We start from the raw sequence: 256,741 nt of genomic DNA on the forward strand, positions 1-256,741 counted from the left end.
TTTTTCTAAGAGCCATTTAAAAGTTTTTATTAAAACATATGAATTAACAGCAAATTGAAAAACTAAGAAACTTTAAACACCAGTTTTAACAAACAACTTCACTTGACAATGGCAAGATCACTACTGAACAGGGAAGAATGAAATGGAACGCAAAAATGTTGCAGGGTGCAACATCCTCCTATCTATTGCAGTACGAGGACATACTTCCTTTGCTACTGAGAGTCTTTCTAATAATATGATGGTAATAAATAGTAAACTGTATTGCATTCATGGTGACTATGAATTTTGGGACTGCATTTTGATCCGAAGCAGTTCTGAACATGATCGCTAACAAAGGTGATGCACTTGCTCTGTCATTGGTTAGTGTGTTAAACCAATCAGAGAGCAGATATACCTGCTTTGTTATTGGTTGATGCATTAATTGAATAAGGTAAATGTGAGTTTGAGGAAAAATTTAGGGGTGCTGTCAGAAGCTCATTTAATTTTATGTAATTTTCTCAGCGTTTTTAAGAGGTGAAGTCTGTATATTAATTTGTTGCTGAGATATCGCGGTTTGAGTGTATATTAGAGTATGAGAAAAGAGCTGTGTTACCTCAAAACCTTTACAGAAATTGAGTGAGTGAAGTCTGTGTGGGCTCATTTGATTCGGCTTGATGTGGTGAGTGTTTTAAGACTTTAACGAAACCTCTATCTGAATAAGTTAGTGAGATATCTTGTTTTAAATGACATTGAAGTAAGGATATGAGTATAAGAAACACTATGTTCCCTCAAAACTCATCTCAGTATTGTGTGACTGAAGTCAGTGCATGCATGTTAGGTGTGGCCTGACATAAAGAGTGTTTTAAGACCCCCAATGAAGTTAGTAACTTAATTAGTTTCAGAGAAATTGTAGAAAAATTATTTTTACCAATTTTCTTTTTTAATATGTACGATTGGGAAAAAAAAATTATAAAAAATGTTCTTTATTATTTATTTAACAATAACATTTCTTTTACTTTTACTATAATATCTGGATGACAAAAAGCATTAATATAATCATCTATTATGTTATCAGAAGGTATTTTTAATTTGTTAATATTTTCCCTGTTCACATTACACTTACATTTCTTGCACAAAAATTGTTTTACATCATTCATTTGTAATTTATTAACTATTTCAATACTTTTATAATCCTTTAAATCTGTTATATAGTCTTTTGTATAGGAGTTTTTCTTTGTTGAAAGTGATTTTTCTTTACATCTTGATATGCATAAATTTAATTGAGTAGTACCATCAGCACCTGAATTATCCATTAACAATTCCTCCTTCAACAGAAATATAATGTTAATAATTAAAAATCTCTAAAAAAAATTTATACTAAAACTTTTTAAACACACAAGATTACTTTTATTTATAATTCATCTATAACATTTAAGAAAATATACTTTATTTATAATTGCTAGTTTTAAAAAAAATCTTTTACTGCAATAAATTTATAAATCCTTTATGCAAGATTAAAAACTAATTATTTAATTGAATCTTACTACATTAATATTCAAAGTAAATTATCAAATTTTTAAGTTAATTATAATATGTATTAAATAAATACATTACCCTTAAATGAAGTTGTTACTTGTACTTTCTTTCTGTAAGGGTATATCCATTTGAAAAAAAATTTACATTAAAATATTGGAATAACAATCTCTTGTCAAATTTTCTAACTATACATTTACAGAAATTGACAAGGCAACATACAGAAGTGTTAAATTATTTTTTGTAGATCACATGCTTATCCATGTACAAGAAACAAACAAATTTAATGCCAATTAAGTTTGCTAAGATTCAAATCCAAACAGTAATGGCTTTTTAGCATAACAGTAATCAGGTTTAGCATTTTCAGGTTTTAGCTGAATTTTGAATTTCCATGGAAAAGCATTCAGGCTAAGTGTGAAAGAATATTATTTTATTAAGATTTAAGATATATAATATATCAAATTTCTACATAAGATTCATTGGAGTGTTATTTTCTGACCTTCCTAGCACTGTCTCTAACATTTATAATTAAATGATTTGAGTACCTCCATTCTCACAACTACTTTTAACACACTCTGACTGTGCGAAAATTAGTTTTAAGAATGGAGGTACTCTGAAACACATCAACTACAAATGTTAAGAGTGACAATGCTAAAAAGGGCTGAAAATAGCACTCAAATAATTATGATAATACTAGCAGAAATATAAAATATCGCAAACATTTTATTCTAAATAAGATGCATATAAAAGTAAAACAGATTATTTGGACATTAGAGAGATATGGAGAAAATAGTTATTAAAGGAAAAATAATTTTGTAGAGAGGTAGAGAAAGGAAAAGACTTAGCATGCTTGCAACTACAATAGAACCAAAACTTCTTAAGATACAAAGGAAATGGCTTAAAACTAAAATAATTAGACAGCATTTTATTGTAATGCCTGTCCTAGAACTGGCGTAATTTGATGATGCATAAAAGTGAGAGAAAAAGAGTATTTTGTGCAATAGCCATTAAGTTTTTACCTCATTTGGATTAAGAATACGTTCCTGTTCTGTGATGGACAAGTTATTTATTGATGATAGTATAAAATTTCTGACTAAACATTCCTCTAGTCTCTTTTCGTCATCAGATTCCTAAAAATAAAAAAAGTAGTGTTAAATGTTAAAAAATGTATAATGTATTATATTACAGTAATGGATATGCATAGCTTTATATAATAAATGTCTACTGGGAATTAATATCTTGTTTCTGAACTGAAGTGTACATTGGTGATCTCCACTGCAGTGGTAGTAGCATCTTAATATTTCATTCAAAAGGTTCCTAGTTTGTATCAGAGTCAGACTTAGCATTTTTCATGTTACAAAATTTCCATCCTGTATTCACTAGCAGGGACTTCAAACTTAATGTGATAATTATGATGTGATTGTTTTATATTGTCCCATAAATATCTGACAATATTTAAAATAAATATTGTGATAAACATCTGCAAGTTGATATGCAACCAATTTTAGCTCATTGAAGAAGCTAATAGGAAACCACTTCATTCTTCACTTTCTTTAATAAGTTTGGCATGGGATGTGTGTTATCTTTGACTGAGCTAGTTTGTTTTAAGACTGACTTGGATCTCATGTCAGGTCATTTTAGTTGTGGTGTCTGACATACATGTAAATATTATTAAAAGGAAGAGTATATGCTTAAAATGTAAATTTTTGGGGTAATATCTGCAACTCTACTGCATCCTAGTCTGAAATTCTTTATGACTTGCTATAAGATATGTAGTCTATTTATAAATTAACCTTTGATTGGGCATTACCAGTTTCCACAGCATCACAGTATATGTGTAATAATCATCAGATAAGCTTAAATATTGTCACACATACAGTCTGTTGCCACTTTATTCTGTACTACTTAAGTAGCACATGGCAAAATATGGAGGTGATTGTTACAGCTCCCTCCATTAGCGATAAACATTGTTTTTTTTATAAACAGAAGGAACATCTGCATCTGAGATTCACCACGGGCTGTGTATTTAAGAGTAATGAGTGATGGTTCTATGAGAGAATGGTAGAGGAAATTCAGAGAAGAGCAAATTAATGTGCATGACAATTCAAGAAGAGGGCATTGTGTGTGATGAACTTGTTGAAAAAACTGAATATGCTGTTTCACAGTTACTGAACTCAGTGTAAATTTTTCTCAAAACTTTAAGGTCTACTCATTTCAGAATTGTACAGAGAGATTGGGTTATAAGTACTGTGCATGATGTACCAAAACGACTTGCAGATGCCCACTAACGAAAAGAATGGGAGGAGCAAAGACTTGTTTTCAGTAATATGAAAATAAAGGATGGTGAATTTCCTGACAGTATTGTTACTGGGCAAGAGGCATGGATTTGGTTCATCAATATTTGAGACAAAGGAACATTCAAAATAGTGAATGCACACACACTCACTGAACAAGTTCAAAAAATTCAAACAAACAAAAAATGATGGTTACTATAATTTGGGACTGTAAAGGAATTTACTGGTAGAATTTATCAGGCCGGCTGTGGAAATTACTGTCGTGTAGCTTAGGAGAGTGAGTGATGCAGAATAAACAATGAGGGATGACTAAGGAGATAATTTTTTGGATAACAATATATGGTATCATACAATTGTTAGCACTAAGAGCGCATTTAACAAGTTTAAGTAACAAAATTTTCACCACCCTCTTACTGCCCTAATTTGGCACCATCTGATTTTCATCATCTGTTTACAAAATTAAAGAATTGGTTGGCTCATCAACATTGACATAAATTCATGGGTGAAATTGATGAATGGATGGATACCACTCTTTAAAAAGCAAACAGACAAGCTGGTGTCAATACAACAAATGCTTGAATCTGAGAGAGGTCTATGTCAAGAAGAAATATAAATATGCATGTAACTTTTATATACTGTAATTTTTTTCAGCTTATTTTGTTTATATTTATTATTTGACACGAGGTTAATTTATAAATTTATCTTGTATATTAAGGGGTAACTGGTGTCTCATAATTTATCTTCTGATTCAGCTTATTGGTGTTTCAAGGCTTTATGATAAAAACTTTACATAAACATAGAGAAAGCATTTATATACAATTAAGTCTGGCTTAGGAACATTACACAGTCATATTTTCCACCAGTACAAGCATCGGCTTCTTCTTGCTGAAGCCACAGTATAGTGCAATAAACTTTATAACAATAGAGCTTTGGTTTTAGAAAAGCATACAGAATTTATTTTTAATGCACTCTTGCAATTTACTCAACTGTAACACTATCTTCAGTTTTTAAGGTATGATTAAACTTATGATTCTTTCTATAAAATGAAATACCATAAAAAGCTGTATCACTTGTGTCATAATCTTTTATGAATCAGTCTAGGATTCTCATACATCACTGTGAAAATTTAGTTTGTTTACAGTAGCTGACAATTCAAAATGCACTTCATTTCCATGAATCCAATTTCCCTGGATGATCATCAAAATAAATCATACACAATTTCTTCAAACAATATGGTCCTAAGCACTTGAATGTTACATTTACTTATTTAATATACATGTGTTAAAAACATTTATCTCTCTGCCAGTAATGTACCACAGTTTTACTTTGACTGCTAGATACTTGCTTGTTCAATTGTATCATGCTTGCATGTTACACCTTTGGCTAATCTGTGGCCCAAGGCGTAGCATGGTTGCATTAGATTGGTTGCCCTGTGGGTTTATTGGGCATTGCTCAGTAATAAACCAAGATATCAATAGTTAAGTTGTGAATGAATGTGCTTTGTTTCGAGTTGTTTCATTTATTGAAGTCAATAGTTGCAAGAAATGCAATGGTTCTTTTGGTAGAGGCATGCATTTTTCTCATTGAACACATCTTTCGTGAAGGTGATAAGTGTATTGATTTAATGAAGCACAAATTTTCTGAAAAGTTTTCAAATACTCCCGTTCTTCACCACCGTGCAGTTTGAACTCTTACTGAAAAATCTTGGGCAACAGGTTCTGTTGAAGGCACTGATTAAAGTGAAAGACCACTTAAACTAAATGAACAGAAGCTGCTTGATATTTAGATGCTATGACCGAAAGTCCATCAAAGTCAATGCATAAGTAAGCACAGCAGAAAGATAAAGACTACCACACATAAAGCTGTAAGAAAAGAACTGAAACTTTCCTTCTACAAAGTAATGTGTGTTCAAGAACTGAAACCAACAGATCATGCCAAAAGACTAAATTATTGTCAATGGTTTAAATGTTTTATTGCCTAAAATTCTGTAGGTATCCTTGACATTACATTTTTTTTTTTTACATATGAAGCTTGGTTTCATCTGGGAGGGTATATAATTCACAAAATATGACTGAAGTCGACAACTAATCCCCATGAATTAAAAAAAACAATCTTTACACGAAGCAAAAATTGAAGTCTGGATCAGTGAGAGTAGAATGCACATTGACGTCCACTCTTTTTTGAAAATACAGTTAACAGTGATAATTATTGTGCTGTTTTAACAAACTTCATTAGTCAGTTAACAGAAGTGGAAATCAATAACAGTTGGTTCCAACAAGATGGCGCTGGAGCACAGACAAGATTACAGATAAATGATTTTTTTACGAATATAAGTGTATCACCACAGACCATACAAGATTGATGAACTATAAACCTCAATAACGGCACATTTATACTAGACATTTCAGTATCAGTTGATTTAAGTGTTTGAAAATAAATTGAAATCTGTGCAGTATTGATTTGATGTCAAAGGAGGTCTTTTCAACACCTTTTATAAACTATTCCAGTTATTGTAATATCCCTTTCTGTAAAATAAATAATAAAAATACAAAGTAATAATTACAAAAGTTTTATAATTACACTTCCACAATTCCAGTACAGAGCAACTTTCTGAATACTCTGTATAATTAAAAAAAAAAAATTATTATTTATTTTATAATATTTGTAACAAATATTAATTATCATTAAAAAATCAGTGTCATTTTTTTCACCTTAGCACAAAAAACTAAGATAAAAGTTCAGTTACAGCATTTGTCACTTACTAATGGAATCCATGTATTTATTGAAATAGCAGTTGAAAGGTTTTCAACATAATGCCACCACTGATTTGGAACTATAAGAACATCTCCTGGATTAAGTACAACAAAATAAGCTTCATTTAATCCTACAACAAAAGAAAATAAGTAACTTAGTATAAAAAGATTAAAGTGTAGTTATTTTGTTTCATACATGGAACATATGGAATTACCGGAAGTGTAATTCAATCATTTAGAATATGAAATAAAGATCTTAAATTAGATTGGAAGAACGAATCGCGACCAAAACATTAAAACCTAAAAGACTTAACTGTAACTTTTACTTACTTTAAACCTATAAACTTAGTTCTACATTTATAAAATGATGTAAAGTCCTAATACAAGTTCAAATTATACATCCAAAAGAAAGAAAATTCCAAAATCAAATTTCTTATGCATTGAAGCTCCTCATATTGTACAAAAAAATTAAAGTCTTAGTGTCTAATGATTATAGCATCATCTTTTCAGTGAAATAGATACAAAACCAAATTACTCAGTTTAGATTCATATGAAGATACAATTATTTTATCTGATTTAACTCTCATTTTGCTAATATGCACTGGTTATAGCATTTCATTAACAGGGCTGATCAACTATCACTTGGATAACTAAAATAGTGGGAAGGAAAGCAAATATACACATAATAATGAAAAAAAGTAGTGTAAAAGCTCAAATGGAGTCATACTCATATTTGTATGTTTTTTTTTATGATCACAAACATTAAGTACTTAAAAAAAAATCAGACCATATGTTAAAGTGACCATTTACATATCGCATGTATATAACACATGTTTTCCTAGGATACATTTTTCCTTTTTCTTGGAGAAGTCACTTTTCCAATAAAGGGACTTGGAGAATCCCTTTGATACTGAGAACTATGGAATGAACTTATCACACAGAAACCAATTATGTATTCTTTTGGTGTAGTTTATATAATTTGTAAAATTAAGATAATAATAGCAATGTAACTAACCCAAAATTACAAAATGCAAGCATCTAGTACAGCCATCAACTCAAGTGTGACTTAAATATATATTCAAATTAAAAGATAAATTATCACTTAATAAATCCATTATTTTTTAAGTACTGTCTTGAAAATAAACATAAAACATAAAATAAACATTTCTTACTAATTATCTTAAATTAATTAAAAACTTCTGTTTTAGCCAGGGTTAGGTTATGGCATACTTTGATATTGTACAAAACCTTTCCTTCCAGTTTGATAGTATGAGTTCAATAACATTAATATTATTCTAAAATTTCAAATCATTTCACTGATGAAAGGATTCCAATGCAGTCACATCACACTTCTTACATTAATGATTAATGTAGAAATGTTAAACTATCTCATTAAAATAAACACGTTTAAATAATTAAAAAAATAAAAATAATTTCTATTTTATAAAAGTAATTAAAATGAAAATAATGATAAAGAAATAAATTTACGCCAAATACCTGTGAAATCAGAATTTCCACAACAGAAATTAATTTTGCTATAAACACTAGATTCTTCATAAGGAACTCGAGTTGGCTTCATTTTATCAGTGCTGTCAGGAGGGAACATAATCCACATTTTTCTAAAAATGTTATTGAAATTCAAAACAGGGTAAGATTATTCATCGTACCAAAATAAATATTATTCAAATTCATAATACATAATATTTTACAAAACAAGTTTTCTGTTGAAAAGTAGAAGATTAATAAAGGAAGAAATTATACTTGGAAAATTCATAAAAATCAAAATGCTATTAGTAGTTTTTACATACTTTGTCCAATTCATTTTTTGTTTATCATTGATTCTAACTACAGGACAATCTGAGCTGGTAAGAATGCAGCTTCGCCTAGTATACTAGATGATAATTTTCAGAAATTTTGGATACCGATTGATAAGTGTCACTGTATCACTATCTTTCTTATGGCTGGAACACTGGTTTATATATCTTCACTGGTTTATTTAGTTTATATAGCTCATCATATTTTATATATATATATATATATATATATATGAGAGAAGGCTAAGAAAAACCACTTCAAACTTTACTTTCTCTAATGTGGCATGAAATGTTGGTTTAATTCTTGGGAAGAGATGTCCTGTTTTCAGAAGTGAGTTGTAATATTGGGTTACCCACACCATTACAACAATGGTACCTAACAAACAAACAAATTTGATACTGACTAAATGCAAATTAGATATTTCAAAATTCATGATCTCACTTCAGGGGAAACAAGACTTTTTTTTGTTTATTATTTTGCAAACATACATTTATTTATAAAATTGTGGAATCTGACTGAAAGCAGTACAGGTGAAGCATGCAGTAGCTACCCTCCATAGCTAGGCCTTCTGATGAATGATTAACAAACCAATTTTTCAGGGAAATAATTTTTGGGGGCTTAGGTTTTAGCCATACCTACATCTATCACCGACATACATGAACTAACATCAAGAGGAAAAACATTAAGAATAATAACTTATATTTTTCTTCTTGATGTTAGTTCAAAATTATTCATCTAAATAAATACTTTATTCAAATCAATATGTAATAATATCTTATGTCAGTATGTTAGGAATAGATAGGAATTATAAGCTACACCATAGATAAAAAAGGAACTGCCCCAGAGTTTGCCTGATTGGAGCATGACCAGAACAGTATCAAAAGGATTAATTGTAAAAAAAAAATAAAAGGAATGAAAGTCATTTTAATTTTTTAAATGAATAAATACATAAAATAACGTAATTATTATATTTGAAAATTATAAATAAATAAAAAAACAATATTTTAGAATAAGTTAATGAAAGTTACTTTCATATTATTGTATATATTAAACTTAAATAGCAAAAATTCAAGTTTTTTTTTTAATTGGTTATTTAAAAATTCATTGCCAGTGTAAAACTAAAAATTTTAGATTTATTATAAATAAATTTGTGAAAAATCTATTAAGTTGGTTGATAATAAATTAAAAATTGTTAACTTAAAGGTAATAAGGCCTTACCTCTAACGCTAATCAATTGGGGTCTTATACTAAAACAGTTATATCGTTTAGTTTGACATGGGGTACACCAGTGATTCCCAAACTGTGCGCTGCGGCACCCTAGGGAGCCACAACCTCTTCACATGAGCGCCGTGAAATATTGTAAAAACTTCATAATTAATTGAACCAAGATATTTATAATTATTAATTTAATGTAAATAAAGTAAAAAAATAATGAAGGTGCACGAGTTTCATTTTTTTTTATCTTATTTACGAGTAGCCATATATTTACTTAGGGTAGGGCGCCATGGAAAGATTTTAATTGAAAAAGGGTGTTGTGACTTGGAAAAGTTTGGGAACCACTGGGGTACACCATTATTATTTTGGAATATAAGATTATTTTTCTTAGCAAAAGTACTGTTCTCATGAACATAACAGCACATTTCATAACTGTAGGTGCCATGTGTGTGGCACCTGTAATTATGTATGTGTTTTTTGCGCTTATTTTTATATTTTGAAAACTTGACTTCTGACTTCTTTAAAAAGCCCAAAAAACAGTACAATATCTGAGACAAAAATTAATAAAATTACACAAGTTTTAAAGCAAGAGTATAAAGATACAGAAAGTAGATTATTTTAAATTATTCATTAAATACTAAAACCGAGAAATTATTTTTGTTATGATAACTTACTTCCCATAAATTTGAATAACAATATTTAAACTATATGAATCAAAATGACAAGGTGTATGTGCACCTTCACTTCCAAACCACATAGTAGAATCTTCTCCATTTATTTCTGGAAAACCAAAAGGTTTCCAAGAAACAGACTGCAAGTAATAAATAAATGATTAATACAAGTACATGATTATTTACAACTACAGATAATTTAATATATAAGGGGATAAAGTTTTAATTATTACTAAGAAATAACAGAGATAATAAATTTTATCTAGATAAAATTTATTCTGCATATTAACTGATCCTTATACATAATGTTGTAAATTACAGCTATTAATGTTGATTTGTTTGGTTGACACAAAGATGTCAGCATGCTGTGATCCATGATTACTGACTTCTTTTCAAAAGCAGACAAGCAGACCTGTCAAGGGAAAAGTTGAATCTTTTGGAGTAAGACAAAGAGAATTTTTTTGGTCGCCTAGTAACTATAGATGAATCTTGGATCTATCAATGTAATCCAGAGACCAAAAAGATGAGCAAGGGGTGGAAGCACAACAGCTTGAGCCTTCTTGGGGCGAGGCTCCAAGAAGGCTGGAGGGAAGGTCAGTTCTGTTTTTTTTTTTTTTTTGGAACTGTCATAGAGTCATCTTAACAGACTACCTGGAGAAGGGTCAGACCATCACTGGTGCCTATTACTCGTGGCGTTCATGCTTCCATGAACTCCGTTAACTAGTTCAGAGGGAAATGATGTAGGACATTCAAGATGTCCGGACGGGGCCAACAGCAAAGGCAAAAGCTGAGTTAATAAATCATCGATGTAAATGTCTACCAAGGCATTTACATTGGTGGCATCCCAATGAGGCCATCTATTTATCATACTAAGGAACCAGAAATTGTATCCCTTCACGTCATATATTACATGCTGCCTGCTACGCACGCCATATATTAACGATTTATTTAACATTATAGCCATCATAGAACTGTCGGGTGTCTAAGAAGATTTTAAGACACAGGAACCACGATGGTCGTTTGGTGCAAGGTCCAGGCTGCAGGTGGATGAGTAAATGGTACGTTCCCAGCTGTACATCATGTCGAGATGTTGCATTGTGGCAACAGTGTATCTTAGACACCCGATATGAACACGATTTCCGATAATTCAGTTTCTTGTAGTAGAAAAGAATGTAATTTTTATAGACAATTACGTGTAGAAATGAACATGAAATTTCTGGAAAATGTATGAAAATAGATATGATGGTGAATCATCTGTCTTCTTTAATCTTGTCATCAAATGCAAGCATTATAAAAATCATCAGTAATCAAAAATAATTATCACTGTGTCCTTGATATTACAACTGCACCCATTTCTGTACAATAGAATCACTAATTAATTTCTCCATAAATGTCACATATCTGATGTGAATTTCAATTAATTTAAAGCACACTGCATTCAAAAAGTGGTTACAGACCAAATTTGACATGCAACAGGTGTTTCAATTTTCTTAAACATTATAAGTGCTCACCAAGAGGTATACAGATCAAACAACTGAATAAGAATGCCACAAATCCCTTCCTAATATATCACACAACTTAGCATGCTTGCATAGAATCGAAAAGTATGGCATGGGCAATATTTAGAAACCGAACTTAAATTTTCTAAATATACCTTACATATATGTTTGTTAACATTACACTATATTTTTTAAATATGCAGTATAGTATTTTAAATTCTCTGAAGTTTCCATTTCAACTTTATAATTGTTATTTACATTTAATAATAACTATAAACACGTAACAAGTTATCCATTAAAAAAATGATTCCATTCTATCCTAAACTATGATGAAACCAATTTAATAAAATTATTTACTTTTCATTTCAAAACTGGATCATTTTATAAATTTGTTTTTTTATGTTTTATAATTGGTAAAGATAAAACAAGAATAAGATGAACAAATATTTGTAAAACCTTTAATATCTAAAATATTATTACATTTTATTTAAGTTTTATAATTTATTTTTTTCATTTTAACATATCCTGATGTTAAAATCATGCAGTAATGTTGTAAAATTAAAAAACCTATATCAATGCATAAATCATCAACAGTAAAACATAAACATAACATCGTTCCTCTGTTGAGTTAAATCAGTGTATATAACATGATTAATAACAGAAAGGAATTAATTTATCTATTGCTTTAGACTTTCTATCGCATTATTTCTCATAGCTGTGATGTGTAAAGAAACCTAGATACAACAGGCACAGGCAACAGGCCAGTCCCTTTAATAATCAGAGGTTAATTAAGTCTGAATATTATCTACATTGTTGCAGCTAGGCATATTAATATGCAGCTGTATATTTGGCTCAAAAAAGATAATGAAGAACCGCTTCACTACTCAAGACAAATTAAAAGACCATCCATACCTGACCAACTATTGGTTTTTTAAAATTTTATTTTTAATTTATTTAGGTTCTTGCAGTGTTTGTTACTGCTTTACTAATCACTTTTCTTAGGATGCTTGCTACCTTTCAGAAGAGCTACTACAGGAGTTATTTGCAACTTATGTCACGTCACCTGCAACTATATGGTTGAGGCACTTAATATGCAGTACATAAAATGTTTAAAGTATTTTAAAATGGCAAACACTACCATCAATAAAACTTACTCAATCCTATATCCTTGTTATAAGTAGAGTACTTTTTCTTATAAAATCCATTAAGTTAACATACTGAAGACTGAATGTGGTAAATTGTAGATACTTTAGCTCGACAAATAGGTATACAAGAACAAATATTCTACTCCTCTTTGTAGCACACTGGCAGGTCACAATCACATGAAAAATTACTTTTTAATAAATATATTTTTTTAATTGTTCAATTTTATTATAAATAGTCAGAATTATGTTCAATCACAACTTTTGTAATTTCTGACAATAGCATAAAGTGTCTATTTCTGTAGCTTATTTGTAGAACTACTGGCAGGTGTACAGCAAGTTTAAAGTTAATACTTGAACCCTTGCTCATGATTTTTAAAATAACAAAAACAAAAATTATAACCATCAGTTTTACATTATATTATCCTAGTCTTGAAAGATCTTGCAAATCCATGATCTGTAACAAAAGTCTCCTCTGCCTCACCATATTCTTTGCCACCTCCACCCAGTCCTCATCAAAATCCTTCCTGATACCATAACACCATCTTTGTGTAGGTCTTCCTCTTTTCTATGCCTCATCATCTCCAAATTTATCCTGTCCTCTTCCACTCTGACCACATATCCTGCCCATCTTGCCTTATTCATCTACACTACCCTCACAATTCCATTATAATTGTACATTTCATCCAACTCCCTGATCTTCAACACCCCCCATTCCATTGTTGTTTGATCCATCACAAGTCCAAACATTCTTCTTCCTCTATTCTTCAATAGTATTAGTTTATTATTAGTCCTGTCTTAGTAAGTGCCTATGATCCATATCTGTAAGTCACAATCAGATGTAACACCGTTCTGAATATTCTCAGTTTAGAAGCTCCAGAAATTACCTTTGATTTGAACACTACCTTTAGCACATACATAGATCTATTCTCCTTACTAAATCATTTCCTTATTTCTTGCTCACTCTCTGATAATTAACTTCAATTACTCTGATCAAACGCAACCATCCCCTCTCCAACTCCTCCATTGTTCATAACCACCATGTACACCTTCTTGTCCTCATCTATCTCCCGACTCATTGCTTTTGCATTTCCTTTTGGAGAAGTATCAACATCTCCAACTCAGATTATGTTTTCACCAATCCATCACACATCATCAGCATACGCCAGCAAATGCAGTTTCCTTTCAAACAATTTTGTTTCTCTCCAACACACCTTCCTGTAAACCTAATCCAATATCAAATTAAAAATCAGGGGTGACACAGTATCTCCCTGTCTCACATCTGTAAAAGTCAGTTTTGGAACTCCAATTTGTTTGGAGCTCAGAATGCACACTCTCCTAAATAAATATACAATTACTTTTCAAACAAATATTTTGAGTAAATATTTATATGGAAGTATAAACCACCAAAGCATAGTAATTAAATAAGTTAAACTTACCATATTAATTTCCAATTATCGATTTTCATGGTATCCTGCATCTTCAGTTGGTATTGTTTTCTGTTATGAATTGCATTATGAACATAAATGTAAATTTTTCTGTCCAGTATTGGAATGATTTAATTACACACACACATACACACAAAGAATAAATTCTAATGCAGTTGCAGAATTCAATACAAACTAACGATGTGAGATACTACAAAGATCAATGATTGGAAATTAATATGGTGAGTTTAACTTATATAATTATTAATGTGATTTAGTGGTTTATATTTCATATAATATTAAATTTTATTAACACAGTGGTCAATGTGTTAATGAATTATATAAATATATAGACACATTGATAATAATATGAGATATACCTGCAAAATAGTTTGATTGCCTTTAAACCATTGGTTCATATGTTTATAATCAAAATACATCCATTCATCTTTTAAATATTCTCTATCTATATAATTAACAAATTCCTTTATTGTTAATTCTTCTGTCCGACAAACTCTTTCCCATTGCGGGCTCTGAAAAAAATTCAGCAAATCAGTTTTTATTAAATTTATATATTATTCAACATTCAGTAGTGAACAATTAAAGGGCAATTAAACGACTAAAGGATTCTAATGTACTTTAGTTGTTCTCTCACACTTTTTTTGTTACTTTTTTTGAGTGCAAATCAAAAACTCTATTAATTCTTAGTGACAACAAAACACAACCTCTTCTTCATTTATTTTCTGCAATCTGGACATTTCTTATATTTTAGTGGAATACCATGGTCTTATAAAAACCTATGTAAGAATTCACAATCTTCAGATAAGAAAATTAACTATGATAATGTACATAGTAATCACATTCACCACATGAAAAACCTGATCATATGGACATGATGAAGCAATAACTGCGACTGAATTACTCTATCCTTGAACGCTGACCTTTAGACTTGACATAACTACTATCCTATCTGATAGCAACAATCTTTTCAATCCAGTTCCTTAATAACTCTCAAGACCTCTTTCCTAATCATTTGTAAACCATTTCATAGTATGAGAATATTCCATTTCTTGATATATATATATAATATATAGACACAATGTTCAATTTAAAACAGGCCCAATCACTCAGTAGTTTATACTAAATGCATATTTTTGTTAAAATGTATATATTTGTGTGAGATGGGTAAAATAATATGGATGATGTTGGTATGACTGGAGCTGGAGTGGAAAGTACTATTTACTGCCTACACATTTAAGTATTAACAGTCTGTGTTGAGCATTGGCTTTCGAACAAGGTTGTGTAATTGTGTGTTGTTTGGTAAAATGTGGTTAACTGTTGAAGAACGTGTATTCTTGAAAATTATTTAGAAATGAAATTTCATGTTTTGTTGTCAGAAAACGTTCAGGAAGAAATTTGAAACAACAGTGAAAAGTGTTAATCAGAGGTTAGTTAAAAAATTTCATGACCAGAAACCAGAAACACACCTGACAGGTCAGTTTTAACAATGCAGGTCATACAATACATTAGAGTAACAGTTACATGATCTCCTCCTCATAAATCTCTGTGAAGACTAAGCCAGAAAAAGAACAGGTTCAACCGACACTGTAGTGAGGAGAATACTGAAATATCTGTGTCGAATACAAGTTTTCTATGAGCTAACTAATGCTGATTATGCTAAAAAGGTTTGCTTTTGTTAGTGGTACAAGAAGTTCATTAGAGGTAACATTGACATTTTAAATCAAGTGTTTTTATAGATGAAGCGTGGCTTCACCTTGGTTGGTATGTTATTAGTCAGAACTACTGGATCCAGTGCACTGAAAACCCGCACATTTCCACTGAATCTTCCCTACACCCACAAAACATAGGCATGTGATGTGTGGTTTCAAAGCCACAAATAATAGAACCCTTGTTTTTTGAAAAAAACTATGGATACTGCCATCTACCAAGAAATTATCAACGTTCATAACCTTAATGCAAGAGGATGAGCTTGACTGCTGGTTGCCACGTGACAGCACTACTTGCCATAAAGCTCACTCTACTCTAGAGATGCTACAGGATCTTTCCGGTGGAAGAATCATTTCTTAAACATTGTGGCCATCAAGATCCCCTGATCTGACTAGTCCAGACTTCTTTCTGTGAGGTTACGTAAAAGAAATTGTTTGTAGGAGCAATCCACACACCCTGCAGAATTGAGGAGAAACATTACCAATAACAAGAGTTGCCAGGAATATGTTCAAATGTGTCTGACATGTGGTTGGTGGCAGAACGAGCCAGACATATTAGCCAGTGCAGCAGAGGACAGTCAAACACCAACAATGGCTGCTATTCGCTTATTGTTTGTTGAACGCAAGGCTGTACTGAAGTGGTACTGGAAGTATGAGAGCATTCACGAGGTATAATGGCAGTTGCAGAGTTTGAAACAAGGAAAGATCTGGCTTACCATGAACAGCTGCTACAAGTTCGGTGTCCAGTGCTGTGGTGTTGCAACATTTTACCCATCATCGCAAAAAATCAGTGAACCAGGGACTGCATGAAAGTGGGGTGAGCCGATCAAGTGTAAGACACATTCTCAAGAGTACAAAGTGGAAAGTGTACATTCCAAGGCTGCAACAATCGATGTATGAGGACGACCCAGATCAAAGGATGGAGTACTGCGAACAGTATTAGCACATGGTTGGCAAAGATGGAAGTTCGTATGGACTGACGAGGTGCAATTCAAACTTAACGATACTATTAACTGCCACAATTGTGTCTACTGGGCTCCTGAAAATCCTCACATTCATGTGGACAAGGCAGTGAATCTACCAGAGATTGATAAGCAGTGTGGTCTATCAGTGCATAGTTTGATTGGTCCCTTCTTCTTCAAGGATACCGTAACTGGTGAGGCATATCTTGATATGCTTTAGACAAGGATTTTGCCTGCCATCCAAAACTTGTATGTGATGAACTTTTTTATGTGCAACAAGACAGAGAGTCCTGCCTCACTACCATCGAGATGTCAAGTTGTATCTCCATAGAACTCTACCAGGATGGTGAGATGGTTGAAGAGGTGCTGTTGACTACCCACCTCAATCTCCTGATTTGACACTTCTACTTCTGAGGGACTGTCAAGAATGATGTGTATTGACAAAATCCAGCAATAATTGATGAACTATGTGAAAAAATGTAATCATGTGCTGCCATTACGCCAGATACACTAACAGCCGTAGTTCAGTGCGCTGTTCGGCACCATGATCATTGTATAGAAGCTGCTGTGGTCATCTCAAGCATATACCATAACCCTCTCTTGGTGGCAAAAATTGTCACATCAAGTCAAATTTGTCACACGATATGGACTAGCAAACAATGGGTAGATTTTTTTTGGACCCCTCTGTATATATATTTATCTTTTATGACCGCATACGATCATTTAGTCAGTCCAGTATCCAATCTCTTTGATGGGACTAATTGGGCCTTGCGGTCCTCCCAGTAATTTTTCATACATTCCAATCTTTATGTCCTTTCTAGTATTGAAAATGTTTGTGTTGTGAGTTTTTTCTTGTAAAGCTTCTGATATCTGTGATTTAGCTTCATCGATGTTTGCTTGCAGCGCCACGTCTACAAAACTAAGACATTTTGTTTTGATTTTTTGAGTTACTTTTACTTTTGGGGGGTATTTTTTGAGCCATTCCCTTACCATCTCTAGAGCGCAGTTGAATAATAGCAGTGAGAGCCCATTAGCTTGGCACAGTCTTGTTTTGATTTCAAATGGTTCAAAGAGTTTACCTCTGTATTTTACCTTCGACTTAATATTTATGAGGATCAGTTTTATCATGCTTAATAATTTGGTACGTAGTTTGAAGTATCTTAGAATTTTTAGTAGGAATTCTCTGTGGATGCACTCATTTGCTTTCTTGAAAGGTCTATTTTTCTTTTAGTTTTAGGGACTTGGCTTTGTTGCTTTCTTTGGGAAGAAAATTTAATTTTAATTTTGACTACATAGTGGTCTGAGCCTGTGTTTACCCCTCAGAGGACTTTTAAGTTTTAGATCTCCTTGTGATTGTATTTATCCATGAAACATGGTCTAGTTACCAATCTCCTTTAGTGTAGTCAGGGTGTTTCCAGGTTTTGAATGTTTGAGGTTTCCTCTTGAAATATGTAGATTTTGAGATTAGGTTGTGGTTTCTGCAGAGATTGATGAGTCTCTGTCCATTTTTGTTTGTTTTCTTTTGGATGAGCCATTTTCCAATGATGTCGTGGTATCTTCTTTCTCTGCTTATTTGAGCATTTAAGTCTTTGCTTAATTGTTTAACGTGGTTTTTTGGGATGTTATTTATAGTCAGATCAAGTAGATCCCAGAACATTTTGGTCTTTTAGATAGTTATTTTTATTATCAGTGGGTGCATGAGCGTTTATTATGGTTTACATTTTATTAGATGCTTTTAGGGTAAGTGTTGAAATTCTTGGGGATTGTGACTTAAATTCTTGTTGGAGGTTTATTATTTTGAAGCTGAATAAAATGCCTTTTCCAAACTGTGGGAGATTTTTCATCACGTTCCTCCCAGGTATGCCTTTGTAAAACCTATATCCTTGAGATTTCGTGGCATTCGGGTTGGTGTTTCTTATTTCCTGCAGACCTATGATGAGAATTTTGAGTTGGTCTATTAAGCCAGTTATTATTTTTATTTTACCAGTCTGCATGAGCAAATTTACATTGTGTGGGAATATAGGTGATTTGCTTTGTTTGATTTTGGACTTTGTATTTTTCTTGTTTGTGTGTGTAATGTTGGGGCATTCCAATGCTTCCAATCACATGTTACCTTCTAAGTGGCAGCCCACTGTATCTGAATACTGTCTTTTCTGAACTCTGGTGTTGCTTGTTTCAGCTGGTGGAGTATTCCTTAAAGATCTTTCATGATTGACTGTCAAGGGGTCACCTGTGGTGGGAGTAGGTATATATAAGCTAATGAAATCTATCCAACAAAGTAACAAATTATTTAAAAAATTTCTTACTTCTGCAAAAAAGTACAGAAAGCATTATTTCACTATCACAATTGCTTACCTTGAGGAAATGTATTAGTATGATATTATTTTGGTGCTATAAAATATTTAAATATAATATTTAACTTTATTATTACAGGCACTTTGAACTAACACACACTATTTAATGAAGATTATTAGTAAAAAATGTGCTCCAATTAATGAGACAAGCCTTACAGTAGTCCCAGTAAAATTAGATTGAATTCTGCAGTTTGGTAGAAATAATATAATAAAAATAATCTCATATGAGATAAAATATCACTGAACTTACCGTACTGCACTTTCTCTTCCCAACACGAAACGGTAACTTAGAATTACCTACTGTGTTAGACCAATCTTTTAGATCCCAATTTACTACTTTCCAATCAGATGCACCACCATGTATAATAAGTGGTTCTTTCAAATTAAAAACAAGTTCTCTCATAATATCTGATGATGGTAAATTTGTAAGCATGTTCATGTTTTTGATGACTTCCACAAAATAAATTTAAATGAAGATGGAAAACCCTACAGAATAGTAAAAAGATCTGTTATATTCTTAAATATGTTAGGTCTACATTTATATATATTCAGCTGATTAGGAATAAATGAATACACTACTAAAAAATACATTTACAAATTTACAGAAAAAGTCCGACTAACAGAACTGTACACAGTAATAAATTTAAAATTAATCTTCAAATATTAAAAAAAAATAAATAAATAAGTAGTAAAGCTACACTTGGAAAAACCACACTAAGTGGTTAAATCTATCTGTAACAGCTTGTGCTAACAGTTTACGGGTTCACTGTAGGTGTACTGCATAAACTAGTACTTTTCAGTCATTTTTTTTGGAACCTAAGTAACGTCAGTCTCTACTGGCTAATAATCTACAAATAAACTAATTTTTATATTTTTTTTGAAAGAAAACATGCATTATATTAATATACAAGACCTCTTTGCAGAAATACAGTAGCATTCAATTAAATGTTTCTTAGTAGGGAAGCGACACAAATTTGTTAATGTACACTATTAACACAATTTACAAAAATATATCATTACATAATATTTGTTACCTACTATGTATGAGTATTTAATGTCCATATATAAGCAAGTATACTCATACACAATAAATCAACTATAATTACTGTCATATCCTCCAATGATGACAATTATGTTGATTAATTATCAACATAAGTATTAAATCCAAGAATTCTGTAACCCGGGTTTACAAATAAATGTTAAAAGATAAGTTTTCTCTAAATACCCAAATTATGTAGAATGAATACGTGGAAATGTCTGAAATGAAATTAATAATAACTTGTGAGATTTCTATGTTTACATTCTAACTAGGATAAGCTCTTTTTAATATTGATAGTAAATATTGTCTATTGCAAATAATTTAACTGCTCTTTTAACCTCAACTCTATACTTATCAAAGGGTAAAGCCTTTAACTCAAAGGATAAATTTTACTTATTGCTTTGACTAAATAAGAACTCTAAAAAGGTATAAGGTAAATGGTGCTATTTTGTGATGGTGAAAGTTTCTTTTGTAAAAATTTTATATGTGTAAATACAAAATTACAAATCACAGAATTAAGTTTATCATTTACAGTTGTAAATATGAATGACTAAATGTTTTCATTCTAAAAATATTCATTTCCAGTTCATAAGTTACAGTCACTTAATATTCTGCAAGATAAGCGTGCTAAAGTATCTGTCGACTGATGTACTTAAAACCGTGATAATGCTTTATTGATTTAACTAAACATCCTATTTTTATGAAATACCAATTGTATATTGGCATTAATTATCTAAACAATGGAAAAAAATAAAATGCAGTGAGTAGAATCTTGTTCTTCACACAGATTTAGTATTAATGAAAATGCAATTATATTTTCACGTTGATACTAATTAGTTACATTTATTTATAAATTTGAAGTATGTATACAAATTTATATTGTAATACAAAGTAAAACAACTAAGACTAAAAATATAAAATTTGATATCCAGCTTAATAGCAGTGCGATGAACCAAAAGTATAATTTAAGAAAAAAAATCCTCAGGTAAACATATTTAAAGATTATTTAAATTAATCTTAAAGATTATTTAAGATTTATTTTAAGATTTAAAGAACTGGAAAATAGAAGATCTTATAAAAATTAACTATAATTTAACTATATGTTTAGAGAAAACTTTTCTTGTTTACTTTTTCATATATTTCACTATAATATTGTTCTGGTAAATAAATCTTTCAAAGTTCTGCAAATCGGATGAATACATGAAATATCAATTATATTATACTAACGTAAATTAAAAAAAAAAATTGTTACAGTGATTTACAAGTAGGATATTAACGAATAATATATATTAAATAACACTTTCTACTTATGGCTTTTCTGCTTTCACATAATCTGAATGTTTTTCTTTCACTACAGCTGATATTCAGAGAAATCAACACAGCTGATGAAAACATGATCATATGTAGTTTCTGGCGTCGGTAATAGTTGTGATTGCGTGCTTGTAGATTATTGTTATGAGGGTTCGTTACGTTATCTAGTTAATGGAATCACAATAGATGTTAACTGATTTGGTAGAATTATATAATTTATCGTCCATGTTTATTATTTGTGAAACAATTATTTCTGTCTGTGGTCCATCATTGCAGTAAATACTGTATGTGTATTTTTTTATGGTTATTGAAACCAAAAGTAAGTTTAAATAATATGATGTGATCGTATTCTTTATTTTTTGCAATTTGATAATATGTGTTAAAAGAATAACGTGGATAATTACTTAAGTTGAACTGTGGTGTAAAGTGATCTTCGATTCTTCTACATACTGCATTTTCGAGCGACTGATTTTTATCAGTGATGTGTATAGAGACAGCCGGTATTAAAATATTTGCTTTTTTATCTCCTTGTCATATTCAGAATTGATTTTAATATGTTTTGTTAATTATTGTTGTTAGAAAAAATAATACTTGTTTTAGCTAGTACATTTTTAGATACGTATATTTTAAAATATTCTATTAAGTATGTACTTACATAAAGTTTATGATTAGAAAATTTGTATATTCTGCAGGTTCACTGTGTATAATCTAGTACATCGTTTCTATGTTGCAGTTCTCTACTTAGACTTCTTCATTAGATCGTCCCATTTTAAGTTGTTTTGACTTTGAAGCCATTATTTCACATCAGATTGGACTGTTAGATGGTATGTTTACTAAATCAGTAAATTAGCAAAAACACTTCATACTATATTTGTTATTTATATTAGTTGTTCTTACTTGATATAGTTTGTTTGTGGATATACATTTCACCACCACTAATTCAGTGTTCATTTAAATTTGTTGATCCGCTTAACAAAATGTCGTTAAACTTTTTGAAATAATATATTTAATATTAATCTCTGTACTTGTGCATTAACCACCTGGCATATTTTAGGTTTTATTTTTTACATATTCAGGTATTTTATATGTTATAGTAAATTTGATTAATCCGGTGATTATGCATATATAACGGTAAATATGATTAATCGCCTCTAATTTTGGAGAATCAACATATGTATTCGTATATTTACCGTTAATAAGACAAGGTTAGCGAGCGTAGGTTATGTTTGGTTAGGTTATGTTTATCTAACCAAACAACCTACGCACGCTTCGCTTGCTAACCTCGACAAATTAACATAATGTTTTGCTTATTTAAATAGTTAATTCAGTAATTACTATTCATAGTCGAGTTGTTATTTTAATATCGAGCTATTATACATAACCTAAAATATGGTTGTTAATGCAAAACTTCCTTAATCTCTTTCTAAGTACTGGAAAATCATTTCATAAGTATGATACAGTTTTTTGCCTAATGTGTTTGCAAACGCCCAATATTATCACATCATATTTATATCACATTATGCAAATGATGTGATATCAATATTAATTGATTTCAATAATGAAATATAATAATACTTAAAAGTACGACAACTATTAGTGACTACCATTCAAACTATATGGAAATAGTTCTACCAGAGGATCTTTTGAGACTAATCATCCTACTTCTTTAGTAGCCTTATTAGTATTATCTGACTTAAATGGCAAATGTATCAAAAATTGTAGAAAACACCTTTAGTATGGCTGAATTGTTTGTATTTGGTTGTGTTGTTTTCGTATATATGGTTTTGTCAGATTTTTGTTGTATATGTTCGTTGAAATTTGTGTATAAAGTTCATATTATTCACATGTGTTGCAAATGAAATTTTCATTACTTCCTGTACATTTTCTTTGTGTCTGGATTCATATGTGTCCAGTCTGACCAGTTAATGTTTAATATGATTACTTGTTGCTGCAATTACTACAATTTTTGCACCTGGGTTGATGAGTTAGTGTGTGTTTTGTTAGTTTTTCTAAAAATGTTGACTTAGCATGTTAGTTTTATATTTTTTCAATAAGAGTGTTTTTGATTTTAACTAGCATTTTGTCTATAAGTATATTAAGTACTTAAGTGTATTTAAAAGTGTGTGTATTAGGCAATATAGTGTTTCTAAAAAATGTTCATGTTTTGGCAGGCGGTGATTGCATGTGTTATGAAAAAATGTGTCAGTTGTAGTGAGTATTCTACAAATTTTATATGAGGTGGTCAAGGAAGTTAAATGATTTCTTGTTTTTGTATTCTGTGGTGAAATGCTAATTTGGGTGTAACTTGTTGATGGATTTATCATGTGTTATTTTTACTTTATATGCGAGTAGGATTTCATTAATACGTGAATGCCATTGTTTTTATCAAGATATTTCCTGTTTTGTATTATGTGAGTGTTTTCAAAAAGTTACAAAAATATTCAAAATAGGTGAATAATTGATAATATTCATCGAGGTAGAGGCCTGGAGTGTAGTATTTATCATTAAGTGAAGTAATTTTATTCTCTTACAGCTTTGACAAATGTTTTGTACTAAACATTAAAGATAGATGCAATGTAGATAAAATATGGAATTTAGCCATTACTTAATTTTTTTCTAATTAGTGAAGACTATACTAACAATATTTTATATTATTCTGTAAACTTCTTTTGTAAATGCACCTTTATTTTGTATTTTAAAATAGTAGTGATTTTCCATTATGTTTTGAAACAATTATTAAGGTGAAATATTACCTTCATTCAAAGTGCAGTTTAAGGTGTTTTTTAAAATAGAAAATAAATTAAGATAAATTCAAATGAAAATTATCATTCAAAAGTTATTAACTTATATCATGTAAACTTTTTTTGTGTGTAAATAATAAGAAAATAAAATAAAACTTGTATTATGAAAAAGCTAATTTAATTGTTAAATTTTAAATGCAAATATGAAATTTTTTTAGATTTTTCAAATTTAAGATTGCTTAGTGTTGGGAAATATATCCCAAATTTGATTTACTGATATTTAATAACATCAGGAAATTCACAAATCTTTCTGAAATGTTTTCAGTTATAGAATGAACCACTCATCAGTTTGCCTAGAATATTTATTTGTTAACTATATTGTTTATCATTTAGTGGTTAGTACTTGCTTTATAAGGATATGAAATTATTATTTTTTTTGGGCAGTTGTCCCATCAAAGTCTGTGTTACTGTACTATGAGGTATAGTAACATTAATTCACTCTTCTATTCTGTAGATTTTTGATTATTGGCTGTTTTATTGAGCTCCGGCATATTTTACCTTTTCAGAATGTAGTAATATCATATTCCATAATATCAGAGGGTTGTTTCTGAATTGACTTCCAATTGGCTATTTAAAGTAAATTGGTTGTCATAAAATTATGACTTATGTACAGCATCCACCAGAAATCTATAATTTTTTACACTTATCTACCATCTCTTGATAGAAGAATAATTGCCAAATAATGGTTGGTGGTGCAAGGACCTGACATTATTCGCTCTTGCCAGTTCTCAGATGAGTAGCATGATTTGTTTTTCATTAGCTTAAGGACATTGAGTTGCCAGGATCACTCGGTGATAGTGTCTTATTCTTGTAAATGATATTTCAATTTACACAAATTTTGTAAAATTGGTATTTGATATTTTTGAAAGAGCAACATGTTGCATGTCAAAGGAACTAAAATCGGTATTCAGTTGTAGTTGATGAACTTGTTAGAAAGGCTCAGCCAATCTTGTGGATGATAAATATCTCCTACTGATTTTATATCTTTCAAATGAATTTCTGTAAATTTTGAAAATAACAGTCATAGGAAAGTAATAGTTAATCTGGGTTTATGTAAGTTATCTGCAGTGTAGATACCAAAACAACTTATATACATTTTCAAAACTCAAAGAATATCCACTATCTTGAGCAATACAAAAAAAGATTTTCAAGGGAATTTTTATCCCTTTTTCTGATTTGTTGGTGTTTTGACCGGACTTACCATTAATGACTAATCTATCATGATCTTTTCACCATGGTGCTCTAGCTGGCACTTATCCAGCACAAACCTTAGAAGAGCATATGGAAAAGAGTAGTAACTGGATGGTATCCTGATTTTGGAGAAGTTTGACAAAGGTCAATAAATACTAGTGTTACAGTACAACAAGTACCTGAGTTTGGATGGTAGCTATGTGGAGAAGTAATGTAAGTGTCTACATAACTTATATAAATAATGTCATTTTTTCTCAATTTTTTTTTTATCAGCCCATTTTAAGTTCATTTTTGGGATAACTGTTGCTTCCCTTGTAGAAGTTAAAAAATGAAGTTCATGAAGATAAACTTTTAGGTGATATTTAGGTCCATCTCTTTCCTGGAAAATTCATTAAAGTATTTTTTTTACTTCACTTTTTAGATTATTTATATTCTTATAACAATTAAGATATTTCTTGAAACTGATATTTTGATTTTAGTTTAATATATATATAATATATATTTAATATATATATATATATATATATATATATATATATATATATATATATATATATACACTTTATTTCATATATTTTACTTTATTTCATTGTTTTGTGGTTCATGGATTTCACGTGCTAGAACAGATGCCTCACATTCAAGATGTATTTGTCAAAAAAAAGTGATCAATATTTGTGAAATTGATATTTAAAAAAAATAATGGCTGTAGCCAATTTGTATGTTCATCATACTTATTATATTAAATATTTTCTGTGATTTTAGTTGAAGATATGACTCCCAATTGCGATATTAACAATAGGCAGATTTATTATATATCTGTCACTGGATTAAAAGATACTAAGGATACATAGATCTGTGGTGGTATGCATTTATTTGTGGAACTGCTGTATCAAATATTTTCTGTGATTTTAGTTGAAGATATGACTCCCAATTGCGATATTAACAATAGGCAGATTTATTATATATCTGTCACTGGATTAAAAGATACTAAGGATACATAGATCTGTGGTGGTATGCATTTATTTGTGGAACTGCTGTATCCTTTCTGAATACCAGATAATATTGGCAATAAGTTTTCCAATAGTACATCTTTTTGTTGTAACTTGGCCTAGAACTGCAGAATGTCACTCTTGCATTGAATACTGAACACCTCAAAATTTAAAAGCGATTACCAGGTTTTAACCCCAGTAACAATGTAGTATATTCATTTTAATAATAAGAAAGTACAGTTGAGCTGAAGTTGCACACATTTTCTTGTATGCGTCCTATTTTTGGTACAGTAAAAATAAATCTGAACAAGATTTTGAAAAATTTAAACCTCTGGTATTAATAAATAAAATTTTTATGATAAAAATATTAATTTTTAGATTATATTGTCTGTTTAAAAACTTGGCATTTTTTTTCGCAGTCATCCATTTTTTCATAGTCTGTAAAATTTAACTTTTTGGTGTTACATACTAGTGTACATTTACGTAAAATGATTTCATTATCTTAAAACTTAATTAGTAATGAAAGAACACGTCAATAAACATCTGTGCATGATTTTGTTATAATTTGTTTTACAAAAGCTCCATGATAGCCAAATTGAAATGTTATTCAGGATTAAGTAGTTATGATGTATGGAAGTTACATAAATGAAAGGTAAATGTAACTATTTAAAAAATCCCTGAACTAAATTCAAAGTGATCAACATTGGCATACATTATTATTAAACTAAAATGTTGAATTTCATCACGAAAGTCCAGTTGTCTGTCAGTTGACCATTTGAGCATTTCTGACAGCAGTAATAGTTTAGTAATTGCATTATTTTGGAAATTACACTACTAGATACATAATTACACTGCTAAACATCATAACAACACTTCCATCCATTCCTTTCACCTTTGCCAAATTTTTTTATTAAAACATGTGATTCTAAACTACTATGCTTTCCAGGCATGACTATCTCCGATTCTGGTTATTGCTTAAGCTGAAAATTCCATTTTTTAAACAATCATGATTTGAAAGCTAAAAGAAGGTTATGAAAAATGCAATAACAGAGTTATAATACAATCAATCTGAAACTGTACTTACAGAAACCACAATACAAGAATCGTTTGAAAAATAGAAAAAGCATTAGGCCAGATGTGTTCAAGGATTGTATTTTGTAGGAGAAAGTAGATAGAATAGAATATTTGAGAATTTTTAATTTATTCTGCTGTCAGGCACTTTTTGAACAGACTGTATGTAAACAGTTGGTGGTTTTAAATCAATCCAATAATGGCTTAATATTTAACTAAGTTTTATTATAAAATTATTTAATTGTAATAAGCATGCAAACCAGCAAGTAAAAAATATACCAAGGGTACTTCTTCACTTCTCAGTTAGCTTTGCATAATTGCTTATGTTAGCAGTAGGAGCTCTACCTGTTACCTCTAAGCTGTTAGATCATAAAGGCAGATTAAATTGTAATGAAGATCATAAGAACCATCATATTTGATGATTATTAATAAGTTGTAATGTGTCAATGGTGAGTACTGAGAACTTAACGTCTTGTGTGATGATATCTAAACTGTGGTTTTACACACCTCAGGGATACGTGTTAGGATATTTGGTAGTAAAAATATAATTTATGTACAGTGTGTTTGGAAAATCGCTGTGCAGTATGCTTTAGAATTATGTGGTTCATTCTGTTCTTTCAGCGTTAGATTGGTTGGCGTGGGAATTTGTTGTGCGTTGCTCAGTAATAAACTAAGACATCAGTTGTTGAATTGTGATTGAATGTGCTTCATTTCGTTTTGTGTTATTTTTTCTGTTGGAGTTAATAGTTGGGAGACCTGTAATGGTACTTTCGGTGAGGAATGTATTTTTCTCATTGAATAAGTCTTTTGTAAAGGTGACAAGCACACTGATTTAGTGAAGCACAAACTTTCTGAAAAGTTTCTAAATATTATTTTTCCTCACCACAATGCAGTTCAAACTATCGTCGAAAAATTTCAAGCAACAGGCTCTGTTAAAGATGCTTAATGAAATAGAAGACCACCTAAACTAAACAAACAGAAGCTGCTTGATATTTTGGATGATATGCCTGAAAATTCATCAAAGTTGATGCGTAAGTTAGCACAGCAGCAAGACATCAGACTTGCTATCACACTTAAAGCTGTAAGAAAAGAACTGAAACTTTTTCACTACAAAGTAATGTGTGTTCAAGAACTGAAACCTATAGATCATGCCAAAAGACTACAAAATTGTTGTCAATGGTTTAAATGTTTTATTGACCAAAATTCTGTAGGTATTCTTGACATTACGATTTTTTTTTACAGATAAAAGTGTGGTTTCATGTGGGAGGGTATATTAATTCACAAAATATATGACTGTGGTTGACAACTAACCCTCGTGAATTATACAAATTGGAAAAAGTTGGATTCTGGATTAGTGTGAGTAGAATGCACATTGTGGTCCAATTTGTTTTTTTAAATATAGTTAATAGTGATCATTATTGTGCTGTTTTGACACATATTTGACTTAATAGTGTTACAGACTAGTGTACATTTATGTAAAATGTTTTCATCTTCTTAGAATTTAATTAGTAATGAAAGAGCATATCAATAAACATCTATAACTTGATTTTATTGTAGTTTTTTTTACAAAAGCTCCATGATAGCCAAACTGAAATGATATTCAGAATTAAGTAGTTATGATTTATGGACGTTACATAAATAAAGGGTAAATATAACTATTTAAAAAATTCTTGAACTAAATTCAAAGGGATCAGGATTGACATAGATTGATCAGTTAACAGAAGTGGAAATCAGTCACAGTTGGTTCTAACAAGATGGCGCACACTGCCATCAGGACAATAATTTTTTTACAAAATATCTTTGGTGAACGAATCATTTTAAGGGGTTTGTGCCCTGCATGATTGCCCGATCTGACTCCCTTAGATTACTTTGTATAGGAGACAGGAAAACAAGAAGTGTATCACTGCAGACCATACACAATTGATGAACTAAAAACCTCAGTAATGGCACTCATATGAGACATTGCATTATCAGCTGGTTAAAGTGTTTGAAAACAAATTGAAACATGTGCAGTGTTTGTTTGATGTCAAAGGAAGTCTTTTCAACAACTTTTATAAACCATTTCAGTTGTTTTATAACCATTTCTATAAAATAATATCTTAAGAAATAATTCCTATCAATTTGAAAGTTTGATAATCATAATACTTTAATAATTATAATTAAACATTATACAATTTAGAATTTAATTTGTATTTATCTTTTTTTAAAATCATTTACAATCAATTTTAACATGTTTGTTTCTGTTTTTTCTGTAATACAATTTTTTATTGATTTATAATTCATTTTGATTTTTAGTTTGGAATAAAGTTATTACACAAACATTTTTTTGTTAAGTTTTATATGTAAATTAATTCTTTTTGTATCTTTGACTAATTTTATGTATTAAAATGCTAATTTTCTTAATTCATATTTAAAGAATAATTTGTTTACAAATCTAAAAAATTTCAACTTCTACGGTTATGATTCATAGCTTTAAAATATTTAGACAGCAAAAGATGAGTTAAACAATGAGTTCAGTTTAATAAAGTATGTTGCTATTAATAATGCCTACAAAGAAAAAAATCATCAGTAACTTGATTAGGAACTAACATTTAAGCATAAAAACACTAATGAAAAAATCACCATTAAAACCATTAAAAGTTAATAGACACTACAAATCCATAACATATAAAAAAAAACTACATACAGTATAATTAAAAAGCAACTTCCATCATATAAAATAACATTAAGAACAAATAATAAAAACTTTAATACAATGATTACTAGTAATAAATCTGTTATAAATAACATTTATAACAAAGAAGGTATATAAAAATTAGTGTGGTTCTGTTAATTGTGATAAATTTTACATAGAAATGAACAGATCACTTAAAAAGTGATTTCAAAAACATGTGTAGTCAAGGCATGTAATCTGAAGGTTGTCAAGCAGCTAATATGCAGTATTTCAACGATTCTACAAACATTTCTTGTATTGGTGTTTACAAAACAGAAAACTAAATCTGTTCGATTCACTCTCAATCATTTTACAGTTTACATTAAAAGTGAATCTTATTTAACAAAGAAATTTTTATCCCAAATTGATGTGAAGTATAATGTAATAAGCTATTTTGTAATATTAATTATAATTAAAATAAAATTATCCTAAATTATTTCACTTTATTATTGTTTGAAAATGTTATAGGTATTTCTAAATCTAAATTATGATAATTTATGGCCCAGGAGTTAAAGATTACAAATTATGCATATGTTGACATACTTGATAAATGTGAAGTCACACTTCTTTTTAAATTAAACTATTTTTTAAGTATGCGTTATTGTAATAAATGAATCATCCTAATTACCTGACTAACAGTAAAGACATACATGAATGACAAGCGTCATGTATAGAATAAAAACAAGTTTTATGTTTTTTCTACTTGTAGAATACATGAAAGCTTTGGATGATAATGTTCAGTCATTTATGTTCATCTGTTTCACCAGTACTAGGTTTTGTTTGTCTTGATTTATAGTAGTGTATATGGTATATGTTAAATTTTTATTTTATCTGTAGTTGCAAGCAAGATGAATGAACTTAAATCCACTATAAATCATAAAAAAATTAAGCGAGCAAGCTCGAGAGTTAGTCAGTAATGTGTACAAATTGATGAAAGAAGAAGCAAGTAAATTTAGAAAGTTGAGATATGATGATAAGCATATTATTCCAATTCAAAAGTGTGAAGAAAGAACAGCAGCTACTTGTAAAATATCACAATAACTAGTTCAAAGAGTAAGGAAATGGAATAAGAAGTTATTAAAAAAATTATAAGAAAACTTATCAGAGGCTTCTATTTCTTTCAGTAAACCAAGAAAATATATATGTGACAAACTGGAAACAGGCCTAGATGATTTCAAAATGTGTATAGTAAGAAGGACCGTAAATGAATTTTATCTTGAAGAAAAACAGTTGCCCACCATTCCAAAATTGCTGGTACAGAAAGATTCAGTAGGATTTCAGGAAGTAAAAGAAGCCTAAGAAGAGTACTACAATAATTGTATTTCAAATGGGAAAAAACTGAAAACAATAGGATACTTGCTATTGAACATTATGACATTAGCATTAAACAAATACAATATGTAAATGTGATCAAAAAATTCATGACCAGACCTTCATCAAAGTTATGTTTTGTCAAGCCATACCTCAACGAAATCATGGAGGAAAACCAGGAGGAGGACTTCTAACTCCAATTTTTAAAGGTAGTAGATTGATTATTATTGTACATGCAGGGGGTGAAATGGAATTTATTCCAGAACATTATTAACCTGGAAAACCAGTGCAACATTTGGCGACTACCACGACTCTATGAATGCAAATAATTACTTAAAATGCGCTGAAGAAAAATTAATGAAAAATCTTTCTGAAAATTCCATAATAATTTTAGAAAATGCATCTTTTCACAGAATATTGCAAGAAAAATTACCCGCATCCAGTACAAGAAAACAAGAAATGAAGGATCGGTTATGTAATTCTTTCATTCCGTTCTCATCTACTATGCTGAAACGTCAAATATACGAGATAATTAAAAGAAACAAAGAAAAATATAAAATGATTATGTTTGATGGACTTGCCAAGAAAAACGGACATGAAGTATTACAACTACCCCTGTACCATTTAGACTTAAACCCTATTGAAAGGTTTGGTGTGAAGTAAAATGTTACTTCGGAAGCCATGATGTCACTTTTGACTTTAACGGTGTTCAACAGATTGCTGAAGATAATTTTTCTAAAATGGACGCATTGTATTGGAAACTTTATTGTGAAAAATTACAAAAAATGAAGATGAATACATTAGACAGAAGCTCATAGTTGACAACACTACAGAATCTTTTCATGTCTTTGGAAGATGATAGTGATAGTAAAAGTGACAACATGGGAAATTCAGAATTTAACGGTTTGGATGATGACGTTCAACCACTTTAGTTTCTAAAGTGTTATGTTTATTTTTATTTTTTTAAAGTTTGTGTATTATTAAAATTGTGTAAAATGTACAGTAGCTTAGTGTCTTATTTATGTAAAGATCTATAAAACAGTTTATATAACTTCAGTTAATTACTTTTTATTTAATTCATCACTGGGTCAACATAATATTAATTGAAAAACCAGTTTTTTTTCATAAGATATATAACTGTACATTATCAGTAAAAAATGAATTATTTAATATTATTTCTGATAATATTAACATGAATGAAATAATAATTATGATAATAATATTAGTAACTATTAGTAATGCTAATGTGGCATAGTGTATAATTATACAGATGTCTCCATAGACAGATGTTTCTGTATGTTTTGCTAAACAGGTTATAGAATGTCAGCTGGAGCAGGTTTAGTTGACACAGTGCTAAGCTTCAAGATCCATGTCCTTTGCTATACAGGCATGTAAATATGGAAAACAAAATTTTAATTATGCAGATCACATACATGAAAATTATACACATACATTTTCAAAATTGGAAGATATATCAATACAAGTAACAAATAATAAAACAAAGATTACCCAAACTCTTGAAAAAGTACACATAAAAAAATATGATAGTAATAATATTTTTATAAATGAACAAGTAAAATTTAATAATGATTAATGGATCCAAGAGATAATAAAATTTATTTATAATCTAGTTAAAAAAATTTATTAATAATCTAGTTAAAAAAATGTATTAATAATCTAGTTAAAAAATTCATAACCACCAGATGACAATAGCAGTAGTCTTATAAATTGTTGATTGATTTTAAATTGCTCCTTGACTCTGAGAATATGTCTATGAAGTTTTAACAATTGACTAATTTTAAAATTAAAATTATTATTTACCCGATATAGTGTGCACTGCAAAAATGTTAGTGAAGTTTTCTGTAAAAGGAAAAAACAGTAATTGTTCATTACTTAGTTAATAGTTTATATATATATATATATAAAGTATTTGTGTATTTACTTTTGTTAAAAAAAAGCCTTAACGTTGTAAAGTGAATAAATTCAAAGTTGTGAAAAGGCAACTTTATGATGAAGGTAGAGCAACTTGCTTAAATTAGTAATTTTATATATACGTCATCACTATATAAAGGCAACTATTATAGTAATAACCTACCATCATTAATTATTAGTTGTTATTATAGTGTCACGAAACACTGTAACTAATGCTTTAGCTGATTATATCTAGGTTAGTACAATTCATCCAAGATGCTTAAGTTTTTGTTGCTATTGACTAGGGAAGAACTAGCAGAGTATTTTCTTATGCCTGTAAAAATACAAATGATAGATATCTTGTTACAATAAGCTGATTGTAGTTAATTGTTTATTCAGATTAGACACTATTTCAGTTAATCCTGATTAAAATAAGGATTACACTAAACATTAAACTAAAAGATTTGTTGATTATATGGTAGTTATTTTCATAATTATTATTGAGGTGGATGTTGTTTTTTTTTATATATATAAAAATCCACAGTATGTTGAGTTTTATCAAATTAAAATAAATATATTATTTTTGGCTCATTTATCCTCAGTAATAATGTGTAAATTTAAAATATTGTTTTTTTGTTTTGTTTTTTTTTTGCAAAAATTTTACTGATGAGAATTCAGGTATAGGAAGATCCTGGTTTCAAACCTTAGCTTAATTTGTTGTTAAATATACACAATCTAAATTTTTTACATTTTGAATGGGTTTAATTACCAGATATTTTAGATTTTATTACAAATTTTTCAATAGGCAGAGCCAATAAACTTACCACAGATTCTGGTATTTCTAGTAATGGATCTTGGGTTTTTATTTATTTACAGAACTGCTTGATAACTATTTCAGAATAAAGGAATTGTTTGAAATTATGGCCTTTATTAAATGCCTTCATAATTATAAATATATGAGTATAAATGTTTTATACTTTTTTGTTTTTGTTAATTCTTGATTTTGTTAATTTCTTTGTTTCTTTAGGTTCATAAATATGAGAATAAAGAAAGTTGCACTTATCGGGGCATTTCTACTTACATTAGGATGTATTATTTTATATTTAATCTTAGATGAAACATTACCTCATGATGTTAGACAGGTAAGATTAATTAAAAATAAATTAAAATTAGCTACATTGTTCTTTTTGTTCCTTTCTGAAGTTATGTTATTTTCTTATAGTCGGTGGTCTGTTTAATTTTTTCTTTTACAAAGAAAGAGAATTATAAGTAATTATAGTATTTATCAAAAAATCTGTTATTGTAATGGAACTTGTTTTTTGGATAAATTTAGGTACCATTATTGTTATAATGATGATATATGTAAAGGAAAAATTTGAAACACTATTTTGTTAAGTAGCCTGTTTTCTGACTGATTTTAAATGTTTATTTTTCATTTTAAACGGATTTTATATTAGGTTTGAACTCTACTTAAAAAATAATGCAGTATATCAATCATTAATGACCAGAATTGAATAATTTTTCATAAGTCATCGTTTTATTATAGTTATAGTTTTTTACCCTTCCAGAAAAGACTTTTAGGGAAAATTGCACATCTATGTATGTAAGGTTAATGTAATAGTTGTGCATCTGTTTCATGTATTCCTCCATGATATCAATTAGATCCCAATAAATATTAAGGTATAAATTTACTTCTTTGGGTCCTCAAAAAAGTAGTTGAGCTATAGTTTTCATCATCAACTCCTGCCATTTCTGCCTTCTTTCAGCCACCTGTATCACCCCCAGAAGACAGGCCCATTCTAACACCATCATTCCATCATTTGTTCTTCATAAGGTCTTGTATTTTCCATTTCACTATTCATCACTTTTGGGCCATATTCTTCAAGAGATGAGAAAACAATCAACTTAGGCTGCAGAATGTCATTGAAAATTCATTTTTTACATTCTTATTTGAACTTTTTCCTTCTAAAGTTTTTGTAGTTCACTAAGAGTTATTTATGAACTGATCATGGTTTTCAGCCTTTTTGTTACCAAGAAAACCAGTAATGACTTTCATGCTACTAGTTCTTTACGATTCAGTTTGCTGTCAAATACATTTTCACAAATTAATTTTCTTATTTGTGGCCCAATGGATATTCCCTCTTTTAATTTGGCTTCACGTAATTGTGAAAAAACCTCAGCTAAGTATTTAAAAATGTCTCCATCTTTATCTAATGCTTTTACAAAATTCTTTGTCAGGCCTAGTTTTATGAGTTGAGGTGTGAAGTAATACGATCTGCTTTGATAAGGGGAATATTGACAACATTTTCCTTTCCTTGAGTAAACTGATTTCTTTCTGGCTAGTCTTTCTTTAACTGTGTAGTGTTTATCTGTGGCCCGATTATACCACAAACACATATATTTTGTAAAGCCACTCTGGAGACCAAGAAGAAGCCTTTAATAGCTTTTAAAATTTTTGACATACTTTCATATGTTTCCTTCATTCCAACAGCATATGCTACCATGTAGAAGAAAACTTCTTAAAGTTATGCAACAACACTGCCGTTAAGCTTCTTTTTGATGAATCTGTAAATAAACGCCAATCATGAATAATATATTCAATATCTGGTTCAGACATTAGCCTCGTAACATCATGGCAGGAACAAATTATACTATCTTTTCTAAAGTATTTAAATAAATTTTTGTTTCTATTTCTATATACTGAAATTTTAGTATCCTATATCCTACATGTGGAGCCCAGGATTTATCTTGGTCTCCCAAGGGACAGTCAAAATAATGTTTGTATGCAGTTTTCAGCAGATTCGAAAATGATTTTCATTGACTTTTCACATGGTGAATTCTTCGTAAACGTAACAAAAAATATTTGGAAAATTTTTAAAAGGATTTTTATTCATTGTAAAATTCAAAGTGTTTTAATGAAAGAAAGTAAACTGAAATATTACAGAAATACTTAATTATAAAAATAATTAAGTTTTAGTGTATAAATACGTAATTACTTAAAATACTTCATAAAATTGTTTCATGTTGTGCAATAAAACACAGAGTGAAACACGCAACTTAGCAAATCTTGATGTTCAGTAAAATAATACCAAAAGTATTTTTCTGTCATAAAAATCTTTCACTAAATTTATGGCATCACTTATGAAACGATCTTTGTAATATGTGTATGATAAAACCACTACCACAACTAAGGAATACAGCTAGTCATAGCAAGAGCTGAACTCACTAAAGAAAAATTCATCACGTTGAATTACTCATTACTTGACTCATTGACATGTTTATACATGTCTGGCTTGACATGAAATGACATCATTTGACTTATGTACCAATACAGGTCTACAGCATGCATCAGAATATAAATCAGATGTGAATAAGCAAACATACAGATGTACTAACTTATTTGTATTGCTTGTTCCACGAATGATGAAACAAATAAATTTAAGGGGTTTAACTTAAGAATGTTATGTGATGGGTTGTTTCAAAATACATATTCAGATTCAGCATATAATATTCTACACCTACTCCCTTTTCAGTTCCAAATTTTTATGGTGACCACTGTTATAGAAAATGGATTTAATTTATGTAAGTGTTGGTTTTTCACCCATATTTTTCCATTAAAACTTTTTTTTTATCAAATGCAGAGTTAGTTTCATAAATATTTTCATTTTTTTATTCTACACTGATCTTTTTACTTTGATGTATTTGCATAATTTTCTACTTTAGTTATCATCATTGTATATTCTAATCTTTGCTTCCAACTGTACTTTTGGTATCAATGTTACAGTGATTGACAGTTCATATGATGACAATTTTACTGTAATTTGCTTGCTTATTACATGCATTTCTTTTACTTTAAACCAACATGAAATTTATGAGTGTCCATAATGAGCAGAAATTTGTAAGTGAAAATCCCCTACCACATGCATTTCCTTGGTGTTGTGAATTTGATCTTTTGAAAAACAGAAAGGCCTACAAGTAATATTAGTCAGTAAAATTTGTGTATTTACTACAAATATAACATTAAACAACAATTTTAATTTTTATTATTAGAGATCAGTTAAAATAAAGAAAAATATTTACAGGTTAATTTTTTCCCAAAATTAGACTATATCAAGTGCGCGTCATACACAAGCAAATATGGTAATTGAAAATTGTCTCTTGTTCAAAAATGCAAATAGTCTAAATATTGAAATTTTATTAAATCGGTGGACTAGGAAATTAAGAAAATGCTTCTGGTTTTCATGATAATGTTGTTTCTGATGTTGCATGCTGTTTGAAACATCAGCTGAAGGGAGCTGTATTTGTTTATTTATTCATTGTAATGACACATTGATGCCTATTTACAATTATTCTTTTTATTATGATATGTGAATTTTCTGGTGCTTGGGAAAAATTAACAAACTTATCCAGGATTCAAACTCAACTTTCTGGATTTAAGTTAGAGATTCTACAATAACTTCCACTGCAGAGATCAGCAAAGTTAGTGTAGAATAAACTATAATTGTTGTAAACAGTAAACAACTATGCTTTATTAAAGCTAGTGAAGGTTGGTCATTGCAAGTCGGTCATGTGAAGCTGTTGGCCTTTGTTATTTATGTTTGTGTTACACCAAATTTACACATGGATGCTTTATGTCATCTGGTAATGCCCCAGTTATGTCCCTTGGATTTCTGCTGTGTAATGTTGTGTAATTTTCTACTTGATGTTTGTAAAACACTGCTTTAAGCACTTAGATTTACCCACACTGCTTTGAGGATTTAGATTTGCCCACAAAATTGTTTATATTTTAAGCGATGATGTGGCCAAAGCTAAAAAATTTTCAAATTCTTAAAAGTAAGCTTTTATCCAAGTTTTAATGCATTTTCTATTGAATTTCATTTTTGGAGAGAGCTTTTGGCTTGATTACTTGTAATTCATGTTCAAGGGTTTTTTTACTAATTAAAGAGACAAAATGATTAGAAAAATTATTATTTATTTAATAACAATGAAACTAATGTTACTTTTCAACATTCCTTTTTTCTTGTGCTTTCTTATAACATCAGGGAAAGAATTGTTCACCTCTTTGTCTAAGCCATCCTTGTACAGCATTCTTGCCCTGCTCATTATGTTTCTGAACTTGATAATATATAAAAAATATTTGAGAGGTCCAAACAAAATAAAAAAATCTGGTGGTGTGAGGTAAGATATGTAAGGTGGATGTGGCAATGCCTCCCAACCCAACGTTTGTGTAGCTTCCTTTGCCTTTTGAGTGGTATGCGGGCATTTGTTAACATACAGAAGAATTAAAACTTTTTCAGAGAGAACCAGGACATTTCCTAATATTCCCACTATAAATTTCTGCAATTTCCCAAATTTCTATTCATCTCTCCTTGCGAATAAGATCAGTGAGAACAAGATAGTGTAATTTTCTGTAATGTCAGTCAAAATTTCTACCAGTATTCTGTTACAGAGAAAATCTGTGACATTTGTTCTGCCAATTTCAACTGTTTAATCCACTTATAAAAGTTTGCAGAATTAGTACACATTGTACTGTACTGTTTTAACATTTGTGACTGGTTTTTCACCAAAATATGAGTCTTATGACAGCTTTTCTTTTATGATACATAATTCAAGTAGAAACAGTTTGAAATAAACAGAAGAGGTTATTATAATGGAATTTATTTTCAAACAACTGATATTTCGTGTCAGGGGTGCCAACTTGAATATCAGTTTCATTTTGTTCCATATAATAGGTTTTCTGCCGTTACCGTTTGTCTTTTTAATTATTGAACAACTCTAGTTTATAAATTGTTGCTTATTTAGCTTTAGTTTTTCCTGTTTATTACTTTTTATTTAATTTATTATTATTGTGCATAATAACCTGTCAAGTTAGTCTAGTGTTTAACTCATCATCGCAAAATCTGCTGTTTTTGAGGTCAAGAGTTTTAAGGTTCAAGTCCTTGTAAAGGCAGTTACTTTTATATGGATTTGAATACTAGACTGTGAATACCAATGTTCTTTGGTGGTTGGGTTTTAATTTACCACACATCTCATGGATGGTTGACCTGAGTCTGTCTAGGACCACATGCTTACCGATACATTTATACTTACATTTGCAGCTGCAGGCCTGGCAAGCCAATAACAGTAATTGCATTTGCCTGTTCACACACACCCAGATCTGGCAGCAAGCTGGAAAAACTGGTTGAAATAAATAATAAATGTTATTCTGAATAATGAATTTTTACACCCATTTTGATTTTATAAATATGTTTGCTTTTTTTTGATAAATTTACAGTCTGTTATTTTGATTTCCATACTTACTACTACTTACAAAATATGTTTTATGTTGTTGTTATTGTGTGTTTATGGTTTTTGTTTTATTCACATGTATTTAAAAATTAAGATTTGTTTTCTATCTTTTGGTAAATTTTCATTGAGCTTTATGGGTTTTCTGAGTATAAGCAATAGATGATGCTTGTTTTTTTTTTACATACAGTACTTTCTCGCTGTAGGGTCCTGTGATGTTGTAGGCGTGCCAAATACAAAGTTTTTTCTTTAAATTTCAGTTTTGAAAGTATGTAAATCCTTTAAAATATTTTATTAAACTGTTTTGTGTTTCAGTTTTTATAAAAGAATAAATATTATTGTATAGAAAAAAGATAATGTATGAATTAGAAAAGAAAAATATTACATGAAATAATTTTTATTTATTTGTTTTAAGTTTTGTTATATCAGGAAATTAAATTTATTATTGTTTTCTTTATGTTATTATTTGTATAAATAACTTTTGCATTTTTTTAATTGTAAAAGATTTTTTAGAAATTTATAGTTGCAACTGCACAATTTGATTTTGGTAGTACAAAAAACAGCCATAAACATGGTGTCAGAAGTTGAACCATTAGTTTACATTTGCCACTAGAATACAAGGAAATAATTTCTTTTTAAATCAGATATATATATATACTTGAGAAAAAAGTTTTATTTAATAAAAGTGTAAATAAAGCTTATTAAGGAGTATAAAATAATGGAAGAGTTTTTATGTTTCAACTTTAAAAGTTGAATTTAATTTTGGTTTAATTGTGTATACAATTTTTTGAATGTATAGTGTTTTTTGAAAAAATTGTTTTTATTTTGTTTTATGTTTATTAGTATTATTTATATATATATTGAACTTGGTTTATCAGTTTTTTAAAAGCTTTTATTTAACTCGCTTTAGGAATAATCAAATTTTGCAAGTGCTATATCTTGTGATCTATCGTATGAAAATCAATGAAATTTGGTACACGTATGTAACTTTGATGACAATACAGCACTACGGTGTCGGAATTTGATATTACCCACCCACATGTGCTACCCCACGCTAAATTCATGCATTAAGTTGAAAATTTTCATTTCTCATGAACTATCGTATGAAAATGATTGAAATTTGGTACACGAATGTAACTTCAATGTGTAAAAATAAATATTTTTACTTTTTGTAGTCAAAAAAAATACCAAAAAAATTACAAAAATATATTTGATTACATATAAAAAATTATATTTTAAAAAAGCCTTTATTTAACTAATATTAATATTAAAATTAATAAAAAAGGAAAGAAATTAGAAAAACCCTCTAAAAAGTAAAAAAATAAGAATTAAATCAAATTGAGAATTTTAAACAAAAAAATATAATATATTAATAAATATAAAAATGCACTGAAAAGTAAAAAATAAATTATATAAATATCTAATAAATAAAAAATAAGTAAATGTAATAATTATTAAATTTTAAAATTAAAAGTAATGAAAATATTTAGTTAAATAAAAACGTGGCGCAGTTTTTATAACATAAAATATATTTTTAAATACAGCAAATGTCTATAAATACTTATTCGAAAACAATGTTATAAAAACTGCACCATGCTTTTATTTAACTAAATATTTTCATTACTTTTAATTTTAAAATTTAATAATTATTACATTTATTTATTGGTTATTAATAGATATTTATATAATTTATTTTTACTTTTCAGTGCATTTTTATATTTGTTAATATATTATATTTTTTTATTTAAAATTCTCAATTTGATTTAATTCTTATTTTTTACTTTTTAGAGGGTTATTCTAATTTGTTTCCTTTTTTATTAATTTTAATATTAATATTAGCTAAATAAAAGCTTTTGTAAAAAATAATTTTTTATCAAATTGATTGATATAGAAGAATACTAGTTGCAAAATGGCCATTGTTACAAGTTTGAAAGTTAATAATACTAATAAATATAGAGAGGAGTTATTTTATTTTCCAACACTTTTTCCTCTAACCTACATAATCTTATTTCATTATGAAAATCTTTCTTCAGTTAACTGAATAAAAATGAAAGAAAACTATTATTTTTGTAACTACTCTATTCTAACTTAAATTTATACTCTTATCAAACATAAAAATGCTAAAATTGTATCCTACTAATCTTCTAATAACCAGCATTGTCCTATGTCAATTTGAGAATTTTTTGAATAATGGTTTTCAAGTTATTGCGTTTATTTCAAATAAAATTTTCAGTGTATAGTGTTTTTTTATTTTTTAAAAACAAAAAAATTATTTCATTCTAATAAGCTTAGTAAGAAAATCAAAACTGGAATCTTATGAAAGCAACCCTTATTACATTACAAACAAGAATATAATTAAAAGGTTTGCTCTGGTATGGTTAACAATCAAGAAAATGATTAAGCTGGTGCCTTGTTATAGGCAGAAATTGAAAATATTAACTATGTAGACATTTATTACATGATTTTTACAGAAGGTTTCCTCCACAGCAATTAATTTAGCAGTAATAGTTGTTGCATACACAACTTCATACTCCTCTCTTCAAAAATGAACATACCTCTTTAATAACAAAAAAAAAAAATATTCCCAAATAAAATACCCAATGGGTAAGCATTCAAAGTAGTTTTTGTGGTTAGCAGTTAATTGGGTTTCTTTTTGAAAATTGTTGTGTCTATCTCTCAAGCATAAATTTTAGTTAGGATAAGAGATAAAAATGTCTCAGAAATAAAATAAGACCACCATTGACTTTTATATAAAACGTGGTATTAAACTTCAAATTCATTGGCAAATGTATGAGACTAGTATAGGGGAGGGTGTGTTTGATTTCATTGAATTGTGTTTTGGCTTCATTTTATGGATATATATTTTGTTATTTCAAGTGTGGCATGTTTTTATGTCAATTTGTGACTTAAGAACAAAAAGTGTAGATTTTTTTCTCTTGAGGTATTGAATCATATTATTTTAGGTAAGCAAACTTCATCATGAGCAAGAAAATATTGAACAGGGGCAAGTGAGACATTTTCAAGCTGCAAATGAAAGTATTAAGAAAGTAGTACATCCTATTTTTAAACCAGTGGTATGTATTTAATAGAATGAATTTACTGTACACAGTTTTGTGTTGTGTTGTGTTATCTCTTTTATCCCCTGCACGTTTGTTCTTTATTTAAATTTCGTAGTTCAGTGTTTAATTGCAATTTGTGTTTGTTTTTTTTTTTTGGGGAGGGACTCAGTAAACTATATTCGGCCTAGTACTTTTATATAATATTAAGCAATCTTATTTAAAAAAAAAAACTATTTTAAAGAATATAAGATTATAACTATAATCAGAAAAAAATCTTTAAATTGCATCTTGTTGATTATTAATTTAACAAGAAAAACCTACCTTAAAGTAGAATATTATTATCTTATCACATATTTGTTGTATCAACCTTCATCTGAGTCCATTCTCTCATTTTCATTTTAGATAGGTAGGTTCAAAACTACTTCAATTATTTTCTGTATTGATATTATTCTGATGGTTTTGCTGTAATTAACATATTTAATATAGTTACTAATTTTTTTTTATACACATAATAATAATCATGACCCCTCTAGAACACTATGAAACCTAGTTAACATACTAAAACTAACAAAAATAGTATAATTAATTTATGGAAAGAAGAATTTACTTTTGATATCACCTGTGCTTGTGTGAATTCAGTAAGAAAATAATTCTTTCAAGAAGAAAGCCCTGACTAATATATGAGGACAGTCAAACAGAAACCAAACTTTTGTCTTTATGGCTTGTGAATGAACATGACTGGGCTGACATGAATGGATTCGATGGTAGAAATATGGGGAGAGATGTACACTCCAGCCATTTTGGGATTCACGTCTGGTCAGGAGCATCACATCAAAGCAGTGGTTGTGTTGTTGGTTGTGCTATGTGTTATCATGAAGTTTCTAACTAATGACTCTGTCAAACAATCCAAAATTTTGATTACACTACCTGGGCAGTTTGAGAATATGACACCATGTACTGAAGTCAACAACTGGGCCAGCAAATTCAAACAAGAGTATGAAGCTATAGAAAATGAGAGTTACAATAGGCGTTCAAAAATAAGTATGACAAATGATAAATACTTGATCGATCAATCCATGATCTATTAAATGATTGGCAGTTTACAATTGAGGAAATTGCTTCGAAAGTAGTTATCAGGCATGAAAGTGCCCCTTCCATTACCACAAAGCACTTTGGGTTCTACAAAGTCTATGAGATGGGTTCCAAGACTTTTGGTCCAGCATAAGAAACAGACCCAACTGAAAATTTTGCAAAGGCTCCTGAATTGATTTTAATGAGAGGTAATAGATTTTTGCATCAAGTAGTTACATATGATGAGACATGGGTCCATTACTACACTCAGACAAAATGGGATGGTGTAAGAGTGAAGAACCTTGCCATGTACAGGTGAAAATGCATTCATCAGCTGAAAAGTCTTTGCAACTGTTTTTTTGAACTGGAGAGGCATATTGCTTGTCGATTTTCTCTACAAATGTCATAGTATGAATTCTACATACACTATACTCTATGCATGCTTGGACAAATTGAAAGTCAATCAGAGATCTGAATTTCTTTCATGACGCTAGGGTTCACATGCCTCATTCAGGATAAACTGGACAAAATTTATTGGGAAACTTAGAACATCCCCCATACTGTCCAGATTTATACCCCTTTGATTTCTTTTTGTACAGACCACTGAAGGAGGCGCTAGGAGGTCATCTAAAATAAATTAGAGCTTGTGTACAATTGACTATGATACTTTTTATAAACTATCCTCAAACGTTTTATGAAGAATGGATCCACAAGCTTCCCCACACGTTGGAAAAAATGTATAGAATTTGAAGGAGATTATATAGAAAATCAATAATGTTTTTCTTTTTATTCTGAACTAATAAACATTAAAACAAAAGTTCGGTTTGTATTTGACTGACTGAGTAGTTTGTTTTCAAAATTTGTTGCTGTTGATTTTACGATAAATGTGTTATTAACATTGACATAATGTTATTTATTAAACTTTTCTTAGAATGATTATGTTTATGTTTATTTGCTTAAATAAAGTGTATGTATTATTCCTGTCAATTTTTGCATGCTAAGTTTCTTCTAATTGTGTTTGTATTTTTTCCTAGTAAACTTTTTTGTCATGTATTTGCTTTTGTATTATTATTATTTTCATTTGTATTCTCAAATTTTTTAAAGTACAAATTTACCTTAAATTATGTGCTAATTGTGTATGTAATCTTTCAATAATTAAAATCAAAATTGTAATTTTCGTAATGGAAATTAGTTAAGATAAATTAAACATAATTTAATACAGTATTTACAGGAATTAAAAAAAAATTACTAGAATCCTTTACATCAACAGTTATGTGCCCTTGAACATTTTTTTTATCATATTCTGAGTATTTAAATAAACATCCCCAAATTTTTATGTATTTTCATAGGAATTTATATGTTTTTATAATTTAACTAGACTGCATGAGGTTTAATATTGATTTCTTGAATTCAAATGGTATTGTATATTTCATGTTTGTACTAGTTATAAATAGAAAAATAATAGATTTCAATCTTACAGAACTAAGTTTTATTAGACTTGTTTACATGTAAATAATAACTTGATGCAGAAATCATACCATTGTTTTAAAGTATTAATGCAGTTTGAGAAAGCGTTTGAATTATAAGTTATAAGATTACTGTTGATGATGGCCATCTTTATATTTATATTTATTTCATGTTTGTTTGGTATTGAAATAAAGTGTGTTTTTTTTTTTCTTAAACTTGGTATACCAATAATGTCTACTGCAATTGTCCATTGTGTTCAGCTATATATGTCTAAATGCTGCTTATTTTTTGGGATTTTTTTTACATTGAATGTTGTTTGTCCTTTATCTATTTAATACATAGAATATATTTATTTATTTTTCTTTTTATATATAATATATATATGTTATTCAAAGCACTCATGTAAATTAATATGCAATTCTCATAATTTTAAAATTTTGATTTTTAAATTTTTATTATGTAATAATGGGATCTGAAATGATTCCATTGATCATGAGTGAGGATGTGGGATTCTGCAAAAGTGCTTTATGAAAATAAGGTAAGATATGTCTTTCTCAATATTCTGTACTAGGTGGTTTATTAAATAGAATTTAGCAGTACAGAGGAATAATGTAAATATTAATTTCAGTAAAATACACGCGCGCACGCATGTATGTGTTTTGTTTGTATATAAGTTAAAACTGTAAATAAATAAGTTTGTAAATAAAAGTATATTTTATCCAGAGGTCCCGGTCAGGCATGGCATTTTTCATATGCTTTAAAATTCTATTTCCATATCCCACACACAAGCTTCAGCTTATCTGGTGATATAATGATTAAACAGATAGAAAGTAAAAATACTGTATTTATTATTTTACTGAAATTAATCTTTCTAAGATTCATATTATTATTTTGTACTGTTAAAATATATTTTAAATTCAAATAATGCAATCATGACTGAAATATTTAAGTAAACTGCATATTAAAAATTAAAAATACTAAATAATGAAAATTGTATATTAATTTATTACAAGAGTGCTGCTATCTGTTGAAGTTTATAAAACTGTCTTACAGTATCTCATGATTTATCAAATTGAAATTTTTTGCGAAATTTATATACTTATAAAATATTTCTCTAATTTTGTCGTATTTATTAATTTGTAATATTTCTAAATTTGTGTTAATATCAGAAATAGAATTGTTGTTTATTGGATGATCTGCCATATTATATAAACCAAATTTATTATTTTTTTATAATTTCTATAATATTCAAGAAATTTAGTTTCAAAGGATCTGTTTGCTTTTCCTTATAAATACCATCACAAACATTACATTTAATTTTATAAATTCCAAACAGATAGTTTATCTTATTATTATTATTTCTGTATTTTAAATATTTTATTATGTGATTATTAGGTTTGTATGTTGGTTTAAATATTTTTTATGTAAGTTTTAGTAATGCTTTCAATGGTATTATTAATGCATATATGTTTTCACTTTCTTTGTGTCTTACTATATATTGTTTGTAAGGTAATTATTTGTTTATTATGTTTTGATAGCTATTTTTTATAAATTAAGGTGAGATATCTCATATCTCAATTAAGATATTCTATACTAGGTAGTTTAAAATAATAGAATTTAAAATATAAATATGTTCATATATTATATATACGTAAACTTAATAATTGGTTGAAAAATTACTAACAGCATTTAATTGCATCTTTAAGTTTTAGATGTTTTTTACAATTTTGTTTTTCATTATAGGTAGTTTCAATACCTTACGATGCAAAATGTAATTCATTCTTACAAACACCGCCCAGAGTTGATATTCAGGTTTGTGGTTTTTTTTTCAAGTAATTTATTATTGGAATTATTAATAAATTGCTTTTCTTTCGTTATATGTTATACTTTAATCTTTTTTATTCTTGCTTAATAATATTGCCACATAAGCTTAAAGCTTGTGTGTGGGTATGGAATTAGAATTTTGCAGCATGTGAAAAATGGCATGCCTGATCGGGATTCAAACCTGGGACCTCCAGATGAAAGGCTGAAACTTTATAAGTAAATTAATATATCGATATAGTTATTGCAATGGCTTCTTATTATGTTAATTTAAGATCATTCTAAAGTCACAGAAAAGGTAAAGAAATATTCATTATTGTAGTTGTCATCTGGTAAGTTATATTTCTTTTTTTAGTGTCTTGTAACATTAAAGAAATAGTGTTAAAAAAAAACCAAACATAACAAGTTAGACATTTTGGGCCATTAAAATTATAAAAATCCATTATCCATTTCTTGATTCTCTTCACCAGAATATCTGAAAAGAAAAACATCTTACTTGTTTTTCTCTTTTATATCTTTACTTTAATTGTATGTTAGATTAAGCTTTTATTGAGAAATAAGGAATTAGATAGTTGAAAAAATTGAAAGACTCTTCCTGATAAGATAACAGAAGACCAACTGGGTATTTAAAACCTAGTATGATTACCACTTCACTGGTTAATTATTATTTTTTAAATCTTCTTTCTGTTTGAAGGAATATTTAATGTAAAAACAATTAATGGAGGCCTTGTTTAAGATAGTTGGATTGTTGTATTGGTTATTGCTTTAGTAGATAAATAAATCTTTATTAAAGGATTATCGTTAATTTATAAATTATCATAATTATTACAACCAAATTCAAATTATTTAAATTATATTGCCAAGTGCATAATAATTATTAACATCAAATTACAATTTTTATTAAGGTCATTGTCAAATAAAGACAAATTCAATAGTCTTGGCCGTCAGAGGAATACAAATGTTTAAAAAACAGTTAACTAAATATCTATTTTTACATAAAGTAAATTTATATAAAAACAATGGATAGTAAACTAAACATTATTCTTTATAAATGGTTTTACATATTACATCTAGTCACTAGTTCACTATATTAAAAAGATTCACATAATAATTTACCCGTTTCATGGGTCTCTAATTTTTGCTGAACATAAAAAAATATTTCCTTAAATGAGTACTTTATCCCAAAACTCTTTACTACCTTTAAAATTGTACTGCAGAGAATTTACAATTACGTGGAGCTGGGCTGAGAGTCTGATCTTTCTTACATAATTTCTGTCATTATTAAGTATAAGTAAAAAATTTGTTATAGTATAACAATGTTTCACTTTTTTAGGATCACCCTATCACCTTTGCCACCAGTCTATTTAAAAACTATAGTGAGCTCAGGAATGAATGAATCAAAAAAGTATTTTCTAGAATATTTCAAAAATTCCTTTGCAAGCCCTCACTTTTTTTCAAATTCTTCATGTGATGTAGTTGTTTTTATTTTATTATTTTTTTCATCATTAATATACTTTATTTCTTCAAAGGTTAGTGACAATCAAAGATTACCTGGAAATCTCTTAATGATTTACATTCATTATTCCATTCTGAAACAGTACACACATCATTTTTGCATTTCTTTCATAAAATTATTTTATAACCATATTCAGCAACCAACTTTCTATGAATACCACAGGATTTCATGATTTTACTCAAACATTTTTCACTATTCAAATTTCAATCAATGACAATAGAATATTTATAGCATATTCATTTTAAAACTTAATGACTAGTACATAAAATACCATTTTAGGGAGTTGCTGCAAATGGTAGCCAACTGTACAAAACTGCAAAAATCAGTGGACAATTTGACCTTGGATTCACAGAGGTTTCCAATTATTGCTACAGAAGTTAGCAAACAATTGTTACTTTCAAGATAAACCTCATATATTTATAAAATTTTGACTATTTATTTATTCATCCAAATCCCCGTACGGAAAGACATCTGCTTTGTGATGATCCTGGTTGCTACACAACCCCTCCATTCCTAGCCCTGATGGACTTTACCAGAGGTAATCTTTTAGACCTTCTAAATGTAATTACATATCACAGTTTGATCTCTTATCAAGATGCCACCAATGCAAATGCCTCAGCAGACACTTCTATCAGTGTGTTTACTCAACTTTACTGTCACCTTTGTGTTAGGCTTCTTTCAATTTTGCTCGTCGTAATTTGTACCCTGTCAACTAACTTACTAACTACAAGGATCGCAGAAGTCTGATTCCCATGCCTATATCTAACTCCAAGCGACATGAATAGTCATTTCCCATATCTAGATTTCAAGCTAGACTGCACTATCAAATATTTTTTTTTTTAGTCTACTGGAAAACCCAAATTCTTCTCTCATCAAGAATTTTGTTAGAACTTCGCCAGTAAGAGTCCGCAGAACTGGACGGCATGGCGAAGTCAACGATCATCAAACTATGTTTACAATTCTAAACATGACCTAACCTAAAATTATAATGAAAATGGGGAAAAAAATAAAAAATAAGCATGAAAACATTATATTTCAGTTCAATTACATTTGTAATAAAGATTACTTTAAAAAATACTTCAAATTTTGTTAGACAACTTTTTTCTCCGAAAGGTGGGTTTATCAATCGTGCTGCTAAGTATTAATACTTAACGGCGCCTTTGAATTTACGAATGATCTCATACAAGAACTTGATAATGCATTTGAAATAATCAAATTTAAAAGAAAATGTATTTAGCTTGTTTTAATAGTAAATGCTGTTATGTAAATGAAAGTACTGAAGATGAAAAAATTTTTTTAGTTCCCATCACTTCATTAAAAATTAAATAAAAGTATTAGATTACAGGAGATTATGGCTGCTAATAAAACACAAAAAAACATGAACAGTAGGAAAGTGTTGCAAATGTAGCAACAAAGATTTGTTATATAAAACAGAAATAAATCTGAGTGGTAAAATCTTTATTCTACAATTAGAACTATTTGAACTAATTGATGGAGAAATAAAAAAATGTTTATTTAATTATAGTATAAAAAGGATGTTGATGGATATAATAAAAATTGAGGGTTACACTTACAAAGTAATAAGTGCAGTATTACGTTACAGATCTCGATTTGTGAAGGTCATTATACTAGTTTAATTTAAAAAGAAAATATATAGTATGAAGTGAATGATATGACTGTCAACAAAAAAAAATTGGACAAGAAATTCAAAAATGTATATTTGTTCTAGAAAGGCAATAAATTTTAATAATAAATCCATAAGATAACAATCTGTAATTCATTCTGTAATAATCTAACAAAGCGTAGTGATCCAAAAAAATTACAATGAAATTGTAAACCGTACAGTAAGTCTCACAGATACCATTTCTTTCCCTCAGAAAACAAAAATTTCTTTAATGTAAATAAAAACTGTTTTTAATGAAGTTATACTGATATCAAAAAAGGTAAGACACTGCATTTATATTATCAAAGTCTGTTATTAATTTAGAATGTTGTTTAAAAAAAATACCTGTTAAATATATGTAATAGACAATAGATATACAATAATAGATAATAAACAATGTTTAAGCATTCCTTATGATAGGCAAAAATAGAAAAATTTGTTATAAAACTCTTACCGGGCTGATTTCATCTATGTGTAATACATATCACATTTATAGAAAAAATACAATTCTTATGATTATTCGTTGTTTAATAAATGAAATTGGGCAGGTAAGAGTTTTGTAACAAATTTTTTATTTTTTGCTTATTGTATGGAATACTTAAACATTTTTTATTATCTATTTTATATCTGTTGTCTATTACATATGTTTAACATGTATTTTTTTTTTTAAACAAAATTCTAAATTAATAACAGATTTTGAATTTTGATGAATTTTTAGTGGTTGAAAAATGTCAGGGTCTTTCTGGCATTTGAACCCAAAACATTTAATATGATAGGCAGAGTTGCTGCTACTCTACCAAGTATGTTTTACATTCAAATTTATCAGCAGTAAAGATTATAGAAAGTGATTGATTTTTAATGACACTTAAACATATTTAAACTTGGATTTTTTTTACTTGTTTGAAAAATCTTATTTTGTATTAATTCTTTACAACTAAGTTTAAATTTGTTATGATTGTCTATAATAATGAACTTTATTGTACTATTTATTTTGCTTTTGCACTTTTTTGTGATTTTAATAAAATAAAAAATATATTCTGAAGAAATGTAAGAAAACTATTTTTGATAAAGATTTTTCATTTTCAGATGTCTGCTGTTTATGATGAACTTAAGTTTGATAATTTGGATGGTGGTGTGTGGAAACAAGGATGGAATATTGTTTACAATGAAAATCAGTGGTCACAAAAGAAAAAGCTTAAAGTGTTTGTTGTTCCTCATTCACATAATGATCCTGGTTTGTCCTTAAACTTTTTATCTAAATATATATTTTTGATTTGTAGCAATAATAATATTTTTGTTTTAATTTTGTGATATTTATAAAGTAAAAGAAAATAAGTAAATGTTCTACTTTTCATTTTATAAGTGTCCATGATTTTGTTTTAATGCAGTTTTTAAAATTGATTTTCTGTAAGGCAATCTTATTTATTTTTATGTTTGTAGTTACTTTTTAAAAATGCTAAGAAAAATTGGATTTTTATAAATTGATTTTGTTAGCTAAACTGCATTCACAATTTGTATTTATTATTATCATCTTAATGACCGCATAGGATCACTTTAGTCAGTCCATTAAACAAGTCTCTTTGATGTGACTATTTGGGCCTTGCAGTCCTCCCAGTACTTTTCATATGTTCCAAATGTTCATGTGAGTTTTTCTTACAATTGTTTTTGTTCATATTTTTCTTTCATTTTATTTTATCTGTAGTGTCTTCTGGTGTAATGCCAATTTTCTTCAGATCCTCTCTTATTTCTCTGATCCATCTGCATCCTGTCTTGATGTTTTTTGGATCGAGATTGTACTGCACTAGCTGCTTCATAGGTCTTGAATCTTGCATCCTCATGATTTGTCCAAAGAATCCTTGTCTTCTCTTACGCATGGTATCAGTGATGGGTTCTAATTCTTTGTACACGACTTTGTTGGACACATTCCACCACTGCCCGTCTTTATGGTACGTTTTATTGATGCAAATTCTTCCAATTTTTTCGATTTTCTGGAGTCTGTTCTCTTTGATTGTTCATTCAGGTGGAAATGTTTTTCTGCTGTATAAGTGGCTTCCTTTCCTAAGTGCTTTCTTTGGGGAGTAAATTTAATTTTAATTTTGACTACATAGTTGTCTGAGCCTTTGGATACACATCGGAGGACTTTTCTGTTGTAGATCTCCTTGTGATGGTGTTGTCCATGAAAACATGGTCTAATTGCCATTCTTCTTTAGTGTAGTCGGGGTGTTACTAAGTTTTGAATTTTTGAGGTTTCCTCTTGAAATATGTGAATTTCGAGATTGTGTTGTGGTTTTTGCAGAGATCAAAGAGTTGTCAGTTTTTGTTTGTTTTCTTGTATGGGCCATTTTCCGATGATGTCACAGTATCTTCTTTCTTTGCGTAGTTGAACATTTAAGTCTCCAATTAATTGTTTAACATGGTTTTTTGGGGGTTTTATTTCTAGTCAGGTCGAGTAGATCCCAGAACTTTTCTGTTTCTTTACGGTCTTTTGGAGAGTTATTTTTATTATTAGTGGGTGCATGGGCATTTATTATAGCATAGATTTTATTAGATGCTTTTAAGGTGAGTGTTGAGATTCTTGGGGATTGTATAGAGTTTATTATTTTGAGGCTGACTAAAAAACCTTTTCCAAACGGGGACATTTTTCATCACTCTCTTCTCAGGTATACTTTTGCAGAGCCTATATCCTTGAGATTCCATGGCTTCATGGTTGGTGTTTCTTATTTCCGTTAGACCCACTATTCTCTATTAGACCCATGATGAGAATTTTGTGTTGGTCCACTAGGCCAGTTATTACTTTTAGTTTACCAGTCTGCATGAGCAAGTTTACATTGTGTGTGGAAGTGAAGGTGATTTGCTTTGTTTAATTTTGTACTTTGTATTTTTCTTGTTCATGTGTGCAATGTTGGGGGACATTTCAATGCTTCCAATCGCATGTTATCTTCTAAGTGGTAGCACGCCGTATCTGATTGGTTACTCTAGTGTTGCTTGGTTCAGCCAGTGGAGTATTCCTTAGAAGACCTTTCATGACTGACAAGGGATCACCTGTGATGGAACTAGGTCCTGAGTTACAATTCTAGTTAGTGAGGTGTGATTTGATGATAAATGAAGCTTTGAAGTTTGTTTGGATTCAGTTTACTGGACAGATTTCTCCTATTTGTTCCAGATATATCCAGGCGCACCTCGTGGAGGCTCAACCCAACTTTTGTTGAAGTTGTTATTTTGGAGTAAAGTTACAAAAGTACAAAGTGATTCTAAACGTTACGCATAATTGATATTTATTATACAACCTTGAAATAGTGTTGGTACTAAAAAAAAAATTGACTGAAAAATGTTTTAATACTATGTTATTTTTCATTTTTCTCTTTTGTTTTATGATGTTGTGCCATTATACTCCATCTTCTATATTCTTGTTTATTTTTTGCTATTTCTTTTAGGTCTCGCTCTCACTTTCATTTCTATCTTACTACTAATCCCCTGAAGTAGTTCTCCCAACTATTTTAGCTGTTCTTTTCTGTTTCTTTTGTCTTGGTTTAACCCTCATCAGTTAATGTTGGTTTAGTAGATTCATCCATTCATTTTGTAAAGATGTCCATAATATCTGATTTTTCTTCGATCAAATGTACCCACCAGTGGGATCTGGTCTGATTTTTTTCTATAAGTAATTAGATAATTGCTAAACTTTATTTAATGCTGTCATGGAAAAAATGTGTTTGAAGATATTGGTAAAAATAGGTATTGTGTTATTAACAGGTTTATAAAAGAAACAAAATTAAAGATGTTCATGTAATTAAGTTTTGATAAATAACAATTGAAGTGCATTTTTCAAAGTTATAGTAAAAATTATTCACCTTGATTATTTTTTTTATTTTTATATAAACTGTGAGTATAATTAGGAGCATTTTAGAACAAAAATCAGCTTCACCTTAGATGGGATTTGTGAGTAAAGTTTTAATCAGGGAAGATTTACCTGATTGTAGTAATATGTAATTCAGGGCTTATCGTTTTTTGTGAGAATAGTATTTAACTGCTTTTTTTTCATAATACGTACATAATTTTTTCACTGTCTATTTGTTATAATACTGAAAAGAGAAGTCGCGTATGAGTAGTTGCAAAAAAATTCAATTTTGAAACTATTTACACATCTCTATTATGCAGTTATCTTCACTACATACAAAGGAATTACTAAAGGCAGATATAGATATTAAATAAAAACTTAAGAATATAAACAATAACTAAATTATTTTTGAATTAGGAATTATTTTAAAAGAGCAGGTGACTGAAATGATGGTCAAATGAATCAAATATGGAATAAAAGTACATGTTATTTGCTACAAAAATGTACAGTTATTTTTCCATGTAGTTACCATTTACAGTAAACATTTTTTCCAATGGTGAACCAGTTTCTGTTTCCATCGATGAAGAATGGTGGTGGTTTTTCCTCGATTCTCAACTGCACTGCCTCCTTCAGTTCATCATCCATGTTGAAATGAATTCTTAATCCCACTTTAATTGTGGAAAGAGGCAGAAATTGTGGAGTGCCAAATCTGTTGAATATGAAGGATACGGAATAGGTTCATATTTCGCTTTTTCAAGAGCCTGGGCATTGTTCGTTCTTTTTCATGAGTTTGTGTGTAATACCCACCAAAAAAGATTTTATGGCTGAACCGTTGCGCAATAATTTGTCCAATAATTTATCTGGGTGTTAATAAGTTGTGTAATGAAATAGTCATTTTGAATTGATTCATTCGCCTCCTTATGGTGCTTCCTGTCAATCACAGAAACTGGGCAACCATTGTGAGGTCATCCTCAATATTTACCTTACCAGCTTCTGATGCACAAAATGTTATTGCCTAGCTACTCACAGTACTTCGATCAACAGTTTCATTACCATAAACAGCTTTTAGACAATGAATATCAATAGCATTCTCTTTTTCTGCTGATAAAAATTCAATCACTGCACATTGTTTTATACTCGACGTAGCAGATATTCGTGACTCCATAACAATGGTGTGACTGACAGAAAATGAGAGGGTATATGTTAATGAGTTGTTTCTAGGTATGATAGAACATATTTTTCTGTTAATGCTTTGCATTATCTAATTTTAATAATAATCATGTCAATAAATGAATTGCCTAATAGGATATAAAACAGAATTCACCAATAGAGAATGTCTTTTCATGATTATATCTTTTAGTATTTCAAAAAACTAAAAAGGAAAACAAAATTGCATCTGATTATTACTTCACTGTATGATCTTATACTTAGAATTATTAATTTTATGTTCATGGTACATAATTGACAACTATCAATTATAGGTTGCTTTTTCCTTTTTTCTTAGATTGTAGACCTAAAAGATGTCTCCATTTGGGACTGAAAGTGTTGATTCCATATTTTATTATTTTATTAGATGTTTATTTATTAATATTGATATTGATTAACAGCGGATACTTTGTTCAAATTGTTAATTTTAGAAAGATGTAGGTATGTACATTTTTTACGATATTTATTTATTTTTTAGGTTGGAAGAAAACATTCGAAGATTATTATCAGTCACAGACTCGTTCTATATTGAACAATATGGTACACAAACTTCTAGAAGATAAACGCAGGAAATTTATTTGGGCTGAGATATCATTTTTTTCTCTTTGGTGGGAACAAATTACTGCTGATATGAAAGATAAAGTGAAAATGTTAGTAGTAATGCTGTTTATTTTATTTTACCTTTAATACAAATAATCCTGCTTTAATATATATTTCTAATCTAACAACTTTTTAAAAGTGTATTAATATTACTGAGATCAGTACAAATCGTTTGGTAATCAGTGATGTATTATTTATGAACATAACTAAGTGATGTATTATTTATGAACATAACTTAGTTTTGTATGTTACGAAAATATTTAACTTTGTGTGTTTACTAAATAGTGAACATTTTTGTCTAGTTGATAATGAGAATGTATTTTTTTTTTTTAATATTACCATACCATTTATTGACACATTGTTTAGGATGAGTTACAAGATGCCTCCAAAGATATTCCCATTATAATTAGTGTCTTGAGAGAAAAAAGAGTTTAGAACATCCTAAAAGGCATGTTTTGTGTGAAAATTATGTAATTGGACAAAATGTCTTTTTTTCTATTTTTTCTTTGCTCTCTTCTGGAGGAGAGGAAATTACCATTTCCTCCAAAAGGAGGAGATGTCTGTTAGAAAACAGATATCATCTGCCCACACAACTGGAAATGTAGGGCTCTTATCGATTAAAATCCCTCTTCTATCCCCGAGAGAGAATGGACCCACACATAAGGCATGTACACAGTTCTTCTTAGGTGCCTCAGGATCTCCCCTGGAATCCTACAGACATCATAGTCATACAGTTATCTCTAATGGAACACTTGTAGCCTAACCTAGTAGGGTACCCACTTTTTCCTGAATTCTGATTGTCTACTGCGTTAATAATTTTTTTTTTTAATTAATAAATACACATACACCAACATGAAAATTTACGGTAGAATTTTTAAAAAGTATGAAAAAAGCTATATTTTTATAATATAGGTTATTTTAAACAAAGCTTTAAACTTGGAATCATGCTTGTCATCCTTAAGTCAATCTTGAATGACTTTAAGGATGATGACTTCTTGTGGATTGATATTCTGTAGAATTTTCTGAAGGTATTATTATTTATGTTGCTTTAATTAATATATTAATAAAGTATACATTGTGTATTCATTTATTTCTTTTTATTTTCTGTTCAACAGATTACTGGATCGTGGTCAGTTGGAGATAGTTACTGGTGGTTGGGTAATGACTGATGAAGCTAACAGTCATTATTTTTCTATGATACAAGAAATGCTTCATGGACATCAATGGCTTTTAAACAATCTTAATTATAAGCCCAGGTATTTTGAGATTTTTTTGTTGTTGTAAATTCCACTTTAATGGCTATTTCTTTTATTTAATATGTTAGGCTTATTGCCAATTTTTAAATATCATTATCAACATCATTTTAAATATTATCTGTTGTTTATTCATTTATGTATCTGTATTTTTTTTTAAGTAACTTAATAAAAGAGGAGGTTGTTAGGTCTATCAATTTTCTTTCTTATGCATTAATCAAGTTTACTTTTATGAAATGGGCCTATTTTGATATTATTTCTTTATTTTGTAGAAGAAACTCTGTTGTAAGTTTTTCTCAGATAACTTAAGTAGAAGATATTTTTAAATGAAAAATTATACTGCCTTCGTAGATGATTTGAAATTTATTATTAATTGTAACTGCAATATTGCTGGATTATTAAAGCATAATGATACTAGCCACACTTTTTTGATATTCAAAGCATTTTCACATAAAAATTTTGTGAAAAATGTTTGTAAAAAAAATATTAAATAATCTGTGACTCCACAGAATTAATTAGGATTCTTATTAAAAATCATCTTACAATATTTCTTTATATTCCTTTTCTTATTTTTATTTAGGAATAGATTTTTTTTATTTCTGCATCTCTTTTAAGTGTATTTCTACTTTCCTGTCTTGCGCTGTAGCTGTAGAAGGGAAATTATTGTGATTGGTCCAGGTGGGGTATATATGGTTTTCACTGGATCTTGATGTTTTGATACTTACGGAATCCAAAATAATCAAATGGAAATTTTCCAGATGTTTGTGTGTGTGTGTGTGTGTGTGTGTGTGTGTGTGTGTGTGTGTGTGTGTGTGTGTGTTCGGTATCACACTCTAAATAACCTTACATCTTCAGAACTACTAGAACTGATTTTGACCAAACTTGGTCAGATTACTTCTACATATGGTGTATTGATGCCATTAAATTTTTAACTTAAAAGGTCAAGGGTATGAGGCTGTAGAGCAGCGTCATTCTCAGTACCTCGAGATTTTGCCTAATTAAAGTCTTATTTTTCTTAGGCACATTTGTTAAGAATTAAAAACTAACAATATTTGCAAAAAAAGGTTGTTTGCAATATTGCACCCCCACCCCAAAAAATGCTTTAAACTAGTGGCTAAGAGAGTATACTTATCCTGTAGGAGAAGACATCCTTTATGTAATGGTTTCAGTTGCCATGTCACCACCTCCATATCTAACCCTTATGGGCTTTACCATAGGTCATATTCAGTACCTCGGCATTGACATCTTTCAGTCTAGTCTCAGCCAGGATGCCACCGATGCAAATGTCACAAGTGACATTTACATCGGTGTACTACTAACTATCATCAGCTCACAAACAAAACACTTCATGCCAAGTCTTAAATAAGACTGAATGGACTACATGGTAATGATGGAACTGTGCTACCTACCTGAAATAGGCAAAAGTGAGTTCAGCATACAATGCAAAACATAAAGAATAAAAAAAACTAATAAAAGCACTGAAACACAGTAAGAGTAACAACACTGAACACAAAACAAAAGCAATCCTCTCCTTTGGAAGATAAGTATAAAATTTTCCACATTTGGCCTGGTTCCTCCAATTAGCACAGATATCTTCTGCTGACCTGGTAATGTCGAGCTGACAAATAGTCTCTGTGTGCATAAGCTCATATTTCACACATTGTGAGCGTCATCTGGAATCTACCAGGTCGAATTTCTGCAGTCTGTCCCGAAAAGCGCCATGGCCAGAAAGAAATTGCATCACATACGTATTAGGGTGTACCGAAGAGGCATCCCTCAAACCAAAATTTGGGAAAAGATCATGCATATAACATCCTGCTCTGCCTCATCCCATTTAGCCTGCCACAAGGTATCGCCATGTTGTTCAATCTCTCAAATTTTTTCTGAAGTCAGCTCACTGGACTTCTTTGCAGTATAACGCTGTTGCTTCTCTGATGCAATCAAATCTATTGATTTCACGCCTGCAGTCACCAAGATCACCTCCTGTTAAATTGTACAGTAACCATCTGTTGCCGTTAACGATATAAAGCATTGAACCTTCAAATAGGCTAATATAATATAGCCCTCTACAGGATAATTTTAGCCTATCGACCGAAACAGGCACCGCATATAACATAATAGCCTCACACATGCCCTTTCACAGGATGTTCATAATCTTGAAATTAAGACCCCCATCAAGATTGACCACACGTCGAATACCAAAGAAGGCACTACAGGCCTTCTCCATGACATATTGAAGGTGCTTCTTATATTGCAATTTTAAAAGAATATACTGCATTAATAGTACCCCTGTCACCACGAGGAGCGCTAGTGTAGCACTGATGTGCTAAATAAAGTTGTGTATGTATGCATGTGTAAGCCGCACGACGGGAAAGTCCTACAACTGTATTGTCAGTTTTTTTCATGTAGACAGTATTTTTTAAAAGCCTATCAAGGTTGCTTTACTAATTTTTTTACTAAAAAATATAAACTAAAATGAAATTTAAATGACTTATATAAACATACTTCTAAATTGGTATTAAAACGAAAATAATACTTTTTCAGTTTTCTTTAAAATTCTACTTTTGAAATCTGTTTCAAATCAGGGATTAGTAAATTATTGATAGTTGTTTCTAATTTGGCACCAACTTCTACAAGTAAGTTTTAAAGAATTGAAAAAGTATTATTATAATTTTTTTCTTCTTTAACCCTTGTTATTTTTTTCTTCTTCTTTGATCCCTTAATGAACATATGGGCAAGGGTGAGCTCAGAGCCAGTACATTGTTGTGGGTGCTGCTGGAAAACGAACATTGCGTTTGATATTTATCCATTGTTTCTGGACAGTAGCTGTGAGTTTTGTGTCAGCTACATTTAATCTCTGGTGTTTTAGGTTGTCCTCAATTTGCTTGACCCATGTTTTCTTTGGTGCAGTTTGCTGGATCTTTTACTCTACAGGTCATTTTCTCCATAGTAGACGGTATGGAATATGGTATTCATGCATTCAGCAAATGTGCCCAAACCAACTATTTAATAGACCCTACCTGTATATTTTTATTTATAGTATTTCATAGCATTATTTGTATAATAACATATTAATTCCATTGTAACATGCATGTACAATTATTTTTTTTTAGTTTATACAGTTTTTTATATAATAATAAAATCTTGTTTGTTATTTTATTTTTACTTAATGAGTGCAATTTTTTTATGATGTATCTACTTTCTATTTTTATTTATTTATATTATTTGTATTTGTTACTCTGTTTTGTTTAAACTATGGTTGTTATAACAATAAATAGTTTTCTATCCTGCACCGCATCAAATAAATTTATTGGTGTACATTTTCTTAAAAAGATTAGCAAGAACAGAGTTAGAATTAATTTTAGAAAATGTACTGAAATAGAGAATTTGGTCTTTTACTAATCTGAGAAATTTGATATGATATAAATATGAATAGCAGCAGAATAACAAAATGAATTATGGATATGATCCTTGAGAAAGGACAAGATTACAAATATAAGAATGAAAAAAAAAATAAAAACCAAAGATTCAAGTTAAAATAAGACAAAACTTGTTAATGAGAAATATAGACAAAAAAAATCTAGAAGTGAGATTGACTTTGGACAGAAACGAAAAGTACCATTCAATCTTGTATGTGATCAATTCTTAATAGTATTCCTTTTTCTATCTCAGTGAGTATGATGTGATAGATTTTTTAAAGCTAATGATAATGATTGTATAGTTTTGCTAACAGTTGGCATAGAAAAAATTAAAAATGCTCATTTTGTTTCTTTTATTTTTTAGGTACAGCTGGTCAATAGATCCATTTGGTTTGTCTCCTACAATGCCTGCTTTATTAAAAAAAATGGGATTTGATGCATTAGTTTTTCAAAGAGCTCATTATTCTGTTAAGAAATATTTAGCAAAAAATAAGCAGTTGGAATTTAGATGGCGACAATTATGGGGTTGGTAAATTAATAAATGTATTTTTTCTGTTACTACTATAAATATGTATAATTTTTGCCTTAGTTAATATAATAATTACTGGAGGCTGGCAACTACTATATTAACTAAGGTCGTTACTACTATATATTAACTTAGATTAATTTTACAATGACCTTTTTTTAGCTTGAACTTCTGTCTGGGAAGTTTCTTTATTGATGATTTTTTTTGGATGGAGTGATAACACTGATAAATATGATTTTTATTTTTTAATGCATGGTACATAAATTTAATTGGTTGAAAACAAATTTAATGTTGAAAACAAATCTGAAGACAGAATATTTTTATCACGCTTTAATTTTTGAAAAAAGAAAATATATATAAAAATAACACCTTAATTACCAAAACACATTAACAAAAAAACCTAAAAGAAACTAACACCAATATTTGACTTTCACAGAGATCCACATCATCAGTCAGTACACAATTCTATAATAACATCAAACCAAATAATAAAAGAGATATAAAAAAAATTAAAATTTAGAAAAAATAAACGCTCAACAACCACAAAATTTATAACAACACAACTCAACTGCCATTACTGGAATGATGTAAATTTAAAATGTCACACATCTATGTTTGTAAATATTGTTTCCAACTGCTACAACCCATTATGCCTTTAATTGAAACATCATCTTCAAATACAATCTGTTGGTTCACATTTCTTACTTTTGTTTAAAAATATAAATATAATATTATTTCAAGTATATTCTTTTTTTATTATTACAAATTTCCAAAATTTCTAAATTAGTTTTACAATCAATAATACACTTACATTGTAACAAATGTTTAATCACACTAGACACCTCTTTCTTGCTTTTTCTGCTTAGCCTCCAGAAGCACCGTATTACTTCAGAGAATAAATGAGGATGATGTGTATGAATGTAAATGAAGTGTAGTCTTGTACAATCTCAGGTCGACCGTTCCTCAGATGTGTGGTTAATTGAAACCCAACCACCAAAGAACACCGATATCCATGATCTAGTATTCAAATCCATATAAAAGTAAAACTGCCTTTACTAGGATCTGAACTTTAGAACTCCCAACTTCAAAATGATACCTACCTTTCTGTTTCTATATGCATTATATCATCAGAACATTACATTGCCTGCAGTGTCAGGTTGGTATCAGTTGTCTTTCACTAGTGCAGCCGAGGCAATTCCCTCCAAGCAATTCCACACTAGACTGCTCCTGCTGATGGGCCTGCCGGCCAGGATGCTTGAAGCCTGGCAAGCTGGAGGAAGGAAGGTAGAGTCCATGCTCAGCATCTCCCTTAGCGGGCCGGCCAGGCCTGCTGCTTTGGCGGGGATGTTGGCATCAGCCAGGAGTTCAGATGTTGGGTCCACTAGGGAACTTCTTCCATTTTCTTCTTCAGGTGGTGGTTGGTGACCACTTAGCCCTTGCAGTAATGACACTGTATATAGATGCCCACAGTGTGGTGGAGGCCTTGACGCTGTGGTGGGATGTTTTTGTGACGCAGTCAGCAGCCTATACTGCATACTATGCAGGAATATAGTATACTGCAGGTATACTGTATTCCCACTGACATCTGAATGACTAACGTCATGCTTGCCAGTATGAAGCTCAACATGTATGTGACAGCAATATATACAATATATATATATATATATATATATGCACAATATTTTGAATTTATTTGTTAAAAATAAGAAAATGAAAAATTGAAATTGATATTTTAGAATTTTTTCTTAAATTAGTAAAAATTATGTTTTTACGTGATTGATAAAAAAATATGTATTATGTTGCTAGAAATTAAACCTGCTTCTTTTTTCCTTTTGTCATTAACTGAAATTTAATAGCCTAAAGTGATTCCTAATTTCAAATATGTTTGAATTAAAAGAATATTGTAGAAAGAAAGAGGGTAGAAAGAAATACAGATATTCTTAAACCAATCAAGTGACTGTTGATGAAAAAACATTTTATAAATATAAAAAAAAAAAAATTTTCTTTAGTTAATATATAAACATTATTACTCTGAATATTCCAACCCTGGTCCTTTCCAAACATTAAAGTGCTACAATATCACATTTCTTGTCAAAATTTGAAATAATCTCATTCATTCAATTTTATCTTGGATTAAAATTACTTTTTGTTTGATCTCTGTTAAATATTTACATTATTTCTAAATCAGTAATCAAATTTTATTTTATTTTTTATTTGAATATTAACATAATTCTTTAAAAAATTTATGCAATGTTTCATTTTTAAACTGTGCATAATTTTTCAATGTATTTATTTATTTTAAAATAAAATTCATTATTTCAGATGATTCTGGTAGAACTGAATTAATGTCACATATGATGCCATTTTATAGTTACGATGTACCTCACACATGTGGACCGGATCCAAAAATTTGTTGTCAGTTCGATTTCAAACGGCTTCCTGGACACGGATTATCTTGTCCATGGAGAGTGCCACCCCAGTCTATTGATAATTATAATGTTGCACAGAGGTAGGTCTTTTTTTTAATAGTAAACTTTTACCTGTGGTAGTATATCTTTTGCTACTGTAGAGAAATAATTATTTTTAAGTATATTTTTGATTCGTTGGTTTATTTTTGTTAAGAATTCAAATCAGTTTATGAAATTAAATTAGCTCAAACATAAAAGTGAAATATCTATAAGATTTAATTTAAAAGGGTTGTATAGATATTTAATAGTTTATTAAAAAAATATGCTTATAAGGAAAAACAAAGCATACCACCTGGTCAGTTTGTGTAGTTTTTTCCTATCAACTTTTTTTTAATGTTCCAAGACCATCATTCAAAACCAATGGTGTAGTGAAGCTAAAATAATGATATACTTTTTAATTGGATTATAATATCCATTTTACTTATATTTTTGCTTGAAATCGATTCAGCGTACTTTCTTTAAGTCGGTTAATCATTTTCTGGACAAGACTTAAGTATGAAATTTAATTCTGTTAACAGCACATTACAGGTTTTTGACAATATTATCAACTAAAGAAAAGCTCTTTTTAATCCACTTTGTCAAAATCCATAAATTTTTCATGTAGATTTGATGTTGTATGTCTGCTGTCATTGTTTTTATTATTGTTCATTGTTATACGATTTAAATTATGGTGCATTTCAAATATGATCATATTCTTTCATCAGATCTCTGTGCATATCCTTTATTTAATTGATACTTTTATCAGCTTTTATAATGTTTTTTTGTGAGTTAATCAGCTATGACTTCTTAAAAGATATCACAGAGTTTGCATAAACTTGTTGATCAGTAATTGTGTATTTTAAAATTATCAAATATTGTTTTATTTAATTTAAAAGAAAACTAAGTGCCTTTATAAAGAATCAATGTTTCACATTAAAACTGAAACTACAATTGGGTAATTTATTTTTAAGAAATAAATTTAAAAAATTATATTGGTAAATATATATATATATATATATATTAGACCAGCCATCAAAGACAACTGGATACTGCATTATAACAATGCACCTTGTCACACTGCACTCTCAATTAATGATTTTTTTGCAAAGAAAAACATTCCTGTAGCTCCTCAGCCATCTTATAACCCTGACTTAAGGCCCTGCGATGTTTCCTGTTCCCGACATTAAAAAACACCTCAAAGGACACCATTTTGGAACAGTAGAAAACATTTTTAAAAATGTAACCGACCATCTGAATGATATTCCGGTTTCTGAGTTCCAACACTGGTATGAAGAGTAGGAAAACCGTTTGAAGCATAGCGTAGCTTCTCAAGAGAACTATTTTGAAGGTGATAGAGTCTGTATATAATTGGATTGTAAATAAAATATTTTTCTAAACCAGTTTCATGGGTATGTATGTATATATATATATATAGATAGCTGTATCACAAAGTTCTCCCAGGATTTCCATAACCTATTCTACTTGGAAATAATGGAAAAATTCATATAAACATATGTCCTAAAATGTTTCTTTGTTGAGTTACAGCTTTGTGAATATTTTGTTCAGATTTCAGCTACCCCAGTGAAATGAATTCATACTGAAATTTTTAGGATATTAATTAAGGGACAGAATTAGTGATTTCTAATGGTTTTTTAACAGAAAAAAATTGAATAAAATAGATCCCAGAACCTGATCAGTATTTTTTGATAAATTTGGGGTGAAAACCAATAAATTGGGGTAAAAACCCTATTTTTTATGTTTGACATACAGTAACTTTGTTAAATGGACCCAGGGTAAATGGCCTACCAGGCTGTTTACCCTGGGTCGGCTAAGGCAAACCCAGAAGCCGACCCAGGGATTTCTTGAAGCCACAGAGCCTAACCAAGGGCCTACCCAAGGGCGGTAGAGCTCACTTCACTCACCATTCCCAACTGTCCAGGGAGCTCTGCCCACTAGAACCCCCACAGTGATTCACTTCAGTCGCTATTGCTATCTAGCTAGAGGGCTCCGCCCGTTGGACCTCCACAGTGGTCATTACCTTCATGGTTATGAGAATAATACTGAAAAATAACAAATAAAGTGTTCAGGCTTTATAAAAACCTTAAAAAGAAACTAAATTAAAAGACAGAATAGTAGTAAGTATGGTAATTTCACCGACTGTTGACAACAAAAACTTCATAATTTATTTATGTTACCATGATATCAGAAATGTAGTAATTATGTTAAAGGATTAATCTCTTTTTTTTAATGAATATCTTTAATTCACATCTTCACCCCCAAGCTAGGGCCTTAGCCTATGGCGTACAATCTTTCCTGGGATAACACAAATATAATGCGCAAATTTGAACGCAAAATCAGTTGGTTTTGACATAATGCTGTAACAAAACAAACCCACAGATAGACAAAGTTTCCCTTCCATTTAATTCCTTAGCATATATGAGATATCGTCAGCATCATATGCTAACACCACCTGGTCATCCGCAAAGAGCAGTATATACATCTAATCATTTCCCATATCTATTCCCATTCCTACGCACTTTCTTCTCTATATCTTTAACACTTCTTGTAAATATATTTTATACAATGTGGGTGACAAACAAAAATCTTGTTTCAAACCCTTGGTCACCTTAAAACTTTTTGAAATATCATTCCCGATTTTCACTGAACATTAATAATTTTTATACAGAATATATATTGCTCTGACATATACCTCATTTAAGTTTACATTTTCAAGTACTTTAAATAATTTATACAGCAGGATATTGTCATAGACCTTCTCTAAATCAATAAAAAACATGTGCACTGCCAAATTCCTTTATCTTCTATTCTCAATCATGTGTCTCAAAGTAAAGATATTATCCAAATATGTACGCCTTGCCCTAAAACCATATTGCTCCTCCAGATCAACAACATTGCTTTCAATCCTCTCTTTTAATATTTGGCCATACAACCTTGCCAAAGAATTAGTGACACTAATGTTTCTATAATTATTACACACCTTCTTGTTTCCTTTGTTTTCTTCTTTTATTTTTATTTTTTTGTTTATATTCCTGAACTAATATAACCAATATTCCATTCTTTTGGTAAATCATTCCCTCCCATTAAACACTTATTAAATATTTTACAAATCAATGCTAATAATTCAGTGGTTTCATGCTTCACCAATTTAATAGTAATGCCTCCTGACCCCCTTTGCAATTGTTTCACCATTCATCCTAGTAATCTCATCTATATCCAGTATTACTTTTCCAAAATGAACTAAGTTATCCTCTTTTATGTATTCTCATCTATCTTTATACAATAAAGCCTTATAATATCCTCTTATTCCTTCAAACTGATACACTCGCTGACTTCTTATATTTATCTGATCTGTCTTTCCTCAAATCTTTAATCAGCTTTCAACCCCCTGCTGCCGTACTGCCATCTATGCACCTTTCCATCTCCTCACACTTCTTCTCCCTTGTCTGCTCTGTAGCACTTACAACTTCTTTGATTTTATTTTTTGTTTATTTATAGCTTCAAATAAATTTACATATGTATTTTAATGAGGAGGATGAAGTGAGAATTAGAATGAGATAAGATAAAAATTAGACCAATTTTGTAAACAATTTTTTGGTATATACCAAAGAATAATGTTTTGAAGATATTTTCACCTTGGTGTTAGCTGATAATATAACTGGTGGATTTTTGAAGAATTTATATTTATAAGAAAAGAAACTGCCAGTGACAGCGTCAGCTGGGAAACCAGTGTGAGAAATAGCAGTATCAGTCATTGAAATTATCTTAAGTCCTACTGAAAACATTTTGTAATAAGTTATTAAAAACATTGTATTTATTAGATTTGCTTCAGTTTATCTTTCAGAAGTTTGTGGTTAAAATGATTCTTGCTGCTGATTATGGCAGAAAAAACAAAAAATGCATAATGTACTTAGTAACCAATTCAAGTGAATCCTTTTCAAAATTTACAATATGACTTAACATAAATAAAAGTTTAATTTAGTCATGCTTTTACAAAAGTATTTTTAATAGTTCTATTTGTTTTAGATATTTATAAAAATTATAGTTGAAATTCAGGAACTTAATTGCTTTCTCAATCCAACAATCTTTCTTAGACCTTAAATTGATTTGCTGTTTTCATTTTTCAGAATAGTTATTCTTTTGAACAATTTCTATATTACTCATAGTATGTAAATAGATAGATTTGCAGCTTAAGCTTCTATCAGTGGAATAAATCTGTGAGTCAAGTGGAAAGTGTAAGATTATTTTCACGCTCCTTTTTACATTAAAAACTGTCTGGTCATACGGTTCTGTATTGTAACAACTTTTACTATTAAAAACCAGGTATAAAAAGAATGAAAATTCAGAGTGGTTGATTGAGAAGTATGTAACTTTTTGGGCTGTAGTATTATTATTTTTAAATAATACTAAAAAAGTATTAATTATGTTGTACATTTTATTACATTTTTGTTAGTGTTGGGTATTATCTGTTGTTCCATGTATTTAATATTCTGTAAAAAACATAAATACATTGTTTGAAATCTTTTAAATTATGTATTCTCCATTCAGATGGTGCTTTTCAAATGTGTTGTCTGAATTATTAAAAGTACTAACTACTCGTAACCCTACTATTTGGTTCAGGTTACCATACTATATTGTAATTATTATTCTTCAGTACTAATGTAATATATTGTTTAATAATATTTTTATGTTTTTTAATTCTTCTTTTTATGAATTAAGTATTTTTATGTATCTTTTATTTAGGGCAGCTTTATTAGTTGATCAGTATAGGAAGAAAGCCCAGTTATATGCCACTGATGTCTTACTTGTACAGTTAGGTGATGATTTTCGTTACGATCATCCAACTGAATGGGACGTTCAGTACAATAATTATCAAAAATTATTTGATCATATGAATAGTAATCCATCATTAAATGTTCAGGTGATTTGTGATTTATATTATTTACTTTTATCTAAATGTAATTTCTATATCTGGAACTAAAGATGGTGAGAGTACCATCATACTTTTTTATAGAGTTTTTCTAACACCTTTAAAATAATCTATTTACCGTTTCTGATATAAGAAAATTAACTTACTGCTAAAAGATTACTTACTTACTTACTATAAGAATATAATAAAAAGAAAGTTTTCTAAAATTTGTAATTGGCACTTTAAGCTAAAGGTTTGAAACCAAACTGTTAGAATGTGCAACACATTTGGCTCATTCTTAACTGAAGTTTGGTCAACTTTTTCAGACCATAGTGTCTTCATAGAACTAAGACATTGTTTGTATACTATAGTTTTGTCACAGTGTGTGTATGTATATGTCAACATTTTTATTTCATACTACAGTATGACCATTGTGTGTTGTAAACCTTTTCAGTAGTAATAATAAAATCAGTATGCCGATGGCATAATTTTCTTCCATATTTTATACCATATAAAAATTGAAAACATTCCAATTTCCATACCATGTGAATCATGGAAATTTAACACAGAATTACAGAGATCAATAATTTTTCATGAATTTAATTTTAAAGATTCAAAAAGGGAGAAAATAACTTTGAATGAATGAAAATGTGAGAGAAAGGTGAGTGTGTGAATAAGTAGACTGTTTTTTAACTGTACCCTCATATAATAATGTTATAAACAATATGTATTTAGATTGTTTTTACTATGAACATTTTATTATCATTTTCTTTGGATTGTTTGATATCTAAACATGAAGGGAATTCAGTATCAGTAAAACAGTTTTTAATATATTGTTATAAACATCTTGATATTCCTCAATGCTCATAGCAGCGATCAACTAAAACATTAATACCAGTGCATGTGTTTTGGCTCATGCAGCTGACTAAACTGTTTAAGTACTTCATGGTAATAATCAAGAACAATTATCTATTTGATGATAAATGAACTGAATATATAATAGTAACGACATGAAAAAATGTCTTTCCCTCATAATATACACATGAGGGAAAGACAATGAATGATTTCTTGTAAAATCTTTATAAAAAGATGTCAATTAGTAGCTTACAAACATAACATACCGTACATTACTGTTTTTCCTTCTTGAACTTTTCAGGTTTAAAACAGCTTTTCCATAAATTTACTTATGCACTTTAGTAAAATCAAGCAATATATACATATATATTTTTATACTAACCAATATTTTTTTAGACAGTACATCATAATATTCACATAAATTATAACTGTAAAACACTGGGTGCCCCAAAAGTCATCAAATCACTTCAAAATATAATTTTTTTAATTTAATTTTATATATACATCCTTCAAATGGGCACCATTTTACTCTTGACATTGACAGGCTTTTTCTAAAATGTGTTTCATCACCTGTCTTAATGTTTCTTGTATTTGATTAATCTTTTTATGGATGTTGGTCTTCAGTTGCTGATTAGTCCAAGGTTTGTTGTGGTATTCTCATTTCCATAATAAGATTGTAAATGAAATAACTTTCTTGTTGCAAATTCTTGGATCTAAGCAACATATGCTAATCTTACCTGATAATCTGGTGGCTTCAGTTGCTGCATTACCTGTACCTTATAGGGGAATAACCTCATTTTCTTTTGAATCCTTCATTAGTATGCTTTGGGATATGCCGATTTGTTGGGATATCCTTTGGGTTGATGTTATAGTCTTCATCAGTGCTTTGTCTTACACGCTGATTGTTGTCCTGAGAACTGCTGGATCATGGCCTTCCAGCATGTGGTAAATCAGTTACAACCCCCTGTTGTTTGAACTGATGGAATAAGTTGAGTATGCCTTGTTTAGAAGTTGGTGGTTGTCTAACCCCAAAATGACAATGTGTAATCCCTTTGCACGATTGATTCCTGATTTTGTACATAAAATTTTATTTTTTTATTCATTTTTCTTTGATGAATTTTTCCATAACTATTTTCCAAGAATCACATATAACTAATCCAAAATAAAATAAACTGCCAAAAAATTGTTATATTTAAAGTGGTTCAGTGACTTGTTAGGTCACCCAGTACAAGCATCAGTTGACACCTGAGGAATATTCTGTTACTCAGTATTTTCTGTTCTATTGTCAATTGTGTACATTGTAGCAATTTCCCAAAACAACATTAATGCAATTTTAACTGATGCTGTACATTGCGAATCAGTGGTACTAGTTTTTTTCATTTGTTTTACAAGTTTTAATCTGTTCAGTTAACACACTCAAAAGTTAATATTCTGGTGAATTTTATTCTTTGTGTTAAGTTTAAAAATAGATTAAAATTTATTTTATTAATTTTTTATTTAGGGAAAACATCTACCAAAACATTTTAAATGATTAAAATTGTATACAATGAAGAATGTGTTTGGGGAGTTGTGCTTAAGTAACATAAGTAGTACAAAGAAGCCGGCCTCTGTGGCACAAGTGGTACGTACATCTTGGTCTTTCACCCGGAGGTCCCAGGTTTGAATCCCAGTCAGGCATGGTATTTTCACACACATTAGAAATCATTCATCTAATCCCCTGAAGCAGTAGTTAACTGTGGGCACAGAAGTTAAACAAAAAAAAAGTAGTACAAAACAGGATGAGTGTTGGTAGAGGATGATTAACAGATAGATCATCATTCACCTTCCCAAACAAAAAAAAAAATAAAAAATCAGCAGTGCTGATTTGAATTTTACTGGTTTAATTTAGAATTTTTGAATCTCAGGTGTGAGAAATAAGAGTAATAATAACAAGATGATAAATAAGATTTTAGTAAAAGATTTGAAAAGGGGAAAAGTATGTGCACATTTTGTTTGTCATTTGTTTATTCCAGACAAAGAAAGTTAATGTATTGCATTGTCTGATGAATTCATTAAAATAATTTATGAAGTTAGACATTTTTTAAAGCAGTTTATGATGGGTGATAAAAGTTTGTTGCACAATCCAATAACAAAATATCAAAAGTGCAACGTGATTTTAAAGCGTTTTCTCAGGCATTTGAATCATTATATGAGCAATGTACAGAAGCAGACAATATTTTTGATTTATTTTGGGTTTTGTATGTTCATAGCCCGGGAACTTCATTGTCATACTGTGTAATATTGTCAGTGATAATGACAAGCATTGCTCTGTTGACATTGTAGTTTCTGAATGGGCTCCTAGTGGTAGCATTCCTTGCTTCTTTAATATTTTTTGGTATATGAGAATAGTTGGTTATTGGGATATTTTAAAAATTGAGTGTTTTTGCTCCATCATCAACATGAGATCCAATTAGAAATTGTGACATAAAGGAGTTAATGGAAGTAAGTATATGTCTAGAAGGAGATAAAATGAGAAAGGCACTTGAGATGTTAGTTTATATTTCAGTGAAAAAGAGGAATCTAAGAAAATTATATATAGCTTACCTATAGGTTATTATTCTTGTTAAATTGTACACAAATTAAATTACATAAAATTTTGTAGTTTATCATACAGTATCCTGTGTTTTATTCTTTCTACAACCTTTTTGAGGAAATGGTACTGATGATGAAATGCACAAAATAAGTAAGATTTATACATGTATCTGGAGTGAAAAAAAAAATTATTTCACGATACAACATAAAGTATGATAATATTCTTCTTTCTATACTTTTTTTTTGTTATAATTGTTTTGCCTTTTTGAAATTGTTAATTGAATATATCTTGTTATATCTCTTCAGTATATTTAATATTTTATAATTTTAACATTATAGGCTCAATTTGGAACATTACGTGATTACTTTGATGCATTAAAATTAGAAATGCCTTATAAAAAGTTTCCTACAATGTCTGGTGATTTCTTTACATATGCGGATAGAGATGATCATTATTGGAGCGGTTACTACACGTCTAGACCATTCTATAAAAGATTAGATAGGGTTTTAATTGCATATCTTAGGTAAGTTTGATTTTTTTTTACTGTACTCTTAATGGTATTACTTTTATTTATGATGTGAACAGTTATCTAAGCGTTCAATAATTTGTATAAAGTTATTAATAATTGTACATATATTTTCTGTTTTAAATTTAACCATTTGATATTTTTTTCAAGTTAGTCAGAGTAACTATTTTTTTTTTCAGTTAAAGACATTTCTGTCTACATTATAAGTTATTATTTCTTTTTGTCTTTATAGTTCTTCCCTTCACTTTTTATACACTACTCAGAGTTTCTTCAATCCTTTGAAATGCTTCTTACTGTATACTTTTAATTTCCATTTGGGTCATTCCCTGTCAAGTGGTCTAGTTTTGAAAATCGTCCCCAGTTGACTGTCTCCAAATATCATCAAATTTTTGATGGAGGTTCCCCATTGTCTGAAATGCTATTTTACCAAATTGCAGCAATTCTTTATCTATTGTGGCTGATTTTTTTGTGACCTCCTGAAAAAGGGGTACTTACTTATAGTTTGTGGACACAAGTAAAAATTATTATCTTTGACTAACAATTTTGACTTCAATAATAAAGATACAGATTCCAATTCTGATACTGCTGGTTAACTTTTTATGCTATATCTGAATATGTTAGTCACAAGTTTCTTTTTGAACCTGGTTTTGAGATATAGCAGCTGAAATTCAGCCAGATATTTGTTGCAACATTTTATAAGTTTGAGCATATATATTTCCTTCTCTAATTCTTTAATTGGAATAAGACTTTGTAATTTGAAAAAGGAATAATTAGTGTAGTTCCTGCAGTTTCAAATCAATTGGAATCCTATGTCAGGAGAAATCTATCACTAATTTTGGTCAAACATTTTTTATCATGATTTTTGGCCCATCTTCGAAGGCTTATATCTCAGGTATACCCTCTCAGATTTTGTCAGTTTTATAATAGATGGAAAGGGCAGCTTTTAAATAACATAATCCATGCATTTTGTTTTTTGACTCTTATATTATAGTAGGTAAGAAAACTTTTCAAAGATAATGTATCTTTTGCATGTGACTGATGTTTAATCTGTGGACATTTCTAGTTAATTAAAACAAGGTGGAAAAACATTCAGTGCTTCAGAATATTATTAGATTTTTAAAGAATGTTCTAAAATTTACAATATCTTATAAATTTGCAGTATTCCAGAAAATTGTGGAACTTTTTAGACTGATCTGAAAAAATCCATTTTCTAAAATGTTTTGGAAAACTCTACTAATGTTCTACAGAACATTATAAAAATTTCTGGAATATTTTGGAAAATTCCATTTATTCTGGAACATTCTTTAATGTTGTTTATTTTGAAGAAAGGATATATAAGCATCAAATGTTTGCAAATTAGCATAGTTGTTAGTGAATAACTTCTATATTCTGTTGTGTGACATTTATTGTTATCTCCAACAGTGTTTTGAATTGTTTTAAGACGAGTGAAGTTCTTGGCCCCTGCCATTTTACCAAGCCAGGCTCTGTAGCCTGTGTGAAAGAACTATTAGTAATGGACAAAGAACTTTACAACGGTGACCTGAAATTAGCTTTAATGAAGATGCTGACATATGTTCCTATCTGACAGCTGTTTTACCAATGAAGTGAATTCCAACAAAAGGACTGCTGTAATCCATTTGGAAAATAATCGCACAAAGCCAAAAAAAGTATTGTGGCCTATTGATATTGATTCTGCTGATCAAGCCAGGTCAGAAGTTATGCCCACAATGTAGGCAAGTATTGGCTGAGAGAGATTCAGCCAAAGGATGATCAACCGGAATCAGAATCTAGTGATGTTGAAATGCTAGAGGTTTCTGGAAGAATGGATGCCTCACTGTCACCACTTGAAATCTCTCCTTTGAAGCTTAAATGTGTCAGCAAACAGGATTCAAAAGGCTACCTGAAGCAGAAGGTAAGAAGAGCACAAGAGTAACTGCATGACCCTAGTAATAAAGGAAAGAAAGTTTTTCTTAGCTGAAATGGTAGAAGAAATGAATAAACACACAGTTTAAAAAAAAAGGCGAATAAGTCTATCCTGTCAAATTTCTATGAATGATTTCTCTACTCTTTTTATTCATAAGTTTCAGCTGCTTCACCATTATTAAATAAAATCAGGTAACGGCAACCTGTTTTTGAGCATTTATTTGAGCTAATCAGTTTACCAGGTGTCTGAAAAAGAATTCCATGGTTTTAAATTTAAATTTACTTTATTATATTTAGAATTACAAATGTATGTATTACATGAAAATACAGTCTAAAGTTTTTTTTGTGCCTCTTGTAACTCAATGTAAGCACTGTTTATGCCCTGCAGACATCAGACTGATAATCCACCTCATTCCACACTCTGACAAGCATGTCTGCACGAATCACTTCCATGGCTGCTGTTACTCTTTGGCACTAGTGGTCAAGTGACTGCATCTGTGCAACATTCTCCTGGTATCTAATGGAAAATATGTAAACTAAAATTTAATTGTTTTCACTTTGAGATTATGCACGAAACACTTGAGTGCAGTAAAATAAAAACTGTATTTGTTCTTGAAACCCCAGAGTTCTTTTTCAGACCTGGTATTTATTACATAAACCTGTCTATATGTGGTTATAAAAGAATTTCTTATACAATTTCATATTAATACATTTAACTTTTTCAGTTTATTTTGTCATGAGATACCCATTCCACTCTACATAAATTTTTCATAATCAACTGTAAATGTTGTTTAATTGTTTTGAAATTTTTGCTTATATTATAAATATTTTTTATTTATTTGTGCTACCTTATAACTTCGTAAATGAATTAAAGTAAAAATTTACGTTATTCTGAAATTTTATATATCTTCAAAGTGAGGTATGAAAGGTATTTTTTTTTTTCAATGCATTTGTGTTTAGTTTTTCTACCATTACTGATTTCTTGGTGTCAGAACATTTATGTAAGCAAATGAATTTTCCAGAAGTAGACATACTTTGTAAAAATTCTACAGCCTCTATATTGTTTTCTAATGCTAAGTTATAATTTCCTGACAGAGTTAAATAATAGAACTTTAAAGTTCTGTTATTTAACTCTAAATTACCCTCTGAAAAAAGATCAGTCAGAGTCAAAAACCAAATCGGCCTTATACTTTTTCACTGCAAATAATCCCTCAGCACAAAAAATGTCATATTCTGATTATGAAAGATTCAGGATATATGATAATCGGAATGCATTACAGATTCCTTCATACATTCAAGAATTTTGTAATTTAATGCCTGTAAATTAGCCTTTTAAAAATATAATTAATAAATATAGATTACATGAAGTCATAAACAGGTGTAAATTGAATCATACGTGTCGGGCTTTGGAAGTTTGGTACTTTTACTTTTGCACTCAGATGTTTTTAATGAAAAGTAAGTTATTTATAAGCCTGCAGATTTCTCTGTGTGGATAAACTATATACTTTCATCTGTTTTTATAGAATGACTTTTGAAACATTCTTCTGTGGCTTTAACTTTTAAATGTGGTGTAACGTAACCTATTTCATAACCTCAATCTTACTGATACCTTAACTGTAAATAAAGTAGAGGACTATGTTTCTCTTAGTATTTACAGTATTATGATGTGTATTTATTATTGTTATAGTAAATCCTTCTGGCACTGATTGTGGCTACTGACATAAATCTGTGACTGGTGTCTCATCTACTTGTATCAAGAGTTGCACTAGATACCACCCTAGCTTTGGTAATAGATGCAAACTCCCACATTGAAATTTTAATAGATTTAATTGCTCAAAATTTACTTCGTATCTACAGGATCATTCATTTATTAAAGAGGACATGACTCAGGTTATTTGTAATGAACTGTTAACTATGAGGGAGGATCTAAAGCAAATAAAAACTCTCGGCAACACTCTATTAGGTTTTATGTCTACCATGGAAAATGTTGCTTTCCTTGTGGATAGATTAGAATCAAAAATTACAAATATTGATAAGCAAATCATTGAACTGGGTAAATGTAACTTTAAAATAGAAAAAGATGCCATGTGTCAACCTATCCCACAAAATATCGAAGAGCAAATAATGCGTGAAATTTAATACAGTGAGATCCATGAACTTGATTATACAATGAACCAGAAAATTGTTCAAGTATCAGAGTGTTGAGTGTAAGCTTACCTGTTCTAGATAATATTTCACTTGTTCATATTGTCAAACTGGGTTAAGTGAATCAATAAAAAACCCAGGCCAGCACTTAAGATGCCAAATCATTTCTCTTGAATGAAAACAAAATTATCGATAAAAAGTTTTTATTAGAATGGATGAAAGCTACAAAGACAATATTTTAAGAATTTCATGAGTGAATTGAACTCTCACATTAATTTTGGGGAAAAAATTTATAAAAAGTACATAAAAGATATACCAACAAAAGTAAGTAATGACAATAATACCAAGTAATTTACTAATACCAACTACTTTATTTACTAATAAAGTAAAGTAATTTACTAATACCAACACTTCAAGAATGTGAATCATCATTTATCAATTTACTACCAAAATGCAAGAAGTATACATACTAAATTAATTTCATCAAGCTATATTATCTAGCCTTATCACCTATTGACGTCATTATTATCATTGAAACTTGGCGAATGATTGATTGCTTCTTCAAGTGAGCTATAAATTAATAACTATGCTATCTACAGATTTGAAATGAGCTCTTCGACTAGTACCTTTTTCAAGAGGAATCGGAGTACATATACCAGAAAATTTGTAGCTTTCTTATTACTTCATCCATCTTAATTGTCAAACAAATATTTGTATTAATTGATACATCATTGGTAAATTTTTTCCTGTTTAGCGTCCAGGAATTACCGTTCAGATATTACTTCAGAGGATAAATGAGGATGATATGTATGAGTATAAATGAAGTGTAGTCTTGTACAGTCTCAGTTCGACCATTCCTGAGATGTATGGTTAATTGAAACCCAACCACCAAAGAACCACCGGTATCTACAATGTAGTATTCAAATCCGTATAAAAGTAACTGCCTTTAGTAGGACTTGAATACTGGAACTCTCAACTTCTAAATCAGCTGATTTGGGAAGACGCGTTCACCACTAGACCAACCCGGTGGATCTGGTAAATATATCTTGGGCTTGGTTTACTTTCCTCCTATGTCTAAAATTGAAATTTTTGAAGCCATCTTCTAGGAGTGAATAAGATTATGTGATGCATATTTGCTCATCTTTGTAGAATGCAATCTTCCTCATATTGTGTGGAGTAAAAATGATATTATGACTTTTTCACTTGAACAAGGAATTACTAATATGGAATGGGAACATTCTTATATCAATTTCTTTTGCTCAAATGGCGCAGTTATATTTGAATTTTTTAGGGCAGTTTTGTACTTAGTACTTTGGATATTGTTTCTTAGACCTAAGTATTTACTGGTTAATCTGATCTACTAATATTAATGTTTGATAAGTTAATCATTAAGTATATTGTTTTTTCTCTTATATTGTAGGAGCGCTGAGATTTTACTTTCTTTAGCTTGGAATGAGGCAGTTTTGAATGGTTTAAAACCAGATTGGTTAGTTGGACCCGACTCCATTTTAATAAAGCAGTTATCAAGTGCAAGAGGTAGCCTGAGTTTGTTTCAGCATCATGATGGTATAACTGGTACTGCAAAGGATCATGTAGTAGATGATTATGCTAAAAAGTAAGATGTTTATTTTTTTACTGATTAATCATTTATTATCCAAAATTGTTGGATACGTTGATTAATGTATTTATAAAACAAGCAGTTTTAAACATTTAATAAATAATTTCTATAGAGTGACTAAGTTAACAATGCATGCAGAAAAATTTTAACTAAAGACATTACACCACCAGTTGACACAATTATCATATGGTTATTAGTAAAGATAGATTATAGATATTATTTACAGCTCTTTATGTGTTGTATGTTATAAATCATTATTTTCTTTTTTATTACTAATAAACATTTTTATTATTATTATTACTATTTGTATACAGTTAAGATGATTAATTCATTGTTTGTTTATAAAATTTTCATTAAATTATTTCTACTCATTCTTTTGTTATTTTATTATCTATTTTTATGTCTTTTTACTATTTATTTGCAACAGTTAAGACATGTGCAAGGACAAGTCACAGATATGAGAAAACCATATATTCATAGCAAAAATGAAATTAGCTATTTTAGTAAATACTTTGATGAGGAGAAAAAAGAGGTAGATTATTTTATCTAATTCAACTGCTAGTTGGTAGTTCAAATTTTTCCTGTTTGCGAAAGTAAGCTACTCTGAAGTGGTTACTCTATAGAATGTTACTCTATGATCACATGTAACTCTATGGTTACTCTATGATCACACTGCTGATCACAAGTCGAAATGCAATGTTAATTTGGTCATGTAGTTGGAATCTGTAACTTCGGTTAACTTGATGATTTGCTTTTTGGTGTCGGACAAGACAAGTAATGTTACTTCTTTCACCCTGGTATTTCAGTAAATGGAATTGCAAAAAATGAAAGTTGTAAAATGAAGCTAAATTATTATTATCAAGAACAATTGAATTTATTTGCCTTAGATAAATCAAATGATATATGTTGTTCTGCAGTACAGTAGTGCCACTTTCATGTCAAGTTAATATTTTCAGTTTTTTTAATTTTTAGAAGATTACCATAATCCCAGTATAATTGCACACTATATTTACTTTGTATACGTTCTCTTTTTTTAATTTTTTGGATCTAAAATAATAATTCAGCTATTATGCAAATTTAGCATGAATTTGTTGGTATTCATTTCAAATGCAATTTATACCTGCTGTATATGTAAATAATAACAATTAAAAATATTTTTTCAGATCATAGCATAATTATACCTAATCTAATATGTATTAGATTTTATTTAGAATGGTAGGTTTGCTATTGCTTGGAAAATAAAATGTAACTGCTTTATAATTTACCTGGAATAAGTCTTAGTCATTGAAAAATTAAAATTAATTGAAAATTAAATTAAAGGGTAAGTTGCTAAATATATGAGTATGTATTTAAGAATATGTTAGAGCATTTGTCCAAAGGTGCTTCAAAACTCATCTGAACAGTGTAAGCCTGTCTTTTCAGTGGTTTTAGGAATAATAATATTTTAATATAACTGAAAATAATATCCAACTTAAAATAAGTATCTAGAAATGGAATCGTTTTTATAAGATTTACTTATAATTATGGGATTTAGCCTATGTAAGTATTTATGTATCATTTTGTAATATTCAGGATGATTCAAAACTATACAGCAGTCTCTCAGGAGTTTATTCTATAGCCAAAAATAGGAAAAAGTTCATATAAGCATAAGCCTGAAAACGCTTCGTTAGCAAATTACGGCTAGCAAAAGATTTTCCCCAGATTTTGCTACCTTAGGGAAATGAAGATTCCTGAAAATCTGCGAAGGTAAAATAAGCGATGAATTTAGTTGTTTATTATGTGTTTTGACATGAAAATATAAAAAAATGGGTTCCAGAACTTTACGTCCATTAGTTTTGAAGATATCTAGTGTAATATACAAAAATTGAGGGTAAAAAATAACATGTTTTGGGGTTTAATATAAGAAAACTTTGTTATGTGGTTAATTAAGTTGTTTTTTTTTTCAATTAGAAATATAGAAAATTTAATTCTGAAAAGATTCACGTAAATTACTTAAGAAAAAATTGAATACAGGATATTGAAATTTAACTTTATTAAAAAACAAAACAGACTGAAATGTGAAATTAATAGCATGAAATAACTAATTTTCCCCATAGGTTGGAAACAGCTTTTAGTATAAAATGTAATTTTAACATATAATGTAATTTAACTTTGAAAACAACGGAAAAATTACATTATAAATTAGTGAAGACGTTATTAATTAAATTACCTTTCAGTTGGTCGAAGTGGTTCCCATTTTGTTCAATACATGATTTTGCTCGACAAATCCATCATTTTCTAGCATGTCCCATAACATTAGGAGTATTCTTAATAGTTTCTGATGCTGTTATTATGCGATTCCTTATTTCCTCTTGTGTGTTAGTCCATTTTGAATAAACCATTGACTTCATTCAACCCCAAAGAAAAAAGTCTGATGGCGTGAGGCTGGGAGATCATGGTGACCATTTCACTGGTCTGTTTTAACCGATCCATTGTCTACCATATGTATTATTTAAAAGATCCTTTTTATTATTAAAAAAATGAGGAGGTGCCCTGTTGTGCATGAACCCATCTATAACCTGTTTTCATAAGAAATATCTTCCAAGAGAATGGGCAGGTTTGTTTCCAAAAGGTATAAGTGTGCTTCTCGTGTAAGCCTCCTTGGTAAGAAAAATGGATTGATCAAATTATCACCTAGAAAATAAAACCGTACATTAATTGAAAATGTATGCTGGAAATGTCTTGCAGTCTCATGTGGGTTTCATCTGCCCAAATATGGATGTTATGAAAATTTACTATTCAATTTCTTGTGAAGCATGATTCATCAATGACCAGAATATGATGAAGGAAATTGTGATTTCATACCCATTTACTAGTTAACTATCAGTAGAATATCTTCCATTTATTATAATCTTGTGGTAGGAAGTCTTGTACCTGTGTTACATGGAACGGGTACAACTATGTCTCATGAAGTGCCTGCCATACACTTGATTGTGAAATATTTAAATGCCATGATACCCATCTGGTGCTTGTAGTTGGCAATAATTATACAGAATTTATTATTGCTTGTTTGTTATTATGGATTCTCACGCTTTGTTGATGCCCACCCAGTATCTACTCGTTTTGGTTTAAAACTGCTGGTTTCTCTGAGTTTTTCTCCACAGCTTTGAAAGTTTTGTGATCAGGTGCTCTTCGATATGGATTAAGTATCACTATATTCTTGAACTGCAGCCAAACCATTCTTGTTTACTTTACCTTAAATTAATATCATGTTCGTTTACTTTTCAAATGAGTACATATTTGCATTGTCTTCCATTAGGTATTAAAGAAAATTTCACTAAATTTTGTAAAAACTGTTTTCTGAACTGTGTGCAGAATCTCACAGATACCTTAATACAATTTAAAAACAACCATCAAGATTATTCAAATACTGTTTCAAAAAGTTAATTGTTGATCAGCTCATATTGCCAACTTATGAAAACAAATTAATTCATTTTGATAAAAAAAGTACTAAATAAATGATCAGCTGTTATTTCCAACCTATGGACAAAATTAGTTATTCATGCTGTTAACATTTTTTTTTCACAATACAGTCTGTTTAGTTTTTAATAAAGTTAAATTTCAATATCCTGTATTCAATTTTTTCTTAGGTAATTTATATGAATCTTTTCAGAATTAAATTTTCTACAATTTTAATTGAAAGAAAAAAATACAAATTAACCATTTACCAAACTTTCTTACATTAAACCCAAAAATGTGTTATTTTTTATCCCCAATTTTGGTGTTATACATCAGATAACTTTAGAACTAATGGAGGTACAGTTCTGGTACCTTTTTTAAAATATTTTTAGGTTAAAAAACAACTAAATAAGAAACAACTAAATTTCCCCTTAATTTTTCTTCACAGAATTTCAGCAAGTTTTCATTTTCTCGGGGAACCAAAATCGAGTGAAATCTTTCACTAGCCGTAACTCGCTAACGAAGCATTTTTTTAAGCCTATGTTTAAATGAACTTTTTTCCTATTTTTAGCTATAAAATCAGCTCCCAAAAGATTCCTATATAGTTTTGAATCACTCTGTACATTAGAACTTTATTTTAACTTCTTTATACTATCTATATTTATTAGTATTCTGGAACTTATTAATAACTAACTAATTTTATTGATTTTTAGAATGGTGGATGCTATTAAATCATCACATCATGTTATGCAACAAGCTGTTCATTTCTTATTATCAACATCAAAGGTAAATAAATTTTTTGGAGTACATATAAATAAATCGGCAAATAGAAATAAATTATTGATTAAAATCATGTTTTCAAATCATGCTTCGTACATTAAAATGAAATATTTAATTATGTAAATATCTAAATTATAATTAATTAATTTCATTAATTAATAATTTTGTTTAAAATTTTACGAGGGTAAGTCAATTATTATCCGCAATTTAGTTATATTTTTGTTTATGTTGGTAGTACTGTTGTGTTGCGTATATGATGCATGTGTGGTTTAATTGTTATGTCCGTGCAGGTTTGATGTTGCTAGGTTAGTTCCATTATCGCTGCCCTGCCGTTAACCATGGCTGCTCCGCTTTCTGTTTGTACTAAAGAAGAGCCGTTTTTTGTTATCGGAAGGTGTATCAGGTGCTGAAATTCATTGAAGACTTTTGGTACAGTACGGGGACAGTGTGTTGCACAGTGGAGTGTCTACAAATGGATTGAAAAATTAAAAAATGGTCGCACAAGTGTTATGCACGATGAAGGAGCCGGATGACCGTTTACCGCCATAAATGAGGAAAACATTGAGCATGCACAAGACATGGTTTTCTTAGACAGACGAGTAACTATTGATGAAGTGGTACATTGTCTGCAAATTAGTCACAGTTCTGCCTACAAAATCATCCACAACAGACTTGGGTTTCATAAAGTCTGTGCAAGATGTGTCCCAAAACAACTCACACAGTTGCATAAACAAACGCGCTTGGACATCTGCCAAAAACATTTGGATCGCTATGGTAATGAACAGGACATCTTCTTAGACAGAATCATCACTAGTGATGAAACATGGATCCATAATTACGAGCCGGAGAATAAACGGCAGAGTATGGAATGGAAACATCGAAATTCACCCTGCAAAAAAAAGTTCAAGACTAACCGTCCACAGGAAAACTGATGGTTACGGTTTTTTACGACTTACAAGGCCCAGTTCTGGAACATTATGAGGAAAGGGGCATGACAATAAACAGTGATTGTTACAGTGAGATGCTTACTGCCAAGCTGAAGCCTGCAATTCGAAGTGAACGCCGAGGACAGCTGACGAAAGGTGTTGTGTTGTTGCACGACAGTGCCCGTCCACATACTGTTACCCACACTGCTGAAACGCTCCAGAAACTCAACTTTGAAGTACTGGCTCATCCTTCGTATAGTCCTGATCTTGCCCCTTCTAACTACTTGTTTGTTGTCACTGGACTTGCCTCAGTCCACTGACTGAGGCATTAAGCTGTGCATTCCTGGCTCGCAGCTCAACCGAAAATCTTCTTTTATGAGGGCATCAGGAAGCTTGTGCAAAGATGGACCAAGTGTGTTGAAATGCAAGGGGACTATGTTGAAAATTGATGTACATGTAAGTTTCCTATTTGTATTGCAATAAAATTTATAACTACATTGCGGATAATAATTGAATTGCCCTCGTATTAATAATATATTGAAAATTTGGTTTTTTTAATCAAATTGTATTTTTATAATTTATGAAATATAATCTATATTATAAAATATAATATCTATATTATTATAGATATTATATAATTAGATATTATATAGATTATTATAAAATATAATCTATATTAAAATATAATTTATGGAATTAGTGAGGTTCGGTGGGAAGAGGAAGGCGACTTTTGGTCAGGTGATTTTAGAATAATTAACTCAGCTTCAAATAATGGGCAGGCAGCAGTAGGTTTCATAACGAACAAGAAGATAGGGAAGAGAGTAGAGTATTTCAAAACACATATCGATAGAATCATTATAATAAGGATAAAATCAAAACCTAAACCGACAACGATTGTTAATGTCTATATGCCTACAAGCACCCATGATGATGATGAGGTAGAGTGTGTATACGAAGAGATTGATGAAACAATTAAACACGTAAAAGGAGATGAAAATTTAATAATAATTGGAGATTGGAATGCAGGCATTGGAAAAGGCAAGGAAGGAAATATAGTGGGTGAATACGGGCTGGGCAAAAGGAATGAAAGAGGGGACCGACTTATAGAATTTTGCACGAAGTATAATTTAGTAATTGCCAACACCCAATTTAAAAATCATAATAGAAGAATATACACTTGGAAAAAGCCAGGCGATACTGCAAGGTATCAGATAGATTATATCATTGTTAAGCAAAGTTTTAGAAATCAACTCGTTGACTGTAAAACTTACCCTGGAGCAGACATTGATAGCGACCATAATTTGGTGATAATGAAATATAGATTGGGGTTTAAAAACCTGAAGAAAAGGTGTCAGATGAATCGGTGGAATTTAGAGAAGCTTGAGGAAGAGGAGGTAAAGAAGAGTTTTGAGGAGGACATCGCAAGAGGTCTGAGTAAAAAAGATAAGGTAGAAAATGTAGAAGAAGAATGGGAGAATGTTAAAAAGGAAATTCTTAAATCAGCAGAAGCAAACTTAGGCGGAATAAAGAGAACTGGTAGAAAACCTTGGATTTCAGACGATATATTGCAGCTGATGGATGAACGTAGAAAATATAAGAATGCTAGTGATGAAGAAAGTAAAAGGAACTATCGGCAATTAAGAAATGCTGTAAACAGGAAGTGCAAACTGGCGAAAGAAGAGTGGATTAAAGAAAAGTGTTCAGAAGTGGAAAGAGAAATGAACATTGGTAAAATAGATGTACAGGAACTCATCATGTACAGGAACCAAACAGCAACAGTAACAATTGAAGAACATAAGAAAGAAGCCGTAATAAGAAAGGGAGTCTGACAAGGATGTTCCCTATCTCCGTTACTTTTTAATCTTTACATGGAACTAGCAGTTAATGATGTTAAAGAATAATTTAGATTCGGAGTAGCAGTACAAGGTGAAAAGATAAAGATGCTACGATTTTCTGATGATATAGTAATTCTAGCCGAGAGTAAAAAGGATTTAGAAGAAACAATGAACGGCATAGATGAAGTCCTACGCAAGAACTATCGCATGAAAATAAACAAGAACAAAACAAAAGTAATGAAATGTAGTAGAAATAACAAAGATGGACCACTGAATGTGAAAATAGGAGGAGAAAAGATTATGGAGGTAGAAGAATTTTGTTATTTGGGAAGTAGAATTACTAAAGATGGACGAAGCAGGAGCGATATAAAATGCCAAATAGCACAAGCGAAACGAGCCTTCAGTAAGAAATATAATTTGTTTACATCAAAAATTAATTTAAATGTCAGGAAAAGATTTTTGAAAGTGTATGTTTAGAGTGTCGCTTTAGATGGAAGTGAAACTTGGACGATTGGAGTATCTGAGAAGAAAAGATTAGAAGCTTTTGAAATGTGGTGCTATAGGAGAATGTGAAAAAATCAGATGGGTGGATAAAGTGACAAATGAAGAGGTATTGCCGCAAATAGATTAAGAAAAAAGCATTTGGAAAAAATATAGTTAAAAGAAGAGACAGACTTATAGACCACATACTAAGGCATCCTGGAATAGTCGCTTTGATATTGGAAGGACAGGTAGAAGAAAAAAATTGTGTAGGCAGGCCACGTTTGGAATATGTAAAACAATTGTTAGGGATGTAGGATGTAGAGGGTATACTGAAATGAAACGACTAGCACTGGATAGGGAATCTTGGAGAGCTGCATCAAACCAGTCAAATGACTGAAGACAAAAAAAAAAAATGAAATATATTTATTTTATAATTTAAGAGATATTACTTTCCCTTTCAGTTGCTTTTAGATGTATATAAACTATAAAATTTTCTCTTTTATGTTTTTGCAGTTTAAGTAATTATTTGTCCTTCTTAATGTATTAAAGCATATATATTTATATAGATATTATAATTTTTTTATTGAGAAAAATTATTTTTTTAATTTTTTGTTCAGCTTATGTACACTCCAGATACATACATGGAATTTTTCAATTTAGATGATATACGAAGACTACCATCTAGTCTTCCAGAGCAAGCTTTGCTAAAATTTACTCGTGGTATCAGTTCAGTTAGAGTAGTTATATTTAATTCATTGACATGGAAAAGAGAAGAAGTTGTTTCTGTTCTTGTAGCATCTGTTGATGTTCAGGTAATTTTTATAACAATACTAACCAGACTTTATTTTTATATTACACTTCTTAATTATTTTTTAACATTTTATTTGTAATTCTTAGTATTTAGACATTTTGCAAGTTATTGATACTGATAATTTTAGATATTGTATTATTTATTCTTTTGATAATTAACTAGTCTTGTATATGGTCATTTCAAGGTAATGTATTCAATTGTATTGTTTATGTGATATTACTATTTAAACACAGTTCCTTTATGGTGTTACTAGAAGTATAAACAATAGAAGTCTAGTATTACTGAAAGTATATACAGTAATTAGAAGTTACAACTTCTTATCTGAAAGTATGTGGCCTCCTGAAGAATTACTTAACATCTTTACATTGAAATTAAAATAAAAAACACAAATTTTATGTTATCATCTTGCACTTCTTTTTTATAATGTAAATGAAATTTTATATGAAAATGTACCTTTTGATAGAATAAAATGTTACAAACATATTTCAATAGTCTTTTAAACTACTTTCATTATTGTTTTGTGCCATCTAGAAGTTTTTAAAGCTTAAATCATGAATGAAGGTTCTTTTGTAATTCTTACAATTAATTAATCCATTTAGGTAGAGAAAAAAATAGGTGATTGCAGTTTAGTTGGAGAAGTCAATGTGTTAAAGAATACAGTTTGTTAAAACTTATAAAGCTGTTACTTCCAAGATTTAGATTTATGGTTCCTTAGATAATATATGTGTTGTAAGTATTTCTACTAAAAAAAAAAGTTTTTTTTCTGACATTTAAAGGTATGAAAGTAGAAAGTCAAAAGTGATGTTTAAAAATTAAATTTAAAGAAAAAATTAAACATTATCTATAACAATATGAAAAAAACACAGTCTATGGGTATTTTTTAGCTTCACCTTACCCCATAACATATGGGGTCATTATTTCTATATTTTAATTCATTTTTGTCATTGATTTTTCTAACTCCTGTCTTCTAGTGCTGTTTTTGCAACTTCTTAAACAAATTATGGAAGCAGTCACAAAAGAAAGGGATTTTCTTTGAAGAGTTATATCTTATGAATTACTTTAATTATGGAAAAAAGCTGAGTTTTATATCATATTAAACCATGTACTTTTATGCATGATTTTGAGTTTCAGTTTATTTGATATTATCCAACTTATTATATGTTTTTATGATACTACAACTTCAATATTGTATAGCTTCATTTCTTTCAATACATATAAAAGAATATGTCATGAGTGATCCATAATAAACACTTAGCAAAAAATTCTGAAGATAAATTGATTAAAATTTGTGTATGCATTCTTCTTATTGTGTAAGTGCACACTAAGAAAGAATTTTTTTAAATTCAAAGTTTAAAGGGTTATAATGGATTTTTAGATTTTTTTTTGAAACCCAGCTATTTTTTTTAAATTTCTAATAAATGAAGGTATCAATTTGTTTTTTTGTGTGTGTGATTTTCATGTGAATAACCCGAAACAAATTTCTAGATTTTTTGAAATTTAATTGAGAGGGGTAATGAAAGGTAAAAAATGTTTGTACAATAATTGCTAATTTTTTCCCATTTCCAACTATATTAAATGAATATTTACTCGATTTGGACTTGCAAATATTCTTTAGATAAATATCTAAAAACCATTTTTGGGTTTTTTGAATTTTAATTGAACTTTAATACTTATAATATTTACTTTTTTAATTTTAATACTTTTTATTTTGATACATAAATAGAAAGCATAAATTCTTTTTTACATTTTACGCTACCACTAATGAATCAATCTTTATGAGATTGTTACATTGTGATTGTAATTTATGTTTGTAATTCTGAACCATGTGTTTCATGAGCAAAGCCATGGAAAGAAATCTAAAAACCAATTATTGGGCCCTGTTCTAACCAAACTGTTGCTCTGAAGAAAGTACAATACAGTGGTAGTTTTTATAAATTGAACTGGCTTTATTTTTTATTTATTATTATAATTCTCACAAGCAAGAGTTTAACAAAAACAGGGGATCCAGGGGGCAGAGTCCCCAGGCTAGATGGAAAGAGCGAATGAACGGAGCCCTGATCAGCTAAACCCGACTGTAATGGAAATAAACTCCAATAACTTCACACGACGAGTGAAGCCACAATATAGATGTTAGTATTATATAAAAAATTTGTATTTAAATATGTTTAATGACAGTTTCATTGGTTTGAGTATGTAAAAAGTATTTTTCAGATTGATAATTTTAATATGGCAGACTTATTAAAAAAAAAATTGTTATACAATAAAGATTGGAAGACATTTTACATTCACCTATATGTTGTGGCTATTTAATTTCAATGAATGCTGGGTTATAATAAAGTTTGTGAAGGAAAGAAGAATTCCCATTAAAATTGCTGACTTTCTCACCATTTTGTTAAAGAAGAATGCAATTATTTTACATTATGTTACACTACAAATAGAATTATGATATATAGACAAACAAATAGAATGCCAAGACAAATAGACAAATAAAATACCAATGTCTGCATACTGTATTCCATGGTTACATAAAGTGATTGTACTTGTACTTTTTCAAACGTCTGTGGATGTTACTATCTGTTTTAATGAAAACTCTTCTTTACATTACAACCATTTTCCATCCTATTGTTAATACAAATTAAGATGTTTGGATACTATATAATAGAGAAATTAAAACAGATAATTCAGTGCAAAAAGATTTTCTATCTTTATAAAATAGATTTTTTTTTAAAAATGGTTATCATATTGAAATTGACCAGCTGGAAAAAAATAATTCACAAAAGACACACAAAACTCTGTTCTTAAATTAACTTAAACACTAATTTTTACTTCCATGTATGAAGTAAAGGAGGTGTGATCGCAAAAAATTTTGGTTTTTAGATTTCAATGGAAATATCCATTTTGACCATCGCTGAATCTATTTTGACTAGTTTCAGCATGACGTCTGTATGTATATATCTTGCATAACTCAAAAACGATTAGCTGTAGGATGTTGAAATTTTGGATTTATTATTGTTGTAACATCAAGTTTTGCACCTCCCCCTTTAATATGCATCAACTGGACCAAAAGTGTCCCAAAAAGCCCAAAATCCAAAAAACTGGATTTTGGACTCTTTCTTAACTGCAATAATAAACCCTCGTTGAGAGGTTTTCAATGATATATCATAAATGGTACTTACTTTCATTGGTTCCAGAGTTGCCAAATAAAATTTTAATTAATGAAATATTTGGTTATTACAAGAGGAAGGCACATTGGTTTGAATCCGGTTTCATCTCCTGTTTTTTAACTTTTTTTTTTAATTTAAATATATTGATTTATTAATAATTATTAACCTCTGATTGTAAAAAAAAATGTTTACTATAAATAATGATTCAATAATAATAATAATAAATAAAAAATTAAAAAAACATGAAAAAAATATTAGAAGTTATTAATGAAATAAAATTTTATGTGTACATGTAATTTAATAGGCGTACAAGGAAGTCATGTGGTGTCCATATCAGATTTTTTTACATGTTTATTAATGTAGTTGTGGATCATTTAAATTACTCTACTGCAGAAAAACCAGTTTACTTTTTGTGTGTCCTTACATTTGCCTTAATTCTTATAGTTGTAATCAAATAACTGAAACTCAGAAATAATTAAAAAATAACAAGGATTAATGTGGTGTAATTCATTTTTTCTAATTGGTCTTTAAATAATTTTTCATTGACAAGAGTTTTCCTTTTGTGACTCCTACTAATCTAATACTTACTTAATTTCCATTAACTTTGTTATGTAAAGCTTTTTGATGTAAAGAAAATTATCTTCATTTCTATTTCTCCCAGTATTTTAATTGCCTACAAATGTGTAATATATATATGTGTACATAGATTTTTTTAAAATATGAATAGTCAAAAAATTCAAGATAGAGATTTATGTTGTAATAAATGAAATGAAATTGTAATATTTGTTGTAAATCTCTGTTGTAGTTTAATTTACCTTTGGAGGATGTAAGTTGATGGTGTATGAATGAAATAAGAAACAACCATGTTAATTTTTTTTTTGGCAAAAAATGCTTCAGTATTATCATTGCCCAATGTTGTCATCAACATTGTATTGTAGGAAAATAAAATATATTAGATTTGCTGACCTTGGGTGCATTGTAGAGAATGAAAGAATAGTAAATGAAATCTTAAGGTTATTTGGTATGAGGATTAGTTGATAAAAATTAAGTATGTTGTTAAAGCTATTGCTAAAACCGTGATTTGTGCTTATCTCCTTTTGCCAATTACAAACAGTGGTGAACCAATCTGATTAGCTTTGCACTGAAGTTTTATTTATTTCCCCAAGATCTTGTAATATGTATTTTTTTTTAAAATCCTTTTTTGTCAATTCCATTCTCTTATATTTTATAACAAATAAATTGTACACAAATAATGAAATTGCATGGGTTTTAGTATGTTTCCCAGCCAATAACTGTTGCATTGTCTTCTATGGTTAATATTTATTGTTTTTTTGTTTTTTTTTTAATGGTTAATAGGCTTATTTGAACATAATTTATTATATTGTTTTTTATATTTGTTTTATATTTTTTTTCTGTCAAAATCCTTACTTTTGTCTATTTACTTTTATCTCTGCATTACTGTTGTGAAATGTAAGATAAATTCTTTTCATTTCTTCAGAATAGCTGTGTTTCTTTTCATTGATTTTTAAATTACTATTATATTTAAATTTTAAACATGGAAGTTTGTTTTGACTTAATAAAGTATATAAAAACACTTCTTCCTATGGTCAAATCAATTTGTTTTTATAACTGTGTAATAGAAAATGGTGAATTAGAATACTCTTTTCTGAATTGATTGGTCATCTTTATACTAAAAAAAAAACAGTTACATATTAATTAATAGTTATTAAATTCAAGCTAAATCTAATTTTTTATATCAAATTTTATAACAATTAATTATCATTGTACTCAGAAGGTTTTTTGTTTTCTAATAAATAAATTTTAAAAGGGTTAATGTAGGTAAAAAAGGTTTATGGAAATGATTTATGGTATAAATTGCATAACATTTTCGTGCAAAGTTCAGGTTTAGTTTAGTGATCCAGACTTAAAAGAAGAATAAAAAAAAAATTGGAAGTATTTGAGGTTTGAGTCTGGTAATAGTAATTAAAAAAATTAAAATAAAAATAGGCTGGGTTGACAAAGTAAAGATGAGAAATTTTGGTTATAATAATGAGTAATCAAAAACAATTATTGTTCTGGATACTGAGTACAAGAGATTGCCTGTTGATAAAATTTTAAAAGAGGAGATGAAAGGAAACGGAAGAAAGAAGGATATGATGATTGCTATCAAAATTGAAGGAGTTGTATAAGAATGATTGGTAATATTGTCCAAATTTAAAAGTTTCAAAAGTGTAACTTTTAACTTAACTATAAAACACATTATACTAACATCATATTTACTTAAAGAAAAGCAACTGTTAATATAGAAACTAATGAACAGTAACTTTTTTTTAATGATATAATCTTTAATCTTGTTTCTTATGTTTATAGGTAAAGGATTCAGATGGAAATGTCATTGAATCTCAAGTAAGTCCTCACTGTCAGTTGATTGATGTTACTAAACAGTGTTATCTTCTCTCATTTGTTGCAATTGTTCAACCTTTAGGATTAACTACTTATTTTGTGGATCAAACATTTTCAGAGAATCACAGGTAAAATAAAACATACACTTGATGTATTTATACACTAATAATGTAATTGAAAACATTACTAAAACTTACAATAAAGAAATAATTAAACAAGCGTACACAAAATACAAAAAAATATTTAAAAAACAAAAATATTTATTCTAAAATAAAAAACCTGTGTAAAATTTATGAAATTAAATGTAATAATTGTGATTATATTTATATAGGAAAAACAAATAGATTTTTTAAAACTAGATTTCTTAAATTTTATAGCAACTATAGAAATAATAAATTAAATTTATCTAATATGGCAGACCATCTAATAAACAATTAACATTCTATTTCTAATATTGACGTAAACTTAGAAATATTGAAAATTAATAAAGCTGACAAAAAATTAAATATATTAGAAAAATATTACATATATATAAATACAAATTCAATTTTAATTTGATAAACCAACAGAATATTTTAGGGAGACATTCTTATAAAAACAGCAACACATAGCAGCATTCATATAATAAATTAATATGTAGTTTTCATTATAATATTGCAGTACTGTGATGAACATTACTCCATTTGCAAGGTTTATTTTAGTAACATAGTATATTGTTAATTTTTAATATCTTTATTTATTTACCATGTATAAAAAATGAATTCAGTCATGAATGAGGATGATGCAGATCCCATGAAAGTACTATCATGATAAATTTAGGTAAGATGTGTCTTTTCTTAATATTTTTTACAAGCTGGTTTATGTTAGTATAATTTAAGGTTCAGAGGAGTAATACTAATCTTAAAAAGATATATTTCAATAAAATGACATATATATATATATATATATATATTGTCACTTGTTTCGTGGCTTGATCAAGATATTGAGAGATTGACAATTTAGAATGTTTATATAATTACAGTTTATTGGTTTAAAATGTTCAAAGTTACAACAAGACAAATCAGTATTAATAATAATAATAATAATCATAATAAGTGACAATAATAAAACAATTAATGAACACAAATATTAGTAACAGTAATTACAACCACAGTAATAATCAGGATAATAGTACTAATAATAGTAGTAAACAAAAATAATATTGCATGTCAATAACAACAAATTAAACAATTAATACATTATATAAAAACAGAGCATAATACATAAACTGGAAATTGTAATGAGGGAATGGCTCAAAAAATGGTCCTAAAAAGTAAAAATAGGCCATAAAATCAAAATAAACTCCCTTGGTTTTAGCAATGACATGGCACTTCTATCAAATGATATCAACAAAGCCAAATCACTGATATTAGAACTTAAAAACATTGCAAATAAAATTGGCTTCAAAGTATCATTGAAAAGACAGAAATTATTGCCCCAAAAACCAACGTAATTAAAAAAGTAAACATAAACGGTAATCAAGTCAAAATAGTAACCCCATTTAAATACCTCGGAGAAATAATACCAAACAACCTAAACAAAAAAAACCTCAATCTAAACAACAAACTAGCTAAAGCACAAAAATTCACCTGGCACACACACCTATGGTACAAAATGTCTATCCATAAATGAAATACTACAACACAATTAAAAAATGGAAGCCACATATGCAGCAGGAACACCTCCACCTGAATGAACAATAAAAAAAAAAATACATGTGTTTGTGTGTGTGTTTTTTTTTTAACTAACACATACAGTAACTAATTAGTTATTTTCTCTGAGAGCAATGATATTAATTTTCCAGCTAGTTCTAGTGGTGAACAAGGTGAACGTGTCACTTGTAAGGCTGAATATCACCTACGTTTCAGAGGGCTTAGTATAACATTATATTTGGTTCAGTGAAGTAGGCTACAGGGAACCATTTTTTCCTCATTAATCTTGCATAGGATGCTTATTATACTTGAGGTTGAGTAAGTCATTTTTGGGAATGATTTTGCTTGTCACAGGTTGTTTACATCCAGTATGGTTATGACGCATTATATATATATATATATATATAAAAATGAATGTTTGTTTATCCCTTATGCGTTATTGTACCATTCATTCAATTGTAATGAAACTTCAGTGAGTTGTGTGCACGTCCACAGAAGTTTCTAAATAAGTTTTGATCCATTAGGTGGCGCTGGGGTTGAGATATTTCAAAAAAATTGAATTTGTGATCTGATTTGGCTCATATTCAGAATATATATTAGTTACATAAAAATTTTTGCAAAAATTTTTTTTTGTTTGAGATATTTATGCAACTAACAAATATACAAACAGGCTTTCTTCTTCTATATGCATAAAAGGCAATCTTTGTATGTGTGTCTGCTATAGACTAAAAAAACTACTGGAACGATTTACATGTGGGAAAAGGTGAAAAAGGAAAAGAGAGAAGAAGGTGAAATGGGAAACGGGGAAGTAGGGAAAAAGGGAAAATTCAAAAAAGGGATTAGGGAAAAGGTTAAATTTTGTGAAGTTCCATAGTGTTCATTTTTTTAATGTTTTATCAAACTTTCAATTGTGTTCATTTAATCTATATACATACTCAAATCTAGCAGTAGCGAAACATTGCTGGATCTGCTAGTATATGAATAAAACAAACAAGTTTTTTAGATCACTGCAGTTAATTGCTGGGACATTTCATTCTAAATTTCTTGTCCAAGTTTTTTCACAAGTTTTAAAGATGGAACTATATGGAAGCTGGAGGAAGGTCAGTAATTCTACTAGCATATCCAGTCTTAAAAATCTTAAACTTTTTCTGTGAAATTATTGATTACTTACAAAGTTTAGTAATTTGAGTGTTGATATTCCAAAGTAAGGTAAAATAATTATTCCTAGAAAAAAAACATTCAATTGAGGACGAATAAGTCGTGCTTTAGACCTAATCAGCCTGCAAGTTTCATTAAAAATGTACTAGCAATTATTATATTGAGATTTGTAAAAACATTTAATATTGAACTAGAAAATATAATTGTTCTACCATTATTTTTTATAGCTACTGGCAGAATGACATACATTGGAGCAATCTAGACAGAAAGAATTGTGGGATTATGATGAGATTTAGCTTTTCTTTAAAAAGCTTTATATCAGTAGCAATTAAAATCCTTTTAAATATTGAAGAAGTGTCTAGAAAGTATTATCACTTTATATGTATTACTCGATAAACTCTATTAATTCAATGATGTTAAACTCTTTAAACACTATTTTTTTGTATTTCTTACCGTAGCAGTAAAAATCAGATGATATTCTTAGTATAGTTGTATATACAAAATGGAATAAATTCAATTAGTACTGCAAGTAGAAATCATAGTTTTCATTTATATATTGTCGCCAAATTGTTCTGACAGCATGTGGCACCTTATGAATACCCTGATATCTCTGTAAAGGAGTGTTTGGGTTTCTGTAGTGGTGGCCCTGAAGAGGGTCATTTTTTTGTTTGTTAGGGAAGTCCTGAAAAGTGCTGTCAAGTCTGGTCTCTGGCAATTTCAGCTTGCCTCAGTGGGTTGTAGTTGGGAAGTTGCAGCTTGTCGATGGGAATTGGATCAAGCATCTCCTCAATGGCAATCGGGTCTCCACTGCAGCATGGCAGTGGTGGCCCCCAGAGCCTCACAGTGTCGGTTCAGAGTTGGTCATCTCCCAACAATGCAGCCAAGGTGGTTCTACCTGATTAGTGCTTGTCTGACTCTGTCTTCACCACTACACCTCCTGGCACGCAGGCTTTGCACTAGCATGGCTAGGCTTGCTGCTTCCATGGGAATGTGGCTGTCCACCAGGTGATCTCACATTGGGCCAGTTCCTGCTGGTAGGCCTATCGGTTGAGCCACTGGCCAGGTTGCTTGAAGCCCAACAGGTTGGGGTAGGAATGTGATGTCCACACCCAGTGGCTCACTTGGCATGCCAGTCAGTCCTGCTGCTCTAGCAGGGATGCAGTCCTTCACATGGCAATTCCTCATTAGGGCAGCCAGAAGGAAGAGGCCCCTTCCTTCTTCTTCTGGTTCTTGTCTTGGTGGTGGTCTAAGAGCGAATGTTCATAACTTCCCACGTCACTGCTTATATAGTTGCTGGCGTGTACGGGCTAGCTTGTTGGGGAGAACAGATGTGCATGTGCTTATGTGAATGCAGCTTCCCATGACATTGCACCAGTTAGTGACACAATTGCTGGTTTAAAGCTAACCATGTGGCAACAATATTTACTTTAATCTGTCGGGTAGTTGGTCTTGTCCAATTTCACCCTAGATATTTGTGAGTCACTGTGGTTCGTTAAAAGAATAATTTATATTATTTTTCTATGAATGTAAAATAAAATGGTAAGAATTATTTTTTTCTTTCCTACTATTTTTTTTTAATGTAAGTTTGCTTACATAAAAAAAAAATAAGAAAATTGGATAAGCTGGACTAACCTGTGGATTTAATCTTCATTAGATGAAAAGTTATAATGAAATTCTGTCCACATTAGTTTGAAGAATTGAAACTAATATAGTGTAAAACTTTCAAAATGTATTTAAAAGTTTAATTCAAATATTTTCCAAAGAGATTACCTAATAGAGAAATTCTTTTCATGTAAATCATGGGCTTAGGCTTAAAATTATGGCAGTCTCATTGTGGTGATGATTATTATAAATACTAATATAGATCTTCCAGTTACATTATTGTTTGCTTACGATTTAGTTTCAAATTTTTCAACTTGTTTTATTTTTTTATTTTGTAGCTTGGTAACTTGTCAAATCATTTTTTTTATTTTATAGTTTTGTAACTTGTTATTGTCTAATCATTTTTGTTATTTTTTTTTCTTTTAGGTCAAATAAAGTACAAATAAAAGTGTTTAATGCTGGATCACACAATCTTCATGAAGCTATGTTTGACAACTGGGTTAAAGAATTTGATAAAGATAAGGAATTCTCCATTCAAAACTCAAAAGTGTCTGTTGCATTTAATACCGCTGGCTTATTGAAAGCTGTAACACTAAAAGATACTGGTATAACTGTTCCATTACATCTTAGTTTCGCTAGGTACTATTATTTTACTTTCTTGTTTGATTAATGTAGATTATACTGAAAATATTGTTCAAGTTTTTGGTACATAAAAGTTACATTTGTTTAACCTAAAAAAATAAATCAAAAGTGTGTTTTTTATTTTAACTTTTCTTAATTATCTATAAAAAAAGGATAAAAATAACAGAACTCTAATAATTAAAGGGTCGGTATAGTTTAATAATAATTACACTGATAAACATAATTTTTGTTTCCTAACATGCGATACATGATTTTAATCTCTTTTTTTATGCTGAAAACTAATATGAACTCAGAATCTTTCTATCACCCACCATTTTTAAAAAAAATTTAAATTTTAATTAAAGGATTTTTTTCATTTTTCAACCTATAGTTAGCATTTTAAGTTCCTGTATTGTATTTTGTTAGCTCATTTTTTATTGTTTAACTTTGTTAACATAATTTGTAAGTTATAAATAAACAATACTAGACAAAGAATTAAATCATATCATCAGTCACATATTATGACATCATATCTAATACTGGAGAGTGAGCCTTCATGTACAAGATTAATCATGTCTGTCAAAATATGTAGCTGAAAACACAGCTGTGTTGTTTGTATTAAGCAGTGGATTTAGGAATGAATTAATTTGTTCTGTCTTATTGCTGTCTTAAGTTTGTTAAAAGTGCAATCTCATAATGCCCTGAAATTGTGTAAATAATGTGAATGCCTTTTGTTTGTATGTGGTAAGTTTACCGTAAAATCAAATAGAAAAACATTACACATTTAATTAAAAAACATATCATTTGTACTTTCAGTGTAAAATTGATAATCGGGATAAGATGTGGGCTCTTCATATAGTATGTACTAATTGCTCTGTGTATTTAAGAGGATGGCTGAACAGTCCACAGAAGACTTTGCCATTTGGTGTACTTATGGTTTGGCGTGAACCAAAGGATCATGCAACCATTGTTACTTTTGTTTAACAAGTGTGTGTGGAATTTCTAAAAAATCAAACATACTGTAAAATATCCATCATTGCAATCTGCAATTAGGTCTGTACCTCACAGTGAAATTATTCCAGTTGCTGAGCCACCTATGAATGTGTTTCGAAAGCAGCGATGAAGAATCCGGCAATACTGTAGAAAACAACAATCATTTTGATTTTGAATTATCTTCCAATATGCCACATCTTATATCACAAGATGAATTAAATGACTTGCTTAGGGATTTAAATTTATCAAAAAATCAAGCTGAACTGTTAGGATCAAGACTGCAAGATTGGGATTTACTTAAAAAATATACAAAAATTTTGGGCTTTCGAAGCTTGCAATAAGAACTTTCTCAGTATTTTACTGATGGAAATAATTTGGTTTATTGCACAAACGTTGATGAGCTTATGTTGCGCTTAGGACAAGTTCAGAAACCTGAAGACCTTTTCATTGAAGCCTTTTCATTGATTCGTCAAGTATAGTTTAAGAGTGGTTCTACTACACAACAGTAACAAATGTTCTTACACAACAAACAACAAATATTCTTACTTCATACAGAGCTATGAGTTGTAAAGGGAAGTGGAATACTAACATGCTAGCCGATTACAGTTGGACATTAATTCGGGATGTGCCTGAGGCTATTTATAAGAAAAGCATCAGCGAAATCATTCTAACACCGGTATGGCCATGCAAAATTATAAATTTTACAGATTTTAACTATATTTTCCCTTAATTTTTTTTTAGGTGTAACTTATTTAAAAACTAAGGGTGATAGAAAAATGGTATTTACAAATGTACACAAAAAAAGCAATTCAAGAAATGGTATCACACTTAGAGAAACATTAATTTTTTTTTTTTGGCTTCAGTATTATAAAATCTTAATGTAACTAGAATATTTTTCATTTAGAACAAAAAAATTTCTTCATTTTGTAGATTGATGTACATTTTTTATGATAAAAGGTATTTTTATCTACCACATAAAAGGATTAAAGTGTGGGCAAAATAATTAGTGTTACAAGACATTTTTTTAAGAAATAGATTAAAAGTTTTCTGTTTTATAATTTTACGTGGAAAAAAGCAACGCATATCATGGAGTGTATGGTTCATATTCATTACTCTTCAATCCATCATAGAACTGATAAACTCCCAGTCTTATGGATTTTTTTTAAAGAGTTTCTTCACAAACATCAGTGAAGATGTCTTTTGACTAAATCTTGTAGTAATGTAAATGAGAAACTGTGAATAATAAAAATATAGTGTTACATCCTTTATTTTAAAAATTATTGCAATGATGCCTTTATGATCAGTACTACAAGCACTGAACTTGTAGTACAGCGATGTTCTACTCCACTCTGAGAATCCTGTGCCTTCTCTATCCAATCATCTCAAAGAATTCCTATGTTCTCATTTATCCAGTTCTTTGTCTTCTTCTTCCTCTCTTACAGAAAAAAATTCTGTTTAAAAATGTAAATTTTTGTTATAATAAGTCATTATCGATGACTTTTGTTGAGTAGAAATAAAGTAACACCTAACAAAGTTATAGTAATACATTTTTAATATTAGTTAATAAAGGGTCTTCAATAATAAGGTCCTTAATTCATTTACATTTATGTTAATATGGGCATACCCTAATTTAGTTTTATTCTTGTATAAATATATATAACATTTTTTTTTTTAGATACAAAACTAGAACGGGTGAAGATAAAAGTGGTGCATATCTATTTCTGCCAGATGGAGATGCCGAAACTATAAATGTAAAATCACCTGGAATATTAGTATTCAATGGGCCAGTTATGTCAAAAGTTCTTGTTCTGCTACCAAATTTATGGCATACAGTTTTAGTGTATCATACACCAGGAGCCGATGGATTAGGTGTTGAAATACAAAATCGTGTCGATTTAACATCTATTAACACAAATTACGAATTATCAATGCAAATTTCCAGCAATATTAAAAATAAAGATGTATTTTTTACTGATTTAAATGCATATCAGGTGAGTAATACGTATTTTAATATTATGATTTTCCTGCTATCATAGCTCTAGAGCTATGCTGTAAGAAGGAAACTATGGTATGGTAATCAGTCAAAAAATGGGGTAGAGGTTTTTTCATTTCTCAACATTTCATAACTCAGGACCCCAAAAAAAAAGTGGGGGATAATTTTCAGACATCGTATTTTTGTGTGTGCATATGTACATTGTTGGCATATTTCAAGCTTAATGACTTGATGAAATTAATGATTTTGATGAAATTTTGTACAGACTTGTATGTATGGGGCGATTTATTAGTAGAATTTTGGAGTCAATATCTTCAGGGGGTAGATAGTTTGTTGGGGTCAGTTTTCTCAAAATTTTGCTAAACTCTTTATATTAATCTCAAAACATTGTGCATGCTTATTTTACCATTTTTTTTTTGCCTTAAAATTCCCTCTTCCCCAAAAAACAAAAAAAGCTACATTTTTATTTATTGCACATTTTTTACCAATCTTTTTCTATATATTCTAGCCATAGTAGTAATGCAAGTAGCCTAAAAACATACTTTGGGAATAATATTGGAGGGGGAGCCAACCAAAGTTTAAAAATATCAATGTTTTTTTTTAATTTTTTAGAATTTTTTTGTTTATTTAAACTTTTAATAATAATATTACACTAAATTTTCATCATAATTCAACCTCTGGATCCAAAAAAATAAATGTTTGTTGTTTTTTTTATTGATTGTACATTTTCCCGTGGAACTTTTTTTCATTTAACATATTTTAGAAAAATAAAAAAAAAATTCTTTGAAGATAATTTTAAAAGTGGGAGAGCAGAAAAAAATAAGGATTATTTTGAATTTTTTTAACTTCTTTTTGTTTATTTAAACATATAATAATAATTTTACAATAAACTTCATCATAAATTACTCCCACCCCAAAAAAAATCTTTGGTAACTTTCTTCATGTATAGCTATTTTTCACTATGTAAGAATTAACAACCATTGCCAGGAAAGTATTACTTCTTGTGAACTTTTTTTTTTATATTAACCAATTTCATTCTTACTAAAATATAGAAATATTTTCAACACAGTTAATATGCAACTTATATTGTGTGTGATATTTTCCTTTTTTTTATTGGAGAGTTAAGTATTGTGATAAGAAAGTTATTATAAAAAGAAAGAAAGGTTGATGAATTATGAAATGTATAATGAATGAAAATTTGGTGTCTCTTAATCATTTCAATCAATTTTAATAATGTTAAAAATCGATCTCCTTTAGATTAAAGTTGAAATTAAGAATATTAACATCATACAGCAGTATAATGAAAATTCTTTTAATTGCTAGATATACCTTAATTAATTAATTAATTTTACTTTGTAAAATCTCTTCTCAGTTCAAATTTTAACACTATTAATAGCAATACTTCATAATTAATTTTAAACAGTTTATAATGATTTATGCATATTAATTAATTGTTCTGAATTTATTCCACTTATACTGAATTTATTTTTGCTCTTATAATAAGATTTTCAAGATCTTTGTCAATACCTTAACAAGGATGTAAAAGACCACTTCTCTGATGAATGAATTGTTATGTGAAATAACATGGATTTCCTTAAGTATTTCAAAAATACAGGGTGTCCATAAAATAATCGTGGCGTTTTAAATGGTTATAGCTTCAGAACAAAGCATTGTAAAGAGATGATCTATATTTTATATGAAAGAAAAATATTCCAAGTTTCTTACCTGTTCATTAGATTTCGATTTGTGCTCCCGTAGTTGCCCTGCAGATGTCAAGATGATATTCAGTCTCTTGCCATACACAACAGAAGACATCCGGTGGGATAGAAGAAACAGCTTCAATGATCCTTTTTTTTAAAATGGTTCAGATTTCAAACTTGAATGGAATATACGTGTGTTTTTACATAACTCCAAAAATAGAATCCATGGAGATAAGATCTGGAGACTGTGGGGGCCATGCAATCCACCCTTCTTGTTCAACCCATCGCTGATGAAATGTTTCATTTAGAAAATCTTGCAAGATTGTGGTAAAATTTGTAGGAGCTTCGACTAACTGGAAAATGGAATTCTCTGGTATTTGTGCCACTAACATATCAAGAAAGATGTTCCCCATTATTGTTTTTTAAGCAAAAAAAGAGACCAATAACTCATCCAATAGTGTACCACACATTCACCTTTTCACTGTCATGCTGATGTTCAGTAATGCCATCTGTAGATTCAGAACCCCATATACAAACATTATGCCGATGTACTTGCCCAGAAACATGAAACATTGCTTCAACACTGAATGAACTTGTTTAAAAAATTATCATGTTCCTCCAACCTATCCAGAATGTTTACAACAATATCTAATCGTTTCACTCTGTCCTGTGGATAAAATTGTTGTAACACCTGAAGTTTGTACACAGTGAAACGTAACCATCTTTTTAACACATTGTGAACAGTTATTTTAGGCATGCTCAACTGTCTAGAACACTTCTGCAAGGATTTCTTCGGGCTATGCAAGATACTTGTTTGCACTGCTTCAATTGTTTCAACAGACACTGATGGTCATCTTGGACATGTTTGTTTTAGTAGGCTGCCTTTTTCCAGGTTGTTTGTCCCATCGCTAAATGCTATTGTCATGTGTAACTGACTTAAATATAGCCAGACACATGCACATGGAACCTTCCTCTGCATCACAAACATGATGACTAATACATTCGTGCTGCTTACGTTTTTACTGGAAACACAATGTGCATGTGCTAGCGTTCGCTTACATATACTTGGAGTGTTTCTCTTTCATTTAACATGCAGTTCATCTCTCTACAATGATTTCTTCTGAAGCTTTAACTATTTAATTTATGGACATACTCTATGTAATATGTACCACTTTCATTTCCAACAAATTTAAAAAAAAGAGAAAACTATGGATACATTTCAAAAAGCAAATGAGAAAAAAATTAGATTTCAGCTATGATATTTTTATGTGTTGTTGGATATTTTTCAGTATGTTTATGCATGCCTGTGTGTATGGTATAGTGGGGGTTCTGAATAACTGAAATTAAGCAATTAATTAAAGAACATGGCCTAGTTAAAGCTAAGTTAACAAGGTTCAAAACATATTTCGCTCCCATATCAAATGTAAATAAAATTACACAATTAAAAATTAGACTCGCTAAGCTTGAAGAACATTGGTCTGAGTTTGATAAAATTCAACTACAGATAGAATTACAAGTTGACTCCCAAGAGTCAGATTGAAGAAAGCGAAACTTTTGAGAACAAATTTTTCTCATTAATGGCTGCAGCACAAGATTTTCTTAAATCATAAGGAACCCCACTTAGCAGTGAAATCAAACCAACAAAATGTCAGTTAAACTTCCAGACATAAAACCTCTCACGTTCAGAAGAAATTACGATGAATGGGTGTCATTTTATGACACATTTGTGTTGCTCATTCATTCTAAAGAAATGTCAGAAATTCATAAATTTCATTACCTCCAATGTTCTTTAAAGGGTGAAGCAGCTAAATTTTATCGTCTTTAGAAAGTTTAACCGAAAATTATGAGGTTGCTTGGAAACTTTTAAAGGTCAGATATTGCAACCAAAGGTTTTTTAATTAATAAATATGTAAATACATATTCAACCTCTCTAAAAATGACAGAGAAAATTCTGTCATTATGAAAGCTTTTAGACAGTGCATTAAAACACATACGCGCTAGCAGGATTAGGACAAGCAACCCAGCAATGGGATACACTCTTAAACCACCAAATTTTTTACCAAAAAATTTTCTTTTTTTTTCCAAATTAGATTCAGCTACCTGACGCAAATGGGAAAATTCCTTAGAAATAACTTGGTTGTCAAAAATGTATCTGAATTAGAAACATTTCTGCAACATAAGTGTCAAGTTATGAAATCAGTTGAAACTAGCAAGTCTCATAAATTGCTTATGAACAATCAATTATCAAATAAAGTGCAACTACCAAAATTTAAATCATTTTCAAAAAATAATATATTATCCAAAAATTTTCATGTGTCTACAAAAAATTGTTGTGTATGTAATCAACCACAACACCCAATTAATTTTTGTGAAGCTTTCAAAACGTTATCAATTACTGACCATGAACTTGAGGTTAAAAACGTGGTCTGTGCTTCAATTCTAAACAGTCAGCATAAAACTGTGGTCTGTCAAACAGGCTCATGCAAACATTGTGGCAAAAAACATAATAGTTTGCTCTACATTACATCAGACCTAATTCTAGTGTTACACAAAATAAGATTTCTGCCAGCAGCGATGAATCATCCCCAGTGTTAATTCCGCAACAAACAATTGTATCCACATCAGATGTTAGTTCGAAGCAATTCAACCCTGTTGTCATGCTTTGAACAGCCATTGTTCTAGTGTTAGATATACTGGGTAATTATCATTGTTGATGCGTGTTACTTGATAGTGGTTCGCAGTCAAATTTTATCACTGAGAAGATTGCTAAGTTTTTAAGACTACCATCAAAGAAAAACATGTTATAAGTTAATGGTATAGGCAAGGGCGCAGCGAATATAGAGTGTGTAGTTTTACCAACCATCACTCAAAAATTACCCGTAGTTCAAATCAGAAAGTCAAGTTTGCAATTACCACAGAATCTGCTACTGACCGATCCAGATTTCCACAAACCAAGTGATATTGACATACTTTTTGGTGCAGAATTATTTTATGATGTCTTACATGAAGGAAACATTAAAACAAGTGAATCAAGTCTAGCATTTCAAAATACCCTATTTGGCAGGGTAATTTCCAGTAAAATATCTATCGATCAACAGTCAACAGTTTCAACAACTGTATGCAATCTATCTGCTTTAGACTACATCCATGAAAACATAAAAAAATTTTGGGAATTAAAAGACTGCAGCTCTACCGAAAAACAATTTACAGGATATGATAAACTTTGTGAAGAATTGTATGAAAATAATATGACAAGATCTACGGATAGAAGATACTGTGTGAAGATTCCTTTGAAAGGTAATGTAAACCAACTTGGTGAATCAAGAACTACTGCAGTGAGAAGGCTTCTTTTGCTTGAGAAACGTCTGAATTCAAACACTGAATTGAAATTTCAATACATAAAATTCATGAGAGAATACAAAAACCTAGGGCACATGACAGAAATATCAGATGAAGAAGTTGCAGGGTCTAAATCATATTACATTCCACACCATTATGTTATACGAGAAGATTCATCTATAATGAAAGTAAGAGTGGTTTTTGACGCTTCCAGTAAGACAACATCTGGGATTTCACTAAACAACTTATCCATTGTTGGACCTACGGTACGGTCAGATTTAATCAGCATTATCATCAGATTCAGAACTCATGTATATGCTATGACAGCTGATCTAGAAAAGATGTATAGGCAAATTGAAATCCATACTTCTCAAACAAATCTTCAGTTAATTGTGTGGCATGAAAACTTCAATGAAAAAATAAAAATATAAGTTGTTAACCGTGACGTATGGGACTTATAGTGCACTGTACTTAGCAACAAGAACATTAAAGCAACTAGCTCTAGATGAAAAGGAAACATTTCCAAGGGTGTCTCATATAATGATAGATGACTTTTATGTGGATGATTTTATGACAGCTGCGTCTTCACTTCAAGAAGCAAAACAACCTCAGAGAGATCTAATTGATTTTGCTAGTCGTGGAGGATTTCACCTCAGAAAGTGGTGTGCAAATAATCAAGAACTAATGTCCAATATTCCATGTGAAGATGTACGTCAGACTGATTATAACATCGATCAAGATCCTAGAGTTAAAACTTTGGAACTAATTTGGAATCAGGTGAAGGATGCATTTCAGTTCTTATTCTACAAGGAAAGCCAGATTCTGAAACCAATTCAAAAGAACAGTCAACTGAAACCATTAAATCCATATCTTGATAACGATATACTAAGAGTCTTAGGTCATTTACAAAATTCCTGCCTCCATTCTGACCAAAGGAACCCCATCATTTTACCAAAGAATCACACATCTTGACTGATCTGATAACCCAACACGTCCATGTCAAAAATCTCCATGTTGGACCACAATCACTACTGAACGTGATTAGACAAAAATATTGGCCTGTTGGAGGAAAAATCTTAGTTCGTAGAATATTTCAAAATGTTTCAAAGCAAATCCCAAGGGGATCACCCAGATAATGGGAAACCTACCCAAATCACGTGTAAATCTACATCTTTCATCATTTGTAAGTCTGGGATTGATTATTGTGGACCATTTCGGGTAAAATTATCCAGAAAATGTGGAGTCATAGCTCAGAAGTGTTACCTATCATTATTTGTTTGTTTTAGCACTAAAGCCATTCATTTAGAGTTGGCTGAAGATTTATCATCAGATTCTTTCATCTCAGCGCTGAAATGCTTCATCATGAGAAGAGGCAAACCTACTGAAATCTATTCTGACTATAGAAAAAATTTTTTCAGGGCCCAAAGAAAGCTGATTCAGCTAGCGGAATTATTCAGAACTGAAGATTTTTAATTACGTATTGCAGAAGTTTTATCCATTGAAGATATTCAATGGCACTTTCAACCTCCCAGTGCTCCACACTTTGGCGGACTCTGGGAAACATCAGTCAAATTTGTTAAGAATCACATGAAAAGAGTAATTGGTACTAACAGTCTGACAACAGTAGAGTTTACCACTCTACTGACTCAAATCGAGGCATGTGTAAGTTCTTAAATCTTAACTCCAATATCAGACAACCCTTCCAATCTTCTTCCTCTAACACCCGCACATTTCCTAATACATGAAATCTTTAGCAGCCTTCCAGAACCAAATTTATAACCCTTTCCTGTAAATCGACTTAATCACTGGCAACAGGTTCAGCAACAAGTGCAGCACTTCTGGTCTCGTTAGTTCAATGAATACCTGAACAATCTTCAGCAACAATCAAAAAACTCTACTCCAGATCTGCAAGAAAACAATTTGGTTGTCATCAAAGAGGACAGACAACCTTCCTCCACTCCAATGGAAAATGGCTCGTGTCATCAATATACATACTCGAAACGATGGAAAAATGTATATGGTGACACTTAAAACTTCAACCAGAACATTAAAAAGACCAATTTCAAAAATATGCCCATTACCAAGGGCATACCCAATACCAATGTTACATTATGATTTTCTTGTGTATTATGTGCATAACTTACTTTTTTTTTATTATATAGTGTCATGTATTATTGACATTTATCTAATTAATTTTATTTTTTGAAGGTGTACCTTCAAGGTAGGGGCATTTTGGATAATTATCGGTATGTTTATGCGTGTTGTATGGTGTAGTGGGGGGTTCTCCCACTCCCTTATTCGTGTGTGTTGCTTGCTCAGTTGAGTTGAGTTGGGTTCATGAAGTGGACTTAACGTCGATCTATTATGTTTTAATCACAAAGTTTCTTTAGTGTAAGGGTATACAATTACCAAGGAGTATCATTCTATACAATAAAGATGTCAATCAGTGACAGTTATAAATGTGTCACTTTATTGTATAGTCCACTTAACTGATTTATAACCAGCAACCATATGTTATTTTATGTGTCATAATAAAAATATGTTCAGCTAAACTTTTTAAGAAAATATATATTACAACTGGATTTTTCCCCGTATTTTATACAACTTTTAATGTTTTATAATCAGCTGTTAATTTATTCATATTAATCTTGTCTTTCACCCAATTCTAACATTTATTACTATGTATTAAAATAAAAGTAGTACTAAATTATTAAATCATAATTCATTGTCTAAATTAAAATATTATCCGCATTAGAAATAGTGATAGAACATTTTTATAATATAAAAGATTCTTATTTTTATATTTTATTTCTTGTGTTAATATTTATGATTTGAATCTTTGCTAAAAAGAGTAGTCATTAAGTCTTAAAAAAATAATTTATTTAATTTTTTGGTTGATGAAATTAACGTTAAAGCTTCCATATGTAATATGGAAATGGAGTTTTGTAACATATGAAAAATACCATGCCTGACCGGGATTTGAAGCCAGGACCTCTAAATGAAAGACCAATTTGCTACCACTCCACCACTGAGATCAGCCAATATCCACCTTCATAAAACTGTTTTTGTGTAACTCAGCATAATATTTTGTTTATGATAAAGGGGCTTATTATGCTTACATTGGCATTTTTAACAGATTACCAACCAGATTATAAATTTTTGTACTCGTGTTTGGTATCTTAACATACCTTAAAATTTATTTCATGTGTTTGTATTTTAAATAATTAATATGGACTTTAATCACACCTACTTTCTATTAAGTGTTTGTTTTTTGAAGCTGTTCTGATCAACATTTTACCATAGTTTCCCTTGATCCATCCAGGCAAATGTGGCAGTTCATTTTTTTACCTGTGGGTGTTTTTATGTTAACCTATGAGGTGACCATTGTTAATGGTGTGTATGGTTATATAGACCATTCGTTGTCTATATAAATGATTTTAAATTATAATATTAATACCTCCCCAAAACAAAATTTGATGGGACCAATTAAGAAATTCATTTTGAAGAGGTTTCCAACTAGCAAATTTCATTAAAAATTAAGCTAATTTATAGTGAGGTTCTGTAGATTGAATTACATAAACATAAAATGAAGTTAGACAATGATTACTCCTGAAATTTATGTACTGTATATTACGACTGCATAATTCGCTAGTTTTTAAAAATAATAAAACTTAAATAGGTTATTTTTAGAGAAAAAGTATTGTATTGTTTATTGTATAAATTTTCACTTATAATAACAGTAGTGACAACTGTTTTCATTCATAGATACTTTACAAATATAAAACATTTATTTATATTTTCAAATTAGTTATATTTCCCTTGAAAATTATCCTTAAAAAATAAGAAATACACTTTGCCTAAAACACAAATTAACTAATACTGATTCTAAAATAAAATAATTTTCTAAAATTTAAAAAATTAATCAAGTACTGAATTTAAATTCTAAATTGATATTGAATATTCTCAATTTATGTGTATAGAAATTCGAAGATGATTAATTTGTTGATAAGATGCAGCATATGTATTGTTTATTAACTGTTGTTTACTGCTGTACTTTATTACTGACTGTAGGCTTGTAGGCCAGAAGATGGAACCATAAACATGATGGCATGTCTTCTGCTAAACAATAATTAGTCATCTACTGCATTTATTACTTTATAAATCGTGGTTTATATACAATCTGTGTTTTAATCACTTTATTTTATTACAGGTTATTCTGTTTTTTATTCCTCTCCGTCTATGAGATACATTTAACATGTGAAATTAAAAGTAAAATCCATGTTTCTATTCAGTTACCATATTATAGAGTTTTCGGTCTTGAAGAAATTAATTTCTATCAAAATAAATCGGGATTTGGAAGTCCTGATTCATTTCCAGGAGGTTTCCGTTTTTATTGAGGTTCTGTTTTGCAGAGGTTTCACTGTATTAAGTATTGATCAGTGTAAAAGATGTATTTATTTACTGGTTTTCTTGAATTTGAATTTAACAAAATTCAATTATCCAAACCATTATTATTACTATATTTAAAGTCATATTTTATATTAATATATTTATATTAAAATTTAAAACACAGAAAATGTTTTTATTTTTATCTATTTTATTTTTATGACCTTGGATGTACAGTATGTATTTCAAAAAGGAAGATGGGATTGATGAAATGATACTTGAACAAATTTCAAACCCTTTCCAGGAACCAAGATTTCACTTTTTCCAATCCCACTGTTATTATTTTAAATGCAGAGAGATTTTACATTATACATTAAATATTCTTTTTAAAGGAAGGACCAATTGAGGTATGAATTGTATAATTTTATTGTGGTTAATGATATAGTTGATCATAGGTAACTGAATAATTTTTTAGATTTTGTGTTATCTGTATTTATTAATTTCTGATCATTTTTTAAAGTATTTTTATTTCTGTTTTAAAGTAATAATTTATGGTGTTAGTTATTTAGTTACATAACTCTTTTTTTTTTAATCTAATTGTAGTTTGAATGTAGGTATAACTCTGATGGTAACCTTTTAAATTGAATCCATTTTTTTTTTTTAAATCACCTGTAACATATAAAAAAGTACACTGTATAAACATATGGCTGCCTTCAAGGCTCCACTTTTCTTTTTAAATATTTAGTAGTAACATTTTTTTTAGGATTTCTTGTAGTAGGAGTATTAACTTAAAAATCTGCATTGTATTATAAGTAAAGAATAAAACAGGAGACTGAAAAGGTAAAATATCTGGGTGGTGCAGTTATATGAGTTTTAATTGTGAGAAATTTATTTACAGTATAAAACACATGAAATGCATTATTTATTTTACTTTAAGTTCTATGCTTTCATTATCTTCACTACTAATTAGGAAGTTAACATTTTCAGTTCTTTATAAATAATAACACAACTTTACATTTGTTGAAAAGTAAATTCTTGTTAATATTCTCATTAAATCCTTAACTAAATTGACTAAGATGATCTTTCTTAGCTTCAGTACCCCTATTTTAGTTTAAGATATATCATTGAACATTTCTCATGAATTTCTGTTGTGTGCTATTATGTTTTTCTTTCATTTCTTTTTGTTTACGTTCTCCTTCTAATAAAAATTTTCATAAAGATGATTTTTTTTTATGATTGATTTAATTGGTTATCCAACACGTGTGAAATTAGTGTATTTCCAGTGAAAATTTGCCAAAAAATAATTTAAAAAATGTTTGATATTTGAGTTTTTTATTTTGATCTTATTTTATGCTTAGATTATAGTTAAGTAAAAAATATTCTGTTATAAATTTTATTATTTAATTGCAGGTAATTAAAAGAAAGCGATATGCTAAACTACCTTTACAAGCCAATTTTTATCCAATGCCAAGTTTAGCATACATCGAGGATGAAACATATAGATTATCTGTTGTATCATCACAACCATTAGGCGTTGGTTCTTTAGAGGAAGGACAAATTGAGGTATGAATTATATAATCTTTATTGTGTTAAAGACATAGTTGATCATAGATTATAAGGTAATTTCTTAAATTTGTCTATCTTGTGATTTTATCTCTAAAATTGTGTTTTTTATGTATTCTTATTTTTGTTTTAAAGTAATGATACCATTAGTTATTTATTTATTGTAACTCTCTTTTTTAGCATAATTACAGTTTGATTATAGGTAGAATCTCTGGTAACCGTTTTGAGATATTAATTAACAGTTAATTTAACTTAAACAAAAGAATGAAGTAATTTTTATATGTGTATTTTACACGTATGCCTTTAAATACAAATAAAAATGTACTGTATATTGCTATGAATAAAGGATACCATAAGTTTGTTACTATTTTGTTTTGGTAGTTGATATTATTATTTAAATATAAACGAGGTTCAGTCAACAATGTTTAAGAAATCTATTATTATTTTAGTTAACATTTTGCATAAAGATTTTACTCTTTCTAGTATTATTGTACACCTAAGAAACAATTGTTCTGATCTTTTATTTGTGAGAATAAGCTTCTCATACTGCCAAGTTAAACTTAACTTAAACTTAATTTTATTTTTTTCATTTTAATTACTTATTTACTTTATTTCCTTGTCTACTTAAAAACTTTAATAATTTTTTTTAACTATATTATCCAGAACAAAAGGAAACGTAGATTTTTTACTTAAAAAACATTGGAATTCATTGAATCTGGCTACTCCTATTGGAAGAAGTTATATCTTTTTAATTTATAATTTATATTCACTATCCAATTCATTAAATAAATTTACTTGAAATATATTTGTTATGTATTTATAAGACTTTCTTAAATTCCATTATTTTTATTTGATTATGTAAACCAAAAAAGGTTTATCAAACAAGCAGTTTACAAGTTACCATAACCATTGTTAAATAAGGCTACATTTTTAATTGCATGGCTGTATTAATTGTACTGCTCCATATCTGCTAGCTGCGTAATACATGAGTTTTTTATACAAGTTATTTTTCAATTTATTAGAAAAACTCTGCATTACAGTTAATCTAACCATATAAGCAAATCTGATGGCTTGTTTTGATTGACTACAAACAAAAAAACAACTTGGGCATGAATCATCTGGAAACTGAAAAGTGTTAACAGTCATTAAATGGTTAAAAAATTGTTACCTTATTTATTAGTTCATTAGCTTATAAAAACTTGCTTACTTTGTATACTTTTAGTGTTATACTAATTAAACACATTTTTTTTTGTTTTAGATTATACAAGATCGCAAATTACTCCAAGATGATAATAGAGGATTAGAGCAGGGTGTTACTGACAACAAACCAGTACTGACAATTTTCCGGCTGCTTGTTGAAACCAGAAAACCTAACTGCCATGTAATCAGATTTTTAAATTTTATTTCCACGTAGAATATATATTCTTATAACTATAATTTACCTATTTACAATCCCACATACCAGTAAAACAATTGACAATACTGTGTAGTTAAACTATACCACACTTTTTAACTGGATTATTTAGGTAAAATAGTCTTACCTATTATAACTTCTAAAAGTATTTTTGCTTGAGTCATCAACTAGAAATATTCTTTAAAAAACATAACCCAAATATTCCTTTAAGAAGTTAAACAGATGATAATCTGTTGGCATCTAGTTTGTATCAAAGATCTCCAATAAGGTTTCTCTTCAGTTTATCTATTAAAAACAGATTAAATTCAGTCTGGTGGCCGTGCTATAAATAGCTTCGCATAAAAGGGCAATATCGTAGAGAAATGATACTGGTGTTTCTGCCCTTTTTCCATTGTTCCTAATATGTTAGTCATCTCTGGGCCTGCTTGGAGTGTTAAGTACTATTCAGCATTTATTCTTCTTTTTGAGAGGAGAATTATGAATGCAATTGTAATGCTGTTGCATCAAAGCAGGCTTGCTTATGGTATCCCAAATAATAAAACATATGTTCTTCAATGTTACAGTAGACAATAACAATATCATCACTTGACAATATTATTTACTACACTTGCAAATGTACAGTTTATGTTCATTCACCAACAATCATGGATCCATTGGGTGCACACTTTCAAATATCAGATGCATTTTTTTATCATTATTTTCATTATATGTTCACAATTAATTATCTCTTCTATTGGGAAAGAATATATTATTTAATAACTCGGTCAGTGCTCCCACAAACATTTCTAAGTCCTTGGTTGATCCTTACTTGATTCATTCCACAATTCACACCAATTCACTAATATTACTCCACAATTTTCAGCCAATTTTAAATGCCAACTAGTTACACTAACATCAACAGTATTATTATTACTTATCATTATTATCAGTATTTGACAGTGTTATCACTGCTACCTAACTAAAACCAATGTGAAACTTACTCTAATGTAGCAAACTAAATGTCATAAATGACTTTGGGTAATCTTGCTAACATTCTCTTATTACACCAGATACATTGATAGACCACAAACAGAATTTTTATTTGTCTTCACTTTGTAAGTGATCTAGCTTCATATTACTTGTTCATAACATAGCAGTCATCTTTATAAAACCTCAAATGCAATGTGGTGGTTCATTAGATTTCTATTGCAATTACATTTGTATGCATAATATTTTTGTAGTTTTTCAATCACTGTAATATTTATTTATTTATTTTTTTTTAAATATGTTTTGTCTTTAAATTCTTAATGTAATTTGAAACTAAATACTTTCTATTAGATATTTGGGAATTTTATTTCTTCATTTTTCCGTGGTTCTTAATGCTCTAAAAATCTGGCTTTGCATGATCTGTTTGTTACACTTATGTAGATGTGATTGAATTTGCATTTCATCTTGTATTTTCTTTACACATTACTATGATGTTTTGCATGAGGTGCTTTTTGATTTAATTATTTTGTTTGTATTCAGATTTGAATTTACTGTTAATATTATGACATGACATATTCTTGGGGAAAAAATTATTAAATTAATTAGCGTGTTTTAATGTATCAATAATAGGTAATGCATTATCCAAAAATTACTAGTTTTTTTCTGTTAATTTCTTTTTGAACTTAAGGGCCTAAAGTATGATTGAATAAAATATCTTGTTACTATAATTTTTTTTAAAATAGTTAATCAAAAGTTATTATGTGTCTAAAGTTCAAATACTATACAAAATTGCAATATTAAAGAAAGCTTTAGCTATCATACTTTCATTAATTTTTACCAAGGGTGGTTCAGTTCAGACTGGGCTTTTACTGCAGTTAATTTGGAATATATATTCTTATTTCTAATTAAACTTTTTTATAAATTTGAGTAATATTTTAAATTTTATTCAGTAATGTAAGAAAAAAAAAATTATTAAGATAATGACACTGTTATAGAATTATAAAAAATATGATACTTATTAACAAAAACAAGAATTCAAGAAACAGTCTTATAAAAAGTTGTGAAGAAACCCAAAATCTGAAATGCTTATGTGAAAGTGTGTTATTCAGATCAGAATGTTTTAAGTTATAAAATCATGTTTTTCATGTGAGAAAATTATTCATGCACCTTTTTAATTTATTTAATATTTATACTAACTAAACTTCATTGCTCAGAATTTCTACTGATGAGAATATAAAATGCATTTTAATCACTAGTATTTTTTTAATAGTGCAAAAATAATGAACAATGAATCTGTTTTTGAAACATAAAATATATATATGTATATATATATATATATATATATATATATATATATGAGACATGTTTTTTAAGTAAGGGTCATTTTGTTATAAAAATTGAAATAAGCAAAATAGAAAAAACTTTATTATAACAAAATAAACATACATATATTGTTTTTCTACTTATTCACCATTCACTGCAATACATTTTTGATATCTGCTTACCAGCTTCATTAATCCATTACTGAAGAATTCTCCAGACTGTGATTTTAACCAATTAATTACTCTGTTTTGCAATTCCTCATCATCTTCAAACTTCTGCGATGCAAGCCATTGTTTTAAATGGAGAAAGAGGTGGTAATCGATGCAAGATACGAACTATAAGGCGGATGTTCGAAGATTTCGCAACAAAATCATCACAATTGTTCAATAGTTTTGTTTGCCGTGTGAGATCGTGTGTTATCATGGAGAAACAAAATCCCATCAGCTAGTTCATGCACCTTTTGTTTTGAATTGAATGTCTTAAATTTTGTAAGCGTTTTACAGTACGTATTGGCATTAACAGTTCTTCCATATTCAAGAAATTCAGTTAGCAATATTCCTTCAGCGTCCGACAAAACTAACCATAAGCTTTTTCATGGAACCTTCTTGCTTAAATGTTTTGGGCTTCAGGGATGATGAATGCTCCCATCACATTGATTGCTGTTGTCTCGATATTTGAATAAGATATCCATGTTTTATCACTGGTCACAATGTTTATCTGTAAATCATCACCTTCATTTTTATAGCATCACAAAAATGTTTGAGCTGCAACAAGATGTTTTTATTTACATGTTTCTGTCAACATTTTTGGTACTCATCTGTAACTCAACTTTCTGTAACCCAGTTTTCCAGTTAAAATGTCGTACATTACTGATCATGAAACAAAAGGAAATTCTATCAATAATTACAGTACGCCTTCCGTTTTTATTGATGTTTGCTTTCACATTTTCAATCAATTCATCTGTGATAACAATTGAGCAATTGCTACATTCTTTGTTGTGAACATTTGTTCTTCCTCCATGAAACGAACGACACCATTGGCGAACTTTACCTTGGCACATAACACTGGATCTGTAAACATCAACAATTTCTCTATGAATAATCAGCATCAGAATTCTTTTTCAGCAATAGATAAATTACTGATCGCACTTCATAATTCATGGAATTACTTTTTGTAGCACTCATTTCACCCAGGTTGTACAAAGCAACTAATGCAAATAACATTAACCTATTGTTGCAAACAGATGATCATTGATATAAATAAACACACTACACTAGTGCCATCAATTTCCATCGCATCTAATGACGGTAAATTGAAAACAACTCTTACTTAAAAAAATATGCCTTGTGTATATATATATTTTTTTTGAAATTCAAATAGTTCATTAACTTATTGATCACTGTGTTAATAAAATCTAATATTATATGAAATATAAGCAACGGTAATTAGATTACAACACAGTAATTAGTTAAATTTACTATATAAATTTCCAAGAATCAATTTTTTGGGGATCAGATCAGGATCTTCAGTTGTATTGAATTCTATAATTACATTATAAATAATTATTTCAAAAAACTTTGTTGTTTTAGATTGTTCTCTGTTTTAAAATTTTTGATTACTATTATATTAAACAGAATACTACAAAGTAATAATAAGCAGCATGCAATCTAAAATAACAAAATATTTCTAAGAATTATATATAATATTATAGTAGAATTCAATATCAACTGAAAATATGGGATCCTGTGAAAATTGATTTTTGAAAATTAATGAGGTAAGTTTAACATATATGTAAAAAATGTTTTTTTAATCTTTTTTTTTTAATTTAACTATTTTATTTTTAGGGTACAATTGGGGAACATCCTGGTGGTTTTATATCAAAAGACCCTCATCTAGCATTGAATAGTTTACTATTCCCCATGAACAGGCTTATTTGGTCAGGAGATTCTAAAAGTGCTCATCTGGATTTATCATTTCATCCAGTAAAAGAATCCCCAGGAGTTGATATTCATCTTGTTACTTTGACTACATTAACCATGAAGTCTAATGTATCAGCTGGTCTCATTTTGCACAGGGTTAATTTTGACTCATGTTTTCAGTCACATATTCCGCAACTTCATCACAGTGAAGGAACGGTATGTAATAAATATATGTTTCAGTAAACACGAATATTTTTTATAGATCTTCTTTAATGCAGTGCCTTAAGTGTTGAATTAATATTGCATTGTCAAACTAGGTAGAAAAAATGTTTGATTCAGGTCCAAAGACCTACATTATGCAGTATGACTGCTTTTAATGTGAATCATATTAACTTGCAAGTTAATCTGAATTAAATTTGCTAGTATATTCATTATGTTGATTAAGTGACTAATTTCCTACTTTGTTAAAATATAAATAAATTATAAGATGTAAAATAAATTGCATGCAACCTTAGAAAGTAATTTTTTGTTAAAGACACATGTCTACATTGAGTTAATCATGTTAATTAAAACACCTGTGGAATCATTAAGTCTATGGTAATTTTTGCCAATTTTTAGGGTTTCCTGCACCCTAACTATTTAAATTCTTTCTGATGATCATACTTTTATTCATAAATAACCCGAATAGTAATTTTTTGACACTTTTAAACCTTTTAATGATAGCTGTGGTTTATTTACCAGTAGGGTAATAATCAATTCAATTGATCTAAAAATGATCTAGTTCAGATTGGTAGTACTGAACAAATCAGTGTTTTAGCATGATCTATCTAGCTTAAGAACATATCGGGCCTGTTGGGATCACTACTGAAACTCACTTATCAGAACTAGACAGCAGTTGGCTTGTACCATAGTAAAATCTTGTTATCAGAACTTGATATGACTATACTTCTTCTGCGTTGTGTCTTAGCCTTTAGTTACCATATCTAAGTAAAATGAAAGTTCATGTTAAATAATAAATTGACACTTAAGATGTGGATGCATCAGGAAGTGTTAAGAGTTATATGAAAGAATCACTTGGTAGCAGGATGATGTTGATACTTGGAAATGATTACCAAAATGTAAGTTGCCAGTCATATTTATTCATTTGTTGCAGTATAGTAGATGAACCTCTGGCAAGTTGGCTGGTAAGCTGTGACCATTGAATATCATTGAGTGTATTTAAATATTTTATGCTTTATATTTAACCATATATATTTTGTAATTATTAAGTATAATAAAGACTCTAATAGCAATTCAATCTAAAAGTTACTTTTAATTTTCTAGCCTTTTTTGATGTAACATTATTCAGACTTTTAACCTCATTTGACTTTAATAAACTGTAAATTAAAATGAAATTTAAAATAAAATATATTTATTTTTAATCTGGATTAATTTTGCCTGATTAACACCAGTAGAGGTTTCGTCCTTCATGGTGGATTCTTGCAGCCCAGGCTGTCATCCGGAAGGTTCTGTGTTCAAATCCCACTTAGCATGGTATTTCTCATATACTATAAAATCTCCACACCATATTCCATGCACAAGCTTCAAGATTTTGGTGAATTATCCTAAAAAAAATCAAATACAGTGAAATAACTTATTCATTTTCAGAAAATCATTTATTTATTCTTTCCAATAGGCTTACATTCATGTTACAGCTATTTCTCTAAAAAGTTTTATAATATTCATGAATTTTAAATTGTGTGTAAAATATTGTGACTATCCCAGAACCTCCTGAGTACATGGCAGAAACAAAATAACTCCACCACAGGGATCAGCATTTTACTTTTCAATAATGTGTTACTTTAATTGTTAAATTTGTTGTACAGCACTATTGAGGGAGTTAACTTTATATTTTCATTTGTTATTTTTTCTTCAAAATTTTCTTGATAGAAATGTCAGCCTGGAGTAGTCTGGGTTAACAGGTATGCACTGTACTTGTCTGCAATTTTGTTTGTATTGTTCAAAGGCTTCCAGTTAGTTGCTTTGTAAATTTTATTATATTTTTATATTTAGAAACTGTGAATAATTACCATATATCTATATGTACATTATTAGGTGTAAGTACTGTACCGATCATATTTTTATTCAGATTTTTAGAACATTAATATTCCATAAGTCCTTTTTAATTGTTCAGTGTTTTTGTCAGTTTCATTAAAAATGTTATTATCTGTTGTAAAATTATCCTTACTGACTTCTAAAAAAAAAAACAATGCATTTCTGTTAAAGAGTTTTTTTAGAAATTAAGATTAAATTTATTGTTGAATTTCATACTCTGATTCCTGCAACAGGTTTTTGATGCATAAAAATTATAGTCTAACATTGACTGATTGATCTATTTTTCTCTTACCTGTCCCTAGTACTTAGTGTTTTTGGGTTCTTATAGTCGTTATAATCACTTACGTTTATGACCGTCGTATAAACCTTTTATGATTTATTGATTAATGTGTATTTATCTTGATGAATCTATTAAGAGCCATTGTGTTTTATTATTTTTAACGTTGAACATAAATATTATTGTAATGTTATATTATTTCAGGTGGATGTTGGTTCAATTATACCATCTCGTCTTGGTGAAAAGATGTATCAGTCATCACTAACGTTTACTGAAATAAGTGATGTGCCTGTTGAAGTATCTGATTCACAGCCAATCTGTCCCATGGAATTAACTGCATTTTGGTTAAACAAATATCCATCATAATACTAACTGTTCATTAATTCTAGTCATTTTAATTTCTACTGGAACGCATTAGTACTTCATGTTTTTATTGTCTTGTGTACCTATTGTTAGCCTGTATTGATATCTAGATTTTTTTAAGTAAAAGTGAAATAAATAGCAGCAAGTTAGATTTTGTGAGTGATAAAACAGTGTTTACTGAAAATCTGTAGGTTTGTTATGTGATTACTGCTTATTTTTATCATCAACAATTGTAGAATGGAGATATTAAGGCCGATCAATTATAACTCAAGTTATTGTGATAGTGATCTATCTGGGTTATTTTAGATCATCTGTAAATTAAACCTAATAAATAGTATAAAAAGAATCTTTTCTGTTGTCTAAGAATTTTATCTTAACTTATGTTTTATTGGCTGTGCAAATTGTGACAGAATTATTATATAGTGGGGTATAAAATTGAAATTGTAAAAGATTAAAAGTAATTACCCAAAAGACTCTGTAAAATAATAATACAAGATAACAAAGATATACATATTAAGTTTTTTATGTTATTCTCTGGTTACAAAATCTATAAATTATATTTTTATTACAGAGAATACATAAGATATTTCATATTTAATATTTCTTTGTCTGACCAACATGATTACTAGAATTAGCAATCGCTTTTAAATGGCTTTCAAAAGGTGATGTTGCTAGCTTAAAAATCCTTATAACTTTACCTATCTACTAACTTGTTAGTTTGTAATGCCCTAAGTAGTCCTATTGAGAGATTCTTCAGTGCATTCCAGGAAATCATGCAATTGTGTTCATTGTTCCTTTTGCTAAATTGATTAACCCAATATTTTATCTGCTGATATCATATTTTTCTTCTTAAATGTCGTATGCAGCATCATTATGCAAGCTTCTATTGGTGGACCCACCTCTATTAGCTGGTAAGATTTAGCTAATATCCTTATTAATTCTAACAATCCTGTTCCTTAACATTATTATATGTATCTTAGGACACAGATCCACATACAGTAAAATCATACTCAATTGGAATTCAAGTTTAATATTATACGAACTTTTTTGTTTTAATATGTAATTAATTCTGTAACTGTTGTGTTTTAATTAGCTTGCAGTTTTTTCTAATAAAAAAAAATTTTCAAGAAACCAGAAATTAATTTGTTTAAAGAACATTGAGCTTTTATTGTTGTTTTTGTTGCTCGATATCCTTGGACCTTATAACTTTACATTATACTTTTCGAATATTTGTAATAATTTTCATATGTTCAGTTATTTTATGTATTATTTAACTTTTTTTATTGTTGCTGATCCATTTAGTTCCTGAAACTAGTTCATTTGAAATTTCTGTTTATTAAGAAATGTATCAGTTACATTATTCTGTTTAAAGCAGGATTTTACTACGTTAATAAGTAATGTTATTTCATTAAACTGAGTTTTTTTTTTGCTTTTTTGTTGTGTTATAAAAATAGCATTATTGAATGTAATAATAATTAAATTAATTATAACTTCATATTTCACATTAAAAATATTAATTAATGTTCTTCCATCCAAAAAAATGTTATACTAAATTGTGAAAGTTTTATTTTATTATACTTTTGAAAGTGTCTCATAAATGAAGATTTAAAAAAAATGATTTTTGATTATATTATAAAATAGTTCATGTAATCATATAATCAATTTTGTATATAAATGTAGATAATCTATGTGATTGATATTGATAATTCGCATGGTGTGTGGGTGTGTGTGTGTGTGTGTGTGTGTGTGTGTGTATGTGTGTGTGCATGTGCATGTGTGGGTTGTATACAAGCATCATTCATTTTTTGCTTTTTTATAATCTTTTATTTTATTGATGCATAGTATTCAAAACTTTGTTCTCACAGTAATGTGCCTCTGCCATGTTCCAACCTTGCTGAAAAAAAAAAAAATATATATATATATATATACATATTTGTGCAAAAGTGGAGAAAAATGCTAAAAGAAAACATTGATGGGATGTAAAAAAGATAAATTGGAAGTAAATTTTTTTTGTCTTTGCTGACGATGATCAACACAGAATTTAAGCACTACAACACAACAGTAAAACTTGAATGTTATATTAACCAGAAACAATAATACTAGCAAATAAATAAATGAATGGAGAAAAAAAGCAAAATTTCTTTCTTAAAAAAGAAAGAATAATATTATAATTATTGTAAAAAAAGAATAAAAATATACTTACATCAAATGAGGAGCTATATCAGAAATTTGAGACAAAATACAAAAAAGCAGTCTATAGTTCTTTGGATGTTTGAAAACTGACTAACCAAGAAAATATTTAACTACTTCCAAAAAACTTAACAGCAAACCTAATTGGTTTAAAGAAACTAAATTTAAAGAAAGAGAAAATGTATGATAGAAAAATGTTTACAAATAAAAGACAAAATCAACAGAGTTTCTCAGAAAAACTAAGAGCAAAAAGAGGCAAATCTGAAACAGAAGAACAAAAACAGACTCAAAGTAAAAAATGAAAAAAATATGGCAAAACATCAAAGCCAAAAAACAAAATGTAAAGTGAAGTACTGTTAATGTTGCCCTTAGAGCACTCAAACAAAAAAAAAAGAAAATTTATGTCCTACCATACTAAACAACATTTGTACATGTGTCTGTGTGTCCCCCTTAACTTAGCACCATAATGTACCGATCACTAGCGGAAAGTCCTGATTCATTAGTACATGTCTCATGGTAGTCAAGTGTATACTTGTTGTAGTATTATATATCGATATGTATGTGAAATATATATCAACGTTTTGAGAAAATTTAGTACTTTTTAACCTGATCCGAATTTTCAGATGAAAATCACAAATATTTCGAAGATGGTCAGTCTTACTGCTCTGAAAAATATTTTTGATTCCCTCAAAGACACTCTATCCGCTCCCAGTGATACCCCCCAGGTAACATTTTCAAGTTCCCCCAGGGCACCATTTGGAAATTGGGAAAGGGGTGCCACCATAATACCTCAGCAGCCGCTCTTCTGATTTTCACGATTCAAATGGTTTATGTACCAGCAGGTCGAGCACTAACTGTTTAATGCATAGGGTACACTCTTGATCAACTGGATCTTGGCTATCGAGAAATTAAATTGTTTATCCCTAGGTAATCAATTTTGGACAACTAATTATCCCATTCCAAGATGCTGCCCGTCAGGGTAATCCACCTGTTGGGCCTAGCTGTGGAGGCGTGCTGTAGGCACGCCTTGCAGCTCGTACATATACTATTATATAAAAGAGGAAGAGGATTTTTGTTTGTTTGGGATAAACAAAAGCACTACTTGATAAATCGCAACCAAATTTTTATCCATGTTTCTCGGCATAATTGAAAAAGTTTTTAGATATGTTTCATCATAAAAAATTTCTAAAAAATATATATAAATACATGTGTGTAACTGAACTTAATCCCCCCAAGTACAGAAATAAGTCAACTCTTACCTTATCTTTATTTTTTCATATAATTTTTTACGAAAGCACCTTCTCAGGATCCTACATCATCAGTCATATATAAAATTATATATCAAAGATAAAATTAAAAGATTAAAATTACAATTACACATACAAAAACATATGAAGTCAGTTAAAATAAAAACAAAAATATATAATGACATGTATATGGCTAGCCAAATACTACAGTACTGTATTATTTAAATAAATATTTCATGTAATATCTATAAAGGTGCTGCAATCTGTTGCAGCTTTTATGAGTGTATATCTACTTCAAATTGTGTCTGTAATTTGATTAAGTTGAATCTTTGTTTATATTTGTGTATATAATATTTTTCTAAAATATCAACATTTTTATTTATTATCTCCTTTTTTAATTATTAATATTTCCAAATTAGTATTAACATCAGAACATTATCTATCTTTTGTGCGTTATGTATTGCTTTAAAGTTATTGTACTATCAAGTTTTGATAATTGTTTTATATATATATATTATCAGTTAATGAAGTACTGTATCCATTTTGAGTTGCAATTTGTATTTAGTTGAGTAAAGAGTTGAGTAAAGTATTTATTTATGTGTTTAATTTTTCTTTATTATTTTGTGTATAATGGATAGCTCTATTAATCATGTTTGTATATATGTTAATTTTTTTGAGACCAAGGATGATTTGATTTTCTATGAATTGTTATTTTTATTGCTGTAGGTTTCCTATATACCGAAGTTACTATTTGATTATTTTTGTTAATTTCAATACTAACGTGTAGAAAATTTATTGTTCTTTTTATATTTATTTTATAGGTAAATTTTAAATCATTATAATATGAATTAAGTTTATTTAAAATTATAAATTATTCATTATGTATAACCGGATCATAAATGACAAAAACACCAACATAACGAATATGTTATAAATAATATATTATATACAACTGATGATGCGGGATTCCGCAAAAGTGCTTTCATAAAAAATTATATTATATGAAAAAAAAATGAGTTATCTTATTTCTGTACTTAAGTGGATTAAGTTCAGTTACACATATTTAAATTATTAGTACAGAGGTGATATGGGTCATGAAACGATTGATTTTAGAAAAAAAGAAAAAAATATATATATACATATATGTAGTAGTGGAGATTTGCCAGATGAAGCATAAAATTTAATGAATTGAATTAATGAAATGTAAGTTTCTATCACTGTGTGAGCTAGGTTTGTACTAAATGATTTTAATCAATAGAATGAGTAATATTACAAAAATAATAGAATTAAATTTACGTTAAAATAATATTAAATAAATTTAAAAAAATTTCTGTTTAACAATAATGGGCTTCCTGTGGGAATTGCGTGTGAGGCTAGAGTTGTGAGATATGCAAGTACCTCATGGAAGGCTAGACCAATCATCACCAACAACTGGTAACAAATGGGGTGCCCCTGGGGCACTGTTTTGGGAGGTGCAATGGAGTGCTTTTGTAATATCTCTGCAAACAATTGTCCAAATTTCAAAATTCAATTGGAGTATTTGTTAGTAGCATAAAGTTTGCATGCATCAAGTACACTCTTGATCTAACAGATCACGGTTATTTGGAAATGTATATTTATATAAAGTTTGTTTGTTATCACATCACACGAGAACCAACTGATGATTACTCTAAAATTTGTAGGATACATTTGTGTTATCCCAGGGAAGGTTTTAAGCCATCGACTGAGACTCTCTAGCTCCCTTGGAGGTTAAGATATTAAAAATATTCATCGCCCCCAAGGAGGATGAATTCGTGAATTAAAGACATTCATTAAGGTAAAAATAGATAATCCTTTTACTTCATTATTATATTTCTACCACCATGGCAAAGAAATAAGTTATGAATTTCTCGTTGTCAAAAGTATGTTTACTTTAGTTACCTTAGTTACTATTATTCTGTCTTTTGTAATTAGTTTATTTTTTAGGTTTCCAAATAAACCCTGAATACCATAATTATTATTTATCATTATTATTCTCACAAATATGATGATAAGTACAGTGCGGGAGTCCAGGGGGCGGAGCCCTCTGTGTAGCTGAGAATGGCGAGAGAAGCGAGCTCCACAATATGGAGGAGCCCCTGAGTTGACACCCCTTAATTTTTTGTTACTTTTTACATCATTTTTAAGAAAATTTTAATTATTGTTAAGTGAATAAAGGTTTGTAAAACACCTTTAATTAAAAAAATTTTTAATTTTAATTTTACTTTTTTTTTTTTTTTTTTTTTAAATCACTTTTATACTGTAATGACAAAAAAGACCTTGAGAGATTGATGAGGTGTTTGACTAAACCTCATAATGTTAAATTACAAAAAATGTTTGGAGTAACTTTCACAGGACTCATAGAAACAGGAATTCTACCAATATATGTACCGGTCGAAACAAAGGGTAGTGATTGAATGTTCACCATCATCAAAGATATGCAATAACAAAGGTTTTTTTGAATTTATATAAATGTAAATGTATAATAATGTGTGAGATTCAAAGCCAAATTCCAAAAAGGAAGTAAAAGATTATATACAAGTTGAGAGTACAATTTGTACAGCATTTACTAAAGTCCAATATAATTAATCTGAAAGAATACATCATAGTTCAAAATAATTAACCCGTTAGATGAGATCCTACCTGAATAGGTTTCTGTTCTAAGGGTTAGTACCTTTACATACATTCTGAGAAGGTTATAAAGGTGGTTTCTCCTAGAAAATGTTTTAAATAGGTAATAGGCGGCTGATCTGATTTATTGTTACAGGCTGGCCTTTTCCATTGTTACAGGATTGTCTGTAATTTCAAAAGAATTGCCAACAAAAAACTCACATGGTTGTGAATCTGAGGAATTTGGTCTTGGAATCCCAAAGAAGGAAAACCAGTGTTAAAAAAATAAAAAATTAAGAATTTGGAAATCGTAATTTTCTGTTGTTGGTTTTTATTTTGCTTTTTTCATTGTATAATATGATGATAATAGTAATAAGAAATAAAAAAAAATTGTAGTTTAGTCTTCATAGCAGTTTGTGCAAATCTTTTTAGACAGTCTAAACATGCAGGGTTTTTACATTCATAGCACAAATACGATATCCATTTCTTCTTTTTTGCATGGCAGGTACTGCACATCTTACAGTCTTGCAGCCTTCTGGAAGTTGTTGGAAGTACCTCAGGTTCTTCTTGCAATTTACATTTTCTTTTTAATGAAATTCGTATATCAAAAAATTCTTTTATTATAAAATGTTCACATTATATGGGCGGAAACTAACTTCGTTACTACTACTTTCAGATAGTCAAAGCATCTGTTATAATACTGTATGTCTTTTGATTGGTAAGCGATATAGAAATTCACTGCACAAATATCAATTAATCTGCAGAACAAAACCATTGGCCACCCCTTTCTATGTCGGATACAAGGGTAATTACTACACGTCTTGTCTAAACCATCAATTTATCTCTAAGTTTATTGCATCATAGTAAGATATAATCTTCGGTTTACTATTTTTATAGTCATCACACTTTTTTCTGTTGCATAGAAGTAATAAGTGTTACTGCTCTGTTACGTTTTGGTACATAAGAAATCAAGCTCATTTGTTTAGTAAAACCATATAAACTTTCCCTAATTTTTTGTTTATTGTCGGGAAGAAATTCAGCTGGAATTTTTTGTTTTCATTTATTTAGGGTGCCAACATATGTTAGCCCTTTACCTCCCAGTTTTTCGACCAAGTCAATTGACCCCAGTTGTGTTTCTGTTTGAGCCGTAAAGGGGTTTTGTCGGTAATATTGCAGACTGTGTTGGTTTAAAAAATTAATTTACTGCTTCTGACAATCCATTTCCATCAGAAACCTTACCATTAAAAATTAATTGAGAAAAGACAGACACTATAAAAACTCTCAATCACGACAATCTAACTATAACTAAAAAAGAACCAGCTACTACAGAGCATGTTTCATTATATGATCAAGAGTGGGGGTAATCATGTAGCGACCAGACACGCATCGTCACTTTGATGTCACCTCACCAGTTGAAGGTTAATGTAATAATGGAGCTAAAGATTGATGGGTTTATAGTGTTGTTATTTTGCTTCCTAAATTTTGTCTTGACAAAATTGCTCCTCTTGCAGTATCATGAGATTATACAACATGATTACTGTCAAGAAATTCACTTCCTTTATTCTGGAAATTGCTGAAGAAGTCAATGCTGTTCTCATTCTTTTCTTCCATATCTGTTTTGGTATCCACTGTGCAAAATACTTAACAAAAACCCAATCTTCTATAACAGTTCCAGAAAAAGTGTGCCTTAAAATTTGAGGAAAACTTTCCTCAAAACGTCCTGTAATTGTGAAGCAGTGTTTATCACAATCAGCATGTTTAACTTATTCAAAAGTTTTTTTTCCAAGTTCATTGCTCGTAATGAAATGTCGTCACCCTCTTTACGAATTTGAATAATGCATATAATTAAATTCTGTAGTAGTTATGGGAATTTTTGTATATATAGAATGCTATTAATAATCATATGTAATAAAACATTTCATGAAAAATTTTGCGTTTTACATTCACTGGGATTGTTACAAAAGATTATTTTTAGATTAGGTTCTAGAGTCAACAACCTTCTTAATACAATGATAGAGCACATTATAAATTATGAGTTATAAACCCTATACTGAAACACTGCAAGAAATTCTAAAACTATACTACCTCTTTTCTTAGAACAATTCTACTTTTTTTTGTACTTACCATTTCAGGTAAAACTAAATGCATTAACTAGGTAAACTAATGCATTAATTATTAGTGTATTACTATTACTTGGATGTCTTAGTACAAATGTTTCAAAACAATCAGTTCTGTATTGATCACTGATCTTTGTATTCTGGTTAACTCAGATTTACTATAAAATTAAGTAGACCATAAATTTCTGTTAACTTGTCTACTGTGCTATATAAGTGTTATATCTTAAAAACCATAGCAGTTCAATAAGTCTAATATGTCTAACAAGTTTTGTCAGTTTCTGAAATAGTTCAAATTATATGCGAGTTGAAAAATGATTCTTCAAATTTTCCATTGTCAAAATAATACAATATATCGCTATCACTTATATCTAAAATTTGGAAAAATCAGGACAGCATTAAAAATTAATCAGACAAGGTGTAAAAACATGAAAAAAGTTACATTGACACTTTTCTTTTGTGGTTTTTAAATATAACATCCACTGGTGTGCCAATTAGTGGAACAGTATTAAAAGTTCAGGTTAAAAATTTTGCCAGACACGGGTAGGTTTCAAGATATTTTATGTAAGCATTAGAGGAAGCATCTTCAGTTGACTTAAAGTGGTTGGATTTAAGGAGGGACTATACCAAAATTTATAACATAGATGAAGCAAGTTTCTTTAACAATTTAACACCTGTTAAAACATAAAAATTTAAAGAAGCAAAATATTATGGTGATTTGGAGGGTAAGCGTTTTAAAAATAGATTGTTTTCTGGTTTTAACATGACCGGCAGCAACACAAAACCTATTAAGAATGGAAAATCAGAAAAAACAACATCTTCCTATTAATTATGTAGCCAAAAAAATTGGCATGTACAATATCTAGTAATTTTTTTAAAAAATTAAGCAATGGGATGAATTACTCCAGAAAGAAAAAAAGAAAAATTTGCTGTTAAGATAGAACATAAAACTGGTTTTGTGCTATAAATCTGTATTAAAATTGATAATTGAAGTAGTATTTAGAAGTTTCAAATTATTTCTGTCAACTACTAGTTTTAAATTTAACTGAAAAAAATGAAAATTCCACTAAAACTGTTCGTAACACAAATGACAGTACATAAATTTCCTTAGAAAAACTGGACTTGAAGAATTTCCAGATGATAGTCATAATCCTGAAGAAAATTTGCCTTCATCTCAATAACTTCAATTAAGAAACTTCCAAAATTACTGTCCATTTTCAGTGATTCATCTAAATAAATTTGTAGATGTAGACAATGAAGTTACTGAAAATTTTAGTGAATAATGAAATCAGATGAAAATATAGCCACCGAGAAAGATTTCACAAGGAAAGAAGCAGACCTTGCTTTGAGCCTTTTTGTCTGGATTATCTGAATCTTAAGTGTGACACTATTGATTATTTCAATGGCTAAGTGGTTGTATTAAAAAATTTAAATATATCAATAAAAAAACTTGGACAACAATATACAACTTTATCTAAACATAACTTATTGATTTCTATTGTTTATTGTGCCTAAGTTTTTACAATTTTTGTTACGTCTTTCTCCAAAATAGAAAATAAAATCCATTTAAGTAATTTAATTTATGCAGTACACCCCCACATCCATGAATATTTTAGTGCCTTTTTTCTAGTTTTTCATTTTCTAATTGAGGCAACTGTATTTATTAACTCGATAAAGTGATTTTAATCACAGATTTAGTTAATGTATTCTTATAAAGAAATTTTAAACATTAATTTATTTATTAACTGCATTATTGTATTTTTAAATGTAAATGATAATATAGCGTAACCTATTTTTGTAAAGTGATACATAAATTAAGAAAATTCATTAAAATTTTTTTTCTTCAGAAAATTGGCTTACAGAAACTTTTTTTTATATTATTTTCTGTTTCTAAATTTAATATATTATCATTCAAATTTTGATACATTCATTTGCTGTGGGATAACATTTTATTGCACCATAGCTGTAACAAATAATTGAGTTAATAAAAGAATTTACCTAGTCCTGTGTTATTTGTCATACTTGAGCTTGACTGTATATTGTAATCAATTTATAAACTACTTTAAATTCTACCCAAAATAAAATTAATTGCCTTTTGCATACAAGAGAAAAAACTAATTTCAAAATAATACTTATTTGTTTGGTATTTTTAATTTTTTATATTTTGTTTGATTTTTGTAATGATTTTTATAAAATCTGTGTAATATTACTGATGTAATTTTATCTCTTTTAATACAACATTTATCAACACAATTTTTTTAGATTGTACCATTGGTGCCAATTTGTGACATTTTTCTTGAAATATTTATGTTTTTGGGTGGTTTGTGCAGTTAATACATTGTTTCTTAATTTATGAAAATAAGAAGTTTTTTTTTGTATTTCATTGAAAGTGTTTCATTTCCTTTTATTCAGTTGTCAACTTGAGTGAAAATAATAATAATAAAAAACAGAATTTTTTACTTATAATTGTGTTGTACAGCTGTAATTGTATATGGTAAAACTCTGTCTATCTTTTATGATTTATTTACTTATCAATTTTATTTATTTCAATTTATTACTATTTAATTATGCACAATATTAAACATTTGTGCTGTGAAAAATAATTATATTAATTTAAAACTTTAAAAGTATATATTTTTTTTATTTTTTTGTGTGTGTGTGTGTAATATTTCATTACATTTAGTATGTTTGAAAGCTTAATAGAGCCAATATTTTGGATGTGGGATAACGAAAGTAATACACTAATTGCTCTCGATAAGTAAGTAAAGTTATTAATGATATTTTACCTTTGATTTTTAATATGTTAAGTGAATTGTTTTTTCCTATAGTTTACATATTGCATCATAAATTGCAAGCCAAGATTTATTAAAATGCAATAAGTTATTAGTTTTAAAAAAACAGATCTGGTTAAGTCTAGAACTGTCTACATCCCCCTACATGGTAAGGCAAGCACTAACTATGTGCCACTCCCACACATATTTATGTTGTAGAGGGAAACATATGCACAGTGAAAAAATATAACATTTATTAGATAGTTTTGTACTTTAAAGACTATCTGTATTTTTTTAAATTTTATTAATGGAAAACAGTTTAGGTACTTTTTTCAACTTGAAAGTAATAAAATATTTGTATATTTATTTAGCTCCGTCTATTAAATAATATAATGTAATTATTTTTATTTGTAAAATAATATCTTTACATTCATAAATCATGAAATTTATGTCAAAAAAATCTTAATTTTAAGTTATTATGATATTTTTTAATCGATTATAAAATTGTAAGGTGAAAGATGTATTAAAAGCTGCATCTTCTGATTTATTTAACATACTTTTATTTGGGAATTTAAATATTACACAACTTTTGTTTAAGGGTATATATATTTGTGTGAATATTGTATGTTTGGCTTGTTGTTGTTAACTTATGAATTAGGGCAGTGAAGTTAATTTATGTTAAAGGATTTTTAAAATATTTATAATTATTGTTTCACCATTTATTGATATCTAGTAATAAAAAAATTTATGTTTAATTTTCATGTTCACTCTACTCTCATCTAATATTTCCTACATTGAGATTATCATAATTTCTGGGGTGATTTGCCTCATCAAAATGGATGGTTTTTTCATCTATACAAATGAAAAAATAAATTGAATCTGATCATATTACTTTTATACAATTTATCATTCAACTGTAAATTGTAAACTTAAGACTAGAATACATATAACAGAAGCTACAAAATTGTAATTTTTTATTGTTAATCTTACATTTTCATCAAAATCAGTCTTAATGTTTTCACTTCAGTAAAATTAAAAATTCAGTAACCTTAGAAATTTTATTAATATCCTTTGTAAATAAATTTTATTATTAAATCTTCTTTATAATATAACATATTAGTATAATGCATTAGTATTGGGTGTAATATATTATTATATAATATTAGAAATTATCTGTTATAAATTAACAGTATAGTATGTTTAGATATTAAGAAATGGGTTGAGCTTTTTTAATGTTTTTTTTTTAAATGTGTATTTTTTATATTTATATTGTATTATTGTTGTGGTATTATTGACTTTTGCTTAATTGTGTGTCAGGTATACTAATTACATCATTTATTAAAAAAAGTAGATTTTTTGCAATCATGATATAAATTTAAAAAGTATTTTTTCTTAAATAAATAATGTAGTGTAGTAATTTTTATTTTTAAATGTTGCATTTTAATTAAATTCTGTAAAATATCATTTAGTAATTGATGTGAATATGTAATTATTTTTTTTTTAATTCATTAATATTTTTTTTTTTTTTAGTAAATAAAGAATATAAAATAGTAGTTGTATTTATTTATAAAAAAATTGTGAACTTATGGTTGTGAAAGTATATAATTATTTATAACAATTCTAAAGTGTGAACTTTATTATATTTCTGTAAAAAAAATGTACACCATTAATGGTTGTTTAGATAGTTATATGTACAGTAGAGACTTAATACTTTGATAATTATTTTTTAACTTCTTTTTCAATATATATTAAGTAATCTAAAGGGTGAAATTGTGAGATTAAAGGATTAGCTAGTTCCACATTGATATTACATTAAAAACTGAAGTGCAACTAAAAATCTAGTGGCTAAATTCAAGATGATTGTTAGTTAAATTTTGTTGCTTGTTTATAATGAGAAAAATAGTTTAGTATTATTAAAGATAGATTTTTTTTAACAAAGAAATAATCAAAGGTAGAATTTGGGTTCTTTGATTAATAGGAATAAGGTATTACCAATGGTTAAAGAGATGCAGTACACTTATCTTACTACTAAATGTACACATAAAATTTACAAGCAATAAATGCATTACATTCACAGCATACACAGCAATGTTGGAAGCATTTGACTTATTTCTTCTTGTATCACTTCTTTACTAGTCTTTAAAAATTTGTTAACTAGTAGTCATTAAATCTTTTTTTTTAAATTTAATTATACTTTCTTTATGTTCTAGATTTTAGTTTTTTTTTTTTGTGAAATACTAATACTTTTAAAGAAATACTTTACTTCCTTTGCTTTTTTGTTCACTTTATTACTTAATTTTAGTTTCAAAATCCATTAAGCATTATAAGAGCAAACAAATGTTTTGTAAAATTTAATGCAGTCACCATTCTTCACAAAAACATTATCACGCATAGGATTTATAAGTGAAAATCGAAAACCTTTGTTTTCATAAATATAGAAATTGAACATGCTTGTCAGTTTTCCACATAGTCTATTCCTTTTCGATCTACTTGGTCCAGCGGTTCACAAACTTGCGTATTCCTTTCTAACAGAATGTGGTTTTCGATCAGTTCCCAGCAATTTATGTATGTCTCCTTACTCATCTTTGTATATAGAAAATTGACAACCTCATAAAGCACCTCTTTGAGTGGTCCAAAGAGATGGCAGACAGAAGGGGCAAGATCTGTATGGAAGCTGAGCTCACTGTGTATGATTTAATTGTAGAACCATGACTAATAAGCAGAGAACTTGCTATGTTGTTCATGGTAACATTCCGGTTTGATAGTACCATTTCTCAAACTTGCTGAATCTTTCCATCAGTTGTAGAGGTTGACAACCATCCTGCTCGCTCTTTGTGTCACGCTTGTTCAACCACTTTAAAATTTTTGGATTCACTTGTACACACTTCTGGTAGAAGAGAATTATTGTTCCCAAATTGTGTTGTAACCCTGTGATAATTTCAGCCCAAGGCAGACCTTCCAACCAGAGAAATCAAATCCTCTGTAGTATTTATTGTTGGCGGAGCAGGCATAGTTACACTGAAACAGAAGTAAGAAACTGACATTAAAGGTCAAACATCAATAATATGACCACAGTAGTAGCATTAACTCAAAGTATGCATGTGCAGAAGGTAGCGTGACAAAGCTGCAAATAATTTTTCACTCGCTTATGTATTTAAATTAATCACTTAAACCAAACTGAGTAAGATTCATTTAAAAATTTGAATAAATGATGAGTATTAATAAGAAAACTAAGCTTGATCAATATTTATTCTAAAACATGTTCATGTGTTATACTTATGTAATTGAATTTAGTTTTATCAGTTGAAACACCTCCACAAATAAAATTAATTTTTATTACTTACTTGTGATGGGATACGTGAAAATTTTGTAAAAAAAAAAATAAAAACAGTATTTTGTGCATAATTTTCAATCACCCAGGTTTTTTTTTTATAGTTCCAAGCTTCTGAAGAGCCAGACATGTTGAATTGAACTGTCTTCTAATTTTTTTTCTGTAACTTTGTAAGTGTAATTTTTAAACTAAAATCAGTCATATTATGATTCTAATGACTAAGTAATAATGGTTTACAATTGATGCACTTGTTTTAAGCTTGTTTTATGTAAGTTTTTAAATTAAGTAATTCTGTTTTATCAAAAAATTTAACTTTGGTTAAATTGATTGAAGGTAAACTCATTTCCTATTCATTTGGGTTTTAACCAATTAAAAAAAAACTGAATTGAAAAATATTAATTAAAAGTTATTGATTTTCATTTTGCTTAATTTCTTACAAACACAGAGTGTATCATGAAGTTCTCCCCAGACTTTCATAACCAGCGAGTAGTTTCATGTCAAAAGAAAAACTGTACTTATTTTTCTCTCCTCAACCCAGAGGTTGGTAGGTCTGCAGTTCCTTCCTCTCTAGAACCAGTCTCTTGACTTTCCAGTATGATCTTCCTACCTTTACTTCATCTGTAAACCTTCTTTTGGTCTTCATCTTCTTTTACATCCTTCTATTTTTACCTCCAGCAAAGTGATAACCAACTTGAGTGACATATAGATGACCAACCTTACTATTCACTATGATCTTAGCAATGTCCTCATTTCCTCCTACTCGAAATAGTACTTCCTCATTTGTTGCATTAGCTGTCCAAAATACACTCTACATCCATCTCCAGCACCACATCTCAAAGGCATAATTCTTTTCCTTTCTGCTGTCCTTATATTCCAAGCCTCTAAGGAATAAAATAGCAATGCTCCAGAATTAAACTTCTAATAATCAGTTTCCTCATTTTGAGGAAGACACCTTTAGATGTTAGAAGGTTTTTCTTCTTGAAAAATGCTTCTTTTGCTTGTACTTTTGTTGTATGTTTTACTTCTACTATCCGATGTAATAGATCTCTTTAAATACTGCACTTAAAATTAGTCAACTTTGGTAATATGAGAGAACCTATTCATTAAATACAACTACTGGCTCTCTGAGCCTTTATCTTAATAACTTTAATTTAAAAATTAACTCTACAGAAGTATTTTTAATAATGAGAAATTTTATAAAATTAATTAGTTCCATTTTAAATTTGATATTGAACTTGCAATAGACTATAAACTGATTTATAGGTTAAGCAGTTGTTTATATTCAGTGTTAACTGAACTAACCAATCTTGATTTGGTGTTTATTGATGAATATATAAAACTGAACATCCTGGTAATTCAGATAAACAAATAAATTTAAATACATCACAGAACAGCAGATAGTTAATGTGTTAACTTACCTACACAACTGTACATCATTTTAAGATACTCTAATGTTAAAAACAAAATATAGGGGGTCTGTCAAATTATAAAAGAGTATATATTTACTTTCTGTATATTTATTTTGCTTTATAATCAACATTTATCTCTCATCTTCGATTTTGCCCGAATTATTTTCCACTAGATTTAAAAGTAGTTACAGGGAGGCAGTTTAGAATAAGAAACAAAATTGTATTTTATTCTATAAATACTTTAAAGGAAATTAAAAATTTATTAGAATTCATAATTTTATCATACAATATAATTATTTTTTATAGTGAAGTTTTTTAGACATGGGAATTAATTACCCTGATTTTTATCATATTGCTTATTTACTATTTTTTTATTTATTTAATATTATTTTTTATATAATTTGAAACAGATTAAAATTAATGTGGCTTTACTATTATAATATATTCACATCATATTAAAAATAAGTTTTTAAATGTACATTTAGCAGTTTAATAAGAAGATTTTAATTTTTTGATGTGTATTTTATTTTTTGTGAGTTATTAAATTGAAGGGAAATTGTGAATACAGTGTCTTTTAAAAAATATTGTGTGCTAATATTCTAATTAGGAGTAACTAGTATTTTTTTTAATCTTGTCTGTGATTTTTCTGTTTTTAAGATGGTTATTAAATTCATAAAATTAAACAAATATTATTTTTATTCTTTTCCAAAAAAGTAAGGATAAATAGTGTATGTAACCAATTTGTTTTTTGCAACATGTATGTAGCAGCTGCAACTTTGAAATGCATTACCTAATTTCAGTTCTGGAGAGGATAGTCTAAGGGATTTTTAAGCAACAACAGGAATTCCTTTTCAGGGAAACTGTATTATTTTCTAAGCAATAGTTTACATCAATATGTCTTAAAAATTTCAGTTAAGCTTGGAGTATCTTTAAAGAAGACTAGAGCTCATTTTTGTAGCAGTTCTCTATTTGGAGTTACTGTGCTACCCTCAGTCATTTGTAACATATGAATACCTTGATCTTTTATAATAAAACTTAAGAATGTATTTGGGTGTATTAAGGGTAGATTTAAAGTTAAGTTCCATTTCTTATAGACAGTTTGATTTTAAGGAAACAATGCTGAAATAAAAATATACATTTACATAAAAACTGTAATATCAGAACACCTTGTTTTTTTTTCTAGTTGAATATTATACATGATTAAAATGTATAAGCAAATCTTTAGTATAAGATTCATTTCAAGGACCACCTCCACTTGAGAAAAATATAATCACCTGTTGTATATTTGGCAACTGAAATCCAAATGTTCCCACGTCAACTGAACTTGCTAGATATCTTGTAATGTGTTTAAAAAACTCAAAACTGATATTTTCCTAAGATGTTCAACATTTAAGTAGCCAGAGAATTTGTACCAATTTCAACAAAAAAATTATGGTTATCAAGAATTGTTGCATATCTAAACAACACTAAAAAACTAAGTTTCATTTGCTAGAAGAACATTTAAATATAGAGTGAGGATCTCTGATTTTTTTATGATAAAAGAAACTTTGAAGTACTTTGCTTGATTTCAGATAAAAATGATGGTTATAATAAACCAAATTAAAGCTCTATTCAAACATAGTTGAGAGGGAAATTTTTTTTAGTATAAAACCCATCTGTTCAACATACAAAGCCTCAAGTGTTTCAAAAAGGATCCAACCTGAATTTTGCTAATACAGTATATGTTTGATTTGTTTTTTTTACATGACTCAAATTATAAAAATTTTCAAATCATGCATACCTTTAATTTCATAGCAGTTGTTGAAAATATACTTGTGTGCAGATTCTTACCCATTTAATGATGTTGAAAACACTTTTACAGCATTAAAAGTATAATTTTTATGGATAGTTTTCCATTTGTCCACTGAAGTTTCAATTTATTCTGAAAACTGTGTTTTTTAATATCCTAAATGAAAACTTTGGTACTATAAGCTCTGGAGATCTTAGTGGTCAATTGTCTTTTAGAGATCATGCGATGTTCTAAAAATTCTTACAGTATTAAAAATGTCATCTTTCAGAAACCAACATTCTTATTCATTTTCTTTAATATTGTAATAAACCATTGAATTAAGTCACTGTAAACTTACCCATGTGATTTTGTAGAAAAAAAGAATCTTGATGGTGGCAGAAGATTTTATTTAAAAACACCAGTTTTATTTGTATTATGTAAGACATAACATACTTGGCTACATTGATGGTTGACATTTCCCACCTGGATGAAAAACTTTTATCATTAAAATAAACATCTTCAAACCATTTCTCTTTAACAAAAGATCAAAACTAGTAATACTTAGAATATTTTTTATGGTTATTGCAGTGACTGAACAATAATTATGCAGTTTTAACTTTTTTATCACTCTGAAAATAACTTTTATCGACAGTTCAGTTAGTGAGAATATCTTTTTGATGGATATTCCAAGTGAGAAAATTGAACTTTGTTTCATGATCTAAAAAAATTTACATGATGGGCAGATCGGTCTGAGCCCTTTTGATTTTATACTTTCTAGTATCATAATATTACTGAGTTTTCAGGAATTGTAAACTGGTAAAATTTCAACTGAAAATCATCTAACACATTTAAAAGATTAAAATGCAAAATGATGTTTTAAAACATAATATGGTTACCTCTGAAATTTGACGTAGTTGGTGCAAAAGTGTAAATATTAAAATAACACTACATCACACCAGGGTTATTTCAACTGTTAAGTGAAGGTAACCTTGAGTTCAGTGTTGCTAGTTGTTAAATAGAGTAAATTAAACAATGTTTTAAATTTACCTATGTACAAACTTTATTTCCATTCAAAGAGTTGCATCTATTTTAAATATTTTTACATTTTTATTAATAGATTTATATAAAAATGTAAAAAAAATTTATATAAAAAAAATTTCAAATCTGAATTTCAGATAAAATACTGAAAGGCAAATTAATCTTCAGGTGTATGTGTTTGTAAACAATACAAACTTTATTGGTTAGATCTGTGTGTGATCACTGTGCGCTGCGGTGCCCCAGGGAGCTACAGCCTCTACAGGGACGCCACAAAATATTGTAAAAGCTTCATAATTAATTGAACCAAGACTATAATTATTAATCTAATGTTAATAAAGTAAAAAAATAATGAAGGTACATGAAGTTTATTTATTTTTATCTCTTAATTACGAATAGTCATACTTTTACTTAGGGTAGGGCGCTATGGAAAAATTTTAATTGAAAAAGGACACTGCGACTCGGAAAAGTTTCGGAACCACTGGGTTAGATATAGGTTCACGAGTCAGTATCATGGCTTTAATCCTTTCTGCTATATTATATTTCATTGATTTGTAACGGACTATATAATTTTAAAATATGTACCTGTAAAAAACATAACTATATTTTGTATTGTATTATTTTTATGCATGGAAAATGAAGAAGTGTATTGTCTACGAGTGCTTGAAACTGAAATCTCAATTTCTGACTTATTTATTTCAGTTAACATAAATTTATAATTTCTTGAACTTTGAAAATTGATGTCTTTAAATATTTATAAATTTATTTTTTAGAAAGTTGGATTAATTTTTTTAAATTAATTTTATGAAATATTTACATTGAGTATATTACATATATTTTGTTTGTAAATTATGTTTGTAGAAATGGCGATAGGATAAAAAAAAAGTCATTTAGTACTACACCTACATTGATTACCAGAGATTCTCCTGATACAACTATACAGCATTTAAAATTAAAATTTTTAGAAGCAGTTGATAATTATGAACAAGTACGATTTCGTCGTCACTTTATGCGTAAATCTAAAAAGCATGAAATGGATGTTGTTATATTACAAGATATAAAAGATGTAGTGTTTTATTTACTCTTAACTCCAGTGCCATCTGGATTCATTGAATTTTTCCATACAGTTGAGGTTGATAACTTTCTTCGTGGACTTATTTTATATTTTCAATATTTTTTGGAGGTATAATATACTTTTAAAACTATTTTGCAATCGTAAAAACATATTACTACATAAGAAGTTAAATATTTTTTAAAAAGTACTTGATTCTTTGATTTTGATGAATTTCACCCTTAGATATATGTTATTAAAATTGGAAAATTAATTTTACATGTTAAACAGTTACTCTTTTTTTCATTACCATTTTTTTTTTTTTTTTTTCAGTAACTTCATATTTGTAAAAGTTTTATGTTTAGTCTGTTTTCAAACAATCATCTTAATATTAAAATCTGTGTTCCTCAAAACATGTTTTTTTTTTAAGTCTTGTTTAGGTAGTACACTACCTTGTTAGGCTTTTAACACATTATCCAGTAATGTATGTTTTTCCAGGAGAGAAAAAACTTACTATTACCTCATAGTGTTGCTTATTATGTTCCTTAAGTAATGCATAGTATTTGTTTAGCATATAACGATCACTGGTGAGGGTGAAAGTTACCTTAAGGCACTAACTATTGCATATAATTTGGTATAGCCTTGTTATAAGTGAGTTAATAAATTTATAAATATCATAACGTAATTTATAATCAATGCAATAAAATATTTTTATATAAAAACAAATCCTCTCATTTCAATGATGTTTTTTGAATATTTGATCCCAAACAAGTTGTGGTTGACCTGACATGTGTCACAACTCAATCACAGAAATAATATAACTATTTCCAAGAATAAAAAGAATTTCATCTTAAGCTTAATAAGGAAAGTCAAGAATGAAATGGTTCTCCATTCTCTTTACTTAACCAAATCCGCCATAGCAATCACTATACCAAGCCCACCAAGTTTATGTGACAGTAAGCTTTTTATGTATAACAATGACTCCATTCTTTTTACTGCAAGGAGTATGTTCATGGTGACTTCATTATTCTCAGAGAAAGCAACTCTGACATTTTCTCGAATGCTTTACTCATGTCACAGCCAAAACAAAAATTGCAACAAAGAGATTAAGACCAACTAGACTTTAAAAATATGTATTATTGTATCTGTTAAAATTATTGTACCTAAAATGCTATTCTAAAGCAAAAAAAAAAACAGTCACACAAAGTTGGAGTGTCATGTTGTGAAAAAAAATAAATATTACAGGTTAACTGTAATAAGTCATCCAGATAAGATGAAAATGTAGATAATAGGATTATATTTTCTTACAATATGTATTTTCTTAGGTCTTAGAAATATAAATTATAGTTTATATTTGTAAACATTATAAATTATAATTAGGATAAAAAATGTATAAATTATTAGGATATAAAAATATATATGAAGATTAAATCATTTTATACTGGACAGCAAAATTTACATTTACACTTATACTATTATTCAAAATTTCATAATATAAAACGTAATTTCAAAATAAATGACAAACCATTAAAATATGTTTTAACCCTTTGCGCCCTGGAAAAATTTTACTAATCTGTCCCTCACCTCTTTTGGCTTGCAATGCAGGACTTCACCATATTGTGCGTAGCTGTGATTGATTATTATGTAGGCTGTCCTCACAGCTTTCTTGGCCTGCATGGCAGGCCAAACTCATTATGCTCGAACACTCTCTTTGCCAGCATTGCAGGCCACCGAAAATGTTATATTTAAATGACATGTTCTGTGTTTCTATAAAGAACATGGCCTCATTTAGAAATAACTCATTGACAAGTCTATGTAGCGATAAAATTTATTAATACGTTAGATATTACACATGAACTGAGAAATAATTCCCTTGCTTCATCAAGATGATAAGATTAGCACTATTAAATTAATTAAACATTTATTGAAATGTATTTTGTTAACAATTTTGTCATAGTAAACAAAATTATTATTTTTTTTGATAATTAAACTATATTTGCACACACTTGCGTTCAAAACTAATATGATGAAAACATTATAATGGTCTAACAACTTGAAACAATCCCCGTTTACTTTCCTTGTACAATAAACACTTACAGTCATGTGTTCTTTTAATGGTTTCTTTCTGTCTGTAGCCAATTATATTTGTGTTGTACTGTACTTGAACGAGAGTGTAGGAGAGAATATTTTCACTTTTGTAAATGCTGACAATCCCTCTTCTAGATTTTGGAACGCGTATTTGTTTTTCTTGGGTAAAAGAATGCAAAGATTAGGTGACTAAGCCGACCACTGGTACATATGACATTCTTTTACAACCAGTCCGGTTTGATAATGCAAGCCATTATATGATGAAGAGAGAGAAACAGAGGCGATGCCAAAGTCAGGGCTACAAAAAGAAGCCTCCAACTCTTTGTGGAAAGTATTTTTAATGATTGTTTCTTACCTTACCAAAGAAAATAGGTTTATTGTGTTAAGCACTTGTATATTTATAACTGGAAATATAAAATGAAGTCGATTTTTTATTCACCATAAGTTCTCTTATTTTGTTGCCTTATGTTCCCCATTGTCCTATTTTTAGGACAGACTGGTTCAGCACCAGAGGATATATTTTTTTTTACCATATTCATCTTTATAACTCTATTATAAACCAGATTTAACAGTATGAATACAAAAATCTAAAAAATTTCATGGTTGGAAGTAATGGGTTAAAATATGTTTGTACAGCTAAACTTATTATCATAAATAAATATACATAAGTTAAGTTACTGAGTAAATTCTTTTTTGTTATAGATTTGGAATGATGTTCAATATAGACGTCAAAATGTCAAAAAACTCAAACATCCAGTTGGTATTGAAAGAGAGATGATTGTTACACAAAATCTTAGTCAGCTTCGCAGTATTGTTGCTAGAGATTATTTTTTAATACTACTTGGTGGAGGATCATGTAAACATTTTCATCATATGACAAATAAACAAAAAAAATCTATTGGTGATCGAGATCTTAGATTATTTGAACATCTCTTCGTTTTTGCTACAAGAGTTGTTTGGGTTGCTTTTTGGCGAGATAATAAGTCTATCATTGAAGTAATTTTTATTCTAATTTGAATTATTTATTTTTAATTATGAGAATAATGTTGTTAATAAGTTTTTGGTTATTTGTTTGATTTACCGATGTGTCCTCTAATCTTGTTCATTTAATATTTCACAATGTTTAATACTTTAGATCAGAATGTAATGTAAGTATAGAAAAATAAATTAATTATGCGCTTACTTTTATATTATAGTTCTACTTGGCTGATTTGTCAATCGTTATTACATAAAATATATAGTATAAGGCAGGTAGAAGTAACATTATGAAGTACTGAAGTGTTTTGTTTTTGACATGAGTGAAATATTACCATATTACCTATTATAGAAAATCTCCACCGAGAGGTAAAAAAATTATGCAACTGACTTGCAGTGCTTTATTGTGCAGCATCTTCCTTCATTTGACCATGAAATAAAAATAAGCCAAAAAAAGCATAAAATTTTCTGAAAACATATGTTTAAGTGGAGAATGCGCACTTAAACATTCCTTCTTTGATAGGAAGAGAGAAGTGAGTATGGGCGAACGGAGAGTGAAATGTCTTAAATTTGCTGATCATACGGTTCTGCTAACTTATAACAAGGAGAAAGTGACTGATGCTTGAAAATCTTAACAAAAAAGGGTAGAATACGGAAGACAGTGAAGAGTATGGTAATTCAAGGAAAAGGCAAATATTAGATCAGTGAGAAGATAGAGGACGTAGAGCGATTCAAATATCTATAAAGCACAGTAACTAAGAATATGTGTTGTACAAAGAGAGGTAAGAATTAGAGTAACAATAGTAAAAGAAGGTTTTAACAGGAGGAAAGGTGGACCTTTAAGTAGAAAATTAAGGAATAGTTAACCAAAGTGCTACATGTATAGTGTAATGTTGTACGGAGTTGTAATATGAAGAATAAGAAGATTAGAGGCACTTGAAATGTGAGTATGAAGAAAAAAGTGTAAACTGGAGGATAAAGTAAGAAATAGAGAAGTGCTATGAAGAATTGGGAAGAAAGGCAAATGCTTAAAAATATAAGAAAGGTGAGTAGGCTAAGACATCTGTTGATTAGAGAATGTCTCAACCGATGTCTTAGCCAACTCACCTTTCTTATATTTTTAAGCATTTGCCTTTCTTCCCAATTCTTCATAGCACTTCTCTATTTCTTACTTTAACCTCCAGTTTACACTTTTTGAGGAAACTGAAGAAGAAGAGAAAGAGGAAGAAGTAGATGTCAGATGAGAAATTCAAAAAATATCAGAGAAAGGTTGGCTAAGAAACATTGGCCTAGGATTGTGAAGCATAGAGAACCTACCAGACTGTTGTATAAGACGTACCAGCAGGCAGAACACAATTGATTGATTATGTTTATTAAATAAATAACTTTTATATGGAAGTCAGTGAAATTACTGTTTACTCTCCAAAGATCTGAAACAAATAAGATCAAAGCAGACCTCCAACTGTAGTTATGCCTGGAACAGTCTTCGAACTTTCTGCCAAACTATATACACTTATAAGGAAGAAATGAAGTACCAACTGTTAAAAAAAAAGATGTAATTAACTTCCTTCATATTTTCTGTTTCTACTTAAAATTCATTATGGAAAAAATGTGCGTATAGATTGCACTCTCTTATCTCCACCTATCTCTGTACACTAAGATAGAAGTTTGGCTGCCCAATCAGTGCATTTAAACAAATGTAAAATGTCATGGATGGAGTTAATAACTGGTTGGAAATCCCAGCTGGTTCTTTGATGAATAATATATGTTGGTACATACTTCCAAGGTTAGGATTTTTAAGACTAGGCATCATTACCAACTAACATATTAAGAAAGAAGCCAAAATAGTAAGTTCTGAAAGATCATTGCACGTTAAAAATCCATTATTTTGAAGATAAGTTATTTGCTATTTAATAATTAAATTTATTAATATTTTAATACCATCTAATCAGAAATTGATATTTGAATCTCTCATCTGATATCTACTTCTTTCTTTCTCTTCTTCTTCACTTTTCTCAATTTCAGTCTTCAGAAGACATTCTCTTTACCACCAATGTCTTAACCAATTCATCTTTCTTCTTATATTTTTAAGCATTTGTCTTTCTTCACCAATTCTTCATAGCACTTCTTTATATCTTATTTTATCCTCCAGTTTACACTTTCCATTTTTTTTCATATTTACACTTTTAAGTGCCTCTAATCTTCTTTCATGCAATTTTCTTACTCTTTATATTGCAACTCTGTACAACATTACACTACATTTTTTGTCTGTGTAATACTAAATATTTGCCCATATATTATTAAGTAGCTAGGCATTTTTTACAAAATTATTGAAATAAAACTAATTTTTTCAGCCCTAATTAATTTTATTATTTTTTTTTTATCTTCAGTCATTTGACTGGTTTGATGCAGTTCTCCAAGATTCCCTATCTAGTGCTAGTCGTTTTATTTCAGTATACCCCCTATAACCTACATCCCTAACAATTTGTTTTACATGTTCCAAACGTGGCCTGCCTACCTAATTTTTCCCCTCCAATATCAAAGCAACTATTCCAGGATGCCTTAATATGTGGCCTATATGTCTCTTCGTTTAGCTATATTTTTCCAAATGCTTCTTTTTTCATCTATTTGCTGCAACACCTCTTCATTTGTCACTTTATCCACCCATCTGATTTTTAAAATTTTCTTATAGCACCACATTTCAAAGCTTCTAATCTTTTCTTCTCAGATACTCTGATCGTCCAAGTTTCACTTCCATATAAAGCAACACTCTAAACATATACTTTCAAAAATCTTTTCCTGACATTTAAATTAATTTTTGATATAAACAAATTATATTTCTGACTGAAGGCTCGCTTCGCCTGTGCTATTTGGCATTTTATATCACTCCTGCTTTGTCCATCTTTAGTAATTCTACTTCCCAAATAACAAAATTCTTCTACCTCTATATTCTTTTCTCCTCCTATTTTCACATTCAGTGGTCCATATTTGTTGTTATTTCTACTACATTTCATTACTTTCGTTTTGTTCTTGTTTATTTTCATACGGTAGTTCTGGCGTAGGATTTCATCCATGCCATTCATTGTTTCTTCTAAATCCTTTTTATTCTCGGCTAGAATTACTATATCATCAGCAAATCGTAGCATCTTTATCTTTTCACCTTGTACTGTTACTTCGAATCTAAATTGTTCTTTAGCATCATTAACTGCTAGTTCCATGTAAAGATTAAAAAGTAACGGGGATAGGGAACATCCTTGTCTGACTCCCTTTCTTATTACGGCTTCTTTCTTATGTTCTTCAATTATTACTGTTGCTATTTGGTTCCTGTAAATGTTAGGAATTGTTCTTCTATCTCTGTATTTGAACCCTCATTTTTTTTTAAATGCTGAACATTTTATTCCACGTTATCGAATGCCTTTTCTTGGTCTATAAATGCCAAGTATTTTGGTTTGTTTTTCTTTAATCTTCCTTCTACTATTAATCTGAGGCATAAAATTGCTTCTCTTGTCCCTGAAACCAAATTGGTCTTCTCCTAACACTTCTTCCACTCTCCTCTCAATTCATCTGTATAGAATTCTAGGTAAGATTTTTGATGCATGACTAGTTAGAATAATTGTTCTGTATTCTTCACATTTATCTGCCCTGATTTCTTTGGTATCATGACTATAACATTTTTTTTTGAAGTCTGACAGAACTTCCCCTTTTTCATAAATATTATACACCAGTTTGTATAATCTATCAATCGCTTCCTTACCTGCACTGCGCAGTAATTCTACAGGTATTCTGTCTATTCCAGGAGCCTTTCTGCCATTCAAATCTTTTAATGCTTCCTTAAATTCAGATCTCAGTATTGTTTCTTCCATTTCATCCTCTTCAACTTCTTCTTCCTCTATAACACCATTTCTAATTAATTTCCTCCGTATAACTCTCCAATATATTCCACCCATCTATCGACTTTATCTTTCGTATTATAAATCGATGTACCATCTTTGTTTAACACATTATTAGATTTTAATTTATGTACCCCAAAATTTTCCTTAACTTTGCTATATGTTCCATCTATTTACCAATGTTCATTTCTCTTTCCACTTCTGAACACTTTTCTTTAATCCACTCTTCTTTCGCTAGTTTGCACTTCCTGTTTATAGTATTTCTTAATTGTCTATAGTTCCTTTTACTTTTCTTCATCACTAGCAAGCATTCTTATATTTTCTACGTTCATCCATCAGCTGCGATATATCGTCTGAAACCCAGGGTTTTCTACCAGTTCTCTTTGTTCCGCCTAAGTTCGCTTCTGCTGATTTAAGAATTTCCTTTTTAACATTCTCCCATTCTCCCATTCTTCTTCTACATTTTCTACTTTATCATTTTTACTCAGATCTCTTGCGATGTCCTCAAAAATCTTCTTACCTCCTCTTCCTCAAGCTTCTCTAAATTCCACCGATTCATCTGACACCTTTTCTTCAGGTTTTTAAACCCCAATCTACATTTCATTATCACCAAATTATGGTTGCTATCAATGTCTGCTCCAGGGTAAGTTTTGCAATCAACGAGTTGATTTCTAAATCTTTGCTTAACCATGATATAATCTATCTGATACCTTGCAGTATCGCCTGGCTTTTTCCAAGTGTATATTCTTCTATTATGATTTCTGGGGTGTTGGCAATTACTAAATTATACTTTGTGCAAAACTCTATAAGTCGGTCCCCTCTTTCATTCCTTTTGCTCAGCCCGTATTTACCCACTATATTTCCCTCCTTGCTTTTTCCAATCTCCAACCATTATTAAATTTTCATCTCCTTTTAAGTGTTTAATTGCTTCATCAATTTCTTCGAATACTCACTCTACCTCATCATCATGGGCGCTTGTATGCATATAGACGTTAATTTTATTATTAGCAGTCATATATTATTACATTATATTTTTTGGATGAATTTCATGAAATGTTGATTTTTTACAATTCTAATTTAAAGAGAAAAAAGTTATATATATATATATATATATATATATATATATATGTGTGTGTGTGTGTGTGTGTGTGTGTGTGTGTGTGTGTGTGTGTGTGGCAGAGTGGTAGCTTCACAGCCTTCAGGGGTCCAGAGTTCAAACCTGTTACCCAACATGGCATTTTTCATGTGCTACAAAATGCCATGTTCATATTCACATACAAGCTTCTGTGGTGAGTTAGAGAATTGAATTAATCACTTCTTTTTTATAAAATATATTTATAAAAAAAATCAGTTTAAAAGATAACTACATGAGTAGATGCTTAAAATTATTTAAACAGATACTTTGCATAATACCCAGGGGTGGTTCCAGATGACCTAAAAATATTCTTTTTTAAATAAGTAAATCCTTCTTAATCAGATATTTTGTGTTCCCTGTCTTTTTAACTTTTTTCTGTTTTACTACACTTTTTATTTTATTTACTGAAATTCATTCTTTCTTAGTATCAAACCAATATTTGTCCAGTATTTTTTCTAACTCATCTTTTGTTTTCAAAAGAACAATGTCATTAGCTAATCTTAACTCTTTTATCTTTTCTCATTCTGTAGATAATCCACTCTCAAATTTTTCTTTCAATTTCTGTACCGCTTCTTTTGTGTACAAGTTATAAGACAAACGGGATATTGTAAGTCTGTCCCTGTTGTCTATACTTTTCTTAACTGCTTTCTCAATTTCATAATTTTTTATTCATACAACTGTAGCCTCATTCTTTTATAGGTTTTAAATAACTTTTCTCCCAATTAAAGTCTGAAATTTCTTAAAATTCCAGATTTATCTCTCGTACACCTATACTCTTACTGACACTACATTAGTTTTGTCTACCTTCTATTGTATGTTCTATTCGCCTATATTCTAGTAGCTTGAAATATTTCACCGATAGTGAAAAAATGTCACAGTTATTTACACATAATAATTACATTCCTTTTAAAATCCTAGGTTATTTGTCCAGTCTCAATAATTTTATATACTAATATATAAAGTTTATTCACTCTGGCTTCTCCAGTACAACATGATGATACCATCACTTTTTATACAGATACCCCGTTTGAATTTTGAAAATTGGAAATTGCAGATATATTATAAGAGCATCTACCAAAACAGTGTCCCAGGAGAATCCTGTTTGTTACCAGTTGAAGGTAATGATTGGTCTAGCTTCCCATGAGGTGCTTCTGACAATGCAGTCCCCATGGGAAGCCCATTATTAAAAATAATTTTTTTAGATTTAATATTTTATTTAATGTAAATTTAATTGTATTATTTTTATAATATTATTTTATTCATTCAAGTGATTTGAATTATTCAGTTTAAACCCCTCAGACAGTGATAGAGACTCACAGTTCATTAATTCTATTCATTAAATCTTATGCTTCAACTGGAAAATCTTCACTACTACATATATATATATATTAGAGATTTTCTGTGGTGAAATATGCCTAAAAACTTTTTCAGTTATGCGAAGAAATATGGATAAAAATTTGGTTGCAATTGATCAAGTAGTGTTTTTGTTTATCCCAAACAAAAACTCTCTCCTCTTTATATAATAGTATATATATATATATATATATATATATATATATATATATATATATATATATAAATTTACTTTTTTTTGCATTTTGTTTTTCGACTTTAATGTTTTGCCATAATTTTTTCATTTTTTACTTTGAGTTTGTTCTTCTGTTTCAGATTTGCCTCTTTTTACTCTTAGTTTTTATGAGAAACTATATAGATTTTGTGTTTTATTTGTAAACATTTTTCTTTCTTTAAATTTAGTTCTTTAGTTTCTTTAAACCAATTAGGTTTGCTGTTAAGTTTTTTGGAACTAGTTAGATATTTTCTGGGTTAGCCAGTTTTCAAACATCCAAAGAATCGTAGACTAATTTTTTTTGTATTTCAGTCTTTCAAATTTTTGTTATAGCTCCTTATTTGATGTAAGTATATTTTTATTATTTTTGCACAATGAATATAATATTATTCTTGCAGATTTGTTAACTATTTTTTTTTCAACAGCATGAAATGAATCGTTTATTACGTTCTGATTACTATAGTTTAATAAATGAACAAATATTTACTGGAGAAGAAACTGAAAGTAACAAGCGCATCTTATATGGTGATATTAAGAAAGAAGGTAAACTTTTAGTAAGATCTCCACTTTTTCATGAAATATCTAAAGATCATCCAACTGAGCTTCAGCAACTTGGTCTCGCTTGTATACCACCAATAAGGTAATCCTATCCTACTAAACGGTATTTGTATGTATGTCCTCCTTAGCTTAGCACCAGAATGTACCGATCACTAGTAGAAAATTTTGATTTGTTAGTGCATGTCTTATAGTGGTCAGGTGTATACTTGTTATATTAATATATCGATATGGCACATATATATGTGAAATATATATTAATATTTTTTTTTTTTTAATTTATGTCATTTTCTCCTTTTTTATTTGTAAAAATAAAAATTTTTCACTTTTTTTCTCACTATAAATTTTCACTTTTTTTGTTACTCTTATTAAATGAATTTGTCTAATGCTCTATTGTTAGTCAGTCTTGTAATAATTATAAAATAGATTAATAAATCTTACTACTATAATCATTCGTTCAATATTGTAGCAGATCTTAAAACACAACTATTTTCGAAACAAATATATTGATACTGAAAATACTATCGATTATCCATTTAGAATTGTATATATTTTTCTTGGCATTGTAGTTTTTTTAAACACACATATAAACAAAACACGTGGGTCAAATAAAATAGTATACAAAAAACGCCAAAATTAGAACTTAATCCTGTATATCCTCCTTAGCGACTTATTGATTTTGAAGCCAACTTCTCTTCTTATTGTGTCAAGGAAGATTAGTTTCATATTTGCAACTTTTGTAAGAAACTTTTTTGCTTAAGTGCCCCAGTAAAGATTGGAAATTTTATTTCAGCCAAATCACCCCCACCCGTTTTTGCAAAAATTTAATACATTCTTTCCCCCCACAAAGGTAGTACTTGCCTGCCAAGTTTGAAGAAAATCAGTCAACAGAGCTCACAGTAAGACCAAATACAGACCAATAAAATGTACATACACACACACTTAAACTATCTGAGAAAAATATTTTTTTTGACTTTGTAAAATTGGAGTAAAAAAAATTTGGAGATTATTTACAGTTTATTTAAAATCTATTTTTTTTTAATGGCTTCTTAGGGCAGAAAACTTTTAAAAAAATACAATTTTTTCAGATTTTTTTTTTACAGATTTATATACTTTTCCAGTATAACTATAGCTGGAATAGTAGCATACATTGCTATGATTGACAAAGTAATAAAACTTCTATGTGTTCAATTGGTAGAATTATAAATTGTGTAATGAACATTGTTGTGGCTAGATGTATAATTTTTTTTTAAACTTAATGTCTGATTTGTTCAACAGTTTTTTATTCAGCTTCCCTTTTGTGCTACATTAATTTCTAATTGCATACCTAAATGCTGGTGATATTATGCATATCACAAATTGCAGTAAATTTTTTACAAAATATTAGTAGTAATATTTTCATTCAGTTAGTAGTAGATGAATTTAAAACAAATAATAAAATAAATTGTATTTTTTATCATACATCATGGCACAGCAATGGTAATAAAATATTGAATTTCTTAGATTAAACTGAAAAGTTTTCACATTCATTAAACATCTCTATATTGCTACTAGGCAGTATGTCTAAAATACTTACTGTACACTTAACATACTTTTCTTATCTCATAATTTTTCATTAATTAAATTTTGTAATTTACCAAAAATATCATCAATCAAGAACAGAAATACTTACCACAATGAATAAATACTACACCAGTCCTTCCGTTTGTAACCCTTATGGGCTTTACCAGAGATCGTCTGTCAGACCCTCTAAACCTGATATCACAACACAGTCATCAGTTTGACCTCATGTCAGGATACCACCAATGTAAATGCTTCAGCAGACATTTTCATCAGTGCATTTACACAACTTACTATCTCCTTCATATAGCCTCTTCCAACCACGACCACCTTCCATAACTTAAAACTCTCAACTATCAAATTAACCAATTCATGGAAGTGCGACCACACCACGCCTTCCTCTAATACCGAAGGTCTCACACAAAAATTCTTTCCGTATCTAACTTCAATTAGACTATGCACTCAGATGAATTTAAAACAAATAATAAAATAAATTGTATTTTTTATCATACATCATGGCACAACAATGGTAATAAAATATTGAATTTCTTAGATTAAACTGAAAAGTTTTCACATTCATTAAATATCACATCCTCATACCAACAAAACAAGTATTGATCACAACAATGACAATTTAGTCCTACAATTTAATTTACTCAAGTCATCTTGATTTACTTAAAAATTAAGAAACAGATTTCACAAATTTAATAAACCTCCAATGAAAACATACCCTATATTTCTCTGCTCTGTTCCGCTTTCAAGAGCAAGATCAACGTCTACATCCTCCCAAACCGCAGCTCCATCACAGGGTTCTCCACACATCCATTCTCATCCTAACAGCATGTGGGGCTTGATACCAAAATACCTATTTTTGTGAAGTAAGCACCCAGGCAGGCCCCTGGATTATTATTCTATCTATACAACCGTAACAGCATCAGACACCCCTCAATCATCCTGCGCAGGGTTAAGAATCAAAGGAAGCTCCAGACACAAACCTGAATTAATCAAACCAAATTTGGCCAACTTATCTCGAAAAGTACCATGTCCAGAAAGAAACTGTGTAAGTTGCCGATTAAAATCCACCTAACTACCTGCATACTTCTCACATGAGGAAAAATACCATACGTGTAATGACCATCAGATGATTCAGTCCACCTAACCTGCCATAAACAGAAACCTTGGTCGTCAATTTCTTTTATGCCGCCAGAGGTAAGTCGGCCTGCCTTCTTGGCAACATAACATAATTGGCACCAGTCGTAAGGGTATCAATGGGCTTAATACCAGAAATAAAGACTGCCTCTCGAGAGATAGTCCTATAGGCACCAACAACAGGAGATACTGGGCTCTCAACCTAAATTTTAACTAAATTTATATGTGATATTTCTTATAATGCCTTTTATATCAAAAAGGAATCACAACTGAGAAGTGCAAATCAGAGTTATAAAAACTAATATTAGTCATAAAAAGATGATATTCACTATTGCAATGTGCTATCTGATAATCTTGACAGGGAGTCTTACTGCTATGTTTTCCAAAATAATATTTTACTTATGTGTTCATCTCCAGTAGAATTTATTTCTCAGTTATTACCAAACTTTTTTAATGAGCAAAAAAATATGCAAGTGAATAAACTATGCATAGGTGATTATTAGTATCACAATGGATACAAAACCTGTGTTGCAATTAATAAAGTAAAATATAAAGTTAATTATTAAAAATAACATCACATATTAGAATTCCCACGGTTTATTAATTTCTTTAGATTTTTAGCATAATATTCTTGGCTACCATATCTGATCTAATGAATAATTTTCTTCTATATTTTAAGGAATGAAAAGTTACTAAAACTTTATGATTCATACACTCTACCGGAGGAATACCTTGAAGAAAATGAACTTTCAGTTGGAATTCTTGGACATAGCAGACGTTCCTATGAGCCCCTGTTACAACCAAAAGAAACACTTATAGAAACAGTTAAACGGTATACAATAAAAAGTGGTTGGCCAGGAATTTTTCCTGGAAGAATCACACCTGCAGTTGAGAAATCCTCCAATGTGGACACATCATCATATTTATCTAGTATGTCTTCTAATAAAGAAATAGAAAAAGTTCCTTCACCTGTTATATCCTCAAGCGGAGAATCAGAAGATGAGGTAGAAGTAATAATTAGATTAAAAGAGTATTACACAGACCTTCATAAAAAATGTAGGTTACTTTCATTGAAAATGTGGAAAAAACATCGCTCATTATAATTTCATTTAAAATTTAAAAGGAACAGGGCAAAGAAAGCTGAATAAAAGAAATTTGTATAATGAAAATACAAGTACAAGAAAATGTATTAAAGTTTGAATAGATTCGAATTTGGTTAATACAGTTAAAGAAGTTAATTTTTTTAATGAAAAATTGTGTTAAACTTTTATATTTTTATTGCTTTTTAAAATTTATTTTAATCTTTTTTTATTGTTAGAAGTTGTTGTGCAGAAGGTAATTTAAAATGAGTCCAGTGAACTGATTAAACTGTTAAATGAAATTACAGTATCTTGGCTTAAACTTCAGTTAATTTTAATTTGTTTTAATGAAGACACTTTCCCTCTTTTGGGGGGATGAGGCCTGGATCTGACTAGTTATAAAAAAAAAAATAATAATAAATTTATATATTTTTTATTACATTTTCTTATTTCACACATACATCTTTACTTATTTATTTTTAAAACCGCAATAAATAGTTCAGATTAGCAAGTCAATATTACCTTAATTATGGAAAATACTTTATCACAACCTTCAAATAATATCATCATCCAAATAATTATAATAATTTTTAAATCTTTAATTCAGTAAATAATAATTTGTAGATCTTTTAATGTGTCTGGAAATATTATGTGTACTTATAGAACAAAATATTTGCTTTATGATGCAGCTGAAGACTGTATAAGTACAATGCTTCCATAATGAAAGTATTTCTGATATGCTATCCTGAACTGTATCTGGTTTTGAAAACTAAGAAAAATTTTCTTCAAAGTAATTTTTAAAGAATAATTTAAATAATACTCATTATAGATGATTAAAATGACTAAAAAATAATCTTTCTTCCACTATATTAGTATATACTAAGTGATTACACTGCTTTATAACAGTATTTACTTTAGCTTCAACAGCCCTCTTCTTATTACACGCATATATATATTTTTTAAAAACCTCATCAATTTATAAAACTATTCTAAAACAGTGTGCTTAACCATTGTTGCAAAAAAATCTATAAACTGACAAGATTTTTACTAAATTTTTTACGTAAGATTTACATTTTAATAAAATTGGAAAAGCAATGTTGTGAGGTACAACATTTTTGTTGCAACAATTACCAATAACAATTAATGATATAACTCATTTTATGAACATTCCTGTAACCTGAGTCCCAGACGACATCACAAGAAAACATTTCATTTTATATAACAATATTATTGAAAATTCACAATTTTATTTGTATGCAACCATAAAAAAAAGGTATTTTACAGTACATTTTTTCCAAGTTATTTCATATCCATGCAAAACTGATGGGGAAATAAAGCATCTGGAGCAGTATTACAATATAATCTTATATTTACAAAATATTTGATCATTTAACTTTAAAACCAAATGATTTTATGTAATCTGATAATTAAAAATATTTTTTTTTATTAAATTGCCTATTGAATTTATTCTGAAGTAAATAAATTGCAGTTCAGTCTTTGGGTTATTATATTTCATAATATAGTCCCAAAAATAATGAAAAATAAAATATGATTTGCTTAGTTTGGTATATTTAACTGAAAGAATGTGCCATCCTAACATTGGTGCGGTCACTGATCTTACTTTTTAGTAGTGCATGTATTTTTGCTGATGTTTGGCTGTCACTCCAGTATGTCCAGAGCTCTTCTCATGATTTGGTATTAGTAGTAGTGGCAAAAATGTAGAATTATGAAAGTTAAAAAAAAAAACAAAAAACACTGGAATAGGAATACTTTCACTAGAATTTTTTTCATCTATACTTTTATATATAAATATATATTTTCAAGCTTTTGTTCAGAATAACATTACAATTTTTAACATTATACAACTTGAATTTTTTTTTTATCATGAGTATAATACAAGATGCTAATAAGTCGATTTTTCCCAAAATATATCCAAAGACTGTTCAGAAAGTTCTCGGCCTGACAAAGAAAACAAGTTTTTCAGAATGTTTAATTTTTCAACTAGTCACCTTACAAATTGGTACGTTTAGACCCAATGAAATTTTAGTATCCACTTTATGATTTATCCAACTCTGCAAAATAAACAGTAGTCTCTGAGCTTTGACTTCATTTTGAAGTGAATCTTCATTCAACAAGCCATTTCTTCAGATTTTATCAAAGGAATTCAGGTCTAATTAAAGGAATTTGAGCCAAATAAGGTGCATCTAGAAGCACTAGGTGTAGGTCATAAGAGTTTTACAGCAGCAACCTGGAATGTGTGTGCTAGTAAAACGCACACACATGTACGCATTAAAACAACAAATGTAATAAGATCAAACGGTTATTGGGAGCAAACTACTGTTAGGTCTTTGGCAAGTGGTGATGAATCCACGTTTCATCTACTGTTATAATGTTATAAAATGGAGAGGAAATTCGGTGGAATCACAATAAAATACGTCTACACACTCTCAATCAAATGTTAACAAATCTTCCATCAAGCAGAAAATCTTTTTTACCCAAAACATTGTATACAATGAAAAGGATATGATTTTTCTATCAAGATTTTTAAAATCTCAACAAGCTTGTGTACCTTGTTTAGTCAATCGGCGACTACTTAATATGGCATTGTGGATTTTTGAGATGATTTCATCGGTTTTTGGGAGTTCCGAGCGTTCATCATCTTGAATGGATAAACAGCCATGTTTAAATTTAGCAGCTCACTTTTCTACCATTGAAATTGAAGAAAAAGAATCCTCTAAAGTGGAATTAGCTATTTTTTTATGTCAGGGTTAAACCTATAAAACAAAGTGCTTTATAACAGCTCAGACTTCAAAATTATGCATTTTTTAAAATTATGTTAGAACTTGTTTGCTGTACTCAATCGCTACAAGCAAGTAAACACACAAATTTTAAACTTCACAGCACGCCATCTAATGGATCATATTTGACAAATACCACAGTCATTTGGTCATGCTTGCACCATCTCTGTATCAAGCTGAGAACTTTCTGAATGATCCTGATAATGTGTAATTACCAGAAAATTTTTATGAATTTTCTTCCGGCAAAATGATGCTGCTCTGAGTAATGAGCATTGGTCTTACACTGTATTTTTTGAGTTTAGTGTAATTTGATTACTATCCCAATAATTTTTTACCTGTTGTTTTAGAGTATGTGCAGTAATTGTGAATACTGTAATAAATATTTAATTGTTAACAAATCACCCTACTATTTACAACACAAAATAAAAATGGTTTTATGCAGTGGGAAATTGAAGCGTGTTTAATTGAAACCAAACCACCAAAAAACACCAGTATCCACTACCTAGTGTTGAAATCCGTATAAAAATAACTGTCTTTACTATGATCTGAACCTTAGAACTCTTGACTTCTAAAAGGGTCAATCTGAAAACACCAAACTCTATTAAAATGTTCTGAGCATTTGATATAAACAAACTGAATTATGGCATGAGGGGCACTTGATTGATCCATTGTAACAGTGTCTGTCCAAATATATAATAAAATACTTTTTTTTTGTACTGGCAAATATTGTATATGGAATATGTTATATGAATCTAAATCAGGAAAATTGAAATGAATAAAGAGAAGAAATTGAGTAGGTACAGTTCCATTTTATGTAGAAATCTCTCCTATGTAGAAGCATTATAGATGGAAAAGTGGTATGAAAGGGAAGAAAATAAAAAAGGAAAATTGAGTTACTTCTGAACATTCAAATGAAAATGATAAAAGGGCAGATTCACCATAGAAGAGAGGACAAAAAGATCCACAGTCAAATTATATAACAAAAAATAAAAATACATGTAATTCTTGCAATACATTAAGTAATACATAATTAGTGTAGTAAATATATATGTGTGTGTGTGTGTGTGTGTGTGTGTGTGTGTATATATATATATATATTTATTCCCTGTTTCTATTGAGGAGGTCTACTAAGTGGATGAGCAACATAGTAATCTACCAATTCCAATGATATTTTCTAAAATAACAGAAATAAACTTTGACTTTGAAAAACATTTCACTTATTTATAGTTTAACTATATGCCTATATCTCTTATCACTTGAAGATATTGGGTCATGGATAATGAAAGGCAGGTTTCTCCAAGTGTGTCCCTGAAATACTACAAAGACTGGAAAAAAATTTGATGTCTTACTGCACACACAAAGGCACTGAATTTTATTTAAAGAGAAGTCATCTTAGAAACCTGCAGCAGATAAAGCAACTGATCAATGAAACAATGACCATCCGACATTGAAATAGAAATTGTTGTCTTTGATAATAGAAGACAAATCTTGATCGGTGATAAATTTCCAACACTGTGAGGCTATGTCAAACACAACGTAGAGAGAACCTCACCACAGGATTCAGATATCCCATCATTTGAAAGAAAATTTTGCAGATCTTGCAATGTTGGGTTTAAACACACACCTTTATCAACTATTTCATTCAGGTGTCTTACACATCTTTCTTTCATGGCTTCCATTGCTATAGGTCTACTCTGACTTCACTTCTCTGGGATTTTTGTTGGTACATCATCATTGTGAGTTGGTTAATGTTTTTTTAGTATCGTCTCATTCCATGCCTTCATTTGTATGAGAAGTCTCTTCTTCAATCTGTTTCAGAATCATAATAAAATTCTCTTTACTTCTTTTTAATTTGATCTATAATCTGATACATTATCTGAGGGCTGATATCATCTTCAATCTCATAACCCCATACATTTTCATCATCTTCCAATCCATTTAGGTAATGAATAATTTGAGTTACAACTGTCTCTATTATATTCATGTTTGTCAAACTGATCTAGTAAATTTTTGTAATATTTTGAGGGGAATATTTTAGAATGTTGGAAATCTAGTAAAGTGAGGTCTCTTTAATCTTTCTAGTTCATAGCCTCTGCCTTGCACCACCTTAATTTATTTTCTTGTTTAGCCTCCAGGAATTATTTTTCAGGTATTACTTCAGAGAATGAATGAGGATGATATGTTCGAGTGTAAATGAAGTGTAGTCTTGTACAGTCTCAGTTTGACTATTCCTGAGATGTGTGGTTAATTAAATCCCAACCACCAAAGTACACTGGTATCCACTATCTAGTATTCAAATCCATAAAAAAAGCAACTAATCTTTACCAGGATTTGAACCTCAGAACCTTCAACTTTGAAAATCAGCTGTTTGCGACAACCACTTAACCATAGACCAGTTCGGTGGGCAACTATTATTTTATTAAAGAAAAGTACATTATTTCAATTTCTGAAGAAATTTTGGTTTTGGTTTTCAGTATGATTAAGTTAATTTTTTTTCAGGTTTATGCAGTACATTAAATAATTTTTTAAAAGTATTGAACCTTTTTTTTCTCTTTAAACCCCCCCCCCCTGGCCGCAGTCACCAGAGGGTGCCGTGGCAGTAGTCTCTGCCCACCCTGTCTACTCCACAATGGGAGTTTCTCCACGGGGTCCCCCAGCATATCACATCAGAGCGCGCATGGACCACCATTTCCGGCGGCCAATTCACCTTCCGCCGAGAGGCTACCCTCCCCGGCACTATCCTACATGGCCAATGGCCATCACATCGCGACCCCCCTCATGCCATCATCGGAGCACCCCCCAACCAACCCACACAACTTGCGTGCCAGGGCCTACCTAGACATAACCTTCGCCACGTTTCATCATTCTCTTTTTGTTTCTTCCCCTCTCTGCTACCTCCTGGGAATGGCGTTAGACTCTAGCAGGCCTCCCCAATAGAATTGAACCTAGCAAGAATTTAGAAATTTCTTTTACTTATAATTCAAACAGTATTAAAAGAAACTAGATTTTGTTTTCTGCCTTCTTGATGTGTTTGTAAAGTGCATATTGAGATTCTGAACTTGAATTCCCAGTAACTCATATTCATCCAAACCCACATAAGTTTGAGTTTGCAGGACTGTAATACACGGATCTTGTATAGATTTCAGATAGAAATATGAACTTTTGACAACACTAAATTAGCATCTGACATAAGAAACTATTATTTATTTCTACCTTTCTATAATCCACTCACTCGCTCAACTTTTTTGAGAAAAACATTTTGCAGAGATTATCAAAAGATTTTTTTTTGATTGTTTCTAAAAACCAAAATTCTTTCAAATTGGGTTATTTCATATTCTAAATTAAGAATAAAACTAAAAACAATCTTGTAACATTTTTTTAATAGCATTAAATCATCAAGAAATTTTCAATTACATTACTTTTTCCATAAAAATTAGTCTCATTCAAGATAATTATTAAAATTATTTATAAATTACATTCATGATAAGTGATATAATAGGATACAAATGGCAAAAAGAAATTTATAAATATTTATAAAATTAAGTAAATATCAATAAATACAGGTCAAAATGAAAAAATGCTTCTTGTTGATTACACATTACAAACGAACACAAAATTATATAGGTGATAATACGTGCTGAAAAAATTATATGTTGTGCTCCCCTAAAAACTAAATCATTATCATTGGTGTTGCTAAAATAAAGGATCTGAAGAACCATTTTTTTACTAGTATGGTTCTTAATTATAACTTCCATAAATTAAAAAATAAGAATATTGACTAAAAGAAAACATTAAAGTAATATAAGTAAAAATTATAATAAATGATATATTATACAAAATATGCAGCTAAAAATAAATGATAAATGTTCACTAATTATAAATATCAACTACATGAACCACATTATTACTTGCCTAGTAATTTACAAATGCACATGGTGTTATGTATAACACAAATATATCATCTCATTCCAAACCTGATGTCAGGCCTTGGCCTTAAACTGTTACTATAAATCAGGCTAGTATGATGGGTCTGGAGCTTTGACTTTTAGCTTAAAACAACTTCTAAATTAATTTACACAATCAATGGTTTTACCAAAAATTTTGAATTCTTAAGGAAAATCTTCTGAAAAACATTTTTTTTGTATTATTTTAATTTTTATTACATTTTACTCACAATTTTTTTCTAAACTGCTTTTTCCTTTATATTTTTATGGCTGTAATTATAATTAAATTCAATATGTTCGATTGCAATTTTAATAAAATTTAAAATAACATGTAGATGTAGTGCTATAATAGTGGAATGTATCGTGAACAATTTACCATTAACATCATTTACAATAGAAAATTGTAAGTAAAAGAAATAGTTACCTACATTTAAGTTGGTAATGGGTAATGGAATAAAATTTTTAAGATACTTAAAGGTTCAAACTGTTACAGGTTTGGATAAATACAATATTGGCAAGTATAAATGCTACAGGAAGCAATAGCAGCAAATGCATTTTCCAGGTTAAGTTTAAAGGTAGTCTGCAGTTAATAAATTTAACCTGACACTAGGCTTAAACCTAATGATTTTTAAATATGCTGAACCAACAAATTTCATGCACTTATATTTTTCAAGTTGACTGGGCTGGTCCATCGCTTTCCTTTAAAATGTGTAGTTAATTTTGGTTATACATTATGCAAACAATTTGTTCCACAACCTAGATGATTTACAAGAATGTTTACTAAATTCGAAGGATTTTATCATGTTCAGTTAAATTATTCAACTGATGTAAATTATTCCACCACTGATTTAATCTCTTTGATTTTACAATAAAATTAAACCAGGGCGTTATTGGTGATGACAATCCTGACAAATAGGTATCAAGCTGGTTTTTTGGTACATAATAAATGTCACTAATTTCATTAGAATTTGGATTTACACTAACATCTTTATGCAAAATTAAAATATAATCAATTTCATGTTCACCCCAAATGCCATCACCAGTCGATTTATAATGTATTCTAGTTAAATAATGCAAAGAATTTATATCAGCTTCTTCAGGTGGAATACCCAGTTCAAAGTTTAATCTTCTTTGTGCAGCTAATCTTACGCCAAGTGCATTATTCTCTTCTCTTTCATTGTCTATATCGTACAGTGGATGGCTGCAACACGCATTAGACACAAAACCAGGAAACGTAATTTTTGATAAAGAGCGCCTTTGTAATAGTAATTCATCTTTTGAATTAAATATAAATACACTGAATGCTCTATGTAACAGGATATCACCATTTTCATTTACTGTGTGGCATTTACGTTTACTAGCGTATCCTGTAGCTACATCATTTTCATTAACCACTATGCAACTTTCATTCATAGATTTGTCTTGAATAGGATCTACTGTACGAGACAATGTTTGTGAAAAACATCTTATAATTTGTTTAGTTGTATTATAAAACTTGGTTCTTATCATTCTTATATACCTGAAAAAGAAATTATCAATTTGAAATGTCAAATATAATATAAGCTTAAATGTAACACTATATATTAAATTGCCTTACTTTTATGAATGTTTTTTTTATGAATTTAAAATATTACATTACTAGAAATATTAATCCATTTATTGGGATGAAATCAGGCTAAAAATGATGAAAACTTGTTCAATTAATAAGAGACAAAACCTGCACTTAAAAAAGTATCAGAGAAAAAAGTCATAAAACTGCAAAAATTTACATTTGTATTATCTCCATCAGTCTTATGGCATTAAATTCTTTAACATGTGTACAATTTTGAAATTACAAAACCTATTTAACTAACCACTTACAATCGCCTGCTCATAAATGGTGTACTGACTTTTCAGAAGCGACTAAGAAAAGAAATTTAATTTTGCAAAAAAATAACACCAAAAGGGGGTCTGAGAGTTGCTAGAGCAGCTAATAGTGCCATTAAAGAAGGATTTTGAACGATTATTAAGTCTAAAAGTATTAAATTATGCTGAAATTGGTGAGCTTAATCACTCCAAGGAATTTTACAAAGAATTCAGAAATAACATTTTTTTACCATGAAAGCAAATATTTTTGATTTTTGGAGTACTAAAAATCCTATAACAAACCGTTTGCCTTCATCTAACTTCACTATACGTAATCAGATTATATGTTTGACCACATTAGTAGATAATGTTCAGACCTGCATTATAATTGATAAATCACCATGTGGCACTTCACACAAGGGTGATGTTCTTGTTCAGAAACTTGAATGTATATAAATTATAAATGTGTATTAAATATTAAAATAAAAGAACAATTAAATTGCGTGGCTTTTGATGTAGAATATTTTGATCTAAGTGTAGATAAAAAAACTGGCCCTGCTTTGTGAAGGCGTTGACCATGAATTTTTCCTTTTTGTGGGACTTAGCACGTAGATTAGAATGTGTTTTAAATGACGTTCGCAAAGACAACACTTTTCTTGGTTTAACAGTCCCAACTCAAACAGTAGGAAATGTAACGAAAAATTACAACTGGGGAATCGGCTATGAGGAATTAATTAAATTAGCAGACGAACTACAAGTGAGTTTTTTAAACCCTAAAATCCAACAAACCTGTTTTGGTCAGAGTGAATTGAGAGTTTACAGAACATTTCAAAGAGATTTCAAATTATTTTTCAGTGTTCTGCAAAAAAAAAAGCAAACTAAATGTATCCAAAAAGGCAAAAACACTGAAGCTAAAAAGTATTCAGTAGAGCTAATAAAATTCTCTAAATCTGAATTCATTTACCAGCTACTTGGGACAATTTTAATAAATTGGATCAATAAGAATCAAGAGTGCAACTTTGATGTTAAAGTTCTTTTTTTACAGCTAAAAATGATGAAGAGCAATCTTGCAACCTTACATTTAAAAAAAAAACTTAATTCTTCAAATGAAGCCAAAAAACCTTACTTAATTGAGCAAGACAACAGAGTAATCAAAGAACTATTTACCAACACTCAAGTTAACACTGAAATCTCAGAAACAATTTTCCTCCTTCAAAACTGTTTAAAAATCTGTATTGAGGCTGTATGTGAATCTGTTGGATCAGTCATTGGCAACCATCTGCTCAACCAAAATGTAAAATTTGATACTTAATTTCAAGAAGTATTCATTTCATAGAATGGCCTTCCAAATCATCATGCATCACACCTTTTAAAAAGATCTTTGGACAGACACTTCAATGGTGGAAAATACCATTTTAAAAGGTTTTCCTCAACCAATTATATAATAATATTCAAAACATCAAAAGTCATTGACTTCCATTGGATTTATGAGTTTTTACATCTCAGGTGCTGATTTGTTTAATAAGTAATCCTTTTTTTAACATGTCTCTTAGATTAAGCCTAACACATTTATTTTATTTCAGTGGTCATCTTACTTTGAAGCCATCACAATACAGCCTAAATAGACTATTGTGTTTGGTTGAGTTGTGATTATTAATGTATTTTTTATTTGTAAGATAATTTTTTTGAATAAATTGTATTTGCAACCCATTTATTACTTCTCTTTTTATAATTCATCACGTACAATAAATTGGTCGGTAAAACATAATAAACCCTTCCTTGCCTTAGTTTTGGGGAAATCTCTGACTAATTCTGACAAACTAACTTTCTGACAATTTCTGAAGAAATTGTGTTTTTGGGGGAAATTTGCTCTGTTCCCCTGCGACTATCTGAAATTTATTCCTAAGTAATCAAGCTACATGTAAAAAATTGTATTAAGCAAAACTTTACAATTCAGGCTGAATACTTCAAAAATGGACAAATACTTCAAAAATGTTACCAATACAAAATACATGGGACAATGAATTGAGGTTTTAACTATAAATCTGAATCAATTGAATAAAAATAAACCAGCAGAGTTACATTAATAACTACTGAAAATTATAATGTTAGCATTGATACATTACATTTCATAAAATTATTTCACAACAAATAAAATTATTCAATAAAAATGAATAATAATAGTTTATAATACATTATTATTATGTAGTGTTATTTATTTTTTATTATTATATATAGATATAGATATTATGATAATAATAAAAAAGTAAATAATGAACTCAAACAATGCAATCTGATTGAAGAAATATTTTTTTTTTAGCGAAAAAAACTTAAAACAAGGCTTGGAATCCAAGTGTAAATTCAAAGCATCTAAAAGGCAGATGTACTAGGACTTCCACCCAAATTTTTAAGAGTTGATTGTGCTGTATACGGAAACCAATTAACTAAAAAATGCTCGTTTGTTAGTATTGCAGCTTTTCAGTCGGGTAAAAATTCAACACCCAATCTGTAAAATGCTGTTAACAATTTCTGGGTATTTTAAGGTACACTTTATTTGTGGTTTTTGGAAGGACACTTTCAATATCCAGCAGTACAGAAGTATAGTTAAAGATAAACTAGGTTGTGATACTATAAGAAGTTTCTTTTTTACAAAACTGCTCTCTGTTATTACAAAATAATCACTTGGAGGTCTTAGTACAATTACGAGGGATATTTCTAAAGTAGAGACTACTGGGATATTTCTGTACCTAAGGTTGACAAACCAGTGTCGTTCATAGCCACACTAACAATGTACACAATGCATTGTTGTCTGTAAGTTGTTGCGTTGTAGTATCTTTAATTACATGTGAGTTATTACATGAGTTATTACATTATAAAATGAATAGGAAAATCAATGTTGCCACCGATTGTGAAATACATGGAGTCATACGTTTTTAAAATCATCAAAACGTTAAGTCGGCTGAAATTCACAAGCAGTTGGTTATTGTGTACAGTGATAATGTAATGAATAAAAGAAATGTCCAAAAATGGCCTAAAAAGTTTAGAAATAACAGAATTAATGTGCATAATGAAGAACGTTTGGGGAGGCCCTCGATAATCACCGAGGACTTGTTGAAATACGTCAATGAAGAACTAAGAAAAGATCATTGCTCAATGATTTCCGATCTGGCTCTTCTTTTTTCTGACGTTTCAAGAGCTGTTATTGTTCACGTTCTTCATGACCATTTAGGCTTCAGAAGGTTTGTGCACATTGTGTGCCGCATGTCTTAACGGAACGTCACAAAATAAGGAAAATTTTTGTTGGAAAACAATATTTAAAAAAAAAATTGCAAAAAATGAATCCGAATGGGATCTGCTTTGAAATTTTTGATGCACTACATAAAAAATGTGATGAGTTCCTTAATTCAATTGTTATTGGTGATGAAACATGGATTTTGTATTACATGCCAGAGAGAAACAGCAGTCAAGTGAATTGCGTCATCCTCAATCACCAACCAGTCAATCCACAACCATTTGTATCAACCTGTGGCCACAGTCTTTTGGGATTGGTTTGGCATACTGGAGAAGCCTATTGCGATACTAAAACTAAGTTAAGGCATGCCATTCAAAATCTATAACATGGGCAGCTGACTGACAGCATCATTCTGCTGCACGATAATGCATGTCCACATGTTGCGGGGGTCTGACACATGATTTACTGAGAACATTTGGATGGTAAATTTACGATCACCTTCCATATAGTACGAACTTAGCTCCCCTTCTGATTACCATTTGTTTGGAAAATTGAAAGAATTTTTAAGTAAATAATTGGCAGGTGACAATGAACTTAAATGCTGTTAATCAGTGGCTAAATGTGCTGGCGGCAGAAGAATATGACGAGGGTATATTGAAGCTGGTGTATCATGTCTTAAGATAAATGCCTTAATTCATGTGGTGATTATATAGAGAAGTAGTATAAGTACATAGTTTAAGAGAAATAAAAAATATTTATAAAGTTATCAGAATAAATTTTTTTTACAATGAAACGGTTTTTACTGTAGAGATAACCTCTCGTATTTTATTGTACAGCGCTTACAATAATTCACTTATTTCCATGTTTCACAGCAATCAAAATATAAAACAATTGTAGAAAATATTGATTCAACTTAAAGAAAAAGTTCTACATAATAAAAGGCTGCAAACAAGCCATGGTTGCCATACTACAAGTGCTCTCATTGCATAAAATTCCAATATGGCTGGGGATCCAGCAGAAGCTTACAGTTGTGATATACTGAGTCATTTCAGAAATAATGTACTGTATATCACAGACAATAGGGTGTCTCAAGTACATGTCACAGTTGTCTACAAGTACTTATGGAATCTAAACAGACAAGAATGTTTAGTCTGTTCCAAAACAAATGGTAGTCTGAGGGTTCAAAGTTAGGACTACATTGGATGCATGAGAACTTTCCAGCCAATTTTTCTCAATTTCTTATGGCCCTCCAAAGATGTGGGATATGGTGTTGTGATTGAAGACAACACCTTTCCTATAGTTCATTTCTGGACACTTTACCTCGATCGCTTGGTGTAATTTTTCTGGTTGTTGACATTAGAAGTTAGAATCAATTGTCTGACCAGATGGCAACAAGTCATAATGAATGAACAATTTTTTTCCAATCTCAGTATACACATAACATCAGTTTTCTTGGTATCAATCCTGGCTTGCCACCATTCGCAGCGCTTCACCTTACTTTAACCACGATCTTTCCTGTGCATTAATGTAGTACATAATCCATTTTTCATTGCCTGTAATGAGTTGCTTATAAAATAGTTTGATTTTGCTCCATTTTAGAAATAATGCACGTTTTGGAACACAAAGAATGGGTTTTGGAACCAATGTTTGGGTTCCAAAACGTGCATTCTTTTTTTATAATCAGCCTTCTTCATTTAAAACTGTTTTGTTAACAATGTTTAATTCATTGCTAATATTATGACTGTTATTGTGCCAGTCTTGTTCAATTTTTCCCGTGATTTTATTAAATTTTCAGTCACTGACTAACAAATGTGAAATGCATTAGGATAACAAAGTTCGAGATTGAAAACACTTGAACCAGCTTTGTGATACACTGATACCACATAAATGAAAATAAATGTTAATTTTTTTTTTTTTACCAGCCTGAACTGCATTCTGTTCTTTTTTGTAATAAAACTTAAAACTGTATTCAATTTCTTCTTTATTTTTACTCATTTTTTAAAGATGTAATAATTTTTATATAAATAAATATAAAATAATTATAATCTTTCTAGAAATGTTCAATGATATGTATCTTTTCAAAAGCATGCAAGTATTGCAAGATTTCATTAATATTACCACATTTAATGATTTTAAAGCTACCTACCTGGATAATATGAAGAAAATTTTCTCTATCCCAGTATTTTATATTTGGTAATTTAATTTAATCTCATTGGGCTTGTTTCTAAAGGAGATGTAAACTTTTTAAATGTATATAATGAACACGGTAAATAATTTGCAATTAAAAAAAAAATTAGGTTTACATGACTGGTTATGTTTCACGGAGAAAAAATTATAAGTGCTCTTTTTTTAGCATGATGAAAAAAGTTACTCTCATGAAGCTGATCACCAGAATTCCATTCCATAAGAAGAAATGGGAGTTCAGGGCACAATAAATATTAAAAAAGTTGAAAACAGATAAATAGAAAACATTCTAAGAAAATAAAAATTGAAATAATTTTATAAAAAAATATTAAGAATGATAGGACCAGTTTAAATGGATGGATACTTCAGAAATTTCACCAAAGTGAACATCATAAATGATAATCACTTTTGCTTAAAAAAAGGCCTGTGAAAATCAATTATCATATTTTTTAAACAGAAAACACATGTTCTACAATGGTAGGGTTATGATTTTCACCCACTGGGTTGGTGTAGTGGTGAATGCGTCTTCGAAAATTAGCTGATTCGGAAGTTGAGAGTTCCAACATTCAAATCCTAGTAAAGGCAGTTACTTTTATACAGATTTGAATACTAAATCGTGAATACCAGTGTTCTTTGGTGGTTGGGTTTCAATTAACCACACACCTCAGAAATGGTTGACCTGAGGCTGTACAGGAATACACTTTACTTACAGTCATACACATCATCTTCTGAAGTAATACCTGACAGTGATTCCCAGAGGCTAAACAGGAAAGAAAGAAAGAATAAAAAGGGATTATGATTTTACCTCAAAAATGATAAACGGCAGTCAATGAAAACTGCATATATTTGGTTTAATAAATTTAACCACCAAACACAATAACAGAAAACTAATACAATAGTCTACTTTCATAGGATCCCACACCATCAGTCGGTACATAATTCTATAATTACATCAATGAATAACAAAAAAGAAATAAAACTTAAAACTTTAGAAATCATAACACTCCAAAAACCACAAAATTTATAACACCACAATTGCACCATCATTTTGTTGGTTTATAAAGTAATTTAAACAATTTCTCAAACTCTCAAAATAATTTTTAAGGACTCAATTTATTCTGAATAATCTCTTCTCTGAAAGTAATAAAAATAAAATAAATACTAAAAATTTCTTCTTTTAAAAATACATTTTTTTTTTGTTTTTCCTTCAGGTCCACCGTTAGGTATTGCTTCAGAGGATGAAATGAATGATTTGTAGAAGGGTGAAAATGCCTTAAAAATACATTAAATAAACCAATGTGTATTATACTGTGCATAACTGACTTATTAGACTAAACAATTTTAGTATAATTATTATTGTCAGTATTTTTATAATTATATTTATTAAATAATGCTTTTTTTAATGTTTTATATACATTTTTCATGGAATGAGAAAATCAAAAAGACATAAACAAAATCAGCCATTTATGCACTTAAAAGAGACGCAAACACTACAATCTCCTCTTACAAATAAAAAATTATAATAAATAAAAGATACAATCACTAAAACTAATTTTATTTTTTGAATATATGATTATTCTTATACACATATATAAAAAGTAATCAGTACGTTTCAATAGAAAGAATATCAATGAGGGTATGAGTAGATAAGCAATGATATTAAATACAACAAATTCTAATGCATCCAAAAATATGTACAAAAAAGTGAAACAAAGTATTTAAATTAAATAAATTAGCATGCATAATATATTGTATGATTGAAAGTACATAGACAGAATTATTTGTATTATCAGGCAAATTAACTACCATTCCAGGTTCTCAGTATATTAAATAATCACACTAAAATAATATCCATTTTTCAGCATAATATAAAATTATAAATAAAAATAATTATAATTATTATAATATAAATTTTTCAAGATAATATAAAATTATATATGATTCATTTTTTAATTATTTGTAAACAATTCTTTCAAAGGACTTTTCTAAGGTATTTTCTGCAGAATTACTGATGTTGCTATTATTTACTACTCCTTAGAGTTTCAAAACCCTTTAATAAGTAATCAAATCATACATTTGATTTATGTTGACTTTTATTAATTAAAAATTTAATTTTTATTAAATTTAGTGTTTGTTTAATATAACTTATTATTTAAGTGTCTTAATATATTAGTTTGTAAATTTGGTACACACGTGTTTTGAGTAATATCTTTTTATATATATTTCATTTCATAGTGTGAAATTAATTACATTGCTTCTGTAGGAGAATGGATCCATCATGACTGATGTAGTTTAGAAATTAAACTGCAGTAATTGAATAAAGTAGAACATAAGATAACAGCTGTAGTAGCATAACAAAATACAATTTTAATGTCAACAAGCCAGTTTTACTTGTATCACATAAAAAACAAGTTTAACAAAAGTGTAGTAACTCTATAGTAGGGGAACTGAAAAATCAGCTTTGAAAGGTTGTTTGGAAGGAACATTTTCAATAATTTAAAAATAATAGTACAATCTTGACAATTAACTGAAAAAGCCAATAACTAAATTTCGTAAAATAAGTTCACAAAGTGAATAAAGAAATAAGATTACTTTTGACAAACTAACCAAAATAAATTCTGAAATAATAACAAGAATTGTACTATATAATCAAAACACATTTCATTCATTATTGACTACATACTGTTTACAATTAATATTATATTACAATACATATAATGTATGTGCTTTGCAATACCATTTAAAAAGAGGAAATGATACTTTAAAAATGGACTTGGGATGCTGACTTGCATAAAAACCTATAATAATATGGAAAATTTACATTCATTGTAACAGTAATGACTAAAAAAACAAATAAGTTGTATTTTTAATAAAACGTAAAACCATATAATACTGTACCTGACACAGAATCAAAGGTAAAGTTTCTGCAATAAACAGAACAAATTGTGATTTTGATCTCCAGCAGTACACAAACATATATATATATATAAAACTTTCGTTTGTTTACAAAAAAGATATTACATGAATATATTCAACAAAATCTAATCGTTCATCTTTTGAAAATAGGGGAAGTTATTGTAAGCGTTAAAATAGACTATATTTATATTAGAAAGTTGTAATGACAACTCACCTTATGAACTTAACCTAACACGTTTAAAGAGAACGATGTAGATTACAATAAGTTTCTTTAGAAAAATATATAAATACTATATGTGTGCGAGAATGCACATATTAAACACCTTATCTATTTAAGTTATGCAAATACCATTCAATGAACGCGCTTTAAATAAAATATTATAAAAAAAGATCAACAGACAAAACGTCACAACCATATTAAGGAATGACAATAATAATATAATGTATAGCTGCAAACGTATATATATCGATAGTAAGATATTAGTATCGACAACAGGTTTTGTTTGATCAAATTGTTTACTGTAGGTCTTTTTTTCCTACATTGTATTTACGTGTATGAAGTTATATTTGATTGTTTTCTGAAGAAATAGTGTTCTTTCCAGTAAATTTACTTTGAAAATGGCTTTATTTCCAGCGTATTGTAAACCCACCGCTTGTGAAAGTGAAAACATTGTACAGTCTTCAAGTAATGGTAATTTTATAGGTTATAATTTCAGGTTTTCTGTTTTAATTTTACGTTAAATTGTTGTTAAATTGAACGAATCTTTTATTTGAAAAATTTACTGATTTAACGCTTCTTTATAGTTTTTTCTTATATTATTATTATTTTAATGTAGCATGTTTTTAAAATATTTTCATTTTACTTGTTTCATTACACATTTACAATTTATATACCTTTTGAATCTACTCTATTCTAATTCTCTCTTTATATTTTACTTTAACGCTTCCTTTCACTGTCAAGTTAATCAACTATGCAATGAGACATCCTTTAATGCACATCTCACTTTCCCTAACTTCATGTTATAGTTGACTTGTTTTTTTAGTGGTAGTGCAAGTGCAAAACATTATACCATGAAGATATATTACTAAAAAAAATGTTTAAACTGACTTAATCCTTAGTGTCCATAGATTAGTTATTATTGAAAAGCCTTAACTTTTTGTCTTGCTACATTTATATCTCTCTAAACATTTTTGGTTGTCTTTGAAGTTTGAAACATGCTCCATTTTTTTATACTAAGTGCAGCTGTTTAGTTTTCTAAGAAACAGATCAGTCGACATTTTTATTGTTTGTTATAGTTCTAATATTCATACATTTTATTTTCCGCAATGTACTGTAATACTTAGCGTGTCTTTAAGCATATCCTGGAATGATAGTTATAGATTCTCACATTTTATTCAATCACCTGCTTGTAATTGAGAATAGCTGTTTATAAGTTAGCTGAGAGCATATTTGAAAGTGGATTTTATTTCAAAGTGGGTTACTTAAAACCTAATTTCATGGGCCTCTCATAGTCAGGTAGTAGCTAAAGATGCTTAATAACTAGTTACAATTCAAATCATCCATCATGATAGAATCATCCATCTATCATTTAATGATAGAATCTCATTTCAAAATTCTGCTTCCCTCTTCTTTTCCATATTTAATAAACCCTCCATTTTTCCCATCTATTTTATATTAAGGACCGTTAAATTAGTAAAATATTAAAGTGTTTACTATTAATAATAACGTATGTGTTCATCAAGTACATGATCATGATACATATTTAATACAAACAACCACTAAAAATTCTTATTTTTTGAATTTATAGAATACTTTATTCACTACTATAAAAAAAAGTCAATAATATATTTTTTTTATTTAACCATAAGATACAGTTATAATATTAGTAATAATGATGGCAAAAAGATAAAATTATTGGTAATGATAAGAAAATGAAAAACAGTAAACCAACAAACAGCATTTAAACTATGTACCTGTGGAAAATGTCTTCCACTCCAATGCTTAATCTATAAAATTGTATCATACTTTGAGTGTTCTCGTATTGATATTTGATTTTTAACTCTCTTTTTTCTGTTTAGCCTCCAGTACTACCATAAGGTAATTACTTCTGAGGATGAATGAGGGTGATATGTATGAATGTAAATGAAGTGTTGTCTTGTATATTTTTGGGTTGGCTATTCCTGAGATGTGTGGTTAATTGAAACCCAACCACCAAAGAAAACCGGTATCCACGATCTAGTATTCAAATCCGTTTAGAAGTAGTTACTTGTATACTTTACTAGCATTTGAACCTTAGAACATATGATTGCACTCTCCCATGTGTATATTCAGATGGATATATTTTTTCCGAAAATCCTCTGCCATCTATGGGCAAACCAAAGTAGCATGAGAGACTCATCTTCATAGTTCTCTTGTAATGTACTTTAAGTATCATTAATAATTTACTACTGCCTGATGGATTTCCCTCAGCCAGTCATTAAATTATCCATGATCTCACCATGTTTTGGAAAACTGCAGAGAAATAGATGGTATGAGGTGATTCATAAACATACCAACAAGAATAATATCACATTTTTCCTGCCAATACTGCCATCGTTTACTATTTAGTATAGCAACTACTATATTGTAACTGCTATTTTTTCAATGTAAGTACACTTATGTAAGAGTATCCTTCGTATCAACTGGGGCAAAATACATTCAGACCCTGACAGTACATATAGATCATTGCCTGTATAGATCAACCTGTAAGATAGGTTCTGCAAACCAAAATTAGCATTAGTCATTGCAAATAAAGTGAAAAAATTCTACTATAACTTCTGAACTACTGTCAGCTGTGTCATTTAGGTTGTCAGCCTAACTGGATACACTGTACAACAGTACCAGTCCTGAAACATCTTAGTATAGTTACTTTAGGGTAAAGAAATTCAATCTCATTCCCCGTCGACTACCCTTTACCATCTTTCCTAAATGAATTCAATACCCTTTTAGGAAAACCTGCAAATGAGATTTAAATGTCAATTTCTTATACAAAATTATACCCCAAATACCTTTATCGTTGAACTTATCTAATGTTCTGATTATTTTATTTAATGGCTGTCTTAAACCATTACAGAGTCATAACATCATTATACAGAAATTTTTGAGGTATTAAACCTTAGTTATTATAGTAACCCCATTGTTCTGAAACTTACAGGCTTCATTTAGGCAAGATTTCACTCCTGAAATCACCCTCAATCAGCAGCAAGGTATTATCAGCAAATTCAAAACGATTACAGTTACAAACATGCTGTATGGTTAACAGAATAATCAAATTAGAATTTTAATAATCAAATTAAGAACTTGAACAGGCAAATCCAGTTGTGGATTGGATTTTAATTGATTGAAAAAGTTAAACTTAAGAGTATAATTAATATTTAGTTTTTTAAGAGAAGTAGCCTACGAAATCGATTCGAAAGGTAATTAAATTAATTTCATAAGTGAAGTAGCCTACCAGATCGATTAGAAAGGAAATTAATAACGTAAAGAAAGTTCAAAGTGAATTAAGTAAAGATAACTTTTTTTTTTAAAAAACCTGTAAACAGTAAATTTAAAACTTTCTTTAGCGTGGTAACATTTTATAGTAGTATGCAGCTGTATATGGTGCCATTTTTGTATGCCCATCAATATTATTATAACTTGTTATAGATGATTTTCATGATTTTTTGTAGATTTATTCAGTGTTTTCTATTTTTGCCATTCATTTCCCACTATTAATTTCATTTTATTTCATAACAATGCATGGACAAATGAGAAGAAATTTAATTTCATAAATGCAATTCATTTATCCCTAGAATTATGGGATGTAAAAGTAAGAGTTACAATGATCAAAATACAAAAATATAGCTGGTATGTTGTCGATGCTTTAACCCGACTGATGAAGGATATAAAAAAATTTAAGTCTGAAATTTATTCCAAAAATGATAAAAAATAATGTGTGAACTAACTAACCTTGACATACTCTTATAATCTTCTTAATATTTCTCAGATTTCTGAAACTATTGGGCTAACAGAGAAACAGTATACTCCAAATAGGTACATCAAACTATTTAGGAATCCCTAGCTCAAAAAAAAAAATAGCAAATGATTCTTCTCATTCTTTAATTAATCACTATAGCTTCCCCCTTGTCCATTTGTATATATATTTTTAATTATACTTACATGAACCACCTAGTACAGAATAATGAGATATATGTATATATATATCGTATGTTTTTACAAGTACACAAAAGCATCCACAATCAGATGGAAATGTTCAAATTTGAACAATGAGTCACTTGATGTAGAGTCCCCCAGATCACCATCAAACATTCGAAATGGGCACTGTGTAACAGTGTGTTATATTGTTTGCTCGGCAGTCACATTCAGCAGATGGGTGGAAACCCCACCTCTTCAAGTTGTAACCACACCTCCCTTGACCCATTCCTAATGCAGTTCAGCCTCGACGAGGTTTGGCATGGTAGTTGAAATCCCTCAACCTTCTTCGTTGGATCATGAACCAGGTGAATATTGTTGGGTGAACGTTCCAGCTTTGTCACCATTTGGAGGCCGTGTCAACAGAATCAATACTTTACAAATCAGCTCAGGGTGGTTTGCGTGACCTCAGCTGAGTTGCTGGTAGATCTTGTAGGGCATTGTACAACAGAGAGTTCTTATGAGAAGTGATCCTCTTGAGCAAGTCTACCTTGGCTGTTTTTCTCCTCAGATCTTGCGGAGCAATATTAGCTAGGATAGGCAACCACTGAATGGGAGTAGATCTAACAGTACCAGTGATAATCCTCATAGCTTCATTGAGATAAGACATATCTTACTTTAATTTGATCATAATTGTACTTTCACAGGATCCTGCCTCCTCAGTCATGGTTGAATTCATTAAATTTAAAGTTTAAATGTACATAAAGACACTAGAATGGTTAGTTATGATATAATATATCCTCATAGCATACCTGTAGATTGTACCATATAAATAATGAAAAAGTAACCTAGAAGGTCCAAAATTTATTTAAGGTATTATCAATATTATAAGATGTATATGTTTACAAAACTGTTTTGAATTTAATAATAAATAGAATAAAATACAATTAAAAAACACGACTGTCAAAAAATAAATAAATTTAACTGAAATAATTACAATAAATTGAACTAAAAAAAAATAAAAGAAAGTATGGAAATAAAAAACTTAAAATCATTCTGCAGTATTTAATTAAATAAAATAATGGGTGACTAATCAACTTTCAGACAGTTTTAACTTGAGTAAATATATTTTTCATGTTGTAGAAATAACAGGCATTTAAGGTTGTCTAATGATTAAGTTCTCACCAGGTCCTATATTGATAAGACAATTTTGCCTTTCAACAAAAATATTTAAATGCAGTTGTGGGGGAAGGGATCGATCGGCCTCTTTAATATTGAATAATTACTATTCAGAGCTGTTTAATGTAGGACAGTTACTATTTAGAGTCCTCCCATTTTGTGGGAGACATTCTTATAAAAACAGTAATTTTACTGATAAAGTACATTTTGTTAATTTTTATTTTTTTTTAATTTTAATTTGCAATGTAGTAAAATGAATCCAATCATGACAGAATGTGAGATCCTGCGAAAGTACTAGTGTGATAAAATTTAGGTAAGAAATGCTTTATCTCATTATTCTGTATCAAGAGGTTCATGTTAGTAGAACTTAAAATATAATATAATGGAACACCGGAATAAATGAATGTTAAAAAAATTAAATTCAATAAAATAATACATATATATTTATTTTATTATCAACCTAAGTACAGAGTAAATAAAGTACGATGATTTACCTTATTCCATTATGTATGCAAGAACGCTTTTGTGAGATTTACTTGCATCATCAGCTGCATTACATATTTATTTATTCACCTCAAACTACATCACAAACTTCACAAAATATAATAACTTATTATTCATTTATTTATTTTATTTAAAATTTAAAACCTTTAATCTTTTTATTTTAAGAATTTAAACTTTTATTTAGTTAAATTAAAAATTAAAAACAAAATTTTAAATATGAAAAATTAATTAAAATTAAATTGAAAAAAATTATAACACTGTAAAATTATGATGTCAAAGCATAAAATGAAATTAAAATTAAAAATCAATTATTAAAAATTAAAATTAAGATAATTTTAAGTAAAGCAAATATGCATGTTGTAATTTGAGATGAATATATAAATATGTAATGCGGCTGATGTAAGTAAATCGCAAAAGTGCTCCTGCATATATAGTGGAGAATAAGGTAAGTCATTCTACTTTATTTATTCTGTTCTTAGGTTGATCTAATAAAATAAATATATATTTGCATGTAGTGCAGAGGAATATAATTCTTAGACAAATAGATTTAAAAAATAAGTCATATATATACATTTTTTTTTTCTTTTTTTGACCTATTATGTTTAATACCAACTCAAAATGACTTTTTGACGTATATGTAAAATTTTTAAATGGGAAACTAAAGTATTGTTTCACCCATCAATACCGATTGATGATAATATCCAGCCATTATATCTATGTACATTGTTGAATAATGCTGTCAATGTGCAGATATAACTGCTTGTCTAAAAGTACTTTTATTTAGTTGAAGTTGCAGCTAGTCCTTAATTTTAGTACAAATGTTTAATTTGTAATAACATTATTTGTTAACAATAAGCCATTTATTTTATGGATTGAAAACTTATTTAATGCTTTAGTTTTGTTCACAATCAACAAGAGTTTGGTACTTGTCAATTTAAGCTTCAGTATATTTACCACAGACTATCCCTATAGTTATCCATATCCCTAGAATAGATTTAACAGAATATGCCATTGATCGAGACCAAACCCTATTTCCAATTTACATGTGTGACATGAAAGAAATTATAGAAGTTGATGTATTTTAATAATGGAATAACTTGATCTTCAATATCTTATTTTCTTATAGATATTTTTTTATTGCAAGGTTGTAGTGTTGTGCTCATAGCGTATCTAAAATGATTGTATAATAGACTAAATTATTATGAACAGCTGCCATTTTCAAATGTTTTCTGTTGTTTTATCCATAAACTGAAAAAAATAGAGTGATCAATGTATTAACTGGAAAAAAAGATTTATAATGGCAGGTCTTCTCTTGATTATGCTTTTTGCTGTATTATTCAGAATTATGTGACAAGTTTTAAGCATAATTGTTTTCCTATATACTGTTAATTTAATTACAACAGAAATGTTACTCTTGCATTCTTATTTTAATAAACTTTTGATACTAATTTAATAATTATGTAAAGTTACAGAGCTTGATACATCTTGGTTGAGAAATCCAAGTTTTATTGTTAGTGATACTAAGAATGACAGAAATTATTCTGATGAAATAGAGAAAGATATTAACAGCACACTTGAATGTAACGATGAAGAAGACAAACAAAAATATTCTGAAAGTCATACGACGAAGTCTGAATATAAAAGAAGTGAACAGACTTTAAAAAGTAAAAATGAGATAGAAAAGAAGTTTGAATACCGTCATAAAAGAAAAAAGGAAAAGAAGAGGATAAAAAGAAAGCATGAGAAATCAGGATTAATTAGGTATTTATATTTTATTTATTTTAGTTTTCTATATTTTATTTTGGATATTTTTTTTGCATATTTTAAGAGAAAGATGAGGAGATTGATAAAAAAAGTAGTTTGAGTAAATACCAGATTCTTGTCGCTAATTGAATTGAAACCATCTAATCTAGAAGCCACATTTTTAGAAGCTACATTTATTGATTGCCAGGATTCAGAATTATTGTCAATTATCTTTCTTTTTTTTCCTGTTTAGCCTCCGGTAACTACCGTTTAGATAATTCTTCAGAGGATGAATGAGGATGATATGTATGAGTGTAAATGAAGTGTAGTGTAAATGAAGTTTGACCATTCCTGAGATGTGTGGTTAATTGAAACCCAACCACCAAAGAACACCGGTATCCACGATCTAGTATTCAAATCCGTGTAAAAATAACTGGCTTTACTAGGACTTGAACGCTGTAATTCTCGACTTCCAAATCAGCTGATTTGGGAAGACGCGTTAACCACTAGACCAACCCGGTGGGTTTATTGTCAATTATCTGCCAGTGCAATAAGTCTCTTGATTTCATCGCCCCTTTGGTAGCAGTTCCCATCAAGAAACTCCTTCAATTTTGTAAGTAGGTGTAAATCACATTGACCAAGATCTGGACTGTAAAGTGAATGATCAAAAACATCTAGTTCAAAACTTATGAGAAGTTCACAAGTTTTTTTTTTGGCATGTGGATGTGCTCTTCATGAACTAATGTTCTCCAGGTGCCGTAAATAAACGACACCATTTCCTTATGTTTCCTCCATTCATTACCCTATCACCATATATGGCAGTAATTTGACAATGAATTTCCACAGGACAAACACCTTGTGCATTCAAAAAACATGACCAATTGTACTTTACAGTCAGTGGAATTTTCAATTTTTTATTCATTATAAACATATGCAAAATCACTGTTGTCACAGTACAGCCATGAAATTCTGTACAGTGCTAATAGAACAACTGAGACTGGCTGGTCTTTACCCATTGTTGTGAACAATGCTGCACACTTGCGATGCGTATACAGTTCTTACTTTCTGGACAATAATAATAGTTTCTTAAGCTTTAAATTTAACAATATGACTTCCATATATAGGAAATTGATGTTTATCAGTATGGGAATCTTTAAAATTTCCTTAATAGCATTTTATTTTGTATAAAATTATTTTATGAATACAGAGTGTACTAATTTAAACCTCATTATATTACAGTAGGTTTGCATATTTAACTCGTCCCTAAGTTTTTTCATATGGAGTGCTAAATCAAAAGAGATATACGTATTAACATGAAAAAGATTTTTCTTTAAATAATACAATGTTTTGTTACTCTGTAGTTCGTTTTTAGTTATATTGAACTGGATTTTTTTGTGGAATTTGAAATTTGCGTGAATTTTCATCACTTTTGAAAGAGGATATACAGATTGATAATAAACAGATTTATTTTATAAATTATTTGTATTTCAGTTATTATCAGTTAGATAATTATGTTTTCTTTTACTTTAAAATTGTATGTTGATACTATTATTTTCATCTTAAATTAATACTTTTTGGCGATTATTTACATCATTTATAATAAAATGTACATTGCATAAATATTTTTAATTTTATTATTATTTTTTTAAATAAAAACATTAAACTAACAATTTATTATTTCATTATGTTTTTAAAACATAAATGTACAGTTGCTTTACTTGTTTGTCAGGTCTGTTCTAAAATGTTCAGAGGAATTTATGTAAAAACTAATTTTTAGGTCGTAAACAAGTCAGATGATAGATGAAAATAAACTGTAAATTAATCTAACTGATGCAAAAGTAAAATAAAAAATTCTAAATCAATTATTGGATGTACAGAATAAATTGAAGATGTATTACACGTAAATTTAACACAGACTTTTTTAAAGTAAAATTCACAAACTAAGGTTTTTATTTTTTCATAAAACAAAGAAATAAATTGTCTTTACCTAATGAAAAGACTAGAAAAGTCAACATAAATTTCCAGCATGAACAGGTAAGAAGTTTACAAGTATGTTCAACCACCGAGTGATTGAGTGTTGAGCACGGATGGTTGTGCTCACCATCTGCTAGCAAGTGGTCGTGTTTTTGGAGTTTTTTAAACGTTTGATATTCCAAAACATAAATAAATGCTGATAACTAGTATACTTAAGTGAGTTAAAAACAAAAATAATAATTCAGCACGGAGGGTTAATACACCAATGAAAAGCAATGAATAAATTAAAAACAACCTCACAGATAGAAGTCAAGAGGGTTTAAGTCAGGTGATCGGGCAGGCCAGGGCACTGACCCTCCCGCGACCTATCCATTTTTTCATAGAAAGTTTCATGCAGGAAATCTGATACCAACTGACTGAAATGTGCTGGAGCTGCATCATCTTGAAACCACATATTTTCTCTTAATTGTAGATGTTTAAAAAATTGTGGAAGAATTTTAGCAAATTATCAAGATAATTTTCTCCATTTAAATGATTCGGTAGAATGACAAAACCCAAAAGATAGTCATTAAAAATACCTTGCGTATTTGTTCAGGAAAAATTTTTGTTGATGGCTACTTTGGAAGTTACCATGAGGATTCTTGTCGCTACAGATACACTGGATGTGATAGTTTTGAACACCATTCCTGTTGAACGAAGCTTCATTTTTACATTGTTAACATGATCAGCAGTAATAGTCGCTGTGAAAAATTATTCAAAAGTGAAAAAAATTAATATCAATTGTTTTATTATTATGTAATGTTAAATTTTATTGTAAATTATAGACACAATATTAATGTGATTCCTATGTCCAAACTTGAGATATAAATCTTTATTTAAAAATAAAAAAATGTCAGACAGGGGGAGAACAAAGGAGAAACTGCCATTTTTCCTAAGTATATTTTTTGTTATACAAGTAGAATGTATAACTTGTTTTGTTTTAGAAGTAGAATCTGAAAAAGTATAGCCACCATTTTAGAAACACTCAGTATACAAGTATTTTTGTTATATTTTTATGAAAATATATTTATTATTATTGAAATATTTCACCTGAGGAATTCTAATTTCCTTCTTGTTAGAAAATTAAGGTGATTTTATCTGTAAATTAAAAAAATAATTTTATTCATGTTAGGTATGAGACTTAATTTTACTTCTTTTAGTCACATGTTTGATTTAGTGTTATTGTTTTCTGCAGTTCGAAATCTGCTCCTACTGTAACTGAAGTTGATGGAATGTTCTATACAGATAAAAGAAGAGAACCAGGAAATTTGCAAGTAAAAACACTCTCAAGACCAGCAGTTCCATTGTACGTATTTACTGTACTAATATTGTTAAAATTGGTATTATTCTTTTAGGCTGAAATATTTTTATGTTGAAATCTATTGTAACATATAAGGTTTCTTTGTTGTTTTATTAGTTAAAACTGGTTTCTGCCTGTGATTGTTTGTTTTTTGCTGAATTGCCTGGCTATCTTCCAACATTTTTGTCTTTTATTGCATCAGTCATGTTATTCCTTCGCAGAAATCCAAAGAACATTCTTGTAGTTAAGTAATAAATTTAATATTAGTCAATTATTTAATTTACATAATAAACAGAACAGTTTATTTATTCTGTTTTAAAGTAATAACAGACTATTATCTGATTACTGTTAAGTATGAAAAATGAGGTTTATAATTAGTTATAGTACAAAAATATAAAATAAAAGAAATTTATAATGTATGAAAAATACCAAACTTGACCAAATTCTACACTAGAAACCTTTTGGATAAAAGAGGAGGATAATATGACTCAGGTTTGGAGGTCTACTTTTCTTTTAACATGTTGACAGAAACATTTTTAATATATATTTTTTGGCATTTTCTTTCATTCTGATATCTTGGATTATCCCTTGGAGAAGCTAAATAGAAGAGAACATTAAGGAGATACCAGGTTTTTTTTTTTAATGTATAGAATTTTATATTCAATGAAGACATTTAAAATTTTAAATTCTTTTACCTTGATAACTTTATAAGTAATATAATCAAAAACTGAGATATGATCATCTACCAGTCAGTTTTTCTTAAAATATATATTTTTTACTTTCCAAACATGTAAAAAATATTTTTCTTTACAAAATTATCTGTATTACTCTACTTTTTAAGAAAAAAGTAAAAACACAAATATTCTTAAAAGATTTTTTTATCCCATTTCTATTTTTATTTATTTATTGATCTCATAAAATTACTCGTACAAAAATGATACCTTATATCTTGTGCTGTATATATATATATATATATATATATATATAAAAGATTTAATATATAATGAAGATTACATAGTAATATATAAACAAAGAAATATGCAAATAATCTGCACAAAATATTTACCACTTAACAATCTATTTATTGAATTAGCTACCTCAAAGGGAAAACCCCGCAGCTGAGGTTATCATCAGTTTATAAAAAACTGTGAATAACGCTCCATAGTTTAAAAATTTAGCCAGTAGATATGTTGCTTTATTACTAATCACACCGTATAAAATTGTAATTGAATTCACTTATTTATTTATTATAAAAAAAAAAAAAACAGTTACTTTTGTTAAAAAACAAGAAAAAGAAAACAACTCATTCACACTTAAGTTTGAAGAAAGATTTCAATATCAACAAACTTAAGCAGTTGTTCTTGCATAATTTCGTATGTACAAATAATGCAGAAATTTTTTCATTTTTTTACTCTCCTTAATAATTTGTAGCAGTTCTGTTACAGCTCTTATGAGTAAAATAACAGAAATTCCATTTAAACATTTCAGTTCTGGGTTTAGTAAAGGATAATTTTTTTGCTTTTCAAAATATTGTTGGAACTATAAATTAATGAATGCCTAAGAGTAATGCTTTAAGTTTGCAAAATAAACAGAAAGTATTTTATAAGTGCTGCATATTACTTATTAAATGAATGATCTTATTTTGTATGTTACTTATTGACTTAATTTTACTTTAATAAGTTCTATCTCAATAAGAAATTCTATATTATAACCTAGAATGGATCGATGAACATAAATTAATTTCAGAGCAAATAGAATTAAATAAAATAAAACAAGTTTGTTGTTTTGTATTTTTCATATTTTTATCAGTTGGATCTTTATTTAAAATTAGAGGCTTGAATGATTTAATGTTCCTTTATCTCATTTCTGACTGCTTTTATAAAAGGAAGCACTAGGAATGAATTAATTCCTTATTAATTAATAATTTTGAAAATGGGTTTCTTTTGGAAAATGTTTGGAAAAAAATTGAAATAAAAATGAATAGTAGCTATACTCATTTGTTTATTGTTGGTATGGTATTTATGTAAAGCATGCAGTAGTGTTTAAATGAAAAAAAAATACTGTTTTGAAGTGTTTTTTCTATATTTTCAGAGATGAATAATCACTACACAATGTGCGAAATGGAATTAAGTTTCTTTTTTATGTTTGTTTTGATGTATTTGCTGTGTGTTTAGGATAATTTAGTAACAGAATTCTAATTTTCAGAAATGAAGGGTTTTGATTTAAATCCATTAAAAATTATAATCAAATATATTTTAGATTTCAGTCATTGAAAAAATAAACTATTAGTAGGTAGGGTGCAGTATTAGTATTATCATTGATTTGTAATTATTATTTTTAATTTTTTGTAGGTATAACAATCCTAAAAGAAAATTATGTGTGTTAAAAGATAATTGTAAGAAGGTATCCAAATCCAAAAGTTATCGTTATTATACATTTGATTTTAAAGGTATTGGTGCGTTAGATGTAAAGGAAGATGATTCATTTGTGGAAGGTAATTTGTGTTTTTTTTTTTTACTAGTATAAATTGAAATATCACTATTATTTCTTTTTAAAATCTTTGTTAAGATTTGTCTCTTAACATTGTATGTTTATTGGTTACATCTTTTTCACTGTTAGAGTAAGAGTTAATTTATAAATTTGAAAAAGAATTTAGATGCACTGTTAATTTTCTTACACATAAGAGGTGTGATTGGAAAGTTTTAAGACTGGGCTTGTAATTTCATAAAGGCAGTTCTTAAAGGCTATTGTGATGGATCTCCTTCAAAGTGAAGATCTCCCCTTCTGACTGAACACTCCGATTCCAACAGTGTTCCCACTTTTGAAGCATTCCTGTAAATTTTCTTTCTTAAGGGTGTTTAGAACCATCCCTATTAGCCTGGATGTTTTCAGTCGAGTCAAATCGGTTCCCTTTCAGTGGAAATTTGAATTTAGGAAACTGATAGAAGTTGGCAGATACTAAGTGAAGGAATAGGGGGTTGCATAAACACAGGAATTTGAAATTTGCCCAAAAATACCACGATCGAGAACGCAGATGAGCCAGTGCATTATCATGATGTAGGATCCAATTCTTGTCTTGCGCAAGAGTGCAGGCTGTTTGTTCCACACATTTTCACGCACACACTGAAGGACAGTGTAGTATTCCTAGTTGACTGTCTGCCCCTAGGGGCAAATTCATGGTGTACATTCCAAGAAAACCACCAACATTGTCTTCATATTTGACCGACTTTGTTGTGCTTTTTTCGATCGTGGTGAACTTTGGACTCTTTATCTGGAATGATTGTACCTTTATTTCTGAGTCATACCCATAATCCCATGATTTGTCGCTTTTAATTACTCTAATTAAGCAAATCTGGGTCACTTTTGGCCTGATAATCAGTTCTTGGAACACTTCAAGTCGGTGTTGTTTCTGATGATCTGAAAACAATTTTGGATTGAATTTCGTGGACAATCGACACACGTTCAAATCTTCAGTAAAAATTGACTGAACTATGTAGAAACGTTAATTCATTGTATGTCTATGGTAAGAGTGCACTAATCATGAAATTCCACAATGTTTTCATTGGTTTTTGGAGTGGAAGGTTGGTTAGACAGAGAGTCGTCTTTGACTGATTTGCAGCCGTCTTTGAATCTGTTGAACCAGATAAAAGCATTTGACCGGCTCAGACATTTATCCTCAAAAGCTGTTTTTAAGAGTTCGTAAGTCTCTGAAGTTGATTTCCCACTGTTCCCAGTTTGAACAAGTTTTTATAAACTTGTTCTGTTTTTTCATCTGTTTGGCAAAATTATTTTGTTGCCTAGAACCGAAAACCCATCTTCACTCACCAGGATGCCACTCTCTCTGAACAAAGTTATCACTGAGGGATATTTCTAGAACAAAACAGCCTTCCCTTTCACACCTTCAAGTGAACTTATTCTCCTTCTGTTGAGTAGTGGTGGCACCTATCTTAAAACTTTCCAGTCACCCTGTATTTTATGTTTGTTGCAGAATCTACTACTGCTAAAGATGTTGGTGTAAATTGTGAGAAAGAGATAACTGAAAAAACACGTCACTTCAATGAAAAATTAGAGAATGAGCCAGATAATGTGAAACTGTGGCTTGAATATGTTAAATTTCAAGTAATTATATCTCATTTTAACCATTAATTTATTGTTTAGTTACTTAAATTTGTTTACTAGCAAGTTTATTTTGTATATTGCTTTTAAATAATACTTGAACATCTTGCTTTACCACCCTAATGTCAGAACTACACCCATGCAACTGTTACTAACTTTATTTCATGTGAATTGTATCGAAGTATGCAGAATGATTAAGAGTTTTGTTAGAGTAATTTTTTTAATGGTTACATAATAAATATTTTTTCCCAATATTTTAAAAGTTTATATAATTTCTATATTAATGAATAGTGTAAATTTTATGTGTATACTTTCATCTATTACTTTAATTTAGAACATACTTTTGAAGTTGATTAACCTTTTGAGATTAATTGTACATTTTCAAAATTAAGGGGGAAAAATACAAACTTTTTTTTTGGGGGGGGCTATTAGGAGTTGAAATGTGCTATCACTTGAGCAGAGAAAATTTTTGTATGAAAATCTTTATTTCTATTCAAAGAATGTGTTGATTTTGGTAAAAATTGTTATATTTGTATTTTATATTTTAGAATTAATAGAACCATTCAACCTTCAATGTCCCCATATACTTTAGTGGCTTGAAAAGTCACATTGACAGGGGTTATCAAAGATTGAATTGTATCCATCAGTACTTTTCGCACAATTACCAGTGGTATCATCTTAAAATTGAATAAAAAGAGTATCTGGCTTCTCTCCATCATCTAAATTGTCTCTCCTAAGAGCTGGCCATTTAAATTTAATAACAATGCCTGTAGCTGTGTTTACAAGCCTGTCACTGACAGATATGTTGCAATATGTCTCATGAAACATTACTCATGATTTTAATTCTAGATATTTTTATTTTTAATGCATGCTACTTTTATTGCATCAAGCTGTTCTTACTGCGTGTAAAAGATTCCATGCAGAATCTGTTATAAAATGGGTGTATTTGGCTTTTTCTATACGATTGCTAATTTTTGCTTTAATGCCTCTGGAATGTCATCAGAAATGATTATTTCATTATGCGCCAGTTGAAAATGATGTGCTTAAATTTTTATTAAACAAAATGTAAAAAAGTCCAAAAAATTCCCATTTTTTTTTTTCTCCTATTTCTCTAGATAACTCAATAACTGTTCATGATTGAGAAAGAAAAAAGTTTTGTTATTAAATTTTATACCCAATATCATTGGTTGCAAATTGAAAAATAGGTTATTGATGCAAAAATAGCAATAACTGTCAAAAAAATGAAAACAAAAACAAGATTTTTTGGGAATGTTTTTTGAGTACTTATACATAGAACCTTCAGATTTTGCCTCAAAAAACATTTGATATGATAAAGCAACACGCCAAATTTCAACAAAATTGATCCAACAGTTTTTGCACAATAATTTTGCAATCCAGATTTTAAAAATAATGTGATTTTTCCAAATTGTGTAGAGCCTGAAATAAAGTTTCTAAATACTTGAACATTTAATCACATATAAAAGAGTACTCAAACTTTCAAATGCATTTTGAAAAATTTAATTTGGTTAATTAGGAGAGTCTTGGGAATTTTTCAAACATACTTGCAATTTTTTTGTTTTTAAACAAAGTATATATCTTCATGAATTTTTATCTAAATTTATTTTAAAAAGCACAGCTTAAAAATACTCAGAAAGGTGTGTGTAGACTCAACTATGTTGTGTGTAACATTTAATAAAAAAACTTTTTTCTCCCTATCTTTTCTCTAAAAAAACACATTTATCGAGTTATCTAGGGAAATAAGAGAAAAAAATGGATAGTTTTGTTTATTATATACATTTAGTTTAATAATAATTTAAGCAAACCTTTTTCAACTGGTACATAACAAAATTATCATTTCTGATGATATTCCAGAGGCATTAAAGCAAAAATTAGCGATCATATAGAAAAAGTATAACCCAAAACAGATACTGCCTGGACTACCACCACAATTGTTGAAGCCAGTTGAAATTACAACATTTGATGGTTTTCTTCCATATGTTGTGGCTTCTTGAGATTTGTCAGTTACAGCAATATTATTCATTTGACAAGTAGTGTATAAAATTTCTGTCATTATTAAGCAACTTCAGAAAGGAGGTATAGTCAACCCATAATATATATATATATGCTGCAAGAAGGAAAGTATGTAATCATTCAAAAAATGGGATATGGGTTTTTTTGTATTTTTTGATAATTCATGACCCAGGAATGCCAAAAAAACAAGAAAAAAGGAGTAAATTTGTACATGTGTTGGCTTGTTTGAAGCTTAATAAAAATCGTTTTTTATGAAATTTGGCTTAGAAACTTTTGTATATGGGGCAGTTTGTTGGTAGAATTTTAGGGTCAATATCTCCAGGGGGTTGGGGTTTTTCAGGAGTCAAATTACTCAAACTGTTGCAACCATAACCCTACTTTATATTAGGCTTAATTCATGTGTACATGCTTATCTTACCATTTAAAAAAAAATTGTTCCCCAAATTCCCAAAATTGAAAAAAGCTATCTTTTTACTTATTGTATTTTTAAGCAATTTTTTTTATATCTTCCTAGGCATAATAGTAGTAGTGAAAACAACCACAAAAAAATTTTTGGGGGCAGTATTGGGGGTTCGGGAGCCGATGAAAGTTTAAAAATATTGATCTTTTTTAAACTTTTTGGGTTTATTTAAATGTTTAATAATATTACAAAAAATGTTCATTATAATTCATCCCCCACCCCCAAAAAAGAGATCTTGGGCAACTATTTATTGGTTGCACATTTTTTAATGGAATATTTTTAGTTTCTTTCATTTAACATTGTAAATGTAGAAAAATCAAAACAATTTCTTGGAAGGTGATTTTGGAGATGGGGAAGCAGAAAAAAATATCAATTTTTTTAATTATTAAAACTTTTTGTGGTTTATTTAAACATTATTGATAATTTTACAATAAAACGGTATCTCTTTTAATATACAATTACTTTTCCACTATATAAAAATAAATAAGCATTCCCAAAAAGCATTACAACTTTGTTATAAGCTTTTTTAAACAACAGATGAGTTGCTGGTGGTGGTGGTCCTGTTCCATTGCTTAATTGTATAAAACCAGTGGAAAGAAAGTAATCCTGTTTTACTGTTTGGTTTTTACAAACCAAAATCCAATCCTGTCTTGTTTTAAGAGATTGTTCTTTCTTTCTTATGAGCAGTCCATTTTGTAGAGCTGCCCATATTTTAACTTCAGTGATGTTATAAAACTAAGAAAGTAAACTAAAAACTTCTTTTTTTTTAAATTGAACCGACCCCAAAAGAAAATGAAAAAAGAATTTTACAGAAAAGGAAAATGTCATTTTTCCACTACAATTTGAAACTTATTTTTTGAATTCAGCGCCAAATTTTTAATAAATAATAATGAAAATAGTAATAATTAAGACTACATGAGATACGGATAACAAAATTGCAAGTGCATGAAATACAGATTGTAAAATTTGGTTGAATTTGCTACTGGGTTTAAAAAAAGTTTCAAAGATTTTATTGAGGGTGTAGTGGAAATTTTCTTTTTAGGGGGTGAGTATAATTTTTAATTATTTTTTGGAGTTTGTTCAATTTTTTAAAATAAAGTGTTTATTTCATTTATTTATGTTTACATATTATTTTAAATGATATTTCCAGATTTTATTATATAGATGTTATTGTTTATTAAGTAGTATATAATGTTTCTTTTTACTTACAATTTTTATAGAATATTGTTTGCAAGTTTGAACAAACGCATAGCAGTTCCAAAAGCATTATTCAGAAACTTATTGCTGAAAAGAAGCTTTCTATTTTAGAAAAAGCAATTTCATTAAATCCACTATGTGAAGAATTGTTAAATGAGAAATTTCATCTTGCTGAAATTGTATATCCTCCAGAAAAGGTATTTATTATCCATTTATTTGTTTCTTATACATATGAGGTGCAGTTCAGAAGTAAGGGCTGGTCAGTAACAAAATGAGAAGAAAAAATTAAAGGATTATTAATGGTTTCAAATACTTACACATTTACTGTAACTTTTCTACATAATCATCATTTTGTTCCAAACACTTTTGATACTGAGAAACAAGCGTCTTCAAACCCGCTGCATAAAATTCCATTACCTGGGATTGTAGCCTTTTGCACCAAGATTTTCAGCTCTTCATTTTCCTCAAATCATTGAGATGCAAGCCAGTTTTTGAGGTGTAGGAAGATGGTAAGAGATGGTATTTACTGGGTGTGACATCAAGACTGTCATGGGGATAATCGAAAATTTCCAATTGAATTTTTGAATTGTTTCTGTTGTCCATGTAGCCTGTGTTGACATGCATTTATCATGAAGTAGAGCAGTTCCTGATCTCATCATTCTCCATTGTTGGTTTTGAATTGTGCAACACAGTTTAGAAAGTATTTCACAGTTGACTTATGATGTAATGGATGTTCCAGATTTCATAAAATCAATCAAAAGCACGCCTTTTTGGTTTCAGAATACAATTATCATGTATTTCCTTCGAGACATGGCTTGTTTGAATTTTTTTTGGTTTAGGCCACTGCATGTATTGTTGTTTCATCTCAGTATTGACATGAAATACAGGTTTTGTCAGCAGTGATGATATGGAAAAAATTCATCTCTCTTGTGGTTAAAGTGGTCGAGAAAAGCACGTGTAGATGTCATCCTGTGATCTTTGTGAGCACTTGTCAAAGTTTTTGGCACCCATCATGCACCCAGTTTACTACAATAGTCTAGGGTGTTAATCACAATTCCCAACAATGTTATCTTTGAAACTTCTGGAAATTTTAGAGAAAGATTGGTAATCTTAAAGTGACCACTTTCTCTCACTTTTGCATTCATACATTCAACAAGATTATCAGTCTGGATGTTAGGCTGCCACTTCTCTGTTCCTCACAAACACCCTTCATTGAACAGCCTTCCTTAAACTCATGACACCATTACCTCATTTCACATTTCCTTCACTCATTAAGGTAGGCCCATATGTTCACAAAGTTGACGGTGATTTTTAGCAGCATTATGTCCTCTTGCATTTAGAAATCTAACTGATCGCATTTCACAATCAGCAGGATTTATTATTATTGCACTCATTTTAACATACTGCCCAACAAAGGCAAAAAACCATGAACTGATAGCAGTGTGGCACTGCCCATATGCCCAACAGACCACTTAAAGCTACTGCACATGTGCGAACCAGTCAGTGTTGCCTACTGCTATTATTAACTCATCAACCTGTAGTTTTAAACTGCACCTCATATGTATAAGCTTTCTAAACGGAATAATTAAATGATAATCAAATCATTTCAGTTATAATTTGATGTTGAAGTTTAAAATGTGTTTTCTACTGCCTTACAGTCAGTGCCTATATTTTAACCCTAGAATGGAATGCCATTGTGATTTTTTACTGCTAATTGTATTTCTGTTTGTGTTTTTGTAGTGGCTGTACTGTGCATCACAGCCAACTCGCCTCCCCGTGGGAGGCACACTACACTGTAAAAACCGATTGACAAAAATTGTATTTGCTCACAGCAACCCCGTTTCGTATATTTCACAGTGGGATACCAGTAACATAACTTTAATAAAAGGAGTGTTTCATGAGTTTTATGACTGCTTACCAATAATATAACGTTTATATAAAATATTATGTACAGTTTGTTTTTTCGTAGTTAGTGTGGAAAACATTAATAGTACATTAGAAGAAGTTCAAATAGACATTATTTTTGTTTTAGAAAACATAAAATGAAATCAGTTTTTTTTTAAATTCTGCCTTTCACAATTATGTTCACTTGAAACAGAGTCATTTTTTATGACAAAAGTGATATTGATGAGGGTAGTGAGGAAGAAGATGACATTTTTGATTATTCCAGAACTGATGATTACAAGCCATTATGCAGATATATTTCTTTTGATGACTATGAAATTTACCCTGCAAAGAAAAAGTATCAAGGCAGGTTTCAGTTATCACTTATCAAGAAAGTAGGCTGTTCAGTATTATACCAATCCCTTTTACTAGACTTTCAGACATTCTGTCTATATCAAACCAGGCAACTTAATAGGTTTTGGAACATCTATAAGGTTAAACATTTATAAATATTAAATCAGAAAAGGTAACTAAACCTTGTAAAAGTCGTATTTCCAAAAGTCAAGGTAAGATTCTTAAACCTAAAGGAAAAGCTAAAGAGATTCAGGAATTTGAACCAGGAGATAAACCACCTTGAGCCCTTGATCTTGCTGATTCTATTGCATCTGTTGGTGTACCTACTCATGCTGATTGCTCAGCTTTAAAAATTTCTCATTTCCTACAACTTCTCCTGCTTCTGCTGGTAGTTATGTTTCTATCAGCAAATCCACTTCAGCAAATGGCATGTGTATTCCTCGGATTGTAAAATATAAAAATGGATATCCTGGATGAAAGAAACTCCTTCCAGTACTGAGGTGTGACAAGGAATAGCATCCGTATAGGTCAATGTCCAAAAAGAAACACTAACTTTATAGTCACCTTTTCAGTCATTTCATTTGTATTTGTCTGAAGGCATTATAAATAAAATTGTAACCCACACAAATGTTGAAATAGTAAATAAACAGAGTAGTTAAACCTCTGCAATTTTTAGTTGTTCCAACTAACTCTTTTGAAATTAGGGCATTATACTTTTTAGTACTGTTTACAAAGACAGTCACTTAAACACAACAGAAATGTTTGACACTACAATAAGTGGTCTTTTGTACAAAGCAGATTTCCAAGAAACCCTTGAAATACAGGATTAAGATATGTGATGTTGGGTCTAAATATATGCTAATTGCATTGGTCAAGTAAGTGAAGGTTGAGAAAACTGTGCTACAGGAGTACTTCCAGAGTTCAAAGGTGATTTTTAGTGTTTGGTGATCTTTCAAGTTCTGTGGTAGTGTTTATCTTGCAGATGAAGTGTTTTTTATTAATCGCACAAGGTTCAGAACATTTTCTGTACAATAGGATTTTTAATTATAGTATTTTTTCACTTCTACTTTTTCTTAGTGGTTAGTACAGGTTAATAAGGTCTGCCAGAATAGGTGGTTGCTTGGTTGGCGGGAGTTTACCAACAGCTGTTTGGTTTTCTATGTAATACCTGGTGGCTAAGTTAATCCAAACAATTTTTGATTTTTTCTAAGTCGGTAGTATTTATAAGGAGGAAAACTCCCTTTAGGGGGTATATTCTTATTCCTAAGATCAAAAATAAGGACATGAGCAGACGGGGATGCTCTCACCCATGGAAACAGCGGAACAAGGTCCTTCTCGGACCGTGGACAAGCCCCTGGCAAAACCAGGTAAAAAATGAATTCTTTTTTCTCCTTCCTCGTTCCAAAGATGCCTCTTATGATTTGTCTTTCTAACACTTGACTGTAGAAATTGTCTACTTTTTCCCAATATTCTTCTATTTTTTGCCTTTCATTTTTCTTTTGATTTTTATCATTTGTTGGTGCATGAACATTTAGAATAGTGTAGATTTTATTGGTAGACCCAAAAATCAATGCTATCATCTATATAAGTGTAAATCTATGAATATAAATCCATTTCCAAAAATTGGTGTTCCTGAAAGTATCACCTTGCTAGTGGATTTACTTACAGGTAAATCCACTTGTATATTCTATACCCATTTGATTCAAGTGGATCATTGTCTGTGAATCTTGTTTTCTATATTGCAGTGATCATTATATTCTTCTTCTCAAGAAAGTTTTTTATAGATTAAGCTTTTCCTCTTTCAGCAGTGAATGGACGCTCAGAATGGCAATGTAGTTAATCTTTCTGAATTTAATTTTATTTGATGTTATTAGTTTTTTGCTAGTGTTGTGTGTTAATGTATTTTCAGAGTTGTTTGATTCAACTTTTCATACTTCATGGTATGCACCCCCAAAAATCCAAATGTGCACTTTGCATTGATGTGTCACCATCAATGGAGGATTGGATTCCTCTTTGGGTAAATCTCTTACACAAAGTACTTTCCATAATTGATTATATTGCACTTGTTTGGCTGGATGGTTGGTCTTCCAACTATCCAAGATACACTCTTACAGTATAAGGTAAGAGGTTTTATAATAATAAGATAATTTTCTATTCAAGAGTTTTCATACAAGTCTTTAAGGGTAATTAAAAATATTGAGACTTTTCTATTTATGTGTAATTCAATTTTATTAATTATTTGTAAACAGTACATTGTAATTTTTTTTTATTACTTAAAATGCTGACTCAAAAAATTGATTAGTGTAGTTTGTCTCTAATATTTTTTATAATTATTGTTTTTATTATTTGCTTTTATTATTTTTATTAACTTCATAATTATTTTTCTATGAGATCCTTTTCTTTTACTTAAATGTGTGTTTTATTATATATTTTATTTATATGTTTTTTCTGCAAACTTTATCAGTGCTTTTTCTTTGACTAACTTATTTTAGTTTTTAAATGAAATGTATTTTGATATATGCATAATATCATCATTTGTTATGTTATTTTTTTGCATCATAATATTTCTTAGAAATGCATTAATCAAAATTTGTTTTATTACTGTGTAAAAGTTACAAAATAAAATTACTGAACATATTGCTGAATAAATATAGGTTATAAGTTTAACAATAATAATTTCAGAAGAATTGTGTAAGTAAATGTCATGCTCTAGACCTTTATGTAAGGAAGGTGATACTATAACTGGTGGAACTGCTGTTTTTATTATGGAACTTTTTTACGTGGCAAATTTTCTGTTGTGATCCAACAGAGGTTAGACCCAATCCACTTCTCTTAAAATTTAAACTGATGTACCTATTGTTTGTTTTGGGATTTATTTTTTTTATTCAAATTTAAAAAATAACAAATATGTGTTTTTAAGCTTTATCTCAAACTTGTTTGTCTTTGCTCACTATTAAAGTGTTACTGGTAACATTTTGTAGTAACTGTTAGTATACTGCTAACAGTAGTGCTGCTACTGGTTGTTTACTGCTAAAATTCCTGTACGCTAGGCATCTTAATATGTAATTTGTGTTCCTGTTAGACATATACGCTATATGAGTAAGAAAGATTTAGAAAATAATTTTTAGTTTTTGGATTCTACGTAAACAAATACACATGCACACTAACTATTTATATAATAGTGAAGATTACTTTTGTGTTTATTATTTTTTTTGTAGTTACTTGCTGAGGCATTAGAACTGGTAAATAAAGACAAAACCAACTTAACGTTGACACGTGCCGTCATAAGATGTACACAGTTCAGTTTATCACGATGTACTGTTCCTAGTGTTATAAATGCTTTTGTAGATGCTTTAGAACGTCTTCAACAAGGAAGAATGAGACATTTAAGCAACAAATATAATGAAGGAACAAAAAGTATTTCCAAATTAATGTTAGGTAAATTTATTTTTATGCTAATTAAATTACATTTAAAAAATCTTTTATTTTGGAGGATATCTATAATTTTATCTCTTAATTTTCCCATCTTTCATTCTGTTTCGAGTCTCTGTTGTTCAGAAAACATTGGTAAATTAATTAAATTTTGGTGTTATTAATTTTTGGTGATTTATTTAATGTAGCTTGCCTTCAATCATTTTTTTCATTGTGAGCTCTTAAGCATTTATACATGTTTGTGCCCAGTCAATCATATTGAGATAGTCATGTCACAATTTGAAAAAATCTGTGCCTTAATAGAAGTGATGTTTTCAGTTTATAAAAAAAAAATGACTGATTTTATATTGTAAAATGTCCTTTTTAAGTATCCTCAGACATAAAAAATTTCTTGTAACAAGGAAATATTAACAGGTTTACATATGGATTCCGTTCTTTATTATACCAATCCTCTGATGTAGAGAATATACATTATAGGAAATAAAAATAATAAAATAATGAAAAAATGGATTAGAAAAAAAAATAAAGTGCCACAGGCAGTTTTTTTCTGCCATGAAATTAATACCAACTAACCACAGCCTGTTACCCAAGTTTCCAGGCTTGACTTTTGTATAAGTATTACCACATGTTATTAGAAGATGGAGAAAATAAATTGAGACAGGCTAATTTTAAATGAATCTCCAAGCATAAATACTCTTAAACTGAGAGTATGTTATCTTCTTCATATGATAAGTGTTTCATTGGTAACTAAGATGATTTATGTACAAGTATATCGTTAACCCAAAATACTTTGATATCCTTATTTGTAGCAACTTGTGTAATGCCAAGCTTAGAACCTTTGTATTCTAGACATCTTATCATCCCTCAAATCTATAATGCAATCACTGAGTTGAACCATCGCAACACACAAAGTGAGTTTCTGCTGGATCCCTAGCCAAGAGAGAATTCCAGGGAATAAACGTACAGATTCTGTTGCTAAAGACATGGGTATTCAGCCATTCTTCAACAGTTGTTTTACTATATCCAACTTTATTGATTGTGTAAAACTCATTCTTCGAGAAAAATGGCAAGGTGACTGGACTGGTACCGTGGATAATAAACTCCAACACATCAACGGTACTGTGTTGCTATGGGACATGTGTCATGAAGAAAAGTTTTTTGAGAGGAATTGGTCCTCTGCCGATTGTGGTTAGGACTTACCAGAGCTACTCATGGGTATCTGATGTCAGGAGAAAATGCATCTCCGTATGTACAATGTAACTACAGCTTGACTGTGTACCACATTCTTGAGGATTACATATGTTATGCAATCTTATATTGTAAATTTAAATTACCAAGGAACATTTGCTGCATTGTAGGCAATGATAAGAATGTACTAAATCAGGTATTGTTATTTCTACAAAGTATTAGCATATTCCACCAAATTTAATAATTTCTACAAACCTTTTTTTATTTAAAAAACACTTATCGTTTTAATACAAATATGTAAAATTATCCCAAAGAGTTAAAAAAATAACTTAATGGAATCACTTTTTTATATGTTCATTTCATGTAAAACTAATTCAAAACTAAACTTTTTGAATTTTAGACTTAAACATTTTGAGGCTATATTGTGGCTTATTACAGATGTTTTAGGATTTAAATAAACTACTGTATTTTACTTAGAAACACCGGATTATTTGTTAAATTTAATCTTTTTATTTTTATTTCAGTTTTGTTATTAGAGTGTGGTCTGTTTATGCGTCAAGCTGGATTATGGGAACAGCTTATTGCTTTACTGAAGCAGTACTTAGAAATGAATGTTTCAACTCTTGTTAATGAAGTACAGGAAATTTACAAACTTAATGTTTCAATTAATGAGGAGTTAGTATGTGAGTACATGTAAAATTGCATACAACTAATTAAAAATATGTTATATATTGTCTATTTTGGGGACTCCTTCAAAATTGACTTCTAATTGGTTGTTGCAATAATTACCAACTTCTTTTAATCTTTACAGGCTCAATGCTGATAAGCAGCAATCAATAAAAAAAAGAATAGATCTTAATTATTATTGCTCCCTTAATTGTGAGTGTTGTGTACTTTCTTATATTAGCAGATATATAGTGTCATTGAGATCATCAACAATCATGTTATTATTAGCATAATAACATTTTGAGTAGTGATATAAAGGACTGGTACCATAAATCAGGATTTTGTTGCAGAGATATGTGTAACACGGGAAAAAAGAGTATTACTCATAATTAGCTCATTTAAAAAATTTTGTGAGTAAAAATTATTGCATATATTCTGCACTCAGACTTTCTGAGTGATGCATCATAAAAAACTCAAAGAATGATGAACATAGTTTTGATTTCTACGATTTTCTACAGAAAAATGGATGAATTGCTTTAAGAGTATTTTGATTGGATATTAGAATAAGTGAAGTTCGTGAATGTAGAGTCCATCTTGGAGTCAAAATAGTTGATGCTTACTTACTTACATAACAGCCAAAAACAATTTGAGCAGGTATATCAAACTGAAAATAAAATCTAATTTGTTCTGGGATCACAAAGGAATTTTTCTGGCCAAATTCGTGAAAAAATGTTTAAAATTTATTATGAAACACTTAAGAACCTTTGGACATGCCTCCATTGTATAACAGACAGTGTAAAATGGTCATGAAGAATGTTGTTCTTTTGTATGATTATACAAATTCCCCTCTGAAGCATGTGCAAAAATTTTACTTAAGCAGCGGAAATGAAAGATTCAATCTGCACTTTCTCACAACCCAGACATCGCGCTAAGTGCTACCATCCTTAATCAAGTTCTTACTTAAAGTCAAATCTTTATTTGCTATTAAAGCATTGTAGTTTGTTACAGAGGAGTTGTGTATATTTATAAATAAAATAGTTTACATTATTTACTATAAAAATAAAACAATAAGCGTTTTATATTCTAGTTGTTCATTATCAAGTTCTTTTATCTATTGACTTCAACTTTCTGTTAACCAACAACTACTCCACGAAATAAAATTCAATTCAATTCAATTTATTCAGGTAGTCAAAAGTATCATCATATACCTCCATAAATAGATTAAATCAGTTCTATTTATTTTTAAAAAATGATTGCATCTTCATGCAATTGACCAAGTATTTATGAACTGTAAAAATAGAAGTCCGCTCCTGATTACACTTCAGTTCAGATATTTTTTTTTTTAGATATATATCCAGATTTAATTCAAACATATATTTAAATTCTTTTTTTTTGGACAACTGACAATTATATGAGCTGCCAAATCTTTTTCAAATTTATTATAAATATTACACACCTTGTCTGGATTTATTTAATAATCATTAACATTAAACTTTCATTTTAACTAAAATCATTTTATTAAAATCATTTAAACTTTCATTCATTTAACTAAAATCACTGCCTCTCCTACGGGATTTTCCTTGTACTGCATTGGAGCAACAAACATTTAAATCTTCCAAAAAATTAGGTTATTACTTAATTTATTACAAAGTCATATTCTAACTGTCATATTATATCAAAAGTTAAAGGTTTTATATCAATATTCCCTAAATTTTTTAATCTCTCTATTTTCCAAACTAATATATCTACGTTATTAAATTCACTTACACCCTTATACTCTAAATTCTGATTTAATTGTTGATTATACTTTTATATTTGATCCTCAAAAATATTACCAGTTGATCCTTTCTCAAAATTCTGACTCGGAACCATTTCATCCTTTTTAATTACCTTTGAGATTAAGTATTTTTCCAAGCTATTTTTATTCCTTTATTTCATTTAATGTTTTGTCTCTTTACATTTATTATTATTTTTGCTTTCATCCTTTTTGGGTGAATTTTCTTCACTATCTTATCTTTTAGTTATATTACTGGTGTCATTTTCATCTTCTGTAAGGTATAACCTTTACCATTAACTTATCATTATGAAATCTCATCCTATGGCCAACTCCCTAATTTATTTTTCCCTTTATATATATATATATATATTTAAGAGATATATATGTTAAATATATAATGTTAACATCTTTACATGTTTAAAATCGCTACAGTTTGCTAATTTATACTTATTCCATAGTGTATTATTTCCTAATTCCAAAGAGACTTGGCACACCTTAATCAGCCCATATTCCTTACTGGGATTTACTTTTATAATTTTATCGAATTTATTCTTCCTAATATCTGACAGTATATAATTTAAAATATCTAACATTTCATATCTCATATCCTGAAACTTATTTTTCGTATTTAAATCATTTACAACAATAACGCCCTTTTTATGTATGTGGTATCATAGCTATAGAGCTATGCTGCAAGAAGGAAATTATGGTAATCAATGAAAAATGGGATATGGGTTTTTTTTTGTATTTCTCGACATTTCATGATCCAAGAACCCCAAAAAACCAAAATAAAGTGGATGGTAATGTTTGTACTGTGCCAAATGGTTTCGACCACATGTAACACTTTAAAACCTTGTTATAGCCCTTTTCACGCTTACCACAAAATAAACCTTTTCACCAGCAAAAAGGGCATTTGAGATTTTTGGAGTGATGGCCCTGAAAAGGGCCATTTGTGCACTTTGTGAGATAGTCCTGAAAAGGGATTTTAGGTTTAGAAGCTCGTCTCTGGTGATGTCAGCTTTGCTGCAGTAGGGAAGTTGCGACTCATCCACTGGAATTGGACTGAGCTTCCACGCAGCAGCAGTTAGGTTACCACTGCAGTGTGGCAATGTTGGTCCCCAGAGACCTGCATTGTTGAGTCGGCCTTGGTCGTCTTTCGCTAGTGTGGCTAAGGCAGTTCTCCCCAATTGAATCGACTCTAGGCCCACTGGCCAGGGTGCTTGAAGCTCAGCAAACTGGTGCCAGAAGGTAGTATCCACAACCAGTGCCTCCCTCGGTAGATCAGCCAGGGCTGCTGCTCCTGCAGAGATGTTGGCATCTGCAGAGAGGTTTCACGTTGGGCCAGCCAGGGAACTTCTTTCTTCTTCCATCTTCTTCTAGACGAATTGAAAATTCAATCTGCTGTTCACTCATCTATAGGCGCCTGCATATGGTGGGAATGATGCTTATGCAGACATGTACATATACTGTACTCCTGCTGACATCTGAGCGGCTAGCATTGTGTTTTGCAATATGAAGCTCAACATGTATATAGCAACAGTATGTATATATGTACATCTGTTGGCGTGTTTAAAGCTTAATAATGTTTGACTGGATAAATAGATTTTTATGAAATTTGGCATAGAGACTCAAGTTGGTAGACTCAAATTGTTGGTAAAAATTTGGTATCACTATCCAGATGGTGGTGGATTTTGGGGGTCAATTTTCTCAAAATTTTGCAAATATAACCCTACTTTACATTAAGCTATCATGCATGCATGCTTATCTTACCATTTAAAAAAAAAATTGCTCACAGATTCTCCCCTTCCGCCAAAACCGCGAAAAGGTACCACCTTTTTTTATATTTTGTAACAGAAGTTCTTTCTCTCCCAAGGCATAGAAATAGTGCTGTTGATCCAAAAAAAATGCAGTGGGAGCAATATTGGTGGAAGGGGAACTGTTCAAAGTTTAAAAATATTGATTTTTTGAATTTTTCAAAACTTTTTTTGTTTATTTAAACTTTTAATAACATTACAATAAAATTTCATCGTAATTCATCCCAACCCCCCCCCCCCCAAAAAAAAAAAAAATTATGTAACCTTTTATTGGTTGTACATCATTCCATTGAAAGAAATTATTAGAGATGATGATGTGGACAGAAGTGTGTGGGATAGAGCATTTCAGGTTATCACCAAATACTTTCACTGAAGGCTACCAATCTCATCAAAGGTCAGTTTAGGAATATCTTTCAGACGCTGTTCCCTCATGTATATACAATTATCAGTAAGGAGGTAGCAGCTGATATTATACCAGAGTTCACCTTCGAAAAACTGCTGGCAGCAGCCAGGAATGAAAGTGGGTAAGAGCCTAGGTCCCGATTGTATACCTGTGAAGGTGGTGTGCATTGTGGTGGCGATAGCTCTGATCAAGGTTTTATAGTCGTTCAACCTGAGACTAAAGAATCATGACTTGTTCTGAAAAAACCTGGAAGGACAACATATGCCCTGGCAGCTTATAGACCACTCTACCTACTAAATAACTTTAGCAAGCTGTTTGACAAGATGCTCTCAGTATGGTTCGAAGCATTGATCAGAGCGAGGGTCTTAATCAGTGTTAGTATGGCTTTCATGAATGTAGGTTGACGGTCGATGCTATAAATATAGCATCGGGGAATATCGTTAACCACGTGCGCGCTGAGCGTCTTCGGATCTACCGGCGTGCCCGTAATACATATGTTCACGCCATCAAGGAAGCCAAACTCAAGTTTTGGAAAGACTCCATGCGCGAGTTGCAACGCGATCCCTGGCAGCTCGCAAAGACTTGTTACAAGCCAAGGCCATTGCACGTGTTGTCCAGCGTCCGGTGCGGTTTAGGTGGTCGTGACCACACTTTAACATCTGTGGTGACTTACCGGGCGTTCCTGGATACTCTGTTTCCAGATGCTGAAGCGGAAATCGGCGTTAGGGCGGGTAAAACACCATTCCCTGGCGTTCGGACCGTGGAACCCGATGATATAGACCGAGTGGTTTCTCGAATGGCACTGAAGAAGGCACCGGGGATTGACCAACTTGGCCCGGATATTTTTTACCATCTATTGCCTGTCATAAGAGAGCCGCTTGGCAGACTGTTCATGGGATGCCTAAGCTGGGGCTGCTTTCCGGCTTGCTGGAAGGTGGCCTTAGTAAGGGTACTCCTGAAACCTGGAAAGGATCCTGGTGAGGTCGGCAGTTATCGACCCATCAGCCTCTTGCCGGTTCTCGGCAAGTTGCTTGAAATGCTGGTTGTGGAACTGCTCGAGGAAAGCATTGATATGAGCTGTATTCTAAATCGAGGCCAATATGGCTTCATGAAAGGGGTTGGCACCGAGGATTGCATCTTAAATGCTCTTACCGAGGTGGAAAGCGCCGACTGCAAATATGTTTTGGCTATTTTTATTGATAGCAGCAGCATTTCCTTCCTTGTGTTGGAGTTCTGTCCTCTATGCTTTGGAACGCCGCAATGTTCCCAGAGCCCTGCAGGCCGTGGTAAGAGACTATTTGTCTAACCGTACGGCACTGTTTAAAGATGCGCACCTAGTTGTGGAAAAATCCGTCACCAGCGGAAGCCCGCAGGGTTCCGTTCTCGGTCCCCTGCTGTGGAACCTGGTGTTTGATGGATTTATGGGGTTGACATTCCCAGAAGGGGTCACGGCCCAGGCTTTTGCCGATGACTGTCTCCTTTTAGTTCGTGGTAATTCACGACCGCAGCTAGAAAGTAGAGCGCAGGTGGCTTTGTCAACCGCCGAGGGCTGGATCGACATGCAAAATTTAAACATTTCTGTGCCCAAGACGAAGTTTATGCTTCTGAAGGGTGCAGACAAATTATCAACCAGTCGAAACCCCCACATTAAATATAAAGGCTGTGTAATCAGCCGAGTAAGGGTTCATAAGTACCTAGGTGTTTTGTTTGATGATAAGTTGCTTTTTAGCAACCACATTAAGCAAGTTGCGGCGGACGCTGTCTCTGTGATGCACAAACTTAGAAGGATTGCTCAGAAAGACTACGGACTGTCGGGTCGCCAAATGTACTTGGTGTACCGAGGTGTCTTCGAGAGTATGATCGCATACGTGGCGCCAGTCTGGGCGCATAGGTTGGATAGAAATAGAGCACTGCTTCAAAATTTAAGGAGTGCCCAGCGTAGAGCCTTAATAGTATGTACTGGTGTTTTTAAAACAACCTCCTACGAGGCTACCACCGTATTGGGAGAGGCTCTCCCAATCGATTTAGTGGTGAAAGTTCGAGCAGCCATGTGGAAGTTGCGAAGAGGTCGGGAAACCAAGGTATTTGGGATGCGGTTTGAGCCGGTCTAGAACCGGAGCGGAACGACTATCACAATGAACCGGGTCCAAATTTCGTTCAGTTGCCCATTTCCTGCCTGCGGAAGAGGCTATGGAGCCTCGCGATGGATGCATGGCAGCATGAATGGCACACCACGAATAAGGGAAGATCCCTGTATAGATTTATACAGGATCTGGGGGGATGGTATGCCTCGAATTCATTTTTAAGGGCGTCGGGTGCCCACCAACCATGTGAATTTGATGCAATATCTGTTTAGATTTCGCCTAGCGGCTGATGAGTTGTGTGTCTGCGGGGAGGTCCAGTGGAACAAACATCTTATGTTCAACTGCCCTGCTCTTGGGGGGGCCAGAGATCGGGCCACCCTGGAACTTTCCCCCAGGTCAGGGGGAAAACTGGCCGCTCATAAACGGCGAGTCGATGTGGCGAGAGCCACATTGTCGGACCGTGTGGGGGTTCCTCAATGAGGTTGCGATGTTCAACCGTCATCGTTAGATTTTAAATTTAAATGGGATTTATTGATTTCTTTAGCGGAGCTGTGGGAAGTCCTTATCCGAAATAATGGCTGGCTGACAGCGACCGAGGCGTGGCGGCTTAAATTGCCGTCTTTTTAACTTGTAACTTTTTTAGTTTTAATTTGTAACAAGGGGTGCACCTCCCCGATCTAGTTTTAATTTGACAAGTGAGCGGTAGGGACACGTAAGCGGGTGCTATACGGCACCCAGCTTAACCGCTCACACAAGATAGGAGCTCACTAGGAGCATTAGGAATAACGAGGTCGCAAATCTGTTTTGAGGCACAGTAGCTGTTTTTTGGCACCGAACATTTGGTCTATGCTCTAGGGCGACCGAATGGGGTGGTGGCGGGAGAGATGCCAGCTAACCAAAAAAGCCGAGTTAAATACAACTTTCATATTCAACAACATTAAATCCATAAAATACTTATTTAGTGTCTGAAACCAATGAGGAGCTCATTTATAGGATTTTAATTAGTGGCTGGGTATGCTGATGGTGTTTATCAACAAGAGTTCGCAAACGGTGATGTCACTACAAGGTAAGCGCCTGATCATGGGTGATGACTGAGGAATTTATATAGATGTATATAGGTCACAAATAAAATTTTTATTTTTTTATTTTTCACCAACCAAACCAGGATCACTGTTGGAAGAGTCAATGTAATTTAGTAATGTTTAAAAGAAAATTCAACAATTGTGTCTTTAATCCTAAATTAATTGACCTTAAGTTCTAAGATCAATTTTTTTTTATTTCGCCAGTTTTTAAAGAGACTGTTTCACTTACTCTTGGTTGTGAAAGTAAAGAAATATTTGGTGTCTTATTTCAAACCATTAAGATGGTTCATTGGTTTGTCTATTTTATTAATATTAGCACTATTTATTAATAAAGCACTACATTTCTGAATATTAAGGAATAAATTGTTAATAAATAAACATTCATTTTTCTTTATATTTATGCAATTTCTTTTTTTTTTTCTAGGTAATACTGAAGAGAGTATTCTTAAGAGTAACTTACCATTATCAGCAATATGGTTACGAATAGAAAGATTGAGAGAGAGTTGCTATTGGTTACCGCTAACAAATTATAATTCAGATGAAAGTAAAAACATTGATCCACAGCGTTTTGTATTTTTTGATGATGTTAAGAATTTAACTCAACTGATTGTACCTTCATCACTTAATTTGCATTTAATTTTTACTGTAATGTACTTGTTAAAAGTTCCCCTACTTCCTGCAAAACATATTGTATCAGAAATTGTACGTTTGAATGAAATACCTTATGCCGTGGATACTGTTGAAATTCTCCTAACAGCATTCTATCCGATGGGATTAGTTACTGTAGCAAATGGTAGTATATCTAATTATTTTTCTTCATATAATCATAATGATTTATTTCTTAACATTAATCATGATAATTTTCAACGTTTTTGAAACTTGCTTTAAATCTAGTTTTTCATTGTCTGTTAATTCTTATTTTACTTTTAAATTTTATTAATTTTTATGGATAAAATATAGCCTTCATAAATGGTTGTTTAGTTGAACTGAACTTTGTGTTATATAATATTTCTATCCTACAATTTTAATTAAAGCTTAATAACATAAATTTATAGCTAGTTAGCTTAGATTCTCATATTGATAGGTTGCTGTAACTTTCCTTGACATTACTAGTAAAGTTAAAGAATCTCTCATCTAATTGAAATTGTAATAATTCAAGATTCACTTTGAATTCAACTTTGGTCATAAATACTATAGAATATATTTTCAAATTAGATACTTAACGAGAGGTTCTTTCATTTGTTTTTTTTTTGTCTTGACGAGCTATGGCATATGCAGAATATATGAAAAGCTTATATTTGCTTGTTGTGTTTTTCAATCGATTAGCAATGAATGATTTCCAAAAATTAGTTTATTTCTATATTTTATTGGGTCAAACTTTATTTATAATACAAAAATCTCTTGTAAAAGTTGCATAGTGTATGTATCCACATGTAAAACATACAAACGTACTCATACGTAGGATTTGTGTGTTTAGTAAAAAAAATTATCTTTGTGAAGGAGGCGCTTATGAAGTTGACAATTATTTGGAAGGTTAGGACATTAACAGGAAATATAAAGCTCAGACTGCTTCAGGTACTAGTATTCACAGTAGTCATGTATGGTATTGAGACCTGGACCATAGGCCCAGCAAAAATCTTGAGAAGATAGTCATACAGGGAGAGATCGAAAGCTGCAGGTCATGCAGAAGACCGCCAAAAAGATGCTGGGCCAAATTGAAGAGGCAACTGAAGAAACATTAGGCATATTGACTTGAGTGGCAAAGGACACTCAAGGATGGTGGTAAATTGTCAGCAGGATATGAATTGGGTCACCAGCTCTCAGACATGAGAGAAGGATCACTGATGACTTTTTTTATAATTTTTTTACAGACCAAAATATCAAAATAATTTTTTTCTTAATAATTCTCTAATAATTTATTTAAAGTATTTTTTGGTGAAAAAATAATACTTATATTTTTATATTAATTTCCTTTCTTCATATCGTAGATAGTGATGGTGCATTTTACACAAATTTATTTTTATTAATTTTTCATGTTTATTTTTGTTTTCAGATCAGCATTTCTTGAAAGGTGTGACAGACCTTGTTACTGGGCCGCAGTACTTAAAAGATAAACTTGGAAAAGCAGAATTTTTAACATTAATTGGTAATTTATTTGAATCTGCTGGTAAGCAACTTGGTCCATTAGAGTCAGTGGCTTTGTATTCATGGTACATACGATTCCATAGATATATTATGTAGGTATTATTTATTACCTCTTTATTTACGTTTCAGCGAATTGTAAAATTTTAATTGTCTTTTTACTTTCCAGTGAATATAGCTAGAATAGCTATATTAAACAGGAAAGTATAGTGATCATGTTAACAAATGGGGTTTTGAGTTTTTCAAATCTTTTTGTTTTAGGGTCTAATTAGTTCAAAAACCTTTGACCAAAACACATATATATCTATGTTGCACTATTTTTGGCCTTATATCCCAGAATTGACTGAACTGATATTTTTCATATTTGGCTCAGATATTTCTAAACATGGGACATTGTTCATATTAATTTTTTTCAAAATTCATTAAGGGGGTTGGGGGAATATTGTGAAAAAACCAGTTTCAGATTTTCTTCAGAGGCATTTTAGAGAAAACATTATTAAAGAAAATTTGTACATACAATCCATATATAAATAATTAAAAAAATGTAAAAAATCAATTCCCACTTATTAAAATTGATGTGTTTTTTGTTCTTTTGCTCTATATCCTTTAAGTTTAAATATTTTTCTAAAGTTTTCTAAAAGTTTATACTTCATATGCAGGACTATGAAGAAATGTTTCTATAATCTTTTTAAATTATACCTAAAATTGAGAAAAAAGTTTTGAAAATGTTCTTTTTTGTTGTATTTTACTCTTTATTGAAGGGGTGTTACATTTAGAAAAAATATTACATAAGTAAATTTGATAAGCTTAACCTTTATCTGAATATTTTTAGAATTTAGTATTTATTTTTAATATTTAGAATGAATATTTTTCTTAAAATTTATTCATTCCATACATCAAAAAAAAATATATTCTGTTTTTTTGTCAGTAACTTTTTTAATTTTTGTTATTAAAAAATCTTTTTTTATTTTTCATCATTTAAAGTGCTATTAAAATTAAAGTTGCTTGGCTGCTATTAAACCTATATTATATTACGAACCCAAAATGATGAGAAGCAATTTTTTTCATTTCTTTCGTACATTTCAATATTTTTAAATCATTTTTTTGTTTGGGATCACTTCTTTAAAAATAAATTTCTCCTAAATTTTTCCCACAAGTAAAAAAGACTAAAGTAAAAAAAGTCTTTATTCAAACTTTGGGAATTTTGATCTTTAAATCATACTTTTGTAATCAAGACTTTACTGACATAGTCAGGAAAGTCATGTAATACACTGTCAGCTTTTTTTTATAGTATTACGAAGTTTACAGAGTTAACAAGTAGCAGTTTGTGCTTCATTTATATTGTGTTTCAATCATAATGGTTCTTATAAATTTTGCTTACAGCACTTGTAGTGTGGTAGCATCTTGAGATGTCACATATGTAGTAGATGTCACTTATTAGAATCACTTTTTTGCGTAACAAAAGTGAGTCAAAAAAGCAGCTGTTTTAATTAAGCATTGAAGGTCATTCTCTTATACACTTACAAGCACAACCTAATTTTACATAAAAAGGTTGTAAAATATAATGTAGACAGTTCAATGACAGTAGACTGTATAATGTGTATTAAAATGACAGTTTAATTATGTACAATATTAATTTAGATAATATGATACATAGAAACAAACTAATTTAATATTGAAAAAACAAAAAGAAAAGCTTATCTTTACTGTCACATGTTTTTGTATTAGTCAATTCTATTAAATACAGTACTGTATTAAAAGAATATGTTATAAAAAGATACAGTACAAATACCAAAACATGAGGAATACTGTAAAATATAAATTTTTAAAAATGATTTATGCAATTAATTATGAAAAAACAAATCAGTAAGTTACATATAGACTTCACAAATTTCAGTTATTCTGCAATTCCATGTAACTGCTTATATTTTTTGAAGTAAATTTTTTTTATAGTGTTCCAAGGCATCATTTTCACTTTATAAAAGTGGTAGATTTGTTCTGGTCTTTCTCTGCATAATTCCAAATTTTTCTGTAGAACTGATATCGCATCAGTGTAGCTGAACTTCCTCTGTTTCTTCAATATTTTCCTTTCCTAGCCCTTCATTCATAACTTCTGACACAATTTCATCATCAGTAAGCAGAGTATAAACAACAATGTCCCCTTCAGTAGAGATCCACTGGTCAGTTTCATCATCCACATCTTCGATTGAGCTTATCGGCACAATGTCATCGAATTCAATAAACCCAGTTGTTTTGAATGAGTTCAATTTTTAATTTGTTCCAAGCTTTGCATAACATATGAGTACCATAGCATCTAGAAATATAATTTTTTTCGCTTTATCATTTGCAGACTTTTCATGTCCAGCTTCTTCATATATCACTTGAATCATCCTCCTCCACATATTTTTTCTATATAAAACTTTCAGGGTTTTTACAATTCTCTGATCTAAGGCTCTTATAAAGCCATTGTATTCAGTGGTAAAAAAAATTATAACTCGCTGATGTATGAGCTGTATAATTGTCTAAAATTAAAAGTATTTTTCTTTTCTGACTGATAATTTTTCATTCCATTTAATCAAAAGCTGAGAAAACTTCAACCATGCATTTTTGTTTGAATTGTGGCTTACAGGCAAGAAAACATCTAGGATTTGTTGATTTGCCTATAACTAGGAGTTCTTTTTTATCACTTATGCTCATGTTGCAAGTGAGGAGAACTGATACGCAGTCTTAGTGTTTTTTACCACCTGAGTTGTCAGTTTTTTAAAACATAATGAAAAATCAGGAACTCCTAAGAAATTTAACCCTAGTTAATCGCAGTTGTAGATATTTTCGGGTTTGAAGTTTTTTAAAATTTTGGGAATGTTCCTCCTCGTTATGTTCATGTTCTCATTTAGGGTGACTGCAGCTTCCAATTCTTTGCAGCTTTTAATATGATACAAGAAAATAAAGTCTGAGAAAGTCCCAGTATCATTGCAGCTTCTCGCTGACTATATTAGTAACTTAATCATATTTTTCTGAAACTTGTAATTTTTTACATAAATTCAATCCTTACATTTATATGACATGGCTTTAAAATTCACAAAGATTTTATTACAGTACACAAAAAATAGAAAACAGGCAAAATCACAAATGATTACAATGGAACAATAATAACATAACACTACTAAACATTAACAACAATTGAAGCACTTGGAAATCTGGTGCCACGCTGTTTATCTTTAGCCAGTTAGCGGAAAGACCATGGTACGATATGACCCATTTCCTTGGAATAATAGTCAACTTAAACATTAAATATGGGTACTACAATAAAATAAAAGCTTAAACAACATTAATGCAGTGCAATGAACATAAATAACCATTTTGTATTATAACAAAAAAAAAACATAAAATATTACAATGATGATTAATAAACCAATTCTTGATTCTATTGCATGAAGAAATTTATACAAATTTTCTGTATTTTGGTTTGGGCTTTAGTAAAATAATTCAATAATCTGGCTGATATATATATATATATATATATATATATATATATATATATATATATGTATTTGATTTAGTATTTTGCATATTTTGAACTTAATTTAATCTAAAAACCCAGCTTATAAATTTATTAGTACAGTAAAACCCTTCCAAAACAGAATCTGATGGGATCAAGTGAGAATTCTGTTTTGAAGAGTTTCCTTTTGTCTTGCACAGTTTTTAAAAATCAAGCTAATTTATCGTGAGGTCCTTTGCTATAAATTATACGAATATAAAATGAAGTTAAATAAGGATAAACGTTTGGAATAATCTGGAAATTATACTGCATATAGAGAGCATTAACCACTAATTTTCAAAAATTGTTCAGTTACACTAAAAAAGGGTGTTTTTTATTTTTACAAGTAGTAATTTTTCATGTAAAAGTTATGTTTAATTAGAAGAAATATATTTAGCTTAAAACACATGATCTGACACTAATTCTAAAATAAAATCACTTTCCAGAATAATAAAGTACAGTTTTGTTTTAATAACTTACCCTTGGAACTTTCGTTTTCAATAATTATAAAACTCATGTCAAGTATACACTTCAATAATACAAGTAGATAGAAAAAATTCATTTTGCCTAAAACACATGATCTAACACTAATTTTCTGTTGCAATACAGTTTTCTGTCTCAATAATTTACTCTTGGAAATTTTGTTTTCAATAATGATTGTATTGGTTAACATATTCTGTTGCAATTCATTGCTGTTTATGCATGCAAATTCTTCCAGCTGTGCAACCATACCCAGTGCGTCTCTGAAACTGTTAATTTTGTTTTCTGTGTCCTCTTTTTGTCCTTCTTCTTCTGAACTTTCGTTAATCTTGCTCGTTTTAGACAAAATAATTTCATCTACAGTCAGAAATCCTTCTTTGGTTACCAAAACTATCAATACCCATGTAGCCTTCAGCAAGGACCAATGTTTGACTATTTTCTCACAACAGAAATTGAACTTCAGTAATTTTGTTGTATTGCGCAAAGTACATGTATCAGGAACATATTCATTAGCGGTTTTGTGCAGAAACCAGCTTCTTTAAATGCGTTTTTAACACAGTTATTTTTAATTTGTTTGTACAATGAAGAGCCACCTTAATGCATCCAGAACAGTAATTTTATGCGTCAGTTCTTGAACAGATGAACATGAATCCATATTGGCGACTAGCAACTGCAGTATGTGTTTCTGATAATGAATTGTTATGTTTTTAATAACCCCCTGATCAATTGGTTGAGTTGTGTTTGGAGGAAAGAACACAAGTTTTATGTTAAAATAATTTCCATAAGGATGACATGATGCATTGTCTAAAAACAGTAGAATATTTCTATTTTCACTAACTTTTTTTTTCATTTAAATTATATAGCCATTTTTCCACTATGTTAGATGTTATCCAAGACTTTTTATTTGTGAACCATTCCAGTGGTAACTGAATGACGTTTCTGAAACAGCAAAGCTTCCAAGGTTTACCTGTCACCAGTGGTTTAAATAAAATGCCATCTGCAAAACCGTACAGCAGAACAGTCAGTCTTTCTTTGGATTGTTTGCTTTCAGTACACTTTTTATTTTTAATCAGTGTTTTCTTTGGTAAAGCTTGAAAAAAAACGGTTACATCACAATTACCGATATTTTCTGGTTCTTAACTTACAGTTATTTCTTTAATTTTATATTTCCAGTCGATAACTATTTCTTTGTCTACATTTTTAGCCTCACCTGAAATTTGATTGTAAAAAATAGATTGCCTCACACAAAATTTTTCTGGCCATCCATTAGAAGTGCTAAATATAGTAACTGCTAACTTGGCTGCAATTTCTTTCACCTGTTGTTGCAGTGTAGGCCCTGAAATAGGAAGATTTTTTGATCTTTTGTGTGTGTGAACCATTTAAATAAAAGTTGAATTTATATCTTCATTTTTGATTTTAGTCTATCGTCTACAATTAGCATTCCTTTCACCCTTCAACCATTCTTCCTTGATTTTATCTTTATTTGTTAAAATGTTGTAAATTTGTGTTTTTCCGCAATTGAACTTTTCACTAAGTTCTTTAATGTTTATTTTAGAAATTAGATTAATAACTTCTATTTTATCCTTTAAATGTAAAGTATTTTTTCTTGGCATAAATATGAGCAAAATTTTAAAAGAAGAGAAACGCACATAACTAAAATTAAAATAAGTTTCAGTTTTTAAGCTGGCACCCACTATTAAATTTTATTAATGACCGTCAGCTTTTATGCTGGAAGTTTGAAGCCAAGAATGTGATGGTGTATAATTAGATAAACAGCAGTGTATTATAATAATAATCATCTACTGGATTTGTAATTTGCAAATTGTGGGAATGTACAATCTTTTTTTTAATTTCCTTTCTGTCTTATGGGACAAGATTAATACATAAAATAAAAGTAAATTCTATTACTTATATGTTTCCGTATTGTGGAGTTTCCATTTTGAAGAGATTAATTTCTATAAAAATATATTGGGAGTTGGAAAACCGTACGTTTTGAGGAGGTTCTGTTTTGTAGAGTTTTCACTATATAATAAATTTAAGGAAATTATGTTCTGGAAAGCTTGAAAAAGCATAACCAAGATTTAATAGATTGATTATAACTAGTATTACTTTATTTTACTGATAGTGAAAAGGCAAATCATCAAGACTTGTGAAATTAAAATGCAAACTCTATAGTTATTTCAGACTTTTACTTTCTGTTTATTTAATTTTTTGAGATTATTTAGTTTTTATAGAAATATGATCAATTAGAGTTTGACTGTTAGATTTGTATGATCTCAGACTAACTGTTCTTAGATAATACTCTCATTATTGGACCCTGATGGCCTTACTAAACCTGTTAGATAGCTGCTTTTTAGATTGGTTGTCAATGTATGGAAAAACATTGAGCATTATCATAATTTTTGGAAAAAATCAGAATTTGTAATATATCTTGGAAGTTTTTTTGGATAGCTAAGGATAAGATAAGATCCAAATAATTGGAACTATTATTATTGACAGCCCATCGTATGATAAAGAGGTTAATTAATAATGGAAACATTTTTCTGCTGATGTTTATCTAGGCTTGATTAACTTTATTTTTACTGTAAGCTGACTTTCTTATTTATGATATGATTATAATTTCATCTTGTTTTGTTACTTAATAAAATTTTTCTTTGTTTATTTAATTTTTATTAATGTTATAATTATTATTCTTTTAGATGTCTGTCAGCAGTTGACTCTGATATATGTAATGAAAATGATAAAAAAAAAATTAGGAAATTTTCAAAAGATAAATTAAAAGATCCACATTTTAGAAACGAATTACAACTTTACAATGAGCATGCATTACTTGAACGAGAAATGGGAAATGTTGATGCTTGTTTAAACATATTGCTAACAGCTATGAAGTTAAGACATTTTACTTATGAAAAAGCACCATACGTGTCGCTTTATCGTAATACTGTTGAAACATTACTTAGTTTTAAATCAAATGAAAATAGGTATTATGAATAATATTTTATAATTTATAAATATAAGTTTTTTATTTCAATAAGTGAATGTTTCTCTCTCAATTTGTTGATATAATTTAACATGCAATTGCTACTATTTGATATCAAAATTGATATAACAATATTAACATGTAATCTAGTAAGAAAGAAATTACCTCCCTCAGTTTGATATATATATTTTTATTTTAAATAATAGTTTTAAAAAAAATAACTATAATATATACTAAATTAAAACCAGGTTGATTTCACGTAATTTAATTAAGAATTCCTTTAAACAGTAAGAAATGTGCTTCTTTTATTTAAAGAAAAATATGTGAAAACATGTTTTTAAGCCTTTATTGGGTATTTGCAGTTTCTGTCTTTATAATCTCCAGAAAAAAATCTGTAAAATATGTTTTTAATATTTGTTTGATTTTTGAGTTCTATTTCATTCTCATGATATTTATTTATGATTTTTTTTTTTAGCTTTTTAAAACACCCATTTGTTGTATAAAAATTATTTTTAAATAATTATTTTCTAACAGTAGTAAACATTTTTATAAAACAAATACAAAAATATGATTTCTGTGAATTTAGAATAATATTTATCAAAAAAGTCAAAAAGTACTTTTAAACATTTTTGTTTAATCTCCAAAAATGTATCACTAAGATATCAAACACTGTGTAAATAACAATCTATTACATAGATACAATATCTACATAGATGTAGATATTGTAATCAAGTGAATTAAATAATAATTATAATTAAACTAGCTAATAAACAGGTGTACTAATTTAAATAGTTCATCATGTTTAAAATTTACCTGCTCATTCTTGAATGTGTGTTTATATTAATAATTGTAATATTAGCTAATGTTAGTCAGATTAGTGATATGTATAAATTTGTTGTTAAACACTTAATAATAATCGTTTTTAAGAGTAATAGATAGAAATAGTAATTATCCCCATTATAAAATATTTTCAGAGAATCAGCAATTTCACCTATTAGACTGTTATATATTTTTAGAACTTTAGATTTTTTCTGCTTTTGAAAAATATGTAGTTATTTAAAATCTGATGATGTTGATAGGTCTCGAAGACACCTTGGGAATATTATACCCTTTGCAGCCAAGCAGCATTTTAAAGATTGTATAAATGTATTTTTGCTTGTTATTGGTTTGACAAAGGATATTGAAAGATTGCACACTTTAAAATTCTCACAAATGCAATTTATTTACTATTTACAAAATAAGTAAATAATAATTTACTTATTAAATTAAGCAAATAATAATTTTCATTCTACTATGTATTTACAATTACCAGTGAAAATTAGTACAAAATTAACAAGTGATTTTGGTAATGGGTTAATAATTACAAATCAATAATAATCTTTATATATATAAATGTGCTAAATGGCTTCGATGGCATGTGGTACTTTATAACCTTGTAGTAGCCCTGAGAAGGGCTGATGTCGTCGATTGGCTTCGACGGCTCATTTTAATTTATAACCTTGTAGTAGCCCTGAAAAGGGCCGTTTTTGTCATTAGCTCTGAGAAGAGCTGTTGGGTCCAGAAGCTGGTCTCCGGTGAGGTCAACTTGGCTGTAGTTGGGGAATTGCGGCTAATCCATTGAAATCAGAACGGGCTTCCCCTCAGTGGCAGTTAGGTCCTCACTACAGCGTGGGAATGGTGGCCCCTAGAGCCCTGCAGTGTCGGGTTGGCATTGATTGTCTTTCGCCGTTGCAGCTGTGGCGGTTCTCCCCAAGTAATCCCACATTGGGCCGGCTCCTGCTGCTGAGTCTGCCGGCCAGGATGATTGAAGCCCAGCAAGCTGGAGCAGGATGGTAGCGTCTGCATCCAGCAGCTCCCTCAGTGGGCTGACCAAGCCTGTTGCTCCAGCAGGGATATTGGCATTCGCTGGGTGGTCTCATGTTGAGGCCAGGGAACTTCTTCTTGGTCTTCTCCAGATGGTAGTCAACGATGAATTGAAAATTCACTCTCATACACGCTCTTTTATTGGAGCCTGAGAGTGGTGGGGCTACAGCGCCGCCATGGTGGGAGAACTGCACAGTCATCTGCATGGCAGGAGTGATGCACGTGCTGCACATACACGTACTGTGCTCCCGCTGACATCTGAGCTGCTATCGTTGCTGTCCGCCAATATTAGGTTAGGCCTATATGTGGTAACAATATATATAAATTGCAAAAAAGTATTTTAAAAATACTAGTAAGTTGGTAACAAGTTAGTGTATTCCAATTAATGTTAATTCCTTACAAGTTTTCAGGTTATCTATATCTAGTTACCAGATAAATCTCTTAACTGAAAACTCATATCTTCCAATTAATGCAAATAAACACGCACTGTTTTATTAAAATTGTTCTGCTACAAATACTGTAAGTGTTTTTTTTTTCTATAGGAAAAAAGCTGTGGATGTATTATGTAATCTTGTTAATTGTGATAATGTAAATGATGCACTAGAGAAATTTAAACATGTAAATATTGAAGCTACAGTTTCTTTCCTAAAATCTGATGAAATGTCAAAGAAAGTAGAATTAATAGAGGTAATTACACCTCATTGGTGTGTTGAATGGATTGCATGTAATTCTTATTTTCTTATGTTGACTGAATCTGTGTGGGCTGCTTCAGGATTAGTGCAAGAATATATTGATAAACTATTACCAAATATTTCTCCTTGTACTCTGTAAGTATTTTCTTTATCAGGAATTTAATTTATTTAATTGAAGTTTTAAGAAACTACATCATTGTTATTGTTGTAGAATTGTAACAAATTAATCTTAATTCTTTCATTTAAATCTCTCAGTATTGCAGTATGAATAATTAATATTGTGCGATTGGTAATTATAAAAAAATATTAAATTTATAATATGTAATATGTATGTATATTGTAATGTATACAAGCTCTCACAAAGTTTTCCTGAGACTTTCATAACCTGTTCTACTAGTGAAAATAACTTATGTCCTAAAATACTTAGTTTGCGAGTTACAGGTAGTGTAAGTATTTGCTTAGATTTCAGCTATGCTGGTGAAATAAGGTCGTACTAAAATTTTTAGATTGTTTATTAAGAGGCAGTAATGCCATACTTATTTACAACAGAGGAATACACTGATAGGTTATTCATTTTGAGTGTGTGTAATGGTAATGCTGCAGCTGCTGTAGTAGAACATGAAATACGGTTTTTCAAATCGCAGGATTCCAGATCCCAAAATAAGTAGTGTAACTCTTTGCAATCTTTGGTAAACAGGTCCACTACCTAGTATTCAAACAAACTACGAACAATCTGCCCAACACAATTCTGTTATTTATGATATTATTATCGATGTATTTCAGCACAGTCCAGGTGTCAGTACATGACATCTTTCTAAGTGGATCAAAGTTTTGCATTCATTGGTTTGGAGGACAAACAAAACAAGGTTTATCCTTATCATAAACAGCCAGTTCAACATCTACACCTAACAGATGGTCCACTTCACTTGGAGTTCTGCAACTGATGAAATACAAATCTACAACTCCTTAAGTGCGTTTTGTTTTCAATGAGGTAAATTTCACTGGAAATGATGTTGACTACTTATGCAGTGAGCATACATGGGTAGAATGTATGCTGGGTATTACAGCCAAAGCCGTAAACCCAGCTTTTGTCTCCCTTTATGATCCTTTGCATGAATGTTTCATCATTGGAGTGTTCAAGAAGTTGCTGACAAATATCCATTCAATGTTCTTTCTGATATTTGGTTATCAAATGAGGAACAAAGTTTGCTGCAACTCGATGCATGTTCAGTTTTTCAGTCATAATGTCACTGTGTGATCCAATTGAATTGCTAATCTCTTTTGCATGCTCTGTGAAAGTCAATCGGCAATTTGTATGTACCAGAGCAATGTTTTCTTGAACGCAGGTGTCATCGATTAATGCCTTAATGGTCGAGGATCATCTACGATTGACGACCACTTTTAAATCATGAAAACCTGGATTGTAACATTGTGTACAACCCAGAGCAGCATTATCTCCATAAGCTTGTTTTGAAAGTTGAAACGTTTCTGTGAAAGTTTTCTCCAGTTTCAGCAAAATTTTGTGTGGTATCGTTGCTTCCAAAAATTGCTACTAATACTTAACACGTTGCACTCAAATTAACAGTAACATGAAAACTAAACAACATGTCAACACTCCAAGATCGTTTGGTTACAGAGAAGGTTATGTGGAACATACTGCTGCCAACTTCACATCACTAAATATCTCCATTGGTGTGTAATTAAAAATGATCGGTTATTTTCTGAACAGACCTTGTATGTTTATATGAAGTTTAACATAATTTTCTTGAGTAGAATATGTTTTGTGTCCCAAGAGAACTTCGTGATACATTCTGTATATTAATTAATATTAGTAAATTATAATTATTAAGATATATAAATCCTCACTGTAGTTATTTACCAATAAATCCTGTTTTTTTTTTTTTTTTTTTTAATTTCATTTGGTCCTTCTATGGATTTCATTAAAAACAACTTTAACTTGTATTTTTTTTTCCTTTCCTGCCATTACTATTTCACTCTTTGAGTAACTTCATCTCTCGCTTTTTGAGAAAATTTTCTCTCTTTTTTTTCTACTTGGTTTTTCCTGAGAACTCTTGAAATTTTTTAGTTTATTTCTGAAATTTCTTCTTTAATACTCTTATTTAATTCTTTTAGATCTTTTTTGATTTACTGAAACCAGTTATATTTATTTTTTAATTTAGAAAGATACTTTTCATTATTCGGTAATTCTCCATTCTTTTTAAGTGTTCATAAAATCCTAATTTTTGTTTTCTTACATGTCCACTATTTTTTTTAAATTTCAGGTAAATTTTATTTGATTTTAAAATATTCTGATTATTTTTAAATTTAACTCTTAAAATATTTCTTAATATTTTCCTTTCTTTTTTAATTATTTTTCCAGTCTATTTGACTTGCATCATTGTTTCTGTAACATGTTTAGCATTCTGGTTTAATGATTATCTTATAGTATCTAAATTTTTCATTAAAAGAGAGGGATTTTTTGTGATATAAATTCCTTGTTAATTAATAGGCCAGTTCTATTTTATTTGCTTTTATTTCTGAGTTTGATCTTTTCAAGGCATTAATTGTGCTGTATTATTTTTCTCAGATATTTAAATTTTGGAACTTAACTTAAGATTTTTGTTATTTATCCCCATTTCTGACAGAATCTGGATTGAAGAATCCATATCTATATGTTTTTGAAATCTTAAATGTAATTGCATAATTTTGTATTTTACTATTCTATCTCTGATTATTGATTTTTAGACAAAATATCTATTCCACACAAGATCTTCGCTTAACAAAATCACCCTGATATTCTCCAAGTTATTTGCCAATGTGCTCTTCTATTCTATTCTGTAGAACTTTTGATAAGATTTTATAGGTTACTGGAAAAAGGGAAGTTCCTCTCTAATTATTAACATACATTTTATTTCCTTTTTTCTGTAGCAAATGAATTAAGCCAGACTGCCATTCCTCTGTGATATTTTCTATATTCCAAATATTTTTAAATAATTTATCTAACTGATAAATTGTAAAAGTTCCGCAGTTATTGACTCCTCACCAGTTGCTTTATAATGTTTTAGAGATCTGATTATATTCTTTATTTCTGGTTTAATTCGGGGACTGAGTTTTCTTGAGTTCCTGGATCCAAATGTTGAGTTTTTCTTTGTTTTTGTAGTTTCAGTTTTTCAAAATAGTTTGTTAAAGTTTTACAATTCTTTGTTATTTAACATTGTCTGCCCTTTTTCATTTTTTAAATATAAGCTAGGCATTTGAATATCCTTTTAATTTAGATTTTTTTTGTTGAAGTCTCTGATGTTTTTTCTCAAAATTTTCTTTTACTTGGTTTAATTTTTGTTTTCATAGTTTCTTTTAATTATTTTACTCATTATTTCTTTTTCTCATAATTGCATTTTACTTTTATCATTATTATTGTTTTCTATTTTGTAATTATTATTATTAATTTATCTTAAAAATTTATTTAAATTTTGTCCTTTTTTAATTTCAGTGGCAAACTTATTTGTGAAGGTCTATATGAGATATTAGTTTCTATTCTTCATTTCCACAGCCATGAAACTAAAACTTCATTTCATGTGTTACAAGACATATTACAAACATCTCATAAACTGTTTCCCAGCAATATTTATTTTCTTCATACATTGTCTTTGATAGAGGTAAATTGAATAATATTATTTTATTATCTACAACTTTGCACAGGTTTCTTTTTTTTCCTATAATGATTCTACCATTTCTATCAAATTTACATTAAAAGTAATACTTTAGTTGTTTAAAAATTTGTAAAGCTTAGTATTTTAATAGTTTACTATTTGTTGAACGTAGAATAATAATTATCTGTTAATATTATGTGAGGGTAATTCAAAAAGTAAAGTGATATTTAAAAAACCTTAATTCTATTTGCATTTACTAAATAAAATATGATTAGATTTTTACAATCTTTTCTACTTCTCTGCACCTGTTCTATGTTTTAACAAGCTTTTGAATTCCTGGAAGAAACATTTTGGTGTGATGCATTCTAATTTTACACCACTTCCATGACCTCTTCATCTGACCAAAAATGATTTCTTCGCAGCTCTTCTTTCAGTGAGCCAAAAAGATGAAAATCATTTGAAGCTAGGTCAAGAGTACATAGTCTGTAATCCAGTAGTTCAGAACAGATTTCAAAGACAAATTATTGTTTTGTTGACTGTTTGAAGTCAAGTATTATCCTGAAGCACCTTTTGAAAGTTTATCATACCTTTGGATCTGATTTTTACCTTCATTGATTGCAGTAGTTCACCATAGTTTTTGCTATTAGCTGTTTCACCTTTACTTATCGTTAACTTTCTTATGGATTGTAAGTTTTTAAGTTTTTGTCACTGGAATGAAGGATGTTTCCAGATTAAATTTTTGTCACTCTCTAAAGTGATGGATCCATGGCTGAACAACAGTTATTAACTGCATCAGAAATAAGGCTCTTTCATCTTCATAACATTTCAAAAGCTTCTGTTAAATTTTCAAACAATCTTCCATACTTAAACAGTCTTGTCAGTTGATTTACACACTTTTTGAAAATCTAAAGAATTATGGATGATTGAAAAATTCCAAGCAGTAGCTTATATTCAACTCACTTGCAACGTCATCAAAATTAATTTGTTGATTATTGGGATTTATTTGTTAACCGTTTTAATATTTTCATTATTCTTTGAACTGAAAGGCCTACCTTACCATTGTTCATCACGTAGAGAATTCCTACTTTTTAAAATGATTAGTTTATTCATAGATCATGCCTCCACTCAAACAGATCTGTCTGTATAGTTGCTGCTTTTTACAAATAATCTCTTTTGTTTCTTTCTGAAATAATAAACCTATAACTGCTCACATTTCATTGTTGGTGCAATCGGACAAAAAAGCACACATTTTAAATTGACTTTTAAACTGTCGCCGGACATGTGGCTGTTGAACCCATAACTTAAAAACCTCATGGTAGCCCTGAAAATGGGTGTTTGATGTTTTTGGAGTGATAGCCCTGAGAAGGGCTGTTTGTGTGTTTTATGAGGTAGCCCTTAGAAGGGCTGTTGGGTCCAGAAGCTTGTCTCCAGCGATGTTGGTAGCCAAGGAGTTGCAACTCATCCGTTGGAATTGGAAAGAGCTTTCCCCCCAGAGGCAATTGGATCACCACTACAGCACAACAGTGGTGGCTACCAGAGCCCCTCAGTGTCAGGTTGGCATTGGTCGTCTTCTGCCGGCGCGGCCTAGTTGGTTCTCCCCGAGCATCCTACGCTGAGCCAGCTCCTGTTGATGGCCCGTTGATCAGCCTGGCAAGCTGGGCTGGGAAAGTAGCATCTGTGCCCAGCAGCTCCCTCAGGCCGGGAGGTCCCACAGGCTGGCCAGGGAACTTCTTTTTTCTTCCATATTATTCTTTTCTAGGTGATGATAAGCTAGAATTAAAAATTCATTCTACCATTCGCTATATAGCTAGCTTGTTGTGGAGTGATGCTTGAGATACATATGTATACTGTTCTCCCACTGACATCTAAATAGCTAACGTTGTAATCGCTGATATGAAGGTCAGTGTGTATATTCCAACAAAACCCAACCACAAATAACTAGCAGTGGAACAATACCATTGAATATATGACATGAAATTGTGATTTATAGCGGAACAATCAGTATTGTGAGACATGTTGATTGGAGGAGAAATGAAATTTCTGTTTACTTTTTGTCTTTCCCTTGTGTATATATATATATATATATTTTGGTTTTTTTTTCAGGCTTTTAGCTTTTATTTTTATACAAATTTTTTAATCTTAGTGCAAGTTATTAATATGTTTATTATTTATTTGATAGTAATTGGGATTCAGTTTTTAAATTTTACTTTTTTTCAGGATTACATTATTTCAAGTAAAAAGGTCCTCTTATTTTATCTGTTTATAGATAAATTTGTTTTAATTTGCATTTAAATGAATTGTTTCTTTTTCACAGACTTCTGCTGGCAGTGCTGGAAGTCCTTGGTGGAAATTGTCATCCTTATTTACATCTTCATTAGAGTCTGTTCTTCCAAGATTGTTTTTGGTGTTCATTTTACGTTACAGAATATCAGTTTCACTGCAAGGTTTGTATTTGTAACGTATTCTCTTTTAAGTACAGCGTATAAAAATAAAATAGTTTTATAAGTTGTTTTAATTTAGTTACATTTTCTTACATAAAATAACAAACTCTCTTAAATGCAGTCAAAATGCATAGAATAAGAGTATAAAAAGTAGTAGACTTAGTTTTAATTTATGTTTTACCTTTGGCAGTACTTGCAACATTTTATGGGATTACCGATTATGAATTGAAGCAACTGGACATCCCCACTGTTTGCAGTGCAGTTTGCTGTGAACAACTCTGCATCAGTTATAAATCTGCTGCCTTCTCTTCAGTATTGTGAATTTCTGAAGAATAGTTAGACCGATTGAAATGAAACTCACTAGCCTTGTGACGCTTCCGGTCGCCATCCCCCCCTGTTCCTAGCCCTGATTAGCTTTAACAGAAGTCGTCTTTCGCCCTCTTAACTTTTTTATATCTCATAGTAATAAACCAGGCCTGGTTGGGATGCCACCAATGTAAATGCCTCGGTAGACATTTACATCGGTAATTTTTAAACTCAGCTTTTGCCTTTGCTGTAGGTCTCATTCGCACATCTAGAATGTTCTACATCATTGCCCTCTGAACTAGCTAACCGAGCTCGTGGAAGCACGAACCCCGCACCTAGTTCTACTTTTATTGAGCCAGTTTGTAGTAAATGTCTCGAAATTCAAGGCAAATTAACAACAACATACCACCAAAAATGTTGTTCGTAATAACAAAATTTAGTCCTAGTTCCCTTACTGAACTCTACTTTAGTTCATACCCCTGATTTTAGGTTAATTTACAAACTCTGGTCTGGTCTGCAAGGGAGAGGCAGACAGACCTCCTACTCCCACTCAGCTCCATCACAGAATCCCACATGACATTTACTTTCCTCAACCATCATCAAGATACCACTACACTTCATGGCTGCATCCATGCCATCAGCAGTGCAGTTGTCGTTCTGCCAATTTCTAACATTCAAATAATCACCACAATTTCTATCTAACCGTGGCTCGATGCCAATACGTCTAGTCTAATCAACTGCCCAGGCGGTCCCTAGCCATCCAAGGTACTACTCTACTATACCCCTTCAGCCATCCTACTCATGGCGAGGAATCGAAGGAAGCCAGCCACAATAGTCCATTCTCTGTGACTCTTCCAATTGACGCGCTGATCAAAGAAGGAGTCTATGCTATGCTCTCGAGTTCCCTAACAACTCTGGTACGTTCAGCCTCGTACCGCGGAGAAACATAAAGAACATGATCCACAGTGTCATCGACCCTACAGTTCAGACACAAGCCAGAGTCAATAAACCAAATTATTCCTAAAGGGTAGAGGGTATCAACCACAATATGGCCACCAGGCCGAACATGTTAAAATATAACTGTTTTTGCATGATATTGAACAATCAGCCCCCTACTAATAAAAGCTGACCATCTGAATCACATTCTGACAATAAATAAGTAATCATAGGCATAAACTCATTCATTTTCAGCATTTCTTTTTATTATTAACTGTTAAGTGATTTACGACTTAGACTTATTAAAGTAGCATCGTTTATTCTTTAATTATATTTATTTATTGTCTGACAGTGTTCTATTGCAGTTTTTTTTTTTTAATAATCACCAATATTTAATTATATTAATTAAAACTTTTTTTGGATTATAATTTCATTATCTTCAAGTAGCTTTATCTTAATTAGTTTTATTTATGTAACAAAATATGTATTTGTATTTTTAGAAGGCGGTTGGTCAGAATCTAGTGGGCATAATTTGATGTCTTCATTACTAAATCATTTAATAAGTAATGATATCAGCAAAAAGAGTCCCCTCATTTGGAGGTTGTATTTGCAGTTCATTTCTGTCTGCAAATCGGGGGGTGATTTACGAACTTCATTTTACAGAGCTGTTGAAGAATGTCCTTGGGCGAAGGTAATTTTATTATTGTTTCCTTATATTTCTAGTATATTAGTGTAAGATGGAGAGAGTAATTATAAATCAAAATGTGAAACAAAATAACTAAATTATAATTTCTTTTTATTTTCTCATATATAATCACAGGTTTGTGTATGTATTTTTTTCAGGCCTTATATGTTGATGCAATACAATTAGTACCTGAAAATATTCAAGAAATTCAAGATTTACTGATAGAAAAAGAATTACGGTTGCATAGTTTAACGGATGAATTGGATATATTAAGGAATGGTTCTGTATAGAATGAAAAATATATACAAAAATGTATGACCTATATATTTTAATAGTTTTTATTTTTTGTTTATAGCATCTTGTTTTTATATATTTTGTTCAGTGATTAATAAATGTTTTTATTTTCTGATTATCAATAATTTTATTTATTGTACATATACATTGTTCAGATATTTAATGTAATAAAAATGAAAACAAAACTTTATTAGGTAATTAAATTTATTTGACATACCACTGTCTTAGTTTCTTCTTATATTCTGTTTTCTATTTTTATTTTTTCTGATGATACATTTCTGTTTTATATTTTCCTTTTGTTGGATGTTAATTTATATATTGAATTTTAACTATCTTGTAAGCTCTTTTATTCTAATAATGTTAACATGGCTTCAAATCACTGTACTTAGCAGTGGTTTCATAATTCAGTATACAGAATTTTACATATTAAATTACTTATACTGGAATGTTTATTTTTTTTTTTAGTGGTTTACATGTTGATTAACATGTTAACTTCTAAATAATGTTATCTGGTATTTAAATGCATCGTTTTTTCATTAAATCTCTTCATCAATTTAAAGACTGATTTTCTGATGATACATGCCAGTTTTGAATAAGTGTAAATGAATAAAAAAAATCAGTTTAATTTATTTTAAAAGTATTAATACACGATAAAAAAAAAGTTTCTTTTTTTGATAAATATGTATGAATATAAAAGGGAGTTTTATTTTTTTAAAAGTAACCATCGTTACTTAAGGTTCCTGCATATTGAATTCATCATCTATTGTTTTTATTTTTAATCCACATACAATACTTAGCATAAATGTTGTGTAACATCTTATACAAGGTTATCATAACAGAATGGTGTGGTTTTGAACATGGTTTAAATTAAAACAGAATTACTTACAGTTTATGTTTTTTATTTTTCAAATTTGTCGTCTCAACATTTTTTTACATAATTAATAAATTTCGATATGTGCGCCCTTAGTCGCTCGACAAATGTCCAAACGATACTTAACTTCTCTCCAAACATTAGTTAACATTTCTTCATTAATGGTTGTCATTGCTTCATTAATCCTATTTTTTAAGCGGTTTAGGTCGCGAATTTTTGTGTATAAACAACGCTTTTGATGTACCCCCACAAGAAAAATTGCAAGGTGTCAGGTCTGGACTCCTTGGAGGCCAAAGTATGGGTCCTTGCCGGCCTATCCATCGATCTCCAAATTTTTCGCTAAGCGTCCGTGATCGATGCATTGAAGTGCGGGGGAGCACCATCTTGTTGGAAACGAAGTTGATGAATGTTTTCGAGTTCATCCGGCTGAGGAAAGCAATAATCGGTTAACATGTCCATTAATTGTTTTTTCAGCAAAGAAGAAAGGCCCTATTACACAATTTTTCATCACACCACACCAAACATTAACTTTAGGCGAATTGCGTTGTTTCTCAATAATTACGTGTGGGTTTTCAGAGCCCCATATTCGTGAATTGTGTCTGTTAACACATCCATTCACATGTAATGTAGCTTCGTCTGTAAAAATTATAACATCTAAAAATGATTAGTTTTCACTTATTCTGTGCAACATTTCAACAGCAAAATTGTAACATTTTACACCATCATCGGGTTTCAATTCCTGCAGTATCTGGATTTTTATAAGCGTGTAATTTCAGTTTTTTATGTAAAACTTTGTGAATTGTTGATTTTGGAATATTTAATTCGATGCTTCGACGGGGGATGGACTTCCCAGTACTTCTAATTGCCGATTGTCTAATTAGTTCTTCCGTTTCGTCTGGTACACTTGGTCTGCCAGTTGATTTCTGTTTCTTAACTGATCCAGTTTCTTCGAATTGCTTGAACCAACGTGTTACGTTATTTTTGTGTGGTGAATCTCTTCAGAATTCATGTCGAAATGCACATTGAAATAAAATTACGGATTTTAATCCAGCTATCAATAAAACACACTTTGCTTTGTCTTTATCTGAGAACATAGTAACTCACTAAACTCGCCGCAACAACAATACAAGAACTGACGTTATGGTCAGTTGGTTTTGTTATCAAACCAAAAGTTTGATAAACAAACTTTTGGGTTGGAGGCTTTCAGGGATACCAATATAACATCTAGAAAGTTCCCTACAATCTTCCAATGAATTACTGAAACCGCACCATTCTTTTATGATAACTCTGTATTTCAAGATTATACACATGCTGCTGAGTGCAGATTCCTAATCATAACTGATTTTGTTAATTTTGATCAGAACCGTAATAATTGATTTGGTATGACCTGAAAATTAATAGCCTATACACTTTGCTTAATACAACAAAGAACATATATGTAGACTTCATTTGTATATATTTTAAGCTCAGTTGAAATAAAATTGAAATATTAGAGTTTTCGTTTCAGAAAAATGGGTCAACTTGCAATCCCTACTTTTTTAAATGCTACTCTTTGAGCTGCACTTTATGAGGTGTTTATAAAATATGGTTATAATTGAATAATCCTCATCAACATTAATTAAACATAAATATAACATAGGATAATCCAAAATGATTAATCTAATTTTAAATGACTACATATTTCTAGTTTAAAACATCCATATTAATAAATTAATTTAAAGAATAACGATTAAAATTTATTTACTTCACCAGTAAATTCTCTATTACTTTTAATTATAAAAAAAAATCAGATACTTGTGATAGTCAAATTCTTGTGACATTCATTGTACCGAGTTTGTTGTTACTTCACATAAGTAATTGAGTAAAAATGTGATGCATCTTTGAGAAACATTTCTCATGAAACTTAGCCAACATTTAAACCAAGGCCATAGTAACCACATTTAGGAGGATTTTTCTTTTCTTTTTACATGCAGTTATGTAAGATTTGCAGTTGGTATGACTATGTTCAAAATGCCCACAAAGTTGTCCCCCATCATGATATAATACAGGTTAGTAGCACATGTCATCTGGTGATTTGTAAAGTTTAATCAGCTGCTTTCATTTACTCAACAAAGTACCAGGTTTGTTTGAAGTTGATGTTGTTTTCACTTGTTTAGTGAGAATTTTGATTTATGGATTATTTTTAAAAATGGCTGACACAAGCCATTTTTAAAAATTATTTTGAATAATTATTATTTTGATTATTAATTATTAATAATTATTTTGAGATATAAATACAAATGAAAATGAATTTCCTTAACATAGATAAGGAAATTCCATCAGTAGGAAACACTTCATATTTTGGAAAAAATCATTTTTACCAGGTCACTCCTCAATTTGAAACTTTCTGGACATCCTTCAAGTCAACTGAATATTTTGATGAATCCTGTTTATGGTCTTCTCTTAAGTCAACCAGGAAAGGTTCTTTAAAGTTAAATATTCACTGTTTAACACTTCAAAAAATAATTAAAAAACCTTGGGTTTAAACTCTAAACCTGCACATGTTAATGAGCATTGTGACTAGGACATGGGTTTAAAGAAAACTTCAGCAAACTCTTATAAGCTGCCTTCCTAAAGTTCAGTCACAAAAATCAGTTGGAACAAGGGTGCCATTTATGTGAGTGGTATTTTTATCTCTGAACATGTATTTTTAGTGTAAAGAAGATCTTTACTTTTATTAGGAAATCACAGACTATCCACTATATATATTTCACTATTTATATATATATTATTGATATGGACAGCCATGTCTGAAATACATCTGATAGGGTCATACATTTTTGATGGAAGTGTTAACAGCATTTCACACCTTAACAACCTTGAAAATTATTTTATTCCTCAGCGTTAATTGGTATGGTATGGTATTAACTACCATTTTACAGCAGATGGAGCTCCAACTTATTATACTCATTTGGTAAGGGACTATAAAAATTAACATTTTGAAGGGAGGTGGATCGGTAGTGCCCCTAAATTTGTTGACTGCCTATAAGTCTAGTTCTAACAACCTGTGATAACTCCCTTCAAGGAAAATCCCCAAGACATACCTACTATATCTACGTAACTACTATTCTTGATAATGCTTAAAACTCGTAAAATAGAATCTTACCAGGAGGAAAACCATACAGATCCTCCATCAATAACTGTTGCGATGTCAACCTCCCATTAATGTGCAGATCTTCTCGAAGACCTTACCAATAACCGGCAATAACATATGAGGAACTAACAGTGGGATCCTTGCTGCCACCCTTAAACAACAATTTAATTATTCCCTTTTTCCAACAAATTAGAAAATAGCTCACAAATAACATTTTGAATACTTTAGTGAATACTCCCACACTAAAATTCACTGAATGAACAAGGAGCTCCACTGTTATTCCATCAAAGCTGTATCTCTGTCAAAGCTACAGATTATGTCACGCACCTCCGCCTCAATAACTTGTGAAGACAAAACATCCATGCAATGAGAAGCAACATCATTTCAAACACGATGATGATAAGCAGTTTCTGCAACTAAACTATTGTTTGGCAAAAAATCATCTAACAAAGTATAAAGAATCTCAGTTTTATCCAAGATCAATCTTTGCCTGGTCGAGAGAACAGACAGAAGAATTTCCTTCTTTTCTTTATGCCCTAGCACTCGGTAAATACCCTACAGGTCGTTGTTGCCTTGTTCCTGGACAAAGGAATGCCAAGAATCACATTTGTTCTGCCTTACCTTGTGATAATAATATCTGAGCTCCCTGTACCTCAAAGCCAAATCTGCTCGCCACTCAGAGTCACTGTCAGTTTGAGAGGACCTGCGTAAACAGAGAACAGATGACTTCAGTAAATTCCCGCATCCACCAAGAGGCCACCCCTCTCCCAACCCAAACTACTGGGAATGGAATGCTCAGTGGCATCGACGAAAGGCGCCAATAACTGACCTGCCAGATCCTCAAGATTAAGGATCACCCAGACCCCTGTCCAAGACATGGAACCTGGCCGAAAGAATTGTGACAAACCTCCTCCAATTGGCTTTCCTGTGCAGAAAACGCCCTTGCTGAACTGGGAAATTACACCTATAACCATCACTCAGGCCACTAGTGATCTCAAAGAGAATAAGTCAATGGTTGCTAGAGCAACCATTGACAACCTTCCAACCACAGATGCATGCGGGAATATTTCTTTCAACTGTGACATCAGTATTGGTGCTGACAAATTGCCTCCTACCGCCCACCATACCATTGCATGTTGGCAGCTCACTGCAAACATTAAAAATCTCTAAGTCATATTGGAGAACAAAACCTTCAACCGCTTCAGCACTCTTATCAGTATGTGAGTAATCACTATGTCACGTAGGTAATTTAGCATTAACAATGGCACCAATAACAATAGAACTATGCTCTGAAAACTGAAGAATTTTCTCCCAAACCTCAAGATGACGCTCAGCAGGGTCCCAATACTGGAAATAATAACTTACAACAAATAGATGTAAGTTCTGAATATCAACTCTGACAACAACATGATGATTGCTCTGAAAACTGAAGAATTTTCTCCCAAACCTCAAGATGACGCTCAGCAGTGTCCCAATACTGGAAATAATAACTTACAACAAATAGATGTAAGTTCTGAATATCAACTCTGACAACAACATGATGATTGTTAGAGAGCTGCCGCAAGAAGACAACTTAGTTTTTCTCTTCTGCACAAAACAGAGGACAAGCTGTCAGAACCACAGTAAAATCACTTCCATTCCACAAAACCCTCCAAGGTCACCAGATGTAATACACAGATGCTGCAACAAAACAACATCTAGCTTACGACATAAGGCCACTTCACCTAACTTGATTTTAGCATTATAAGCACTTTGTGCATTCAACTGATCGAAACTAATGATCAAGAGAATTAAATTACGTCTCGACAGCTCTCAAATCTGATCCACATTCCTTGCTATCAACAGATTGCTTATAATCTCTTCTCAACCTTTTACAATTTATACACAACGGAGGATCAACCTTTTTGGGACAGTCTCCTTGTGCTTATGCTCCACCTCACAGCAGTGGGCACAGATAACAGTCAGATCACAGAACTTAGACCTTTTTTCTTTCTGTTTAGCCTCCGGAACCATCGTAAGGTATTACTTCATAGAACGAATGAGGATGATATGTATGAATGTGAATGAAATGTGTAGTCTTGTACAGTCTCAGGTTGACTACCAGGAGTAGTCAACCTGAGACTGTCAGGTTGAGTACTCCTACTGTAGTTAATTGAAACCCAACCACCAAAGAACACTGGTATCCACGATCTAGTATTCAAATCCATGTAAAGGTACTAATTACCTTTACGAGGATTTGAACCTTAGAACTCTTGACTTCGAAATTAACTGATTTCCTATGATGAGTTCACCACTAGACCAGCCCAGTAGGCTAAGAACTTAGCCCTGTGATCGTATCAACAATATTTAAAACATCGATGTACTCCCTTTCCTGCATTTGTTCCACCAAGGAACAGCAGGCCTTCTCAGTTTTCTAGATGATAAGGGGGTGTATTCACTTGTACTATCAAGTATCATGTGTGCAAACATGGAAAATTGGTGGATCACATCACCATTTTAATTTCATTGCCTAAACAATTCTTTGTACCTAATCTGGTCTGCCTTCCCAACTACACATCTGCGTAGCTGATTCTGAGGTAACTCACTACCTTCGACCGAGATAATCACTGGTCTGTGATTACTTCCAAAAACATGCCATTATAAGCGTGGAAATAGAGATACTGAACACTAACGACAGATCGATGCACGAAGATGTAACTGATGAAGATACAAACGTTTACAATCCATTGTTTAATAAGCAGAGATCGAAGTTCTGCCTTAGTCGACAACTTATGCTTCCCTGGGAAGAACAAAACAATAAGCCCCAAGAATGGTGATGGGCATTGAAATCACCAATTATTAGGCAGGGTACTGAAATTTCGGTAAACAGATTAGACAGATCATCCTTACTGATGCCAGAAATTGGAGGAAGTTATAAATTACAGATATTCATTTTGAATGGCGCTAATATCTTCAGAGACTACAGGAATGTTTGTATCCAGTGGTTTCCACATGGCCAATACTATTTCCTGTAAGAAAAGAGCCACCACATTCTTCTCATCCTCTGCCTATAGTCACTTCTTTCACTCCTTTACGTGAAAGGACACATCATCATGGGGACAGAGGCAAGCCTCCTGAAAACGCAGTATTAAAGGATTTTCTTCCTTTATTAGGATTTCAATATTCTCATGGCGAGAACAGAGACTTCAAGAATTCCACTGAATAATATTATTTGTAGTCATAGGAAATGCTTTTTTTTGTGTTATGTATTAAATTTTTGCATGCAAATTATTTGTTGATTATTATCCAGTTTTTGTGACTGAAGTGCTCTTCATTCAGGAATAATTAAGGAGTTTATTCTTGCTCTTCATTCACCTCCATATCCTTGAAGAACCTCGAGGTGGTGGTGGGGATTTGGATGCCTGGAAGGTCGAAGATACCATACCAGGCAATGGCTTCCTGTAGATCCCTTCAGTGGGATATTAGTAGTTTGCTGCGTTGTTGGTGCAGCAGAAATTTTATTTGGTGGTTTACTAACTGCAATTGATTTCAGTACACCATTGTCCATCTTTCCACCAAATCTATCCCTCCTTCTTATCAGTACTCAATGCCGGAATTGCAGAGGTGAGGAATTGTATCTGGTCTGACAAAGCCTACACCAATTTTGTTAATTTTTTCATGATGCGCACTTTTTATTCTTTTGCACATTGTTAAAAAGAGCCTGTACAAAACTAACACTGGGTGTTACAGGATTTCCCATGTTGAAGGGTTTTTTATATTCCCTATGAGCTACAGGAAAAGACACTTTCTGTTCAGTACAAATCCTTATATAGCTTGTTCCTCTTTATAAACAGGACATTCTCGAGATTTCGCCGAGTGTGAGTCTTTACAATTAATATACTTTTCAGCTTCTGTGCACACACTATTGTGATGTCCTGTATGGCTACAATGCGCACAAATTTTGGTGCAACCAATTCTGTTTTGCCCAAAACCCTGACACTGAAAACAGTGTCTTGAGTTAGATTGTATGGACAGAGAGGTAGTCAATTCTTATTTTCTCAGGAACAGTTGCAGCAGAAAAGGTAAGGGTAAGTGAGAATGTTGGCACAACACCATTCTCCTTCCTCATGATCCTCTGTACAGAAGTAACAGATTGCGGTCACAGCTCTTCTGATATCTCTGATATTTCAATATAAGCCAAGTCAAGGCAAAAGATCACTTCCTTGCTGAAGTTTAGCGTGTTTGTGGCTCCACTACCACTTCCTTTTTCCCTATGTACCTAAGGGCCACGAGGTTCAAGTTCTGTTTACACTTTACAACACTATACACATACACTACACAAATTAAAACATTATATGTTTTAAAACATATATGTTTTAATTTGTGTAGTGTATGTGTAAAGTGTAGTTCTGCAACTCTGAGTTGTGGGAAAAAAGTGCAGAGGCTAGCGCCATGGGAACGCCAACCCCCAAAGTTTTAAAGGATAGACCCCCCCATGAGGGTTCACTTGTTATTGCCTGAACAAAAAAATCAAATATATTTCATGATTTAAAGAATATATTCTACCTCTAAAAGAAAATATTTACCTTGATATTACTTATATTTTTTACATTCTGTATTTTTTATTTGCTGCTAGTTATGTGAAGACTCTTTCCTAACTGAAATAACCTAACATAATTTCCAAAATAGTAATCATAGTAAATTCAACAGTGGCACAAAATATTACTGCCATTGCTGAGTGCCACAACATATTGTACTTAACATTATTCTCTCTCATTCATCATTTTCTTTTATTTAACAATTTCACTATTTTAGTGCATACTGTATTAATTTTTCAAAAGTAGGAACCATACCTAAATCACAAAGAACAAACCCACACTGTGCACCAAAGCCATTAAAGTAATAAAAAATTTCACTGTCATGATATGGTAGAAATGTGATATGCATTGTCAAACAGGTTACAATGCTGGCACACAGGGATGGAAGTGATGTGTCATGTATGCTACAGTCATTGGTGTTGGTAATATTAAAATGGTCAGTAACCAATGAAAGTGTTTAAAACCAGATTATAACAGATGATGAAAGTCTGTGAAAACAGTCCAACAAAAAAATATTAAAATGCAACTTTGTTAAATCTAGAAAAATCAAAGGTTCAGAAAGCAAGACTACAAAAATCATACTTAAGAATATTGCTAATCACACTTTTCTGTGCCAAAGATATCATTCATCATGAATTTTTGCTAGAATCAGACTAAGCAGTAAATTTTATAAAGAAGCAATGATGCAAATCACCACTTGAATTCACATGTTAGGTCTGAGTTTATAGGCTTTTAATTTAGGCTTCTGATTTTTTCTGCATGACAAAGTAACTGTGCATTCTTTAATCATTGTGTTTTTTTGCTTTTGGCAAAACAACAATTCCTTGTAGTATTCTTTTCAATCTACTGACTGAATTTAGTACTTGAACACTTTTTTAATCACAATAAAAATCTTAATAAAAAAGATGAGTCTCAAAGTCATTTTTCAATCTGAAGATATAATGAATGAACTGAAGGCAATGCCAAAAAAGCATTTACTTGAGCAATTAATTAATTTTATGAATGATGTAAATAATTTATAACAAAAACAGAGACAGGCAGAGAACACACTAAATGAAGCTGATAATAAATATTTTTTATTTATTATTTCTATTTTATAATAGTCCATATTCACACTTTGAGCTAGGAATAAAAAATCTTACATTAGATAACTTAGGACTCTGTGTCACATTATTTATCTCTTTGCCACTTCACACATCTTCACCTGACAACATCGATTGAAGTCTGTTGAAACTACTGAGATTGTTGGTTTTTTAAGTAGACCACCAACCACCAAAGGAATATTTATTGGAACAGACATATGTTTCCCATGAGTATCGGTGTTAAAATGGACCACTTCAGCAGAGTACAGGCATACTGGAGCTAGGACTTCATACAACTAGGTTCACCCTGATACCCAAACATCATTTGAGACTCACGGCATAGAGTCATCCATCCATTGGCACTACAGTTTCCACCATGAGTTACATTTCATAAGATGTCACAACTCCACTGAATGTAAGGGTAAGTAGAAACAGTGTAGGATGCTGTTCTGTAGTTTTTTAAGGATTTATGTTGCAATTTGTATAGTATATGTTTATAGTATAGCAGCTAGGGTTGTAGTAGGAGATAAGCTGCACTGGTAGGGCCATGGGGACATCAACCTCCAAAATCTTAGAGAAAGTCATTACCCTTTGAGTATTGGTATATCATGTGAAAAATATTCATCAATTTCCTCATTTTTCACCAATTAAAATTATTTATTTTTCAGTGACAGTTAGTATTTATTTTTATATCTCATTTTTATATTTTTTAGATCGGAAGAAAATTGATTTTGAATAATTTTTTTGCTCTATTTTTTTAATGCTTGTTTTAAAAACATATTATTTACAACACAGTTACAATATTACGAATTGACAAGTGAAAATATGAAAAACAAAAGAACAAATATATAAAGACCAACATAATGATTCTTATGTTTCTAACTGTGCAGTAATTCTAGGGAAAATTATTACTGACTTTTATTGAAAGAACAAATGTTTTTTCTCTTTAATAGCTATTACTTTGTTTATTCAGATTAACAATAATCAGTGGTAATCAATGAATAGAGCTAGAGTTTGACTCAATAAATATTTTTTTTTTATTATATAATCTTTGTGTTTTAGCTCAAAAAAAAAGTTCTTCTGATCTAAAAATGATAGAAATAAAAGTAGAGACAAAAAAAAGAACAAAAAATTGCTCGAAAAAAACTTTTTTGTTCTAAAAAAAAAATACAAAAATTACTAATTCTAGTTTTTAAATACGTATTTCTTTTAAATATTTTTTAATATATTATTATTTGATATTTTCTATTAAGTATTTCTTTCCTCATCTGTTTTTGTTTATTATTAGTAGCACAGATTCCTTCATCCATGATAGCAATTGTTTAAGAACAAAGCCTACATATTGTTCAGTATAAAAAGCTATTTTAGTCATGGATCTGAAGGTAATATAATAAAATGTTAAATAATCCAGTTGCATTATCCTTTTTGCACATGTAGCAAATGAATTTGTCAATATCTTCAATATATCTATCTTCAATTGTAATGCACACATAGTCTAAGGCTTTTTTATAGAAACTCTATTGAAATAACTCTATTATCCATTACTGCTTTCTTACATAGACTTGAAAAAAGATTAATTAGATTTGAGTATTTTAAAAAAACAGTGGGTTGAACAACAGATTTATTTCTTACTCTCTACACATAAAATGTAATATGGTTATACTTTTCTTTTTTCAAATCCTAATAATATAAAAAATGACATTTACTATTAATTACCTTGTTAATGTGATGTTTACTATTAGTGTTATAATTTTCATGGAGAGTGTTAATTTTGAGATGGCAAATATAACATTGACCTTTGAAAATTGAACTTTTAATTTTAATTCTGTGTACCTTAGACTAATTTGTCGTAATACATACCATTATTATAAAATAAATAAAAGAAAATATATATATTTTTAAGGTGAAAAAAATAGTTTTTTCTTACTGATATACCTTCACACACATACTACCCATGAATTTCTTAATTTTAAACATACTAATAGTACCCAAAAATGTTGAGTAAACATTGAACGCTGAAGGTGTGTGAATTCAGAACTCATGGTACAGCCCAATAATATCACAAACTATACTTCAGTTGTATGAAGTGCCCAGAAAACACTGGTGGCAATTGCTCACTCCAATAACATTTAATATTAGTACTGAGATAATTTAAACTAGATAAAAGTGTAGAAATTAGGGATATCTAAAGCATTTGAGGGTAGAGTGTTAACTATTTTTATTATAGTTTAACATTTTTCTTCTGGTGGTCCTTCCATATCCGATTTCTGGCACAAAAATGTGTACTGTGTATTACTAGTATTTTATAATCTGATTATTTCATTCGGTTTAAGAATTTAATCAGATAAACAGTTTATATGTACGTTTACGTATTTATGATCCTACTGAATTACATGCTACGACGAAGTTTTGTCTCGCCAAAAAAAAAAACGCACGAATACCTGTAAATATAATGAAAAATTTGTAAAGAATTTGTAAAGAAAAAAAAAATTAATAGATTATGTACATATTAAAATTTAAAAATACAGAGACGTAGCAGTGTTTCAATAATTTATAGCTTGCGTCTGGGGTTGATGCTCTCAGTAACGTAAACACGTTGCCTGAGTGGGGGGAATAGAATACATTACATATAAACAAGGCTGTAAGATAGTCTTATGAGCACCGGATCGCTTCCGTCAGGATATTTAAGTAGTGTTAACATCACAAATATAATTTGCATTGCCTTAATCTACTTGTTTCAAAATGAAGGTAACTGCAAAGTAATTATATTTATTTCCCCTTCTAGTCTACCAAATTATCAAATGCTTTTGATAAACCATTTTGATAAATGTTTTTTTTAAGCCGGTTTAAAAATGCGCTCATTTCGTTTTCTTGCTTAACTCGCTACTAATACCACTCCAATTCTAACCAAATCCAGATTTAAATTTGATTTAGCCGTTTTTATTAAGAAAAAAAAAATCCCAAAACAAATTAATTTATTTAGAGAAAATCTAATTCATCATTTTCTATAATAAATAGTTTATTTAAAAACAATTTTATGATAAACGAGTATATACAGACTGCGGCAGTACAGAATTAGTTTCTCGCGTGCTTTTGACTTATCATCTATGTTCGTTAACGAGTCTGTAAGATTTTCAGCTATTTCAGCAATTTTAAGGTTATGCAGAAAACATTAATAAAAAGTATGTATATATATATATATATATAATATAATTTTTTATTGTATTTGCCAGAAATGTGAAGTATATTTTTATTTCTTATTATTATGAAACATTTTAAATTAAGTTGTTTTCATATTTAAATTTATCAAATGAATATAAACTGTATCTTTATTTAATCAGAGAGGGTAGTTGCATGTTTTTGACCGTTAGTTTGCATATATGATAACTTTGTATTATCGCATAAATAATTATTGTTTAAAATTGTATTCTTTCATTGTCGTTATTATTATTTACCTTCTACTTTTGTTTAAACGAATTGAACTAGAAACGTTTCTTTATTTAAGTGCTTTGTAGGGGGTTTAATTAAGCTAAAATAATATTAGATCATATTTAGTAATTATGTTGATATTATTTGAGATAAACTTGAAGATAATAATGTTTGCATTGCATCTGATGTCATCATATTACTAAAAGTTATCTTCATTAAAAACTGTCTGTATTGATTGATTTATCTTTGTTTTAAGTAAATGATAAATTATAAAATATGATGTTTTATAGTTTGTAGTTATTTAACAAGATTGTGGTTTAACTTTAAAAATATTTTTATGTGTAATAAGGATGGTTGTCAAATGTGTAAGAATATTTTTTAAAATAATTCTATTATTATATTAATTTTGAATTTTGATTACTATTGTGAACTATGCTTTAAAAACTGACCACCATCTGTGTTATTTTAAGAGAAAAATTATGAAAATTTTGTGTCTGAACTAGCTTTTGCTCATGTTAAGGTTATTCATAAATTGCTTTCAAGAGCACTGATTGTTGTAACATTGATATTTGAATTTGGTCTTGAAAGATCTTTGTTTTGGTATAATGCGCTCAAAGACATTATTTAAATTATGTTTATTCATAATGTTTTTATGTGTTTGAGTTGTTCAAGTATGTCACATTTGCATCCTTTGGTGTTTATATGTGATGTTTTTATTTTGTTGATGTTTGTGCATGTATATTTGTTTCATTGAGGTAATTTTTGAAAGGTGATTGATTGGTAAAGTGATTTTATGTACTGTTTCTACTATCATTGTGAAAAGCTATGTACTGTTTGCTCTATGTAGAACTTGTTACATTTTGATCAGCCAAGTTTGAATATCACAAAAAATAAAATTTTCTTGATTGATGTGCATGTTTTGTTGATGATTCTGTTTGCAGTGTTATAGCCAGCTATTTTGAATTTTAGGGATGTTTTTATCTTTAGGGACATTTGATGTGGGTGTGATTGAGCTATGAATTAGTTTTTTTGGTCCAGAAATTTTTATGGAAGTGAGTTTCTTGCCAAAAATGTCTTATTTAAAAATTTAGTAGACTATATTCTAATTGTAAAATTCTGTATCTATGTGTAAAAAGGTTGATATTGAGTTCAAAATGATTAAGTTTTTGGTGGGAGTAAACATTTTTTTAGATCTAAAGTAGAAAAAAGTCATGGTGGTGGCGACACAAATTTAGAGATGCTTTAAATAGAAATCTAAGACTATCTCCTGTGTAATCCAATAGAAATTACAGATTACCTTTTGTATTTGATTAGTACAATTTTTGAGTAATGCAGGTGTTTTTTGACAGGCCTGGTCAGTGGGATTTAGGTCTCTGGCGTGATAGCACTCCTTAGTTGATTTTATGTAATATAGATTTACTAGTTTATAATTGATTTACCATTATTAATTTCTAATCTTATGATATGTTATCCATACCTTGAGAAATGATACATTATTGTTAATTATGTCTTTTGGGGTTAAACTTATTGGTAATAATATGTAGTTTTAGCTTGAAATAACGGTACATATTTCAAGTAATAGTCAATTCTGTTACTGGAATGTGGTGGTTAACACTTTGAGTATCCAGATAAGCTAGGTTCTAATTAAGAATCTAGATTAACCATGCATTTTTGAGATGTGATATCAACTTCTAAGGTTATTAGCCCTCAACTTATCTTATCAACCTATTAGTAATGTATTTTTTATTTTATTTTAAAAATGATTTAAATATTTTATACAACTTTTAATTGGCACATCATTAAAAAGTTTTAAGTCTTCAATTCAGAATAAGTTTTTGTAGATATTTTAATTTTGATAGTGATGCTGTAAAAGTTGTCAGACTGATTGTTTATTTTGTATGTTGATGAGGCTATTGAATTTATTTGTTGTTTAATTAAAAATATTCTGCTCTCAATATTTGTATTTTATTAGTTTATTTATAACTTGAGTTACTGTAATAAAATGACTTTAAAGGAATTTGTTTATGATTATGATGGTTTTCAGTAATGAAGTGAATAAAAAAATCCATTTGTCATGAGTAACTAAATATAGGACTTCTGAAAAGATGTCAGCTTCCCAATATGTATCATTATTATCTCTGATCATTATAATAAACTAATTTTTTAATGTCATTGGTATATTTATGCTCTCATGAAAATCAGTTGGCAAAACAACAGAGATTAGAGTCTTTAAATTTTTTCTTATGTGTATTTTTTCATTTTAAGGCTGTATGGCTTTGGAGTACTTATTCCTTAAAGTTCTTGGTTACGTTTAAAAATTATCTATTGAGGAAATTTTATGTAATAGTAGGCAAAAATCATCAGCATTCCAGGGAGCATTAGAAGTTGAGCTTCTCTATCTTCTTTTTATTAAAGATTCTTTTAAATGTAATTTGGCAGATTTTTTATTTGAAAGGTTGTTTTGTCTCTGCATTTTGTTTTGCAATTACAACTGAAATATTAATGAAATAAATAGTATTAATATAAAGAATAGTCAACTGTGCTATTCTCAAACATTTTCAGTGTTTTTTTATATATATTACTGTTATTTCAGATGACATCAATTATCTGTCGGAGGAAAGTTTTATGTTGTATGTTTGTAGCATTTATATTGTATTTATTATTACGAATAAAAGCATATTCAATAAAGTTTGATGCTGTAATAAAAAAATCACACCCAATTGACGTTTGGGAATATGTTGCAGATTTCAGTAATATGTTGAAATTAAATCCAACTATGTAAGTGTTCATGTGTTTTTCTAAATGAAATCTTTTTAGATGTAATATTTATTGTTGATCATAGTTGAATTGAAAAATTATTTTTGTTAACAGATGCTTATGAGTAGACTTTTATAAATGTAATAGTTTTGCAGTCTAGTTTATTGTACTATTATAATAAAGTACAAATTATTTTTATTAATTGTTACTTTTGTTGTTATTAATATTATGATAGTTTACATTTTGTTATTGATTGTTTTCATATACTGTTGTTTAATTTAATAATTATTGTTGTTTTTTAATTTTTTTATATTAAGTTCTTTTTTTATTGTCATTTTCAATATTTCGTTGTTTACTATATTAATAACAGATCCGGGTGCTGATAAATACACTTTGTTGTGCACCCAGGAAGAAAATTATGACATTAATATTAAATTTTAAGAATTATTATAATAAAGATAAATAATAATATTAAGATATAATATAATAATGCAAATATTATGTTAAAGTAATTATTTTTACCTATATATGCTGTTAATAAAAATTTAAATATTGCAAACTAATAAATTATATTGTAATTTAGTTTTGGTTTTTTGTTCTTTTAAGGCAAGTTCTTCAAACTGTTAACATCATGACAGTTGAATGTTGAAATATCTTGTAAGATTTTTTTTGTAAAACTTTTGTTGAATAAGTTGCTTACTGCTGTAATTATTGATTACTACTATGAGAACTTCAGAAGCCAATTTTCATTTTAATGTTACCATTTACTAGGATAAATTTTACATAAATTAAATCTTTTTCTTAGATTAGCATGATGAAATGATGTTCACAGTTTTGTAAAATAATAAAAATTATGACTCTCTCTTTAAATATTTTTTTAAATATCTGGAAATATATTTACATAAGATCTTTTCAAGAATATTATCCAGTCTTATCCTCGGTAGTATTATTCATATGGTGCTTGTTTTAAAAAAGTTTAGAAAGTTCATTTATTATCTGGTCAAATAATGTATTATTGATCTTGTTGAGTTTGTGCATAACAAAATTAATTATTGTATAAAAACAATAATAAATGACATTGGTGAAGTTAACCATTTTTAGTTGGGTAAAAAAGGTTTGATGACTACGTGATGCCTTCAGCTACTTCACAAGAAGCATTGAGTTACTTTACATGGATAAAGGACTTCCTTTCTAACTTCCCTCGGGAAGGTACGTTTGCCTCTATAACTTTCTTCTTTATCATTTCTGTAGGGCCTCAGCAGCATTTCCTGTAGCTTTCACATGGATTTGTATCTTTTCATTCTTCTCCTCATGGACTGACAGTATATCGTTCGCTTCCTTGTACCTCCTGTTTGATCGATCTAATTTTGGCAAAGGACTGGCCACAAGATTTGATGACCACTGTCTTACATCTTGCACAACTAGCACTTCTAGTTTATTGAGCCTGTCAGTACCTAGCCCCTTGAAAAAGACTTACATGATTGGAACAATCAACTGTTAAAATTGCTGACTAACATGATATTAATCCTTTGCTCATTCAAGCAAGAATCATATTCCTGGTTAAGGTTGCAATCGTGTACATTCATTAATGGAATTGTAATTGATGAAATTTTATAAATGCATTGAAGGTATTTTTAATAAATTTTCATTTATTGATTTTTTGAGTTACTGATTTCAGAATTGATTTCCATGTGCAAGAAGAAAGAGGTGATTATAGAAGCTGGATTTATTCTGTAACTTATACTGAGCATTTATCAACATTTCCATCTATTCATAATTTTGCAGTTGCTGAATTTGAAGTAAAACCAGATGGAGAGAAATTTTTTATTGATTCAACGCATAGAACATGTTTTTTTATGAATCTTATATGTTGTAAGTATATAAAATTATAGTTTTGGTTAAAAGAGTCACTTTTTTGATGTAGTAAAATGCATTTAAGCATTAGTCCAAATAGTGCAGTAATATTATTTATTTCATTGTAAATGGTTTTCTTTTGTTTGTTGTTATCAAGATGTCATTTACTAGTGGGCAATGCTTAATTGTGTATAACTTCATGCATTCCTGGAATAAAATGACAAATTGTAATTTAAATTTTTATAAAACAATTTAAATGATTCACTTTTAGAAAGTTAAAAGTATTTGTTTCTTAATTAGATTTCATTTAGTTAAAAAGAGGTGTATTTTTTGGCTAAAAATTAATTCAAAAGTCAAAATTTAAAATTTAGATATAGTGTAAATTATTAGGTATGAATAGATACTAAGAGGAGTAGCCTTTATTTGAGACTCCTTCTATAACATTCAGACTAGAAAGTGAGTTCGCAGGCAACTGCACAAACTAGTTCACAGCCCCATGTAGCTTCACTAAGAATATGTCCACCTCTCAGATTAGACTGTTATGAGCCTAACATTTGCACTTTTCCAGTGAAGATGGAATCAAGTACAGCAAAGGGGATAATAAACATATACAATGGAGAAATGGTCTTGCTCATGAGCTACTCTTGTGGAGTAGAGGAAGTGGTGGTCCTGAGCTGTCCCAGCTGGTTGCGGTTGTGCTTCTCATTTTCATTGAGAAGCACCCCCCCTTTATGATTGCAGCAAAGGGGGAGGCATGCTACGGTCTGTTCTTGCCAACATTGAGCAGAGTGTGGAAGGAGAGAGCTTACCCTCCTCCTGGTAGTGGAAACTGGGTTGGGGCCAGTCTGATGTGAACTTGCTGTGCCAGTCTTGCATCATTTAATACAAGTCAGTCACTTTGGCCCTTGGCAGGAAGTGCCCCATGGGTAAGGCTAGCCTTTATTGCTAGATGCAAGCCCTGGGACATCAGTATGGGTCAGGCAGAGCCTGACTCCCTGGCTCTGATTAAATTTGTAGGAGGTTGCTGACTGGGGGAACCCAGGTTGGATCAATGATTTGGGTCATGCTCAACCATCTCTCCGCACACATCTTGACTGGTGTTTTTGTATGCATATACTTCCACACTTTCTGTGGTAGAGGGTTCACACAAAAACCCTCATCCCAGAGAATCTTTGCCTTCATAAGCAAAACAAAGGAAAGAAGGAGTTTTACATATCTATAGAATTAAGTGATGTAGAAAAGACATATCAAAGTTTCAACCAAAGAGTAGTGCAGCGATGCCAAATATTCAATTAGCAAGAGGAGTGAAGGGGATCTCATTAAGATTAGTCCTTTTATGGTAGCTCAAGGCATCACAGAAGCTGCAGGAGGACTGGTAAAGGAGCTAAGAAATCTGTTATGGGACTGTTTGTTGTAAATTAGTAATTTACAATCGTCATGGCTATCACTATCAAAGCCAAGCAGATTGAAGAGATGGATATTGAGGTACTCTAAATACCTCAAAAGGAGTAGTCATGTGTGACTACTCAGACTTGTGTGACTAGTCATGTGAGACTTGTTTAACTGGACAGAAGAGGAAATCATTGAAGAACTTAATTAACAAGGAGTTGTAGCAAGTTGTTGATTGAACACACGATACAAAGGAGAAGTTGTACCCTCCACGTTGAAGGTCCTCACTTTTAATATACTGAAGTGTCCGGAAAAAATAAAGGCTGGTTTTCACAGATTGAAAGTATGCCTGTTCATCTTGATTCCATTGTAGTGCTTTGGATGTCAGAGATTTAGACCTACAACAACACAATGTGCGAGGCAACAGATCTGCATTTGTGGTGGCTTATTGAATTTGGATAACCTTTGCAGAGATATATCTGTGCATCAATTTTCATTGGCATCATTTAGCAAGATATCAAAACTGCCCAATGTTTAAGATAGAGAAGTAGCAATTCAAGATGGTAAGACCATACCAAAGCTCGGCTATTTCAAAGCAAGGAAAATCATAAACAATAGATCGTCAAAGATAACAATATCTTACACACAGACTGCTGTCGCTCCTGCAACTTGCTTTCAAATCAAAGGATGTAATTTCTGAGCTAGCACCAGCCCTAGCTAATATGATTGAATGTATTGTAAATGAGAAATTGAAAAGCTGACTAACCAAAGAAGCACCCAAAACTGACATAGAAAAAATAGATTTCACTAAACAAAAGAGTTCTTTTTAACCTACGAATGAACCTCAAAATAATCACAAGATGAAGGAAAATGATGCAGAAATACAGAAGAGCCCTGAACCTAATGTAATGCAGGTTGCAGTTCAGATGGAGAAATCCCCAATTAGGGAAAAGAAAGATGATGAAACAGATTGTAGATAAAGAGGCTGTAGCTATGGAGCTTCCAAGAGCACATAGGTCATAAAAAGAGAGGGCAAGCATTTTAGCTACTCCAAAATTTTCAGTAGGGAAAACATCCAGTCTGAACTTGGATGCAGTATTCCCCACTCCACCTGGGCTGATATCATCCGACATGAGCTGCAAAACATCTTCTTAACCACCATCAGTGTTATCAGAGATGGATGAAGATTCCATCTCTGAAGCTTCAGATGCCACATCTTCAGAGGTGGTGGCCATCAGGAAAATGGAGAAAATAAATAAAAAAGGATGCCCTAAGGGAAAACCTAGGCAATAAAGTTTATGAAGTAAGTTTTCTAAGCTACTGATGAACTTATTTTAAGATGTGTTTTTAATAATTGCAGGCCCTTTAGACCCATTTTAAGAGTTTTGACAACATTTCTTTAGAAATGGATTGTATGTTTTTAAGTGCTAGGGCCTTATATATACCTTTATCATTTTGTTCTTTTGGATTTTTAATGTTTGAAAAGTCTGTTTTCAGAATGATCTGTTTGACGAGACTGATCTTTTGACTTTTTTGCTATTTTTGATCAGAATGGGAAAGTTTTAGCTTGGGACAAGGGCTAATGACCATAGTAATCAATGCATGCTATTCCCTCTCAAAAAATTAACATACCTATCTTTGGAAACTAGATCTTTTAAATTTAACTTTAAATTCCCAACTCATTTTTCTTGAAAGTAATAAAGGGCTTTACAAAAACTTTCCTAGTTTAAAACTGTCAAACTGATAAGTTCAATTTATTTACATTAAAAACTGAGTAGGGTGCTTTTGGATGCTTCTGTATTAACAGTGTACTAGATTTTGGAGCCATTTTTAACAGTTTATTTTAGATTAGATTATCACTTGAGTCATTATTTAAAGACTTGCATATTAATTATTTAGGTTTGTAATTTATATTTCTTATTTAGGTAGTAAATAAATATATAAATATTAAATTCAGATTAGAACATAATTATTCATTTATAAATCATCTTGCGATAGAAAACTGTCTTAACTGAAGGAAGCAAAAAAGAATGCTCCATCAAGAACTGAAGCATAAAAGAAAACTGTAAAAAACCTTGTGTTGAGCAATATTACAATCTGCAAAATTATAAAATGAATAAAAAAGATATTTTATTTAAAGAGAAAAATCTTTTTTTAAATAGAAATGGTCTTCAGCCATATTAATAAATAAAAAAAATCAAGAAAATAATAGTGATGTAATTATATGAAAAATTATATAAATAAAGCTGGGGCAGAATAAAACAATTTTAAAGAAAGACATTAATGGAAAAATATTTGAATAAGTATTTATGTAAATGTTAAATAAGAATTCAGAATATTTAGTTTCATCATGTTACTTGTAGACTATTATTTTAAAACTCTTCAGCAGAGTAATTTTGTTACTGTAAAAAAAAAAATAATTTTAACTTAAAATAAATTCTTCAGATCTTTTAAACATTAGAAAATTATTAAGGGTGGAAACTGAATGATTCCTTTAAATAGGTTGGTCCAAAATCTTAGCCACCACTTAGTCTGGTCTGCTGATGTGTTGGCTTTTAAATCAACTAGTCTGAGGTTTGATTCCTGAGAAAGATGGGGGATTATTTAATTTATCCATCTCATCTTTAATTAAATGTTAAACCATATCCATGGTCTTAATTATAATAATAATAATAATAAATATGTATGATTTATTTTAGCTAAGATTCAAGAGACTAAAATGAAAAAAAAATTATTAAAAACAATTAAGATTTCTTAATCAATTAAAAAATCCCTTTTAAGCTACTAACTGATGTAACCTTACACAAGGGGGTGATGTATTCTTCAAATTAAAACTGCTTCCTACATTCCCCCTTATTTACTGTCAGCTGAGTTGAAAATACTCTCTGCCTCACACTTTCTTACTTACCTTTACATTACATTAGGATAAAAATTTTTGTTTTCTTTAAACTAACTAGATGAATTTAGATAATTCATCTAAACATGTCCTCTTTAATGTGGGGACATTTATATCATGTTTCTAAGAGTTTTCCTACAGAAAGATGTTTTTTTACTAGTTGTTTAATTCACAGAAGTTTGTGATCTGTAATATTTGTAGCATAAGAAAAATATTAAGCCTGACCAGGATTCAAGCTTAGAATTTTCTAAATAAATGAGAAATATCTCACTCCTCCCAGGGAGGTTAGGATACAAGTTGTTGATGTATCAGGATTACCTTATCTATTTTTCACATTAAATTGTCTACATGTTAGAATTTAATGCTTTATTTGGGTGTAGAACTGGATGAAATATTTAAATAGAGAGAAAGAGAGAGAGAGAGGGTGTTTTATGGAAGTTTAAAATTAAATGTTCATTTGTATTAAAAAAAAATTGTGATTAATTTATTTTGTAATGATATTGATTTAAAAAAAATAATTATTTTCAGTAAATACATGGTCATCTTTTGTTTTTGAGTCAGAAATTAATGTACCAAAAGCAACTCGTTGTGTTGAACATATAACATACCAGTGTCCTGTAATCTTATCTTACTTATGTCAAAAGGAAGTTCTTTATCAGCGACGTATGATTGCTTCCAATCTACAAATAGAATTTGGTATGTGATTATTTAATTAAAATGTTTTAAAGTATTTTGTTTAATTTATATTTTAATGATTTAGTCATAATTTTTTCTTGATTAATAACTAGTTTTGATTGTAGCTGTAATTTCAGAAAGACCATTAGTTAAATAACTACTAATATCTGTTAAGTGTAATTTTGGGTTAATGTTTTTTCAAAAAAAATCTAAATAAAATTCTTTCATTACCATTATTTCTATATCAAACGTGATTTTAAATTATTTGATTCATTAGTTACAGAGGTTTGTTTATTATAACTTTCAGTTGAATGGTTATTTTGTTGGTTACAATTTAATTAATTCACTTAATTAATAGTAAAGAAACTAATCGGTGGTAGGAATACGTAGGGGGGGGGGGGGTATATAGGGGGAAAATTATCAGTTGAGGTTTTAAGAGGAGGAAAAAAGAAATTGGTTATATAATCTTATACAATGCTCTATTTTGAGACCAGAATTAAAAATTTTAATGTAATGGAGATGAACAATAGAGAAAGAGGCATTATTTACAATCTGTATTGCGTAGTGTAGCATTACATTGGGAGTTGGAAAATTAATAAATTTCACTTGGTGATTGTGTATTGCATGAGTAGGCTTGTTTTGATTTTAATCAGAAGATTTTTTTTACATCCAACTTAAAATTGAATAATGTTTTTTCTAAGTCTTTGCGTACATAATCACCTTGCATTTTGTGTTTTTGCAAACTTTGTTTTTATTTTTTGCATAGTAGTGATGTTATTCCTATGGGTTCCTATTCCAGCATCAATGAAATTCTTTAGAACGAGCAGCACCTTCACAAACAGTAGTAAACATACAAAATAATACAGCCGTGTTATTTTTATGAAATTTTATTGTACCAAGGCAACGCAAGACAATGTGAACAATTATAACACATGTATGCAAAAAAACACTGTAAATTAAACTTTATGACTTAATATGAAGACAATAAACAAAAAGCTTTCTTGAATAACCACCTAAAGCACTCATTCCAAGTATACAAAAAGGCTTCAATGACAACTTGTTCATAATACAATTCACGTGAACTATCAATTTTAGAAAGCATGGCTCTAAAATTGACTACTCAGCATACCCACTTTATTAGAACAATTTTTAAAAATACTTAGTACATACAGCTGTATATAAGAAACACTCATTGACTCACTCTCGTCCAAAATATTTACAAATAAAAATATAGTTTAAAACAAATATAAAATAAAAAATAGTTTATAAATATACAAAAGCTGGATATAATGTATTTTATTATATAAAATAAACCAAAAGAAACCACTGGATGCAAAATAAAATGATTAAACATCACATTATCTCGGGAATATATAAACTAAATTGCATTACTTATACAATGTTTGATAATCAGTGAATATATGTTTAGTATCAAACAAAAAAGTAAAATGAGTACAAAAGTATAATGAAAGAAATCTTTGGTTTAATCAACTTATCTTAAACAATTTTACGGGGACCCAGGGATGGCATAGCCAGGCCTGGTGGATCCTACTCTGGGGATTTGAAGTGGGCACAAAATGAGATCCAACCGGTGGGCTGAGACGTGGAGGCCCGTTAAGAGTAAAGGACACTCCTCTGGGCTATGTAATACATAACTGCAGGATCCGGCCTAGAGAGAAGAAAAAAAAATTATTCAGAATTAAATTATGTACAAGTTTTGTTTAAAAGTTTTATGTATTAACAATTTTACAAAATTATTGTAAATCAAACATAAAAAAACAGGTATTTTTACCCAATTTATTGGGTTTGCTCCAGATTTCTCAAAAACTATTGCAGATACCTATATTGGACCTATATTCAATTTTTCAGGTCAAGCACCATAAGTAATCACAAAATTTGCCTCTTAATTAACACCCTAAAAAATTCAGTGTAACCTCATTTCACCGGTATAGCTGAAATGTGAGTGAAAACTTTCACTAGCTGTCACTCTCAAACAAAGCATTTTAGGATAAATGTGTATGTGAACTTTTTCATAATTTCACGAGTAGTATAGTTTATGCTTTCATAACCTATTCATGACACAGTCTCTGTATATATCTATATGTATATCATTTTCAGTTCCCTTTATTTAATCCAAGTTTGCTCAGGTTGGGGTTTCTATAAGATTTCACTATCTGCCTTGATCCATGACCCATGTTTCTTCCATTACTCCCACCAAATCCCCTCTCTTGTGCACTTCTTCCATCACTATATTTATCAGTTTCATTCTTGGTCAACCCTTTGGTCTTCTACCTGTTTCCTCTGCATGCATCATCCTGTTTGGTAATCTTTCCTCATCCATGTTTTCAATATGTCCAAACCAGCTACTCTTTGTCTGATCTTCCAAATGACTTGACAAGGCTTCTCAATTTCAGTTCTTCTCTAATCATACTGCTCCTTACTCTATCCCTTCCCATGTTCCCTAGCATGCTTCTCGTAAATTTCACTTCTTGCCGTTCTCGACTCTTCATCTTTCTTCCACATACGTAAGAATGGCAAAAAGTATGCTTTACACATAACTCACTTACATTGCAAAGGTAAGAATGACACAAAGTATGCTTTATGCATAACTCACTTACATTGCAACGATACCTACTTGTTCCAGACCAGACTTCTTGCACTTAAATGGATTTTATCAGAATAAAATCCATTTCTTTACTCATTCTCCCAGCCTGAGAAAATAATGTTCCCAAATAAGTACATCCTTTTCACTTCCTATTTTTCTACCATTCATAATTATGAATGGTTCATTGAATTTCCCTCTTTTCTGTCTTGCACAATCACTTTACTTTTATGAACACTAAACTGCATACCACATTTCTGAATTTCTTCATTCCACTAATTTATTGCACGCTTCATCCCTTTCAGACTCTCCTCACATAACCAAGGTTATCTGCAAATAATAAGTTGCTCGTTCCTTCTGTTATTTCCTTTTAATTTTTTTAAGATACCATCCACAGTTATTATACACAAAAGTGTTGATATCACACTTCCTTATCTCTCCACACACATAACTTTAACCATCTGGATGTCTGCTTTATACAAATTTCTTTCTGGTAGCACCTGCACACAACTTCCCTATCCACACTATCATATGCCTTTATTGTGTCCAGGAACACCATTACTAGTTTCTTATAATCCCATTTCTTCTCTAGTGCATCTGTATTAGCTCTGACATATCTGAATCCCATCTGTTCCTCTTCCAACCCCCCTCAGTCTTTCTTCTGATGTAATTTTCCAATAACCTTTCAAACAGCTTTGCCATGTGTGGAAACAGTGTTAATATTTCTGTAATTATTACACATCTTGTCCCCTTTTTTAAAAATGTTTAATTTTCTGTATACTTCCGTACAGCCACTGTAAACTCCTGCAGCCTTCACCATCTCCATGTGCTTACCCCATCAATTCCTGGTTCTTTGCCTTCTTTCATTCTTCTTAAAGCACCTTGTATAATTATTTCACCTTCCCTATTTCTTCTTCATCATTATGTAACATTTCTCTTCTCTCCTCATTCCCTTTGCCCCTTTCCTCCCAATTGAATTGGGTTTAGGAGTTCACTAAAATATTCTTTCCATCTACAAAGAAAGTATTTCTTCCTTCCTTACTATCACATGTCCTATGCCCTTAATAATCACATGTATTTTCTCCCTTTTCATTTACTTTTAATGGCACCAAACAATTTTCCCTTGTGAGTTCCTTTCCAGCTCTTCTGTGAACTCTTTCCAACATTTGTTCTCTCTGCTTACAACTTTCTTACGTTCCCTTTTTGCTTCCCTACATTTATCTGCATGTCTTTCATGTTATCTTCTTTTCAACTGCTGTTCTTACATAGTCTCATTCCATCACTTTTTTTGTTCCTTTTCTTTTCCCACTGGTTCTACCACATACCTGCTCTGCGATACCCAACGTGGCCTTCTTGAGGCACTCCCACTATTCCTCCACTTCTTTTATTTCTCCTTTAGGTATGCATTCCTTTATGCTATTCTCTTTCAACTTCCGCAGTTTAGTTTTTCTTTCCTCATAACCTTCACACTGGGAATTTTCCCAAATCTAAAATTAGCCATTACCAGTTTATGGTCTCCTCCAATCACTATTTCTTCACTTACCTCATATCTATCAGTTCCCTCCTTGTCTCCCTCCACTAACATGTCTATACCTTGTCACCTTCTTTCTATTTTTCTTATCAAACCATGGGTTACCCACTATGAAATTATTCCGTTCACAAAACTGTATAATTATTTCACCTTCCCTATTTCTTCTTTTATGTTGTTCCAAAACTTCCATTTCTCTCTTTTTCCACCTGCGCATTCATGTTTCCTATTATTACTGCCCCTTTATCCTCTGTGCAGCTTTCCAGTTTCTATAGGAACTGTCCTATGTTTTCAATGCAAATGGATGCAACACATTTCACCTGTGTTGCATACACTTGCATGATATTCCAGGACTTACCTCCAATCCATCCTTAGCCTTAATCTTATGATTTTATTATTTATTGCCTCCACCCTCTCTAAGTACTCCTTTATCTCCTTATCCACAATAAAGCCAACTCCAGTTTTTTACTTTTTTCCACCACACCAATACAGAACATATCCTTCCCTAAGATCCTTTCTACCTTTTCCCTTCCATTTAGTTTCTTTTAAACCAAAAATCCTTCATTATTTTATCTTTCATACAAAGTGCAGAAACAATTTTTGAAAATTTTCTTTTTCTTATTTAACCTTTATTGAAGAGGCTGCTGGATTTAGAGAAAACTTTATGTAAGCAAATTTGTTAAGCAATCTACCAGTTCCTTTATGTACCCAGTAAGAGACAAAATATGTGCTGCTCCTATCATTTCTCCATACACAATAGCTTACTGTTCACACTCTTGTTGGTACATCCAAGATTGTGCATAGCCTGCGGGGAACACCCTAGCTTTTTCCTTCCTACTTTACCAACCTTCATTTTAGGCTCATATAAGATGAGGTTGCAACACTCAAAAGGAGAACCTACTGCCAGGTTCTTTCATACACTGACCTTGATTTACTATCCTTGTCACAGCACTTGAGGGAGATGTTAACTTATTTACCGGCGGCTGACACTTACCATGTCACAAGACCCTTATCGGCTTAGTGGTATTTTTTAAGTGCACTGCCCCTCCCTCTTGGCAGTACCCCACCACACCACAAACAGATCCTGCCGCTGCCTATTCACGACTGTTTATTTTGACACCCCGTATTGACAGCTACCCATCACACTGACAACCTGAGGGATATGCCCTGTTACTTACAGATAGGCTCCCAATTCTATGGGCAGGGGTATATATATACTGAATAGTTTTTAGTTCTTTTGTGACTTTATATGAAATAAGTGTAGTGTGGTTTATGATTAAATAGTAATTTGAATAAAATTTTCACTGCTGATAAATTAAGGAATAAAAAAAATCACCAGTATGTTATTGTTTCCTTAGTAAACTTTTTAACTTAATTATTTAAAATCATTAAGTAATTTATTTCATTAAAAAAAAAAATCAGAAATTTATACAAAAGAAAAATACAAAATAACAATCTGGAGTAATGAATTCTCAAAATATGAAATACATGCTGTATGTTGATAATGTATGGATTTTTTTCGGAAGAAAAAGTTCATTCTTTATTTACTATTTAATTAAACTTAATGCCATAATAATTTAAAAAAAAAACAAATTAATTTTTTTCTATTAGATAATGAGAAGAAAGTACGACCACGGCCTGAAGTACCTACTGACTTACCACATCCTTTTGTTTTTAAAGAAGAATACTAAAAACACATGATGTATTGTAGTAGAATTTGTACTGATGTTTGTTTTGGGTAATTAGATTTTATTTAAAAATATATTAATTTTTTTATACATTATAATAAATAATTTTATTAATATCCTTGAGTTCATTATTATAAGTTAATGCACCTAAAATTAATTGACAATTAAATGAATTAATTATTCATTGTTTTATTTACCCGCACTATGTAGATTTCATAAATGAAAAGCTTTTAATACAAAACATCCAATACTTTCAGATAGTCATTAACAAATTCCTAAATAAGAAAATAAAAAAATATATAACACATTAACTTACATAAACAAAGATTCAGGGAAAATAGATTATAAATTATAAAAAATCTGGATGCAGTCTAGCCTTCAGAAACATAAAAAACAAAGCAAATTATTAAACAGAACAGATACACCAAATAAAAACGCAATGTGGAAATTAAACTGTTCTCTAATTGCGTACCGCTGCAATCTCTATTGCTCACACAGGATAAAATTTAAAAAAGACACAATGAGTTCTAAAAGCCTTCTGGAGAAACATAAAAAAACATTTGCCAACCACCTCATAGACACAAATCATGATCCACCTACATAGACAATAACCTTGATATTCTACGTGTACCTAGTGAAGGATCACGAATTAACATACTTGAACATTATAAACTTCTAAACATACACAACAATGATTTGTTAAAATAAGCAGACTCAATTCTCAAATCCCATGTTCTTTTTGATCATATTCATAATCTATGTTGCCAAATTAAAAAAAAACAAAAAAAAAAACTGCTAACCCTATATAATCAGCTGTTGTTTATTGTAACAATTGTAGCAACAGCTACTAAAAATGACTGAAAATCTTTTGAAGTAAATGATTTTTTTATGTTGTTTTAGAACATTACATCCATTCTTACTTTTTGCATTCCTTTGGTAAAAATTACCATACAAAGCAAATTATTAAACAGAACAGATACACCAAATAAAAACGCAATGTGGAAATTAAACTGTTCTCTAATTGCGTACCGCTGCAATCTCTATTGCTCACACAGGATAAAATTTAAAAAAGACACAATGAGTTCTAAAAGCCTTCTGGAGAAACATAAAAAAACATTTGCCAACCACCTCATAGACACAAATCATGATCCACCTACATAGACAATAACCTTGATATTCTACGTGTACCTAGTGAAGGATCACGAATTAACATACTTGAACATTATAAACTTCTAAACATACACAACAATGATTTGTTAAAATAAGCAGACTCAATTCTCAAATCACATGTTCTTTTTGATCATATTCATAATCTATGTTGCCAAATTAAAAAAAAACAAAAAAAAAAACTGCTAACCCTATATAATCAGCTGTTGTTTATTGTAACAATTGTAGCAACAGCTACTAAAAATGACTGAAAATCTTTTGAAGTAAATGATTTTTTTATGTTGTTTTAGAACATTACATCCATTCTTACTTTTTGCATTCCTTTGGTAAAAATTACCATAAATAATCATTTTGTGAAATATGTCTATTTGTTTTGAAATCTTTCCCCTAGTTGTGTATGAAAAAGGTTTGTAAAGTGACTAAGGTATGAAATGTAGCTCGTACGTTGAATAGATCAATATATTTATATTTGTTTTTTTAATATTAATAAAAAAAACAAGTATATTGTGCTTAAAATTTTCCTTTTTTCAATATTTATTTTTTCATACTTTCCTTTAATATTATATTATTTTAATAATTTGAATATTTAGTAATGAAAATCTATTGATTTGAGAAGAAAAAAGAATTAGAAAACTGAAAGTTTTTAACATGAACATGGTAAAATAGTATGTATATAATTTGATTATGAGTAAAGCACTTTACTATTGACTTACTAAAATTGGAGCAGGTTTTCAGTTTGATATTAAACATTTTTTTTTCAGTTTGGGGTTAAATATTTTTTTTTCTTATTATTATTATCAAATTCCATGACTCCTTTTTATTTGTAATAATTCTTCTGGTGCTACGTCACCAGAAGATTTCTTCATATACCTCATTACTATATATTCCTTAATTAATTTTGTTAAATAAGTCTACATGATTTGATGATTGTTATCATCATTACTTAGTGATAAAGTTTTATAGAGTAATGATATAAAAACTGAAGTCATTCATTACTGAAAGTATGTTTTGCAAAATTTCAAGAAAATTAGTCATAAAACTGAGGTAAAATAAAACAAACTTAAAAAACTAAAATTAATTAGAAAAAGTTGACTATAAAAAATAATGCTTTATTAATTCTTTCTTGTATTGACTTTTTAAAGCTGGCAAAATTAAAAATTAACTAATACCTACATACTAAATTACGTTTTCTGCTGACTTAAATTAGAAAAAAATTAAAGAATTGAAAAATTATCATATTTTAATCTTTAGCACAATTTTTTTTTTTTAGTTTGATCTATTCTGAACTTTTTATTTAAAATTTGGTTAGACCTTAAAATCCCCTGCTAATTTGAAAACTGGTTGATTATGAGAAATGCAGAATAAGAATACGAATGTTGAGAACATGTTATGCGAAGAGTCTGAATTGATCTAAAGGTAAGAACATCTGAAATGCAGGAAACAAATTTTTTTAAATATCTGCTTAGAAATATTTTGAACGTTACAAGAAAATTATATTACAATCCAACAAAACGCAATGATAATGGTAAGCTAAAGAAATATATATCTTTTTAAAATGTCTGTATGAACAATATAATTTTTTATTTGAGAATTCTACTTAGAAAAAATGCAATGGAACACCAGGGAAACCACAATATAAAAAAGAAAAATATATTTATATAAGGGATGAATTGAGAACCTCTTCTTTCTATTGAGGAGGAGGTTAAAAATATATATTATTCCCATTTCAGAAAGCTGTAGTTCATGCTCCGTAATAGATTTTTAATTTCATTTACCTTTACTTTTTTTTTCTTTTATTAAGATAAAGGTTTATGGTTTTGTGTCTCTGAAGAAACTATATTATTCATATGATCTTTTGAAGGCCTATACATACTTAAATGAAAATGAAGTTAAAATAATCTTGCAAAAATAATTTCCATATTAAAATTAAAGCTCCACCATAAAATTAAAACTATTTTTTTTGTTATTAAATTGCTTTTGCTAAAGATTAAATTGTTAATCTCCATGCACAGATCTCTGTCTTTCTTAAGCTGTTTCTAGGTGCAAGTAATGTCAATGTATCTCTCATCTACGAGGGTAATCAATCTGCAATGTAGTTATAAATTTTATTGCAATACAAATAGGAAACTTACATGTACATCATTTTTCAACATAGTCCCCTTGCATTTCAACACACTTGGTCCATCATTGCACAAGTTTCCTGATGCCCTCTTAAAAGAAGGTTTTCGGTTGAGCTGCGAGCCAGGAATGCACCGCTTCTTTTACCGTTTCGTCAGAGGCAAATCGACAGCCTCTTAGAGTGGACCAAACAAGTGGTAGTCAGAAGGGGCAAGATCAGGACTCTACGTAGGATGAGCCAGTACTTCAAAGTTGAGTTTCTGGAGTGTTTCAGCAGTATGTGGACCGGCATTGTTGTGCAACAACACAACACCTTTCAACAGCAGTCCTCTGCGTTTGCTTCGAATTACAGGCTTCAGCTTGGCAGTAAGCATCTCACAGTAACGTGCACTGTTTATTGTTGTGCCCCTTTCCTCATAATATTCCAGTACTGGGCCTTGTGAGTCCCAAAAAACCACAAGCGTCAGTTTTCCTGCGGATGGTTGGGTCTTGGAACTTTTTTTTGCAGGGCGAATTTGGATGTTTCCATTCCATACTCTGCCATTTACTCTCCGGCTCGTAATGATGGCTCCATGTTTTTTCACCAGTGATGATTCTGTCTAAGATGTCCCGTTCGTAACCATAGCAATCCAAATGTTTTTGGCAGATGTCCAAGCGCGTTTGTTTATGTAACTGTGTGAATTGTTTTTGGACACATATTGCACAGAGTTTATGAAACCCAAGTCTGCTATGGATGATTTTGTAGGGAGAACGTGACTAATTTGCAGACGATGTGCCACTTCATCAATAGTTACTTGTCTATTAAGAAAACCATGTCACATGCATGCTCAATGTTTTCCTCATTTGTGGCAGTAAACGGCCATCCGTAACACTTGTGCAATCATTTTTGAATTTTTCAATCCATTCTTAGACACTTCGTTGCGGCAACACACTGTTCCCGTACTGTACCAAAAGTCTTTGATGAATTTCAGCCCCTGATACACCTTCCGACCACAAAAATTGATCACTGAATGTTGCTCTTCTTTGTGCAACAGAAAGCGAAGCAACCATGGTTAACAGCAGGGCAGCTATAATGGAACTAACCTAGCAGCATATCAAACCTGCACAGACATAACAATTAAACCAGGCATGCGTCATCTACGCAACACGACAGTACTACCAACATAAACAAAAAAAACATAACTAAATTGCGGGTAATAATTGACTTACCCTCATATCATCACTACCTCTTTCAGCTCTAATTTTTGTCTTTAATGAATCATTTAAATAAAACTATACAATATTTTTGTAAGTTCAAAATTCAATCTTTCATGAAGTTATTTTACTCCATTATCCTTTGCACATAATGAATAATTTTCAAACTAATTTATATATAACAATATAAAAGGTTTTGTTTCAATCCATGGGCTGAAAGATACTTTAAAA

The 256,741-nt window shown here is 30.0% G+C and overlaps 5 protein-coding genes across 23 annotated transcripts; 3 read left to right on the forward strand and 2 right to left on the reverse strand.

The window, feature by feature from the left end:
- Positions 1-964: 964 nt before the first annotated feature.
- On the reverse strand, positions 965-22,901 carry LOC142324782 (HSPB1-associated protein 1 homolog). 6 transcript variants are annotated; one of them, XM_075365770.1, is made up of 8 exons: positions 22,377-22,901; positions 19,622-19,857; positions 14,709-14,861; positions 10,264-10,400; positions 8,057-8,178; positions 6,569-6,690; positions 2,532-2,642; positions 965-1,304 (listed from the first exon to the last, which is right to left on the reverse strand). In XM_075365770.1, the coding sequence occupies exons 2-8, from the start codon at positions 19,808-19,810 to the stop codon at positions 966-968; spliced, it is 1,173 nt and encodes a 390-aa protein (XP_075221885.1). In that variant the 5' UTR covers positions 19,811-19,857; positions 22,377-22,901; the 3' UTR covers position 965. The 6 variants fall into 6 exon arrangements, with proteins under 6 accessions (XP_075221885.1, XP_075221886.1, XP_075221884.1 ...); XM_075365771.1 differs by lacking the exon at positions 22,377-22,901 and adding an exon at positions 22,126-22,143; XM_075365769.1 differs by lacking the exon at positions 22,377-22,901 and adding an exon at positions 21,673-21,768.
- On the forward strand, positions 21,832-120,030 carry alpha-Man-IIa (alpha-mannosidase 2). Of its 7 annotated transcripts, none has more exons than XM_075365760.1 (24): positions 21,832-22,221; positions 22,455-22,545; positions 23,893-23,932; positions 29,016-29,129; positions 34,736-34,850; positions 42,957-43,067; positions 47,334-47,402; positions 51,677-51,824; positions 56,110-56,281; positions 57,347-57,487; positions 61,268-61,428; positions 63,752-63,938; positions 68,638-68,815; positions 72,569-72,753; positions 78,245-78,439; positions 82,594-82,666; positions 86,522-86,716; positions 92,250-92,410; positions 97,160-97,372; positions 100,023-100,338; positions 111,176-111,328; positions 112,587-112,709; positions 116,876-117,166; positions 119,526-120,030. In XM_075365760.1, exons 5-24 carry the CDS (start codon positions 34,746-34,748, stop codon positions 119,685-119,687), a joined length of 3,339 nt encoding a protein of 1,112 aa, XP_075221875.1. In that variant the 5' UTR covers positions 21,832-22,221; positions 22,455-22,545; positions 23,893-23,932; positions 29,016-29,129; positions 34,736-34,745; the 3' UTR covers positions 119,688-120,030. The 7 variants fall into 7 exon arrangements, with proteins under 7 accessions (XP_075221875.1, XP_075221876.1, XP_075221873.1 ...); XM_075365761.1 differs by having other exon boundaries at positions 21,832-22,040; XM_075365758.1 differs by lacking the exon at positions 23,893-23,932.
- A 39,355-nt stretch (positions 120,031-159,385) lies between these two features.
- Idi (Isopentenyl-diphosphate delta isomerase) lies at positions 159,386-170,575 on the reverse strand. 3 transcript variants are annotated; one of them, XM_075365777.1, is made up of 2 exons: positions 170,360-170,575; positions 159,386-161,487 (listed from the first exon to the last, which is right to left on the reverse strand). In XM_075365777.1, the coding sequence occupies exon 2, from the start codon at positions 161,475-161,477 to the stop codon at positions 160,749-160,751; it is 729 nt and encodes a 242-aa protein (XP_075221892.1). In that variant the 5' UTR covers positions 161,478-161,487; positions 170,360-170,575; the 3' UTR covers positions 159,386-160,748. The 3 variants fall into 3 exon arrangements, with proteins under 3 accessions (XP_075221892.1, XP_075221893.1, XP_075221894.1); XM_075365778.1 differs by lacking the exon at positions 170,360-170,575 and adding an exon at positions 170,128-170,286; XM_075365779.1 differs by lacking the exon at positions 170,360-170,575 and adding an exon at positions 169,423-169,444.
- A 45-nt stretch (positions 170,576-170,620) lies between these two features.
- LOC142324784 (nuclear exosome regulator NRDE2) lies at positions 170,621-223,740 on the forward strand. Of its 4 annotated transcripts, none has more exons than XM_075365773.1 (16): positions 170,622-170,848; positions 177,472-177,760; positions 180,951-181,061; positions 183,407-183,549; positions 185,044-185,174; positions 188,883-189,056; positions 194,316-194,535; positions 196,242-196,400; positions 203,968-204,336; positions 205,597-205,780; positions 212,403-212,684; positions 215,089-215,373; positions 218,729-218,894; positions 221,203-221,332; positions 223,072-223,262; positions 223,415-223,740. In XM_075365773.1, the coding sequence occupies exons 1-16, from the start codon at positions 170,764-170,766 to the stop codon at positions 223,544-223,546; spliced, it is 3,051 nt and encodes a 1,016-aa protein (XP_075221888.1). In that variant the 5' UTR covers positions 170,622-170,763; the 3' UTR covers positions 223,547-223,740. The 4 variants fall into 4 exon arrangements, 3 of the variants coding, with proteins under 3 accessions (XP_075221888.1, XP_075221890.1, XP_075221889.1); XM_075365775.1 differs by having other exon boundaries at positions 170,622-170,836; XM_075365774.1 differs by having other exon boundaries at positions 170,623-170,836; positions 177,466-177,760.
- Positions 223,741-235,830: 12,090 nt separating this feature from the next.
- On the forward strand, positions 235,831-252,147 carry LOC142324787 (uncharacterized). 3 transcript variants are annotated; one of them, XM_075365783.1, is made up of 5 exons: positions 235,831-235,961; positions 239,236-239,420; positions 241,078-241,271; positions 246,067-246,234; positions 251,955-252,147. In XM_075365783.1, exons 1-5 carry the CDS (start codon positions 235,956-235,958, stop codon positions 252,032-252,034), a joined length of 633 nt encoding a protein of 210 aa, XP_075221898.1. In that variant the 5' UTR covers positions 235,831-235,955; the 3' UTR covers positions 252,035-252,147. The 3 variants fall into 3 exon arrangements, with proteins under 3 accessions (XP_075221898.1, XP_075221899.1, XP_075221897.1); XM_075365784.1 differs by lacking the exon at positions 235,831-235,961 and adding an exon at positions 236,131-236,395; XM_075365782.1 differs by lacking the exon at positions 235,831-235,961 and adding an exon at positions 236,888-237,007.
- Positions 252,148-256,741: the final 4,594 nt, after the last annotated feature.

Source organism: Lycorma delicatula, chromosome 5 (assembly GCF_047948215.1).
Source record: "Lycorma delicatula isolate Av1 chromosome 5, ASM4794821v1, whole genome shotgun sequence".
Taxonomy (NCBI): domain Eukaryota; kingdom Metazoa; phylum Arthropoda; class Insecta; order Hemiptera; family Fulgoridae; genus Lycorma; species Lycorma delicatula.

Coding starts and splice junctions, on each gene's coding strand:
- LOC142324782 (XM_075365770.1), bottom strand. CDS start 19,810: ATGAACATGCTTACAAATTTACCATCATCAGATATTATGAGAGAACTT. Junction 14,862..19,621: donor GGAAGAGAAAGTGCAGTACG/GTAAGTTCAGTG, acceptor AATTTTTTTCAG/AGCCCGCAATGGGAAAGAGT. Junction 1,305..2,531: donor GTATTCTTAATCCAAATGAG/GTAAAAACTTAA, acceptor TTTCTGTTGAAG/GAGGAATTGTTAATGGATAA.
- Idi (XM_075365777.1), bottom strand. CDS start 161,477: ATGATAAGAACCAAGTTTTATAATACAACTAAACAAATTATAAGATGT.
- LOC142324784 (XM_075365773.1), top strand. CDS start 170,764: ATGGCTTTATTTCCAGCGTATTGTAAACCCACCGCTTGTGAAAGTGAA. Junction 204,337..205,596: donor ATTAGTTACTGTAGCAAATG/GTAGTATATCTA, acceptor TTTTGTTTTCAG/ATCAGCATTTCTTGAAAGGT. Junction 223,263..223,414: donor AAGAATGTCCTTGGGCGAAG/GTAATTTTATTA, acceptor TATTTTTTTCAG/GCCTTATATGTTGATGCAAT.
- alpha-Man-IIa (XM_075365760.1), top strand. CDS start 34,746: ATGAGAATAAAGAAAGTTGCACTTATCGGGGCATTTCTACTTACATTA. Junction 78,440..82,593: donor GTAGATGATTATGCTAAAAA/GTAAGATGTTTA, acceptor ATTGATTTTTAG/AATGGTGGATGCTATTAAAT. Junction 92,411..97,159: donor ACATTTTCAGAGAATCACAG/GTAAAATAAAAC, acceptor TTTTTCTTTTAG/GTCAAATAAAGTACAAATAA.
- LOC142324787 (XM_075365782.1), top strand. Junction 239,421..241,077: donor TTGAAATTAAATCCAACTAT/GTAAGTGTTCAT, acceptor TACTGATTTCAG/AATTGATTTCCATGTGCAAG. Junction 241,272..246,066: donor TTTTATGAATCTTATATGTT/GTAAGTATATAA, acceptor AATTATTTTCAG/TAAATACATGGTCATCTTTT.